Below are 241,818 nucleotides of genomic sequence, written 5' to 3' on the forward strand. Positions count from 1 at the left end.
TCCTCTAGGTTTTTAAGATGATGGACAAGCGAATGGATAAATGGATAGGTGGTTCAAAGCTTTAGATTGGCGATATGAAGGTAGCGTGAGGTGAGATGCCGGCCCCAACTCCAATATATACGTAAAGATTATGAATAAGAAGTCAAATTTTTTGAGATAATTTTTGAATGGAGGGACGAGTGCAAGTTCATAGTTCTGGCATTTGCATTTGGAGTTAGGCTACACAGTAACATCACCCCGTTAATTTCATACTGAGAAAGGCTGAACTATGCAGAAGATGATTTACAAAGACTTCTATGGTACTTAATGGCTCGAGGTTGGGAAGCTACAGATGACACAGGTTTTGGTGGGATTTTGTTTTGTTTTGTTTTTGGTGATGGGAGAAAGGAGGCTTCTTTGCCGCGCCAAAGACTTCCACGCGAGGGTGCGTGTCAACTCAGGGGCAGCAGGGGGCGGGAGAAGCTCAACTCCCGGGCACTTGTCCCTCTTCACGTGACGCGTCCCTTTCTTGCATCTCAGGCCCTGCTTCCGGCCTGGGCGTCACCCGGAAGTAGGGGGAGTGAGGAAAGGACGGGTAAAGGCCGCAGGCTCGGGCGGCGGTGGGTGGAGGAAGAGAAGCCGTGGGAGTGCCGCTGCCACCGCCGCTGCCGACGCCACCGCGGCCGCTGTCCCCGACGCCGCCGCCCCCCTCCCCACGCCACCACTACTGTTTCTTCTCCTTGTGTGTGAGATTGGAACCTGCGCGTGGATCTGCCGTTGCCACGGGCTGCGTAGCTCGCGAGGTTTCAGCATAGGAAAGAAAAACCAGGTACGTCCTATGTGGGCTCCCTGTCGTCCCCTTCTACTGGAGAGGTGTTCTGTACCGTCAATCTCTACTACCGAGTGTAGCGGGGTTATTTTAAACAGGGACAGTCTCCGAACTCTCACTTCTTCACAACTCTGGTATTTACCACACTTAGTTTTACCTTCCCAGCAGGGAATAATGGAGGGGAGATTGAGTCCTGACCCGTGTCACTTTTCTTGTACCCTTCTGGGAAAGTGCCCTGATCATCCAGTGGCCTATGTTACCCAATTAGTTGAAGGTACAAGAAGGTCCGTACCGGTATTGGAAGTCATATGGACTGAAGACCATTAATGAAATGATGTAAAGAAATATATTTTGCTTTTTGCTTTCTCTTGGAGCATAAGCTAAACTGAGAGAACACTCTCGTTTCCATTTCATTTTGTTCATTCTGCCCCTTTCCCGGTAAAGTCATTCTCCATCCCTGTGGCACCTTTATCTTTGACACTTTGTTGTAGACGTTGGGTTTATCCTAAGCACCAACAGCTCTTTTATTGTTTCACAAGTTTGTATTTTTAGCATCTGATTTTTGTTTTAGTGTGTGTTCATCTACAGTAATAGGGTTTTGTATTGAGTCTTAATGTGTGCAGGACATTGAATTGGGTGATATTGAGGTGTGGGGTGGTAGGGGGTATGCACAAGAAACAGCACAGAGTCTCTGACCTCAAATGAGTTTGCAATCGAGTTAATTGAGTTCAGTTATGAATACAGTGGGTTCTAGCAGCCCCACTAATTGAATAGACTGCTTATTTCATCCTTTTTATTTATTAACTTTTAAAACGATTTATTTATTTGAGAGAGAGAGAGAGAGATTGAGCAAACATGCACGCAGGGAGAGGAGTAGAGAGAGAGGGACCAGCAGATTCTGTGCTGAGTTCAGGGCCCAGCCTGAGGTGGGGCTGCATTTGTGACCCTGAGATCCTGACCTGAGCCAAAAATCAAGAGTCCATTGCTTAACCAAGTGATTCACCCAGGCGCCTCTCTCATCCTTTTTAAAGGATATTTTGAACAGAGATTTTATTTTTAAAACTTTCTTGTGTCTATGTTCATGATATGAGAGAGTGCTTTTTGACTGGAGGGTCTCACAGTGCAGTAGGAAAGACAGATATACCCTTCCAATCTCACTAACCTTGTATGTTAGAGAAAGTGTTATGAGAGTTCAGGGAAGGTAGCATTTGAGGTGGGCCTTGAAAATGGATAGGATTTAACTTTGTAGGAATGGACGTAGGGGAGGGCATCCCAAGTAGAAGAAAAAATATGAACAAAGGCTTGGGGGCCTGGAAAGATGCTGGACATGCAACAACACACTGTACATAAACACCCCTATTTCTAACACAGCCACAGCCTCTAAGTTAGTACTATTAAAGGAAAAAAAATACAGAATCTAAAACTGGTAAGCTTAGAACCATATCCAGCTACCCTCCAGCCAATAAAAAAAGCTTATATATAGAAAAAATACATGAAATGACAAAAACAGTGTTAATGTATGAGATTTAATTCTGATGTAAACTCAAATTTAAAAAAAATAAAGCTTTCTATATATTTTTTATTTAGGCTGTTATTTTAATTCCAGTTAGTTAACATAAAGTAGTATATTAGTTTCAGGTGTATAATATAGTGATCCAAAACTTCCATACATCATCAAGACAAGTGCACTCCTTAATTCCCTCACCTCCTCCCTTCTGGTAACCATCAGTTCTCTATAATTAAGATTTGTCTCTTCCTTTTTTCCTTTTAAGGTTTGTCTTAACCTTAGACAAACCCAAGATTTGTCTCTTGATTTGTCTCTCCCTTTTCCTGTTAAATCTTGCTATATTTTAATTCTTATTGACTCTTATGACTTAAATGTAATTTGGAATCAATTTTTAAATTGCTGGGAATGAATAACATTATCTGACGCCAGAAGCTGTTCCAGCATTTTCTCAAGGAATTTATGCATTTCCTTTTCTCCTCCGAATTGATTTCTCTACTAGTCTTCTTAACCTGATAGAAACTATTCTTTTCCATTCTTAGTCTTAGAAAGATCTTGATTCTTGGCCTCTAGGTAGGGTTAGATTAAACACAAATCCCTCCAAAGGGTAGGTTAACATCTCTGATCTCTAATGCAGAAGGTTATTTTTCTTTGAAAAATGCATGGAGAAGTAGTAGAATTTATCTGAAAATGAGAGAGCGTGATGAGCAAAAATAACCAACTGACACATTACAATCTTTACTTCTGTGAGCGCTTTAAGGCAACACATTCCTTTTGTAAATGCCTCATTATAGTTTCTTTTATCTATATATTTAAAAATACTTGAAAAACTTTAATCAAGACTTTTTACACATCCCAATGAGTGAAAATAATGTTCATTTGACAGTTGGGAAATTAAATTGTGAGGAGAGATTTGTCTGAGGTGATACAGGTACTGGAACAGGTGGGAATAATATATGGGAGTTTCGTCTTAAAATTCCCTCTACTCATCTTTTTAAAGGTTTTACAGAGTTTTGCTTTTAAATTGTGATCTTTCTTAGGACATAAATCAAAATATGGATGGGGGAGTGGGCAGGAAAGACAGGCCACAGGCCTATTTTGGTTCAATTTACTATCTCAGCAATCATGATTTTTACTTATAAATCTCAGTCTTCAGATTGATTGAATGTGATATAACTTGCTTACTTACTTGGTAAAGTAGTATGGCAAGAAAATTATCACAATACTTTTAGAATGTGTTTCTTTAAAGTGAGAGGGTAGTATCTCTCTGGTTTCATAAATATGTTGCTAGTTTCTCCAGCACTGTTAGAAAATTGAAGTGATTTTCATATCTTTGTGGGATTAAATGTGTGGGGTATTGATAGATCACACTAGTTTTCACAGATATTTCTTTCCTTGAAGGGAATGAGGATAAAATGTCCCCATTTTGAGCCAGTTTAATTTTGTTTCATGCTTTCTGTCCACATTTAGAATTACACAGCTGTGTTTTTTAAAACCTATTTTTACTCCATAATTCTCTAGTGCAGAAGTTCAATTTTCCAGACCTATACTCAGGAGTACATTTTCATAATTTACTAATTGAAATTAATGGGTTATTTCACATCCTAGGGAAATTGTTTTAACTTGGCCATTTAACCTTAGTTGATTTTGTTTTGGTTTAAAAAAGTGTTTTGTTTTATGCTGTTGTAATTGTTGCTGATCCTGCTTGTGCATTTGATGTGCCAGCCAAAGACTGGGAGAGAATAATACTGGAATTACTTCCTTGTTCTACTCTGACCTGTGAGTTTGCAGGGCATTGTATAAACTTGGAATTATGAAGAAGATGGTTTCTACTCTCTTGAGTGTGCTACCTGCCATTCAGGAGAAAACATTAAGAGGGCTTCTGTTGAGACCTGAGAAACTGTCATCAGACATATAAGAACAGGAGAAAGAACTCCACAGTGAAGAGCCCTTTAAAGAAAATTCTCAGGACTGTTTAGGAAAAATTTGTAGCTGACTCTTAGGGTCGTGAGGATACCTGAGAGTTGATCCTTGAGCTAACAAAAGGTTACAAAGAGCTTGGTTATGAAGGAGTTCCAAGTGTTAATTTCCTTTGTTGATCCTTGTACTTAACAATGATAAGCAAAAAAGGAGGTATCTATTTTTTTGGTGAAAATAAGATTATTTGCTCTAAGAATTCTTTTTTTTAAAGATTTTATTTATGTATTTGGCAGCGAGAGAGGGAACACAAGCAGGGGGCTGGGGAGAGGGAGAAGCAGGCTCTCCGTCAAGCAGGGAGCCCGATGTGGGGCTCGGTTCCCGGACTCTGGGATCATGACTGGAGTCGAAGGCAGATGTTTAACGACTGAGCCACAGAGGTGCCCCTGCTCTAAGAATTCTAATTGAATTATTAAATCAATTAATAATGCTCTTAAGACGTACCTGGGTGGCTTGCTCAGTTAAATGTTTGACTCCTGATCTCAGCTCAGGTCTTGATCTCAGGGTTGTAAGTTTAAGCCTTGTGTTGGGCTCCATGCCCAGCATGGAGCCTACTTAAAAAAAAAAAAAAAGATTAACAATCTAACAGAAAAATGGAAAAATAGAAAAAATAATAATGCTATTAATATAAAGGATATTGTATTGATTATTAATATATTATTAAAACACTACTATTAATATTAAAGTATTTGTATACAACCAGTTTCCTCTTGGCCAGTAAATTCTTTCTCTTCTTTTACTATGCCGTTTCACTGTTACCTCTGAATATCAGTTTTTAGTTCAGACTTACAGCCACAATAGGTTGATATTCATTTCTCTTTTTAAAAGATATTATTTACTTATTAGAGAGATTGAGGGAGCGAGTGGGAGGATGGTCAGAGGGAGAAGTGGACTCCCTTTGGAGCAGGGAGCCTGACTCTGGACTCGATTCCAGGACCCTGGGATCATGACCTGAACAGAAGGCAGATACTTAACCGACTGAGCCACCCAGACACCCTTGGTATTATTTTCTAATCATACCTGTAAGTGGGTTTTTATGTATTAGCAATCAAATTGGTGTCCTGCATCTTCAAGTATTGTCCATCTAAAGCAAAGTGTTTTATCTGGCTTCTCTCTTTCTAGCTAGGTGATAATAGGATGAGTTTTAGTAGCCTTAAATTCACTGTATGATGATTGGAAAAAAAGAATAATTTATTTAGTGCAGTGTATTATTTGACCTTGAATTTAGGGTATGATTAGGATTGCATAAGAGTGTGTCCACTGTGTTTATTACAAAAATAACCCACAAGTGCCTGTTTCTTAACTTTAGGGGAAGTGTTAAGTCATGGGATCTTGAATCTTCTTTCTTTTTTTCTTTCTTTCTTTTTTTTTTTGGTGCATGTAAATGAAGGAGACCTATCCTTCCTCTGGTATGAGAAAAAAAATCTAGGACTTTGTAGTTTGCACTTTGGTAGGAGTTGAAATATTCTTTCATAGGGCCAAATTTTATTTCTAGACCTAGCAAGTGGCTAAGCTGAGATTTAAAGCCAGTCAGTCTGGTTTTAGAACCTTGTTCTCACCTTACCTTAAAGGAACTGTATTTTTTTAAGTACATAGACATTTGAGCAAAATTAGCTCTATTGGAATTAAGTTCCTTATTTGTCCTAAAGGGAAAAATATTGATCTTCTTTGAAAGTATGAGCAAATAGATTTGATGATAAAATAAATTACAGTATTGGTAACTCAAAATTTCTTGGGTACATTCAAACTAAATTCATAAGTAAGGACTCATAGTTTTGTTTTAAGGTAATTACATTATTTAAAGATATGCTAAAGGACCTAATGTTTAAAATGCTGTTGGTCTTATTTTGTTTGTATTTTCTAGGTCTCCCAGGAAGAGAAAAGAAATGGTCTGTGTGTGTGTTTCTTTTTTTGTAAAAGAAAGAAAAAAAGAAAAAAATGTTTATTCAAAACATATATTTCAGACATTAGGTAAATACAAAATGATTTAACAGTACCTACCTCAGAGGATTGTCAGTGAGTTAATACATGTGAAGTCCTAATAGCAGTGCCTGGCAGGTAGTAAACACACAATAAAGTTTAGTTAACATCATTCTTTTAAAAATTATTTACGGTAAAAGTAATGTTAGCAACCTATGTAATAAAATTATAAATTATAGTTTTATGGTACTATAAATTGGGTGGACTGTAGGAGGAATATACTAATATACAATCAGTACCTGGAAGTAATATTTAGTTTCCAAATAACACCACAGAAAATGGAAAACTCAGATTAGGAAGGCACAGTAGCCTACATTACACCTACATTTCTAAACTTATTCTGACAGCTAGCAATTCAGATCACCCTGATGTACTCTTTCTGCTTTACCACTGACAAAACTCATAACAGTTGGCTTGTATAATTAGTGAGCTACAAACTGTGGGGCCATTGAGCTTCTCTGGATTATTTCTCTAATTGCCAAATGCTGAAACATACTTTTGAATGATTTCTGAAATACAAAATATAGGCAGAGGGAAAGGCTTTGTGTAGGTCTGACCTACTCTGCAAAATAGCTGCATTCTTACAAAGTTGTATGTAAGGGACGCCTGGGTGGCTCAGTGGGTTAAGCCGCTGCCTTCGGCTCAGGTCATGATCCCAGCGTCCTGGGATCGAGTCCCACATCGGGCTCCTTGTTCTGTAGGGAGCCTGCTTCTCCTTCTGCCTCTGCCTGCCACTCTGTCTGCCTGTGCTCGCTCTCTCTCTCTCTGACAAATAAATAAATAAAATCTTTATAAAAAAAAAAGTTGTATGTAAATTGAGTTTTTATAAATTACATCAGCACACCAAGGAATACGTGTTTATTGTGTGCTCATTGTATGTCTAGTGTTTATGTGGGTTCTGTAAGATATGCCAAGAAGCATAAGGCATATGCTCCAATGTCTAACCAGAGAAAGAAACCCAATACCAAACAATTACAGAGAAATTAGGTACTAACCTATGATGCTGATTCCAAGGGTATTCAGAATTCAAAAAGAAAGTGGATATGAGTATTTGACATGTTTTTCATGGAGGAGGTGGGTTCATTTACTAAGTCAGCAGTTATTTGAGTAGCTGCCATTTGCAAGGTACTGGGGATATGACTTTGTATACAACAGATGTGGTCCTGCTTTTCTGGAGTTTACAGATGAGTGAGGTGATAGGATTTAAATATGTGGAAGAGAGCATTCCAGGTGAGGGGACCAATCTAAACAAAATCATAGAAAGAAATGGCAATCATGGGCTATATGGCAGTGAGGGTACTTGTCTGATTGTAGTAGAGATTTTATGTTGGGGAAGAGTATTGAAAGGGATAGATGAGGGCCATCATTTGAATGCTTTGATTAGCTATTTAAGTCTGGGGTAGGTAAGGTGGGAACAGTCTTGTGGGATTAAACCTTTGACCTGTGGGATCTAACCCTATCTCCAGGTAGATAGTGTCAGAATTGTGTTAAATTGTAGGACACCTAGCTGCTGTCACAGAGCATTGCTTGGTAGGGGAAAACTGTCACAAATCTGGTGCCAGAAGTGTTGTGAGTGTGATAGTAGTAAGAGAGTTAAGGAGAAACATGAGAAGAAAGACTGGGTTTTTCTTTTTTTCTTTTTTAAAATTATTTGTCAGAGAGAGAGAGAGATAGCACACAGGCAGGCAGAGTGGCAGGCAGAGGGAGAAGCAGGCTCCCTGCTGAGCAAGGAGCCGGATGTGGGACTTGATCCCAGGACGCTGGGATCATGACCTGAGCGGAAGGCAGCTGCTTAACCAACTGAGCCACCTAGACGTCTCTGGGTTTTTCTAATACAGCCAGTTTTTGAATGCTTTGAGCAGGTATTTAATCTGCGGTAAATTCCTTGGATATGGTATTTTGGAGAGAGTTAGCATGCATGGGTTTTGGAGTCATAGGCCTCAATTTGATCACATTTTCATTCTAATTTGTTCCCTGAATTTAGAATTTTTTTTTTGAGAGAGAGAGTGCACATGTGAGGGATGGGGCAGAGGGAGAGGGAGAGAGAAAGAATCTTAACCAGGCTCCATGCTCAGCTTAATCTCATGACCCTGAGATCATGACCTGAGCCAAAATCAAGAGTCTTGATGCTTAACCAACTGAGTCACTCAGGTGTCCTCCGAGTATAGAATTTTGTATTATGTTTTCTTTTCTTTTTTTTTAAGATTTTATTTATTTGACAGACAGAGGTCACAATTAGGCAGAGAGGCAGGCAGAGAGAGAGAAGGGGGAAGCAGGCTCCCCACTGAGCAGAGAGCCCCATGCGGGGCTCGATCCCAGGACCCTGAGACCATGACCCGAGCCGAAGGCAGAGGTCCAACCCACTGAGCCACCCAGGCACCCCTGTATTATATTTTCTTAGTGGCACAACTATGTAAGCAACAAAATGATATTTACACAGAGTAGCTGGGATCAGTAACTGCTCGTAGCACCAAGTAGCACTAGAGAGCAATGTGTAAATGAAGTGCTAGTGGGAAGTCCAAGAAGTTAGAAGTAGAAAGAGGTTAGGCAAGGAAAGAGGAAGAGATACATTCTGTGATGCTTGATAGAATGCCATCAGAAATATCTTCAAGCAAAATAGAATACATTTGTCTAGCCTTTGTTTTCAGTCATGTTTCCTTATGAATAGTGTGTTTCCTTTGTCCAAGTGTGAGGAAAAGAAACTTAACTGAAGTTATTTGACTCGGCCACTTGAAGACCGGAGTGGTCATTTTAGGTTTTGTTCTACAGTTGAAGCATCTGACTAGACCATTGTGTCCTAGTTTCGTATTTTACCTCATCACAACTTTGTCAAAAGCTTATATAGTAAGTTTTGTTTATAATCTGTGTTAGTATTCTCTCAAGGTACGAATGGATTGCCAAATGAATGCCTGTTATGACCTGCCTTTTGTCTCTATTACCTTTGGGTTTAATGTAAGTATAATCATGTTCTAAGAAGGTTTAACCATATTATTCTGATATTTTCTAGAGTTTTTTTCCATCAGATAAGTAGAAATGATCACAGAAGACCATTTTTGTCTCATCCAAATCCTTTATTAGGGTGATCTCCAACCTTATTTTATGGAGGACCTTCTTTTTCTTTCTTTCTTTTTTTTTTTAAAGTAGGCTCCACGCCCAGCATGGGGCTTGAACTCCCAACCTTGAGATCAAGAGTCATGTGCTATACTGACTGAGCCAGCCAGGTGCCCCTGGAGGATCCTGTTTTAATCTGATTCTTGAGATCAGGGTGGATACAGTCACTGTAGTTCCTGAGAAGTAGTTGCTGGCTACACTGTTCTTGCTTTCACTCTGGGAATGTTAGCTGGGATAGCCGGAATGTATAGCAGAAAGGGGATATAGCAGAGTGGAGAAAACATTTTTGGAAACCACCTTGGAGTTCCATGAAGCAAGGTTTCTAGACCTACCTGTAGATCCTGAACTGCAGGTTGGAGACTTCTACTTTATTTCATCTAGGGCTATTGTCTTACACAACTCCAGGGGGCAGCAGCCACATTGTTAGTATATAAATATTTTAAATATATATAAGTCTGTAAATGTTGTGATGTGGAGTTGTACAATATGGCTGGCTAGCCTGAAACCTGCCCAAACCACTTCTGTTTCTAGCCCCTTTCTCTTCTCAGTACCTACAACATTCAGGAGCCATGGTAGTCCCAAGTTCATCACTTGAATTTCACTTCCCACCTTAAGGCTCTTCTGTAATCCAACAGATGAAATTTAGATCTTTCAGGATTTTAAGAAGGTCCATCTATTTTCTTACTCTATTTAAGTGTACTCATCAGTAAAATGATGATAATACCTGCCCTAATAGGTTGTTAAGAGTATCAAGTGAAATAATGTATGCAAAAGTTCTTTATAAATTATAGAGTGCTATACAAATATAGGATAATATTCTTCCTTGATGTGTTGTCTTATAGTGGAAAGAGTACTTTGAGACAGGAGTCTAGAATTTAAGTTCCAAATTATGCTATTAAGAAACTGTACTTTGGACAAATTATTTTGTGTTTCTGGGCCTTTGCTTCTTTATCTATAAAAGGAAACTAATAATGCCACTCCTCTCCACCTAGAAACCCAAGAGTTATTTTTTTTTCTTATCCCACAGTCAGTCAGTCACCAAGTCTGTTGTCTAGTTCTTCTTTTTTTTTTTTCTTTTCTTCTTCCTTTTTTAAAAAGTAAGTTCTATACTCAACATAGGATTGAATTTACAACCCTTAGGTCAAGAGTCACATGCTGTACCAACTGAGCCAGCCAGGCACCCCTGTTGTCTGGTTCTTGATATTTTTTCCTCCTCGCTATCTCCATTTAATCCCTAATCATTTCCCTTCTGGGCTATACCCTTTTAAGGAATTATGGTAAGGGCACCATGGGTGGCACAGTGGGTTAAGCATCAGGTTCTTGGTTTCAGCTCAGGTTGTGTTCTCCTGGATTGTGAGATCCAGCCCTGCTTTGGGCCCTTTGCTCAGTGGGAAGTTGACTTGTCCCTCTCCCTCTGCTAATCTCCTCCCCCCACAACCGCTGCTCGCTCTCTCTCTCAAAAGTAAAAGCACAGACTGGATCAGACTTACTGGGTTCAAATTTCAATTATGTCACATACAAGTTGTATGACCTTGGGAAAGTTCCTTACCCTCTCTCTCAATTTCATCATCTATAAAATGGATATAAAATTAGTACTTATCCCGTTAAGTTGTGAAGATTAAAATAGTAAAAAATATTAGGTATTATTATATATTATTATTTACTGACAAAAATTTTCATTGTAAGTGTTGAATGAAAGGAAGCATTTAATAAAACATAGTACATAATTTTTATTAAAAATGTGTGTATTTATACATATATGCACATAAAATAATCTCCTAAATTTACACACACACACTCCCCTAACTCAAAATGTTCATTTAGTTATCTCTTGGTAGTGGAATGATTTGTTGCTCTTTTTAAAATTTTTAAAAAGATTTTATTTATTTATTTGACAGAGTGAGAGACAGAGAGAGCGCGTGTGCATGCGCATGAGTGCTCGCATGAGCAAGGGAGGAACAGAGGGAGAAGCACACTCCCTACTGAGCAGGGAGCCTGACGTGACATGTGGTTCAGTGCCGGGACTCCAGGATCATGACCTGAGCAGAAGGCAGATGCTTTACCGACTGAGCCACCCAGGTGTCCCTGATTTGTTGCTTATTATTTTATTTGCTTATCTGTTTTTTCTATTTTTCTCCAGTTGGTGTTTATTCCTTATATTTTAAAGGAAAGAAAGGCATAAAACGTCTCTTCTGTGAAGTCTTCACTGAACTCCCTTCCTTCATCCTTTAGATCACCAGTGTAACATGTATTGCTGAACTCCTTGAAGGCAGAGCCCATGTCATATTTATTTACCTGTGTATCCCCAGTTGGGCCTAGCACAGAACCTAGAAGACAACAGGAGCTTGGCAATATTAGTAAGGTGAAGAAGAGATGGAATTATGTGCCAAGCACTTTATATGTCTTACCTCATAATATTCCTCTCAACAGTCCCATGAATAAAAGCCATCTGTACTTTTTAAATGAGAAAACTGCACATCAGAGAGATTAAACAATTTGCTGAAAGTCACACAACTACTAAGGGGCAGAATTTGGATTCAAATCCAAGTCTGTCTGGTGCCAAGGATGTTCTCTTTAATGTATATCAAATTAATGAACTGCTTAATGAATATACTTGCTGTCTCTAATGAAACTTATGAAGCACTCCTTTATAAATAGAAATGTGTTGTGTGAATGTAAGGATACATTATTGTTGTTTCTTTTGTGATATTCTATTCCCACCTGCACCCTCAGTTTTGACTGGGCAAAACTGTTTTCTTGCTCCCACACAATTTTTCCTCTCTCTACCCATATTGTCTTTTTATATTTTGTCTTTGTATATTGCTCATGCTCTACCTACTTTTGATTAACTTGGTTTATAATTATGATATGAAGCTTTTCAGGTTAATCCATCCATTTCCATCAAACTCATTATTGTGCATGCATGTTGAGGAGACTGATTTTGCAAGTATCTGGCCAGGTATAATTTAAAAAAGATATTTTATTTATTTATTTGACAGACAGAGATCACAAGTAAACAGAGAGGTAGGCAGAGAGAGAGGGGGAAGCAGGATCCCTGCTGAGCAGAGAGCCCAATGTAGGACTTGATCTCAGGACTCTGGGATCATGACCTGAGCCGAAGGCAGAGGCTCTAACCCATTGAGCCACCCAGGCGCTCCTGGCCAAATAAAATTTGTTTTATGCGAAAGTATGGCAGAATCATCTTTGAACATAGGTGCTTAAACTCTTCTTAATTTTATCTGTTTACCTTTCTTTGTTCTATGTCCAACTTTAATTTCCTACATTCATAGCCATGCCTTTTTCAAAAGGAGGTGGTGTTTTTAGCTGAAAGGTGTTAGTAGTATCTGACTTATTTCTGGGGTGTGTGTGTGTGTGTGTGTGTGTACACGTACATGAACCCTTCGTTAAAAGTAGATAAAAAGGCAGGTGAGGCAAGAGAAGAAGCACTTTGATAATTTATTTCTAAGAACCAAGAGAATATACTAAACTGAAATTTAGAATTTAGTTGTAGCTTGACTTCCTACAGCTTTTTTCAGGATTAAAAAATTGAATCCACTTTAAAGCAAACTAACTCCATCCACTTTGTGAAAATTTCACATCTGAAATTGGGGAGGGGGAAGCTCCCTTGTGGGTAAAGCATGTTTTTTACTCTACCAAAACAGGCTTTCTAAGGATTTCAGCCTATTTTTGAGTATTAGTTTTTTAAGATGATGAAGTTCATCCTAGTGCTTTCTAAGAGAGCACAGAACCCCAGAACAGAGAAATGAATTCTGGTGGTGGGGGGAACTTCCTGCAAATCATAATGGATTTGTATTTTAAATTCCCCAAATAGTAAATGTTGTTGGCTATTTGTCTTGATTTCTGTTCAACAAATGTGCATTGAATTCAAATTAATCTTTTCCCCCAGCAATTCTGTGGATTTGATTAGTTATCAGTATTAGGGATTCTGCTTGCTTGTGATAACAAAGCACTTGGCTGGCTCAGGTTCGCCAGTTCAAACTGCCCCTGCTTTTTTTCTTTTTTGTTTTTTGCTCTGTGTGGGTTTTTTTTGTTTGTTTGTTTTTGTTTGTTTGTTTGTTTTGAGTTCAAGCCCCTTGTTGGGCTTTGTGGAGACTACTTAAAAAACAAAAAACATGAATGTAATTAAAGTGAATATATATTTAAAAAAACTAAAAAAACCAACCAACTAAACAAAAAAGAAAACCCAAAAAACAAAGCACGTGAAACTTCCCAGTTAAAAACTCTAAGGATATGGAATGATGTAGGCCTTCTCTGAATTCATTCTCAATCATCTGTATAAAAGATACCTGGCTAAAACAGTTGGTGTTGACAATTTGGACTTGCTATTCCCTTTTTAAAAACTGAATTCCCCATATATTCCTAGAACATAATTATTCATCCTTATCTGTTGTTTTCTTGTAATTTTTAAAAAAAGATTTTATTTATTTATTTGACAGAGAGAGAGCACAAGCAGGGGGAGCGGCAGGCAAAGGATGGGGGAGAAGGAGGCCCACTTCTAAGCAGGGAGCCGGACCCTGGGATCATGACCCAAGCTGAATGCAGGCACTTAACTTACTAAGCCACCCAGGTGTCCCAGTCCTTATCTGTTCTGATGGTGGTTGAACTCTGAACAGGAGAGGATGTTATCAGATTTTCACCTTCTTTAACCGAAGTGTATAAAACAGGACATTAAAGGAATTGAGGGGTTGGGTGTGGGTGGGGCTATAGATCTGGACTGTATTTACAGAGTGTCTGCTTATTTCATGCTGAAAATTGTTCTTTGGACCTTTGATAAAAAGAAAATTTATGAAAAATACAGATAGTAGAATTAGTTAAAGTATTCTGAAAAATAAATACATACATTATTTTTAGGTTTTGGTCATAGTGTATAAATATTTCATCTCTAAGAATTAAGACAAAATAGTTTTTCTACCAGTATTTTAACTGCTTTTTCAAAAAGATTTTATTTATGTATTTGACACAGAGAGAGATCACAAGTAGGGAGAGAGGCAGGCAGAGAGAGAGGAGGAACCAGGCTCCCCACTGAGCAGAGAGCCTGATGTAGGGCTCTATCCCAGGACCCTGAGAGCATGACCTGAGCGGAAGGCAGAGGTTTAAACCACCGAGCTATCCAGATGCCCTTAACTGCTTTTTTTTAAGTCCTGGGAAGATTGATTATATTCTTACCTGATAAGGAAGATACTTCTGCATAATCAGCAAGATGAGTTACCAGGCTATACCACATACACTATTACAACTTCTTCCAATACAAGTCAAATGTTAGTGTGCATGGGATTGGTGGTATAAATCTACCTGATACCTTTTTGGTTTGGCTGATTTAATAGTATTAATGAAGCCAAAGTTACAGATCTCATCTCTGTGTGTGTACTTGTCTTCTGGTGTCATTAGCTATACCTCTAACTCTGCTGCACAGTTTTATGAATGCAGTTTGTTAGTTAAGAAGGAAACTAGCCCAGGGAAGATGTCAGTCAGTAAGATAGCCATCACCAGTGGCCATACTTTTTTTTTCTCTCCTGATAGGAGGATCTATAATATCTAGATGTGTTTGTAATTTCAAACACAACATATACATTTTCACTTATCAATGGAGACTGCACTTAGAAATTTATTCCTTTGGACTTTCAGGATATTCTGCTCATTTCTCTGTGGTTTCAACTCCAGATCCCTTTTTGCCTTTATTCCAGATTGTTTTGCCTTAAAAAACTTAATGGTCTAGGAGCACCTGGGTGGCTCAGTCGATTATGCATCTGCCTTCAGTTCAGATCATGATCTCAGGATCCTGGGATCAAGACCTGAGTCAGGCTCCCTGCTCAGTAGGGGGGTCTGCTTCTTCTTCTCCCTCTGCCCACCCCCTGCTCATGTGCCCTTGCTCTCTTTCTAACAAATAAATAAAATCTTTTAAACAGAACAAAACAAAAATAAAAAACTTCCTGGTCTCAGAGAACCAAGGAAAGTCTTGGCTCACTATATACATTTGTGGAAAGTAATAGGACTTTTTTTTTTTCCGGCTCCATAAAGTGATCTCAACAAATGTCTCTAGAGTTATAGATCTACAGTTTTGGAATTGAAACCAAACAACTTTTTGGGGTTTAACAGGCTTAACAGGTTTAACAGGCTCATCTGTATTGAATTAGGGAAGTTTTTTTTTTTTTTTAATTTTTTTTTTAAAGATTTTATTTATTTATTTGACAGAGAGAGATCACAAGTAGACGGAGAGGCAGGCAGAGAGAGAGAGAGAGAGAGAGGGAAGCAGGCTCCCTGCTGAGCAGAGAGCCCGATGCGGGACTCGATCCCAGGACCCCGAGATCACGACCTGAGCCGAAGGCAGCGGCTTAACCCACTGAGCCACCCAGGCGCCCTTCTTTTTTTTTTTTTATTTTTTTAAAGATTTTATTTATTTATTTGACAGAGAGAGATCACAAGTAGACGGAGAGGCAGGCAGAGAGAGAGAGAGAGAGAGAGGGAAGCAGGAATTAGGGAAGTTTTAAGTGAGCCTCTGGGGATCCCATGAAATCGAGCCTGTGCAATCAGGGACTTTTGTGATCTATAGTACTTTTTATTAAGTATCAGGGAAGAATGAGAGATTTCACAGAAGTGAATTTTCCAGATAACTGAAGTCTACCCTTTAAATTTTAGTCATTCAGAGGTCTTAAATGTGTCTTGGTCCAGTCCCTTACCAATGTATGGATCCTCCAAAGGTGTCCCTGAAATATATTAACTTTTTCTAAAATAAAAATACTTTTGGGACGCCTGGGTGGCTCAGTTGGTTAAGCAGCTGCCTTCGGCTCAGGTCATGATCCCAGCGTCCTGGGATCGAGTCCCACATCGGGCTCCTTGCTTGGCAGCGAGCCTGCTTCTCCCTCTGCCTCTGCCTGCCACTTTGTCTGCCTGTGCTCACTCTCGCTTCTCTCTCTATGACAAATAAATAAATAAAATCTTTAAAAAAATACTTTTTTTTGCCTTATTAGAAAATTAGTAAATGGTCAATGTAAAAACAAAATCTAGGCAATATTTAGGTATCTCTTGTTCCTGGGTTTTGTTTTTTCTTTATAACATTTATCACTACTTGATTTTATTTATTTCTTTGTTGGCTTACTGTCTGTCTCTCTCATGAGAATGTAAGCCCCATGAGAGTGTGAACTATGTCTCTGTTCTTCATTGCTGTATCACCAGCATCTGGAATAGTACTTGAAACATAGTAGGAATTTAATAAATATTTGCTGATTAAATGAATGAAGAAAGTAAAAATCACCCTAATTCCATCATCCAGGTATTAGCCATTATTAAGATTATGATATAAATTCTTCCAAAAGTGGAGCACCTGGATGGTTCAGTCCGTTAAGCATCTCCCTTTTCTCTTTGGCTCAGGTCATGATCCCAGGATTCTAGAATTTGAGCCCTACATCAGGCTCCCTGCTCAGCAGGGACTGCTTCTCCTCCCTCTGACCCTTCCCACTGCTCATGTTCTCTCTCTCCCTCCCTTCCTTCCCTCCCTCTTTCTCTTAAATAAATAAATAAAAATCTTAAAAAAACCCAAATTCTTCCAAAAGTATTTTTCTCTTACATATATATTCTGTATAATAATGTATAAAATAGGGGCAGCTGGGTGGCTCTGCTGTTAAGTGTCTGCCTTAAGCTCAGGTCATGATCCTGGGGTCCTGGGATCAAGCCCAACATCAGGCTCCCTGCTTGGTGGGAGGCCTGCTTCTCCCTCTCCCACTTCCCCTGCTTGAATTCCCTCTCTCGCTCTCTCTGTGTCAAATAAATACAATCTTTAAAAAAAAAGAATCAGACTCTACCATTCATTAGCTTCTTGGAATTAGGCAAAGGAGCTCTCATTATCTCTCTGAGCTTGAATTTCATCTTCTCCAAAAGGAGGACAGTTTGACATGGTTGTTAGGATTAAAACATTTTAAAATCCCTGGCATATAATAGTAACTCAGTAACTCTTAATTCCTTTTCCCTTTTATTCTCTTTCCTTTTACTTCATATTTCCACCTACTATCAGCATCATCTTCCCATTTTTAAATCTTTATTTGAAAAAAAATCTTAAAAGTAGTATATGGGGTTAAACATGGCCACCCAACCACACATATTTAGCTCTTGTCCTTCTCAAACTCCACTAATATGAAAATAAAGAAATTTTAAAAGGCTTAAACCCACAAGGACAAAAAGAACAAGAGAGGGACATCAGCAGAGGAGTGGTTTGAACACATCATTGAAAGCTAGGAAACAGAAGAAGAGGGGCAACTTGCACTGCCCGTAGAGAGGGATATCAATGGAAGTGAGGTCTTTTATCTCATATTCCTCATGAGAGGCTCAGAACTTGAAGGTGAGTGATTTTTTCCTGAAAGGTGAGGAGGAGACCCATGGCTGAAAATAAAGGAAATGTTTTTAAAAACTGACAGAATAGGTCTGGACCCCTCAGGTCTTTTCTGTCTCCTCCTACACTAAGGTGATCCTCTTGCTTGCTTCCTCATCCCACCCTGGGGAGTAATGTGACTGTGGACAAGTTAACCTGTTTCTACCTCAGTTTTCCTGTCTGTAAGATGGGGGTAATTGTAGTATTTACCTCAAGATTGTTATAAGGGTTACATGAATTAATACATGCAAAATACTGTTCATGGTAACCCCTTGATGAATGTCAGTTGAGGAAGGATGTTGTGCCCAAGGACTTACCTAGCTGCCAAAAGCAGCTCTAGAATTTAGATCATGCCCTATGGTGATCTGCAGGCCTTAACACTTAGGGTGGAAGATGGGGTCTGAACAGAGGCTTTGATCCTGCAGAAAGCACCTTTTCCCAGTCCTTCTCCTTTGTTCTCAACTCTATCTTAAGGAATGTTCTTGAACTGTAAGACTGGCTTCAGTTGGAGCATTGAGCTCTTATGACTCTGTTACTTAGCAAATGTTTATTGGGTGTCTGCTTTGTGCCAAGCACTACTCAGGCTGCTGGAATGACAGTTAGGTCAATAATTATGTTAGCATTTATTGAGTGCTTACTGTGTGTTAAATTTTGCTAAGTGCTTTATATATCTTTTTTTAAGATTTTATTTATTCATGAAAGACAGAGAGAGGCAGAGGCAATGGGAGAAGCAGGCTGGACTTGATCCCAGGACCCTGGGATCATGACCTGAGCCAAAGGCAGACACTTAACTAACTGAGCCACCCAGGCACCCAAATTGCCTTATATATCTTAAGTCATTTAATTCTCATTACAACCCTGTGGAACAGATGTTATTATCCCTATTTTACAGATAAGGAAACAGGCACAGAACTTAACTAACATGCCGAAGGACACAGCAAGCAGCAGAGAATAGGAATCAAACCTAGTCTGGCTCTCAAGTCTGTGTTTTTTTTTTTTTAAGATTTTATTTATTTGTTTGAGAGAGAACGAGAATGAGAGAGAGAGCATGAGAAGGGGGAGGGTCAGAGGGAGAAGCAGACTCCCTGCCGAGCAGGGAGCCGGATGTGGGATTCGATCCTGGGACTCCAGGATCATGACCTGAGCCGAAGGCAGTCGCTTAACCAACTGAGCCACCTAGCACCCCAAGTCTGTGTTTTTAACCATTATACCTCCCTACTCTTTTGGAGCTTACATTTTGGAAGGGAAAGGCAGATAGTAAATAAGGTAAATAGTATACTAAATATACTAATAAATAATATTTATTATAATATAAATTATTATATTACATTATATTACACATATATATGCAGTATATATGTATATATACATACAATATATCACATATATGACACATTACATATATGTAACAGGATATAGTACATAATATATAATACAATAAATAATAAATAATAATAAAATAGTAAAGTAGATATTAAGTTGTGATAAAAGGTATGATAAAATGTAAAACAAGAAGGTTGTGATATCAAGGGACTGGCAGAGGGTAGCTTTGAATGGAAAGGTCATTGTTTATGAGTACCAAATAAGGGAAGTGACAGTTCTCTAAGAATGATTACTTAGAGTGCACCTGGGTGGCTCATATGGTTAAGCATCTGCCTTGGGTTCAGGTCATGATCTCAGGGTCCTGGGATTGATCTCCACTGGGGCTTCCTGCTTCTCCCTCTGCCTTCTTCCCTCCCCCTAACTCGTGCATGCGAACTCTCTCTCTCTCAAATGAATAAAATCTTTAAAAAAACGAATTGAGGGCGCCTGGGTGGCTCAGTTGGTTAAGCGACTGCCTTCGGCTCAGGTCATGATCCTGGAGTCCCGGAATCGAGTCCCGCATCAGGCTCCCAGCTCCATGGGGAGTCTGCTTCTCCCTCTGACCTTCTCCTTGCTCATGCTCTCTCTCACTGTCTCTCTCTCAAATAAATAAATAAAATGTTTAAAAAAAAAAGACGAATTGATTACTTAGAGTATTGCTGTCTCTGCAGATTTGCAAAATGTCCTTTGTATGATTTGATTCCTAATGCTATACCCACATTTTGATATTGCTAATAAAAAACAATAACATTTCGTGTGCACTTGTGGCTTACTCTGTATGAAGGACTGTACTGAGCAGTTTGCATAGATTGTTTCATTTTATCCTCACAGCAATGGTGTAATAATTCTTATTTTCAGCTGTGGAAAACTGAAGCTTAATGAGACAAAGTAAGAGGTCCAGGGCTTTAAATTCAGCAAATGGCAGAGCCAGGATTCAAACCAAGGTAGATTGATTCCAGAGCCCTTGCTCTTAGATTCTTTCATTTTATAGATGAAATGATTTGTCTAAGGTAACTCTTTTTTATAAACAACGATGGCAAAAAACCCGCAATAACTGCTAAATTTCATAGAGATTCAAAGTATTCTAAGCATTCCTAAGTCTTCACAGTGTCAGTGACCTTATATTTTGTAGCTTCAAGATGAAAAAAGCAACACATTTGAGTGAACAAGTTTCTAGTGCTATGATTTTATCACCCATATTGGAAATTTCATTCATATGAAGTAAAATGTGTAAGTTATTTCAGCACAAAGCCAGAGTCAGGATTTGACATGAGGCCATTTGACTTTAGATTAGAGCTGTTATCGACTCCACTGCAAAGTAAAAGATAATGTACCTTATCTTTGTTCAATGTATTGTGGGAAACCAATCTAGTGAAATTACATTTAACATTCCCCAAGAAATGTTTATTAAATTATTTGTAGTTTCTTGATTGGGATGGCATTGAAAGTATAGATTGCTCTAGGCAGTATAGACATTTGAACTATTTAATCTTCTGATCTATGAGCATGGAATGCTCTTCCATCTTTTTGTATTTTCAGTGTCTTTCATGAGTGTTCTGTAGTTCCTCGAGTACAGATCCTTCACCTCTTTGTTTAGGTTTATTACCAGGTATCTTATGGTTCTTGGTTCTATAGTAAATGGAATTGATTCTCTAATTTCCCTTTCTGTATTTTCATTGTTAGTGTGTAAGAAAGCAACTGATTTCTGTACATTGATTTTGAATCCTGCCACATTTCTGAATTGCTGTATGAGTTATAGTAGTTTGGGGATAGAGTCTTTTGGGTATTCCATATAAAGTATCATGTCATCTATGAAGAGAGAGAGTTTGACTTCTTTGCCAATTTGAATACCTTTTTTTTTTTTTAAAGATTTTTTATTTATTTATTTGACAGAGAGAGATCACAAGTAGACGGAGAGGCAGGCAGAGAGAGAGAGAGAGGGAAGCAGGCTTCTCGCTGAGCAGAGAGCCCGATGTGGAACTTGATCCCAGGACCCTGAGATCATGACCTGAGCCGAAGGCAGCGGCTTAACCCACTGAGCCACCCAGGCGCCCCAATTTGAATACCTTTTATTCCTTTTTCTTGTCTGATTGCTCTTGCTAGGACTTCTAATACTATGTTGAACACAGTGGTGAGAGTGGACATCCTTGTTGTGTTCTGGATCTCAAAGGGAAGGTTGTTAGCTTTTCCCAATTGAGGATGATATTTGCTGTGGGTTTTTCATATGTAGATTTTATGAATTTGAGGAATGTTCCTCTGTCCCTATACTTTGAAGGGTTTTAATCAGGAATGGATGCTTTATCTTGTCAGATGCTTTTTCTGCATCAATTGAGAGGACCATGTGGTTCTTCTCTCTTCTCGTATTGATTTGTTCTATCACATTGATTGATTTGCAAATGTTGAACCACCCTTGCATCCCAGGGATAAATCCCACCTGGTTATGGGGGATAATCTTTTTAATGTACTGTTGGATCCTATTAACTAGGATCTTGTTGAGAATCGTGGCATCCATATTCATCAGGGATATTGGTCTGAAATTCTCCTTTTTGATGGGGTCTTTGCCTGGTTTGGGGATCAGAGTAATGGTGGCTTCAAAAAAAGAATCTGGAAGTTTTCCTTCTGTTTCTGCTTTCTGAAGCAGCTTCAGGAGAATAGGTATTATTTCTTCTTTGAATGTTTGGTAGAATTCTGCAGGGAATCCGTCAGGTCCTGGGCTCTTGTGTTTTGGGAGGTTTTTGATCACTGCTTCAATCTTTTTACGAGATATTGGTCTATTCAGGTTGTCAATTTCTTCCTGATTCAGTTTTGGAAGTTTATAGGTTTCCGGGAATGTATCCTTTCCGTTTAGGTTGCTTCACTTATTGGCATGTAACTGTTGATAATAATTTCTGATGATTGTTTTTATTTCCTTGGTGTTAATCATGATCTTATCCCTTTTCATTTTTAATTTTATTAATTTGGGTCTTCTCTCTTTTCTTTTGGATTACTTTGGCCCATGATTTATCAGTCTTATTGATTCTTTAAAAAAACCAGCTTCTAGTTTCGTTGACGTGTTTTACTGTAACTCTAGTTTCTATCTCATTGATCTCTACTCTAATCTTGATTATTTCCCTTCTTGTTTGTGGGGTTCGCTTCAAAATGCTGGAACAAACAATCCTAAATTTGTATGAAACCAGAAGAGACCCCGAATTGCTAAGGAAATGTTGAAAAAGAAAAGCGGAACTGGGGGCATCACGCTGCCTGGTTTCAAGCTTTACTACAAAGCTGTGATCACCAAGACAGCATGGTACTGACAAAAAAACAGACACAGAGACCAGTGGAACTGAGTAGAGAGCCCAGATATGGACCCGCAACTCTATGGTCAAATAATCTTTGACAGCAGGAAAAAAACATCCAGTGGAAAAAAGGCAGTCTCTTCATTAAATGGTGCTGGGAAAATTGGACAGCTGTGTATAGAAGAATGAAACTTGACCATTCTCTTACACCGTACACACAGATAAACTTGAAATGGATAAAAGACCTCAACATGGGGCAGGAATCTATCAAAATCCTAGAGAGGAACATAGGTAGCAACCTCTTCGACACTGGCCACAAAACTTCTTTCAAGACATGTCCCCAAAGGCAAAGGAAACAAAAACGAAAATGAACTTTTGGGACTTCAATAAGATTGAAAGTTTCTGCACAGCAAAGGAAACAGTCAACAAAACAAAGAGGCAACCCATGGAATGGGAGAAGTTATTCCCAAATGACACTACAGACAGAGGACTATTATCCAAGATCTATAAAGAACTCCTCAAACTCAACGCACACAAAACAGATAATCACATCAAAAAATGGGCAGAAGACATGAACAGACACTTCTCCAAAGAAGACATACAGATGGCTAACAGACACATGAAAAAATGTTCATCATCATTAGCCATCAGGGAGATTCAAATCAAAACCACGCTGAGATACCACCTTATACCAGTTAGAATGGCCAAAATCAACAAGACAGTAAATGACAGTTGGAAAGGATGTGGAGAAAGGGGAACCCTCTTACACTGTTGGTGGGAATGCAAGTTGATGCAGCCACTTTGGAAAACAGTGTGGAGATTCCTTAAGAAATTAAAAACAGAGCTACCCTATGACCCAATTGGGGACTACTGGGTATTTGGACTACTGGGTATTTACCCCAAAGATACAGATGTAGTGGAAAGAAGGGCCATCTGTACCCCAATGTTCATAGCAGCAATAGCCACAGTGGAAAGAATCAAAATGCCCTTCAACAGATGAATGGATAAAGAGGATATGGTCCATTTATACAATGGAGTATTATGCTTCCATTAGAAAGGATGAATACCCAACTTTTGTATCAACATGTATAAGACTGGAGGAGATTATGCTGAGTGAAATAAGTCAAGCAGAGAGGGTCAATTACATATGGTTTCACTTAGTTGTGGAGCATAAGGAATAACATGGAGGACATTGGGAGATGGAGAAGAGAAGTGAATTGGGGGAAATCGGAGGGGGAGACAAACCATGAGAGACTGTGGACTCTGAGAAACAAACTGAGGGTTTCAGAGGAAGGGGGTGGGGGATTGAGTGAGCTTGGTGTTGGGTATTAAGGAGGGCATGTATTGCATGGAGCACTGGGTGAGGTGCATAAACAATGAATTTTGGAACACACACAATAATTAAATTAAAAATTCTTTGTAGTTTCTTAAAACTTGAAAATTTTTATTTTATTTTATTTTATTTTTTTAAAGATTTTACTTATTTATTTATTTGTCAGAGAGAGAGAGAGGGAAAGAGAGCAAGCACAGGCAGACAGAATGGCAGGCAGAGGCAGAGGGAGAAGCAGGCTCCCCGATGAGCAAGGAGCCCGATGTGGGACCCGATCCCAGGACGCCGGGACCATGACCTGAGCCGAAGGCAGCTGCCCAACCAACTGAGCCACCCAGGCGTCCCGAAAATTTTTATTTTAAAATTTTGTTTTCATTTAGTATTTTACTATTCCATTTACAGCTCTGTAAGGGGAGAAATATATCAGAAAAAAATACAATTTTCTCATTCTGAAAATTCTGAATGATTCTGCTTTGCCATAAGGGATAAGAAAAGACAGAAAAATGTGTACAAACACACAGACAAATATTATCTTTGAAGTTAAAAAATACCATATTTCAGTATTAAATGATAGGGACTAGGGTGAAAGGGTGAGGGCATGTGAAAAGTAATTTATGCCAACTGTTTCTTTCATTGAATTAGCACTTATCTTGGGTTTGATACTCAACTGCACTCATATTGGGAACTTAGTGAAAACTACCTAGTGATTCCACTTTGAAGTTACAACCCATGTATGACTAAGATTTTCTGAGTACAAGCCTATCTATAGGTCAGATAGACTTTAGGAGCTCTTGATGTCTCTCCTTTTACATATATTTTCTATTTATCATAATATGGATAAAAAGGTAAAGAGATTTGGAGGTAGTACAGGGGAATGGTATGGATTGAGAGTTCTGGGGTCAGATTGTCTGGTAGCTTATGCTCATCTTCACTCCTTGGTTTACTGACTCAAGCATGACCTTGAACAGGCAACTTTGCCCTCCAAGTCTCAGTTCTTTTTATTGTGAAAGAAGTGTAGTGTACTATCTGCCTTATAAGTATGAGGACTGAAAGAGACAACCGTTCTACAAAGTTCTGGGCATGGTCCATTTTGTCTGGCTACCTCTCGTCTTGAAAATGGATCCTCATTCATCTTCCATGGATCCAAAGTGAAGCTTTGGCTCCATTGCTTTGGTTTCAGTACTGCTTGAAGTATTCTAACAAATGTATGCGAGCTTTGGAACATAGACATCCCTGACATGTTGTTGCCTGGTGGTAGTTTTTTCTTTTCATTATGGTAAAATTATATTATAACAACATTTTACCATTTTAACCATTTCTAAGTGTACAATTTAGTGGCATTAACTATATTCATGTTGTTAAGCAACCATCATCACCATCTCTCTCTTGAGCTTTTCTCATCTTCTCAGACTGAAACACTGTACCCATTAAACAATATTCGTGGCAGTTTTTGTTTATTTGTTCTCAGTCTTTGTGACTGAGGCTGCTAATTAGGAGAAATATTACTCTATACAAAGAAAGACATAAAGAAATGTGATTAGAAATATGTATTATCCCAAAAGCACAACCCATACATGAGAAAATGGTTATTTGGACTTTATTTATTAAAACTAAAAACTTTTGGGGGCACCTGGGTGGCTCAGTGGGTTAAAGCCTCTGCCTTCGGCTCAGGTCATGATCTCAGGGTCGTGGGATTGAGCCCCACATAGGGCTCTCTGCTTAGTGGGGAGCCTGCTTCTCCCTCTCTCTCTGCCTGCCTCTTTGCCTACTTGTGATCTCTGTCAAATAAATAAAACCTTAAAGAAATTAAAAACTTTTGTCCTATGAAAGAAAATGAAAAGACAAGTCACAGATGGAGAGAAGGTATTTATAAATAACATTTCTGACAAAAAGTTGTATCAGAATAAAATTTAAAAACCCTCAAATTTCAAAATTCAAAATGAGAAAATAACCCAGTAACAAAATGGGCAAAAGCTCTGAGTAGACACTTCATCTAGAAGATATACAAATAGTAAATAAAGTAAATACAAATTAGGCAGATGGAAATGAAAACCATTAAAGAAATGCAAATTAAAACCACAGTGATAATTTAACAAATGTTGATAGTGGGCAAGGATGTTGTGCATGGGAGGGAAAGAGTATGTGGGATATCTTATACTTTCCATTCAATTTTGCTGTGACCCTACCAGTACTTTAAAAAATATTTTAAAAAATGATGTGAGATACCACCACTATACACCTATTAGAAAACTGCAATACCATGTGTTAGCAAGGCAAAACAACTGGAACTTTCAGATATTCCTAGTGGGAATGAAAAATAGTACAGCCACTTTTGGAGACAGTTTGCTAGTTTTTTATGAAATTAAACATATATTTACCATATGGTTCAGCAATTCTAGGTATCTAGCTAAGAGAAGTGAAACCTATGTTCACACAAAAACCTGTACGTGAGTATTTAGAGCAGCATTATTCAGTATTAATCACCAAAAACTGGAAGCTATCCAGTTATTTCAACTGATAGATAAACAGATTGTCCTATACCCATACCGTGAAATACTACTCCATGACAAAAGAGGAACTGCCTGTTGGATTCATGCAATAATATAGATAAATCTTAAAATGCATGTAATTAAGTGAAAAGCCAGATTCAAAAGACTATATAATGTGATTCCATTTATATGACAATCTGAAAAAGCAAAAGTATAAGGAAGAAAACAGGGCAGTGGGTGCCAGGATTTAGAGATGTAAGAAAGTTATTAAGTAAATTGGTTAATAAAGGGCAGCATGAGGGAATTTTGGAAGTGGTTCTTGTGTCCTCCCAACTCCCAGCCTCTGTTGACCACTCTCACCAAAGTAATAGGCATTGCATGATGATTCAGTAAAATGTTTGGGTAAGTTAATGATAAATTTTGTGAGCAAACTACCTACTTGAGCTCTTCAGACTGTTGGGATAAAGCTTTTATCTGCAGTACAGGCAGCCCAGGATGGAAGTTGCTGAAACAAGGTAAATGCTTTCCTTTTTCTTTTTTTTTAAAGATTCTATTTATTTTCCTTTTATAAATATTAAAGTATAAGGGAACACATAAAAGTTGTAGGGAACAAGATTTTTTTCAGAGAATGCTTTTTTTCATGATTTTATTTAAATTCCAGTTAATATACAGTGTAATATTAGTTTCAGGTACAGGATTTAGTGATTTCATCATTTATATACAACAACCAGTGCTCATCACAAGTGCCCTCCCTCCTTAATACCCATCACCCATTTAACCCATGCACCCGCTCACCTCCCCTCCAGTAACCTTCAGTTTGTTCTCTATAGTTAAGAGTCTGTCTTCTGGTTTGCCTCTCTTCCCCACCCCCCTGCCATGTTCATCTGTTTTATTTCTTAAATTCCACATATTAGTGAAATTCTATGGTATTTGTCTTTCTCTGACTTATTTTGCTTAGCATAATACTCTCTAGCTCCATCCATGTCATTGAAATTTTCAAAAGGCTCATTCATTTTTAGTGCCTTTTAAAAAAAGATTTAAAAAAATTTTAATCTCTACATCCAACATGGGGTTTGAACCTACAATCCTGAGAACAAGAGTTGCATGCTCTTCCGCCTGAGCCAGCCAGGTGCCCCAGTTTTAATACATTTTAAAAAGTAAATTTAAATTTTCTCATAAACATCAGGTATCCTACAACTCTTGTGAAACAGCCTGCTAGCTCTAGACATATCCCAGAATTCTTATAGGATTGGGTTAACCAAAGTGGGATTTGAAGTTATTTAAGGAATAAACGTGGGCAGCAGGCTGAATCATCTGTTTCCTAGGATTTATGTGTGTAACCCCACATGGATTGTCAGTCACTCTGTTTCAATAAACCGTATGTTCATGCAGTAAACTTCATAAAGTATAGCAAAAAATCCTAACTACTATCAGAACTACTGCTCTTCAAGATAACTGTTTACTTGGTCTTCCAAACTTCTTCCTGTGCAAACATGCACACTTGTGTCTGTTTCTTTTTAAAAACAAAAAATTTATTATTCAATATATTATTGCCTGTTTTTGTATATAAGAAAATTTAACTTTAATAACTATATGGTATTCCATTGAATACATGGGCCATCATTTATTTTACCAGTCCTCATTTTTTTAGTCATTTAACTTGTATTCATATTTTTTGTGAAGAGTATTCTTTTTTTTTTAAGATTTTTTAAAAGGATTTTATTTATTTATTTTGACAGAGATCACAAGTAGGCAGAGAGGCAGGCAGAGAGAGAAGGGGAAGCAGGCTCCCCGCTGAGCAGAGAGCCCGATGCAGGGCTCGATCCCAGGACCCTGGGATCATGACCTGAGCCGAAGGAAGAGGCTTTAACCCACTGAGCCACCCAGGTGCCCCTGTGTAGAGTATTCTTATATTTATATCTTTAAATATCTTTCTATTTATTTCCTTAGGATCCTCAAGGCAGTACTTTCAGATCGGAGAGAGGTACTTTTTTTAAGCTTATTTTTTATATCAAAGGCTATATATATATATATATATATATATATATATATATAGTGATAAAATGTTACAATACAAAAAAAGCATATAAAGTGAAAAGTAAAATTTTCTGACTTCCCAGCCCCCTTCTCTGAGGAACTGTTAGCAGATTCTTGTGTATTCTTCAAAAATCTTCAGTGCATTTTCAAGCCTATGTAATATCTACTTTTTTTTCTCTTTACATACATGAAATCATACTATGTATGATCAAAACATATATATACATACATAATATATATTACTCTCTCTATATATATACACACTATTTTGCAATTTCTATTTTTCATTTAACACATCTTGTACATCTTATGTCAAGAAATATTGACCTACCTTATTTTATAAAATGGCTGTATGATATTCCATTGTGTGGATATGCTGTATTTTATTTAAATTAGTTCCTTTCTGATTAACATTTAGGTTGTTTTCAGTTCTGTGCTATAATAATAAATCGATATACAATGAATATCCTTGTATATATATCTTTATGAGCGTATCTTTTAGATAAAATTCCTAGAAGTGGAGTTGCTATGTCATAGGGCATGTGTATTATACATTTTGGTAAATAGTGCCAAAATGGCCTCCAGAAAAGTTGTACAAATATATACTCTCACTAACAGTATATAAACGTGGTTAATACTTTTTTAAAAAAAATTATTTATTTATTTGATGGAGATTCCAACTAGTCAGAGAGGCAGGCAGGGAGAGAGAGGAGGAAGCAGGCTTCCTGTTGAGCAGAGAGCCCGATGTAGGACTCGATCCCAGGATCCTGGGATCATGACCTGATCCGAATGCAGAGGCTTTAACCCACTGAGCCACCCAGGCACCCCAACATGGTTAATACTTTATAAGACTTTTCATAACATACTTCCAGATTTTCATCCAGAAAGCTATCATTTCACACTCCCACTAGCAGTGTAGGAGAGTGTCTATTTAACACTTAACACCAGATGTTATTAAAATTCTTTCTAAGCTTTGTCAGTCTGTTATGTGAAAATGATTATCTGTTTGTTTTTATCTTCCATGACTAGTGAGACTTTGTGACCATTTGTATTTTTTTCATTTCTGAGTTGCCTGTTTATTTCCATTGTACATTTCTTCTTTTGGGTGTTCGTCTTTTGTTATAGATATGTAAAAGGTAAGGTATTAATCACTTGCCTGTCACATATATTGCTAGTCCATTTTCACGTTTTGTTGTTTATCTTTTATCTGTGTTTTTTTCCCTAAGCAAGAGCTTTAATTTTTTTGTATCTTGCCTTTCATATCATGCTTAGAAAAAGGCCTTCTTTACCCTTCTTTACACATTATACTAATTTTTGCTTATAATTTCTTTCAGTACCTTTTGTATTTTATGTTTAAATTTGCAATGCATCTAGAGTTTATTTTAGTTTAGATATATAACATGGGTAACTAACTTTACTTTTTTCTTTTTTTCTTTTTTTTTTTTTAAAGATTTTATTTATTTATTTGACAGAGAGAAATCACAAGTAGGCAGAGAGGCAGGCAGAGAGAGAGGAGGAAGCAGGCTCCCTGCTGAGCAGAAAGCCCGATGCGGGACTCGAACCCAGGACCTGGGATCATGACCTGAGCCGAAGGCAGCGGCTTAACCCACTGAGCCACCCAGGCGCCCGTAACTTTACTTTTTTCTAAAACGATTAACCAGTTGTCCCAATACAATTTGTTAAGTGAGCCACTGTTTCTTCACCTACTTGAGATGCTGTCTTGGGGTGCCCGGCTGGCTCAGTCCATGGAGCATGTGACTTTTGATCTTGGGGTTGTGAGTTTGAGCCCCATATTGGGTGTAGAGATTACTTAAAAATAAAATCCTAGGGGCACCTGGGTGGCTCAGTGGGTTAAAGCCTCTGCCTTCGGCTCAGGTCAGGGTCTCAGGGTCCTGGGATCGAGCCCCGCATTGGGCTCTCTGCTCAGCAGGGAGCCTGTTTCCCCCACCCTCGCTCTATCTGCCTTTCTGCCTACTTGTGAACTCTCTCCCTCTCTCTGTCAAATAAATAAATAAAACCTTTAAAAAAAATAAAATCCTAATAAAAAAAAAGAAATGCTGTCTCTGTTTTTATATATAGTAATATATAGTAAGTCATATTTTGGTGTATAAATATATACATATATACACTTTCCCTCATCATTCTTTCACAGTTTGTGCATTCTTAGATGTTTATTCTTTCATACGGTCCTTAGGATCATGGTTTTGGGTTTTACCTCAAAATCCCACTGACTCTCTTAAATGTATAGATTAATTTGGGCAGAATTAACTTGTTTTCACAATATCTTCATACACATTTCTTATTAAGTTTATTACTAAATATTAAATTTTTTTTTAGGGAGACGTTGAGGTGTTTTATGAATGGGATCTTTTACCATTATATTTTCTAAGTGATTATTGTCAGTGAATGAACAGTTGATTTTGATATATTTAACTGCTACCTCATTCAGTTCTCTAATACCTCTCTGTATTAACTTAACCTTAATAAACTCTGTAACTAGAGTGAATAGTTCAGGAAAACAAGCATATTATCTAATACAAAAAATTTTCTATAAAACATAAATTAATATAGACTTATCTGCTTACTTTACTTGCTTTTTTCATTAGATTCATATAAGAACCCTAGCTAAATTAGCTATCCATATTCCTATAATATTTAGGACTATGTCACAGTATAGTCTCTGTCTTTCCTGCACAAGAATCCTCAAAGGTGCTTGTTAAAAATGCAGATTCCTGGACATCTCTGCTAATGAGTTAAGATCTTTGGGTATAGAGCTTGGGGACCTGGAGTTTTAAGAATCCCCCCTAAGTAATTCTTAAGTACATTGAAGTTTGGGAACCATTGGAGTGAAAACTGATGCTCTGGGAACAATTAAGTGACTTACCCAAAATTCACATAGGTAATTTATTCTTGACCCCAGGTTTCCTGACTCCAGGTCGAGTGCTCACTACATGTCTGTCTCTGTCTCTCTCTGTATGATTCCTAAAATAATAACAAGACTTTCATTTATATCCTTAGAATATAATTCAGGAATTAATTCTTTTCACTTTTTTTTCTGATTCCCTTAAAAGTTCTGTTGAGTAGGTATGAGAACTAACATCACATGCTATATAAACTAAATATAAAATACTTTTATATTAGACACCTTAAAGCTTATGAGCATAAATTACTATATTCCTCTGCTTATTAATTAAGTACACTGTATTAAGAGAATTTGTTTCTGTGGGAACAATGTCATTTTATAAGCCTCAGAGCAGAAGTGATGTGAAAAGGTAGGAAGCCAGGTCTTTTCAGCCTTTTGAGTAGAAAGAATGGTTAGAAAAGTGATTTATCAGTTTTACCATTTTTAGGCAGGTTGAAATGACTGTAATATCTTGATTATCAAGACAGTTTGACTCTAAAGTTATTTTGCCCAAGGCACATTTATTTATTGGTCTTATTTGTTGTTGTTGAGTCTGAAAAAAAGATTCTCTCAACTCCAAACCACCATATTATCTATCTCCTAATGTCAAAATCTTCATTTTATGTGCAACACTCTGTAATTGCTTATTTGTAGGGCTTTAATGTAATTTGTGTGTCTTATTCCTAATTTTATAGGCTTTCTATATTACTAGTTTTAGAGAAGATTTAATTAATTTTGGTTATGGAAATTTTAGAAATTCCTTTGTTCCAAATTCATCCCTAAAGTCAGATTATTAGGATAATGCTGTGTGTTTTCCTGGCTAGTCCAAAGATTCTCAACAGGACACTTTGGAAACTGGTTTGTTCATTTTTCTCTTGAGGCTTTGCATAATTTTCTGATTACAGCTGGATTTTCCTAGGCTTTTAAAACTAACTGCAGTGAGATTTTTTTTTATTGCTGCTGTTTATTTTAAACTGTCCTTCTGTGACTAAGGATACTATATCCCAGTTTTTCTTTCTGCTTCTTTGCAGTTTAAGATTACAGAATCAGGGGCGCCTGGGTGGCTCAGTGGGTTAAAGCCTCTGCCTTCGGCTCAGGTCATGATCTCAGGGTCCTGGGATCGAGCCCCACATCGGGCTCTCTGTTCAGCAGGGAGCCTGCTTCCCTCTCTCTCTGCCTGCCCCTCTGCCTACTTGTGATCTCTCTCTCTCTGTCAAATAAATAAAATCTTAAAAAAAAATCTAAGATTACAGAATCATATTCTGCTCATTTTTTTTCGTGCCCAGCACTAAGATAATTCCTTTTTCCCGTAGGTTTTCTGTCAGTCTTCTCTTACTCCTCTTTTCTTCACTTCCTTTATTTTTTACAATCTCTCTCTCTTTTTTTGGTCATCCTTAACCTTTGGTTATTTTTAAAAACAGGAACTGTATGTGACCTCCTTCCTCTTTTGTGTTTGCCAAAAAATCTGTCTGCAAATGTCTAAAGCTCTGGGAAAAAAATTTATGCATCCATTTCCAGCAAGAAAGATATGCTTGGCCGATTTCATTTTTTTTCTTTATTATTTTTTTCTGAATACTAAAGTAATACATGCTTATTTTCATGAAATTATAATACAGAAGTAATAAAGTAAAAAGTTACCTCCTCAAAGGGCAATTGTTTTTAATAGTATGTGTCTTTCTAGACCTTTTGACCCTTTTCTATTCATGTATATGCTTTCGTGTCAGTATACAGATTTAGCTCATCCTCTTTAACTGCTGTATAGTCTTCTACATGAATGCGTCACAATTTATCTATTTCTGTATTGACATACATTTAGAGAGTCTCCAAGTTCTGATTATTCTAAGTATGCTTACCCTATAGCTTTCTACATCTGTATATTTTTGTAGGTTAGATTCTTTTAAGTAAAATTGCTGTGTCAAGGATTATGTACATGTCATATCTTGATAGGTATTGCAAAATTGCCCTCCAAAAAAGGCTGTAATGATTTATGCTTCACGGACAGTATGGTAGAATATTTTTCTGTACCCTTGACCATATTGATTAGATACATTGGTCTTTTAAATTTTTGTTAACATGACCAGCAAAAATCATATCATTGTTTTAGTTTACATCTAATTTGTAGTTCTCAAATTTGTATTTTTAAGTAGTTTAAGCATCTTTTCACTCAACTAAATTAGTTGTTAAATAAAAAGGTTTGTAAGCTTGCACAAGCCTTCAGGAAGAAAAAAAATGCACACATTTAAAGAAAGTGGGTAATCTTTTTTTCCCTCTTTTCATACATATGCTTGAAATAAAATAGCATAATGTACAAATTGATTATCTTTTCAGATGCATATAAAGAAGTCCCACCTGGTAGACTTTAGCATGCATTGGGCTGATAAACTAAGTATCTCTTTCCTAGGCTGTTCTTACCTGTTACCTGCCTGAACAGGCCATTGCTCAAATCTGCCAGTGAGAATGATTTAGCTTTGTGGGCAATTAAGTCATTCCAGATGGTTGGCTACTTAGTTTTTACTTCATAAATCTTTTTAAATCTGTATTTTAGATGTCTCATTTAGCTTACTACTATTTAACATCAACCTGTCATGAGAACTCTTTACTTATTTTGCTTTATAGGTCAGAGTCCCTGTAGGCATATGCACTAAATTGTCCAGAATTACACAATAAAATCACAGAGCTAAATGGTAGCAGAGATCTAATTTGCCAAGCTATCTCAGTAGGTTAGTACTGAAATGATAAGTTGTGAGTGACTAAGATATGTTATCGTCAATGAAACTTCAAAAACTGAGGAGATTCTTTTCTCTCCAGTGATTATATTACAATACTGCCTTCAAATGAGAGATCTTATTTCCTAACTTTATTAAGACATATAATATTCTATATTTCTAAGGGTTACAAATTATATTTTTTCAGAAGTACAGATAATAGACTTAATTCTGACTTTTCCTATCAAAGGTGTGATTAAAAATAAATTTACAAATATACTGAGATGGACTGGAGTTACAGTCTTTTTTTCTTTCAGTTTTATTGAGATATAATTGACATATCGCACTGTGTAAAATTAAGGTGTACAGAATAATGACTTCACTTATATACACTGTGAAATGACTTCCACAATAATTTTAGTTAACATCTATCACCGTGCATAGATACAAAAAAAAGAAAAATTTTTTTCCTTGTGATAAGAACTTTTAGAATTTATTTACTCTCTTAGTAACTTTCAAATATACTATGCAGCAGTGTTAACTATAGTCATAATGTGTATAACCAACATTTATTTATCTTATAATTGGATAAATTGGTAAATTTTAACCACTTTTATCCAATTCTCCATCTCTTGCCACTGCTAACCATGACTCTCATCTTTTTTGGTCAAGATTCCTCATAAAGTATTTGTTTTTCTCTGTCTGACTTACTTTAGTTGGCATGTCAGTCAGGGATGCCTCCAAGGTACCTCTATGTTGTTGCAGATGGCAAGAGTTCCTTCCTTTTTTATAGCTGAATAATATTCTTGTGTGTGTGTGTGTGTGTGTGTGTGTGTGTAAATAATGCTTTCATGAACATTAGAGTATTGATATCCCTTTGACATAGTGATTTCATTTACCTTTCCCTCTTTTTAAAATTTTTGTTTAATTCTGGTTAGTTAATATATAGTGTAATATTGGTTTCAGGAATAGAATTTAGAGATTCATCACTTATATATAACAACCAGTGCTCATCACAAGAGCCCTCCTTAACACCCATCACCCATTTAGCCCTTGCTTCAACCACCTCCCCTCCAGCAACCTTCAGTTTGTTTTCAATAGTTAAGAGTCTCTTATGGTTTGCCTTCCTCTCTGTTTTTCCCCTTTTCCTATGTTCATCTGTTTTGTTTCTTAAGTTCTTAAACCATATGGTATTTGTCTTTCTCTGACTGAATTATTTTGCTTAACATGGTACATTCTGGCTCCATCCATGTCATTGCAAATGGCAAGATTTCATTCGTTTTGATGGCTGAATAATATTCCACTCTGTGTGTGTGTGTGTGTGTGTGTGTGTGTGTGTGTGTGTGTGTGTGAGAGAGAGAGAGAGACACATCTCCTACCTCTTCTATATCTGTTATCAGGTGATGGACATTTGGGCTATTTCTAAAATTTGGCTATTGTTGATAATGCTGCTCTAAACATCTGGGTGCACATGTCCCTTTGAATTAGTATTTTCATATTCTTTGGGTAAATACAGAGTAGTACAATTGCTGGGTCATAAGGTAGTTCTATTTTAACATTTTGAGGAACGAGTATATAAGATATTCATTGTACCTAGTAGTGCAATTGCTGTTTTTAACTTTTTTTTAAAGATTTTTTATTATTGATTTGACAGCATGAGCGAGTGCAGAAGCAAGAGGAGCTGTAGGCAGAGGGAGAGTCAGTAGCAGCCTCCCCGCCGAGCAGGGAGCCCAATGCAGCCCTTGAGTCTGGGAGCCTGGGATCATGACCTGAGACCAAGGCACACACTTAACCAACTGAGCCACCCAGGCACCCCTCTATTTTTAACATTTTGAGGAACCTACATAGTAGTTTGTTGAGAATTTTTGCATCCATGTTCATCAGGGATATTGTTCTCTAAATCTCCTTTTTAGTGGGGTCTTTGGTTTTGGAATCAAGGTAATGCTGGCCTCATAGAAGTTTAGAAGTTTTCCTTCCATTTTTTTCTTTCCTTTTTTTTTTTTTTTGAACATTTTGAGAAGAATAGGTGGTAATTCTTTAAATATTTGGTAGAGTTCTCCTGTGAAGCCATCTGGCCCCGAACTTTTGTTTGTTGGGAGATTTTTTTAAAAAGATTTTATTTATTTATTTGAGAGAGAGAGAGAGAGAGAGAGAGAGAGCAGGAGTAGAGGGAGATAAAATCTCAAGAGGATTCTGTGCGCAGGGCGCCTGACATGAGGCTCAGTCTCATGAATGCATGATCATGATCTGAATGGAAATCAGGAGTCAGATGCTCAACCGACTGAGCCACCGAGGCACCCTGTTTGTTGGGAGATTTTTGATTACTGATTCAATTTCTTTGTTGGTTATCAGTTGGTTCAAATTTTGTTTCTTCCTGTTTCAGTTTTGGTAGTTTATATGTTTCTAGGAATTTATCCATTTCTTTCAGCTTGCCCAATTTGTTGGCATATAATTTTTCATAATATTCTCTAACAGTTAGTATTTCTGTGGTGTTGTGATCGCTCCTCTCTCATTTGCGATTTTATTTATTTGAGTCCTTTCTCCTTTCTTTTTGGTAATTCTGACTAGGAGGTTCTTAATTTTTTCGAAGAACCAACTCCTAGTTTCATTGATCCATTCTTGTTTTTCTTGTTTCTGTATCATTTATTTCTCCTCTTATCTTTATTATTTCCCTTTTTCTGCTGGCTTAGGATTTGCTCTTCCTTTTCTAGTTCCTTTAGGTGTAAAGTTAGATGTATATTTGAGGCTTTTCTTGCTTCTTGAGGTAGGACTCTAGTGTTATGTACTTACGTCTTATGACTGTTTATTTATTTGACAGAGATCACAAGTAGGCAGAGAGGCAGGCGGGGGGGAGGGGAGCAGGCTCCCCGCTGAGCAGAGAGCCTGATGTGGGGCTCGATCCCAGGACCCTGAGATCATGACCTGAGCCGAAGGCAGAGGCTTAACCTACTGAGCCACCCGGGCACTCTGACTGTTTTTTTAAATTAAGATTTTATTTATTTAAGAGAGAGAGAGAGTGCACAAGTGGGGGAGAGGGGTAGAGGGAGAGGAATAAGCAGACTCCTTGCTGAGCAGGGAGCCTGACTTGGGGCTCGATCCCAGGATCCTTGGATTATGACCTGGGTATAGAAGGTACATGCTTTTTTTTTTTATATATAATTTATTTATTTTTAAACATATAATATATTTTTATCCCCAGGGGTACAGGTCTGTGAATCACGAGGTTTACACATTTCACAGCACTCACCATAGCACATACCCTCCCCAATGTCCATAACCCCCCCAACCCTCCTCCCCCCAACAACCCTCAGTTTGTTTTGTGAGATTAAGAGTCACTATGGTTTGTCTCCCTCCCAATCCCATCTTGTTTCATTTACTCTAGAAGGCACATGCTTAACCAACTGATCCACCTGTGTTCCCCCCTACCCCTTTGCCATGACCACATATGCTGCGTCCCAAGGGTTTTGGACTGTCATGTTTTCATACTCATTTGCTTACATGTATTTTTTTTAATCTCTTCTTTTATTTCCAGGTTGACCCATTGTTTCTTTGATAGGATGTTATTTAACCTCCATATGTTTGTGGTCTTTCCAAATTTTTTCTCGTGGTTGACTTCAAGTTTCATAGCCTTGTGGTCTGAAAATCTGTGTGATATGATCTCCATCTTTTTGTTTTTGTGGAGGCCTGATTTGTGACCCAGTGTATGATCTATTCTGAAGAATGTTTCATGTGCACTTGAAGAGAATATGTATTCTGCTGCGGTAGGGTGAAATGTTCTTCAGAACATATATCTGTTTTGTCCATCTGGTCCAATGTGTTATGCAAAGCCATTGTTTCTTTGTTAATTTTCTGCTTAGAAGATCTCCCCACTGCTGTTGGTGGGTGTTAAAAGTCCCCTGCTATTATTGTATTATTATCAATGAGTTTCTTTATGTTTGTTATTATTTTATGTATTTGGGTGCTCCCAAGTTGGGGGCATAAATATTTATAATTGTTAGATCTTCTTGTTGGATAATCTCCTGTATTATGATATAGTGCCCTTTTTCATCTCTTTTCAGTATCTTTGGTTTAAATTCTAGTTTGTGTGATAGAAGTATGGCTACTTGGACTTTCTCTTTTGATATCCATTAGCATGATAAAGGGATCACCATTCATCCCCTCTCTTTTAATCTTCAGGTGTCTAGGTCTAAAATGAGTCTCTTATAGGGAGCATATAAATGCGTTTTATATTTCTATCCATTCTGATGCCCTGTGTCTACTGATAGGAACATCTAGTCCATTTACATTCAGAATGATTATTGATAGGTATGAATTTATCACCGTTGTATTACCTGTAAAGTTGATGTTTATGGAGATTTTTTCTGTTCATTTCTCATCTTTATCACTTTTGGTCTTTCTTTCCCACTCAGTGAGTCCCCTTTAATATTTCTTACAGGGCTGGTTTAACGGTCATGAACTCCTTTAGTTTTTGTTTGGGAAACTCTTATATCTCCTTCTGTTTATAATGATGGTCTTGCTGGATAGAGTACTCTTGGCTGCATATTTTTCCCATTTAGTATGTTGAGCGTATCATGCCGTTCCCTTCTGGCTTGCCACATTTCTTTGAAGTAATCTTTTTTGTTTTTAATTTAATTTAATTTAATTTTTTCAGTGTTCCAAGATTCATTGTTTATGCATCACACCTAGTGCTCCGTGCACTACATGCCCTCCTTAATACTCACCACCAGGCTCACTTAACCCCCACCCCCTCCCCTCCAAAACCCTCAGTTTGCTTCCCAGAGTCCACAGTCTCTCATGATTTGTCTCTCCCTCCAATTTCCCCTAATTCACTTATCCTTTCCTTCTCCTAATGCCCTCCATGTTATTCCTTATGTTCCACAAGTAAGTGAAACCATATGATAATTGACTTTCTCTGCTTGACTTATTTCACTCAGCATAATCTCCTCCAATCCTGTCCATGTTGATACAAAAGTTAGGTATTCATCCTTTCTGATGGAGTCATAATACTCCATTGTATATATGGATTATATCTTCTTTATTCATTCGTTTGTTGAAGGGCATCATGGCTCTTTCCACAGTTTGGCGACTGTGACCATTGCTGCTATGAACACTGGGGTACAGATGGCCCTTCTTTTCACTACATTAGCCATCAGGGAGATTCAAATCAAAACCACATTGAGATACCACCTTACACCAGTTAGAATGGCCAAAATCAGCAAGACAGGAAAGAACAAGTGTTGGAGAGGATGTGGAGAAAGGGGAACCCTCTTACACTGTTGGTGGGAATGCAAGTTGGTGCAACCACTTTGGAAAACAGTGTGGAAATTCCTTAAGAAATTAAAAATAGAGCTTCCTTATGACCCAGCAATTGGACTACTAGGTATTTACCCCAAAGATACAGATGTAGTGATCTTTTTTAAAAAAAGATTTTATTTATTTATTTGACAGATAAAGATCACAAGTAGGCAGAGAGGCAGGGAGAGAGAGAGGAGGGGAAGCAGGCTCCCTGCTGAGCAGAGAGCCTGATGTGGGGCTTGATCCCAGGATCCTGGGATCATGACCTGAGCCAAAGGAAGAAACTTTAACTCCCTGAGCCACCAAGGCGCCCCATTTTTTAAAAATACAATTTGTGGGGAGATCTGTTGCTAATCTTATTTGTCTTTCCTTATAAGTCGGGACTTCTTTTGTCTTGTTACTTTTAGGATTTTTTTTCTTTATCTGTATGTTTTAGAAATTTAACTACAGTGTGTCGTGGTGTTGGCCTGCTTTTGTTGATTTTTTTTTGTGAGTTCTCCTCTGTGCGACCTGGATTTGGATGTCTTGTTTCCTTCCCCAGATTCAGGAGGTTTTCAGCTATGATTTTCTCAAATAAATTTTCTCTTTTTCCCCCTCTCTTCTTCTGGGACTGCTGTGATATGAATGTTATTATGCTTTCTGGAGTCACTGAGTTAGGCCCTAAGTCTACATTCTTGATCCAGTATTTTTCTTCCTCTCTTCAGCTTCATTATTTTCTGTACTTTAATCATCTATATCACTTATTAATTTCTGCTTTTCTATCTTTGAGGTCATTACATCCAGTTGGTTTTGCATATTGGTTATTGCATTTTTAAATTTCATCCTGACTAGTTTTTAGGTCTTTTATCTCTGCAGTAAAGGACCCCCTGGTGTCTTTTACACTTTTCTCAAGCCCAGCTAGTATCCATATGATTGTTGCTTTGAATTCTGGAGCAGGCATATTACTTATATCTGTTTTGGTTAGATCCTTAGCCATGACCTTTTTTTTGTTCATTCTTTTGGAGTGAATTCCTCCATCTTGGCATTTTGTCTAGGTATTTGTCTTCTTCCAGAGTGTTAGGAAATCCCATTATGTGTCTTGCTCCTGAGTGTAGTGGCTGTATTAAGAAGTCACATACTGTCCAGATCCTGATGTTCCAGGAAGTGTTTCTGGTATATGCTGTGTGCATTCTGCTGTTTTGTTTTGGCTGCTCTTTCCCTCAGGTTAGTCCTCTACAGTTTCTCCTAGCCTGCAGTGGGGAGTGTTTGGAACTTAGCTAGTGTGTAGCTGGTTTTATCTAGATGTGCTCTGGTCTGCTTGTTCAAAGAGACCTGATTCTATTTCAACTTGAACTGAAACTTTGCAGCTCTCTAAGGTCAGTAGACATGGTGTATGTTGGGAGGTTTGTGCTGGTCTTTGCAGGGAGGGCCCTGTTGCTCTACTTCTCAGGCATATTTTCCTGGAAAAGCCACACTTCCAAAGTGCAGGGGTGTGGGGCTTGTTGTAAATGATTTTGTCCACCACTGTTGGGGCTATGCTGCTTACCAAAGTTAGTATATGTTAAGGGGCAGGGTAGAGAAATGTTGCCAGTCCTCCTCCTTGTCCAGGAGGGGAGAGTTCCCCTCTGCTCTCCGGGAAGCCCTTCCAGCAGAGTGAGTAATAACCCCTTGTGTGTCCCAGGCATCCGTCAGATCTCTGCCTTCACCCTGTCTGTGTCTGGGCCATCTGCCCACTGGGCAGTGCAGTGCACCTGTGTTCTATCCCAGGCAGGCCAGCTGAGTTTTAAAATCCTAAACTTTAGAGACCTGGCCTGGCCCCAACCTGCACTTGTTTCCTAGGGAGGGTGTCGCTACACTGGGGCTGATGGAAATTTGTCCCAGAAGGGCAGTTGCACCAAGGCACAGGTATTCGGAGTTTAGGTAAAGCACAGCAATGAGCTAGCATGTAGGTTAGGCAGTAGGTGTCTCTGCACTGTTGCTGAGGGGTAGGGGATGGTGCCCACAGGTTTATTTGTCCCCAGAGAGAGAATGCTATCTCTCCCAGATGTGGTCTAAGAATGAGGAACCGTCTCTCCCAGTGAGTCCCAGGGGTTCTCTAATTACCTTGTCTGCTTCTGGGCTTTCACCCTCTTTCTCCATGGGAATACTGCAGTACCCTCAGGGCTGCATACCCACTTGCCATGGACTCTAAAACTCCAGTCTTTGAGCCCTGCTGGTTGTAAAATTCACAAAAATCAGCCCCTCTCATTTTCCCAGTGAATGGCTTTGAGGAAGTGTTTTCCTTGTACGATCTCCAATGTGCCCCCCCCCCGCCTCGTCTCTCACTGACCAGGGTTCCTTCCACTTTGCTTCCTTCCACTGGCATTTCCTTCCTTCTGTTCCTTCCACTGGCAGCACTTTACTCCCTGAAATCACATCTCCATACCTCCTGCCTTCCACAGTGTGGCCTCTTCTCTCCCTCCAGTTGTACATTTTGTTCTGTCAGTCCTCATTGATTTCTTCAGTATTCAGAATGATTTAACATTTATCTAGCTGTGTTTCAGGGATGCAGCAAGCTTAGGGTCCTCCTACCATTCTGCCAGTTTAGCGCCTCTCCTCAATTTATAATTTTTATTTTTTGTATTTTTAAACTTTTATTTATTTATTTAAGAGAGAGAGAGGGAAGGAGAAGGGGGAAGGGCAGAGGGAGAGGGAGAAGCAAACTTCCCACTGAGCAGGGAGCCTGATGTGGGACTCACACCAGGAGGCTGGGATATTGACCTGAGCGGAAGGTGTATGCTTAACTGACTGAGCCACCCAGGCACCCTTAATTTATAATTTTTAAACATATATTTCCTGTTTATTGGTACAATGGATTTCTTATTTTGTCAATTGTCTGATATGTATTTTATATATATATATATTTGATATATACTTGCATATGATGAAATTCACCCTATTGAAGTATATAATTTAATGGTTTTTAGTATATTCATAGATTTGTGCAGCCATTACTGCCTATTTTCAGAACATTTCATCACCCACCAGAAGCTCCATGCATATATATTTTTGTAGTTTGTTTACATGGTGATCTTTTACCACCACAATTTTAAAATTTCATATAATTAAATTTAAAAATCTTTTCATATATGGTTTCTGATTTTGCCTTATTCTTTAAAAGGCCTTCCCTACTCCAGGATTTATAGTTGCTGTTTTTAATTAGAATTCATTTTTATATCTTTGTAGCATTTTCTGTTTTCATTTTTTTAAAAGATTTTATTTATTTATTTGACAGACAGAGATCACAAGTAGGCAGAGAGAGGAGGCAGGCAGAGAGAGGAGGAAGCAGGCTCCCCTCCAAGCAGAGAGCCCAGCGTGGGGCTCGATCCCAGGACCCTGGGATTTTTACTCTATTATCATGACCTGGGCTGAAGGCAGAGGCCGAACCCATTGAGCCATCCAGGTATCCCCGTTTTCATGTTTTTAAAAACAATATCTAAACCCAGTGTGGGGCTTGAATTCACGACCCCAAGATCAAGAGTTGTATTCTCTACTGACCTGAACCACCCAGGTGCCCCAGTACAAGGTGCTTTTTTAAAAAAATTTTTAAATTTTTTAACAATTGGTCAAGTGATTTATATATTACACTTAAACTGTCAAAATAAACAAAAGATTTAATATATCCTGTGCAAAAGTAAGGCTATTTTAGCTTCAAAACATACGTAATATGGTAAGCAATAACACAGGAGATAATAAATTTGTTTCTGAACAGTCTCACCTAAATATGCATTTCTCTTTTTTTCCCCCCAATATTTGGTGGAATCCTACAAGTGCAAAATGAGCTTTTGTACCATCAAGACCGTGATTGAGCTTTCATATCACACAATCATGGTCATCATTTATTCGTGCTTACTACTCTTACTGTCCCAGTTATGTTTGGCCAGGTTTTAGAGCACCCACTCATACTGCATTTCTGTATAGAAAAAGCTACCTGGCATTCACCTTCATTTGATTGAATTGCTTTAAATCAATTAGTTACTGTTATATTTTCATAGTACACAGTGCTGACTGGAATTTGAAAATGTGGTATATTCAGGTACTGTTAACAACAGTTGCAAAAGGGGGAAATATTCTACATGGATGACTTATTTAATAAACTACAATGAATATGTGAAACTATAAACAGTGATGTGGAATAATATGTAATGACATAGAAAGATGTCTATGATATAATGTTTAATGAAAAAGAAAGACACGGGATGCCTAGGTCGCTTAGTCGGTTAAGCGGCTGCCCTCGGCTTGGGTCATGGTCCCAGCGTCCTGGGATCGATCAGGTCCCGCGACGGGCTCCTTGCTCTGCGGGGAGCCTGCTTCTCCCTCTGCCTCTGCCTGCCACTCTGCCTGCCTGTACTCTCTCTATCTCTCTGACAAATAAATAAAATCTTTAAAAAAAAGAAAGAAAGACACTATAGAGTACTTAGATACCAGAATACCTGACTATGATTAAAAAAAAAAAAGAGTGGAGGGGCACCTGAGTAGCTCAGTTGGTTAAGCTGCAGACTCTTGATTTTGGCTCAGGTCATGATCTGAGTGGTGGGATCCAGACCCACCCACTGGGCTCCCTCAGTAGGGAGTCTGCTTGAGAGTCTCCCTCTCTCTTCCTCTGCCCCTCTCTACACTCATGCTTGCTTACTCTCTCTCTCTAAAATAAATTTAAAAAATCTTAAAAAAAAAAAGGAAGAAGAAAGAGTAGACACAAATACATGGTCTAGAAATCTAATGGCTAATTTGAATGTATCCCCAAACTGTATTCCTGCCTGTAATTGAAAACCCCAATAACTGTGACTAAAATAAGATTTATTTCTCTTGTAAGAAGAGGGTTGCTTAGACAATCCAGTCCTGGTGAGGAAGCATCATATAATTAGGGCCCACTCCACTTCTGTCTTTACTTTTCATCATTATGATTTTTATCTTCAATGTAGTCTCATTTACCATATGGCTTCTGAAGCTCCAGTCGTCTTGTCCACATTTCAGATTACTGCATTGGAGAACATGTTTGAGTACTTTATCTTTCTTGGTCAAATAGATGCATAAACATTGGTTCCCACTGATTTCTTATGTGTCACATTTTTATCCCTCTTTTACTTCTAGAGTCCCCTCTCTGTGGTGACGTGAAGGAACATCTATTAAAAGTTACCACCAGTAAAATACCACTGTGTTAATAGTAGCTGCTCTATCTACTTTGCCTCGACAGTTTCTTCCAGAGGCAGCATTTTCCTTAATTATGACAGAAGGAGCTTCTTCAGGCAGTGGACATTAGCTAGATTAATTCAAGAGTTGTAGTGACTTGTTAGACTACCATAATATGATAGACAGATTGGGTGGCTTAAACAACAAAAAAAAGGTTTTCTCACAGTTGGGAAGCCTAGAAGTTCAAGATCAAGGTGCCAACATGGTTGGTTTCTGGTAAGATCCCTCTTTTTGGCTTGTAGATGGATATCTTCTTGCTGTGTCCTCACATGGCCTTTTTCTCTGTGTCTACAAGTTTTTTAATAACTAAAACTTTGAAAGACATTTTAACGGCTGGTAGGGTAACTAGCATCTTTATCCTTTTAGTGATGGTTTTTATAAAATTAAAGACCTACTTGAAAAATTTGGTCAAACTGAGTTGTCATATTCAGCCTTACCAAACTTGTATTTATAGCTTTCTTGTTCTTAATCAGTTGTAGCAAATATAAAATAAGTGCTTTTTCATAATGGTTAAATACCGACAATTGATTTTAGTTTTCATATATATTTATGTTTTCCATCATGGTTTTGGCACTATTTTGTCTTAGAACTAAAATCGTAAAGTGGATTTTTCCTTATGATGAAAGTGACGTCATTGCAAGCAGTCTGTTATTTACCTACAGACTATCTCACAAACTTGAATCAGATGATTATTTTGACAGGGGAAAAAGGCATTCCAACCACCAAACAATCTTAGAATCTGAGTGACTGCTGTGCCAATACCATATTATCCCATAACATGGTTGAAAGTATCTGACACATTTCAGTGTCAAATCATTAAATCCTACTACCCTCTAGTTTTCTGGGGTAACATTGCCTCCTTGTCTGAGGCAATGGAAGTTTTGTCTATACTAAAAACATGTTTTTTCCTCTAGTCCATTATTGACATGGCAGCAGATGCTCAGCCCCTGGTGGAAAGTCACCTAGTACCTTAAAGACTATTTGTCAGTTTTTTTAGAACCTGTCTCCACCTAGGTGCATTGCAGGATACCAGTTTTTTTCAAGCATTTTTCCCACTCTACCCTGACCTTTGGCTGGTTTTATTTTATGTGTTTTGCAAACATTGCCCTATTAAGTTAATCCCTTTGAGGCTATTCTTAGCTCTGGACTCCAGCCTGAATTGTCTGTATAAGGGTGAGTAAGTCTGAGTGTTCTCTCCCTTAATTTTAAAAGGAAGCTACTATCTATTTTTATTGCAGGATTCTTGTGAAATTCATGTATATGGTAGTTTTCTCAACTATTCAGTGCTATAAGAAGTTGAAACATTGGTATTGTTATCATAAGGACAGCTCTTTTGTAGTGAGGCAGTGATTAGTCCAGGAGTCATAAAAACGACCAGCAAAACACATTGCCTTTTCTTAATTTGAATGTTCTGTTCTTCATTCGACCTTATTTTTTTTTAAAAGATTTTATTTATTTATTTGACAGACAGAGATCACAAGTAGGCAGAGAGGCAGGCAGAGAGAGAGGAAGGGAAGCAGGCTCCCTGCTGAGCAGAGAGCCCGACACGGGGCTTGATCCCAGGACCCTGGGATCGTGACCTGAGCCGAAGGCAGAGGCTTTAACCCACTGAGCCACCCAGGCGCCCCGTTCATTCGACCTTATTAATATGTCTTAAGTATTGACTTCTAGTCTTTGGGAGTGGTCAAATTATGTTTTGAAACACGCTTGTCTACTCCAGCAGTTTCATCTGGAATATTCATCCTCTGTTTATATAATGACATTTGTCTGATGAAAGAGATTAGGCATTCAGTATTTTGAAAATAGGTTAAAGAGTGAGATCAGTTTTCATTTTAAATGCTTACACAATTTAAATGAAAGCGGTGCCATTATATAAAACAATAGAGAAGTTAATGTTTTCCCTTTTTGTTTCCAATTTAGAGGTGGTAGTGATTTTATTTTGCTATTTTTTTTTTTCTCAACACAAGCTGAAGGCTCAATGTGGGGCTTGAACTCATGACCCCATGATCAAGAGTTACATACTCTTACAGACTGAGGAGCCAAGCGCCCCTAGAGGTGGTAGTGATTTTGTATAGAAGCCAATGGGTAGGAAACTATTAAATTGATTTGGAAATATTATGTAGATACCTTGAAGGCAACTGGTTTAATGTTTGCACAGCTAGAAATTGTCAATTTGTTTAACAACACAGGGAAGTTTTTATGACCCTGGAATAATAGGGGGATTTTGGATGTTTATATGTTTGAGTTTATCATTGGTCTCACTTATTGAATTATTTCAATTTTAGTAACCCTTCTCTTAATTTCTGCACATTCCCTATATTGTTTTTCTTTATTTCCCCCTAAAATGAGCTGGTTTTTTCCTCAGCTTTGTCAAGGTATGACTAACAAATAAAAATTGTATATATTTAAGGTATATAACATGATGTTTTGATATACATATACATTGTGAAGAGATTACCACAGTCAAGCTAATTAATACACCCATGCCCCCACTAGTTAACACTTTTTGTTTTTGAGAAAAATTAAGATTTCTCTTAGTAGATTTCAAGTATACAGTATTTTTAGCTACAGTCACCATGCTGTAAACTCCAGATAGTCATTCTACATAACTGAAACTTTACCTTTTTAAAAAGTTTTTTTTAAGATTTTATTTATTTGAGGAGAGAGAGAGAGAGAGTGCATGAGCAGGGGGGAGAAACAGAGGGAGAGGGAAAAAGCAGACTCCCACTGAGCAGGGAGCCAATGCAGGGCTCAATCCCAGGACCCTGAGATCACAACCCAGGTCCAAGGCAGACATTTAACTGGCTGAGCCACCCAGTGTTCCCTAAAGTTTTTATTTAAATTCCAGTTAGTTTGGGGCAACCTGGGTGGCTCAGTGGTTAAAGCCTCTGCCTTCGTGCTCAGGTCATGATCCCAGGTTCTTGGGATCGAGCCCCGCATTGGGCTCTCTGTTCAGTGGGGAGCCTGCTTCCTCTTCTCTCTCTCTGCCTGCCTCTCTGCCTACTTGTGGTCTGTCAAATAAATAAATAAAAATTAAAAAAAAATTCCAGTTAGTTAATGTATAGTGTAATATTAGTTTCAGGTGTACAATATAGTGATTTAACACTTACATATAACACCCGGTGCTCATCACAAAAAGTGCCTTCCTTAATCCCTGTCACCTATTCCCCCCACCCACTTTCCTTCTGGTAACATTAGTTCATTTTCTACAGTTGAGTCTGTTGGTTTTTTTTTTCCACTCTATGATCATTTGTTTCTTAAATTCCATCTCTGAGTGAAATCATTTGTATTTATCTTCTGCTGACTAACCTATTTTGCTTGGCATAGTACTCTCTAGCTCCATCCATGTTGTTGCAAATGGCAAGATTCACTCTTTTTTTTTTTTATGGCTGAGTAATATTCCTGTGTGTGTGTGTGTGTGTGTGTGTGTGTGTGTACACTATATCTTCTTTAATCCATTTCATCAGTTGATGGGCATTTGGACGCATTCCATGATTTGGATATTGTTGAGAATACTGCTGTAAACATTGGGATGCGTGCTGTATCCCTTTAAATTAGTGTTTTATATTCTTTGGGTAAATACCCAGTAGTGCGATTGTTGGATCATAGAGTAGTTCTGTTTTTAAGTTTTTGAGAAATCTCCATACTGTTTTCCAGAGTGGCTTCACCAGTTTGCATTCCCATCAACAGTTTCTCCATGTCCTCACCAATACCTATTATTTCTTGAGTTAATTTTAGCCATTTGACTTGTGTGCGGTTGATATTCATTGTAGTTTTATTTCAATTTCCCTGATGATGAATGAGAAACAATTTGTACCCTTTGACCAACCATTTTTTCATTTCCCCCACCCCCTGGACCCTGGGAATCACCCTTCTAGTCTCTACTTCTGAGGTTGAGACTTTTTTAGTTTCCATGTATAGGAGAGATCATGCAGTTTTTGTCTTTCTGTGTCTGGCTTATTTCACTTAGCATAATGTCTACCACGTTCGTTCATTTATTTTCCTTTAAAAATATAAAAAAAAGATTTTATTTATTCGAGAAGGAGAGCAGCAGCAAGAGAGAGAGAACAAGTACATGGGGGGGAGGGGCAGAGGGAGAGGGAGAAGCAGACTCCCCACTAAACAGGGAGCACAACGTGGACTTGATCCCAGGACACTGGGATCATGACCTGAGCAGAGGGCAGATGCTTAACCGACTGCACCACTCAGGCATCCTTAAAATTTCTTATAATAAAATAATTTAGTCCAACAAAGTGTATAGGGAATCCTATAACATAAGTATGTATCTATTTACAAAGCCTAAGAAGTTGACAGTATATTTGTAGTTGAAATTCCCTTCGTGCTCAGTTTCATCCCTTCCTCCTTCCCCAAACTCCTAAATTTGGCATTTGTCATTCCCATGCACATTTTATATTTGACTAACATTACTACATATGCATGCATACAGGAACAATATATGGTATTGTTTTAAGTTCCTAGACTTTTGTATTCTTGTGAAATCTTTTTTCAAAAATTTTTTAAATTTTTTTGAGAGAGAGCATGAGTGGGGAGCAGGGGCAGAGGGAGAGGGAGAAGACTCCCTGCTGAGTGGGGAGCCCAACTTGGGACTTGATTGCAGGTCCCTGGGATGATGACCTGAGCCAAAGGCAGGTGTTAAACTGACTGAGCCACCCAGGTACTCTCTTGTGAAACTTTTCTTATTGCCTCAGCTATGTTAATTAGATTTATCTTTGCTGTTGCTCATAGTTCTTGTTTCTCAACTTCTGTCCTATTGACATTTGGGGCTAGATAATTCTTTGTTGTCAGTGGGTTTCTTTTTTTAAAGATTTACTTATTTTTGAGTGAGGGAGAGAGAGTGTTCCTGTGTGAGCAGGGGGAGGGGCAGAGGGAGGGAGAAAGAATCTCAAGCAGACCCCCCGCCCCAAGTGCGGAGCCCCATGCAGGGCTCTATTTCACAATGCTGAGATCATTACCTGAGCATAAATCAAGTCGGATGCCCACCTGACTGAGCCACCCAGGCGCCCCTGTGAATGGATTCTTGTCTATTAAGGATGTTTAGTGGTATCCCTGGCCTCTACCCACTAGATGCCAGTAGCAGCTCCCCCTAACTCCCCCTCGACACCCAGTCATAACCAAAAATGTCTCCAGACTTTGCCAGGTGTCCTTTTGGTGGTAATCTCCCCTCCCCCTAGTGAGAACCGTTATTTTAGTTCATTAATTTAACTACTGTATCTATTGTTCACTACACACACACACACACACACTCTACCACCACCACCTATTTTGTCTATTTTCTGATTGATAGACATTTAGGTATTGCCAGAGTTTTAACTAATTAGGAACACTGTTGCAATGAGCATTCTTGTTCATGTTTTCTCTGCACATCTGTGAGACTTTGTGTATGGTGATATGCCTAGGAGTGAAAACGTTAAGTTCTAGTATATGAATATCTTCAGCTCTACCAGATAATGCCAAACAGGTTCCCTAATAGTTGTACTAATTTACACTCTCACCAGCTGAATAGGAAAGATCTTGTTGCTCCACATCCTTACTGACACATGATATTGCTAGATTTTGAAATTTTTATCTACCTGATGGCTGTAAATGATATTCATTGTGGCTTTAATTTGCATTATCTTAATTATAGTTTATTAATCCAGAAATCTTTCCAAAATTATGAAGACTAATTATTTTAGGGGGATTAAAATTAATATTTGAGCTTCTGTGATCAGCTTTAAGAAGTGGTTTTGAGCAGACTTCATATATATGTGTCATGTTTGTGCTCAATTCATTGAGTTTCTGTTTCTAAACCAGACATGATGATCCAGTCATAATGCTGTTCTTCCTCTTAGGAAATGTTATTACTAATGGTGATTACCATGTGTGTTTAGGGAGTGGCTCCAAATACTTTAATAACCCTTATTTCCCGCACTGTTATTGGTTGCTGTTGTTCTTAGAGTTACTGGATTCCTAATTGCTGCATGCCAGATTTGTTCTTTGATATTGTGATCTCCCAGAAGCCTACGCTTTACTATACCATATGAATTGTTTATGCTCTTACTCTGTTTTCTGAGTCATTTTGCTAAATACAATGGGAGGTTACAAAAGATGTTCCTGACTTTGTACCTATCCTTGAGACATTTAAAATTCAAAAGATGGACATTGCATTTGTTACAAAATCAGTTAGAGTTGTATATATAGGAGTAGCATGAGGGAGATGGAATTCTTCTGAGCTTTTGTGTGTAAATGTCAGTTTAAGTAGAGTTTTGAAGAAAAAATTCAGGTGAATTATGAAGGTAGGAGGAAAAATATATTATTTGTAGATGATTTAACATGCTTAAATTAGGATATAGCCATAAATGTGGCTGTATTAATGTAATTTTTATTTGTGCTCAGAAATTCCTTCTTCCCCAATAAATACTTCCAGGTGAATTATTTTTTAAAAGATTTTATTAATTCATTTGCCAGAGAGAGATAGAGAGTGTGCACAATCAGAGGGAGCAGCAGGCAAAGGGAGAAGCAGGAGAGAGAAGCAGGCTGAGCAGGGAGCCCAATATGGGGCTTGATCCCAGGACCCTGAGATCATGACCTAAACTGAAGGCAGATGCTTAACAACTGAGCCACCCAGGCATCCCTATCCAGTTACTTTAAAAGTGCCTTCTGCTAGTCTCTCTCAGTTCCTCAGTGAGCCTGAGAGATGTTCCAGTATTTTGGTCTGGGACATACCCATAAGAAAACTGTATTTTGGTTTACATTTCTAAATAACCACACAAACTGGCCTTCATCTGCTGAATGTATTATAGTCCAAAAGTTTTTTACCAGGGGTGCCTGGGTAGCTCAGTGGTTAAAGCCTCTGCCTTTGGCTTAGGTCATGATCTCAGGGTCCTGGGATCGAGTCCTGCATCGGGCTCTCTGCTCAGCAGGGAGCCTGCCTCCTCCTTCTCTCTCTCTCTGCCTGCCTCTCTGCCTACTTGTGATCTGTCAAATAAAAAAAAATCTTAAAAAAAAAAAAAGTTTGTTACCAGTTCTGTGTTTGAACTTGACATTTTCCAGTAGAATAATTCAGTTTTGGTAGTATGCCTTGATCAACCTTCAAAAGCCCTGTTTGACCCATAACATATCTGAGTTATACAGTTACTAAGTCTGAGTGTCTGTCCTGGAGGCAGGCATCCATGTGCTACAAGAGGAAAGAGAGCGTCTCCTTTTTAAGACCGAGGGCTGACTGTGGACAGCATTTTGATAGGATATGTTTGTTTTAGACGTTACTCTACTTCCATTTTATACCCATTATGCTAAGAAGAGTGACCCTCTCTCTAGTCCCTGATGCCTTTATGTTGGCCTTCAGTACCTCACCTTTGGACTTTTCACCGGCCCATGAGTTCTCTTCATCTGAGGTATAATTTGTCATAATTACCTGTCTTCCTGTATAATCTGGGCTTCAAAGGTATTAGGAGGTTTAATTCTAGCTATGAGTCCCTTAAACTAGCAAAGTGGAACTTGTATTTTAAAAAGAGAATATAGTGTTTCTTAAGGCAACTGACCTGGATTCTTCAAAACTCATTTCATGGGGGAAAACAGATAGGGGCGGGGCTGTTTTAGATTAAATGAGACTAAAAGAAACACAACCAAATTCGGTGTGTGAACTTTGTCTGGATCCTGATTTGGGAAAAATAAAAACTGTAAAAGATGTTCTTGGGACATTTGAGAAAATTTATTAGCACCACACTCTAACCAATTGAGCCATCCGACCTCTTGGGAAAATTTAAATAGAGAATTTGTATTAGATGACGTACAATCATTAATTCTCTTAGCTTTTTTTTTTTTTAAAGATTTATTTATTTATTTGACAGACAGAGATCACAAGGAGGCAGAGAGGCAGGCAGAGAGAGAGAGAGAGGAGGAAGCAGGCTCCCTGCTCAGCAGAGAGCCCGATTTGGGGCTCGATCCCAGGACCCCGAGATCATGACCTGAGCCAAAGGCAGAGTCTTATTAACCCACTGAGCCACCCAGGCGCCCCCTCCTAGCTTTGATAGTAATAGTGTGGTTATGTAGGAGTTTTTATTCTTTGAAAGTGAATGCTGGAGTATTTTGATTTCTAAAACTTATATTCAAATGTTTTAGAAAAAACAAGGCAAATATAGCAAAATGTTAACCATTATTGAATTCATGCAGAGGATATACAGATAGATGTCATTGTACTATTACAGCTTTTATGTGTGGTTGAAATTTTTCATAATAAAAGTTCAGGGAAAAAGGGAATATATATATTAATATAATTTCTAAATCTTGAATATTCACGATAGTGAATTCAGGCATATGGAGAATTTTTTTTTTTTGATCTGCAGTAGCTAGTTCTAGTTCCTCTAAACTAATTCAGATCTCCTACTTCTTCCCTTATTTCACTTATCATTCATTCAAAGATTCAGATTTTGTCCTATTGGCAGCAGCTGCTCTGGCTAGAGGAAGGAAGATAGAGTTTCATAAGGCAGTGACAACTTATTTTTACATGTAGATTGTAAATCATAGATTATCAGAATGTAAACATCTTTGGCAGTGTGCTTCATTAGAGATCATGATTTTTTTTGACCTTGAATAAAGGCTGTTTCATGTCATTAAAAACAAAAATCAGACAAAATGTATTTCTGTACATTGAATAACTATTGTAAGTCTCTGTAAAAATAGGTAATAATTTAATACTGGTTTAAGAAGTAGTAATGGACATACCTGAATTGTTAACTATCGTCTTTGTAATAGCTTTAGCTGTAACTTAAAAGCAAATAACATGGGGTGCCTGGCTGGCTCAGTCAGTAGAGCATGTGACTCTTGACTTCAGGTTTGTGAGTTTGAGCCCCACGTTGGGTGTAGAGATTACAAAAATAAAAGAAATAAACTTACAAAAAATAAAAGTAAATAACACAAGGCTTCCAGTTATGGAATGAATAAGTGTTAGTGGATAAAACTTATAGTATAAGGAATACAGTCAGTGGTATTGTAATATTATTGTATGGTGACAAATTGTAGCTGCACTTGTGGTGAGCATAGCATAATGTATAGACCTGTTAAATCACTATGTTGTATACCTGAAACTAATGTGACATTGTGTGTTGATTATACTCTAGTAAAAATAAATATAAAAGATAAACAAAGTAAATAATGCAAATAGGCTAATAATTATGAATCAATTTCATATAAAGTCACACTATAAATTATAACTATTCCATAATTAATGCAAGTTGAATAAAATTAAGACAGAATGTGGGCTTAGTGATGAATTTTTCTCTCAGCTCTTCTTTAAAAAAAGATTATTTATTTATTTTTAGAGAGAAAGAGCATGCACTTGCAAGTGAGGGGACGGGGAGGTGGAGACGGAGGGGAAGAAAGAGAATCTCAGACTCCCCGCTGAGCATGGACCCAGAAGCAGGGCTTTATCTCATGACCCTGAGATCATGACCTGAGCAGAAATCAAGAGTTAGATGATTTTTAAAAAAGATTTTATATCTTTTATTTATTGACAGAGAGGTAGAGCCAGAGAATACAAGCAGAGGGAATGGCAGGGGGAGAGGGATAAGCAGGCTCCATACTGATCAGGGAGCCTGACGTGGGGCTTGATTGCAGGTCCCTGGGATCATGACCTGACCCAAAGGCAGATGCTTAACCATCTGAGCCACCCAGGCCCCCCAAGAGTCAGATGCTTAGCCAACTGAGCCACCTAGGTACCACTCTTTCAGAGTTTCTATGTTTTTACATTTTAAAAATGAATATATAGAAAATAGTATGAAGGTGCCTCAAAAAATTAGAAATAGAACTACCATATTCAGCGTTTCCACTTCTGGGTATTTATCCAAAAGACATGAAATCACTGTATCAAAGATATCTGCACCCCATATTCATTGCTGCATTATTTACAGTAGCTAAGGTATGGAAAATACCTAAGTGTCCCTCAATGGGTGAATGGATAAAGTAAATGTGGTGTATATATACATAATATTATTCAGCCATTAAAAAAAGGAAATTTTGGTGGCACCTGGGTGGCTCAGTGGGTTAAAGCCTCTGCCTTCAGCTCAGGACATGATCCCAGGGTCCTGGGATTGAGCCCCATATCAGGCTCTCTGCCCGGCAGGGAGCCTGCTTCCTCCTCTCTCTCTGCCTGCCTCTCTGCCTCCTTGTGATCTCTGTCTGTCAAATAAATAAATAAAATCTTTCTATAAAAAAGGAAATTCTGTGACTTGCAACAATATGGATTGAAGGCATTATGCGAAGTCAGAGGAAGGCAAATACTATATGAGCTCACTTATATGTGGAATCTTCTGAAAAAAACCAAACTCATAAATAAAGAGAACAGATTGGTGGGTTGCCAGATGTAGGTGTTGGAGCTGGATGAAATGGGTGAAGGTGGTCAAAAGATATAAACTTTAAGTTCTGGGGATATAATATATAGTATGGTGACTATTGTTAACAGTACTGCATTGTATATTTGAAAGCTGCTAAGAGAGTAGATTGTAAAGGTTTCTACCATAAGAAAAAAAAATTTAACTTCATGGTAATTGATGTTAAACTTATGGTGGTTAATCATTTCACAATGTATACTTGTATCAAATCATTTTGTTGTACACCAAAACTAATACAATGCTATATATAAGTTATATCTCAATTAAAAATGACTAGAAGCAACAAAACGAAATACATTGGACTTCATCAAAATTAAACACTTTGGGGCACCAAAGGACTCTATCAAGATGGTGGAAAGATAACCCACAGAATAGGGGAAAATATTTGGAAATCATATATGTGATTAGAGATTAATATCCAGAATATATAAATAAATCCTGTAACTCAACAAAAAACTCAAAAGCCCAATTAAAAAATGGGTAAAGGAAAAAAAGGAGTGCCTGGGTGGCTCAGTTGGTTAAGTGTCTGCCTTCATCTCGTCATGATCCTGGGGTCCTGGATCGAGCCCCATGTGGGGCTCCCTGCTGGGCAGGGAGCCCACTTCTCCCTCTCTGCTGCTCCCCCTCCCTCTGCTGCTCCCTCTGCTTATGCTTTCTCTCTCTCTCTGTCTCTCAAATAAATAAAATCTTTAAAAAAATGGATAAAGGGCTCACACAGCCATTTCTCCAAAAAAGATATACAAATGGCCAGTAAGCACATGAAAAGATGTTCAAAATCACTAGTAATCAGGGACATGCAAATCAAAACCACAGTGAGATACCACTTAACATTTACTAGAATGGTTAAAATAAAAAAAATCAGATAATAACAAGTGTTGGTGAGGAGGTGGAGATATTGGAACCCTCATATGCTGCTAGTAGGAATGTAAAATGGCACAGTTGCTTTGGAAAACTATGGCATTTCCTCAGTTAAAACATAGAGTTCTCGGACCTAGTAGTTCCACTCAAGTATTACCCAAGAAAAATGAAAACACAGAAATTTGTACATAAATATTTATAGGAGCCTTATTCTTAGTAGCCAAAAGATGGGGGCAACCTAAATGTCGACTGATGAATAGATAAACAAAATATAGTATATCCATACCATGAAATATAATTCAGCCATAAAAAGGAATGAAGCACTGACACATTCTACAACATGGATGAACCTTGAAAACATTATGCTAAGTGAAAGAAGCCAGTGACAAAAGACCACATATTATATGTGATTTCATTCATATGAAATGTCCAAAAGAGAAAAATCTATATAGACACAGAGATTAATGGTTGCCTGGCAGTGGGGGTGGGGGCCTTAGGAGGTGGGAGGGTGATAGCTAAAGGGTATCAGGCTTCTTTTTGAGGTGACAGAAATTTTCTAAAATTGACTGTGGTAATGGTGGCACATACCTGTGAATGTAACGCCTATTGAATTTTACACCTTAAATGTGTGAATTATATGCGAACTGTATTTCAGTAAAGCTGTTTAAAAAATGGTTCTGGGAGAAGCTGACATCCAATGTAAAAGAATGTAACTTGGATCCCTGCTGCACACCATGTACAACAATTAACTCAAATGGATTTAAAGACCTAAATGTAAGAGTGAAACTACCAAACTCTTAGAACATAGAAGTAAATATTCATGGCTTTCAGTGTGGCAGTGGTTTCTTATATATAGGACATCAAAAGACAAACAACAAAAGAAAAATTGATAAATTTGGTTTCATAAAAATTAAGTTTTTTTTGTTTCAAAGGATGCCATCAAGAAAGTGAAAAAAACGAAGTACAGATTGTTAAACCTTAAAAATATTATGCTAAGTGAAAGAATTTCAGACACAAAGGCCACACATATTGAATGAATCCATTTTTATGAAGTTACCAGGATGGACAAATCCATAGAGATAGGAAGTAGATTCATTTTGCCAGTAGATGTAAGAGGACTGAGGAGTGACTGCTGATGATGGGTATGGAGTTTCTTTTGGGGGTAATGAAAATGTTCTGCAGTTACATAGTCATGATCGTTGCATATCCTTGTGAATATTACTAAAAAACACTGAATTGTTTGTCTTAGGGTGAATTTTATAGTATGTGAATTATATCTCAAAGAAGAATATATATATAATGAAAAATATGTGCTAAAAACCAATTAACATTTGAAAACAATTTATCCCCAAGGAAATTCTGTGGTTTTAGATATTTGGAAATTATATTGGTGGTCCACTTGTTCAGAGCTCCAGCGAAATCAGTCAAAGAAAGAAGAATCTACTTATTTGCTTTGTTAGGAGCAGAGGATGAGATTCAGCAGCAATTTCTGTTTGTTTCTCTGAGCTTAGCAAAGCTGAGATGATGTAGTAATTATTTTTATTCCACATGGAATAAATTTATTGCAAAGAAATGTTTTAATAATTGTTTTTTATAAATTTAATTTATTTTGAATTGGTTTTATATTTACATAATTCAAAATGCAGAAGCATTAGTTACCTCTGGGAGGTAACTAATGTTACTGATTATTTGTGAGTCCTTCTAGAGATATTTTTACACAGTGTTTTGATTTTTTAAAAAAATTTCCCTCCTGTAGTTTAGCATTTTTCAAAGAAATGACTTTTAGGGCAAAATAGAGTCAATGTAAATCTTGGTATTTGTAAACCCCCTTTTGAGTCCTGTAGTTGGCCGTTGTTAATTTTGACAAATAAGTCTAAGAGAAACACTTTGGTGTCTCTAATTTTTGATTATGGCCACACTACAGGATCTTTATCCAAGGGCATGGAGACCCCCTAATGAATACTGGATTAATTTTATTGGACCCAAGACTTGTATTTTTATTTGTACTTCAATTTTAGGTAATAGCATCTTCATAATAACTGGTTACTTCCTGCTTATCGTTGGTTTGGTAACAGTTTTACTTTACTTTAGTATTTCTCTTCTCCCTCTTATACAAAACGGTATTTTCTACATAATTTGTGATCTTTTCAAAAAGATTTTTTTTTGCAAATCTATACAATTTGCAAATTCTTTACATTGAGCTAATATTCTTCCAAATAAAATTTTTCCAAATGTCCACATAATTAAACATCTTCTAATTAACACCCCGTAATTTACCTAAACATGAGTAATCTGTAGTGCTCTAAAAGAGGCCCTCAGATCTGCACTGGGAAGTCTCTCTTTTTTCCTTAATAATTTCTTTTTCTTTTAAAGATTTTATTTATTTATTTGACAGACAGAGATCACAAGTAGGCAGAGAGGCAGGCAGAGAGGAAGGGAAGCAGGCTCCCTGCTGAGCAGAGAGCCCCATGCGGGTTTGATCCCAAGACCCTGGGATCATGACCTGAGCCGAAGGCAGAGGCTTTAACCCACTGAGCCACCCAGGCACCCTGAATAATTTCTTAAGCCTGAATCTAGTGCTGCTTTTATCATAATCATTTCACTTTACCCTTTAAACAAAAGAGTTTTATAAAAATATGTTCTTATTTCTTTTCTTGTAATTTTCATTTATCTTCCTTCCTGTCTAGTGGTTTGGTTTAATTTTCTTTATTCTCTTTCTTCTTCTACTGTTTTGGAAGCTTTATATTCTATTTCTAGTCTTCTACTGGTTACCTTTAAATTTTTAACATGTATTTTTTTTAATTAAATTAAATTTTTGTGTGTGTGCGTTCCAAAATTCATTGTTTATGCACCACACTCAGTGCTCCATCACGCAATACATGCCCTCCTTAATACCCACCACCAGGCTCACCCAACCCCCCACCCTTCTCCCCTCCTAAACCCTCAGTTTCAGTTTGTTTCTCAAAGTCCACAGTCTCTCATGGTTTGTCTCCCCCTCTGATTTCCCCCAACTCACTTCTCCTCTCCATCTCCCAGTGTCCTCTGTGTTATTCCTTATGCTCCACAAGTAAGTGAAACCATAATTGACTCTCTCTGCTTGACTTATTTCACTCAAAATCTAAGGTTTATCTCTTTTTTTAACATTCCAAATAAGAGCAGGATTCTCAGAATGCCTCAGCTATAAACTCCCTTCCCTATTATTGTTTTCTATTATTTCAGGTCTACTGTGTGTGTTTGAAAAGATAATATATCCTGTGTTACAAAATTTAAAAGATACAGAAGAGAGTAGATCTTAATGTTATCACCACAAAAAAAATGACAAGTGATGTGATAGAGGTGTTAGCTAATGGTGGTAATCCTATCACTACACAGACACCCGCGTGCACAAACACACACACACACGCACGTATCAAACCAACACATTGTACACCTTAAACTTATACCATGTTATGTCGATTATATCTCAACTTTAAAAAGAGGTATAAAAGGTTATATACTAAACATTCTTTTTTCCACCCTTATCCCCTAACCATTTAGTTCCTCTCACCAGAGGAAAACACTGTTTCCATGGGATATATTAGGTTGATTTATATGAAAATGGCAGTATTTGACTATTTTGATATGCAACAATGGCAATTTCATGTGATTCAAATTAGTTATAAGTGGGGACAAAAGATTCTTGCCTTCATACAATTTTCATTCCAGTGGTACATGTATTAGTTGATTATTGCAGTGTAAGAAATTACCTAAAAATTCAGTGGCTAGGGGCGCCTGGGTGGCTCAGTGGGTTAAGCCGCTACCTTCAGCTCAGGTCATGATCTCAGGGTCCTGGGATCGAGTCCCTCATCAGGCTCTCTGCTTAGCAGGGAGCCTGCTTCCCTCTCTCTCTCTCTGCCTGCCTCTCCGTCTACTTGTGATCTCTCTCTGTCAAGTAAATAAATAAAATCTTAAAAAAAACCTCAGTGGCTTGAAACAACAAGCAGTTATTGTCTTGGAATTTTTGTGAGTCATAAATTTGGGATTGGTTTTGCTGGGTGGTTCTGGTTCAGGGTATTTCACCAGATTGTAGGCAGTATGTTGACTGGAGCCTCAGGCATCTAAAGGCTTAATTAAGTCTGAAATACCAGCTTCTAAGATGGTTCACTCACAAGGGCTATTGACAGGAGGCCTCAATTTCTTGCCACATGAACCACTCCCTAAGGCTGCTTGAGTGTCGTTATCATATGGCAGATGGCTTCCCCCAGCTTGGGCCATTCAAGAGAAAAGACAAGGAGGAATCCACAGTGACTTTTACCCCTCTCCCATAGTGCCTGCCTTTTATGATCCAGTTTTGGGAGTTACACCTTGTTTATTCCACCATATTCTGTTCGGAACCAAGTCATTGAGCACAGGTCATACTCAAGGGAAAGTAGTTAAATTCCACCTCATTTTTCTTTTTTTGAAGATTTTATTTATTTGCTAGAGAGAAAGTGAGCAAGTGAGAGAGAGGGAGAACACAAGCAGAGGGAGAGGGAAAAGCAGACTCCCTGCTGAGCAGAGAGGCTGATGTAGGGCTCGATCCCAGGACCTCAGCCGAAGGCAGATGCTTAACCGACTGAGCCACCCAGGCGCCCCAAATTCCACCTTTTGAAAGAAGGAGTAACAAAGAATTTGTGAGCACATTTTGAAACCACCACAGGAAAGCAGATAATGAGCAATGAACACAGTAAGTAAATTATGGAGTATATTAGAAGATAAGTTCTATGAAAAAAAGACAAAATAGAGCAGATGTAAGGGGAATCAGAGTGGATATGTATGGAAGGGATGTGGATTACAATTTTAAGCAGGGTGGTCAATGTAAAACTCATTATGGGGATTAAATTTGAGTAAAGGCTTGAAAGAGATGAAGTTAGCTAAGCAGGTATCTGTAAGAAGAAAGTCTATTCCAAGGGAATAGCTAAAGCAGTGGTCCTGAGATGAGAGTGAAATGAGATGAGAGAAAAGAATGCTGACCATATATATATTTTTAAAATTTATTTATTTGAGAGAGAGAGAGAGAGAGCATGAGAGGAGAGAGGTCAGTGGGAGAAGCAGACTCCCTGCTGAGCAGGGAGTCTGATGTGGGACTCGATCCCAGGACTCCAGGATCATGACCCGAGCCGAAAGCAGTCGCTTAACCAACTGAGCCACCCAGGCACCCCATGCTGACCATATTTTATTTGTAGAATAATTTCAGTTGAGAAATTGGGGGGAAAGTTGAGGAAGGATTATTTCCATGGCTGAAATTAGTGAGTTCATTGTTTCTAATAGGAATGTAAAGAAGAAATCAAGATGGATCGAAGTATGGGTGTGGATTCGGTCACCATCTCTGTTGAGGGGATGACATGTAGTTCCTGTGTTTGGACCATTGAGCAGCGGATTGGAAAACTGAATGGTGTACATCATATTAAAGTAAGTTAGTCTTTGGAAATAAGTAAAGTCAAATGTTGATTGGAATTCTAGAAAATTACTTTAAACACTGAGATAGAAGCAGATATACTGACACATTTGGCAATAAAGACTGAGAAGATTAATATATTTTCTTTGCCCCTTTAACTTTTCTTTTTATAAAAAATAAGAAATTGTAGTTTTAACTTAAAGACATCTGAAGATGGCTTGACATTACCATGGTTGTATATTTATAGATTTATGTTTTATAAGTATAAATAAATATATATTACTCTTAATTTCATACTAAACTAAAATATATGTTTTCAGAGAAAGGGTGCTGGGCTTTCTTCTCTTATATAGCATGACAGTTATTATGTGAAATAATAATGTAATCTTCCTTAAGCACATGCATACAAGGTGTAACAGTAATTTTTTAAAAAATGTTTCTAGTTAAATATATATAATATATATATATATTATATTATATAATATAATATATATATATTTAAGTAGTGTGTAAATTCAGTATGGGACTTGAACTCACAACCCTGAGATCAAGAGTCACATGCTCTACCAACTGAGCCAGTCAACCACCCCTATCACTTCAATTTTTTAAAAAAGGTTTATTTATTTACTTTAGAGAGAGAGTGGGGGTGGCGAGGGGCTGGGGCGGGGAGTCAGAGAGAGAAACGTAGGCACACTCCACGCTGAACACAGAGCAGGGCTCAGTTTCATGATCATGAGGTCATGACCTGAGCCGAAACCAAGAGTTGGATGCTTAACCTACTGTGCCACCCAGGTGCCCCTTCATTTCACTTATCAATTGCAAAAATAAAATTGACTTTTTTCAGACCACCTTAACACATTCCTGCTATAATTCATCTCAGAATGTTGATGAGAAGAGTGGTTTATAAATATATTCTAATTTGTCTGTAATGAACCTGAGTTAGTAATATAACTATTATAAATAAATATATAATAAATAAAAAATAAACATAACTATTATAAATAAATAAATTAAATGGCTTTGTTTCACACCTTCTAACCATAAGAACCAAAAGTCCCAAAGTCAATACAAGACTACCCTACAGGGAATATAGTGATGCCACCTCCCCTACTGTCTTATAAAAAATTTTTGAATGTTTCCCATGTTCATTTTTTGACATAGACATGTGTTAAAGCTACAAAGGGTCTTACATATGACTTCAATATTCTAATCTCCTCATTTTACAGATTACCAAATGGAAGCTTAGATTAATGAAGTGACTTGTGACACAGCTACCTACTACCAAAGCAAAACTAGAACTGAAGTTGCATGATTCCTGGGCCAGTTTATTTTCTGGTCATATAGTGTCTACAGATACAATTTAATTTGCGTATGGTTCTCAAACTTGTCATCTCCGAATTATTCTCTCATGTAAATTCTGAAAAAATTAATCATCATAAAGGTGCCTTTTACCACGAAATTGATGGATTAGCTTTGTGCGCCTAGTTTATATAAATTCTTATCAGAGTAATTCTAGTATTTTCAGTATGAAGAACCTTGAATTATGTTTGGTCATTACTTTTTAAAACTTTTTATTTTCATGTTGTTAAAAATGTCTTTGATTAGGGGTGCCTGGGTGGCTCAGTGGGTTAAGCCTCTGCCTTTGGCTCAGTTCATGGTCTCAGGGTCCTGGGATCGAGGCCCACATCCGGCTCTCTGCTCAGCAGGGAGCCTGCTTCCCCCCCACCCCCGCCTGTCTCTCTGCCTACTTGTGATCATCAAATAAGTAAATAAAATCTTTAAAAAATGTCTTTGATTTTAAAGCCTTTGGAGTAAAAAAAAATGTTTTGGTTAATCTTTACTCTGTAATCCAGCTTTCTCAACTCAGCCTTTTGAGTCTAGCTTCCTTCACTTAGCATTATGCATTTGAGGTCTATTTATGTTGTTTTTTTGTATCACTAGGTCTTTCCTTTTTATTGCTGAGGGGTATTCCCTTGTGTGGATGTCCAACAATTTGTTTGCCCATTCACTTATTGGGAAACATTTGGATTGTTGCCACTTTTTTGTAATTATGTAATACAATGTTCTGAGTGTTCACATGGGAGTCTTTGTTTAGACATAGGTTTTCTCTTGGGAAGATTCCTAGGATTGAATTTGTTCTATCATATGCTAAGTGTATGTATCATTTGTCGAGGTGTTCGCAAGTGATTTATCATAGTGACTGTACTATATTTTCTTCACCAGCAATGTTTGTGGGCTCTGCTTTTTTTAGATTCTCTCTAACACTTGGTATATCAGTCTTTTTAGCTATAGACATTCTAGTGGGTATGTAGTGGTATCACACTAATTGTCATTTCCTTAATGGCTAATGATGTTAAGCATTTCATGTGGTTGTTAGGTATTTGTATAACTTCTTTGGTCAAATGGCTGTAAAAACTTTTCTCAAATTTTTAACCGTTATCTTTTTTTGTTTCCTTATTCAATTTTGATTATCCTTTATGTATTCCAAATATAAATCTCTTTTAGATATGTGTTTTGCAAATATTTTATTCAGTCTGCAGCTTGTTGTTTTCATTAATTTTAAAAAATATTTTATTTATTTATTTATTTATTTAAAATTTTATTTATTTGGGAGAGAGAGAGATCACAAACTGGGTCTGGATAGAAGGAGCAGCAGACTCCCCACTGATCAGGGAGCCTGACTCCGGACATGATCCCAGAACCCTGGGATCATGACCCAAACTAAAGCAGATGCTTAACTGACTGAGCCAACCAGGAGCCCCTTATTTATTCATTTTGGGGAGAGAGAGAGCATGCATGAGTGGGTGGTAGGGGCAGAGGGAAAGCCTCTTCAAGTACACTCCCAGCTGAGTGTGGAGCCCAACACAGGGATTGATCCCATGGCACATGAGACCATGACCTGATCCGAAAACCAAGAGTCAGATGCTTAATAGACTGAGCCACCCAGGCACCTCTCATTCTGTTTTTTAAAATTAAGTTTTTATTTATTTATTTATTAAAGATTTTTATTTATTTATTTTGAGAGAGAGAGAGAGACAGAGTGAGAGAGAGCATGAGAGGGGATGTCAGAGGGAGAAGCAGACTCCCCATGGAGCTGGGAGCCCGATGTGGGACTCGATCCCAGGACTCTGGGACCATGACCTGAGCTGAAGGCAGTTGCTTAACCAACTGAGCCACCCAGGTGCCCAAGTTTTTATTTAAACTCCAGTTAGTGGGGTGCCTGGGTGGCTCAGTTGTTAAGTGTCTGCCTTTGGCTCAGGTCATGATCCCAGGCTGGGATCGACCCCCGCATCGGGCTCCCTGCTTGGTGGGAAGCCTGCTTCTCCCTCTTCCATTTCCCTTGCTTATGTTCTCTCTCTGGCTGTCTGTCTCTCTGTCAAATAAATAGATAAAATCTTTAAAAAAATAAATAAATTCCAGTTAGTTAACCTACTTTATAATATTATTTCATGTGCACAATGTAATGATTCAGCATTTACATGCAACACTCGGTGCTCATCCCAAGTGTCCTCATTAATCCCTGTCACGCATTTAACCCATCCGCCTCTGGTAACCATCAGTTTGTTCTATATGGTTAAGAGTCTGTTTCTTGGTTTTCCTCTCTTTTTTCCCACATTTCTTTCGTTTCTTAAATTCTGCATATGAATGAAATCATACAGTGTTTGTCTTTCTCTGACTTATTTCGTTTAGCATGATACTCTCTAGCTCCATCCACCTCATTGCAAATGGGAGATTTCATTCTTCTTTGGCTGATTAACATTCCTTTTGTACATTCCATATACACAAAATGTATATACACAAATACACACGCAAACACACACACACACACACACACATACACACACACTACATCTTCCTTATCCATTTATCAGTGGATGGATGTTTGGTCTCTTTCCAAACTTTGGCTATTGTTGATAATGCTGCTGTAAACACCAGGGAGCATGCATTCCTTGGAATTAGTATTTTTGTATTCTTTGGGTAAATACATAATAGTGCAATTGCTGGATCATAGGGTAGTTCTGTTTTTTTTTTTTTTAAAGATTTTATTTATTTAAGGAGAGAGAAAGCACACAAGCAGGGTCAGGGGCCAGAGGGAGAGGGGGAAGCAGGCTCAATCCCTGGACCCTGGGATCATGACCTAAGCCACTCAGGCGCCCCAGGGTAGTTCTATTTTTACATGTTTGAGGAACCTTCACACTGTTTTCCAGAGTGGCTGCACCAAGTTTCCATTTCCACCAACAGTGTAAGAGGGTTCCCCTTCCCCTGTATCCTCACTAACACATGTTCTTTCCTGTGTTGTTAATTCTAGCCATTCTGGCAGGTGTGAGGTCATAGCTCATTATAGTTTTGATTTGTATTTCCCTGATGATGAGTGATATTGAGCATGTTTTCATGTATCTGTTAGCCATTTGTAAGTCTTTGGAAAAATGTCTGTTCAGGTCTTTTGCCCATTTCTTAACTGGATTATTGTTTTTTCTTTGTTGAGTTTTAACTTCTTTATGTATTTTGGATACTAATCTTTTGGCAGATATATCACTTACAAATATCTTCTTCCATTCCATAGGTTGCCTTTTTGTTTTGTTGTTGTTTGCCTTGTTAGTTTGCTGTGCAGAAGCTTTTTATCTTGATGACGTCCCATTAGTTCATTATTTGCTTTTGTTTCCCTTGCCTCAGGAGACATACCTAGTAAGAAGTCACTACAGCTGGTGTCAAAGAGATTATACCTGTGTTCTCTGGGATTTTAATGATTTCCTGTCTCACATTTCGGTCTTTAATCCATTTTGAATTTATTTTTATGTATGCTGTAAGAAAGTGCTCCAGTTTCATTCTTTTGCATGTTGCTGTCCAGTTTTCCCAACATAATTTGTTGAAGAGACTCTTTTTCCCATTGGATATTCCTTCCTGCTTTGTCAAAGATTAAATGACCATATAGTTGTGGGTTCATTTTTGGGTTTTCTATTCTGTTCCATTCATCTGTGTATCTGCTTTTATGCCACTTACCGTATTGTCTTGATCACTGCAGCTTTGCTTTTTTTAATTATTTAAAAAATTTTATTTAAATTCAATTAACTAAAATACAATGTATTATTAATTTCAGAGGTAAGATGCCAGTGATACATCAGTCTTATATAATACCCAGTGCTCATTATATTACATGCCCTCCTTAATGTCCATCACTCAGTTACCCCATCACCCCACTCCCCTCACCTCCAACAACCCTGTTTGTTTCCTATAGTTAAGAGTCTCTTATGGTTTGTCTCTCTCTCTCTGATTTTTTCTTGTTTTATTTGTTTTCCTCTCTTCCCCCATGATCCTCTGCTTTGTTTCTTAAATTCCACATGAGTGAAGCCATATGATAATTGTCTTTCTCTGACTGACTGACTTTGCTTGACATTGATACCCTCTGGTTCCATCCGTGTCATTGCAAATGGCAAGATTTCATTTTTTGGATGGCTGAGTAGTATACCATTGTGTGTGTATATATATATATATACACATATATATATATATATATATACACACCACATATCCTTTGTCCATTTATCTGTTGATGGATGTCTGGGGTCTTTCCATAGTTTGGCTATTGTGGACATTGCTGCTATAAACATTGCGGTGAGGGGCCCCTTTGGATCACTACATTTGTATGTTTGGGGTAAATACCCAGTAATGCAATTGCTGGGTCATAGGGTAGCTCTATTTTCAAATTTTGAGGAACCTCCATACTATTTTCCAGAGTGGCGGCACCAGCTTGCATTCCCACCAAAAGTATAAGAGGGTTCCCCTTTCTCCATGTCCTCGCCAACATCTGTTGTTTCCTGATTTGTTAATTTTAGCCATTCTGACTGGTGTGAGGTGGTATCTCATTGTGGTTTTAATTTGTATTTCCCTGATACTGAGTGATGTTGAGCAATTTATCATGTGTCTGTTGGCCATCTGGATGTCTTCTTTGCAGAAATGTCTGTTCATGTCTTCTGCCCATTTCTTCATTGGATTATTTGTTCTTTGGGGGTTAAATTTGATAAATTCTTTATTGATTTTGCATACTAGTCCTTTATCTGATAAGACATTTGCAGATACCATCTCCCTTTCCGCCATTTGTCTTTTGGTTTTGTTGACTGTTTTCCTTTGCAGTGCAAAAGCCTTTTATCTTGATGAAGTACCAATAGTTCATTTTTGCCTTTGTTTCCTTTGCCTTTGAGATGTATCTAGCAAGAAGTTGGTACAGCCAAGGTCACAGAGGTTTCTGCCTGTATTCTCCTCTAGGATTTTGATGGATTCCTGTCTCACATTTAGGTCTTTCATCCATCTTGAGTCTGTTTTTGTGTGTGGTGTAAGGAAAGGTTCAGTTTCAGTCTTCTGCATTTGGCTGTCTAATCTTCCTAATACCATTTGTTGAAGAGACCGTCTTTTTTCCATTGGATATTCTTTCCTGCTTTGTCAAAGATTAGTTGACCATAGAGTTGAGGGTCCATTTCTGGGTTCTCCATTCTGTTCCACTGATCTGTGTGTTTGTTTTTGTGTCAGTATCATACTATCTTGATGATTACAGCTTTGTATAGAGCTTGAAGTCCGGAATTGTGATGCCCCCAGCTTTGATTTTCTTTTTCAACAATCCCCTGGCAATTTGGGGCCTTTTCTAGTTCCATACAAATATTAGGATTGTTTGTTCCGGCACTGTGAAAAACGTTAATGGCATTTTTTTTTTTTTTTTTTAGAATGAGAGAGAGAACGCAAGAGTGGTGGGGGGGGCGGTTACAGAGGGAGAGGGAGAAGCAGACTCCCCGCTGAGCAAGCAAGCCCAATGTGGGGCTTGATCCCAGGACTGTGAGATCATGACCTGAGCCGAAGGCAGATGCTTAACCAACTGAGCCACCCAGGTGCCCCAAGTTAATGGTATTTTGATAGGGATTGTTTTGAATGTGTAGATTGCTCTAGGTAGCATAGATATTTTCACAGTATTTGTTCTTCCAATCCATGAGCATGGAATGTTTTTCCATTTCTTTTTGTCTTCCTCAATTTCTTTCATGAGTCTTCTATAGTTTTCTGAGTATAGATCTTTTGCCTCTTGGGTTGGATTTATTTGTAGGTATCTTATGGGTTTTGGTGTAATTGTAAATGGGATCAACTCCTTATTTCTTTTTCTTTTCTTTTCATTGTTACTGTATAGAAATGCAACTGATTGCTGTGCCTTTGTTTTATATCCTGCCTCTTTGCTGAAAACCTGTATGAGTTCTTGCAATTTTGGGGTGGAGTCTTTGGGTTTTTAATATAGAATATCATGTCATGTGTGAAGAGTGAAAATTTGACTTCTTTGTTGATTTGGATGTGTTTCTTTAATTTTTTGGTAATTGGTTTACATAATTGGATGCCCCCATGTTAGGGGCATAAATATTTACAATTGTTCAATCTTCTTGTTGGACACATGGTGTAAGTATGGCATAGTGTCCTTCCTCATGTCTTATTACAATCTTTAGTTTAAAATATAATTTGTCTGATATAAAGGATGCCATCCCAGCTTTCTTTTGATGTCCCTTAGCAGGATAAATGGTTTTCCACTCCCTCACTTCCAATCTGGTGGTGTCCTTGGGTCTAAAGTGAATCTCTTGCAGACTGCATATTGATGGATTTTGCTTTTTTAATCTAATCTCATACCCTATGTCTTTTGAATTGGGTATTTCATCTATTTACATTCAGAGTAATTATTGAAAGATATGAATTTGGTGCCATTGTATTACCTGTAAAGTCACTGTTTCTGTATATTGTCTCTATTCCTTTCTGATCTTTGTTCCTTTTGGGCTCTGTCTTTGCTTAAAGGATATCTTTTAGTATTCCTTGCAAGCTGGGTTAATGATCACAAATTCTTTTAGTTTATGTTTGTCCTGGAGGCTTTTTATCTCTCTTTCTATTTTTAATAACATTTTAGCCAGAAAAAGTATTCTTGGCTGCATATTTTTCTCATTTAGCACCCTAAATATATCATGCCAGTCCTTTCTGACTTGCCATGCCTCTGTGCATACTTCTGCTTCCAGTCTAATGTTTCTGCCCAAGTAGGTTATGGACCTCTTATCCCCAGGATGCTTTCAAGATTTTCTCTTTGTCTCTGAGATTTGCAAGTTTCAAATATATGTCGGAGTGTTGTCCTAATTTTATTGATTTTGAGGGGGGTTCTCTGTGCTTCCTGGATTTGGATGCCTATTTCCTTCCCCATATCAGGGAAGTTCTCTGCTATAATTTGCTCAAATATACTTTCTGCCCTATTCCCTATCCTCTTCCTCTCAGATCCCAAGTATTCTAATATCGCTTCGCTTTATAGTATCACTTATCTCTCAAATTCTCCCCTCGTGATTCAGTAGTTGTTTATCTCTCTTTTTCTCAGTTTCTTTATTCTTCTATCATTTTATCTTCTGTATCACTAATCCTCCTTTCTGCCTTATTTATCCTAGCAGTTGGAGCCTCCATTTTTGTTTGCGTCTCATTAATAGCCTTTTATTTCAACTTGATTAGATTTTTGTTCTTTTATTTCTCCAGAAAGGGATTATCTACTGTCTTCTATGCTTTTGTCAAGCCCTGCTAGTATCTTTATAATAATTATTCTGAACTCTAGTGCTGACATCTTACTTATGTCCATACTGATTGGGTCCCTGGAAGTACTGCCTCTTGTTCTCTTTTTTGAGGTGAGTTTTTCTGTCTTGTCATTCTCCCATCTTGCAGAAAGTGATTTTTTTTCTCTTCGTAGAGTTATAGCTATTCTTTTCTTAGATCACCTGTTGAATTCACAGGTGTTCAGAATGGTTGTAATATAACTTGAAGTCTGGCTTAGCTTTTCTTTTTCAAAATTGTTTTGGCTATTTGGGGTCTTTTGTGGTACCATACACATTTTAGGATTGTTTGTTCTAGCTTTGTGAAAAATGCTTGTGGTATTTTAATAGGGATTGTATTAAATGTGTAGATTGATTTGAGTAGTATAGACATTTTAATAGTACTGGTTCTTCCAATCCATGAGCTTGAAATATTTTTCCATTTCTTTGTGTCCTCTTCAATTTTTTTCATAAGTGTTCTATAGTTTTCAGAGTACAGACCCTTTACCCCATTGGTTAGGCTTATTCCTAGGTATCTTATGGTTTTTGGTGCAGTTGAAGATGGGATTGATTTCTTGATTTCTCTTTCTGCTGCTTTATTATTGGTGAATAGAAATGCAACGGTTTTCTGTATGTTGATTTTGTATCCTGCAGCTTCACTGAATTCATGTATCAATTCTGGTGGTTTTTTTTTTTTTTTTTGGTGTATCTTCAGGTTTTCTATATAGTGCATCATGTCATCTTCAAATAGTGAAGGTTTTACTTCTTCTTCACCAATTTGGATACCTTTTATTTCTTTTCACTGTCTGATTGCTGATGCTACGACTTCTAGTACTATGTTAAATAACAGTGGTGAGAGTGGACATCCCTGTCTTGTTCCTGACTGTGAGGAAAAGCTCTCAGTTTTTTCCCCATTGAGAATTGTATTAACTATGGGCTTTTCATAAACAAACTTTATTATGTTGAGGTATGTTCCATATAACCCTACTTTGTTGAGGGTTTTTTTTTTTTTTTTTAAATCCTGAATGGCTGTCGTACTTTGTTAAGTGCTTTTTCTGCATCTATTGAGAGGATCAGATGGTTCTTACTCTTCTTTTTATGAATGTGGTATATCATGTTGATTGATTTATGAATATTGAACCACTCCTGCAGACCAGGAATTAATTCTACTCAATCGTGTACAGTGAGTCTTTTAATATACTGTTGGATTAGATTTGATAGTAGTTTGTTGAGAATTTTTACATCCATGTTCATCAGAGATATTGTCCTATGTGTAATTCTCTTTTTTAGTGGAGTCTTTGTCTGGTTTTGCCCTGTTTGTTGGGAGATTTCGATTACTGATTCAGTTTCTTTTTTGGTTATTGGTTGGTTCAAATTTTGTTTTTTCCTGTTTCAATTTTGGTAGTTTATGTACTTCTAGGAATTTATCCATTTCTTTCAGATGCCCAATTTGTTGGCATATAATTTTTCATAATATTCTCTTACAGTTAGTATTTCTCTGGTGTTAGTTGTGATTTCTTGTCTCTCATTTGTGGTTTTATTTATTTGGGTCCTTTCTCTTTTGTTTTAAGGAAGTTTTCAGCTGTTATTTCCTTAGATAAATTTTTTGCCTCCTTTACTCTCTCTTCTTTTTCTGGTACTCCTATAATGTGAATGTTATTATGTTTGATGGAGTTACTGAGTTCCCTAAGTCTGTTCTCATATCTATAATTCTTCTTTCTCTCTTTGGTTGAACTTCATTATATTCCATTGTTTTCTCTTCTACATCACTTATTCATTCCTCTACTTCTTAACTCCTCCTGTTCATTTTATGTAGTCTCTTTCAAATAGCAGTTACTGCATTTTTCATTTCTTGTTTAAAAAGATTTATTTATTGGGCGCCTGGGTGGCTCAGTGGGTTAAGCCGCTGCCTTCGGCTCAGGTCATGATCTCAGGGTCCTGGGATCGAGGCCCGCATCGGGCTCTCTGCTCAGCGGGGAGCCTGCTTCCCTCTCTCTCTCTCTCTGCCTGCCTCTCCGTCTACTTGTGATCTCTCTCTGTCAAATAAATAAATAAAATAAAAAAAAAAAAGATTTATTTATTTACTTTAGAGAGAAAAAGAGGGAGGGAGGGAGGGAGGGGGAGATAGAAACTGAAGTAGACTCCACACTGAATGTGGAGCCTGATATGCGGCTTAAGATCATGACCTGAGCCGAAACCAAGAGTCAGATGCTCAACTGACTGCGCAACCCAGGCATCCTACATTTTTCATTTCTGAGTTATTCTTTTTTAACTCTTTTATCTGGCTGTGAGGGGCTTGCTGAATTCTTCTATTTTTTTTTTCTCAGGCCCAGTGAATATCCTTATGATTATTGCTTTAAATTCTCCACCAGGCATATTACTTATATCTTTTTTGCTTAGATTTCTGGCTATCACCTTATATTATTGTTTCATTTAGGATAAATTCCTCTGTCTTGGCATTTTGTCTGGGTCTCTGTCTTCTATGTGTTAAAACATAAAAACTTAAAAACCTTTTTATATTTTGTGCTCTGGACATAATGGCTTTATGACGATGAGGTCATTTACTGTCAGGGCCTGGCACTTCAGGAGTGACTCTGGTGTGTGCTGTGTGCACTCTGCTGCTGTGTTTTGGCTGCTCTATCCTTCCGGCCAGTTGTCTGCAGAGGTTCTCCTTGCCTGCAGTGGGCAGCGTTTGGTCCTTGGCCAGAGTGTGGAGACTTTTAACTTGGTGTGCTCTGGTCTTCTTATGACATGAGACCTGATAACTACTTATGCTGGCCCAGAAGGCTTACAGAACTCTCTGGTCAGGAGACCTACGGTGGGCAGGGGCTTCCACTGGTCTTCTAGGGAAGGGGCTTCCTGTGCAGGGACTGAGGCAAACTTGACTGGGAAGGGCAGTACTGGCAGAGCACAGCAGTATGAGACCTAGTGCAAACAGGTTAGACAACCAGTGTCAGTGCTGTGTTGTTTGCTGTCTGTGGCTGTGTGTTTATGCTGCTGGGGAGGGAAATGGTGCCAGACAGGTCCTTTTTACCCTCAAGAGGGGTCTCTGTGCTTATTGTTTGAGGGAATCATTCCCAGAAGAACAAATAATCTCCCTCTTGTGTTGCCTAGGCATTTTCAGTCAATGTTTTCACACTGCTTCTGGTGTGTTTGCCTGCCTTCTTTCCAGGAGCAATACAGTGGCCTCTGGGCTCTATGCCAGCCATGCTTGCCAACTTTTAAAACTTCAGGCTTTAGGGACATGTTGTGGGCTGGGGCCTGCAGGGTTCTTCTGGGTGAGGGTCTCACCATTCTGGGAATGAAGGAGGTTTGACTGAGAGGGGCAGTTGTGCCAGAGCACAGGGGCATGGGGCTTGGATCAAGTATGCTAGGCAGCCAGTGTTGGAACCAAGCATCCCTGGTTGGGTGGCTCTGTGTTTATGGTGAGGGGCAGAGGAGAAAAGAGGCATCTATCAGGTCTTTTGTCTCTGGAGAGGTATCTCTGTGAAGGCTCCCTCTCACAGCCGTGCTCCAAGGAGAGTGAATAACTGTCCCATGTGTGCCCCAGGTGTTCCTGATTGTGGTGTCTGCTTCTGGATTGTTTGCTTGCCTTCTCTCCAGGAGTAGGGCAGTACCCTCAGAGCTCTATCCCAGCCAAGCCAGTGACCTTTAAAATTCCAGTCTTTTCAGCCTTGCTGGTTGCAGAAACTCATGAAGATCAGCCACTCTCATTTTCCCAGCCAACGGCTTTGAGGAAGTGTTCTTGTGCATTCCCCTGTGTGTTCTTCTCTCTTTTGCCTTTCTCCATGATGAGGGCTCCCTCATCTCTGCAGCACCCACAATCCATTTCTCCCCCAAACCACATCTCCATACTTCCTACCTTCCTTCATGTAGCCTCTTCTCTCTCTCTATTTGTGGAATTTGTTCTTTCAGTCCTCAGACTTATTTCTTGGGTATTCAGAATGATTTGATAATTATCTAGTTGTGTTTGAGGAACTAGATGAGCCTAGAGTCCTCCTATTATACCACAATCTTAGCTCCCCCGTCTTTTCATTCTTTTAAAAGTGTCTTTCCCAGAGCAGATGTTTTTACTTTTTTTTTTTAAAGATTTTATTTATTTATTTGACAGACAGAGATCACAAGTAGGCAGAGAGGCAGGCAGAAAGAGAGAGAGAGGAGGAAGCAGGCTCCCTGCGGAGCAGAGAGCCCGACGTGGGGCTCGATCCCAGGACCCTGGGATCATGACCTGAGCTGAAGGCAGAGGCTTTAACCCACTGAGCCACCCAGGTGCCCCAGATGTTTTTACTTTTGATGAATTCCAGTTTATCTACTCTTTTTCTTTATAGGTCTTGTTTCTGGTGTCATATTTAAGAAATCTTATCCAAGGTCTTACACAAGGTCACAAAGATTTTTCTTCTATGTCATCTAAATTTTATCATTTTATGTTTTATATTTAAGTCTATGATTCAGTTTTGTTTGAGAGAGAGAGGGAGAAGGAGAGAAAGAGATCACAAATGCGGAAGGGCGTTTAGAGGGAAAGGGAGAGAGACTCTTAAACAGGTTCCTTGTCCACTGTGGAGCCCGACATGGAGCTTGATCTCCCGACACTGAGATCATGACCCGTGCTGAAATCAAGAGTCATATGCTTAAGCGAGTGAGCCACCCAGGCGCCCCTCATTTTAAATGAATGTGTACACATTTAAGATGTGGATTGAAATTACTTTTTTATATGAGTATCTAGTTTTTCCAAGAAGTACTGTTTGTGCTTCTTGGAAGTCTATTCTTTACGCATTGAATTGCCTTTGTACCTTTGTTGAATATCAGTTGACCACATATTTATGGGTATATTTTTGTATGCTCTGTTCCATTGATCTGTGTTTCTATGCATTTGCTAATAAATACCATACAGTTTTGGTTATTGTAGCATTATAGAAAAATCTTAAAATCAGTCTGTTTCCTCAACTTTGATTTTTTTTTTTTGAAGATTGTTTGAACTATTCTAGTTCCTTTCCATTTCCATATAAATTTCTATCAAAATTTCTGCTGGGATTTTGATTTGGATTGTGTTGATTCTGTAGATCGCTTTGGATAGGATTAAGATCTTTATTTTTTTTAAGATTATTTATTTATTTATTTGACAGACAGAGATCACAAGTAGGCAGAGACGCAGGCAGAGAGAGAGGAGGAAGGAGGCTCCCAACTGAGCAGAAAACCCGATGTGGGGCTCGATCCTAGGACCTGATGATCTGAGCCAAAGCCAGAGGCTTTAACCCACTGAGCCACCCAGGTGCCCCTAAATTTTTTTTAAAAGATTTTATGTATTTATTTGTGAGGGAGAGAGAACAGCACATGAACAGGAGAGAGGGGAAGTGGGAGAGGGAGAAACAGACCCCTCGTTGAACAGGGAGCCTGATGCAAGGCTTGATCTCAGGACCCTAGGATTATGACCAGAGCTAAAGGCAGGTGCTTAACCAGCTGAGCCACCTAGGTGCCCCAGGATTAACATTTTAACAATATTGAGTTTTCTAATCTGCTTATGATATATATTTTCATATATTTAGGTATTCCTTGGTTTCTTTTACCAGAGATCTATAGTTTTCAGCATGCAGATCTTGAATATATATTTTTTAGATTTATATTTAAGTAATTCATGTTTTTAAATAATATTTAAATGATACTGTTTCTTAAATTTTAGTTTCATTTCTTCATTTTAAACTTACAGAAATGCAGCTCATTTTTGTATGTTGACTTTGTATCCTGAAGTTCACTAAATTATCTTATTAAATCTATTGGGTTTTTTGTAGATTCCTTGGGATTTTCTGCATAAGCAATTATGTCATCAGGGCATAAAGATAATTTTATTTCTCTCTAGTATGTATGACTTTTTTATTTCTTTTTCTTGCTTTATTGAACTGGGTAGAACCTCCATTACAATTTTGAATAGAAGTGGTAAAAATGGACATCTTTGTCTTTTTTCTGATAATAGGGGTGGGAAACGTTCAGTGATTCATCATTAAGTATTGTGTTGGGTTTTTGCAGATGGCCTATATCAAATTAAGGAAGTTTCTTTCCATTCCTAGTTTTCTGAGATTTTTTGTTTTTAATTATGAATAGATGTTGAAGTTTTTCAACTGCTTTTTTTGCATATAGGGATGATCATATTATTTTTCTTGTTTAGGCTGTTAATGTGGTGAATTATATTGATTCATTTTCAAATGTTGCACCAGCCATGTAGTCATAGGATAAAGCCTACTTGGTCAAAGAGTACATACATTTTTAAAAGTTTTTATTTAAATTCCAGTTAGTCAACATACAGGGTAATATTAGTTTCAGGTGTACAATATAGTGATTGAGCCCTTCCATACAACACCCAGTGCTTATCATAGCAAGTGCATCCCTTAGTCCCCATCAAGTATTTAACTCATTCCCCACCCACCTCCCTTCTGGTAACTCTCTGTTTGTTCTCTATATTTAAGAGTTTGTTTCTTGGAGCGCCTGGGTGGCTCAGTGGGTTAAAGCCTCTGCCTTCGGCTCAGGTCATGATCCGCAGGGAGCCTGCTTCCCCCCCCCCCCCCCCCGCCTGCCTCTCTGCCTACTTGTGATCTCTGTCTGATAAATAAATAAAATCTTTTTTTTAAAAAAAGAGTTTGTTTCTTGGTTTGCCTTTATTGCTCTTTTTTCCTTGACCCTTTACTCATTTGTTTTGTTTCTTAAATTCCACATATGAGTGAAATCATATGGTATTTGTCTTTCTCTGACTTATTTCACTTAGCATACTTTTTAGCTCCATCCATGACATTGCAAATGGCAAGATTTCATTCTTTTTGATGGCTCAGTAATATTCCATCATGTGTGAGTATATGTATATACATATATACATATATACATATACATATACATACACATACACATAAACATATGTATATACCACATCTTCTTTATCCATTCATTAGTTGATTGCACTACTAGGTATTTACTCAAAGAGTACAAAAATACTAATTCAGAGGGATACATGCAGCCCAGTGTTCATAGCAGCATTATCTATAATAGCTGAATTATAGAAACAACCCAAATGTCTGTTGATTGAGCACTTAAGTTTTATTTATTTGTTTATTTATTATTTTAAAAATATTTTATTTATTTATTTAACGAGAGAGACACAGTGAGGGAGGGAACACAAGCAGGGGGAGTGGGAGAGGGAGAAGCAGGCTTCCTGCTGAGCAGGGAGTCTGACACCCAGGTCGCTCCCAGGACCCTGGGATCACGACCTGAGCATAAGGCAGACACTTAATGACTGAGCCACCCAGATGGTCCTATTTATTTATTTTAGAGAGAGCCTGTGCACTCAAGTGGGGGGAGGAGCAGAGGGGGAGAGAGAGAGAGAGAAAGAAAGAGAAAGAGAGAGGCAGTCTTCACACCGAGTGGGTGGCCTGATATGAGGCTTGATTGCATTATCCTGAGATCATGATCTGAGCCCTAATCAAGAGGGGATGCCTGGAGGGCTAAGTCAGTTGAGCCGCTGCCTTCAGCTCAGGTCATGATTCCAGGATCCTGGGATCAAGCCCCACACTGGTCTCCCTGCTCAGCAAAGAGCCTGCTTCTCCCTCTCTCTCAGCTGGCTGCTCTGCCTACTTGTACTTTCTGTGTCAAATAAATAAATAAATCTTAAAAAAAAGTCAGCTGCTCAACCAACTGAAGCACACAAGCACCCTGAGTACTTTTTTTTTTTCTGAGTACTTGTAGTGGGAAATTTCAAGCATAGAGAAAAGTAGAGAGCCTGGTGCCTACTACAAGGAATCTCCCTGTACCTATCACCCAGGAGAGTCCTTGCTGTTTATTTTCATGACATTCTCATCATTTGAATTTGATAATGTATTTTGCTGATGCTTTTAAGAGTTGATCGAGGCCTTTTTGCCTATTGTACTTTGTTAAAGTAGAAGTCTCTGACTAGCTCATGGATTTTCCTAGTATATCTCAATACCATTTACAAGCCTTTCTGCTGCCCACCCTTTTTTCCTTGTTACTCTTCAGGATTGTCAGTGTTGTTTGGAGTGTAGCTAATGTCCGCACTCTCATGCTTCATTCAGTTTGGCTCTCCTTCTGTTCTCCCCTATTTTTTTCCAGTTTGTATCTAAGGGTCCAAAGGAATTAACAATATTGCCTTCTTGCCAAAAGTTTAGGAATTCCTACTATAATGAAAGTAATATATGGATGCTTTTCTTAAATATTATACTATGAATTGCTGACTCTTTTTTTTTAAGATTTTATTTATTTATTTGGCAGAGAGAAATCACAAGTAGGCAGAGAGGCAGGCAGAGAGAGAGGAGGAAGCAGGCTCCCTGCTGAGCAGAAAGCCCGATGTGGGGCTCGAACCCAGGACCTGGGATCATGACCTGAGCCGAAAGCAGCGGCTTAACCCACTGAGCCACCCAGGCGCCCCTGAATTGCTGACTCTTGAGAATGTTTATTTTCAGTATTTTCATCAATCCCCAGATGTGTCATTTTTAACTGAGTTGTTTCCTAATTTGTGTAATGTACTGATTATTTTAATTTTTACCTATTTTTTAAATTTCTTTTCAGTGTTAAGAGTTCATTGTGTATGCATCACACCCAGTGTTCCATGCAATACGTGCCCTCCACAATACCCACCACCGGGCTCACCCAACCTCCCACCCTCTGCCCCTCCAAAACCCTCAGTTAGTTCCTCAGAGTCCACAGTCTCTCATGGTTCATCTCCCCCTCCAATTTCCCCTAACTCCCTCCTCCTCTCCATCTTCCTATGTCCTCCGTGTTATTCATTATGTTCCACAAATAAGCGAAACCATACTATAACTGATTCTCTCTGCTTGACTTATTTCACTCAGCATAATCTCTTCCAGACCCATCCATGTTGATACAAAAGTTGGGTATTTATCCTTTCTGATGGAAGCATAATACTCCATGGTATATATGGACCACATCTTCTTTATCCATTCGTCCGCTGAAGGGCATCTTGGTTCTTTCCACAGTTTAGCGACCGTGGCCATTGCTGCTATGAACATTGGGGTACAGATGGCCCTTCTTTTCACTACATCTGTATCTTTGGGGTAAATATCCAGTAGTACAATTGCAGGGTCATAGGGAAACTCTATTTTTAATTTCTTAAGGAATCTCTACACTGTTCTGCAAAGTGGCTACACCAACTTGCATTCCCACCAACAGTGTAAGAGGGTTCCCCTTTCTCCACATCCTCTCCAACACATGTTGTTTACTGTCTTGTTAATTTTGGCCATTCTAACTGGTGTAAGGTGGTATCTCAATGTGGCTTTGATTTGAATCTCCCTGATGGCTAATGATGATGAACATTTTTTCATGTGTCTGTTAGCCATTTATATGTCTTCATTTTTCAAAGAGCTGGAGCAAACAATCCTAAAATTTGTATGGAATCAGAAGAGACCCCAAATTGCTAAGGAAATGTTGAAAAAGAAAAACAAAACTGGGGGCATCACGTTGCCTGATTTTGACCTTTACTGATTATTTTAATGTATTATTTAAGTTTTTGGCATCATTAAAACAACATTGTATTGGTGGTAGTTCTATTTATTGAAGGTTTTCTATAATTTTGCTTTTATACAATATTTGATACAGTGATGGTGGAAGTTAATACAACTTTGGAATTTGATCAGCTGCATCAATCTTAAAATGGTTTTCCTATGAGTAGTTCAGATCCACATGCAAAAGGTACATTTTTGGACACACTATCCAGAATAGATGTTAATATTGTAAAGGGAGTTTTGTCCAGCTGGACATCAGATTTAGCACAGCACTTAAACTCAGGGATCAATGGTTTCTTTCTAATAATCAGAAGTGCATTATATTTTTACGTGCATGAGTCATTAAATTTGGACTAGAATATCTGGCATATCTCTAGATCAGATAGATACTTATGAGAGCTCTACCTTTTAATTAATCTAAACGTTAATTTTTACCTATTCACATTGATTTTACCCAATTACATTTTGTATTTTTTTCACTAATCATACTATCTAACAATTAGATGGATATTTTCCAGTTTGTTGATTAGAAAAAAAGGATGGCAAAAGTATTTCTGCACCCTTCAGTCCTGCATCTTTAAAAATTAGTTGTTTAATTTCATTGAGTAATAAGTATGATACCTGCATTTGATTTATCTTCAGATGAAAGCAGTTAAACCTCCTCCACTTGATCTAAGATGGCTGATGCTGGGGGGCCAGAATAGAAGCTGAATCTTACTAATTGTGCTATCTTCAGTAAAGCTATTTTAACCATCCAAAAACTAGTTTGTATACTTTTTCTCTAAATGACTTAGGTACTTACTGTCCACTGACAAGTAGCGGATTTTCCAGAACCCCCAACTCCTTGTATGGCAAACTATTTTAGATTAATATTTGTTTTCCCCAATGTATTCATGTATAACTAAAGGAAAGGATTCTGCTTTCTGCTTTAACATTTGCAAGTATATTCCTGTATAGATTTTCCAAAAAAGTCTGTTTCACCCCATTCATATGTAAGGCTGCTATTTCCACTGTGTCTTCCTAGAATTCCCCTGTGCTTCATAAGGACTGTTTAAGGTCAGAAAAATGCAATTGAATTGGATTAACTTATAAAGGAAAAGTAGCAGTGATATAATTGGAAAGCATTTTGTATTATCAACAGTGATTTATGTGGATCCCAGTGACAGATACTTAAGGCTCTACTTTCCAGGGCACATTCATAATTTGATTGCTAAAAATAAAAAGACACTTACCTTTTCTGCCTTTCCCAGCTCTGCCTCTCCTCCTTCAGTCCAAGGCCCTTATGATATTAGTGTATATTAGTAACCTTTCTTCTTTTTTCTTTCCTTTAAAAAATATTTTACTAAGTGTTTAGTCTTTTAGCCCCAGAGACAGATTTATTGTGAACCTTATGTTTCATAGCCTCTCGTTTGCATTGACCCCTTCTGAGACTCTGGAAGGAGTCTTAAAAGTTTGTTCACATGGTTATGTGTTTTTGTAAAAGTAAAATATCTTATCCACAAGCATTTATTAAGTCCATTGTTTATTTATACTTAGCCCTCTGGTAGACTTTTTCTTTGTGTTGAGTGTTACTGGATTTGCCGTGAGCATTTTGGGGGATCCGACTTAAGGGAAGGTTGAGTTGGGAATGTTTGATTTGGGTTTAGTAGGGTATTTGGCCAAATATGGTTCTTAGTTACTTCTGTGTATAGTGAAGTTTTTGCTAGGAATTCTGGTTTAGGAATGTCTTCCAGTAATAATCCTACCAACCATATTGCCAACTCAATCAATGTTATGACACAAAGGTGTAGGGCCCAATGTATAAATGGTAAATGATTGCTATCAATTAAAAGAGTTGGGGCACCTTGGTGGCTTAGTCATTTAAGCATCTGCCTTCTGCTCCAGTCATGATCCCAGAGTTCTGGGATCAAGCCCTGCATTGGGCTCCCCACTTGGCAGAGAGCCTGCTTCTTCCTATCTCTCTGCCTGCTGCTCCCCCTGCTTGTGCTCTCCATCTCTCTCAAATAGATAAATTAAAATCTTTATTTAAAAAAAACCTTAAACAGCATTTAATACTAGTTACTATACAAGTAAACTTCTCTGAAATTTTCTGAAATTTTACAGTACATATATGAAAGAAAATAGTTTCCCCAAATTTGACAACAGTTCTAAAAATTTGTTATCTAGTCGTGACATTAAAAGGAACTTTCCTAAGCTATCACTAATAAAAACACATTTTGACATAAAGGAATACTTAAATTATCTTTATTTTTTCTATGTAGAAAATGCCTTTACAAAGTTATTATCAAATGAAGCAGGAGAGTGTACAGTGAAAATATAGGAAAAGAAAATATAGAGGTATATCATGATTTTATTGTGTTTTGTTACTCGTTCAGAATATTTACTTTTGTACAGAATTTTGTTATATATAGTTTTATATAATTTTTCTTTTTTTTTTTTTAAGATTTTACTTATTTGAGAGCGAGAGAGCAGAGAGCATGAGAGCAGGGCAGAAGGAGAAGCAGATTCCGTGCTGAGCAGGGATCCCAGTGCAGGACTTAATCCCAGGACTCTGAGATCATGACCTGAGCCAAAGGAAGACACTTAACCGACTGAGCCACCCAGGCTCCCCTAGTTTTATTATTTTTCTTAAAGAAAGCCCTTAAAATGTTTGTATTTCAGAGGCCACAAAAGGTAGATTCACTTCTTTCTAGGCATCACATAGAAAATTGTCCTGTGAAAACATAATTTATAGTCAGAACGCAGCTTAATATGTTAATAATATGTAAACATTGGTCGCTTTTTTTATTGGTCACTTTTTTTTAAAGATTTTATTTATTTATTTGACAGAGAAATCACAAATAGGCAGAGAGGAGGCAGGCAGAGAGAGGGGAGAAGCAGGCTCCCCACTGAGCAGAGAGCCCGATGCGGGGCTCGATCCCAGGACCCTGAGATCATGACCTGAGCCTAAGGCAGAGGCTTAACCCACTGAGCCACCCAGGCGCCCCTATTGGTCACTTTTTAAAGACTGTTACGGTTTCAAATTTCTGGATCATAGTTACAGTTGAGATTATAGCTAAGACTAATATGCAGTCAATTTAGAAAACAGATTTGGAGGGGCACGTGGGTGGCTCAGTTGGTTAAGTGTCCGACTCTTGGTTTTGGCTCAGGTGGTGATCTCAGGGTCATGAGATACAGCCCTACCTCGGGCGGAGTCAGATTGAGATTCCTTCCCCTCCTCACTCTCGCTCCCTCTCGGCTCCTTCCCTGGCTTGTTGGCACTTGTGCTCTCTCTCTCTCTAAAACAAATAAATATCTTTGTGTAAGAGAATGGTCGAGTTTCATTCTTCTATACATAGCTGGCCTCAGTGTGACACAGGAATCCATCAAAATCCTAGAGAAGAACATAGGCAGTAACCTCTTTGACATCGGTCACAGCAACTTCTTTCAAGACAACATCTTCAAATGCAAAGGAAACAAAAGTGAAAATGAACTTTTGGGATTTCTTCAGGACAAAAAGCTTCTGCACAGCAAAGGAAAGAGTCAACAAAACAAAGAAGCAACCCACAGAATGGGAGAAGATATTTGCAAATGACACTACAGACAAAGGGCTGATATCCAAGCTCTATAAAGAACTCCTCAAACTCAACACCCAAAAAACAGATAATTATGTAAAAAAATGGACAGAAGACATGAATAGACACTTTTCCAAAGAAGACATACAAATGGCTAGCAGACACATGAAAAAAATGTTCATCATCATTAGCCAATTCAAATCAAAACCACATTGAGATACATTACACCAGTTAGAATGGCTAAAATCAATAAGACAGGAAACAACAAGTGCTGGAGAGGATGTGGAGAAAGGGGAACACTCTTACACTGTTAGTGGGAATGCAAGTTGGTGTAGCCACTTGGGAAAACAGTGTAGAGATGCCTCAAAAAATTAAAAACAGCTACCCTATGACCCAGCAATTGCACTACTGGGTATTTAGCCAAAGATACAGATGTAGTGAAAAGAAGGGCCATTTGTACCCCAATGTTCATTGCAGCAATGGCCACAGTTGCTAAATGGTGGAAAGAACCAAGATGCCCTTCAACAGATGAGTGGATAAAGAAGATATGATCCATATATACAATGGAGTATTGTGCCTCCATCAGAAAGGATGAATACCCAACTTCTGTATCAACATGGATGGGACTGCAGGAGGTTATGCTAAGTGAAATAAATCAAACAGAGAAAGTCAATTATCATGTGGTTTCACTTACTTGTGGAACATAAGGAATACCATGGAGGACATTAGGAGAAGGAATGGAAAAGTGAATTGGGGCAAATCGGAGGGGAAGACAAACCGTAAGAGACTGTGGGCTCTGAGAAACAAACTGAGGGTTTTAGAGGGGAGGTGGTTGGAGGAATGGGTGAGCCTGGTGGTGGGTATTAAAGAAGGACTGTATTGCATGGAGCACTGGTTGTATTACTTAAACAATGAATCTTGGAACACTGAAAAAATAAAATTAAATTTAAAAAATAAAATCTTAAAAAAAAGAAAGAAAACAGATTTGGAGAGGACATTTTTTCAACTAAGTCAAGGAGCTCTTGTGTTTGAAGTAAAACTCTGAAATGAAGTAATGTAATTGTGATGTCGAGTAGGGTTGTTTTATTGAAAAAATGCTGCAGTAGAACAGATTTGAGCTTTAATTAACAGAATTCAAGGAGAGTTGAATAGTTAAGATGTCTCTAATTTCGTAGTAAGTAGAATTAATGTGATTATTTCTCTTTGCATCATCAGCATTTAAATACATTTTGGGAATTGTGTCTTACCTCATAAAGTTTGTAATTGAGTATAATACTCTTGTTTGTCTTCTCTTTGTGAAGACTGTAGACTTTAAAGAGATTAACTCAAGGTTTAATTTAATCACTCAGTGGTTTGTTCAGGGGAAAAGTAAAATGGGCTGATAATGTGAAGGTCTTTCTCTGGAATTATTTGGCCTTTTTGAAAAGGGAAATGTAAAAACAAATTTAATTAGATATAAGTACTAAATGACTCCAAAGATTAATGCCTTATTACTAAATTGCTTTTGTCCTTGAAATTTATACTGCTAACATTTTTTATTTATTTTATTTTATTTTTTAAAAAGATTTTATTTATTTATTTGACACACAGAGAGAGATCCCAAGTAGGCAGAGAGGCAGGCAGAGGGGTGGGGGGAGCAGGCTCCCTGCTGAGCAGAGAGCCTGATGCGGGACTCAATCCCAGGACCCTAAGATCATGACCTGAGCCGAAGGAAATAACCAGTGGGAAATAACCCACTGAGCCACCCAGGTGCCCACTGCTAACATTTTAAAAAATTTAGTTTAATTTTTTTTCAGTGTTCCAAAATTCATTGTTTATGTACCACACCCAGTGCTCCATGCAATACGTGCCCTCCACAATACCCACCACCAGGCTCACCCAACCCCCCATCCCCTTCCCCTCCAAAACCCTGTTTGTTTCTCAGACTATGCAGTCTTTCATGGTTTATCTCCCCCTCCGATATACTGCTAACATTTTGAGTGCTTTTTCCCTTTACTCAGAAAAAGGCTGCAGTCCTTATGACTAATTTAGACTATGCTTTTTTAAAAAAATGGCCACCTAGATGCTAGCAGTTACCAAATTCATCCTGTGGAACAATACATTGCTTGCTCCCCTTAACTATTTTTTTTTAAGTTGAAGTGTAGTTGATATACATAACTTTTTTATTATTATTGAAAAAGTAAAACAGAGTAAAATCCCCCTCCCAACAGAAACCAGTTATCAATTTGCTAATATATGTATCCTTCCAGAAATAGACTGCGAATGTAAAATGGTTTATATGTATATATGTGTATCTATCTAGACATCTATCTGTCTATCAATGGAAGCGTATGTCCACTGAGAAAGAAGAAGAGCTGAAACAAAACAAAAGCATTTATTTGGGGTCTCAGAATTACAATTCAGGAAGCACAGATTTAAGTAGCAACACAAATTGTGTTCCCCTTGGGAACAAAAGTCAGTGGTTGAATGAGCCAAGATGCCCTTCAACAGACGAATGGATAAAGAAGATGTGGTCCATATATACAATGGAATATTACTCAGCCATCCCAAAGGATGAATACCCAACTTTTGCATCGATATGGATGGGACTGGAGAAGATTATGCTGTGTGAAATAAGTCAAGCAGAGAAAGTCAATTATCATGTGGTTCACTTATTTGTGGAACATAAGGAATAATGTGGAGGACATCAGGAGAAGGAATGGAAAAGTGAATTGGGGCAAATCGGAGGGGAAGACAAACCGTAAGAGACTGTGGGCTCTGAGAAACAAACTGAGGGTTTAAGAGGGGAGGGGTTTGGGGGGATGGGTGAGCCTGGTGGTGGGTATTAGGGAGGGCATGTATTGCATGGAGCACTGCTTGTGGTACATAAACAATGAATCTTGGAACACTGCATCAGAAACTAATGATGTATTTTATGGGAACTAACATAGCACAATAAAAAAACAAAAAACAAAACAAAAAACCCCCCCAAAAGTCAGTGTTTTTTAATGACCAAGAGGAATGCTTGTATATACTGTTTGCAAAGAATTTTGATTGGTATTGGTGGCAGAAACTAATTTTGGCTAAATATTATTTATTATTAAGGCTATTACTAAGCAAAAATCTATTAATGTGGTAGGTTGCAGATGTTTGTGCAGAGTCCTTGGAATATTTGTGGTTTGGCCCAGTTCAGAAGTTTATGGTTCCACCAGGTGAGGACATGTATAAGGCCCATCTCCTTAATGGCCTTCTGGCTCCATTTTAAAACCCCTTGACATAAGTGACTCCATTTTCTTTCACCTTTCACATACACTATATATATATTATCTATGCCTTGCTTTTCTCACTTAGCAAATATATCTTAGAGATTGTTCCATATCAACAATAGAGATGATTTTTTAAATTTCTATTTGGAACTTTCTTCATAACTTTTCCTACAGCAAATGATAAAGCATTGAACATTCTGTTTTTCAAACGTTGTATTAGAGTAAAACAGGCATTTTGCCTAATTCCTGGGTGATAGTTATCCATCCATGAAGATATAGAGTCTTCTTATTCAAGAAGAGTTTGGTTTCTGATTTAGTTGAACTTTACTCCAAATTTCAAAATAAGATCAAACTCAATATAAAAATCTAGCAGTAAAGGAATGGTATGGACAGGGAGTTTCATTATTTCCTTTGTATAACTTTGTATTTAAATATTTCATAATTAATAACCATGCATTAGTTGAATAATTTTTGAACAAATGAGTGATAATAGTAAAAATTCTGCTAATGCACTCAAGTTTACAGATAGTTTAGTGTATGAAAAACAATACTGCAACAACAATAAAATCTCTGCATCTTTTCATTTTAAGATATTTAGTTTTTGAATTTTTTTTGTAAAATAGAAACTTTTATCCATTTTAACATATGTATCACATTGAATGCAATACATTAAGCAATAATAGGGAATATTATAAAGTAAAAGAGTTTTAAGGGAAATCTGTACTATCTGGTATTCTTTTTTTCCCTGTGTTTCTTCAAATTCTGGTTAGTTGGGGCATCTGGGTGGCTCAGCTGGTTAAGCAGCTGCCTTCAGCTCAGGTCATAATCCCAGGGTTTGGGGATTGAGCCCCACATCAGGCTCCCTGCTCAGCGGAGAGCCTGCTTCTGCCTCTCCCTCTGCCTGTCGCTCTGCCTACTTGTGCTCTCTCTCTCTCTCTCTGACAGATAAATAAATAAATAAAATCTTTAAAAAAGAAATTCTGGTTAGTTAACAGTGTGTTATTAGTTTCAGGTGATTCAGCACTTCCATACAACACTTAGTGCTAATCCAAACAAGTGCACTCCTTAATCCATCATCTTTTTAACCCATCCCCCTACCCACCTATCCTCTGATAACCATCTCTTTGTTCTCCATAGTTAAGAGTCTGTTTCTTGGTTAGCCTCTCTCTCTCTTTTTTCCCCTTTGCTCATTTCCTTTTCCCCCTTTGCTCATTTGTTTTGTTTCTTATATTCCACATATGAGTGAAGTCATATGGTATTTGTCTTTTTTTGACTGACTTACTTCGCTTAGCATAATGTTCTCTAGCTCCATCCATATTGTAAATGGCAAGATTTCATTCTTTTTTTTTTTATGGCTGAGTGATATTCCATTGTTTCACATGTTTATCCATTCATCAGTCAGTGGACACTTGGGCTCCATAATTTAGCTAGTGCAGATAATGCTGCTGTAAGCATCGGGGTACATGTATCCCTTTGAATTAGTATTTTTGTATTGTTGGGGTAAATACTTAGTAGTACAATTGCTGGGCTCATAGGGTAGTTCTATTTTTAACTTTTTGAGGAACCTCCATACTGTTTTCCAGAGTGGCGGCACCAGTTTGCATTCCCACCAATAATGCAAGAGGTTTCCCCTCTCTCCACATCCTCGCCAACAACCATTATTTCTAGTGTTGTTGATTTTAGCCATTCTGACAGGTAATACAATAAGGTGATACCTTATTGTAGTTTTGATTTGCATTTCCCTGATGATAAATGATGTTGATCATCTTTTCATGTGTCTGTTGGCCATCTGTATGTCTTCTTTGGAAAAATATCTATTCATGTCTTCTGCCCATTTTTTGTGTGTATTTGTGTGTGTGTGTGTGTGTGTGTGTGTGTGTGTTGAGTTTGGTAAGTTCTTTATATATTTTGGATCCTAATGCTTTATCAGATATGTTATTTGCAAATATCTTCTCTCATCCATTAGTTTGTCCTTCTGGTTATTGATGGTTTGTTTCCTTTGCTGTGTAAAAACTTTTCATTCTGGTGTAGTCCCAATAGTTTATTTTTGTTTTTGTTTCCCTTGCCTTAGGAGACATATCTAGAAAAACGTGGCGATGGCTGATGTCAGAGAAATGACTGCCTATGTTCTTTTCTAGGATTTTTATGGTTTCAGGTCACATGTTTAGGTCTTTAATCCATTTTGAGTTTATTTTTGTGTATGGTATTATAAAGTGGTCCAGTTTCATTCTTTTACATGTTGTCCAGTTTTCCTAGCACCATTTATTGAAGACGCTCTTTCTTTCTCATCGTATATTCTTGCCTCCTTTGCCATAGACTTGACCATATACACGTAAGTTTATTTCTGGGTTTTCTTTTTCTTTTAAAATTATAGTTATAAATTACAGTTTTACCATAATTTATAAATTACTACTACTAAGAAATTTACTGTAATTTATAAATTGCTCTATAAATTATAATTAACCACTGTATAGTACATCAGTAGTTTTTGATGTAGTGTTCAGTAATTCATTAGTTGTGTATAATACCCAGTGCTCATCACAACACATGCTATTTCTGGGTTCTCTATCCTGTTCCATTGATCTATGTGTCTGTTTTTGTGCCAGTACCTTACAGTTTATATTAATGGCTTTTAATTTTCAATATCCTATATTGAAAGCATCAGAGTAGAGTGTTACTTGATTATTATATAAATGTTATTTTTTTCAACAAAGAATAATACAATTTGTATTGTAAAATATGTAATCTATATTAGGTTCCTCATATGTATTTTAAATAGTTTTTAGTTGAGTTAAAACTATTTGTGGTTGGTGAATGAAACATGTTAGAAATTCAAGATAACTGATGCATCATTTCACTTTTCTGATTAAAGTCTATATAAAATGATAGAATCCTTTCAAGCTCTGAAAAACCTCTGATTACCTTTATGTTCAGTTGTTATGAAAATGTAAGAAAATGAGCTTTAAACCAGTCTCTTAGGAAAATGAAACTCTTTGAGTTAGGGTATTAGTCCAAGGTTCTAGCTTTCATCCTACTTAAGAGCAAATTATATGGAAATCATATGCAGATAAAGTATACTGTGCTTGAATTTCATATTTTAGGCATTTCAGTAGATAAAGAATACCATACCCATTAAAATAGTGGATCTTTATAATTCCTATGGACATTTAGCACGCTCTACTCCATTAATGCTATTGAGACCACAGAGTATTTTGACTTATTTTCTTTTTCTTCTCTTCCACTCCTGCCTTTATCTAAATACAGTGAATAGTCTTCCATCTTAAGTCCTTCCTATGAGTCACATTCATAATTTGTAGACTGGTATATGTTTATTTTTAGAGGAACTATTGATTTAATGGAAGAATAGTTCTTATGGAAAATAGAAGTAACAACATTGGTTCTTTTTAAAATGTTATTATTTAAATTCAGTTAGCTAACATAGAGAACATCATTAGTTTTAGATGTAGAGTTCAGTAATTCATCAGTTACATGTAACATCCAGTGCTCATTATTATCAGGTGTCCTCCTTAATGCCTATCACCCAGTTACCCCATCCCCCCACCTGCCTCCCCTCTAGCAACCCTCAGTTACTTTCCCATGGTTTCTTTTCCATAGTTAAGAGTCTCATATAGTTTTTCCCTCTCTGATTTCTTCCCATTCCTTTTTTCCCTCCCTTCCACTATGATCCTCTGCATTGTTTCTTATATTTCTTTATTTAGGATTTTATTTATTTGAGGGGAGGAGAGTGAGCATGAGTAAAGTGGAGGGGCAGAGGGAGGAGTAGACTTCCCGCTGGGTAGGGAACCCGACACAGGGTTTGATCCCAGGACCCTGAGATCATGACCTGAGCTGAAGGCAGACACCTAACCAACTGAGCCACCCAGGTGCCCATGTTTCTTATAGTCTTCATATGAGTGAAACCATATGATAACTCTCTTTCTCTGACTAACTTCTTTTACTCAGCATAATAGCCTCCAGTTCCATCCATGCCAATGTAAATGGTAAGATTTCATCCTTTCTGCTGGCTGAGTAATATTCCATTGTGTGTGTGTGTGTGTGTGTGTGTGTGTGTGTGTGTGTGTATCACATCTTCTTTATCCATTCATCCATTGGTGGACATCTCAGCTCTTTCTGCAGCTTGGCTGTTGTAGACATTGCTGCTATAAACACTGGGTGCAGGTGCCCCTTCAGATCACTACATTTGTATCTTTGGGATAAATACCTAGTAGTGCAATTAATAGCATTGGTTCTTAATGAAAGATTGAGAGAAAAAGATAAGCTGTTGAAACTTTGGAACAGTGTGGTGAATAGGTGGAGCTGGTTTTCATTGGTGGGGATAATGTGAAAGAGTTAAGTCGACCCAGAGTCATACTGCTACCAGCAATTTCCGGGTTTCCAGAGTCAGTGCTTGTTTTTGCTTACCATTCTATCCTTCCTAACAGCTAGCACAGTGCCAGGCACACAAGAGACACTCAGTAAATATTTGTTGAATAAATAAACATTATTTTAGCTTCCTGCTGAAGGATTTGATATCCAGAATGGTATTGTGATAATCACTGTGTGAATTTCCTCTTAAAAGAAACAAAGGTACTGCTTGTTTTTGTTTCCTTTGAGACTTTAGGCTTGAAAAGTCTCTTTGATATCTAACTCTTAGATATCCTTAGATATCTAACATTCAGAGGAAAAGTTGAATGATGTTACCTCAAAGGGGAACATTTTATTTGTGCTAAGTGTGGTTGGCAAGCTTTAAAGCACACAAAAAGAAGTTACTAAATGAGGAAGTGTTTTTAATCTTCAGCATGAAAACAGCATAGGGTAATATAACTTTCCTGTGTTGTATTTTATATACATAGTTTTCTTATTTCCTTATGTCTTTTATAATTAGAAGATAGGCTAGTGCAGTAGAAATTACAGCAAACCATTTAGTGAGAAAATGATTTTTGCTTATAAAGTCAGTTTTAAGAACAGTTTCTCATTGGGTATGTTGGTTAATTAACGTTTTTTGGGGAGGTGGAAATTAGCTCAAAACCAAATCTTTTAAAAAAGATACCATATACAGTGTATTTAAACATAAAGAGAAAGGAAATGTCCACCCTTTCAAAAAAGCTTGGTACTTTCTTATAAAAAAGTGTAATAGTACCTGGAGCAGTACTGTCCTGCAATGTACTGCAATGATGGAAATGTGCTTTATATACCCAGAACCATATAGCAGCCACTTAGCCACAGTGGCTGTTGAACACTTGAAATGTAGCCAATGCAACTAACTGAATTTTTTTTATCTTAATTTTTTGTTTAAAATAATTATACAGTAAAATTGACTTCTTTTTGGCATATGATTCTTTTTTTTAGTTTGGTGAAGTTTAACACATGTATAGATTCATATAACCCCCACCACAGCCAGGGTACTATAGTCTTGTCATGCCAAAATCGCTCCTATGTTGTCCCTTCATAGTCATTCCTTTTCAACACCTCGTCTGTTCTCCAGCTTCTTCTTTGGTTTGAATTTTAAATTTTTTTGTTTTTTAAAAGATATTTATTTATTTATTTATTTGAGAAAGAGAGAGCGCACAAGAGGGAGAAGGGCCAGAAGGAGAGGGAGAGAGACTCCTCACTGAGCAGGGAGCCTGATGCAAGGCTTGATCTGAGGACCCTGGTATCATGACCTGAGCCAAAGGCAGATGCTTAACCAACTGAGCCACCTAGGTGCCCCTGTTTAAATTTTTTAAAAGATTTATTTACTTGAGAGAGAGAGAGAGAGAGAGAGAGAGAGAGAGCGCACATGAGTTGGGGGGAAAGGTAGAGGGATAGAAAGAAGTGGACTCCCTGCTGAGCAGGGAGCCCAGCTCTGGGCTCAATCCTAGGACCCTGAGATCATGACCTGAGCTGAAGCAGACACTTAACTGACTGAGCCAATCAGGTGCCCCTGAATATTTAAAAATTTTAAAGTAATTTTCTTAATCAGAAAATCATTGACTTCATTGGACTCAGATTAGAGTTTAAAAGAAAATCTCTTTAGAGATACAAAAACAGAAAGCCTTCATTTTATAGTGATTATATTTATATTGCATCTCTTTGAAAAGTATATGTCTGAACTACATGTGGTTTGGGTATACTGCAGCTTATTCATGAGAAATGTTATGTGGTATATTCCAAGACAAAATTTAAATTATTTTCCCACTTTTGTTTTGGATCACTTATGCTAGTGATCTCTTCCATAACTAAGAACAAGCTGACCAACTAGAATTATCAGTCTTAGAATCTCTTTTTTTTTCCCATGGGTGGATTTTAAGATTCCACCAAATACCTGGCTATTGATTACCAAGCTAAAGGAAGAACTAAAAATATCAAGTTCATTAAAATAAGTGAAAGATTTTACTATATAACTATTACAGACACTTTAGAGTGAGATTTCCTACTCTTAATTACTTTTTTAAAAAATATTTTATTTATTTATTTGACAAACAGAGATCACAAGGAGGCAGAGAGGCAGGCAGAGAGGGCGGGGGGAAGCAGGCTCCTGCTGAGCAGAGAGCCCAATGTGGGGCTCGATCCCAGGACCCCGGAATCATGACCTGAGCCCAAGGCAGAGGCTTTAACCCACTGAGCCACCCAAGTGCCCCTCTTAATTACTTTTTTAAGTAGACTCCACACCTAGTATGGAGCCTAATGCAGGGCCTCAACTCAGGACCCTAAGATTAAGACCTGAGCCGAGATCAAGGGTCAGACACTTAACTGACTGAGCCACCCAGGTGCTCTGATTCTTAATTACTTTTAATTATATTTTGAGGTTGCTTTTATTTATGGAACAAATATTTTCACCAGGAATCCATACTACTACTACTGCTGCTGCTACTACTTCTACAACAACTAATAATAATAATACCCATATTTTTAAAAAAGATTTTATTTATTTATTTGACACAGAGAGAGATCACAGGTAGGCAGAGAGGCAGGCGTCCACGGCGGGGGGTGGAAGCAGGCTCCCTGCGGAGCAGAGAGCCCGACGTGGGGCTCGATCCCAGGACCCTGAGATTGCGACCTGAGCGGAAGGCAGAGGCTTAACCCACTGAGCCACCCAGGCGCCCCAATAATACCCATATTTTTAAGAAGATTTTATTTAGAGAGAGGAAGAGAGAGAGATAATAAGAGAGAGAGAGAACACAACTAGAGGGAGCAGCAGAGGGACAGGAAGAATCAGGCTCCCCCACCGAGCAAGGAGTGGGATGTGGGACTTGACTCCAGGACCTTAGGATCATGACCTGAGCTGAAGGCAGACACTTGACTGAGCCACGCAGGCATCCCAATAGTGCCCATATTTTAATGGCCTTTAGAACATTAATACCCTACTGCCTCTCAAAATCAATGGGTGTATGGGGCGCCTGGGTGGCTCAGTGGGTTAAGCCGCTGCCTTCGGCTCGGGTCATGATCTCAGAGTCCTGGGATCGAGCCCCGCATCGGGCTCTCTGCTCAGCAGGGAGCCTGCTTCCTCCTCTCTCTCTGTCTGCCTCTCTGCCTGCTTGTGATCTCTCTGTCAAATAAATAAATAAAATCTTAAAAAAAAATCAATGGGTGTAAAACTAAATTTATCATGAGTGTTCTGTAGTTCCTCGAGTACACATCCTTTACCTCTTTGGTTAGGTTTATTCCCAGGTATCTTATGGTTCTCGGTGCTATAGTAAATGGAATCGATTCTCTAATTTCCCTTTCTGTATTTTCATTGTTAGTGTATAAGAAAGCCACTGATTTCTGTACATTGACTTTGTATCCTGCCACGTTACTGAATTGCTGTATGAGTTCTAGCAGTTTGGGGGTGGAGTCTTTTGGGTTTTCCATATAAAGAATCATGTCATCTGCGAAGAGAGAGAGTTTGACTTCTTCATTGCCAATTTGGATACCTTTTATTTCTCTTTGTTGTCTGATTGCTGTTGCTAGGACTTCTAATACTATGTTGAACAAGAATGGTGAGAGTGGGCATCCTTGTTGTGTTCCTGATCTCAACGGGAAGGCTGCAAGCTTTTTCCCATTGAGGATGATATTTGCTGTGGGTCTTTCATAGATAGATTTGATGAAGTTCAGGAATGTTCCCTCTATCCCTATACTTTGAAGCATTTTAATCAGGAACGGATGCTGGATTTTGTCAAATGCTTTTTCTGCATCAATTGAGAGGACCATGTGGTTCTTCTCTCTTTTCTTATTAATTTGTTCTATCACATTGATTGATTTGCGAATGTTGAACCATCCTTGTAGCCCAGGAATGAATCCCACCTGGTCATGGTGGATAATCTTTTTAATGTGCTGTTGGATCCTGTTTGCTAGGATCTTGTTGAGAATCTTAGCATCCATATTCATCAGTGATATTGGTCTGAAATTCTCCTTTTTGGTAGGGTCTTTGCCTGGTTTGGGGATCAGGGTAATGCTGGCTTCATAGAAAGAGTCTGGAAGTTTTCCTTCTGCTTCAATTTTTTGAAACAGCTTCAGGAAAATAGGTGTTATTTCTTCTTTGAAAGTTTGGTAGAATTCCCCAGGGAATCCATCAGGTCATATCCAGGATCTATAAAGAACTCCTCAAACTCAACACACACAAAACAGATAATCATATCAAAAAAATGGGCAGAAGATATGAACAGACACTTCTCCAATGAAGACATACAAATGGCTATCAGACACATGAAAAAATGTTCATCATCACTAGCCATCAGGGAGATTCAAGTTAAAACCACATTGAGATATCACCTTATACCAGTTAGAATGGCCAAAATTAACAAGACAGTAAACAACATGTGTTGGAGGGGATGTGGAGAAAGGGGAACCCTCTTACACTGTTGGTGGGAATGCAAGTTGGTGCAGCCTCTTTGGAGAACAGTGTGGAGATTCCTCAAGAAATTAAAAATAGAGCTTCCCTATGACCCTGCCATTGAACTACAGGGTATTTACTCCAAAGATACAGATGTAGTGGAAAGAAGGGCCATCTGTACCCCAATGTTTATAGCAGCAATGGCCACGGTTGCTAAACTGTGGAAAGAACCAAGATGCCCTTCAAGGGACGAATGGATAAGGAAGATGTGGTCCATATACACTACGGAGTATGATGCCTCCCTCAGAAAGGATGAATACCCAACTTTTGTATCAACATGGACGGGACTGGAAGAGATTATGCTGAGTGAAATAAGTCAAGCAGAGAGAGTCAATTATCATATGGTTTCACTTATTTGTGGAGCATAACAAATAGCATGGAGGACATGGGGAGTTAGTAGAAGGGAGTTGGGGGAAATTGGAAGGGGAGGTGAACAATGAGAGACTATGGACTCTGAAAAACAATCTGAAGGGTTTGAAGGGGTGGGTGGAACCAGGTGGTGGGTATTAGAGAGGGCACAGATTGCATGGAGCACTGGGTGTGGTACAAAAACAATGAATACTGTTATGCTGAAAATAAATTTAAAAATGATTAAAAAAAACCTAAATTTATCATCTTTCTTTTCCTTCCACTCCAACCTCTTAACTTCCTCCAGTTTTCCTCCTTTATCTCTGATAATGGTTAATAGCAACACCATCTATACATTGGTCCAAACCATAAACATATAAGTCATTGTAATCATCTCCTTTTTTCTCTATAATCTCCTTACTAGTTCCTGTCCTCCCAAATATATGTTAAAACTGCCCCTTTTTCTTTATCCCCAGTGTCCATGCCTTAATTAAGATCTTCTGTGTACCACTATTGCAATTGCAGTAGTCTCCTAACTGATCTTCCATCCTGTGTCACTCCATTCTACCCTAAATGTCTCCAAAATGATTCCTCTCTAAAATGCTAATACAATCATTCTTCTCTAAAATGCTAATACAACCATTCCCCTGCTTAACTTTTCCATAGCCCCCTATTACCAATAGGATAAATTGCATTATTGGCATAGAAGGGTCCCATAATACATCAGTTGCCTAATTCTCTTGCTTATGATCTTTTATCTACTTTATCCATTTGTCTGGAATTCCTGCCTCATGTGTCCTTGCTGATTTCTGTTTGTCCTTTTATATTATGGTGTTATCTCCTCTAAGAAGGCTTTTCCAACTCATATTCCCAGGGATGAATACATGTCTGTTTTCTGTTCTAGTATTGCTCCCTGTGACTGTATCATGCTCAGCTTTGTGTTTTGAGAATCCTGGTTCCTAGCCCATATAGTAGGTGCTCAATAAGTATTAGTTGTTCTGCATTTACCTTTAACTCACTGCTGTAAAGAACTACTTTCTCATCTATTTATATGTATGATCCTTATAATAACCCTAGAAGATTATAGGGCATGGTAGATGGTAGAATTAATGAGTGTGATTGCTTAATAAGTGGAGAATTTTCAATGGAATGCAAATCTTCTGACTCCCAGCCCGGTATGTGTTTGTGCATATGTGTTTGTGTGGATGACTACATCATTAATTTTTGTAAGGTGCCAGCCAAAGATATGCATGTAATCATGGTAGTAGTTAAATCATATACAGTAGCTGAGCTTTAGGAATCCAATCATTGTTTTTATCATTGAATCAGGTGAGACAATAAAGATGTTCTTATTTTGAATAAAAGTAATACTAGGCTGTAGTAACTTAGAAGGTTATGGGAATATATGCTACAAAATCCTACAATACTACCTTTAAAGATTTTTTAAAAGATTTTATTTAATTATTTGACAGACAGAGATCACAAGTAGGCAGAGAGGCAGGCAGAGAGTGAGGAGGAAGCATGCTCCCTGCGGAGCAGAGAGCCCAAAGTGGGGCTCGATCCCAGGACCCTGGGACCATGACCTGAGCCGAAGACAGAGGCTTTAACCCACTGAGCCACCCAGGTGCCCCATTATACTACCTTTAATCATGAACTAGCATGCTTATATCTTTTCTTCCAAACAAAGTTATCTTACCATCTTAAAATTTAAACTTCATATCATCTTTTATTTTCTGCAGCTGATCCCGTTTCCTTTATTATCTTTTGAATTGGTAGAGTGTGAAGTATTGGAATAATTTGTGAAAGGAGATAGTGAAGAAGAGTTGTTTGTACTTGGTTGTGAAATTCTAGGGTGTGTTTGTCCATGTGTATGTTTCAAATGCCTAATCAGTACTTGAGTCACATACACCTACATATAACTTTATCATTCCTGTAAGTACAGAAGATATTTTCTGTTTCTTTCCTAAGAGAATGAGATGAAAACTAATAGAGAAACTTCATTTGATTGGATTATTTGTTCCATTCTTCTTGAATGTGGTATGATGATTGCTAACTTTTAAGGTCTAAGTCATGAAATTTAATTGAACTGACTTTTGAAATTTTCTTCCAAAAGGTTTCACTGGAGGAAAAAAATGCAACTATTATTTATGACCCTAGACTACACACTCCAAAGACCCTACTGGAAGCTATTGATGACATGGGCTTTGATGCTATTCTCCACAATCCTAATCCTCTCCCTGTTTTAACTGAGACTGTGTTTCTGACTGTTGCTGCTTCACTGGCTGTGCCATGGGACCATATCCAAAACACATTGCTCAAGACCAAGGGTGTGACAGACATTAAAATTTCCCCTCAGCAAAGAACTGTAGTGGTGACGGTAATCCCTTCTATAGTGAATGCCAATCAGATAATAGAGCTGCTTCCAGATCTAAGTTTAGATACTGGAACTCTGGAGAAAAAGTCAGGAAATTGTGACGATTACAGTCTGGCTCAAGCAGGTGAAGTCATGCTGAAGATGAAAGTAGAAGGGATGACTTGCCATTCATGCACCAGCACCATTGAAGGGAAAATTGGGAAGCTGCAAGGTGTTCAGCGAATTAAAGGTAATGTATTTTGTGTTATTTGCATGATCGTTTTGTGGGCTTAGTTTTCTGTTTTGGTCTTTGAGGTGTTTGCTTTCTTCTTAAGCATGGGTTTTGAAAACACTGGACTAGAATACTTATTGTTTTGTTGAAGTTTGGGGATCAGTGTGGTATACCCAGGGTTAATGTAGGTAAAATTAATGATTATAATTAAAATTACATGAATCTTAAACAAGCAGAAAAGGTAGCAGGAGTGGCAGTTCATGGAGTTTAGGGTTTTTAATGCAACATACCTGGAGTCCTCTCTACCTCTAAGATATTTTTATTCAGGCATGTGGAAACATGGAGACCATAGATACAGTGGTCATATTTTTTTAGTTTTTTCCAGTCTGTGTCTGTAACATTTTCTGAAAAGAACTGAATTAGGTTAAGAGAGGATACTGACAACAAAGACAGAGAAACAATTATGTGTGGTATTAATTTGGTCTATAGAATGTTTTCCAAAGTGGCCTAGGAATAACTGATAAAATATTTCTCTTTTTATTAACTAGTTTCCCTGGACAACCAAGAAGCCACTATTGTTTATCAGCCTCATCTTATCACAGTAGAGGAAATAAAAAAGCAGATTGAAGCTGTGGGCTTTCCAGCATTCATCAAAAAACAGCCCAAGTACCTCAAATTGGGGGCTATTGATATAGAACGCCTAAAGAACACACCAGTCAAATCCTCAGAAGGATCACAGCAAAGGAGTCCATCATATACCAGTGATTCAACAGTCACTTTCCTTATAGATGGCATGCATTGTAAATCATGTGTATTAAATATTGAAAGTACTTTATCTACACTCCAATATGTAAGCAGCGTCACAGTTTCTTTAGAGAAGAGATCTGCCATCGTAAAGTACAATGCAAGCTCAGTCACTCCAGAAACCCTCAGAAAAGCAATAGAAGCCGTGTTACCAGGGCAATATAGAGTTAGTATTACAAGTGAAGTTGAGAGTACCTCAAACTCTCCCTCTAGCTCATCTCTTCAAAAGATCCCTTTGAACATAGCTAGCCATCCTCTGACTCAACAAACTGTGATAAACATTGATGGCATGACTTGTAATTCTTGTGTTCAGTCTATTGAGAGTGTCATATTAAAAAAGGCAGGTGTAAAATCCATACAAGTATCTCTTGCAAATGGCAATGGGACTGTTGAGTATGATCCTCTACTAACCACTCCAGAAACCTTAAGAGAAGCAATAGAAGACATGGGATTTGATGCTGCCTTGTCAGGTAATTATCATTCTTTTCTCAGATTCTGCTAATGTTTTTTATTTCCTGTTTTGGATTCTTTGGCTTTCATCAATAATAAATGAATAATAAGCACTGCAATTCCAGTTTTTGGAAGTAAGTCCTATAGAAGTAGTCAGTGATGTATACAAAGATGCATAAGGCTATTTGCATAATTATCTGTAATAATCAAAAACTAGAAACATTAAATCATGATGCATCCATATGATGAAATGCTATAGAGGCATAATAAATTATAGTACTAAAGATACTTAATGCCACAGGAAAGTGTCTGAGATATCTTGTTAAATGAAAAAATAAAAGCTAAAATCTTATATATTCAGTATGATCAAAATTTTAGAAACACATGTGTAAGTATTTATACCATGTAAATGTTGTTTATGTATATAAGTGAATAAAGTTCCTGGCAGGACATAAACTAAAATTTTAACAGTGGTTATTATATGAGTGGTAGGATAAAGGTGATATTTATTTCCATTGTGCTTGCCTATGTACTTTGTTTTTTGTGACAAGGATGTATGTGTGCATGTATAATGGGAGAAGCAAATGTTATTTTGAAAAGAAAAAAAAGGTAGGAATAAATAATAGAATTTTAACTGTAGCTTTAAATTTGGACATTCAAATGAAACTGACTCTAGAACTGCCCCAAAGTCTATTTCCTGATAGCTCTTACTGTGAACTGAAACCAAAAATGAATGTTCAATAAATTTGCTTATGGCAACTTGTTATTTTGAACTAGAGTTGAACCTAGCATTGAATTAAACTGGAAATGCCCTAATGAAATTCTTGCTGTAAATAAAATAGAAAAATTATATAATTAATTTCCAGACAGTGTTAACTTTTGCTATTCTGATCAGAATGAAGGATATCAAATAGCTATATTTTTTTCTCAAGCACACTAAAACTGAGAAGCATAAAAAATTAAACACATGCTCAAATTATTATGGTAGACAAATGTCAGTGGAAGAAGACCCAGAGACATACTAAATATTCTTAATTTTTACACTCATGACAAGTGGCAGATATTATAGAATTTTCTTTTTTTTTTAATTTTTTTAAGATTCTATTTATTTATTTGGCAGAGAGAGAGAGAGAGAGATCACAAGTAGGCAGAGAGGCAGGCGAAGAAGGAGGAGGAAGCAGGCTCCCTGCAGAGCACAGAGCCCGATACGGGGCTCAATCCCAGGACCCTGAGATCATGACCTGCACCGAAGGTAGAGGCTTAACCCACTGAGCCACCCAGGTGCCCCAGAAATTATAGAATTTTCACTTTTTATTTATTTATTTTAGAATTTTCACTTTTTTTTTATTTTTTTTATTTTTTTATTTTTATTTTTTTATTTTTAAAGATTTTATTTATTTATTTGACAGAGAGAAATCACAAGTAGGCAGAGAGGCAGGCAGAGAGAGAGGAGGAAGCAGGCTCCCTGCTGAGCAGAAAGCCCGATGTGGGGCTTGAACCCAGGACCTGGGATCATGACCTGAGCCGAAGGCAGCGGCTTAACCCACTGAGCCACCCAGGCGCCCCTTCACTTTTTTTTTAATCTTGTTTTTTTTTTTTAAGATTTTATTTATTTATTTGAGAGAGAGACAGTGAGAGAGAGCATGAGCGAGGAGAAGGTCAGAGGGAGAAGCAGACTCCCCATGGAGCCGGGAGCCCGATGTGGGACTCGATCCCAGGACCCCGGGATCATGACCTGAGCCGAAGGCAGTCGTCCAACCAACTGAGCCACCCAAGCATCCCTCACTTTTTTTTTTTAATTTTTTAAAATTATTTATTTATTTGACAGATAGAGATCACAAGTAGGCAGAGAGGCAGGCGGAAAGAGAGGGAGAGGAGGAAGCAGGCTCCCTGCTGAGCAGAGACCCCGATGCGGGGCTTGATCCCAGAACCCCGGGATCACGACCGGAGCCTAAGGCAGAGGCTTTAACCCACTGAGCCACCCAGGCGCCCCAGAATTTTCACATTTAATGTAAAGATGTAGTTTGCATACCATAAAATTCACCCTTTTATTTATTTTTTAATTTCTTAAAGTTTTTAACTTTTGGAGTTTTTATTTTTTTATTTTTAAGGATTTTATTTATTTATTTATTTAATCTAATTTTATTTTATTATATGCTATCCCAAGGATGGCAAATGTAAGACATCTGTGGCGCCATCTCCCACATCACTTGTAGCTCTTTTTTTTTATGTTTAGTTAGCCTACATATAGTACATCATTAGTATCATTAGTTTTTGCTGTAGTGATCAACAGTTCATTAGTTGCATATAACACCCAGTGTTTATCACAACATGTACCCTCTCCTTAATAATAGGCACTGCATGTTAATACAGTTAATACCCATTACCTGGCTACCCCATCCCTCCAACCTTCTCCCTTCTGCAAGCCTCACTTTGTTTCCTGCAGTCCAGAATCTCTCATGGTTTATCTTCGTGTCTGATTTCTTCCCATTCACTTTTCCCTCCCTTCCCCTATGGTCCACCACGCTATTCCTTATGTTCCACATATAAGTGAAACTGTATGATAATTGTTTTTCTCTGCTTGACTTATTTCACTCAGCATAATCCCCTCCAGTTTCATCCATGTCACTGCAAATGGTAGATATTCATCCTTTCTGATGGCTGAGTAATATTCTATTGTATCTATGAACCATATCTTCTTTATCCATTCATCTGTTAAAGGACATCTCATCTCCTTCCACATTTTGGCTATCATGGATATTGCTGCTTTGAAAATTCACCCTTTTAAAATATACAGTCCAGTGGTTCTTAGTATATTCAGAGTTTTGGAGCTGTTATCACTATCTAATTTTATAAGATTTTCATCACCCCCAAAAGAAACCCCGTGCCCATTAGTAGTCACTCCTCATTTCCCTTCCCTTTCCCTCAGCTCCTGTTATTTACTGTTCTGTTTTTTGTCTTTATGAATTTGATAACTCTAGGTACCATATAAATGGAATCATAGAATATTTGTCCTTTTGTGTCTAACTTCTTTCATTTAGTATATTGTTTTCAAGGTACATAAATTTTCATCTATGTTTGTAACATATATCTGTATTTCATTCTTTTTGTTGCTAAATAGTATTCCATTGTGTATATACATATACACCTCATTTTGTTTCTCAATCTGTCAGTTCATGGAAATTTAGGTTGTTTCCACTTCTTGGCTTTTATGAATAATGCTGCTATGAACATTTGTGTATGAGTTTTTACATGAATAATGTTTTTGTTTCTTCTGGGTATATACCTAGGAGTGTAATTTCTGGGTCATAGGGTGAATATGTTTAACTTTTTCAGGAGCTGCCATATGTTTCCAAAGTGGCTGAACCACTTTACATTGCCACCTAGAATTCTCACTTTAATAAAGACAATCTCAAAAGACCAAAATTCTTGTACTCAAGAAAAGAGACATATAATTCCTTATTAGAAAATTCACATAGGATACCGAAATATTAAATGGCCTCTAGTACTAAATGTCTGAACAAAGTATGGGAGATCCATAATTACAAAAGGAAATGATTATGAAACAAGAAGAGGGGTGCCTGGGTGGCTCAATGGGTTAAGCCTCTGCCTTCGGCTCAGGTCCTGATCTCAGGGTCCTGGGATCAAGCCCCACATCGGGCTCTCTGCTTAGCAGGGAGCCTGCTTCCTCCTCTCTCTCTGCCTGCCTCTCTGCCTACTTGTGATCTCTGTCTGTCAAATAAATAAATAAAATCTTAAAAAAAAAGAAACAAGAAAAATCTTAATTGAAATATTGAAGTGAAACTGTATCAGGTAGCCATAAAAATGAATAAAATTGGTTTCAGCAAAATTTCGTTGTATCTATCATTCCTTAAAATTTTTAATACTTTATTTATTTAGAGAGCACAAGCAGTGGGGAGGGGCAGAGGGAGAAGGAGAGAATCTTAAGCAGGCTCCATGCCCAGCATGGAGCCTGATGTGGAGCTCAATCTCACAAACCTGAGCCAAAATCAAGAGTCAGACACTTAACCAACTCAGCCACCCAGGTGCCCCCATTCCTTATAAGTTTTTAAAATTTTCAAAATGACAGTATTTGAGGGGTGCCTGGGTGGCTCAGTTGTTAAGCGTCTGCCTTCAGCTTAGGTCATGATCCTAGGGTCCTGGGATTGAGCCCTGCATCGGCCTCCCTATGCTTCTCCCTCTCCCACTCCCCTTGCTTGTGTTTCCTCTCTCACTGTGTCTCTGTCAAATAAATAAATAAATAACCTTTTTAAAAAAAGACAGTATTTGAAACTGATTCACATTTTTGCTCATATAATGTTGAATTAATCTTCAGAGTTTCTATTAAAATACTTCAGCATACATAATGCATTATGAACACCACATAAGTTTAGTTTACATTAATATCAGCCATACAAGTTACTTACACTGTGATATTCCTATGCTTCTTAAATACAGGAACTTAAATATAGGAACTCAGATCATATCAGTTTATATCACATATTGTATGAAAGTGAAATATTTTTTAAAAATCAGATCTGGTATCTGACATTATTGTAAGCAAGAACCTCACAGACTTCCAGATTGTACCTCTACATTGGAATTTATCCTAATCATTTGGGTCTGTATTTTTGCAGCTTCAAGTATGGGTTCACAGATCAGCGGTAGAAGCACCATCACTGGGAGCTTGTTAGAACTAGACTCTCTGACCCACTGCATATCCATTAAATAAAAATCTACATTTTAATTTTAATAAGCTCTCCAGGTAATTCATATGCACATTATAGTTTGAGAAGCCCTGGTATAAAATAATTTGCCATGGTGACCTCTATAAATAAAGTCTCTGAATTAAATCTGTATTAACATTGTTTATTTGCTACAATGATAATATAGTCATAAATAATATAATTTAAAATGGCATTTAAGAGTTTTTATATACAGATGTGAGCAGAGTAAAAGTAACTTTCCAACTACCTCACATGGCTTCAAAGATGGACTTGAGCAGTAGGAGAAATTCTTTTTTTTTAATTAATTTATTTTTTAAAATAAACATATAATGTATTTTTATCCCCAGGGGTACAGGTCTGTGAATCACCAGGTTTACACATTTCACAGCACTCATCATAGCACATACCCTCCCCAATGTCCATATCCCTACCACCCTCTCCTGTCCTCCCTCCCCCCAGCAACCCTCGGTCTCTTTTTTGAGATTGAGTCTTTTTGGTTTATCTCCCTCCCAATCCCACCTTCTTTCATTTTTTTCTTTTCCTACCCCCCAACTCCCCCACATTGCATCTCCACTTCCTCATATCAGGGAGATTATACGATAGTTGTCTTTCTTCGATTGACTTATTTCACTAAGCATAATACACTCTAGTTCCTTCCACGTCGTTGCAAATGGCAAGATTTCATTTCTTTTGATGGCTGCATAGTATTCCATTGTGTATATATACCACATCTTCTTTATCCATTCATCTGTTGATGGACATCTAGGTTCTTTCCATAGTTTGGCTATTGTGGACATTGCTGCTATAAACATTCGGGTGCACGTCCCCCTTCGGAGCACCATGTTTGTATCTTTAGGATATATACCCAGTAGTGCAATCGCAGGGTCATAGGGTAGCTCTATTTTCAGTTTTTTGAGGAACCTCCACACTGTTTCCCAGAGTGGTTGCACCAGCTTGCATTCCCACCAACAGTGTAGGAGGGTTCCAGTAGGAGAAATTCTGGTCAGACTAGTAAGAGCACTTGATAGTCTCTCTCCATGTCTATCATCTACCTCGTTTTCAGGATCCATGAATGCAACATGTTCAGTAACTTTTTTTTTTTAAAGATTTTATTTATTCAGTTGACAGACAGAGATCACAAGTAGGCAGAGAGGCAGGCAGAGAGAGAGGGAGAAGCAGGCTCCCCGCTGAGCAGAGAGCCCGATGCGGGGCCCGATCCCAGGACCCTGAGATCATGACCTAAGCCGAAGGCAGTGGCTTAACCCACTGAGCCACCCAGGCGCCCCTGTTCAGTAACTTTTAACAATGGATTTTACCTTAACCAACTGTTGTCAAGAGCCCCAGGAATTGACTGTTCGACAAATAATTACCAGGAGCCTGTTGTGTGTCCTACATCTGTTAGGGGTTAAAACAAACACATTAATGACCATGATGAATAGGTAAAAAACCTTGGCACAGTGAACATCACCATAAAAGAATTGATAGAGTTGTGACTACAGTGGCCCATATTATTTGGATAAAAGGTTGATATCAAATGATTGCATTTTGTATTTCTGGTAGAGATCATTCAGAGTTTAAGATGCTATCAGAATGGTGGCTACCCATTTTCTGAATATCCATGTCAATGCTGATTCTGGCCTCACAGCCTATCACTATAACCCCTTCCCAGAAAGAGAGGGGCTGGCATGATTTGTCTTTATGACATACTAATTCTGGGTGGGCTGTAAAAGTTAAAGGAGATAGAGAAATATCAGGTGCTTTTTTTCTTCATTGGTGAATCTTTTTTTAATTTTATTTTTTAACATTTTAATGCAGGTGTAGTTAACTTACAGTGATACATTAGTTTCAGGTGTACAATATAATGATTCATCACTTCCATACTTCACCCAGTGCTCATTACAAGTGCACTTCTTCTTCTTCTTCTTTTTTTGTTAAAGATTTTATTTATTTATTTAAGAGAGAGAGAGAGCAAGAGCAAGCACAAGCAGCGGGAACAGCAGGCAGAGCAGGCAGAGGGAGAAACAAGCTCCCTGCAGAGCTAGGAGCCCCATGAGGGACTGACTGGATCCTAGGATTCTAGGATCATGACCTGAGTTGAAGGCAGCTGCTTAACCGACTGAGCTACCCAGGCGTCCCCACATGTGCACTTCTTAATCTCCATCACCTATTTAACCCATCCTCCAAACAGTTCCTCTGGTAACCATCTGTTTATCCTCTATAATTAAGAATCTCTTTGTTAATTTCTTTTTTGTCCCTTTGCTCATTTGTTTTGTTTCTTAAATTCCACATATGAGTGAACTGAGTATTTCTCTTTCTCTGACTGACTTATTTCACTTAGAATAATACATTCTATCTCCATTCTTATCATTGTAAATGGCAAGATTTAATTTTTTATGGCTAAATATTCCATTGTGTATATGTGTTCGTGTATACATATGTATATGCACTACACTTTCTATCCATTTATCAATTGATGGACAATTGAACTGCTTTCATAATTTGGCTATTGTAAGTAATGCTTCTGTAAACATTGGAGTGTGTTTATCTCTTTGAATTAGTGTTTTTGTATTTTTGGGTAAATACCCAGTAGTGTGATTGCTGGATCAGAGGGCAGTTCTATTTTTAACTTTTTGAAGAACCTCTGTAATATTTTCCATAGTGGCTGCACCAGTTTGCATTCCCACCAGCAGTTCAAGAGGGTTCTTTTTGCTTCACCTTCTTGCCAAAACTTAGTGTTTGAGTTTTTATTTTAGTTTAGCCATCCTGACAGATGTAAGTTGATATGTCATTGTAGTTTTCGTTTGTATTTTCCTGATGATCACTGGTGTTGAGCATCTTTTCATGTGTCTGTTGGCCATCTGTAAGTCTTTGGAGAAATGTCTGTTCAGGTCTTCTGCCCATTTTTAAATTGGATTATTTGTTTTTTGGTTGTCTAATTTGGTAAGTTCTTTATATATTTTGGATCCTAACCCTTTATTGGATATGTCATATGCAGTTATCTCCTCCTATTCAGTAGGTTGCCTTTTAGTTTTGTTGTTTCCTTTGCTGTGCAGAAGCTTTTTATTTTGATGTAGTCCCAATAGTTTATTGTTCTTTTGTTTCCCTTGCTTCAGGAGGCATATCTAGAGAAAAGTTGCTATGACCAGTGTCAAAGAAGTTACTGCCTGTGTTCTTTTCTAGGACTATTGTGGTTCTTGTCTCACATTTAGGTGTTTAATTCATTTTGAATTTATTTTTGTGTATGGTGTAAGAAAGTGGTCTGGGTTCATTCTTTTGCATGTCGTTGTCCACTTTTCCCAGCAGCATGTGTTGAAGAGACGATTTTTTCCATTGCATATTCTTGCTGCCTCTGCCAAAGTTTAATTGACCATATAATTGTGGGTTTATTTCTGGGCTTTCTATTTTGTTCTATTGATCTATGTGTCTGTTTTTGTTCTAGAACCATACTATTTTGATTACTACAGCTTAGTAATATAATTTGATGTCTGGTATTGTGATACCTCCAGTTTTTCTTTTTCAAGATTGTTTTGATATTCAGGGTTTTTTGTGGTTCTACACAAATTTTAAGATTGTTTGTTCTAGTTCCGTGAAAAATGCTATTGGCATTTTGGTAGGGATTGCATTAAATGTATAGATTGTTTAGATTAAATGTATAGTATAGACATTTTAATATTATTTGTTCTTCCAATCCATGAACATGCAATGTCTTTCCATTTCTTTGTGTTGTCTTCAGTTTCTTTCATCAGCATTTTATAGTTTGCAGAGCACAGGTCTTTTACTTATTTGGTTAAGTTTATTCCTAGCTATTTTATTATTTTTGATGCAATTATAAATGGAATTGCTTTTTCTTTTTCTGCTGCTTCATTATTGGTATGTAGAAATGCAACAGATTTCTGTACATTGATTTTGTATCCTTTGACCTTACTGAATTCATTCATCAGTTCTAGTAGTTTTTTGGTGGACTCGGGTTTTCTATATAGTATCCTGTCATCTGCAAACAGTGAAAGTTTTATTTTTTTCTTTGCAATTTGGATGGCTGTTATTTCTTTTTGTTGTCTGATTGCTGTGGCTAGGACTTCCAGTACTGTGTTGAATAAAAGTGGTGAGAATAGATATCCTTGTCTTGTTCCTGATCTTAGGGTAAAAACTCTGTTTTTCACCATAGACTATGATGTTGGCTGTGGGTTTTTCGTATAAAGCATTTATTATGTTGAGGTATGTTCTCACTAGGCTAACTTTTTTGGAGGGTTTTTACAATGAATGGATGTTGTAATTTGTCATGCTTTTTCTGAACCTATTAAATAATCATATTTTTTTCCTTTTTTTTGTTGATGTGATGTATCACATTGATTGTACAAATACTGAACCACTCTTGCATAATCCAATTTTATTGTGACCATCAATCTCATCATTCTCATAAAAAGATATATAATATATGAAGTTAAGTCATCAGTAACCAATTAAAGAAAAAAATACTCAAATTCTTCTCCTTTTTGTAACTTTTTTAGTTTTAATTTCAAACTTATAGAGAAGTTCCAAGAGTAATATAAAGAATTCCTGTTTGCCAATTTCTCTCAGATTTCCTCATTTTTAATATTTTACCACATCTGTTTTATCATTCTCTCTGTTGACATACACACACACACACACACACACACACACACACACACACAGATGCACACATACTACCTTTTTCTGAATCATTTGAGAGTACATTTCAGGAACAATGTTTTTAATTCTTTTTAAATCCATTTTCTGGTTAGGTATTTCTTCTTCATATTACTTCAGACACTGAACCCTCCAATTTTGAGGATGATATTGGAAACCCTTTCTTGAAATTTTTGGAATCTTTTCTGCTTGTTGTCTCAAGTGCAGGAAAGTCAGCCTGCCTTCCTTTTGAATTCACTTAAGCATAGGTAGTGTTACTGCAGCCTATAGAAAATCTAATTGAAGAAAAGTAGTCATTTAATTCAGTGTGGCTTTTTAACACCTGCCTTGCGTCTGTGGAAGATGGAAGCTTTTGCTCTTCTGGTTACCCCACTCACTGGGGTAAAGGGCACAATTTTATGGATCTTTGTTGAGAGGTCATGCCAAGGTAGCTAAAAGGGACTATTTCTATGACTTATTTTAATTTAGTGTACTCTACTTCCAGAGTGTGAAAATTACAGATTGTATTATAGGTTAGCTCTGGTACCTGAAATAACTGAATACTGAGCCTAAAGTAATTAGCAGTATAAACTTTTTTTTCAGTGTCTGACTTCAGAATGAAGTCTTGATAGTAATTGTGAGAGAATGAAGTAAGCTCCTGGATGGATTTATATATTTTTTCAAAGTCACAGCTATTTTCTTTGGGCAAATGAGCTTCCTTTTTGAATTCTTTAAGATCACAGTAGTATTTGGTAAATTTTACCATCTGTTTTCTATATAATGCTCCCACAATCTGAATGAATAAATATAGTTTTCTAAATTGATTTTCTTATGATCAGAGACCGACTAATTTTGTAATTGGGAGTATCTAGTCAATTGTGATCAAAGTGTCTTTTGCTGTAACCCAGATTGGCTGTAGTGCCATCGCCTGGAAGAATGGTGGAAATGCAGAATCTCAGGCCCCATCCTAAATGTCCTGAACTATAATCTGCATTTTAACAAAATCCCCCAGGTTGTCGTATGTGCATTAAGTAACAGTAAGAGTTATTATACTGATTTGTGAAGTCTAGATCATTATTTATGAGTTAAATGGTCAGGCTTCTATTAAAGTTTCTGCAAGAGGTGCCCTCTTTAGTATCCTGAAAACCAGCTCTGATGCAGGGGTTCCTCTGTGGGTTAGCCAAGTAGACCTGAACCAGTTTCCTTTTGCCCAAGGGGAAGAAAGAACGAGTTAGGTGCCTGAAAATTGCCACATCACCTCTTTTCCTCCTTATCTCTGCAGGAGAGTATAAAATCAATAGCTTTGCAAGTGCATGGATGTGCTAGAGAGGATAACTTCTCCCTTCTTGGAGATGATTCATACTTCAGTGGATAAACTAAAACAGAACAGCAGATTTTCTGAGACTGCAGGGGAACTTCTGGTTGATAGGAATTTCCCATTGTTCCACAGTCCATAAACATTCTCTGGAGAGATTTTCCAAATATTCCTTTTATTTTATTTTAATCTTTTTGCCTATACACAAATGCTTCTAGCAGCTTTATTTGTAATTGCCAAAAACTGGAAACAATCTAGATGACTTTATTTACTTATTTTTGTTATGTTCAGTTAGCCATTGTATAGTACATCATTAGTTTTTGATGTAGTGTTCAGTGATCCATTAGTTATGTATAACACCCGGTGCTCATCACACCATGTGCCCTCCATCACCCTGTTACTCCCTCCCCCAACCGCCTCCCTTCTGAAACCCTCAGTTTGTTTCCCGGAGTCCAGAGTCTCTTATGATTTGTCTCCCTCTCTGATTTCTCTACCTTCAAATTTCCCTCCCTTCCCCTATACTCCTCTGTGCTATTGCTTATGTTCCATATATGAGTGAAACCATATGATAATTGTCTTTCTCTGCTTGACTTACTTCACTTAGCATAAATCCCTCCAATTCCATCCATGTCGATGAAAATGGTAGATATTCATCCTTTCTGATGGCCGAGTAATATTCTGTGGTATATATGAACCCTATCTTCTTTATCCATTCATCTGTTGAATGACAGCTCCTTCCACAGTTTGGCTATTGTGGACATTGCTGCTATAAACACTGGGGTGCACATGTCCCTTCTTTTCACCACATCTATATTTTGGGGGCAAATACCTAGTAGTGCAATTGCTGGGTCATAGGGTAGCTCTATTTTTAACATTTTATTTAGGTTTTTAGAGCATGTGACCATGCACCTGCAGCAGTGGGGAGAGGCAGAGGGAGAGTTGGAAAGAGAATCTTAAGCAGGCTCCACACCCAGCATGGAGCTAACATGGGGCTCAGTCTCACAACCCTGAGATCATGACCTGAGCCAAAATCAAGAGTTGGATCCTTAACCGACTGAGCCACTCAGGCACCATCCCCCAAATATTCCTTTGCACATAACAAAGATTACTGCTGACTTACTCCTTGCCTTTTCTTCAATTGTCCTCAAAGACATTTTAATGTAAAAAAGTATTGTTTTTAAAATTTAGAGAATATAGAAGTGTCTATAGAGAAAATGTGTTCATCTGTCATTCTATTCTTGCCTTAATCCCAATCGTCAGAAATAGCCACCATTAATATTTGACTTCCCTGTACATGGTCTCATATATACATATACGCAATTTTTAAAATTAGTATATATATAATGTGTGTGTGTGTATATATGTATATATATACACACATATATATATATATTTAGATTTTATTTGAGAGAGAGCACGCATGCAAGAAAAAAAGTGAGAGAGAGAGACAGAGAGCACATGTAGGGGGGAGGGGCAGAGGTAGAGGAAGAAACAGACTCCCCACTGAGCAGTGAGGTCACATGGGACTCAATCCCAAGACCCCTGGATCATGACTTGAGTGGAAGGCAGGTACTTAACTGACTGAGCCTCCCAGGTGCCACTACACAAAAAATTTTCAAATGACATCATACTGCAATGCTATTTTACAAATTCATTTTTGCTCTCCTTACTATATCATGAATTAGTTTAATGCCAGTATGCAAGTCATTAACATGATGATAACTATTCATTATAAAAATAAGAGCTTTCCATCAACAGCCTACTCTCTAGCTGGGGTTTGCAATAGAGAAAATAGCTAGAAGAACTTGGTATAACCTAAATTTTGTTTATTCAGTTAGTTCAGATTTTCCAGAGAACTGGGACGGGCAGTATTGAAATTTGAAGTCACTTTCTGGAAAGTGTAAAAAGCAGTGTTGAGAGTTCTAGGTACATGCTGGTTTTAAAGGAATGGTTTGACAGTGCCTGGAGGTATGGATTGTGATAAATGACCAGGATGCAGCTGAAGAATACCTCAAATGAAACGAATCTTTCCCTCTCCACCAGATACAAATGAGCCATTTGTAATAATAGCTCAGACTTCATCGGAAATGCCGCTTTTGACCTCAACAAATGAATTTTATACTAAAATGATGACACCAATTAATGACGCGGAAGCAAAGACTACATCTAAGTGTTACATACAGGTCACTGGTATGACTTGTGCTTCCTGTGTAGCAAACATCGAACGGAATTTAAGACGAGAAGAAGGTAAGACAGTCTTGGAGCCTGTTATTTTGTGTATTGATTTGAGGACTCTCTCCTTTTTGACCTCTTAGTTGTTTTATAACCATTTTTGTGGTTCTTGCTAGGGCCTTATGAAGTCCTGCATATGAGTGATGTGTAGGACAACCTTGACTTTCTGACAGCCAGTTTTTGTGTTTTGTTCCTAAGTTCCAATCTTGTTTATCTCACAATCAATAAATTTAATATCAATGAAATTTATAGGAAAATAACAGAAGGAAATGTATAAGGTTACTATTCTCTATAGACCTTGGTTGCAATCAATGTTAAGAAACATACAAATTTTCTGATAAAGCTATGCTTAAAACTAATAACCACAGTCCGTAAGTTTCAGTATTACTGTACCTGGACCAAGAACCAGACCAAAACCAAGTTTGTTTAAAATTATAGTGTTCACTGATATTTGCTTATAGCAAAATTGTTAAAAAGTTACTCAGTATCATCTATAAATTTTAACTCTAGGTTACAAAATCTTAGAAAATTTACAGCATACTTTTTTTATTTAGTTATACTCAAATGTTTTACTTTATAAGTTTGCGTTCATGTTAATAGACTTCACACTGTGGTATAATAGATTTGTTAACCATGTAGTTATGCATTTATGTTTAATGAGACTGAAATCATAGGTTTGGTACTAGCCCCAGTGTCTTAAATAATACATGCCCTTGGTCACAAGGGCCAAATAGGTAAGATTAGTATCAGCTTATCCCCTCTATTGTGGGGCAATAACTCAAAGTATATAATAATAATATAGGGCTGGGGTCCATAGGCCTTATATATAAAGGCCTTATAACACACACACACACACACACACACACACCTTATGTTATATATACAGGCCAGAAAATTATAACGAAGTGTATGTTATACAGAGCCATCTTCAGTTATTCTCTTATCTGCATTGTGTCATTTTTGCATGTCATTTCAATCTCCATTATATCTAATTAGAATGCAGTTGAGGCTGAAGCTTATATTATACTTTGAATGATTAAAAGGGGAAAGGAGGGAGGTTAAAAACAAATGAAAACAAAAGAAGTTTGTAAAGTTCTTGTTTAATTTTAGAACCAATAATTTTTTTGCAATTCAGAAGTAGCCTTTTTCATAAGATAAGCAATGCCTATGCCAATCATGAATTTTTTTTTAAATCCATTCTGCTGATTGATCCTTCCTGTGCTTCCTACTATCTATCCCCTTTACTACCTCTTTACCCAATTAAGAATACCATTGGCCTAGCTGGGGTTACTATATTCACTTTTTAAAAAATTATGTAACACTCGCTGTCTCTTAGTTTAGTTTGCATTATATTTATAAAAATGAATAGAGTTTTAATTATAGTTTGAAGTAAGAGTTTGAAAAGTTAGCCATAATTTATGTAAGTCTGAAACCTATGTTTGAGAGTCCAATTTTCCCTTCTATTTCTGTTTGGCTATAGATTACATCCAAATGAAGCAAAAAGATTTTTTTCTACTTTCTCTGTACCTTACTCTTATTACTGATGCTTTCCTATGAACTGGTCCTCTGAATTATTTGGTATCCACAAAGCACCAGAATGTAAGCATTTTATATAGAAAACTTAGATTATATAGGTACTTTGTTTTCTTATTAAAAACTATTATTAAGTTAATATTCTTTTCTTTTCTTTTTATCCAACTGTAGAGTTGACCTGTTGATCCCCATTGCCTGTCAGGTAGCCGCCAAGAGCCATAGATAACCAGAAAGAGCTGACACTTCTGCTATGAAGAATTAATTTTCTTCCTGGCAATGTTAGCAATAGCTGGCTTAGAGAAGTAGGATGGTTATTAATAAAAGGCTTGTGCTAGAGAACAGGATGACTGTGATAAAATGAACTCCTTTGTTTAATTAACAAGTTGTATGGCACTTCCCCCCCATGAATAAGAGCACTTTATATTAGTGTGTACCAGACAGTAAAATTTGATAATTTTAAGAAATCACTATTATTTGATTATGTTATAATGTACATGTTGGTATATCTTGGATTCTTTGCTGTAACTGCAGTGATTTCCTTAAGTGCTTAAGTTCCTTTCTCTCTAGGTCTCTGTCTTATTGGTTTCTACAAATGCTTTATATTTACATGATAAGGTCTCAGCCTATTGTAATTCATAGGCCTTACTTGGATCCCAATTCAAAAAAAAGAAACTGTGTTAGGCAAACTAGTAAACAATTGTAAGACAACTATGGAAATGTGAATTCTGCCCGGATATTTGGTGATAATTATTTTAGGTATGATAAGGTATTATATGTACTTTTTAAAGAGAAGAGTCTATCTTTAAGTGATATGTATTTAAATATTTACATATGAAATGTTATCTGGGTTTAGCTTCAAAATAATCAGGGTAGAGTACAGGAAGTAAGAGGATAGGAATATAGATGAAACAAGAACAGCCCCAGTATTAATTTTTCAAAAAGATTTATTTATTTATTTTAGAGAGAGAGAGAGAACAGGGGGAGGGGCAAAGGGAGAGGGAGAGGGTGAGAGAGAATCCTTAAGCAGACTCCTTGCTTAGCACAGAGCTCAATGTGGGGCTTGATCCCAGGACCCCCAAGATCATGACCTGAGCCAAATCAAGAGTTGATCATCTAACCTACTGAGCTCCCCAGGCACCCCCAGCCCCAGTATTATTGATAATTGTTGAAACTGGGCAATGGTTGTATCAAGTTTATTATGTTGTTCTCTCTTTTGAGTATATATAAATCAGAAATTTCCATAATAAAAAGTTTAAGAAACTAAGGCCCCATTTCAAATAGTTTTATTTGGTTTGGGTTCAAGACTGTATAAAAGCTAACTAATAACTAATAAATAACTAGCAAATTTCTCTAGGTTCACTTTAATCCCTTTATACATGAAAAAATACTAATAACATTACTCTTTTTATAAGGGTATTATCTCAATTGCTTTTATTATCAATGCTTCTAGGAATATATTCTGTACTTGTGGCTCTGATGGCTGGCAAGGCAGAAGTAAGGTATAATCCTGCTGTTATACAACCCCCAATGATAGCTGAGTTCATCCGAGAGCTTGGATTTGGAGCCACTATGATAGAAAATGCTGATGAAGGAGATGGTGTTTTGGAACTTGTTGTAAGTAATCATTTCTGTGTGATTAATAAAATTTACAGAAAAAACATAGGGAGGATTCAGAAAATAGTTCCAAAGATATTTAAGGGTTGGGAAAATAAGACATAAAAGAAAAATTAAGGAAACTGGAAAATACAAGGATAAGATATAACTTAAGCATGGAATGTAAGATAATCATCTCTCTACTAAGAAACAAAAAAGAAGATTTAGGTTTGAATAAATAAATGGAAATCAACTTTTAAAATATAGTATGATTCCTACCTAGTAGCTAGAAAATAAATTTCAGATGCATCAAAGACTTAAATTTTATAGATGAAGCTATAAAACCAGGTGAAGGCATGTTGGTTTTAAAATGGTCATTTTTGCCAATCTAGCAAATTGAATTTTATTTATATAACTTAAACAATTAAAACCAAAAAAATGTAATACTGCACCAAAATTAGTTCCAGCTCAATAAAAAATTTAAATGTCAAAAAACATGAAATCACTAGGAGAAATATTTAGAGCTCTTTCCCCCAGTACTTTATTATAAAAACTTGAGACATCAGGAAAGTCAAAAGAATCGTACAGTGGAAACCCTTATACCCACCACCTAGATTCTCCATTAACATTTTAGCGTATCTCTTTTACTATACGTAAGTCTGTTAATCCATTGTGTAAATAATTTTAGACTCACAAAGTGGCAAAACGAGTAGAGAATTTATATGAAGCTTCTACCCAGCTTTTCCCAATAATAACATCTAACCTATTACTTAAAAAGTAGTATTAGAGTGACAATGGCCTATTTCACTCAGCATAATCCCCTCCAGTCCCAACCAAGTTGATGTAAACAGTGGGTATTCATCCTTTCTGATGGCTGAGTAAAATTCCATTGTGTATATGGACCACATCCTCTTTATCCATTCATCTGTTGAAGGGCATTTTGGCTCTTTCCACATTTTGGCTATTGTGGAAATTGCTGCTATGAATATTGGGGTGCATATGGCCCTTCTTTTAACTACATCTCTATCTTTGGGGTAAATAGCCAGTAGGGCAATTGCCAGGTCATGGGTAGCTCTAAACTTTTTTTTTTTTTTTTAAAGATTTTATTTATTTATTTGTCAGAGAGAGAGGGAGAGAGAGCAAGCACAGGCAGACAGAATGGCAGGCAGAGGCAGAGGGAGAAGCAGGCTCCTGCTGAGCAAGGAGCCCGATGCGGGACTCGATCCCAGGACGCTGGAATCATGACCTGAGCCGAAGGCAGCTGCTTAACCAACTGAGCCACCCAGGCGTCCCAGCTCTAAACTTTTTGAGGAATCTCCACACTGTTTTCCAAAGTGGCTGCACCAACTTGCATTCCCACCAACAGTGTAAGAGGGTTCCCCTTTCTCCACAACCTCTCCAATATTTGTTGTTTCTTGACTCGTAAATTTTGTCATTCTATCTGGTGTAAGGTGATATTTCCGTGTGGTTTTGATTTTAATTTCCCTAAAGGCTAATGATGATGAACATTTTTTCATGTGTCCATTAGCCACTTGTATATCTTCTTTGGAAAAGTGTCTGTTCATGTCTTTTGCCCATTTTTTGACATGATTATCTGTTTTTTTGGGTGTTGAGTTTGAGAAGTTCTTTATAGATCTTGGATATCAGCCCTTTATCTGTAGTGTCATTTGCAAATATCTTTTTGCATTCTGTGGGTTGCCTCTTTGTTTTGTTGACTGTTTCTTTTGCTGTGCAGAAGCTTTTGATCTTGATGAAGTCCCAAAAGTTCATTTTTGCTTTTGTTTCCCTTGCCTTTGGAAGCCTGTCTTGAAAAAAGTTGCTGTGGCCAATGTCAAAGAGGTTACTGCCTATGTTCTTCTCTAGGACTTTGATGGATTCCTGACTCACACTGAGGTCTTTCATCCATTTAGAGTTTATCTTTGTATATGGAGTAAGCATATGGTCGAGTTTCATTCTTCTGTACATAGCAGTCCAATTTTCCCAGCACCATTTATTGAAAGAGACTCTCTTTTTATCCAGTGGATATTTTTTCCTGCTTTGTCAGAAATTAGTTGACCATAGAGTTGAGGGTCTATATCTGGGCTCTCTATTCTGTCCCATTAGTCTATGTGTCTGTTTTTATGCCAATACCATGCTGTCTTGGTGATCACAGCTTTGTAATATAGCTTGAAATCAGGCAGTGTGATGCCCCCAGCTTTGTTTTTTCTTTTTCATTGTTTCCTTGGTGATTCAGGGTCTTTTCTGGTTCCATACAAATTTTAGGATAGTTTGTTACAGCACTTTGAAAAATGCCATTGGTGTTGAAAGTATAGATTGAAAGTATAGATTGCTCTGGGCAGTATAGATATTTTAACAAGGTTATTCTTTTGATCCATGAGCATGGAATGTTTTTCCATCTTTTTGTGTCTTCTTCAATTCCTTTCATAAGTGTTCTGTAGTTTCTAGAGTATAGATCCTACACCTGTTTGGTTAGGTTTATTCCAAGGTATCTTATGGTTTTTGGTGCTATCGTAAATGGAATCGATTCCCTAATTTCTCTTTCTAGAGTTACATTGTTAGTGTATAGGAGAGCAACTGATTTCTGTGCCTTGATTTTGTATCCCACCACGTTACTGAATTGCTGTATGAGTTCTAGAAATTTAAGGGTGGAGTCTTTTGGTTTTCCACATAAAGTATCATTTCATCTGCGAAGAGAGAGTTTGACTTCCTCTTTGACAATTTTAATACCTTTTATTTTTGTTGTTGTTGTTGTTGTCTGATTGCTTTTGCTAGGACTTCTAGTACTATATTGAATAATAGTGTCAAGTGTGGGCATCCTTGTTCTTCATCTTAAGAGAAAGGCTCTCCGCTTTCCCCATTGAGAATGATGATCACCGTGGGCTTTTCATAGATTTTTTTTTTATGAAAGAGGAATGTTCCCTCTATCCCTACACTCTGAAGAGTTTTAATCAGGAAAGGATGTTGTATTTTGTCACATGCTTTTTCTGTATCCATTGAGAGGACAATATGGTTCTTCTCTCTCCTCTTATTAATGTGTTATATCACTGATGAATTTGAAAATTTTGAACCACCCTTGCATCCCAGGGATAAAACCCATCTAGTTGTTATGGATAATCCTGTTAATGTACTTTTGGGTCCTATTAGCTAGGATCTTATTTCCATATTCATTGGGGATATTGGTCTGTAATTCTCCTTTTTGATGCGGTCTTTGCCTGGTTTTGGGAATCAAGGTACTGCTGGCCTCATAGAATGAGTCTGGAAGTTTTCCTTCTGTTTCTGTTTTTTGAAACAGCTTCAGGAGAGTAAATATTATTTCTTCTTTGAATGTGTGGTAGAATTCCCCAGGGAATCCATCAGGCCCTGGACTCTTGGTTTTTTGGAGTTTTTGAACGCTGCTGCAATATCTTTATTGGTCATTGGTCTATTCAGGTTGTGAATCTTTTCCTGTTTCAGTCTTGGTAGTTTAAAGGTTTTCAGGAAGGCATCCATTTCCTCCAGGTTGCTTAATTTATTGATACAGAGTTATTGATAATTTATGATAATTGTTTCTATTTCCTTGGTGTTAGTCATGATCTCTCCCCTGTCATTCATAATTTTATTAATTTTGGTTCTTTCTTTTTTCTTTTGGATAAGTCTGCCCAGTGGTTTATCGATGTTATTAATTCTTTCAGAGAACCAGCTTCTAGTTTCATTGATCTGCTCTACTGTATTTCTGGTATCTATTTCATTAACCTTTGCTCTACTCTTAATAATTTCTCTTCTTGTGCATGGCTTAGGCTTCATTTGTTTTTTTTGTCTCCAGTTCTTTAAGGTATAAAGTTAGTTGTTGAATTCGGGATTTTTCTGTTTCTTTTTTTGTTTTGTTTTGTTTTGTTTTGAGTGAGGCTTGGATAGCTATGTATTTACCCCTTAGGACCACTTTTGCAGTATCCCATGGGTTTTGGACTGATGTGTTTTCATTCTCATTGGTTTCCATGAATTGTTTAAGTTCTTCTTTGATTTCCTGGTTGACCGAAACATTCTTCAGCAGGATGGTCTTTAGCTTCCAAGTGTTTGAATTTCTTCCAAATTTTTTCTTGTGATGCAGTTCCAGTTTCAAAGCGGTGGTCTTTGAATATACAGGGAATAATATAATAATAATATGCAGGGAATATAATTTATATATTATATTACTTTCTTAATATACAAATATAGTAAATTATGAATATATATTATATAAATATTATAATATATTAATATATATTAAATATTAATACATAATAAATAATTCACTATATTAATACATATTAATAATTAATATAATACATAACGATTAATATAATAATTAATATATAATATATAATATATTATATTAATATATATTTATATATAATAAAATAATAATATGTAGGAAATAATCTCAATCTTTTGGTATTGTTTGAGACGTTTTTGTGACCCATTATACAGTCTATTCCATGTGTGCTCAAGAAGAATGAGTATTCTGTTGTTTTAGGGTGGAGTGTTCTATATATATCTATGAGGTCCATCTGGTCCAGTGTGTAATTCAAAGCTCTTGTTTTTTGTTGATTTTCTGCTTAGATGATCTGTCTGTTGCTGAGTTGGAGTGTTGAGGTCTCCTACTATTAATATATTATTATCAATATGTTTTCTTATTTTGGCTAATAGCTGGTTTATGTAGTTGGCTGCTCCCATTTGGGGGCCATAGATATTGATAGTTGTTACAGCCTCTTGTTAGATAGACCCTTACAGAATGATATCGTGTCCTTCTGTATCTCTAACTATAGTCTTTAGCTTAAAATCTAATTTGTTTAATATGAGAATTGCTACCTTAGCTTTTTTTTGAAGTCTGTGAGCATGAAAGATGGTTCTCTATCCCTACACTTCCAGTCTGGATGTATCTTTAGGTTCAAAATCAGTCTCTTGTAGACAGCATATGGATGGGTCCTGTCTTTTTATCCAGTCTGCAACCCTCTGCCGTTTCATGGGAGTATGTATGCCATTCACATTGAGAGTGATTATTGACAGATAAGATTTTGTTGTCATCATGTTGCCTATGAAGTCCTTGTTTCTATATATTGTCTCTAAATTTCTGTTATGTATCACTCTTGGGGTCTTTCTCCTTTTATAGACCCCCCCCCCCCCAATAGTTCTTGCAGGGCTGGCATAGTGGTCACATATTCTTTCATTTTCTGCTGGTCCTGGATGTTATCTCTTCATCCATTCTGAATGACAGTCTTGCTGGATAAAGTATTCTTGGCTGCATGTTCTTCTCCTTTAGTACCCTGAATATGTCTTGCCATCCCTTTCTATTTTGCCAGGTCTCTGTGGACAGGCCTAACATTATTCTGATGTTCATCCCTCTGTAGTTAAGAAATCCCTTCCCCGTCAACACTTTCAAGATTGTTTCCTTATATCTAAGATTTGCAAATTGTACTATTATATGTTGTGGTGTCAGTCTATTCTCATTAATCTTGGGAGGGGTCCTCTCTGCCCCTTGCATAGTAATGCTTGTGTTCTTTCCCAGATTAGGGAAGTTCTCAGCTATGATTTGCTCAAATATATATTCTAGTTTTCTCTCTTTCTCCATGCCCTCAGGGATCCCAATAATTCTGACATTGGAACGTTTCATGGCCTCATTTATTTCCCTAATTCTGTTTTCATGGATTTTAAGGTGTTCCAGGCCTCCTTCTGTTCCTTCCTTTCTAGCAGTTTGTCTTATAGATCACTAATTTGTTCTTCTGCCTCCTTTACCCTAGCCATAGTGTATCTAGCTTAGATTGCATCTCATTCATAGCATTTTTAAGTTCGGCCTGATTAGCTCTCATTTCTGCCCTTAGAGAATCTATGTTGCTGTAATGGTTTTCTGCAGCCTAGCTATTGTCTTCATAACTGTTACCCTGAAGTTTATTTCTGACTTCTTGTTTATATCTATATCCATTAGGTCTAAGGGAGATTGTCTCTGGTTCTTTTCTTTGTTGGGAGTTCTTCCTTCTAGTCATTCTGTTGAGGGATGGTTGAGGGAATGTATAGAGTCAAAAATATCAACCATAATCCAGGCAAGGTGCACCCTGGGAAAGTTCATACCGATTGGAAGCCACCACCAAGAAATCCCAGCCAAAAAAACCCAAGAAGAATATTTATAATGTTAAGAACAAAAGTAAAAAAGGGGGAGGTGAGGGAATGTGGGGGCTATAATCTCTTAATGTGGGTGAGGTAGGGTGTTTCAGTTCTTCCTGGGTGTATTTTGTTTTCTTTGTTAGAGAGCACTACTTCCCAGTGTTACCGGGAAATTAAAACTGTATGTATGTATGTATATATATATATGTGTGTGTGTGTGTGTGTGTGTGTGTGTGTGTGTGTGTATAAAGGTAGTATTGAATAGGGAAAAAAGGACTACATTGAAGTGTGTGTATATATATGGAAAAGAGAAAAAAGTATATGTGAAACAGTAGAAGTTAGAAAGTTACTATGGAATATGTTGTATTAAGCATCTAGTTGAAATGCTAAGTGGGTAAAAAGAAAAAACAGAGAAGAAACATGAGAAAGAATAAAAAAGTTGTATCTAAGAAATGCACAGGGCCGTGAGACAACACCCAAAGTTCAGGATACTATTTCCCCCTGGTGTTGGGGTTTTACAATTTTATGGGGACCCTTGGGTTGTCCTCCTCTTGTTCTTCTAGCTTGTGTTCTGGGGGAGGGCCCTGCTGCATTGCTTTTCAGGTAACCCTGTTTGGGTAGAGTTACCCTGCCCCCTATCAAGGGGCTGGGCTCCATGGAAACTAGTTTTTTGGGCTTTTGTTCTCCAGGGGCTTTTTGTGCCTTTTCCAAGGGTTGGAGCAAAGGAAAATGTCCATAGCTGGACCTCTGCCTGAGAAGAGAAGCCACATTCTGCTCTTCTCTGAACCCTCTAGAACACACAGTCTCCCCCTCTGTAAGTGCCACTGAAAACTGAAGCCTCCCATAGGCAGTGCTCACCCCCAGCAATCCTCTCAGTGGTTGACCCAGATGCCCGCATGTCTCTGCCCCCTGGCCCTCCAAAATGCTGAGCAATTCTGGTCTGGGCAGGCGTGGCTGGTGGCAGCAGTGATGGCGTCCCCCTCCACAGGCACAGGTCTGAGCAAGCAGCCACTGGTCCTGACATTTTCCCCTTAAGCCCCTGGATTCTCTTTGAGTGCTGTTATCAGGACCTTCCCTTCCTACAGCCACCACTCTGCAAGTTGTTGCTCTTCCTCAGGAGCAGGACGCTTTTGCCCTGGGGTATTGTGTTATTTTCCAGTGGCTTGCTTCTCGTGGCTCCCTCCCCGTTCTGTTTATCCTCCAATATCTATCTGCACAATACCAACTCTGTCCTTTGTACCTCTTGACTGAAGAACCTCTGCCTCCATAGAGATCTTACATCTCAGGCTGATTTTGTGGGTGTTCAGACTGGCTTGTAGATATCCAGCTAAATTCCGAGGGCTGGTTGAAGCGGGGTCCCCCATGCCTCTGCCATCTTGAGTACCAACCTAAAACAATTTTTATTTTTTAATTTATATAATTTTTAAAAAGAGATTTTATTTTTTTATTTGACAGAGAGAGACACAGCTAGAGAGGGAACACCAGCAGGGGGAGTGGGAGAGGGAGAAGCAGGCCTCCTGAGGAGCAGGGAGCCCAATGTGGGACTCAATCCCAGGACTCTAGGATCATGACCGGAATGGAAAGCAGACACTTAATGACTGAGCCACCCAGGTGCCCCAAAACAATTTTATTTTTAATTAATTTCTACACCCAACATGGAGCTCAAACCCACAACCCCAAGATCAAGAGTTATGTGTTCCACCAGCTGATCCAGGTAGGCATCTCCATTGATTTTTATTTTTTAAAGACTTAAAAAAAAAAGATTTATTTATTTATTTTAGACAGAGAGATGGGGGGAAGGGCAGAGGGCGAGGGAGAGAGAGTCTCAAGGAGACCTCATACTGAATGTAGGACCTGACATGGGCCTCGATCTCACTACCTGGAGATCATGGCCTGGAGATCATGACCTGAGCCAAAGCCAAGAGTGGGATGCTCAGTTGACTGCCACAGGTGCCCTTATGTTTTATAGATTTCTGGAACTTAGGGGTAATCTGGGTAGCTCAGTTGGTTAATCATCTGCCTTTCGCTCAGATCATGATTCTAGAGACCTAGGATTGAGCCCCATGTCAGGCTCCCTGCTTAGCATGGAGTCTACTTCTCCCTCTCCCTCTGCTATACCTCTCTTGTACTTGTGCTCTCTCCATCAAATAAATAAAATCTTTATAAAATAAATAAAACTTAATAGCTTTATTGAAATATAATTCACATACCATAAACCTTGCCCTTTTAGGGTGTACAATTCAGTGGTTTTTGTATATCCTCAGATTTGTGCAACTATCACCATATCTAATTTTAAGAGATTTTCATTAACCCAAAAAAAGAAACGTCTTGCCTGTTAGCAGTCACTCCTCATTCTTGATAGTAAGCACTTGAGTCTTCTTTATTCCCTTGGTCAGTCTAGCCAAAAGTTTGTCAATCCTGTCAGTTTTTTCAGAAAAACAATTTTTGGTTTTGATTTTCTCTATTCTTTTGTTAATTTCCACTCTAATCTTCAATTTCTTTCCTTTTACCTGCTTTACGTTTAGCTTGCTCTTCTTTTCTAGTATCTTTTTTTTTTCTTTTCTAGTATCTTACCAGGAAAGTTATGTTATTTATTTGAGATCATTCTTATTTGTTAATATTGAACTTTACAGCTACACATTTCCCTTTAAGTACTGCTTTCATTTCAGTTATTATACTTTTCAATTCCAGACTGTCCATTGGGCCTTTTTAATAATCTCTCTCTCTTTATTGATATCATTTATTTGGTGAGATAGTGTTCTCATATTTTCCTTTAATTCTTTTTTTTTAATTTTTTTATTTTTTTCAGCATAACAGTATTCATTATTTTTGCACCACACCCAGTGCTCCATGCAATCCGTGCCCTCTACAATACCCACCACCTGGTGCCCCCAACCTCCCACCCCCCACCCCTTCAAAATTCTCAGATCGTTTTTCAGAGTCCATAGTCTCTCATGGTTCACCTCCCCTTCCAATTTCCCTCAACTCCCTTCTCCTCTCCATCTCCCCTTGTCCTCCATGCTATTTGTTATGCTCCACAAATAAGTGAAACCATATGATAATTGACTCTCTCTGCTTGACTTATTTCACTCAGCATAATCTCTTCCAGTCCCGTCCATGTTGCTACAAAACTTGGGGATTCATCCTTTCTTTCTTTTTTTTTTTTTTTTTACAGCTTTATAAACATATATTTTTATCCCCAGGGGTACAGGTCTGCGAATCGCCAGGTTTACACACTTCACAACACTCACCATAGCACATACCCTCCCCGATATCCATAACCCCACCCCCTCTCCCAACCCCCTCCCCCCATCAACCCTCAGTTTGTTTTGTGAGATTAAGAGTCACTTATGGTTTGTCTCCCTCCCAATCCCATCTTGTTTCATTTACTCTTCTCCTACCCCCTCGACCCCCCATGTTGCATCTCCTCTCCCTCATATCAGGGAGATCATATGATAGTTGTCTTTCTCCGATTGACTTATTTCGCTAAGCATGATACCCTCTAGTTCCATCCACGTCGTCGCAAATGGCAAGATTTCATTTCTTTTGATGGCTGCATAGTATTCCATTGTGTATATATACCACATCTTCTTTATCCATTCGTCTATAGATGGACATCTAGGTTCTTTCCATAGTTTGGCTATTGTAGACATTGCTGCTATAAACATTCGGGTGCATGTGCCCCTTCGGATCACTATGTTTGTATCTTTAGGGTAAATACCCAGCAGTGCAATTGCAGGGTCATAGGGTAGTTCTATTTTCAACATTTTGAGGAACCTCCACCTTTAATTCTTTTTAAAAAAATTATTTTATTAACATATAATGTATTATTTGCCGCAGGGGTACAGGTCTGTGAATCATCAGTTTACACATTTCACAGCACTCACCATAGCACATACCCTCCCCACCCTGTCCCTACTCCCTCCCCCCACATCAACCCTGTTTGTTTCCTGAGATTAAGAGTCTTTTATGGTTTGTCTCCCTCCTGATCCCATCTTGTTTATTTTTCCCTTCCTTACTCCCCAACAACCTCCTGCCCTGCCTCTCAAATTCCTCATATCAGAGAGACCATATGATAATTGTCTTTCTCTGATTGAATTATTTCGCTCAGCATAATGCCCTCTAGCTCTATCCATGTCACTGCAAATGGCAAGATTTCATTTCTCTTTTTTTCAAGAATTTATTTATTTTTATTTGTCAGAGAAAGAGAGAGAGAGAGAAGAAGCAAGGGTAGCAGCAGGCAGAGAGAGAAGCAGGCTTCCCACTGAGCAAGGACACTGATACGGGACTTGATTCTAGGACCCTGGGATCCTGACCTGAGCCAAAGGAAGCTGCTGAACTGACTGAGCCATCCAGGTGTCCCAAATTTGCATTTTGTTTGATGGCTGCATAGTATTCCATTGTGTGTGTGTGTGTGTGTGTGTGTGTGTGTGTGTGTATACACACATATATATGTGTGTGTGTATGTGTGTGTATACACATACACACATACCACATCATCTTTATCTACTCATCTGTTGATGGACATGTAGGTTCTTTCCATAGTTTGGCTATTGTGGACATTGCTGCTATAAACATTCTGGTGCATGTAACCCTTTGGATCACTACATTTGTATCTTTAGGGTAAATACCCAGTAGTGCGATTTCTGTGTCATAGGATCGCTCTATTTTCAACTTTTTGAGGAACCTCCATGCTGTTTTCCAGAGTGGTTGCACCAGCTTGTATTCCCACCAACAGTGTAGGAGGGTTTCCCTTTCTCTGCCTCCTCGCCAACATGTTGTTTCCTGACTTGTTAATTTTAGCCATTCTGACTGGTGTGAGGTGTTATTTCATTGTGGTTTTGTTTTGTATTTTCGTGATGCCAAGAAATGTGGAGCACTTTTTCATGTGTCTGTTGGCCATCTGGATGTCTTCTTTGCAGAAATGTCTGTTCATGTCTTCTGCCCATTTCTTGATTGGATTATTTTTTTTTTGGGTGTTGAGATTGATAAGTTCTTTATAGATTTTGGATACTAGCCCTTTATCTGATACGTAGTTTGCAAATATCTTCTCCCATTCTGTCAGTTGTCATTCGGTTTTGTTGACTGTTTCCTTTGCTGTGCAAAAGCTTTTGAGCTTGATGAAGTTCCAATAGTTCATTTTTGCCCTTGCTCCCCTTGCCTTTGGCAATGTTTCTAGGAAGAAGTTGCTGCGGCTGAGGTCAAAGACATTGCTGCCTGTGTTCTCAAGGATTTTGATGGATTCCTGTCTTGCATTGAGGTCTTTCATCCATTTTGAGTCTGTTTTTGTGTGTGGTGTAAGGAAGTGGTTCAGTTTCATTTTTCTGCATGTGGCTGTCCAATTTTCCCAACACCATTTGTTGAGGAGACTGTCTTTTTTCCATTGGACATTCTTTCCTGCTTTGTTGACCATAGAGTTGAGAGTCTATTCTGGGCTCTCTATTCTGTTCCATTGATCTACATGTCTCTTTTTGTGCCAGTACCATACTGTCTTGATGATTACAGCTTTGTAATAGCGCTTGAAGTCTGGAACTGTGATGCCACCAACTTTGGCTTTCTTTTTCAACATTCCTCTGGCTATTCGGGGTCTTTTCTGGTTCCATGTAAATTTTAGGACTATTTGTTCTATTTCTTTGAAAAAAAATGGATGGTATTTGGATAGGTATTGCATTAAATGTGTAGATTGCTTTAGGTAGCATAGACATTTTCACAATATTTGTTCTTCCAATCCATGAGAATGGAACATTTTTCCATTTCCTTGTGTCTCCCTCAATTTCTTTCATGAGTACTTTATAGTTTTCTGAGTACAGATTCTTTGCCTCTTTGGTTAGGTTTATTCCTAGGTATCTTATAGTTTTGGCTGCAATTGTAAATGGGATCGACTCCTTAATTTCTCTTTCTTCTGTCTTGTTGTTGGTGTATAGAAATGCAACTGATTTCTATGCCTTGATCTTATATCCTCACACTTTACAGAATTCTTGTATGACTTTTAGCAGTTTTGGAGTGGAGTCGTTTGGGTTTTCCACATAAAGTCTCATATCATCTGCAAAGAGTGAGAGTTTGAGTTCTTCTTTGCTGATTCAGATGCCTTGTATTTCTTTTTGCTGTCTGATTGCTGAGGCTAGGGCTTCTAGTACTATGTTGAATAGTAGTGGTGATAGTGGACATCCCTGCTGTGTTCCTGACCTTAGTGGAAAAGCTCTCAGTTTTTCCCCATTGAGGATGATATTCACTGTGGGTTTTTCATAGATGGCTTTGATAATATTGAGGTATGTACCCTCTATCCCTACACTTTGAAGAGTTTTGATCAAGAATCAATGCTGTACTTTGTCAAATGCTTTTTTAGCATCTATTGGGTGTATCATATAGTTCTTGTTCTTTCTTTCATTAATTTTATATCACATTGATTGATTTATAGATGTAGAACCAACCTTGCAGCCTAGGAATAAATCCCACTTGGTCGTGGTGAATAATCCTTTTAATGTATGGTTGGATCCAATTGTCTAGTATTTTGGTGAGAATTTTTGCATCTGTGTTCATGAAGGATATTGGTTTGTAATTCTCCTTTTTGATGGGGTCTTTGTCTGGTTTTGTGATCAAGGTAATGCTGGCCTTATAAAATGAGTTTGGAAGTTTTCCTTCCATTTCTAACTTTTGGAACAGTTTCAGGAGTATATGTATTAATTCTTCTTTAAATGTTTGGTAGAATTCCCCTGGGAAGCCATCTGGCCCTGGGCTCTCATTTCTTGGGAGATTTTGGATGACTACTTTAATCTCCTTTCTGGTTATGGGTGGTTCATGTTTTCTATTTCTTCCTGATTCAGTTTTAGTAGTTTATATATCTCTAGGAATACATCCATTTCTTCCAGATTGTCAAACTTGCTGGCGTATAGTTGTTCATAATATGTTCTTATAATTGTTTGTATTTCTTTCATGTTGGTTGTGATCTCTCCTCTTTCATTCATGATTTTAGTAATTTGGGTCCTTTCTCTCTTCTTTTTGATCATTCTGGTCAGGGGTTTATCTATCTTATTAATTCTTTCAAAGAACCAGCTCCTCATTTCTTTGATTTGTTCTACTCTTCTTTTGGTTTCTATTTCATTGATTTCTGCTCTGCTATTTATATTTCTCTTCTCCGCTATTTATATTTCTCTTCTCCTGCTGGGTTTAGGCTTAATTTGCTGTTCTTTCTCCAGCTCCTTTAGGTGTGGGGTTAGGTTGTGTACTTGAGACCTTTCTTGTTTCCTGAGAAAGGCTTGTATCGCTAATATACTTTCCTCTCAGGACCGCCTTTGCTGTGTCCCAAAGATTTTGAACAGTTGTGTTTTCATTTTCATTTGTCTTCATGAATTTTTTCAATTCTTTTTTAATTTTCTGGTTGACCCGTTCATTCTTTAGTAGGATGCTCTTTAGCCTTCATGTATTTGAGTTCCTTCCAACTTTCCTCTTGTGATTGAGTTCTGGATTCAGAGCATTGTGGTCTGAAAATATGCAGGAAATGTTCCCAATCTTTTGGGACCGGTTGAAACCTGATTTACCACCCAGGATGTGATCTATTCTGGAGAACGTTCCATGTGCACTAGAGAAGAATGTGTATTCTGTTGCTTTTGGATAGAATGTTCTGAATATATATGTGATGTCCCTCTGGTACACTGTGTCATTTAAAACCTTTATTTGCTTATTAATCTTTTGCTTTGATCTGTCCATTTCAGTGAGGGTAGTGTTAAAGTCTCCTACTATTATTGTATTATTGTGGATGTGTTTCTTTGATTTTGTTATTAATTGGTTTATGTAGTTGGCTTCTCCCTTGTTAGGGGCATAGATATTTAAAATTGTTAGATCTTCTTGTTGGACAGACCCTTTAAGTATGATATAGTGTCCTTCTTTATCTCTTATTATAGTCTTTGTCTTAAAATCTAATTTATCTAATATAAGGATTGCCACCTCAGCTTTCTTTTGATGTCCATTAGCATGGTAGATTGTTTTCCACCCCTTCACTTTAAATCTGGTGCTGTCTTTGGGTCTAAAATGAATTTCTTGCAGACAACATATCAATGGATCTTGTTTTTTTATCCTTTCTGATATTCTGTGTCTTTTGATTGGGACATATAGCCCATCTACATTCAGGATAACTATTGAAAGATAGGAATTTAGTGCCATTGTATTGCCTGTAAGGTGACTGTTACTGTATATTGTCTCTGTTCCTTTCTGGTCTGTTACTTTTAGGCTCTCTCTTTGCTTAGAGGATGCCTTTCAATATTTCTCATAGGGCTGGTTTGGTGTTTGCAAATTTTTTAAATTTTTGTTTGTCATGGAAGCTTTTTGTATCTCCTATTTTCAATGACAGCCTAGCTGTATATAGTATTTTCGGCTGCATATTTTTCTCATTTAGTGCTCTGGATATATCATGCCATTCCTTTCTGGTCTTCCAGGTCTCTGTGGATAAGTCTGCTGCCAATCTAATATTTTTACCATTGTATGTTAGAGACCTCTTGTCCCAAGCTGCTTTCAGGATTTTCTCTTTGTCACTGAGACTTGTACGTTTTACTATTAGATGACGCAGTGTGGACCTATTTTTATTGATTTTGAGGGGGATTCTCTGTGTCTCCTGGATTTTGATGCTTGTTCCCTTTGCCATATTAGGGACATTCTCTAATTTGCACCAATATACCTTCTGCCCCTCTCTCTCTTTTTCCTCTGGCATCCCAATTATTCTAATATTGTTTCTTCATATGGTATCACTTATCTCTCAAATTCTCCTTTCGTTGTTCAGTAGTTATTTGTCTCTCTTTTGCTTGTCTTCTTTATTCTCCATCATTCGGTCTTCTATATCACTAATTCTCTCTTCTGCCTCATTTATCCTAGCAGTAGGTGCCTCCATTTGTTTATTGCACCATATTAATAGCTTTTTTGATTTCTACTTGGTTAGATTTTAGTTCTTTTATTTCTCCAGAAAGGGATTCTCTAATATCTTCCATGGCTCTTTTGAGCTGAGCTAGTACCTTGAGAATCATCATTCTGAACTCTAGTTCTGACATATTACCAATGTCCATGTTAATTAGGTCCCTAGAGGTTGGTATTGCCTCTTGTTCTTTTTTCCATGGTGAGTTTTTCCACCTTCTCGTTTTATCCAGATAAAAATATATGAAGGAGAGAGTAAAATACTAAAAGGGTGCCAAAACCCCCAGAAAAATATATGCTACCCAAATCAGAAGAGACCTGAAACTGGGGGGAGAAGAAAGGGGAGAAAAATTAAAAAATAGAAAATAAAAATGCATACACACACACACACACACACACACACATATATATATATTAGACTGTTGAATAGAACAGGGCCACCCACTTGATTTTGGGTATATTCTGGTGTCTTAATAGAAACTGCCTCCCAAATATTAAGGAAAGAAATACTTATGTATATACAAACATAAGGGTAAACATGATGAAGGGACAGAATATGAATATAAAGATGAAAATTTATAAAATTCTAAAAAAGGAATTGATAAGAGAAGTTGGTTGGAAAATGAAAAAAAGAGGAGAGAATGTGATCAGGCTGGATGCTAGATTTAGGGTAAATTTTTTTTAAAGATTTTACTTATTTATTTGACAGAGATCACAAGTAGACAGAGAGGCAGGCAGAGAGAGAGGAGGAAGCAGGGTCCCCGCCGAGCAGAGAGCCTGATGCGGGGCTCGATCCCAGAACCCTGGGACCATGACCTGAGCCGAAGGCAGAGGCTTTAACCCACTGAGCCACCCAGGCGCCCCTAGGGTAAATTTTGATTAGAAGAAATTGTATCCCAAAATTTTAAAGAAAAAAGAGCTATATGTATTAAAAAATAATTTTAAATACAATGAAGGGATAAAATATGAGTATAACTGAAAATTCAAAAAGATTTTTAAAAAAAGATATTGATAAGATAAAATAGTTTAAAAATATTAAAAGAGGAAAGAGGAAAAGTTATAAAAAGTAGAATCAGAAAAAAATAAAATAAAAAAAATTTAACTTTGCAAGACTAAAAGATCATGGGGGGAAAAGCCATGAATTCTCTGTGTTGCTTTCCCCTAGCTCTGTAGTTCCACAGTTCTCTTTGAATTCGGTCTTGGCTGGATGTTCTTTTTGATCTTTTTGGGGAGGGGCCTGTTGCAGTTATTCTCAAATGTCTTTGCCTGAAGTGGAATTGCACCACCCTTGGCAGGGGCCAGGCTAAGTAATCTGCTTGGGTTAGCTCTTGGAGCTTTTGTTACCTGATCACTTTTCATAAAGCTTTGGAGGATGGGAATGAAGATGGCAGGCTCCCAATCCCTGGCCCCAGAGGAGCCTAGAGCTTGGGCCCCCACTCTCAATGTGCCTTCCGTGAGAAGCAGTCAGTCCCTCCAGTCTCCGTGGTCTCCGGCCACAGTCTGTGCTTACCTGACCTGTGACTGAGCATTTCTGTCTCTGGCGCATGGCCCCGTTTGGAGTTTCCAAGCCCAGCAGATTCCTGCAGCATGCTATCACGCTGCTCCTCCTGGAGGAGAAAGGAGGGGGTCTCTCTGGATCTGCCATTTGTGGTGTCCCTGCTCGAGGAGCAATGGCCCAACTATGCCTTGGGTCACTGTTTAAGGTAACCCCGAGCTGAGAGCTCACTCCTTGGCTCTGGCTCCATGTTTGTTGCCAGCTTCTCTGCTCTGATACCTGGCAGCCCTGCCACACTCAGACACCCCCGGTCTTTCTGTGGCCCCGTGTGTCCTGAGACCACACTGCCCCCACGAGGGCTCCACCCCCACTTAGCCTCTGGAGCAACATCCCTCAGTGGAGCAGACTTCTAAAAGTTCTGATTTTGTGCTCTGCTGATCCACCACTTGCAAGGAGCCAGCCCCTCCCCCACAGTTTATCTTCCCGTTGCTTTGGATTCACTTCTCCACACATCCTACCTTCCAGGAAGTGTTTGATTTTCTGTTCCTAGAATTGCTGCTCTTCTTCTCTTCTATCTCCTGTTGAGTTTGTAGGTGTTTGGAATGGTTTGATAACTATCTAGCTGAACTCCTGGGACCTCATGCTATTTCAGTCTCCTACTCCTCCTCCATCTTGCTTCCTTTCCTCCCTTTAATTCTTTTTTTTTTTTTAACAATTTATTTATTTTAGAAAGTGCAAGTTGGGGGAAAAACCGAGGGAGGGGGAGAGAGAGAATCCTCACATGGGCTGCCTGGTGAGTGTAGAGCCTGACATGGCACTCGATCCCAGGATCCTGAGTTCATGGCCTGAGCCAAAATCGAGTCAACCACTTAACTGACTGAGCCACCCAGGTGCCACCATCTGATTTTCTTGAATACATGCTTCCTGGATTGCCAAAATCTTTTATTTAATTTCCAAATTTCAAAAAAAAGTTGGTTTTGTCAGTTTTTGCTAGTTTTCTCATTGTTTTTATGGAGTAGATAATTTTCAAAGGCCTTTAGTACACCATTATATTCTTTCAGTATATATTCTTGAATAAAAACTTTGTAATTTGTTATATATCCTTTAATCACTTCCCAGAGTCTTTAAAGGGCTGTTTTTTGAACTTTTGTTCAATTTATCATTGCTTTTGGGGGGAGGGATTTGCTGAGCTGTACACACAGTCATTCTAGAATGACTGCTATTCCATTTTAGAATTTTTAAAATATTTATTTATTTATTTATTTATTTATTTGAGAGACAGAGATCAGAAGTATGCAGAGAGGCAGGCAGAGAGAGAGGAAGGGAAGCAGGCTCCCTGCTGAGCAGAGAACCCGAAGTGGGGCTCGATCCCAGGACCCTGGGATCACTACCTGAGCCAAAGGCAGAGTCTTTAACCCATTGAGTCACCCAGGCACCCCTCCATTTTATAGTTTAATACTAACCTCACCCAAGACATAAGGCAAAATGCATTTTTAGACAAAGGTATAATACTTTTGTCATCCATTAACCTTTGATAAAAGTAATACTGAAGACTAAGAAATCTAGGGAGAAACAAGACATTCAGTACAAGAAATGATTGATCCTTTATCACTGGGTAGTGATAGAGTAGTGACAGGAAGAGAGAGACTGACTTAATGAGATCCTCTTCTATTTAACCTGTTGTGGCTAGACCATATCTTTGTTCAATGTAATTTTATATAAAAACAGCATTCTAGTGAACATATCTGGAGGATATTAATAGTGCAGATAAGACCTTTTGTGTTCATCCCATGCTATAATTCATGTTTAATGGAGGAAAAGTAGATTTCTGAATAACAAAACCTTTGTCTTTAACAGGTAAGAGGAATGACATGTGCCTCCTGTGTACATAAAATAGAGTCTATCCTCACAAAACACAGAGGGATCTTCTATTGCTCTGTGGCCCTGGCAACCAACAAAGCACATATTAAATATGACCCGGAAATTATTGGTCCCAGGGATATTATCCATACAGTTGAAGTAAGTGGTAAGATTTTGGATTTCTGTGTTCTTACCTATTCAGTCAGCACTCTATTGAATCACTTCTAGTTTTTATCAAAGACAATGAAAAAATATGGTTCCTTTGATTATTCTCAATTAACATGTCCCAAATTTGATATGAATATGTTTACAACCTTTTTTTTTCCTTAGTCTTTGTCAGGAAGAGTTAGGCAAAGGCATATTGGCACTATTAATCAGGAGTTGATTGAAGGTAGAATCACAAATCCTTTAAAAATATTTAGAAAATGGCAGTAAAGTACAATTTGTTGTAAGAGTAATTAATTATTTAAAAAGCAAGCATCATGCTAGATGCTTTATTGTACCTAGATCAAAGCAAACTGTAATTTAAAAAAATTTGTGTATGGTTGACACAACGACGTTATATTAGTTTCAGGAATATAACATAGTGATTCAACAACTCAGTAGTTATGCATGCTCACCATAAGTGTAGCTCCCATCTTTCACCGTACAATGCTATTACAGTACCATTGTCTATATTTACCATGCTCTACCTTGTTTTCCCATGACTTAGTCATTCCATAACCAGCAGCCTGTATTTCCCACTCCCCTTCACCCGTTTTACCCATCTTCCATCTACCTCCCCTCTGGCAATCATCAGATTGTCTTCTGTATTTATAGATCTGATTCTGCTGACAAACGATGTATTTTTAAGTATGAAATTTAAAAGACCAAACCCTTTTATTTGTCACAGACTTATCTTGTGTTCTTCAGTAAATCAAGTGGTAGTACATGTGACAATGCTTTAAAAGTTTTAATGTGGTATACCCTTGGTGTTATAATGCTTGGAGCATATTAATATTCAGATAAGATCCTATTAATATAGATAATAATGCCATTAACATCTTTGTGAAGCTAGCATTATTGAGTATTTACTATGAGCCAGTTACCAAGATTGCAAAGCTTCAACTCTTAATTTAATCTCACAACAGTGCTGTCATCTTCATTTTAGAGATGACAAAACTCAGGTTCAGAGAAATTAAGGTACTTACCCAAAATCACATAACTAGTAAGTGTCATAGCTGGATTTGAGCTTATTCTTTCTTTAAAAAAATAAGTATTTATTTGTTTGAGAGAGAGAGAAAGAGAGAGAGAGAGCAAGCAGGAGGCGGGAGAGGAAGAAGCAGACACCCTGGCAGTCTGACACAGGGCTCAATCCTGGGACTCTAGAATCATGACCTGACCTGAAGGCAGATGTTTAACTGACTGAGCCACCCAGGCACCCCGAGCTTATTCTTTCTGACTGTGAAATGCATGCTTGCTTTTTTCACTGTGCTGTGCTACAATGCCAACAAATACAAGATGGCAGCATTTTCCCTAGTAGCTGAAAATATAGAGTATGTTACTGTCTATGGGCATATGAGTCTTATGTATGTGTAGTTTTCTTTAATACTTTGTTTTATTGGGGAAAATGTGTATTCATGTTCTTTTTCTGATAGAAGAAGAGTAGAGACTGCATCTGCAAAGACTTCAATAACATATTTAGTATGGTGCTAACTTTTGTGGCCTATTATTCAGTTTTCTAAATTTGTTCAGGGGATAGATGGATAGATAGATGTCAAAGCTAAAATTTAATGTATGTCCATACTAGTGGATGATGCTTGTCTAAATGTAAGATTTATGATTTTATTATTGAATTCTGTCTTTATTAAGTCATCAACACCATCAGCCTGACCAACCAACAGATTCTGCTTTTTTCTTTTCTTTTTTCTAAAATTACTTATTAGATACTTTAGCTTACTTTTTGATATATTAAGAATCTTAGTGAGGATAGCTGAACTTGAGTTAAATCATTAGTTTGAGAACAGTAGGCTAGACATTAATTAGAGTAAAGGATCTATTCATTTCTTTGTTGAAAGATTATAAACAAAAGTAATTAAGGGAAGGGAGTATATCTTCACCTTTGCAATCATCAGAGTGACTTGCTTTCAGTAATTGAGTTGAATTGTTCTTAATGACAGTACCATGTCTTAGAATTTCTCTATGTAGTAGTTTTATATTCAGTGAAATAATTGTTTTCTCATGAATTTCCTTAGAGCTTAGGTTTTGAAGCTTCTTTGGTCAAGAAGGATCGATCAGCAAGCCACCTGGACCATAAACGAGAAATAAGACAGTAAGTGCTTTTGGTGCATCAATGAAAAACAGATTTTGACTCTTTGTTACAAATTTCTTTTAAGAGAGAGAAAGAGTGAGGAAGAGGCAGAGGAAGGGGGAGAGAGAATTTTGAGCAGGCTCCACACTCAGCACAGAGCCTGATGCAGGGCTCGATCTCATGACCCTGAGATCATGACCTGAGCCAAAATCAAGAATTGGACGTTTAACTGACTGAGCCACCCAGGTGCCCCCTTTATTACAAATTTAACATCCTGTTGACATGTCAGTTTTTACAATGTCATCCTTATATTGGGTGGAGTGGTCATAATTTGTATTTCCCTATAGTGCATAGAATCTTTAACCACCAGCTACTTACTAAAATGATGTTTCTTTTTTTACGTAAGGTGGAGACGCTCCTTCCTTGTGAGCCTCTTTTTCTGTATTCCCGTAATGGGGCTGATGATATATATGATGGCTATGGATCACCATCTTGCAACTCTTCACCATAATAAGAACATGAGTCAAGAAGAAATGATCAAAATTCATTCTTCTATGTTCCTGGAGCGCCAGATCCTGCCAGGACTGTCCATTATGAATTTGCTATCCTTTCTATTGTGTGTACCTGTACAGGCAAGTGAAATGTCAGCAAGTGTATATGTTAATAACGAAAAATAGCAAAATGTGACAGGCAAGGCTATTTTCAATATCAAAACAGATATTAGCCAGAAGTTTGATCATTTTATGCTAGATGCTTTATAAAAATAATCTTAAACTGAGCGGTTAAAGTGGATAATAAATTCTACTTAACTCCTAAGGATATTGTTTAACAACAAAGCAGAGAGAAAGAGTTCAATTCATATTTAGATATGAATTTAGCATTCATATCTGCTGTTGTATATAACTTTGTTTAAAGTTATTATTAAAAATATTTTATTTATATTTGTATTTAATATTCTATATTAAACATATTAAAATTAATTATACTACTATTATATTAAGTATATTTATAAATATTTTAATTAATAACTTATATAAAATAAAATAATTATAATTATCATAATTATGATATCATAATTATAATTATTATATTATATATATGTAGTTATATTATAATTATTATATTATAATTATAAATGATAATTATAATATTATGTTATTATTTTTATTATTTCTCCCTGGTACTGATGTCCATTACTTTCTGTATGTTTTCAACTCTTCTTTTCTTTTTCTTTTTAAAAGATTTTCTTTATTTATTTGACAGAGAGAGAGAGATCACAAGTAGGCAGAGAGGCAGGCAGAGGGGGAGGGGGAAGCAGGCTCCCTGCTGAGCAGAGAGCTTGATGTAGGGCTCCATCCTAGGACCCTGAGATCATGACCTGAGCTGAAGGCAGAGGCTTAACCCACTGAGCCACCCAGGCGCCCCTCAACTCTTCTTTTCAAATAAACTTTTACTATGGAACACTTACATCTCATAAATCTATTCCTTTCTCTGATCCTTATAAAAGGCAATGATGATTTTAAGAACATCTTAGTATGTTTCTTCATACTAATGAAAAATAAACTTTTCAGTTGTTTTCCAATGAAAACAGCCAGCCAGCAGTTCCAATAGCTTGTAATATTCCACTTAGGTTGAATTTTAGGCAGGGGAGCTGAGTTTTATGTATACATATATTAAAAAAAGTAAAAAAAAATGTAATTGTTTTCTTAGTTCTTGTTTTTGCTAGCATCTAAAAGAAAAATCAGAGAATCATCTGACTTTGTTATACTACGGAATATCCCTTGGATCTTAGAGGACAGCTGCCAAGGACTTCTGCTGCAGTTTGCCTCAACACACACAGACCTGCTAAAATACAGACATTGTTATTTCAGCTTAAAATATTTCCTTAGTGTTTCTGGTTTAGATAAAAGCCAAAGGAAATTAATTTTGAGACTGTATCTTTGTTCCTGAGCTATATATGTAAATTTCTGCATTTTATAAAAAAGCAATAATTATTGTTCCTCTGTTACAGTTTTTTGGAGGCTGGTACTTCTACATTCAGGCTTACAAAGCACTGAGACATAAAACTGCAAATATGGATGTACTGATTGTGCTGGCGACCACCATCGCATTTGCCTACTCTCTGGTTATTCTTCTGGTTGCAATGTATGAAAGAGCCAAAGTAAACCCTATAACTTTCTTTGATACGCCTCCTATGCTATTTGTATTTATTGCCCTCGGCCGGTGGCTGGAACATATAGCAAAGGTACAGTAAGAAAGGGTGACATTTGTTAAAATCTTGGATGGATAAGTGATCATATTTTTTAGACCAGTAATTGTTGGAAATATACATAGATTTATATAGTTAACAAAAGAAGTGCTTCTATTTTGTAATGTTTTAAGTTAAATATTCCTGTAGAAGGTTTATAAAATTTATGGAATTAAAACTGTAGATAGTACACTATATCCATGCTTATTTCAAGAGAGAAACATTTGCTAAGTACTTACTTATATCACATTTTTAATGGAAAAATTGATGTGACCACAGGATTTAAAATAATGATGGAAAAAATATTCACCTGTAATCCCATGCAATAATGGAAATTACTTTCCAATCCTGTTCTACATACCTTTATATTTTTACAGAGTGGCAAACATTGTATACATACTAGTTTATCCTTAACACTAGAAAGTTTTTTCCCCATTTTTCCAGTCCAGATATAATTATTTGGTATTTTCTAAATAACATTTTGTCAAATTATTGTGCTATAACCCACTAAACCATTTTGGTTTTGTTCCCAATTAGACTGTTTCCAGTTTTAAATTTTAGACAATCCTGCATTAAACATATTCGTGTTTAATAGTAATTTCTGTTGAATTAGTATCTTAGGATAAATTACAAAGTATGTGAGTAAAGGGCATAAATCTTTTCATGGCTCATGCAACAAATAACATTCTTTTGGCAGTAAGAATATGTTAGTGAAGTAGTTTTACTACAACTTCACCAGCATTAACTCCTGTATAAATTCTTGCTAAGTTGGTAGGCATTAAATGGTATCATAGAGGTGCTTTTGTTTTTATTTCTTCCATTAATAGGAGGAATAAACATTTTTCTCCACATCAGGTATTTTATGTCTTAAATGAATTGCCTAATGATGTCCATAAGCAAAGGACTTATGTGCCTGGGTTCCTGATGTTTTTCCTGTTAATTTACATCACTTATTTATAAATTATACCTAATAATACATTTTATATTTTGTAGACTTCACATTTTTGAAGTGAAACATTTTCTAATTTGAACTAATTAGTATTCCTAAAGCTATCTTTTTGGCAAATGTTAAGTTTTATATCCTTATTTTAGGTAGAACCTGAGCTTTTTACTTCCTTAGCATTGTTAACATGTTTGTTTTAATTTGTAGGGCAAAACATCAGAGGCTCTTGCCAAGCTAATTTCACTACAAGCTACAGAAGCAACTATTGTAACTCTTGACTCTGATAATATTCTCTTAAGGTATTTATTTTCATTCTTTCCCCTTATCTTTTTAACTTCTTACAAAAAATATCAAATATACCCAGAAGTAGAGAGAAGAGTATAATGAACTTACATCATCTGTCTCCCAGATTTAACAATTATTCACATTTTGCCCATATCTATGCATTCTATCTTTATATTGTTGCAGTAGTATTTTAAATTCCAGTCATGTTGGTTTATTGCTAAATGTTCCTGTAGTATCTCTAAAAATAGGACATATTCCTATGTAACTATAATACCATATTGCACTTAACAAAATTAACAGTACCTTAATATCATCTAATATGTATGTAGTCTGTATTCTCATTTCTCCTGTTGTCCCTAAAAAGTTATTTATTTATTGTAAAGAGAGGGTGGAAAGAGAGAGAGAGTGTGTGAGAGAGTGAGAGAGAGTGCTTCTGCATGAGTTGGGGGAGGAGCAAATGGGGAAGAGCAGCTGGGGGGCGGGGCGGGAGGTGGGAAGAATCTCAAGCTGATCTTATGGTGAGCACAGAGCCTAGAGCCTGTTCCAGGGCTTTGATCTCACCCTGATATCATGACCTGAGCAAAAACCAAGAGTTAGTTGCTTAACCGACTGAGCTATCCAGGCACCCCGTATCCAAAAGTTTTGTTTCGTTGTTTGAAATGGAAATCAAACAAGGTCTATGTGTCAAAGCATTTGACTGACAAGTTTCTTTTAATCTAGAGCAGCTCTTCCCTTCTGTTTGCCCTCCCTCCCCACCATGCCTCACCACTTACTGGTGACTTGTTAGAGAACCATCCATCAATTGTCCGGTAGAATATCACACAGTCTGAATTTAACTCTTTGCTCTTTGTGGCATCATCTAACTTGTTCTATAGCTCCTGTTACCTGTAAACTGGAAGTTAGAGCTAAAGACTTGATAAGATTTCATTCTTTTTTAAAATTTTCATTCTTTTGTATTTCTTATTTATATAGTCGTAAAATTATGTAGGCAAATTTACACAACAAATAAATTGTTTTTTAAGATTTTATTTATTTATTTGTCAGGGAGAGAGAATGAGCACAAGCAGGGGGAGCGGCAAGCAGAGGGAGAAGCAGGCTTCCCACTGAGCAAGGAGCCCAATGTGGGACTCCATTCCAGGACCCCGGGATCATGACCTGAGCCAAAGGCAGACACTTAACTGACTGAGCCACCCAGGCTTCCTATAAATTTTTAGTTAAATAAAACCCCTTATATTATTTTCTAAAGCTTTCATTTTTTCATTCAGTCACTATTCAACAAATATATCCTTTGTGCCAGGTACTGAGCTATTCCCCAGCAGTAAGCCAGACTGATACTGTAGCTCCCAGCTTAAATGTTAGTTCTAGTTGCCATTGGTAACAATTATGGAGCGACAGGCTTAACATGAACCAATAAACTTGCATGAAAAGATCAGGGTGAGAAGCATATTTTCCTAGTGCTTTTTATTTTAACTCCGATCCAGTGAAGAACAAGTGGATGTGGAACTCGTACAACGCGGAGACATCATTAAAGTTGTTCCAGGAGGCAAATTTCCAGTGGATGGTCGTGTTATTGAAGGCCATTCTATGGTAGATGAGTCCCTTATCACAGGTATGTTCTTTCAGAGAATCATGACATGAAAGTAAAGTACACCCAAAGTGTTAATTAAAAGAAGAATAAAAAGTGGAGAGCTTTTTAAAAAATTATGGAATGAGTAAATGATGAGTAAAGAGAATAGGAATTCTTTTAAAAATGGTATTAAATCAATTTCTGTAGATTTACTTTGTGTTTTTCATTATGCTACTGAAAGCTTTTTTTTTTTTCACTGAGCAGTGTTAATGACTAGAATGTGTATCCAAAACCCAAGAGACTTTGGCAGGTTTTCCTGAGAAAATACCTGTTTATTTTTCCTGACCTAAAGACTGGTCTGGTCTGAGCTGGGATATGACTCTGGATTTTCCACATCAGGGCCTGCTCTAAGAAATTAGGCCTTGGAGTAGTTTTAGAGATCTTAGATAACTAAGGGCAGTCTGGAGCAGAACCAAAAGAATGCCTTTGCTGCCTGAACCCTCAAGATAGTCCCAGAAGACGCTCAGCTTATGGACTATAAGGAAATAATTTTGGACTCTTGTGTTTCTCAACAGGGTGCTATTGCCAGTTCAGATGGGACAATTCTTCTGAGGGGACTGCTTGCGCATTGTAATACATTTAGTATCCCCCGACCCCAGCCCACTAAATTAAGAGTAGCAGCACCCCATGCTTCAGCAGTAGTTATAAACAAAAACTCCCACATTTCTAAATGCTCCTTGGGAACATATTGAGGACCAGTGATCCAAGACTAGGGTGCAACTTTAAAAGTGTCCGTATATAAGAGCTGACTTAATAGAGTTTTCTAGTTTAAGGTATGTGTCCTTGGGGTTGGCCCAGAACTGACGTAAGAGAAAAGGGAGGGCAAGTTTCACCTAGGGATTTATCTGGATTCTGTTTCATGAACTAAAAATCTCCTTTCTACATATTTTTGACAATTAATACATAATAGCATGTTTTAAGATAGTATGTATTTATGCTCCCTAAATCTGACTTAACTCCTTCTACAGGGGAGGCAATGCCTGTGGCTAAGAAATCTGGCAGCACAGTAATCGCTGGTTCCATTAACCAGAATGGGTCACTGCTTATCCGTGCAACCCATGTTGGAGCTGACACAACACTTTCTCAAATTGTCAAACTTGTGGAAGAGGCGCAAACATCAAAGGTAACTTAATTTCTTGGGAAAAAGTATTTTTTTAAAAGACTGCTAAGAATAAATCCTGATCTAGTGTTTATATTTTCTTTTAACTCCAGTTACATTAATATGGAGATTATTAAAATATTTGTGTGTAATACCAAATATACCCTGTATTCATTATCAAAAAAAGGAGGCTGATACATGTATTATTGTTATTATTGTTGTTCTAGGCTCCTATCCAGCAGTTTGCAGACAAACTCAGTGGCTACTTTGTTCCTTTTATTGTTATTGTTTCCATTGCTACTCTCTTGGTTTGGATTATAATTGGATTTCTGAATTTTGAAATTGTGGAAACCTACTTTCCTGTAAGTGACTTGTAACAACTCTTTACATAAAACAGTTTGTGAATCTTTTGCATAAACTATTATTTGGAAAATAGCTTTAGTAATTACTAGTATCTTTATGGGCCTAGAATGGGAGGGTGATAATAATATTTGTATTTCATAAATACAAAAATTTCCCTCTGGAAGATTTTTTTCATTATTTTCATTACTTTTTAAATTATTTTCATTATGATTGTCCCAAAGTGAGTACTGAACTTTTATATCTTATACCTAGTCTCATTCCCAATATGACTGCTTTCTCAAAGGACTACAGATAATATTGAGGAAAACCTTGGGATCTCAGCTCTGCCATATACCATCGGGGTGATCTTAGGTCAACTTAATGTCTCTCTGAGCTTCAGTTTTCTCATTTATAAAGTGAGATTCTAATAATGCCCATCCTGCATAACTTGCAGTTGTTGTGAAAGTTAAATAAGATAATATATTGGAAATACTTTGTAATTTATTAAGTGCTTTATAAATATATGAAAATATTAGTGCCACTTCCTCTGTAGTTCTATGATAGTCTCTAAAGTATGGTGTTGTAAAGTGGTAAAGTAGACCTGGATTGTGCCTCTTATTAGAGATATAACCTTTTTAAAAAAAATTTCGTGTTTTTTAAAATTATTTTTATTAACATATAATGTATTATTTGCCCCAGGGGTACAGGTCTGTGAATCATCAGGCTTACACATTTCACAGCACTCACCATAGCACATATCCTCCCCAATGTTCATAATCCAACCAACCTATCCCTACCCCACCTCTCCTGCAGATACTGCACAGGTTTTGTGCCCATGTGCATTGGAGAAATATCTCCTACATGCCCTATGGTGTCAGGTGAGGGGGCTTTGGCATTCCCAACCAGCTAGGCATTGTTGTCAGGATTCTGATGGCTTGCATTTTTGGTCTGAAAGTCATGTTGGAGACTGAAGAGCTTTGGCCCCTGCTCTTGGGCTTCACCATCATTCTAGCTGTCCTACAAAGTATAGCCCTTCCATTTTGCCCTGAAAGTCCTAGATTTTTGGTCATTAACAGAAAGGAAGAAGAGAGTGCTAAGAAGATCTTCTAGTGATTGCAGGGCACCCAGAATCTGACCCAGACAGAACATCAGGGAGATGAAAGATGAGAGTGCCAGGATGGCCCAAGAAAAGCAAGTCATTGTGCTAGAGCTCTTCAGCATGCCCAGCTACTGACAGCATATTGTCATTTCCACCATGCTCCAGCTCTTCCAGCAGCTCTCTGGAATCAGTGCTGTGTTCTGTTACTGAATAGGAATCTTCAAAGATGCAGCTGTTGGGGAGCTGTTGGTGTGGATGTGATGAATACTGTCTTCATGGTAGTTTCTCTGCTTTTGATGGAAAGGGCAGGGAGGAAGACTCTACATTTGATTGGTCTTGGAAGGATGGCTTTTTGTTCCATCCTCATGACCATTTCATTGCTATTAAAGGATGAGTATAACTGAATGGGCTTTGTCTGTATCGCAGCTGTCTTGGTCTTCATGCCCTTTTTTTTTTTAAAGATTTTATTTATTTATTTGACAGACAGAGATCACAAGTAGGCAGAGAGGCAGGCAGAGAAAGAGAGAGAGGAGGAAGCAGGCTCCCTGCAGAGCAGAGAGCCCAATGTGGGGCTCGATCCCAGGACCCTGGGATCATGACCTGAACCAAAGGCAGAGGCTTTAACCCACTGAGCCACCCAGGCGCCCCTTCATGCTCTTTTTTTGAAACTGTTTTTTTGTGGCCAAACTCTTCGGCTGGGGACCCCACCCAGCTGCAATGGCAGAGGGCTTTGTTCCAGCTGGACTTCCAGCTTGTTGGTTGGGCAGCTCTTCCCCCTCAGCTGCATTCTATTTAGGAGTCTGCTTGTGTTTGTATTGTCTTCACTGGCTTCCTTGTTATCTTCTTGGTCTTTAGTCCCTGAAACCCATGGCAGAACTTTTGCGGAAATTACATGAGTCTTTGAAGGGCAGGTGGAAGAGGCAGGTAGAACTGACAAATGGCCCACTCTGGAGATAAACAGCATCCTTCCTACCACCAAGGTCTAAGCCGTGCATCCATACCAACATGAAAAAGCAAACTCTCCCTGAATGACAGAGAGAGAGAGAGGAACTTCATCAGGTTGTAACCCAGACTGTTTCTGAATGCTGCTACTTGATTCCTTTCTCTTCCCATATACTTCATGAGCACTCGGAGGAACCCAATGCTGGAGTTAGTTGTATCTTCAGTGGCTTCTTAAACATTTTATTACTTGGACATTCTCTTCTGTTTAGGAGAGACTAAGGGAAACTTCCTTTGTTTCAAAAGGAATTGGCTGCTTGGCACATGACAACTTTGCCAGCTTTTTCTCCATTGGGTTGTGAGTTGAGTATTGCCTCACAAGGACATACAGGAATTAAGAGTAAGGTACAGTTTCCTCTATCCTAGACTTAATAGGAAGTAGATCTACATGAGTGTGGAGGGCAAAGAGGGGTTAAATAAGAGCACCTTCCTCACTTCTGTACAGCTCTGCAGAGAAAATTAACTTGAGTTTTATTTGTCTTCTGGTTTTATTACACAAATATTTAGTTCTTTTTTTTTTCCAAATATTTAGTTCTTTAAGTGTATAGCAATTTTACCAAATAATGAGAACATAAGGAAATTGAGGTTAGAGGGAGGTGCTTAAAGAGAGATTATAGGGTGGAAGATTTGATACTGGAAAAGTCAAGGTACAATAAGAGTCATATACATTTTGTAGAGACAAGAGTCTCTACATTTAGAGAGAAATGTAGTATGTCATTGAAGTGTGCATGAGGTGATGTGTGAGATTTGCACGTTGCCTCTTAACAATTTCTGTCCTTCAGGTGGAAACTCTCAAGTTTAACTTCTTAGAAAAGTCATGTGCCTATTACTAAGAAGCTACTGGTTTCATTTGGAACTTTTTTCTTTGTTGAAGATTATACGTAGTATTACTTGAAGTCTAGGATGATTACGAAAATAGGCATTGTAGTTAATGGTGGTTGATGGATTCTGATTTTGGATGGAGTCCAGAGAAGGGAAGTTTAATTCTAGAAATCCTTTCTCCCCTCACTGGACCAAAAAAGTTCTTCCCCATGTAGTGGACTCTTTTTCTTTAAACTACTCCTAACTACCCATCTGGTGGGGGAGCCCTCCAAACGGGCAACCCAGTTTTGTTTTTTGGATTTTAGTTGCTGATTTTTATTTTTTTGAAAGTTTTAATTTTAATTCCAGCTAGTTAATATACAGTGTTATATTAGTTTCAGGTATACAATATAATGGTTCAGTAATTCCATACATCACCCAGTGCTCATCACAAGTCCACTCTTTAATCTCCATCACCTGTTTAACTCATCCCTCCATCTACCTACCCTCTGGTAACTATTTTCTATAGTTAAGAGCCTGTTTCTTGGCTTGCCTCTCTCTCTCTCTCTCTCTCTCGCTCGCTCTAGCTTTCCCCCACTTTGTTCATTTGTTTTGTAACTTAAATTCTACATATGAGTAAAGTAATAATGGTATTTGTCTTTCTCTGACTTATTTTGCTTAGCATTATACTGTCTAGCTCCATCCATGTGGTTGTAAATGGCAAGAATTTATTCTTTTTGATGACTGAACAATATTCCATTATAAATATATGCCATATCTTCTTAATCATTCATCAATTGATGGACAGTTGGGCTGTTCCCATACCTTGGCTGTTATAAATAATGCTGCCATAAACACAGGGGTGCATGTATCCATTTGAATTAGTGGTTTTGTATTCTTTGGGTAAATACCCAGTAGTGTGACTGCTGGATCATAGGGTAGTTCTGTTTTTACTTTTTTGAGGAACCTCCATACTGCTTTCCAGAGTGGCTATACCAGTTCCCTCCAACAATGTAAGAGGGATTGTTTTTCTCCACATACTCACCAACACCTGTTATTTCTTATGTTGTTGATTTTAGCCATTTGGTCAGGTATGAGGTGATATCTCATTGTGGTTTTGATTTGCATTTTCTTGATGATGAGTGATGTTGAGCATCTTCTCATGTGTCTCTTGGCCACCTGGATGTCTTCTTTGGGGAAATGTCTATTCATGTCTTCTGCCCATTTCTTGACTGGATTTTTTGGTTTTTTTTGGGGGGGGTTGTTGAGTTTGGTAAGTTCTTTATAGATTTTGGAAACTAACCCTTTACCAGATATGTAGTTTGCAGATATCTTCTTCCATTCCATAGGTTGCCTTTTAGTTTTGTTGATTGTTTCCTTCGCTGTGCAGAAGCTTTTTATCTTAATGAAGTCCCATAGTTCATTTTTGCCCTTATCTCTGGAGACATGTCTAGTAAGAAGTTACTGTAGTCGAATCGCTTCTTGGCTTTTGGCTAAGATCAAGTGTAGAAGTTACTGTAGTCGAGGTCAAAGAGGTTGCTGCTTGTGTTGTCCTCTAGGATTTTGATGGTTTTCTGTCTCACATTTAGATCTTTCGTCCATTTTGGATTTATTTTTGTATGGTGTAAGAAAGTGGTCCAGTTTCCTCATTTAGCATATTGCGGTCCAGTTTTACCAACACAATTTGTTGAAGAGACTGTCTTTTTTTCCACTGGATATTCTTTCCTGCTTTGTTCAAGATTGATTGACCATATAATTGTGGGTTTATTTCTGGATTTTCTGTTCTGTTCTATTGGTCTATATATCTATTTTTGTACCACTACTCTACTGTTTTCATTCCTACAGCTTTGTAATGTAACTTAAACCCTGTAATTGTGATGCCTGCAGCTTTGTTTTGCTTTTTCAATGTTGCTTTGACTATTCGGGGTCTTTTGTGGTTCCATATAAATTTTAGGATTGTTTGTTCTAGTTCTGTGAAAAATGTTGTTGGTATTTTGATAAGTAGTACATTAAATTTGTAGATTGCTTTGAGTAGTATAGACTTTTAAAAAAATTATTTATTTTAGAGGGAGAGAGTGAGCACAAGCAAGGGGAGGGGCAGAGGAAGAGGGAGAGAATCCTTAAGCAGACTCCTTGCTGAGTGCAGAGCCCAACATGGGGCTTGATCCCAGGACTCTGAGATCACAACCTGAGCTGAAATCAAGAGTCAGCCACCCAGCCGAGCCACACAGGTGTCCTGGGTAGTATAGACATTTTAATACTATTTGTTCTTCTAATCATGAGTATGGACTATTTTTCCCTTTCTTTGTGTCATCTTCAATTTCTTTCATTGGTGTTTTAAGTTTTCAGAGTACAGGTCTTTTATCTCTTTGGTTAGGTTTATTCCTAGGTATTTTATTGTTTTAGTGAAATTATAAGTGGGATTATTTTCTTAATTTCTCTTTCTGCTGCTTCATTATTGGTATATAGAAATGCAACAGATTTCTGTAGATTGATTATACTTTACTGAATTTGTTTATCGTTCTAGCAGATTTTGGTGAAGTCTTTCAAAAGGTTTTCTATATACAGTATCCTGTCAAGTGCAGATAGTGAAAGTTTTACTTCTTCCTTATCAATTTGGATGCCTTTTATTTCTTTTTGTTGTCTTATTGCTGTGGCTAGGCCTTCTAGTACTATGTTGAATAAAAATGGTTCTGGTGGACATCCTTGTCCTGTTCCTGACCTTAGGGAAGAGCGCTCCATTTTTCTCTATTAAGGATGATGTTAGCTGGGGTTTTTCATAAATGGCTTTCATTATGTTGAGGTGTATTCTCTCTAAACCTACTTTGTTGAGTGTTTTTATCGTGAATGGATGTTGCATTTTGTCAAATGTTTTTTCTGCATCTATTGAAATGATGGTATGATTCTTATCCTCTCTCTTATTGACGTGGATTTTTATTTTGTTGTAAGCCATAGCTTTTAAAGAATTCAGAGAATGTTCATAGCTAATTTTGAATTGGTAACCTCAGCTCTGGGAGAGGACTTTTCCTGAATGATTATTATCTTGTTGATGTATGTTGTTGCTTTGGCATCATCATATTATTGTTCATCTGTTACTATGTCAGGTTACCCTTGTTACCATGTTTCCATTGTATTAGGTCAAGTGCCCTTAGGAGTCATACATTTGAGATAATGTGAGTAAATGTGCAGTGTAGCCCACTGCAGAGAGTATGAATGTATATGTACTGTCACTTTGCTCTAGTTGGAAGTAGTTTATTTGTAGCTTGCTTCCTCTATGTTCCTGCAGCCTCCTTTTGGATGGAATCTGTTAAACATTTCAGTGTGTATAAATAGCACTGCCTTTGCTTTGCAGAATTTGTGTCTATGGCTTTTTTCCAAACATTAGTGTTCCGTCTCTTGCTACTTTTCCTTGTTGGAGATTTGGGGGAGAACTCCTTAAACCCTGAGATTGAGGGTGGAGGACTCTTTCTCACTCTAGACCCAGACAATGGAAATAGTTAAGAAGAATGTGAAATCAGGACATGTGGCTTCTTGGGGGTGTAGGAGGGGAATTGTGGGGGAAAGGGAGACTTTCTTTTAAGGGGATAGAAACAAATAGAGCACTGGATGTGGTGCATAAACAATGAATTTTGGAACACTGGAAAGAAATAAAATAAAATGAAAAAAAAAAGAAAGAAACAACAACAACAAAACAAATTGAAGACTCCTAACTCTGGAACATTTGTGAGAGTTAGATGAGATGGAGGGATTTACACTTGCCACAGGTCACAGACACCTCCACAAATCACCTAGTATCCTGGTATTTTTTATGAATGGAAATTGGGCCCCATGACAGTTATTGCCTTTTCCCCTTTTCACATGTTGCTTGATCTCCCTTTCTGTCCTTTGTGCTCACACAATTAAGGCCCTTTAGCCAAACCCTTGCCTATAACAGTATTTTAGTTACCAGCTATCACTGTTCCCTCTGGTTGTTGAGCCTTGAGATAAATACTGACAGAGCTATGAAATTGGGGAGGGACTTTGTTGGAACAGGTGACTTCTTCTAATCATATCTGTGCTTCTGTTTCCTTAAAAACAGTGGGTTGCAAATAATGCAGTGTGGACGTCTTGCCATTTCTCAGTGACCAGATTGTGAATACTTCCAAGTGTATTTTTCTGTTATAATGTGACTGTGGGTCTTTGTTTTTGAGATAAAAAGTTCTGAGTGAAAAAAAACAGAACAGGTAGAATCATAAAACTATGTATTTATTTCATGATATATGGTCATTAGTATAATATAAAATTTTAGGAAAATGATTCACCTTGGTTAATTACACATTGAACCAGAAGATTGCTGAGAAGTATTTTGGAATGTGTATCCCTTAGGGATTTTTCTCATGAGTTCAGGGGGTGCTTAGGAGATTTCCCCTAATACTGTCAATTGTATTTACTCACACAAGCAAATATTCAGTGTCACTAAGAGCTGTGCACTACCTTATAGACTCAGTTCAACTGTTATGTTCAAAAGAATTTTCCTGAAATAAGATTAAGCTTCCTTTGTATGCTGGGTGATTTTTCCCTTGTCTTTAAAGTATAATGTGAAAGGCAGATTTATGGTCTTGGTATACAGAGATTCAAAATTCATTTTCTTCAGGATCAGATTTGCTGAGAATTAGGTCCTATGTATGCAGCTATTTTTTGAAAGTCCTTAGGAAAAACACTTATTCTCAATGTAGAGGTAAAAAGCTGACTTTCATGTTCTTTAGATTAATTAACATAGTTTGTAACTCTGGAATCTGCAAAACTGAATTCCTGATTTTAGGACTATGGCTTATTTAACAGTAATGTTACAATTTCTTATATTGATACAAAAAGAAAAAAAAAATTTCTTCCTAGTAACCAAAATGTGTATGTTGGAAGCTAAATAGGATTCAGTGTGACTTAAAAAAGGTGGTTTTATTTAAATAGAGTTAAGCTTTGTTCCTTTTGTTTTATACAGCTCTAGATCAATAACCAAAATTCATGCCTTTCTTCTAAAGGGATATAACAGAAGTATCTCCCGAACAGAAACGATAATACGCTTTGCTTTCCAAGCCTCTATCACAGTTCTGTGCATTGCATGCCCCTGTTCACTGGGACTAGCCACTCCAACTGCCGTGATGGTGGGTACAGGAGTAGGAGCTCAAAATGGCATACTAATCAAAGGTGGCGAGCCACTGGAGATGGCTCATAAGGTAAGATAGTCCCTGGAACAAAGAATTGTCCCATCTAACCTGGCAATAGCACCCGTATCGAGAGACAGAATCCAAAATTATTTCTACATGGTCCATAAGCTGAGCTTCTTCTGGGACTATCCTGAGGGTTGAGGTAGGAAAGGTGTTATTTTGGTTCTGTTCTGGATTGGTCTTAAGTTACCTAAGATCTCTAAAACTACTCCAGGCCTACTTTCTTAGAGCAGACCCCGATGTGGAAAACTTGGAGTCCTATTCCAGCTTAGATTAGAAATGTTGTCATGTCAGGAAGGAAGAAGGGGTATTTGCCCAGGAAAAATGTGACTCCATGTTTGTGTTCTTCATTGTGAGACAGTGCTTATAGTAACATTGCAGTTCCTTTGCCTTTGCCACTAGCTGACAGTTTGCAGCTATGACTCCAAAAATATAATCATCCCTCATCTCTCTCATATTAGGATTTCCAAAACAATTTCAATCAAGGCTATTTGACTTCACCTAAAACCATGTTCCTTCTGATATGTTCTTATTATTGAGGATGTATAAACTGTATACAGATATATGTAGTAAACACAGAACATAGCTTAAAATGGATTTGGAACCTCATTTAACCAGTGAATACAAGCTGTTAGTGTTTATAGTAATTTTTTATTTACTTTGATAAATTTCAAACTTAAGAATTAAAAGAACAGCATAAAGAACTCATATATACCCTTTACTGCAGATGTCGGGCTCCTTTCCTAACAACAAGGACATTCTTTTTCATAATCATAGTACAGAGATCAAAATCAAGAAACTGACATTGCTGTGATACTGTTACCTAACCTTTTTTCTATATTCTAGTTTCCTCAGTTGTTTCCATAATACTCTTTATAGCTATTTTTTCTCTTGTTCAAAATTATGCTTTGTATTTAGTTGTTGTATCTCTTTTCATCTTGGTTCCTCAAGCTATTCATTTTTCAAGATTTGTATTCCAAGTTTACTGTGGGGTGACTGTGTTCTCTAATTCCAGGTTCTTCCTGTTTCCTGTCTGGGCTCAATTTCCCTTATGGGTTCACAGAGCTGTCTCTTCTCAGACCATGCTTCTCATTTAGACCCAATAAAGTCAAAGCAAACCAGCAGGTCTTGTCTGGTGCTCACTTCAACTTAATTACTTACCCTTCTCTTATAATAATATGCCTACTGCCTAGATTTCCACAACAGTTCTGGAATTCATTAGTATCGAAAGCCTTTCTCTTTCCCTGAGGCACTGAGTCATCTCTTAAGTATTATTAACAGTCAACTATTAACAATTAGTTCTAGTTGTTTAACATATATTTACAGTATGGTTGAACATTTGCAAGGGAGGGCTATTAGATGTCACTAGAGTATTTTTTCCCTTATTCTCCTTTACTTTTGCTCACTCAAAGACAGTTTAATTTATCAAGAAACAAAATATTCATCTGTTGAAGTAAACTTTTTTCTTATTTTTGGAAAGGTAGTATTAAGGATTATGAAGTCATATAGGTGCAGTGTATTTTAATTTTCTTACAGGTAAAGGTAGTGGTGTTTGATAAGACTGGAACGATTACCCATGGAACCCCAGTAGTGAATCAAGTAAAGGTTCTAGTGGAAAGTAACAGAATATCACGCAGTAAGATCCTGGCCATCGTGGGAACTGCTGAAAGTAACAGTGAACATCCTCTGGGAGCAGCCATAACCAAATACTGCAAGCAGGTACCATTTTTCCTTTGTTTATTAATGGAGTTGTCTTCTACAGGAATTACACAGACCAGATCCAAACTGGTGTTTGACTATGATTTACATATATAATTGGTAGGAGGCTAAAGAGTCTTGTATTTTCTCATTTTATTTTATTTTTTTTTAAATCTTAAAGCCCTAATTTTATTTTTTTTTAATTTTTTATAAACATATAATATATTTTTATTCCCAGGGGTACAGGTCTGTGAATCGCCAGGTTTACACACTTTACAGCACTCACCATAGCACATACCCTCCCCAATGTCCATGACCCCACCCCCTTTCTCCCAATCTCATTTTATTTTATAATATGTGTTAGTTTCTTCATACAGAAGAGTATAAAGATGAAAACAGAAATTAACTATAATTTTATCACACAGATAACCCCTGTTGACTAAAAAATTAAAATGTAATTCATATTTATGATAGGAAAATTCAGATAGTTCACAGTTACATAATGAAAAAAGAACGCCTCATTCCCTGCCCCATTTCATAATTCCTCTCTCCAGAGTTTACAGTGTTAATCTGTTAACAGTCTTTTAAAATATAGTGGTCTTCCCTTATCTGCAGGGTATATGGTCCAAGACCTGAGTGGACGCTTGAAACTGCAGAGCACTGAATCCTATATATACATGTTTTCTTCTATACATACATACCTATGATAAAGTTTAATTTATAAATTAGTCACAGTAAGAGATTAACAATAACTTATAATAAAATAGAATAATTATAACAACATACTGTAATAAAAGTTATGTGAATGTGGTCTCTCTCTCTCAAAATACTTGCCCTACTGTACTCACCCTTCTTGTGATGATGTGAGATGGTAAAATGCCTGTGTGATGAGATGAAATGAGATGAATGATTTAGGCATTGTGACTTGGCACTAGACTACAATTGACCTTTTTTTTTTTTTTTAAAGATTTTTATTTATTTATTAGACAGAGAGATCACAAGCAGGCAGAGAGGCAGGCAGAGAGAGAGGAGGAAGCAGGCTCCCCGCTGAGCAGAGAGCCCGATGCGGGGCTCGATCCCAGGACTCTGAGATCATGACCTGAGCCGAAGGCAGCGGCTTAACCCACTGAGCCACCCAGGCGCCCCTACAATTGACCTTTTGATGCTATGTCAGAAAGAGGATTGGCTACTTTCAGACTAGAGTTGACCTCGAGTAACCGAAACCAAGGAAATGTGAAACCGTTGATGGGGGAGGGAGGACTACTGTAGCAGCTTTAGTGAGATACAATTCGCATACTCCAAAGTTCATTATAGATTGTACAATTCAATAATTTTTAGTATAGTCCCCAAAGTTTGCATTTGTTAACCATTTTAAATGCATATCTGAACATATATGCATTTATTTCTTTTTAGACTTTATGTAGAAAGATCACAGAGTGACCAATCTTTGATACCTTGTTTTTTTTTAATTGAGTAATTTTTCCCATATTAGGACATATAGATCTGCTGCATTATGTTAATGGCTATATTATGTTCTGTATGATTTTTTTGTTTCTTACAGTGTACAGTTAATGTTCTTGTCAGCTTTTGCAAGTTTACCTTTATGTTAAATGCCTATCAGTGCAATTGCTAGATCAAAGGATATATGCAGTTAAGTTTTGATGAATTTTACCAATGCCCACATAGCAAATATTACCAATACCCACATAAAGGGTTGTACCAGTTTATACTTTCACCAAACGTTATTTGTGCTTATTTCCCCACATTCTTACTTTATTTTTTCCAGTTTAATAAATAAAAAATATTTACTCATTGATGGTTTGCTTTACATTTCCATAATTATAAATCAGGTTGAACATCTTTTCATTGGCTGTTTGAATTGCTTATTGTGTAACTTTTCTGCTTGTATCCTTTGCCTGTTTTTTTTTTTTTATGGGATTGTTTACCTTTTTTTCATTGATTTGTGTAAGTTCTTTGTAAATTATCCAATTTTACAGTTTTGATGTGGTAATTCCTATCATTGGTGTTCTTTCCTTTTTACCAATTTACTATTACTGACCTGGCTTCTTTACACCCAAACCAAACAACAGAGAGGATGAAGATATAAAGAGTCAGGAAAACAATGATGGCCACCAAAATTCTTTGGCTTACTAAGGACACAGAATCATACTAGAGAGGCACTCTGGTAACTAAAGGCCCTGTTCTTTGTTACCCTTTGCCCTGTACTGAATAGAAAATCTGACTTGACAATAGAATTAAATATTTAACTTGTAATTCTCTACTGGAAAGGGCAGAGAATATTGGTAAACTTTCCATGTTTTCTTTCTCTAAAGTTGGTATGAATTTTAGAAAGTGGGATTAAAGTAAACAATTCTGATGTTTTGTTCTAAACATTTAGAAATAACTAGGCATGTAACGTGTCTAAACATTTAGAATTAACCAGCAGTATGCTCTGATTGTGCTATTGATGACCTTGGATTATTAGAACAGCAGAAGAAATCCTTCTGTTTCTGTTTGTTAGGAGCTGGACACTGAGACCTTGGGTACCTGCGTAGATTTCCAGGTTGTGCCAGGCTGTGGTATTAGCTGTAAAGTCATCAATATTGAAGGCTTGCTACATAAGAATAACTGGAAGATAGAGGAAAATAATATTAAAAATGCATCCCTGATTCAAATTGGTGCAAGTAATGAACAGTCATCAGCTTCATCTTCCATGATTATTGATGCCCAGCTCTCAAGTAAGCTAATTTTCTTCATGGTACCAATTATGGGACAAATATTAACAGATGTCTAACTTTATAATCCTGAACTGTTAGATCAGAAGCAAAAATTGACATCATGGTTTCATTCTGTCAGATAATTTTACCATAGGCCTTCTGGTCACTTCACTTGAGTTACTCGAAAACATTTCCCAATTGTGCTCCTGTGATTCTACCATAGGGTGATGAATTCTAGTCTTAGCTGATCTTCCACATTAGTTCATCTATCTTTCTTTTATTTCTTACCACAGCTACTCTAAACCTTTTATATCTTTCATGGGCTACTGTGGCCTTCTCCCTAGTTCCCTAAGTGAATTATCAGTTTTATTTTTCACATAGAAAATTAAGGTTCTCAGGCATTTGTTCTTTCTGCTTTTTGCCCAGAATGATTCCTCTCTCAGGGGAAAAGATACCCTGCATCTTGCATAATGAATCCTCTCATCTTTGTTCTAGATCCCACCCTTTCTTGATTCTTCAGGGACCTTACTCTGTTACATCCCCTCACTTCTTTATTTTCCAGCTGTGTATACTGGCTTCTTCTCCTAAACATATAAACATTTCTTCCATCAATATCACTATAATCCCTTCTAGATTGTATCCTGTCTCTTTTTTTCCTTTATATCTAACCTTCTAGAAAGAGTAGTCTCAGTTTGCTGAATTCACTTATTCACTGTGCAGCCTTGCTTCTGCCCTGTCCATACTACTGAAACTATTTTTTTCTAAGAACATTAATGACCTTATTCAGTACTCATTCCAGTGGTTTCTTCTCAGTCTGCCTCTGGCATTTGAGATTTGAGAATATTGACCATTTTGTCTTTCAAAGCTCTTTCTTTTCTTAATTTCATGACCATTCGTTCTCTAGATTATCCTCTCACCTACCTGGCTGTTGCTTCCGGTCCTTCTCTGATTCCTCTTTTCTCCTGCTCTCAGATATTTGGTATCCCCAGGGTTTTGTTTTTTGTCTTTTTCTTCTTTTATATACTCTCTGTACAACCTCATTCATGTCTATTGGCTGTTCTGCCTTCTGTAGGCTTCTACTACCACTCTAAAATCCACATCTCTAGCCAAAGCCTGTTTTCTGAGTTTCTGGTTGGTCTATCCATCTGCCCCAGAACATAATATACCCACCTAAGTGTTCTAGCACCTCCCTACCCATTTGCACTTGAGAGTAATTTTGCTAACCTACAAATATGATTATATATAACTGTCGGACTAGTACCTTTTATTATAGTGGTTTATAACTTATTTTTGAATCATGAACCTTTGGAGGAATGTGATAAAAGTTATGCACACCCCTCAGAAAATTTTTGTTTTGGAGGTTTGCTTGTACCCTAAACCCTATCAGTGTGATTCTGTTAGGGATCCTGGCTTTGTTCACTGTCTCTTGTGGGATGAAGACCAGTCTCTCTGGACTTTGTTCCAGGTCCGTTCCCCATGATATGTCTTCTGCCTGCCTATACCACCCATTTTGTATTTTTCCACTGACCTCCATGTACTCTGTGTTCCATTCATACAGAACTACCTACAGTTCCTTTTTACATTGTGTCATTTCATGCTTATTAGATCATTTCATTTACTGTTTTCTCTGGGTAATGTTGTTGTCTCAGTGGCATCTACCTCATGGACTTATTTTCATCTTTCATCTTTCAAAACTCAGCTGACATCTCTCTTCAGCGAAGCCTTTGCTGACTGACATGTATAGGCAGATATATTTGCTCTTTTTTTAAAATCATAACTGTACTTCATCTTTGTTTTTTTGTGCTAGGTACACTGCATGATAATACTTTATTTACCTGTGTGATTCTACCAAACTATTATTTGCAAACTTCTAGTGTCAAGCATACTGACACATAGAAATTTTGTTCATTTGACACCTTTTATTAAGCTCTTTCAAGACACTAAAGAATCAGCAGTAAGCAGAAAAGATAAAGTGACTATCTATTGGAGCTTCTATTTGTGGTGGGAGAACACAAAACAGTGAGCAAATAGATAAGAAAATATAAGATGTCTGATGGAGATAGTGCTGTAGAGTAGAGGGGTATAGGGATTACCCTATTTTATATAGGGTAATCAGGGTAGGCCTCGTTGAGAAGTTGGTGCTGGAGCAAAAACCTGAGAAGGGGGAGGGATAAAGCTATGTGAATATCTGTGACAAGAGCATTCCAGGTAGGAGGGATATTAATTACCCAAGCCTAGTTTGAGAAACAGCAAGGAGAACAGTATGCCTAGGGCAGAGTAAATGAGTGGCAAGGGGGTAAGAGACGAGGTTAGAGAGTAGTACAGGACTAGATTAAGGTCATTAAAGAATTTTGGCTTTTACCCTTGAGACAGGAAGCCATCGAAGAGTTTTGTGTATAGGAGTGACGGAATCCAACCTGTAAGTATTACCCTGGCTGCTCTGATAAAAATGCACTGTTGAAGGAATGGGGAGGGGAGGACAGAAGCAGGGAGATGAGTTAGTAGGTTGTCGCCATAATCCAGGTGAAAGATAAGAGTGGTTTAGACCAATGTGGTAACAGTGGAGGTCATAAGAAGTGGTCAAAATCTGAATGTGTTTTGAAGGGAGAGCTGGCTGACAAATTTTCTCACAGATTGGGTATGGGGTATGAGAGAAACAGGAGTCAAGAATTATGCCAAGGTTTGTGGCCTAAATGTTTATTTTAGAAGGATGAAGTTACCATTTAAATAGAATGGGGAAGACCATTGGAAGAGCCATATTGAAGAGAACTCCCCAGGAGATCAGTTTTTTACATGTAAAATTTGAGTGCCTACTAGATATTCAAGTGGAGTTGCCATGTAAATGGACATAACAAGTAGGCAGTTAGCTGCACAAGTCTGGAGTTCAAGGAAACAGAGTGGGTTGGAGATGTAGATTTGTGAGTCAACCACCTATAGATCTGTGCCTTCCAATATGATAGCCATTCAGTACATGTGACTACTGAAGCTTAAATTACTTAAACTTAATTTAAAATTCAGGACTGCCTGGTTAGCTCAGTCAGAAAAGCATGTGACTCTTTTTTTTTAAAATTGTATTTATTTATTTGACAGACAGAGATCACAAGTAGGCAGAGAGGCAGGCAGAGAGAGAGGAGGAAGCAGGCTCCCTGCTGAGCTGAGAGCCTGATGCAGGGCTCCATCCCAGGACCCTGGGATCGTGATCTGAGCTGAAGGCAGAGGCTTTAACCCACTGAGCCACCCAGGCACCCCGAGCATGTGACTCTTGATCTTGGGGTCATGAGTTTGAGCCCCATGGTGGATGTACAGATTACTTAAAATAAATACATAAATAAACTTTAAAAAATAAATTTAATTTAAAATTCACCCCTTCAGCCATACTAGCCACCTTTCACTGCTCATATAGCCACATATTGTTAATGGCTACTGTATTAAACAGCAGATACAGAACATTTCAAAATTCTGTTGGACAAAGCTGGTATAGATTATATTTAAAGCTATGAGACTAGTTAAGATCACCAAGGAGTGAGACTAGATTGGGGGGGCAGGGAGAAAGTCTTTAAGGATTGAACCCAGCAATACAGTACGTTAAGAGATCAGGGAGATCAGCAAAGAAGACTGAGAAGTGATGAGTGAGGAGGTAACTCAAGAATTTGGTGTCCTAGAAGCCAAGGACAGAAATTATTTCAGGAAGGAGGGAGTGATCAACTGTGTTAAATGCTGCTGATAGGGCAAGTAAGATAAGGAACAAGAGTTAGCCATTAGGTTTATGAAAATAAGGGTCACTGGTATACTTCGTGAACAATTCTTTGGAGTAGTAGACACAGAAGCTTTATTGGAGTGGGTTCACAAGAGAATGGGAAGATATGACTTGGAAATAATCAAGTGAGACAACACTTCCAAGAAGTTTTACTGTGTACAGAAGCAGAAATTTGGGGCAGTAGTAAAGAGGTAAGTGAACTCAAGAGGGGTGTTTTGTTATGTTTTGCTTTGTTTTTAAAGATGAGACTATGTGCAACAGAGATAGAAAATGTGGTTATGCAGGAGGAAGAGGAGAGGTTTTTTTTTAAAGATTTTACTTATTTATTTGTCAGAGTGAGCACAGGCAGACGGAGAAGCACGCTTCCGCTGAGCAAGGAGCCCGATGTGGGACTTGATCCCAGGACGCTGGGATCATGACCTGAGCCGAAGGCAGCCGCTTAACCAACTGAGCCACCCAGGCGTCCCAGAGGAGAGAATTGTAGGAGAGATATTCTAGAATAAGCAAAGGAAGAGGGTTTACTGCCTAAGTGGAGAGGTTGGCCTTAAATAGGAGCAGGGGCGGTTTATAATAACAGGTGAGAAGCTAGATTGGTGGGTACATAGGCACAGGTAGTTGGTTAGATGTGACAGTGAGAGCTTGCAGAAGTTCTCTTCTGATTGCTTTTAATTCTTTCTGAAGTAGGAAGCAGATTCATCATCTGGCCATAGGTGAGGGTGGGAGAAGAGAAGGTATAAAATAGCCCTCTAGAAGGAATGGAAAACGAATGGACTAGGGAAGTATAGAATCGCCAGAAAACACCAAGGACCTGCATAAAGTTAGTGGTCACATGTTTAAAATGAGACATTTCTACAGTTGTATGTTTTCATCCAACCATATTAAGCTGCTGATGATGCACGATAAATATTTCAAATTTAATTCAGTTGTGTGGAAGATCAAAGAGAAAGCTTCACCAAGAAAGTATCATTTGAGTTGACTCTTGAAGAATATGATGCAGTTTGATAATTGGAGAGTAGGGGTAAGGACATTCCAGGTGGAGACAGCAACATGTGCAAAGGCCCAAAGGCATAGAAGAGCAGAGTATTTTCCTTGAAAATTTGGAAATCACTGTTGTAGGCTGTGGTCTACCAAAAATACAACATAGTGAGTGTGTAAGGTTAGACAGGAAGAACGTGCCTCACAGCATTGTTATAAATATTAAACAATCTCACTAAATGTTCTTTCTGTACTTTATTTCAGGTGCTCTTAATGCCCAGCAGTACAAAGTCCTCATTGGTAACCGGGAGTGGATGATTAGAAATGGTCTTGTTATTAATAATGATGTAGATGATTACATGATTGAGCATGAAAGAAAAGGTCGGACTGCTGTATTGGTGGCAGTTGACGGTAAGGTTTTCCCTAAGTACCCTATGACTCAATGTTGCGATCTCAGTTATTATTTTATGTATATATTTTAAAGATTTTTTTATTTATTTGATACAGAGAGAGAGACAGTGAGAGAGGGAATACAAGCAGGGGGAGTGGGAGAGGGAGAAGCAGGCTTCCCACTGAGCAGGGAGCCTGATGTTGGGCTCCATCCCAGGATCCTGAGATCATGATCTGAGCTGAAGGCAGACGCTTAACCACTGAGACACCCAGGTGCCCCTATTTTATGTATATTTTTGAGAGACTTCTGAACTTGAGGGCTTTTGAAAAGAAGCCTGAATGCAAAAAGAAAATGTTAGCAATACATAATTGTTACTGATTAATTTAGAATTCTCTTGCATTTGCCTGGCTTTGTTATTTTCCTCCATAGCCTATGCTTTTTTTTTTTAAAAGCTAATCAGTAGTTGTATGTAACACCCAGTGCTCATCACCACATGTGCTGTCCTGAATATCTATCACCCAGTGTTATAAGCAGCTAATGAATCGTTGAACACTACATCAAAAACTAATGATGTACTGTATGTTGGCTAATTGAAGATAACAGTAAAAAATAAATAAAAATAAATAAAGGTTTTGTTTTTAGTGATTACACCCCCCCCCAAAATAAAAAAAGCAAATCAAGGATTTTTTTAAAACCTAAAAATAACAAAACATTAAAGGAATAGGCAAGGGCGCCTGGGTGGCTCAGTGGGTTAGGCCTCTGCCTTCGGCTCAGGTCATGGTCTCAGGGTCCTGGGATCGAGTCCCACATCGGGCTCTCTGCTCAGCGGGGAGCCTGCTTCCTCCTCTCTCTCTCTGCCTGCCTCTCTGCCTACTTGTGATCTCTCCCTGTCAAATAAATAAATAAAATATTTAAAAAAAAATAAAGGAATAGGCAAAATAATATCTATAATCTCATCATCCTAACTCAGTGTCAGTTTTAATTGCATGTATTCCATTTCTGTTTTTGTGTGTGTATGTATATTTATATATAAATATATATTTAATATAAAATTAAATATAATATAATTTATAATATAATATAATATTTAATATAAAATTAATATATATTTATATATTAAATATTTATAATACATAATATATTAAATTATTAAATATTTATATATAATATATTATATATTTAGTTTTATATAAAATATATACATACATATTTATATATGTATATATGTTATATACAATATATGTACAGAATTATAGGATTAGTATATATTATTTTTAAGTGGTTGTATTTTGCATATAAATTTTACCTCAATAATTTGAGTAAAAATTTAAAATCCCTGTATACCTATTATATTTTGCTCTATACATTATTTGCTATATTCATAGTATTTTCTAATTTTATTTTACTTCCGATTAATTTATTATATACTTTAACTAACTTAATAATTCCCTCATTGGAAATTTAAGCTATTCCTAATATTTCACCATTATAAATAATGCTATGATAAATATTTATGAGGTTTTAGGTGCTTTCTTTTGCTAAAGTTTTTCTTGGGTAAATTTCTAGCTGTGAGATTAACTAGTCAACATTTATAATCCTTGCTAAGCATGAAGGCAGTATCTTAACTATGATGTTTTTAGGCCCAGGAAGAAGCAAAAAATGCCATTTACTTTTGTTTTTTAAAATAAAATAACTGCTTGCAGTGATTTTTGCCCCCAGTTTAAAATGCTGGTTTTGTCTCAATCCACCCTGTTCACCTTAAAAAGAAAAGGAAAAAAAAAGTATCAGTTTTCAGTTTCATTTGCCTTTAAATGAACTAAAGTGTTTGGGAGAATTAACCAGTACTTCTCAAAGGAAAAAAAGAGTCTTTAAGTCTGCAATAAAGAGCTCTCTTTTCATTTTCCAATTACTGCTTTTATTAGTAACCCTACCTCACTCTGAAATTTTCATAACGAAACATGGAGGTTTGTTGCAGATTTTGTAGAGTACAGCCTGTGTGGCCTTGGAGACATTCTGAGTTAAGCTTAAGCCCCGAACAACTTTGCTTAACAAGATTAATTTCTTTCTCAAGTTTTAAGTTAGAATATTATTCCTGCTTTCACCATATTCCAAACTCTCTCCTTTTCTGGTGCTCCTATAATAGATGAACTGTGCGGCTTGATAGCTATTGCTGATACAGTGAAGCCGGAAGCAGAATTGGCTGTCCGTATTTTGCAGTCTATGGGCTTAGAAGTAGTTCTGATGACTGGAGACAACAGTAAAACAGCTCGATCTATTGCTTCTCAGGTAATTGGTTTACTTAGTTGTTGGGGTGTGGGGAGGGTCTGTGGTAACTTCTGATTTTTTTAAAAGATTTTATTTATTTATTTGAGAGGGAGAGAGAGAATGAGAGAGCAAGAGAGCATGAGAGGAGACAGGTCAGCAGGAGAAGCAGACTCCCTGCTGAGCAGGGAGCCCAATGTAGGACTTGATCCCGGGACTCCAGGATCATGTACCAAGCCGAAGGCACTCATTTAACCAACTGAGCCACCCAGGTGCCCATTTTAAAATTTTTTTTTCTTTTAAGATTTTATTTATTTATTTGAGAGAGAGAGAAAGAATGAGAGAGACTTCTAATTCCTCATATACATTTTGTTTCTTGCTTTCAAGTGCTAAAGATTCATATTACCTATTATGTTCCTTATCACTGAATATTGATATCTGGTTCTTTCAAGAACAGTTGGCATGCTGTGTTAGAAGGCATTTGGGCTTTGTGTTACTGTTAACAACCAAAAAACCATTTACTTACTTCATGAAATGCTTCTGTGACACCATATACTAGTCTTTGTTGATACTTCCTTTGAAATGTTGCTCCGATTCTTTACCAGTGCTGCCAGCCTAAGTCGGGCACTCAGGCGCCCAATCTCTCTTGCCTAAATTACAGCAAGAGCTCCAGGCACTTCCCTCCCTAGTCCATCCTGAACATCACTGGTGGAACCATCGCCTAATGTACCACTTTGACATATTTTTCTGCTCCTGACCCCCATGATTGCCTTACCTACAAAACTTTTCTCATATCGGTCTTTTCTACTTCAGAATGCCTCCTCCCTCTTCTATTAAATAACACGAGTGATGTATGAGTAAATTCTTATATAAAAATGCAGAAGGATATAAAGTAAAAAGTTGAAGTCACCTTTTCCCCAAGCTCCCTGTCTAGTCCTATCCCCAATTTTTCATAGGCATGTGTGTTCATACACAAATGTAGAGTTCTGGTATTTTTCAACATAAATTACATCACTTTTATAAAGATTGCTCATTCAGTAGTTTGCTTTTTATTTTTTATTTATTGTATTTTGTTTTTTAAAGATTTTATTTATTTGAGAGAGAGAGCACAAGCAAGGGGGAGGGCACAGGCAGAGGGAGCAGCAGACTCCCTGCTAAGCAGGGACCCCGATACAGGACTCGATCCCAGGACCCCTAGGATCATGACCTGCGCCAAAGGCAGACGCTTAACTGACTGAGCCACCTAGGAGCCCCAGCAGTTTGCTTTTTATACATAATAACATATATGCCTTTGTCCATATCTGAACATAGAAAATTATGTTAGCCTTTGAACATTACTACATGGAATTCTATGGTATGGATGTATCATAATTTACTTAAACATTCTTCTAAAGATGGGTATTTAGGTGGTTTTGAAGGTTTTGTTACAAACAGGCAGTGATGTAAATCTTTGGACATACAAATCTTTTTTGGGGGGGCTGGTTTTCAAAGACCTTTCATTTTTCATTTTTTATTTATTTTTTTTTAAATTTTATTTTAGTTCCAGTATAGTTAACATACAGTGTTATATTAGACTCAGGTCTACAACACAGTGATTCAACAGTTTTATACATTACTCAGCACTCATCATGGTAAGTGTACTGTTAATCCCCTTCACGTATTTTATTCATCCTCCCACCTAACTCTTCATTAGTAACCATCAGTTTGTTAGCTATAGTTCAAGAGTCTGGTTTTTGGCTTGTCTCTCTGTCTTCTTTTGTTTGTTTGTTTTGTTTCTTAAATTCCACATATGAATGAAATCATATGGTATTCGTCTTACTCTGACTTATTTCCCTTAGCATTATACCCTCTATATCCATCCATGTTGTTTTAAATGGCAAGATTTCATTCTTTTTATGGCTGAGTAATATTCCATTGTATAAATATACTACATTATATATATACACACACAAACACACACACACACACACATTATCCGTTCATCTATCAATGGACACTTGTACTGCTTCCATATCTTGGCTATTGTAAATAACATTACAGTAAACACAGCAGTGCATATATTTTTTTGAATTAGTGTTTTCATATTCTTCGTGTGAATACCTAGTAATGGAATTACTGGATCATATAGTAACTCTATTTCTAACTATTTGAAGAACCTCCATGCTGTTTTTCAGAGTGGCTGCACCAGTTTGCATTCCCACCAACAGTGTAAGAGCGTTCCCCTTTTTCCACGTCCTTGCTAGCATCTGTTTCTTGAACTTTTGATTTTAGCCATTCTGACAGGTATGAGATGATATCTCATTATGGTTTTGATTTGCATTTCCCTCATGATGAGTAATGTTGAACATCTTTTCACGTGTCTGGTGGCCTATCTGTATATCATCTTTGGAGAAATGTCTGTTCATGTCTTCTGCCCATTTTATTATTGGATTATTTGTTTTCTGGGTGTTAAATTTGGTAAGTTCTTTATATATTTTGGATACCAACCCTTTATCAGCTGTGTTATAGGCAAATGCCTTCTCCCATTCTGTAAGTTGTTTTTTAGTTTTGTTGATTGTTTGCTGTGCAGAAGCTTTTGTATTTTGATGTTATCCCAATAGTTTATTTTTGCTTTTGTTTCCCTTGCCTCAGCAGACCTATCTAGAGAGATGTTGCTATGCCCAAAGTTAGAAAAATTACTGCCTGTGTTCTCTGCTGGGAGTTTTATGGTTTCCTGTCTCACATTTAGTTCTTTAATCCATTTTGAGTTTATTTTATTTTAGTGTAAGAAAGTGGTCCAGTTTCATTCTTTTATACATAACTGTTCAGTTTTTCTAACACCATTTGTTGAAGAGACTTTTTCTATGGCATAGTCTCACCTCTTTTTTTCAAAGACTAATTGGCCATATAATCCTGGGGTTTTTTTTTTTTTTTTTGGACTCCATTCTGTTCCATTGATCTGTATTTCTGTTTTTGTGCCAGTACCATACTTTTGATTACCACAGCTTGGTAGTATATAGCTTGAAATCTGGGATTGTGATACCTCCAGTTTTGTTCTTTTTCAAGACTGCTTTGGCTATTCAGTGTGTTTTGTGGTTCCATACAAATGTTAAGATTATTTGTTCCAGTTCTGTGAAAAATGCTGTTGGTATGTTGATAGTGACTGCATTAAATCTGTATATTGCTTTGGGTTGTATGGACATTTTAACACCTGTTCTTCCAATCCAGGAGCATGGAGTATCTTCCCATTTGTTTGTGTCATCTTCGATGGCTTTCATTGGTATTTTATAGTTTTCAGAGTACTAATCTTTCAGCTCTGTGGTTAAACTTATTCCTACGTATTTCATTATTTCTGGTATAATTGTAAATGCTATTGTTTTCTTAATTTCTCTTTCTACTACTTCATAATTAGTATTTAGAAATGCAGTGAATTTCCGTATATTGATTTTGTATCCTATGACTTTACTGAATTCCCTTATCAGTTCTAGTAGTTTCTCGGTGAAGTCCTTAGGCCTTTGTATGTATAGTATGTCATCTACAGGTAGTCAAAGTTTTACTTCTTCCTCACCAATTTGGATGCCTTTTCTTTCTTTTTTTAAGGATTTTTTAATTTATTGGGTGTAAGTAAGGGGCAGAGGGAGAGGGAGAAGCCGACTCCCCGCTAAGCAAGGAACACAGTGCAGGGCTCTACCCCAGGACCCTGGGATCATGACCTGAGCTGAAGGCAGATGCTTAACCGACTGAGCCACCCATGTGCCCCAGATGCCTTTTATTTCTTCTTGTTATCTGCTGTGGCTATGATATCCAATACTATGTTAACTAAAAGTGGTGAGTGGACATCCTTGTTCTGTTCCTGACCTTAGGGGAAAAGATTGCCGTTTTTCACCATTGAAGATGATGTTTACTGTGGGTCCTCTAGTCTCCTGTTTATTCTCTCTAGCATATTTTTAATTTCAGCTGTTGAGTTCTTCAGCTCCATTTGCTTCTTTTTTGTGTTTTCTGTCTCTTTGTTGATGGTCACCCTGAAGTCTCCACTGTTTTCTTAAGTCCAGTGAGTATCCTTATGACCATCACTTTGGGTTATGTATCAGGTATATTATTTATTTTCATTTCTTCTAGCTCTCTTGCTGTGATTTTGCCCTGTTCTTTCATTTGGGCAATAGTCCTCTGTCTCCTCATTCCAACTTTCTTTTTTGAGTCTATGTGTTAGAAAAGTCACCTACATCTCCTGCACTTGAAACTGATGTCCTTATGAAGAAAAGCTCATTTAGTACCCTGCAGTGCAGTATGCCCCTCCTCCCCCTGTTCACTAGATTCTGGCACTTCATGGGTGTCTCCTATCCGTATTGCGTGCACCAGACTATTTTGGCTGAGCCACTTTTGCCTTTTGTCCAGTTGTCTACAACGTCTCTTTTTGCTTTTTGGTAGCAAGATTTAGTCCCCGTGGCATTAGTGGGCCAGTCTGGGGCTGCCTTGACATGAGTTGAGTCAGACCAGTTTTTTGCCAGAGATGTGCTAGCACCAACCTATAGGGTGTTCTCCCCGTGTTGTCCCCTGAGAAGCTTGCTTTGGTGGGTAGAGCCTGCCACCAGACCCCATATCGACCTCCAGCACACTGCTGGGCCCCCAGTTAGTCTTGGGTGTGTGATTGTCTTCCCCTCTGCCTGGGGCCAGAGCTACGTTGGTAAGGTTCTGACCCCTTTCAGGGCTGCTTATGCACTGCCAGGCTGTGGCACTGCTCTGGAAGGGCTCCGCCAAGGGCATGCTAGAGGGGGCAGGTCTATGGGAGAGAGTGTGGGCAGGGTGTGGGGTTCCAGCAGGGTCTGCACTAGCCTGCTGTGGGAAGGTACCTGTAGCCACTAGGGAAAACTGCTGTCGGAGGGGGTGGATCTTCAGGATTGTCTGGCAGCAGGGCACACTGTTGGTAATCTATGTGGAGAGAGTTGGCACTGGGCTAGTTACCACAGGCGTTGGGGTATCTTGGCTGGGGGCAGGGGAGGGAAATGCTGCCTACCAGGTCTTTTGTTCTTGGAGCAGTCTCTCAAAGATACCTGCCCCTACTGCACACACTCTGAGATTAGTAAACAAATCTCTGTCCTGTATACCCCAGGCATTTTTCAAACTGCTGTTTCTATGCTGTTGAAGCTGTTGTGCTGTCTGCATGGGGTGGCCGTGGGGAGCGGGGGGGGGGGGGGGCGGCTCAGATTCTTATTGCCATCTGGCTCTCCCAGAGCTGAACTAGCTGATTTTTGAAGTGCCAGGTGCTAAGCCCCACTGATTGTAAGAACTTGCAAAGCCAGGCCCCTCTGGTTCTCAAAGCCAACCTCTGCGGGGACTTGCCTTCCCTCTGCAGGCCCCTGTACCTGGGGCACCCACTGTAGGGGTCTATTCCTCTCCCCTCCCAGGCCCACTACACTCTTCCCTCTCACAGACTGTCCCATGAGTCCACCCGGCTCCAGACCTTATCTCCCCCTCCACACCTTCCTCAACATGGCCTCTTCTCTATACCTAACTGTGGAGAGTCTGTTCCACCAGTCCTTAGACCATTCTCTGAGCCATTCATATTGATGTGGGTGCATCCAGTTGTGTCTATGGGACAAGGTGAGCCCAGGATCCCCCCACTTTGCCATCTTCCCTGGAAGTATAAATATGTATAATATATATATGTATAATATATGTATAAAATATGTATAAATATGTATATAAATATGTATAAAATATATATGTATAATATTTATATATATATATATAAAATATATATAATATAAATATGTATAAATATGTATAAATATGTCCAGAATATGGCTGGAAGTGGAACTGTGCAATCAAATGATGTGTGCACTTTGATAGATCCTACCAAATGCCTTCCAAAAAGACAATAACAGTTTACACAACCACCAAGAATATATAAGAGAGCTCACTTCTCCATATCCTTCCTATCACTGGATATTATCAATTTTTGAAATTTTGGACCTCTGGTGGGTGGAAAATGATGGTCATCATTGCTGTGTTATATTTAAGGGACCAGTAATGTTTCTTCAAATGAATTGAGTTTATTTTTCTCCCTATAGGTTGGCATTACAAAGGTGTTCGCTGAAGTTCTCCCTTCTCATAAGGTTGCTAAGGTGAAGCAACTTCAGGAGGAGGGGAAACGGGTTGCAATGGTAGGAGATGGAATCAATGACTCTCCAGCTCTGGCAATGGCTAATGTTGGGATTGCCATTGGCACAGGTACAGATGTAGCCATTGAAGCAGCTGATGTGGTTTTGATAAGGGTAAGTCCTGTGGCCTGAACCTTGAGGTCTGTGATAATGGTACACATGGTCAGGGATAGTGTTGTAAAGTATTTCAAGTAGAACATTCTTTTCCTTCTAATTCCTGTCCTCCTAGCCTTTGAGACTAGGAGAATTCAGGATGGGAGTATGAGAAGGAATACTAATTACTTCCAGATTTTCTCAATCAAGTGAAGCAGATGAGAATGACGAGCTTCTAAAGGAAAGAATAAGATTGGGGGATATACTTATAATAAAACTATCTTCAACAAACCCTTGCTGAGATTGTTTTATGTGTGGTAACCTACATAGCAACATATAACCCAAAAAGTGTTTTTAGATCCCTGAGAAAAATTCCTGGAAAAGCATCTTCCAAAGCTGACTGAAATTTTTAGCAATATTTGAAATTTATAGTTAATTCATATTACCCACCCTAAGGTACACATGATCTTCAAAATCGCAGTGTCAAATATAAAGTATTCATTAATTTAGAGTCTCTCACTAATATTACAAATATTTCTGTTCTCAGAATGATCTTCTGGATGTAGTGGCAAGTATTGACTTATCAAGGAAGACAGTCAAGAGGATTCGGATAAATTTTATTTTCGCTCTGATTTATAATCTAGTTGGAATTCCCATAGCTGCTGGTATGTGACTATTAGCTAGTGTTACTTTCTCCTCTGAAGTCATTAGAGACCTATCATATTGGAAGGTTTAGTCTTATTAGCTTTGAGCTCAGTTTTTATATGTAGCTTGCTGGTGTGGTGAAAGGTAATATTAAAATCAGTAATTGTAATTTTGAGCAATGTTCATTATAGCATAAAATGTATATGCATTCTGATAGGTTTATTTTAATTTATTTTCCCCTCCAACTTTATATTTTGAAAAATTTCAAAGCTATACATAACCAGGGTCAAAGATACAATGAAAACCTATACAATCTTCATTTAAGTTAACCAATGAGTAGTACTTTCCCACATTGTTTCATCTCTTTCTCCATATGCTCTCACATTTATATTTGTTTTTATTTATTTATTTATCTTTTGCTGAAGAGAACAAATTTACTTTTAAAGATTTATTTATTTATTTGAGAGAGAGAGAGAGAGAGAGAAAGTTAGCATGAGCAGGGGGAGGAGCACAGGGAGAGAGAATCTACAGCTGACTTCCTGCTGAGCAGGGAGCCCAATGCAGGACTCAATCTCAGTGAGATCATGACCTGAGCCAGAATCAAGAGTCAGATGCTTAGCCAACTGAGCCACTCAGGTGCCCCAAGAACAAATTTACTTTTAATCTCACTACCCAAACACAAGTACTGTTAACATTTTAGTGTATTTACTTCCAGTCTTTTTTTACTTTGCATCAGTTTTTCTGTCTTGTTACATAGTTATAATTATAGCATGCAGAGAATGTTTGGCTCTTCACTTAAAATTCTAATAGCCAACAGGGTTTATTTTTTAAGTTTGTGTACCAGGAGAGAGAGACAGGGAGAGACGGAGAAAGAGGGAAGAGGTGGGGGAAGGGAGAGAGCGAGAGGAAAAAAGCAGGGGAGAAGGAGGGAGATTGATGGATTGAGTAAAGGAATATGACCAAGCAAAAGCAATTTAGAATTTTTAAACAAACATTTGATAATGTCTTGTACTTAGAGACTTTGTGGGAGTTAGTAATAAATTGTATTTTTTTTTAGAGAAGGAGAGTGCAGGGGGAGGGGCAGAGGGAGAGGGAGAGAGAGAATCTTAAGCAGGCTCCACACCTGCTCAGAGTCCAGTGCTGGACTTGAGCTTATGACCCTGAGACCAACCCTGAGATCATGACCTGAGCCGAAAGCAAGAGTTGGATGCTTAACAAACTGAGCTACCCAGGCACCCCAAAAATTAGTAATAGGAGAGTTATCACTTTTTTCTTGTTATCTCTGATTTGAGAGCCAAAGAAGGACATGAAATGATGTAAGAACAATTACAAACCTGTTTATAAACAAGAACACAAAATGCTGAGGAAACAAAAAATGAACAATCAAAATCCAGAAAGATTAATTCATAGAGCAAGTGATTTTTAAAAAATTATGTAAGTAGTTTGGGGGTAGAGTCTTTTGGGTTTTCCATATAAAGAACCATGTCATCTGCGAAGAGAGAGAGTTTGACTTCTTCATTGTCAATTTGGATACCTTTTATTTCTCTTTGTTGTTTGATTGCTGTTGCTAGGACTTCTAATACTATGTTGAACAAGAGTGGTGAGAGTGGGCATCCTTGTCGTGTTCCTGATCTCAATGGGAAGGCTGCAAGCTTTTTCCCATTGAGGATGATATTTGCTGTGGGTCTTTCATAGATAGATTTTCTGAAGTTGAGGAATGTTCCCTCTATCCCTATACTTTGAAGCGTTTTCATCAGGAACAGATGCTGGATTTTGTCAAATGCTTTTTCTGCATCAATTGAGAGGACCATGTGGTTCTTCTCTCTTCTCTTACTGATTTGTTCTACAACATTGATTGATTTGCGAATGTTGAACCATTCTTGTAACCAAGGGATGAATCCCACTTGGTCATGGTGGATAATCTTTTTAATGTGCCATTGGATCCTGTTTGCTAGGATCTTGTTGAGAATCTTAGCATCCATATTCATCAGTGATATTGGTCTGAAATTCTCCTTTTTGGTAGGGTCTTTGCCTGGTTTGGGGATCAGGGTAATGCTGGCTTCATAGAAACAGTCTGGAAGTTTTCCTTCTGCTCCAATTTTTTGAAACAGCTTCAAGAGAATAGGTGTTATTTCTTCTTTGAAAGTTTGGTAGAATTCCCCAAAGGAATCCATCAGGTCCTGGACTTTTGTTTTTTGGGAGGTTTTTGATCACTGCTTCAATCCTGTTACTAGATATCAGTCTATTCAGGTTGTTAATTTCTTCCTGATTCAATTTTGGGAGTTTATAGTTTTCCAGGAATGCATCCATTTCATCTAGGTTGCTTAGCTTATTGGCATATAACTGTTGATAATAACTTTTGATGATTGTTTCTACTTCCTTGGTGTTAGTTGTGATCTCTCCCTTTTCATTCATAATTTTATTAATTTGGGCTTTCATCATCACTAGCCATCAGGGAGATTCAAATTAAAACCACGCTGAGATACCACCTTACACCAGTTAGAATGGCCAAAATTAGCAAGACAGGAAACAACATGTTTTGGAGAGGATGTGGAGAAAGGGGAACCCTCTTACACTGTTGGTGGGAATGCAAGTTGGTGCAGCCTCTTTGGAGAACAGTGTGGAGATTCCTCAAGAAATTAAAAATAGAGCTTCCCTATGACCCTGCAATTGCACTACTGGGTATTTACCCCAAAGATACAGACGTAGTGAAAAGAAGGGCCATCTGTACCCCAGTGTTTATAGCAGCAATGGTCACGGTTGCCAAACTGTGGAAAGAACCAAGATGCCCTTCAACGGATGAATGGATAAGGAAGATGTGGTCCATATACACTATGGAGTATAATGCCTCCATCAGAAAGGATGAACACCCAACTTTTGTGTCAACATGGAGGGACTGGAAGAGATTATGCTGAGTGAAATAAGTCAAGCAGAGAGATCAGTTATCATATGGTTTCACTTATTTGTGGAGCATAACAAATAACATGGAGGACATAGGGAGATGGAGAGGAGAAGGGAGTTGAGGGAAATTGGAAGGGAGGTGAACCATGAGAGACTATGGACCCTGAAAAACAATCTGAGGGTTTTGAAGGGGCGGGGGGTGGGAGGTTGGGGGAGTCAGGTGGTAGGTATTATGGAGGGCACGTATTGCATGGAGCACTGGGTATGGTGCAAAAACAATGAATACTGTTACGCTGAAAAGAAATTTAAAAAATTATGTAAGTAGGGGCAGAGTGGAAAAAATTATGCAAGTAATATATGATCACTGTAGAAAAAAGAAAACTAGATAAGCACATAAAAAGTTATAAGTACTGTAAGTCTATCTTATCCCTGTCATATAAGCCAAATGTTCAAATGTCTGTCAAATTCATATGCTATTCATTCACTCTTGGTGGGATTATATGGTGCAAGGCACTCTGGAGAACTGAGGAATATCCACCTAAAGTTGAAGATGTGCCCATGTCATAATCTAGTTTCATCTCTAGGTATGACCCTAGAGAAGTTCTCAAACATGTGCACAGGGAGACACGTACAAGAATGTTCACAATAGTACTCTATCCTCCTATTGGTGGAGACTTATGTCGCTGCCAATTTTTCCACATAGAAAGTACTGAATAAATATCAAACAAGGAAATGATGTGTATGTATGTATTAGAAACACATTAATAATCTGTTTAATGCTCTTTGCTCTAACTAATCCACACTTGTTTCCTAGGAGTTTTTATGCCCATTGGTTTGGTTTTGCAGCCCTGGATGGGATCTGCTGCAATGGCTGCTTCATCTGTTTCAGTAGTACTTTCCTCTCTCTTCCTTAAACTGTAAGTATGATGGCTCACTCATGTTTGTATTTTTTATTCCCTTAATCATCCACAGTCAGTCTTGGTAGGTCTCATTCTTATAGGATGGGCCCCAACTGTTCTTAATAATAAATGTTAGCTATGTGATTATCATCTTATGTAGTCTCTACCTAGCCACTACAGCACTGAGTGGGGTAAAATGTAGTACATTGGCTCTGAGAAGTAGAATTTCTCACCATGTGACTCTATACAATTTTAGGGGGGTGAATTTCCTAGCAGGAACCACCTTTGTAGATTTCATACCAGGCAAATAGATTTGCAGGTTTGACTGTAACAAGTGTCTAGTTCACATTTGCTTATTTCATACTAGTGTATTTTGCATGTGTTCAGTTACAGAAAACCAACTTATGAGAATTACGAACTGCATGCCCGAAGCCAGATGGGACAGAAGAGGCCTTCAGAGATCAGCGTTCATGTTGGAATAGATGACACCTTGAGAAACTCCCCTAAACTGGGTTTGCTGGACCGGATTGTTAATTACAGCAGAGCCTCCATAAATTCACTGCTGTCTGATAAACGGTCCCTCAACAGCATTGGTACCAGTGAACCTGATAAGCATTCACTTCTGGTGGGAGACAGTAGGGAAGATGATGACACCGCATTGTAACAGGCCGCACAGAGTACTACTAGCTGATGTTGTAACGTGCTGATACAGCATTAACGATATCTCCTTAACTTCTCGAAATATTGTGGAAGGACTTTCTGTTGGTCTCATGCCCTTATGTTAGGGAATATCTTTGAATTGCATTTGTCTAATAGCAAAAATATCTTTTTTTCAGAGCATTAGCTCTCAACCTAGCTTTATTTAAGGTGAATTGCCAATACTTTTTGTTTTTACTAGGAACAGATAAGGTAGGCCGGTGAGGTTTACAACAAGCCCCACAATTGAAGATTGCGGAATTGCTGCTAAAGTGACAGATGACTTTTTCTTTGACCAAAAAGAAAAGGCTCAAGAAAAAGGATACTTAAAAGTTTGAAGATCTGAGACCATGATCTTGAGGACATTCTTGAGCTCTCAGCCCTGCCAGGTTGGGGAACAAGGGCTTTTAAAACACTGTATAAAGCATCTGGTTTTAGATGGAAAACAGTAGAAACTGTTTAAAAATAGACGTGCCTTATTTATTATAGGCTTTCTTCTCCCCTGATTGTCCCTGCATCTTTGTCTTTGCAGTTGTTTTCTTAGATGCCTTAGTATGATTCTTTATTGTTGTTCTTTCCAGTGAGTTAAGTGTAGGTGATTTTTGATTGATAAAAATAACTGATAACTTTTCCAATATCATCTTCCTTTATTTATCTTGTAGCCCAAAAGACCGTAAGGGTCCAGAGGGTTCCTTGTTTCCTATCTTTCCACTGTAAAAAAAAAATGGATTGGATTCTTCTTTCATTGACACCCTAGCTCTGTACAAACCTTCAATTCACTCCTGCTGACTTTCACTATAAATTGTTCTTAATCTATCAGCCTCAGTCCAGAAACTTAAGATTTTTTTTATTAACATATATTATTTGCCCCAGGGGTACAGGTCTGTGAATCATCAGGTGTACACATTTCACAGCACTCACCATAGCCCATACCCTCCCCAATGTCCATCACCCAGCCACCCCATCTCTACCCCCACTCCCCAGCAACCCTCAGTTTGTTTTGTGAGATTAAGAGTCTCTTATGGTTTGTCTCCCTCCTGATCAAAACTTAAGATTTTGAGCCTCTTCCACAATTGACTTTTTCAAAGATTAATGTCTTACCATCTTTAACATGCACGGGTCATATGAAATTACCTGGACTCATTAAATTTGTCCTTCTTTTGGAGAGAATACAAGGACTTTAGCTGGTATATATAATTTAATATATTTTAATGATATTTTAGTATTTTAGATGACTTCTCAAAATGACTTTAAAATAATACTATTATACAAAGCAGCACTTACCAAAAAACACAATAAGTTGTAATACAGAAATGAGAATTTCCCTAGGTTGTGATACCTTTTAGTCAAATTTCTAATTTTCTCTAGTATAAAACATTTGCTCTTGCTAGTTAGCGTGGGTCGTAAATTCAGGGGCTATTCTCAGTGCCATATACATTTAGAAATCCCCTTCTGAGTGCCTAAGAGTTAACACACTGGTCAGAGATCTGGCACTTGCACCACTGTCTAAATTTCTTGTTAATTGCAAGATGGATTTCATATGCAGAACATGGAAGTGAAAATAAATAAATAAATTCCTAACATTTTGTTCCTATCACCATATGTAAAGCTGTTAGCACAATGCCTAGCACATAGGATTTACACTTAGTATTTTTTTCCCCTTGAGGTCTGTAATGAATATTAATAATCAATTTTTTTAGGGGAGAGTCTACAATCAGGTGAGAGTGGGGGATGGGTTTCTTTGTCTCCTATTTCCTTTCTCTCTTATCCTTTCATACACACACAAAAAGTTTACCACATTATTCCATTTTGTCTTTAAAGATTTGGAAAAAAACTTATTTTTATCTCCACTATCTTAAAGAGAGAACTGAAACTACTGATGAAGGTGCTATTAATCTAGAAAGGCAAAACCATCCTAATGAAATATGAATGTGTTTGTATGTCTAGGCTCTTTAAATGCCTCTGCCATCTTCCATGCTTCCGCTTTGAATTTTAATATTGGTTTTTTATTTTTAATTCTAGTGGTTCATCATACCACAACTTGTTTCTTCTAGAAGAAACAGCTAATAAGACAAATGTATAATAGACTTTTGAAAAAAGAAGCACCTCTCTTTCTTTCTCCCCTACTCTTTCTCTGTCTTTGAAACACTTGAACATAGTCAGTTACTACTTTGATTTCCATGTGTGTTTGTGAATTGTCCTTTTGGCTCCCACTTGCCAAGGGACCCACGTGTCCTAGGACAGTGAGAAGAGCAGCCTATAGTCTGGGAATAATGAAGGATCTAATTTCAACCCTTACTATTAGAACAGAAAACATGTTTAGAAAGAATCCTGTTTTAAGTATCTGTAACCATCTTTGAATTCTCTACCACAAGTCTCTTTTGTAATCCTGAACTCCCAGTTAGCTTCATAGAGCAGCTGTATTCACAGGAGAGAGAGAGAGAGAGAGAGATGATAATCAGGATTAAAAACATTGGTTTTAGTTAGTAAGTAGCTTTAAGTAACTAATGACTAGTGAGAACAAATGTTATAAATGTATATGTGTGTATGTGTATGTCTATACATACATATGTACACACACATATTTACCATATAGAAGTAAAATGGATTTATATTTGAATTTGATATTTGACTATCTGAAGATCTTTATTTGTCCTTCCTTTATCACTCTTCTATATTCACTCAGTAACCATGCTGTCAGTCTGAAGATAACAAGGATGTTTTGATATCCAGTGCTGGTTCTTACTCAACTATGGGGCACCTTTTATCTTGAATATCCAAAGATGCCTTTTGAATTTCAAAGGTTAAAACACAACTAGAGTATTTAGTGTCCTAGTCTAAAGAAGTATGGTGGTCAGTTGTGAAAATAGAGATGTTCTTAGTTTAGTATCAGCATTTTAGAGTGTTAAATTTGATGCCTTGTGAACAAAAAATTTTATATTGTGCTTTAACTTTTTAAAAGTTTATTTTTTTCTTTTTTCACATGTCTTCTTCAGAATGCTTAAAATAGCACTGTAGACAAGATGTTTCCAAAAATTTAAATGTGTGTCTCTTCTATGTACACAGCTTAAAATCAAGAATATATGTTCTTTGAGAAATTTTTTCCCATTTCTTGTGAATCTTGCTTTAAGATTATTTTACTCTATTTTGTTACTTTCTTTGGGTGAGGCATCTGGTTATTGGTTGTTTTAACAAGAATAAAAACATTCCTAGAATCACTCCCTTTGGATTTTTTGCTTGCTTATTTCTTACTTTTCTATATTTAAAAATCTTATCTTACCAAATATAGAAAATACGGATTCATGCTGAATTATTAGCTGTTTTTGACACTAAGTTTCTGTAGTCCCTCTGGAAGTTTATCTGGTGTAAATAACCAGGTAAAGCACAAAAACATGAAATCTCATTCTTCAATTAAAAGAGCTTCTATCATGGCATTGATAATAGATACCTTTTGTAGCCAAAACCAGGCGTCTCAACCATATGTTTTTAGTTAAGTGTTTAACTAATCATTGTTAAACATTGGTTGGTACCCAAAACAGGACAATGTGCAATAATTGTCTACTACAGTTAAAATATTCAGTAGTTTTTCCATAAGCATGTAATTGATCATATTTCTGCCAGGGATGTGCCTTCAATTTTATAATTATAGTATTGTAGAGAAATGTTTTTTGTCAGTGTCTCTTTTGTTAAACCATCCAACTCTTCTCTGGCAGTTGCAAACTACCCTGGTTTAGTTATTTTTTTTTTTTTTACTGTTCATCAATGATGGGGCAGGATTGGAGGCAGCATTACACATTAACTAAGAGTGGGAGAAAAGAAAACTCTGGTTTCCTTCAGTTCTATCCCACCTGCTGTATTGTTTTAGTGAGGGTGAAAAACAAAGGAAGGAATATAGTTGTCCTCAAAAGGGGTTTTGTGCTCTCTAACACATTCTTGAGATTGTCTACCCCAAATGGGTTTAATGGAGACAAGAGGTTTTCTTGCATTTGGGCATCCCTATACAGTGTTTGAGGATCCCACCCAAAATATATTCCCACACCAAGCACTTTTGTGGGCTAAGGAAAGGGTTTTAAACTTATTGTAAGGAAAACCTCGTTTTCATTTCTCTCCCCCAGTCTTGAGACTATTCAGGTTGATGAGATAGGATTGGAAGTGGAAACAGAAGAGTAAAATTCCTGAACCATCCACTTAGCTGCTCATCTCCCCCTCTTCTATTGGGGTCTTGACTAACCTCTAAGAAGGGTGTTCAGGATAGCAACATCCCAGGAGAGGTTTCAAAATCTTCCAGACAAAAAAATAAAACAAAAAAACCAGAAAAACCTTCCTATTAGGGAATGCTTGCTAGGTCAAGGCATTGAAGTCCCTGCTAAAATTCAGACAGATGAGAGAGGGAGAGCTGTTATCTTTCCCAAAGCTGACCAGAACCCACCAATCCTACTTGCTTAATAGCTTCCTCTTCGTAGACATGACTACTGGTTATGGAGATGAGTTAGAAGTGAGAGGTGAAAGGCAAGACTCCAGGACAAGGTTTAAGTGAAGATGCTATTATAAATAGGATCTCATGCAATTTAAGAAATCTGAGAACTTCCATGCAGTCTTCTCTCTGGAAAAGTTTGAAATAGGCTGTGTAGCCTTTTGTATAATGTACCCATGGCCCTGGAGTGGCCCCCAGCTTTTCACTCTCAGCATCCAGCTCCATGGCCCCAGGCCTATCAATAAGCCGAAATGCTGCCATTACTTTAACATTACTTGCTTCACCTCATCCAAGCAAAACTTCCATTTCTCACTGCAGTTTTATCACCCAGTAATAAGACAAAAACGGAGATTAATTTCACCCATCCTAAAATGCCAGTGGCCTTTAAATCTGGCCAGAAGTATTTGCAATTATTTGGAAAGATTATTCTTAATCCATATAACTTTATTGAAATGAAAAACATCTGGCCATGTAGAAGAAGTTTGGGGGAAAGTAGAGCCCAGGATCAACTCTCTTCAGCTCTTCTTCTTGCAGCTTTTTTTAAAAACCTTCCACTTTACTTTTTAAAAGATTTTTATTTATTTATTTGAGAAAGAGAGTGAGTGAGCATGGAGGGGGTCAGTGGGAGGCAGATTCCCCACTGAGCAGGGAGCCCAGCCCAGGGCTCCATCCAAGGACCCCATGATCATGACCTGAGCAGAAGGCAGCTGCTTAACCAATTGAGCCACCCAGGCACCCCTACCCTTCCACTTTTCTATCCACCATTTCTTTATTTTTTTAAAATTTCTTTTCAGCGTAACAGTATTCATTGTTTTTGCACCACACCCAGTGCTCCATGCAATCCATGCCCTCTCTAATACCCACCACCTGGTTCCCCCAACCTCCCACCCCCCCGCCCCTTCAAAACACTCAGATTGTTTTTCAGCGTCCATAGTCTCTCATGGTTCACCTCCCCTTACAATTTCCCTCAACTCCACCATTTCTTTAAAAAGCATCATATCTCCCATAGTAATGGGAAGAGCACTGATTTTGTAGCCTACGGGACCTTTTTGCAAACTCACAGTTCTGCCGCTTACCACCTGGGTGACTATTAGTTTCCTCTTGATGCTCTAACAAATTACAGCAAGCTTTGTGTCTTTTTTAAAAGATTTTATTTATTTATTTGACAGACAGAGATTACAAGTAGGCAGAGAGGCAGGCAGAGAGAGAGGAAGGGAAGCAGGCTCCTTGCTGAGCAGAGAGCCTGATGCGGGGCTTGATCCCAGGTCCCTGAGATCATGACCCAAGCCAAAGGCAGAGGCTTTAACCCACTGAGCCACCCAGGCGCCCCAAGCTTTGTGTCTTAATACAAATTTATTATCTGGAGTTCTGGAAGTCAGAGTCTGAAATGGGTCTCAATGGGTCAAAGTGTCCGCAAGTCTGTATTACTTCTATAGGCTTTAGGAGAAATCCGGTTCCTTGCCTTTTTCAGTTTCTGGAGGCTACCTCCATTTGTTGGCTCAGAGCCCCTTCTTCCTATCACTCCCAACCTCTTGCTTTCTTCATCCCATTTTCTCATATTACCTCTGACCCTTCTGCCTCCCTCTTATAAAGACCTGTGTCATTGCACTGGGTCCACTCTGATAATCCAGAATAATTTCTTCATGGCAACACCCTTAATTGTATCTGCCAGGTCTCTTCTTGCCAGGTAAAGTAACATTATTCTGCCTACCACAGTGAGCAAGGACAAGTTGCTTAATCTAACTGAACCTCAGTTCCTACGAGGGCAAAGTGAGGATAAGAATACCTACCTTGCCTAATTGTGAGACTCGCTAGTGATGGAGAGAATATTTCCAAAACACCAAAACCACTGTGGAAAATGCTGCCGTTTCCTCAGCCTGAGTGTGGGGATAGAAAGACAAACTGGCCACAACCACTTGGGTCTGTACATCAGTCTTTGGTCTGGAGCTGCCTGAGATGCTAATGCCCCGTTTTGAAGAGAGCTTCTTTTGCCTGTAGGAAGGCCTCATCTGAGGTTACTGAAGGAGCATCAATATAGCAACCTGTGTGACCCAAACGTTGCCGATACCAATCCCATTCTTTCGAGTCCTTAAACTTGGCAATGTTAGCCTTTCCTTTTCCTCCACAATTGCCAGTTCAACTAGAATAACACTCCTACGCTGAGTAGCTAATCACGTTCTTAAATTTAGGATCATGGCTGTCAGACAGTCCTTTCACATAGTCACAATGAACCAGCTGTCTCTGTTCAAAATAAATTACTCTGTATGTGTTGTAATGAGCACTGGGTATTATATAAGACTGACAAACCACAGACCTTTACCCCTGAAGCAAATAATACCCTATACGTTAATTAATTGAATTTAAATACAAAAAAATTTACTCTGTTCCTTATTAGGTTGAACCACTGGTTCCGCTTTTGGGAAATGCAAACTCTCAGCTTTCCAGCTCCAGACCAGATAAACCAGAACCTGCATGTTAACAGGATCTGTTTTTATGTGTGTTATAATATAAAAAGCACCACCTTGAAAACTGAACTGCTTTGGAGTAAGTTGGAAATGCCTACAAATCTGTCAAAGAGTCTTCCAAACTGTAATCATTTGAAGACAACCTTCATAATTGTTTGTTTTGCTGTTAAGGAATGTTTAAAAAATTAAAAATTAGGATGAGAATAAGATGGCTGAGGAGTAGGTGGACCACAAGCTTGCCTTGCCACCCCCCCCAACACAGCTAGATAAACAGCAAATCTTTCTGAACAACCAAGAAATCCATCCAAGGTCTGAGAGAACAAACTGCACAACAGGAGATTTAAAACAACAACAACAACAAAAGAAACAAACAAAAACAGAAAAACAATCCCTGCCACATCCGGGAAGAGGTAGGAGCTGCAGAGAGTTAATTGTGTGGAGAAAAGAGCCTTGGGCACTGCAGAGGGGAAGGACCCCTGATCACAGAGAGAGGAGCAAGAGAGAAAGAGAGAGTGCAAACACGCGCAGGGGACTGCACAAGAAAAACTTTTCCCCAAAACCATGACTAGGTAAAGGAGGGGGGCCCCTGAATACTGCAAGATTTTAAAAGCCATGGAGTCAAAGTCTCAAGTTTTAGAAGTCGGTGCCGTTGTCAGGGCCTCGACTGGCAAGCTTAGGGGATCTCTGGAGGGGAAGGAGGGCGGCCCCCTGGTGTGGACAGCCTGGTCTGAGGATCCCCTGGGTCACCCGGGAAGAAACCGGTCCCCTTATTGGAGTGCGTTTGGGGAGGTGGCAGGGCCTTGCTGTGGACAAAAGACCTGACAGGCTCCTTCCAGGCTCCTTCGAGCTGCTCCATGCACTAACAGGACCGGGGATGCCGGCTTACGGGCAACCTTGGCGCTGGCTCTTTGCTGTGCTTTGCCCTGAACTCTGAGAGGAGATGCCGCTATGGGGGCCAGTGTTTGGGATATGCTGGCACCTGGCAACAGGAAGCAACACCCTCCCCCAGAGGATCAACAAGGGCCTGTGCCATGCCAACCTCTCAAATTTGGGGTTTTGAAAGCCAGCCACATGCTGGAGATAAAACACAGGAATACTGTGCTGCCTGGCAGACACTCAGACTCAGGCTGCGTGAAGGCAGAGATCTGGTGGCAGCAGAGGAGGAAAGGCGGGTGATTACTCTTCCGTGAGAGCTTCCTGAAGACTGGCAGGTGCAAACATCCCGCTCCAGGACCCAGGCGGCAAAGCAATGTCATTCCTGCCTCTCATCCCCCAAGCCGCCCATCAGCACCACCAACTTAAGTGGGGGCCAGAGGTGCTTACACCAAACCCTGACCCCCTGAGCCCTGCAGGTGCATTTCCACTAGGGCAAGTCAGACCGAGAACTAGCACCCACCAAGTCCCACCCCCCAGGTGACCAAAATGAACTTCTCCCACACCCCGTAGGCTGTGGTGATCATATTGTGATCACCAATATGAACTCTTCCCACACACCAAGTCTGCTGATCATAGAGTGCTCCAAAGCTTCAGCTCTGGGGAAAATAGGATCCAGTTTCCTTTTTTTGTTTTGTTTTGTTTTAGAGAGGGAGACAAGTGTGGGGAGGGACAGAGGGAGAGGGAAAGAATCTTAAGCAGGTTCCATGCCCCCAGCTGAGCCCTAGGAGGGGCTCAATCTCACAACCCTGAGATCTTGACAGCTAAAATCAAGAGTTGGACCTTAACTAACTGAACCACTCATTTGCCCCCCATGGACAGATGGACTTAACAGATATATTCAGAACATTTCATCCTAAAGCAGCAGAATACAGATTCTTTTCCAGTGCACATGGAATAGTCTCCAGAATAGATTACAGATGGGTCATGAATCAGCCCTTAAGTACAAAAAGATTGAGATCATACTATACATATATTCAGACGATAATGATGTGAAACTTGAAGTCAACCACAAGAAAAAGTTAGGAAAGACCACAAATACACGGAGATTAAAGAACATCATAATAAAGAATGAATGGGTTAACCAGGAAATTAAAGAAGAAGTAAAAAAAAATATATATGGAAGCAAATAAGGATGAAAACATAAAATTCCAAAAACCTTTGAGATGTGGCAAAATCTATCCTAGGAGGGAAGTATATTGCACCACAGGCAAGGATCAAGAAACAAGAAAAGTCTCAAATGCACAACCCAACCTTACACTTAAAGGAGCTAGACATGGAAAAGCAAATAAAGCCTAAAGCCAGCAGGAGAAGGGAAACAATAAAAAGTAGAACAGAAATAAATGATATGGAAACACACATAAAAGCCAGTAGAACAGATCAATGAACCTAAGAGCTGATTCTTTGAGGCTTACTAAAACTGAAAAACCACTATACAGACGTATGAAAAAGAAAAGAGAAAGGAACCAAATAAATAAAATCTCGAATGAAAGAGGAAAGATTACAAAAACACCACAGAAATACAAGCAATTATAAGAGAATATTATGAAAAATTATATGCCAACAAACTGAGAAATCTGGAAGAAATGGATACAGTCCTAGAAACATACAAACTGCCAAAACTCAACAGGAGGAAATAGAAAATTTGAGCAGACCCATAACCGGCAAAGAAATGGATTCAGTCATCAAAAATCTCCCAGAAAACAAAAACAAAAACCAAAAACCATGGCCAGATGGCTCCCTGGAGGAATTCTACCAAACATTTACAGAAGAGTTAATACTGGCTCTTCTCAAACTGTTCCAAAAAATAGAAATGGAAGGAAACCTTCAAACTCCTTCTCTGAGGCCAGCATTACCTTGATTCCCAAACCAGACAAAGATTCCACTATAAAGGAGAATTACAGACTGATATCCCTGATGAACATGGATGCAAAAATTCTCAACAAGATACTGGCAAATCAAATCCACAGTATATTAAAAGAATTACTCACCATGACCAAATGGGTTCTATTCATGGGCTTCCGGCGTAGTTCAATATCTGCAAATATATCAGTGTGATACACCACATTAATAAAAGAAGGGTTAAGATCCTCTCATAGATGCAGAAAAAGCATGTGACAAAATACATGCTCAACAAAGGAGGGAGGGAGGGAGAGAACCCTCAACAAAGGAGGGAGGGAGGGAGAGAGAGAGAGAAGCAGATTCCTCACTGAACAGGAACCTCAATGCGGGGCTCAATCCCAGGACCCTGAGATCATGACCTGAGCTGAAGGCAGACACTTAAACAACTGAGCCACCCAGGTACCCTTTCATTTTTATTTCTTTGATGCCAGTGAGGTAGGACTACTTCATAAATTTAAAAGTCATTTTGTGTGTATGTTTATAGGATGTCTGTTCATTTTCATTACCAATATACCTATTTTGGTCTTAGTGTATTTTGCTTAACAATTTGTTGATAAATTTATTTTCAAGATCAATTTATTTTCCTATTAAGACAATTAACCTTTTGGTATGTTTTTTACTAATATTTTCTCTGTTTTTTTTTTTGTTGTTGTTGTTGTTTTCTGCCATAGTTTAAGTTGTTGTACATTTACCATGGTGAAATTTGACAATATACCTCAAAAGGAGAGTTTACCAGTGTTCAAACATTTAGATCCAAGGATTCCATTTCTAGAAATCTATTTGAAGAATAGATTAACATTTAGATAAACATTTACTCTCAAAGATGTTCTTTGTGAGATTCCCAGGGCTTATCATACTTGAGTTATTAGTCATAATCTAGAAAATCAAATCCTATGTTTTTTTCTTTTTAAAAAAACTTGTGATAAAGTATAAATACATAAAATTTTCCATTTTATGAGATTAAGGTTCTCTTATGGTTTGTCTCCCTCCTGGTCCCATCTTGTTTCATTTATTCCTTTCTTACCTGCCAAACCCCCCACGTTGCCTCTCAACTTCCTCATATCAGGGAGATCATATGATAATTGTCTTTCTCTGATTGACTTATTTCGCTAAGCATAATACCCTCTAGTTCCATCCACATCATCACAAATGGCAAGAATTCATTTCTTTTGATGGTTGCATAGTATTCCATTTATATAAAATGGAATACTATATACACACACACACACACACACTACATATACTATACTATATGTATATACTATATATATACTATATATAATATACTAATGAAATCTTGCCATTGTGATATATAGTATTCCATTATATCTATATATACATTTCATTATATATAGATATAATAGAATACTATATATATAGACTATATATATCACATCTTCTTTATCCATTCATCTGTTGATGAACATCTAGGTTCTTTTCATAGCTTGGCTATTGTGGACATTGCTGCTATAAACATTCGGGTGCACGTGCCCCTTCGGATCACTACGTTTGTATCTTTAGGGTAAATACCCAGTAGTGCAATCGCTGGGTCATAGGGTAGTTCTACTTTCAACATTTTGAGGAACCTCCATGCTGTTTTCCAGAGTGGTTGCACCAGCTTGCATTCCCACCAACAGTGTAGGAGGGTTCCCCTTTCTCCGCATCCTCGCCAGCATCTGTCATTCCCTGACTTGTTAATTTTAGTCATTCTGACTGGTGTGAGGTGGTATCTCATTGTGGTTTTGATTTGTATTTCCTTGATGCCGAGTGATGTGGAGCACTTTTTCATGTGTCTGTTGGCCATCTGGATGTCTTCTTTGCAGAAATGTCTGTTCATGTCCTCTGCCCATTTCTTGATTGGATTATTTGTTCTTTGGGTGTTGAGTTTGCTAAGTTCTTTATAGATTTTGGATACTAACCCTTTATGTGATATGTTGTTTGCAAATATCTTCTCCCATTCTGTCAGTTGTCTTTTGGTTTTGTTGACTATTTCCTTTGCTGTGCAAAAGCTTTTGATCTTGATGAAGTCCCTATATTTCATTTTTGCCCTTGCTTCCCTTGCCTTTGGCAATGTTCCTAGGAAGAAGTTGCTGCAGCTGAGGTCGAAGAGGTTGCTGCCTGTGTTCTCCTCAAGGATTTTGATGGATTCCTTTCTCACATTGAGGTCCTTCATCCATTTTGAGTCTATTTTTTTTGTGTGGTGTAAGGAAGTGGTCCAGTTTCATTTTTCTGCATGTGGCTGTCCAATTTTCCCAACACCATTTGTTGAAGAGACTGTCTTTTTTCCATTGGACATTCTTTCCTGCTTTGTCAAAAAAATTTGCTATTTTAACCATTTTAAGTGTATGACTCAATAGCATTAAGTGCATTCATATTGTGCTACCATTACCACCTACCATATCCAGAACTTAACATCTTGCAAAACTGAAGTATGTACTCATTAAACAATAAGTCCCAGTTCTTTCCCACTCCTAGCCCCTAGAAACCACCATTTTACTTTCTGTCCCTATGAATTTGACTACATTATATACTGATGTAGATGGAATCCTACAGTATTTGTTTTTTTGCGATTGGCTCATTTCATACTATCCTGAAGGTTCATCCACGTTATGAGTATGTGTCAGAATTTCCTTCCTTTTTAAGGCTGAATAAATAATCTATTGTATGCACATACCACATTTCATGTATCCATTCACTCTTCAGTAGACACTTGGCTTGCTTCTACCTTTTATTTTTATTTTTTTTAAATTTTTAAAGTTTATTTGAGAGAAAGAGAGCACAAGCAGGGGGAACAGTAGGCAGAGGGAGAGGGAGAGGCAGGCTCCCCACTGAGCAGGGAGCTGGACGCAAGTTTCAATCTCAGGACCCCAGGATAATGACCTGAGCCAAAGGCAGATGCTTAACTGAGTCACCCAGGTGCCATGCTTCCACCTTTTAGCTATGGTGAATAATGCTGCTCTGGACCTGGGTGGGCAAATATATGTTTAAGTCCCTGTTTTCAATTCTTTTGGGTATATAACAAGAAGTAGAGTTGTTGAATCATATGTTGATTTGATGTTTAATTTTTTGAGGAACTGCCAGACTGTTTCCCATAGTGGCTATACCATTTTACATTCCAACAGTGCACAAGGTTTCTAATTTCTACACATCTTCTTCAACAGTTGTTATCTTTTGTATTTTTTTAAAGATTTTTTATTTTTTTGATGGAGATCACAAGTAGGCAGAGAGGCAGGCAGAGAGAGAGAGGAGAAAGCAGGCTCCCCACTGAGCAGAGAGCCCAATGTGGGGCTCCATCCCAGGACCCCGGGATCATGACCTGAGCTGAAGGCAGAGGCTTTAACCCACTGAGCCACCCAGGCGCCCCTGTTTTGTATTTTTTATAATATCTATCTTAATGGGTGTTAGGTGGTAACTCATTATAATTTTGAGTCGTATTTCCCCAGTGATTGGTGATGTTGAGGTCAAATCCTAGTGTTTAATACCATCTATGTAACCAGCTATTACTTCACAGATCTTCCTCTCTCTTTCAGAGTCTGGAAGGGTATGAGAGCATAATCTGTGTCCCTGTTATATTTAATATCCTTCTAAGGTTTTCAGGATCTTTTACTACCTATTTCATGTTTCTTTGCCTTTTTTTTTTAAAATTTTTTGAGGACTATTTCACCATCTCCTCTTGGAAGGAGAGGATGTCTCAAAGTTATCAGCAGGTACTAGAACATTCATTGCGGCAATAAGAGGTACAGTCAACCTTTTTAAAAATACAAAGGCAGACATGTATAGATCTGATTGGTGACTCAAAAGTTGTAATGTCCAAAAAAGTTGTACTGTCCTCCTGTTACATATTACATCCTGTACCCATCCAGAGCAAGTCCTGTCAGGTCTGCCCCCTGATGTACATTCAGACACTTATGCCTCACTACTGCCACTGTTCCCACTTGGGTCCAATCAGTCCAATATCATTTTTCACCTGTCCTGCAACAATAATCCCCAGTGGGTCTCCCTGCTTCCACAAGTAGGCCTCAAGTTTAACCTGTGCCCCGTCCACCTTCCTATCTTACTTCCTATACTTTTCCCTCTTGTTCCTTCAAACCCAGCCACACTGGCTCCCTTGCCTTTTTTTTTTTTTTAAACAAACATATAATGTATTATTAGCCCCAGGGGTACAGGTCTGTGAATCGCCAGGTTTACACACTTCACAGCACTCACCATAGCACATACCCTCCCCAATGTCCATAACCCCACCCCCCTTCGCACAACCCCCTTCCCCCCAGCAACCCTCAGTTTGTTTTGTGAGATTAAGAGTCACTTATGGTTTGTCCCCCTCCCAATCCCATCTCGTTTCATTTATTCTTCTCCTACTCCCTTAACCCCCCATGTTGCAACTCCACTTCCTCATATCAGGGAGATCATATGATAGTTGTCTTTCTCTGATTGACTTATTTTGCTAAGCATGATACCCTCTAGTTCCATCCACGTTTCGCAAATGGCAAGATTTCATTTCTTTGGATGGCTGCATAGTATTCCACTGTGTATATATACCACATCTTCTTTATCCATTCGTCTGTTGATGGACATCTAGGTTCTTTCCATAGTTTGGCTATTGTAGACATTGCTGCTATAAACATTCGGGTGCACGTGCCCCTTCGGATCACTACGTTTGTATCTTTAGGGTAAATACCCAGTAGTGCAATTGCTGGGTCATAGGGTAGTTCTATTTTCAACATTTTGAGGAACCTCCATGCTGTTTTCCAGAGTGGTTGCACCAGCTTGCATTCCCACCAACAGTGTAGGAGGGTTCCCCTTTCTCCGCATCCTCGCCAGCATCTGTCATTTCCTGACTTGTTAATTTTAGCCATTCTGACTGGTGTGACGTGATATCTCATTGTGGTTTTGATTTGTGTTTCCCTGATGCCGAGTGATATGGAGCACTTTTTCATGTGTCTGTTGGCCATCTGGATGTCTTCTTTGCAGAAATGTCTGTTCATGTCCTCTGCCCATTTCTTGATTGGATTATTTGTTCTTTGGGTGTTGAGTTTGCTAAGTTCCTTATAGATTTTGTACACTAGCCCTTTATCTGATATGTTGTTTGCAAATATCTTCTCCCATTCTGTCAGTTGTCTTTTGGTTTTGTTAACTGTTTCCTTTGCTGTGCAAAAGCTTTTGATCTTGATGAAATCCCAATGGTTCATTTTTGCCCTTATTTCCTTTGCCTCTGGTGATGTTCCTAGGAAGATGTTGCTGCGGCTGAGGTCGAAGAGGTTGCTGCCTGTGTTCTCCTCAAGGATTTTGATGGATTCCTTTCTCACATTGAGGTCCTTCATCCATTTTGAGTCTATTTTTGTGTGTGGCATAAGGAAATGGTCCAATTTCATTTTTCTGCAAGTGGCTGTCCAGTTTTCCCAACACCATTTATTAAAGAGGCTGTCTTTTTTCCATTGGACATTCTTTCCTGCTTTGTCGAAGATGAGTTGACCATAGAGTTGAGGGTCTATTTCTGGGCTGTCTATTCTGTTCCATTGATCTATGTGTCTGTTTTTGTGCCAGTACCATGCTGTCTTGATGATGACAGCTTTGTAATAGAGCTTGAAGTCTGGAATTGTGATGCCACCAACTTTGGCTTTCTTTTTCAATATTCCTTTGGCTATTCGAGGTCTTTTCTGGTTCCATATAAATTTTAGGATTATTCGTTCCATTTCTTTGAAAAAAATGGATGGTATTTTGATAGGAATTGCATTAAATGTGTCGATTGCTTTAGGTATCATAGACATTTTCACAATGTTTATTCTTCCCATCCAGGAGCTTGGAACATTTTTCCATTTCTTTGTGTCTTCCTCAATTTCTTTCATGAGTACTTTATAGTTTTCTGAGTATAGATTCTTAGCCTCTTTGGTTAGGTTTATTCCTAGGTATCTTATAGTTTTGGGTGCAATTGTAAATGGGATTGACTCCTTAATTTCTCTTTCTTCTGTCTTGCTGTTGGTGTATAGAAATGCAACTGATTTCTGTGCATTGATTTTATATTCTGACACTTTACTGAATTCCTGTACAAGTTCTAGCAGTTTTGGAGTGGAGTCTTTTGGGTTTTCCAGATATAGTATCATATCATCTGCAAAGAGTGATAGTTTGATTTCTTCTTTGCCGATTTGGATGCCTTTAATTTCCTTTTGTTGTCTGATTGCTGAGGCTAGGACTTCTAGTACTATGTTGAATAGCAGTGGTGATAATGGACATCCCTGCCGTGTTCCTGACCTTAGCGAAAAAGCTTTTATATTTTTCTCCATTGAGAATGATATTTGCGGTGGGTTTTTCATAGATGGCTTTGATAATATTGAGGTATGTGCCCTCTATCCCTATATTTTGAAGAGTTTTGATCAGGAAGGGATGCTGTACTTTGTCAAATGCTTTTTCAGCATCTATGGAGAGTATCATATGGTTCTTGTTCTTTCTTTTATTAAGGTGTTGTATCACATTGATTGATTTGCGGATGTTGAACCAGCCTTGCAGCCCTGGAATAAATCCCACTTGGTCGTGGTGAATAATCCTTTTAATGTACTGTTGAATCCTATTGGCTAGTATTTTGGTGAGAATTTTCGCATCTGTGTTCATCAAGGATATTGGTCTGTAATTCTCTTTTTTGATGGGATCCTTGTCTGGTTTTGGGATCAAGGTGATACTGGCCTCATAAAATGAGTTTGGAAGTTTTCCTTCCATTTCTATTTTTTGGAACAGTTTCAGGAGAATAGGAATTAGTTCTTCTTTAAATGTTTGGTAGAATTCCCCCGGGAAGCCGTCTGGCCCTGGGCTTTTGTTTGTTTGGAGATTTTTGACAACTGTTTCAATCTCCTTACTGGTTATGGGTCTGTTCAGGTTTTCTATGTCTTACTCGTTCAGTTGTGGTAGATTATATGTCTCTAGGAATGCATCCATTTCTTCCAGATTGTCAAATTTGTTGGCATAGAGTTGCTCACATTATGTTCTTATAATTGTCTGTATTTCTTTCGTGTTAGTTGTGATCTCTCCTCCCTCATTCATGATTTTATTTATTTGGGTCCTTTCTCTTTTCTTTTTGATAAGTCTGGCCAGGGGTTTATCAATCTTATTCATTCTTTCAAAGAACCAGCTCCTAGTTTTGTTGATTTGTTCTATTGTTTTTTTTGGTTTCTATTTCATTGGTTTCTGCTCTGATCTTTATGATTTCTCTTCTCCTGCTGGGTTTAGGCTTTCTTTCGTGCTCTTTCTCCAGCTCCTTTAGGTGTAGGGTTAGGTTGTGTACCTGAGACCTTTCTTGTTTCTTGAGAAAGGCTTGTACCACTACATATTTTCCTCTCAGGACTGCCTTTGTTGTGTCCCACAGATTCTGAACCATTGTGTTTTCATTATCATTTGTTTCCATGAATTTTTTCAATTCTTCTTTAATTTCCTGGTTGACCCATTCATTCTTTAGAAGGATGCTGTTTAGTCTCCATGTATTTGGGTTCTTTCCAAATTTCGTCTTGTGATTGAGTTCTAGCTTCAGAGCATTGTGGTCTGAAAATATGCAGGGAATGATCCTAATCTTTTGATACCGGTTGAGACCTGATTTAGGACCGAGGATGTGATCTATTCTGGAGAATGTTCCATGTGCACTAGAGAAGAATGTGTATTCTGTTGCTTTGGGATGAAATGTTCTGAATATATCTGTGATGTCCTTCTGGTCCAGTGTGTCATTTAAGGCCTTGATTTCCTTGTTGATCTTTTGCTTGGATGATCTGTCCATTTCAGTGAGGGGAGTGTTAAAATCCCCTACTATTATTGTATTCTTGTCGATGTGTTTCTTTGATTTTGTTATTAATTGGTTTATATAGTTGGCTGCTCCCACGTTAGGGGCATAGATATTTAAAATTGTTATATCTTCTTGTTGGATAGTTCCTTTGAGTATGATATAGTGTCCTTCCTCATCTCTTATTATAGTCTTTGGCTTAAAATCTAATTGATCTGATATAAGGATTGCCACTCCTGCTTTCTTCTGATGTCCATTAGCATGGTAAATTCTTTTCCACCCCCTCACTTTAAACCTGGAGGTGTCTTCGGGTTTAAGATGAGTTTCTTGTAGGCAACATATAGATGGGTTTTGTTTTTTTATCCATTCTGATACCCTGTGTCTTTTGATTGGGGCATTTAGCCCATTAACATTCAGGGTAAGTATTGAGAGATTTGAATTTAGTGCCATTGTATTGCCTGTAAGGTGACTGTTACTGTATATTGTCTCTGTTCCTTTCTGATCTACTACTTTTAGGCTCTCTTTGCTTAGAGGACCCCTTTCAATATTTCCTGTAGAGCTGGTTTGGTGTTTGCAAATTCTTTCAGTTTTTGTTTGTCCTGGTAGCTCTTAATCTCTCCTTCTATTTTCAATGATAGCCTAGATGGATATAGTATTCTGGGTGCATGTTTTTCTCATTTAGTGCTCTGAATATATCATGCCAGTTCTTTCTGGCCTACCAGGTCTCTGTGGATAAGACTGCTGCCAATCTAATATTTTTACCATTGTATGTTACAGACTTCTTTTCCTGGGCTGCTTTCAGGATTTTCTCTTTGTCACTAAGACTTGTAAATTTTACTATTAGGTGACGAGGTGTCGACCTATTCTTATTAATTTTGAGGGGGGTTCTCGGCACCTCCTGGATTTTGTTGCTTATTCCCTTTGCCATATTGGGGAAATTCTCTCCAATAATTCTCTCCTATATACCGTCTGCTCCCCTCTCTCTTTCTTCTTCTTCTGGAATCCCAATTATTCTAATGTTGTTTCGTCTTATGGTGTCACTTATCTCTTGAATTCTCCCCTCATGGTCCAGTAGCTGTTTATCCCTCTTTTGCTCAGCTTCTTTATTCTCTGTCATTTGGTCTTCTATATCACTAATTCTTTCTTCTGCCTCATTTATCCTAGCAGTGAGAGCCTCCATTTTTGATTGGACCTCATTAATAGCTTTTTTTTAAATTTCAACTTGGTTAGATTTTAGTTCTTTTATTTCCCCAGAAAGGGCTTTTATATCTCCTGAGAGGGTTTCTCTAATATCTTCCATGCTTTTTTCGAGCCTGGCTAGAACCTTGAGAATTGTCATTCTGAACGCTAGATCTGACATATTATCAATGTCTGTATTGATTAGGTCCCTAGCCTTTGGTACTGCCTCTCGTTCTTTTTTTTTGTGGTGGATTTTTCGGCCTTGTCATTTTGTCCAGATAAGAGTATATGAAGGAGCAAATAAAATACTAAAAGTGTGGCAAAGATGCCAGGAAAATATGCTTTAACCAAATCAGAAGAGATTCACAATCGTGAGAGGGGAGCAAGGGGATAAAAAGAGGTTCAGAAAGAAAAAAAACAAAAGGAACAATTAAAAAAATGAAAACGAATAAAGAAAAAATATAAAAAAGATATATATATATACATATATATATATATGTATATATATATATATAAACTAGTTAAAAAACTAGTTAAAAAACGTTAAAAAAGAAAAGGGTAAAAGTTAAAAAAAATTTAGCAGAAGAGAGAAAAAAATTGAAAAAGAAAAAAAATTAAATTAACTGCAAGACTAAAGAATCATGGGGAGAAAGCCATGAGTTCCGTGCTTTGCTTTCTCCTCTGGAATTCCGCTGCTCTCCTTGGTATTGAAACTGTACTCCTTGGTAGGTGAACTTGGTCCTGCCTGGGTTTCTTGTTGATCTTCTAGGGGAGGGGCCTGTTGTAGTGATTCTCAAGTGTCTTTGCCCCCGGCAGAATTGCACCACCTTTACCAGGGGCCCAGCTGAGTAATCCGCTCGGGTTTGCTTTCGGGAGCTTTTGTTCCCTGAGCGCTTTCCATAGAGTTCTGGAGGACTGGAATGAAAATGGTGGCCTCCTGGTCTCCGGCCTGGAGGAGCTGAGAGCTCTGGGCCTCACTCCTCAGTGTGCCTTCAGAGAACAGCGCCCATTTACTCCCATCTCCCTGGCCTCCGGCTGCGCTCTGAGCTCACCGAGCCTGCGACCGGTTCAAGGTAACCCCGAGCTGTTATCTCACTCCTTGGCTTTGTCTCTGTAGCCGGCTTCCCCGTTCTAATACCTGCAAGCTCTGCGACACTCAGACACCCCTGATCCTTCTGTGACCCTTCGGGACCTGAGGCCACACTGACCCCGCGTGGGCTTCACCCCGGTTTAGCCTCTGGAGCAATGTCCCTCAGCGGAACAGACTTTTAAAAGTCCTGATTTTGTGCTCCATTGCTCCGCCGCTTGCCGGGAGCCGGCCCCTCCCCCCACAGTCTATCTTCCCGTCGCTTTGGATTCACTTCTCCGCCAGTCCTACCTTTCAGAAAGTGGTTCATTTTCTGTTTCTAGAATTGCTGTTCTTCTTCTCTTCAATCTCCCGTTGGATTTGTAGGTGTTTGCAATCTTTAGATACGCTACTTAGCTGCTCTCCTGCTACCTGAATTAGTCTCAGCCTGCTACTTCTCCGCCATTTGACTCCTCCCCCTCCCTTGCCGTTTTTTTGAGCATACTAAATGCAGTGCTGTCTCAGGGTCTTTGCACTCTTAGCTCCTTCTACCTTTCCCCACCTCCTCCCTTTCCTTAAACTCTTTCACCTTACCCTCTAAGAAGGAGATACTTCCTTCAGGTCTGTACTCATTGCTGCTTCCCTGTGTGTCCGCTGTAGTGTATTCTCAGTCCAATAGCCAGAGTGATCCTTGGAATCAGTTCATGCCATTCCCCTGCTCAGAAGCCTCTAATGGTTTTCTGTCTCACTCAGAAAAAAACAACACACACATACACACACCAAAAAAACTACTCACAGTGGCCTCCTCTATCCAAAAATACTTACTCCAGAACACTCCTACAATAAAGTTGCACCATTAGTTACTCTTTTATGTTAAGGTATTGACCATAAACATGTTACCTATCGCTCATTTACAGAGTATGTGTTCACCTCTAAAATGTGATAAATGATGCCTGCCTCCCTCATAGGGTATCAGTAGGAGAAAGTGAAGTGGTGCATGTAAAGATGCTTCTGAGTTGTAAAAAGCTGGGTTGATGTGAGGAGTTATTAAGGTTCTATCATTCATCTTTTTTATTAAAAAACCTTCTAGATTGTTCTCCATTAATATTGCATTTAATTATTTCAATATAACTTATTAGAGGTTCAATGTTTACTTTTTAAAAACCAAATGAAGGGTGCCTGGGTGGCTCAGTTGGCTGAGTGACTGCTTTCAGCTCAGGTCATGAACCCGGAGTCCCAGGATGGAGTCCCACATCAGGCTCACAGCTCCATGGGGAGTCTGCTTCTCCCTCTGACCTTCTCCCCTTTCATGCTCTCTCTCACTCTGTCTCTCAAATGGATAAATAAAATCTTTTTAAAAAATGGAACGTTAACGTGTCAACGAATAACAACATTTAACATCTATTTGTGAGGAACGCTTTTAGCTACAAGTAACAGGAAATTAAAGCGGAAGTGGCTTTCAGGATAAGGGAAACATTATCTCACGCAAAAAGAAGTCCCGAGAGGGGCAGTTCCAGTGTTGATTGTCACTGACATTAGCAAGGCCAGCATGGCGATAGCAGCTGCTGGAATCACATCTTCATTTAATAGCATCCAGAAACTTTGTGTCATGTTTTTTTTTTTTAACTTCTTATTTTAAAAAATTTTACTTCTTAAATGAACATGTAATAAAATTGGTTCTTTTGATGTACTGTTCTATAAGCTTTGATACATGTGAAAACCACTGTAATCAGTATACAGATGAGTTCTACCACCCCCACCCCAAATTCCCTCATGTTATCCCTTTGTCACACCTTTCCTTCATTCCTAATTTCTGGTAACCACTGATCTGCTTTATGTACTTACAATTTCATCTTTTCAAGAATGCCATATAAATAGAATCATACAGTGCATAATATTGTGAGACTGACTTCTTTCACTCAACATAATACCTTTGAGATCCATTGAATTTACTGGGTATATTAATGACCCCTTACCTTGTACTGCAGATTAGTATTCCACTGCATATCTTTGGCAGTGTTTGATGTTCATTTGCCTACTGAAAGGCATTTGAGGGGTACTGGGGTGTCTCAGTCAGCTAAGCTTCTGCCTTTGGCTAAGACCCTGGTTCCAGGGTCCTGGGATCGAGCCCCAGATCGGGCTCCCTGCTCAACATCCCTGCTGAGCTCTCCCTCTCCCTCTGTTCATTCTCTCTCTCTCTCTCTTTCTCTCACTATCTCTCTTTCAAATAAATAAAATCTTTAAAAAACAAAAAGAAAGACATTTGAGTTGTTTCTAGTTTTTGGCAATTATGAATAAAACCTCCATAAACATTTGGGTACAGGTTTTTAGACAAACATGTTTCATTTCTCCAGGGACATGGTTCTCAACCAGGGGCAATTTTGACCTGCCCCCCGCCAAGAGATGCTTGGCAATATCTGGAGGCATTTTCATTGTCTCAACATGGGGGGTGGGGGAGTGCTACTGGCATCTATGGAGAGGCATCTACCAAGGATGCTGCTAAACTTTCTACAATGCATAGACTAACTCCCCACAGCCCAGAGTTAGTAGGCCTGAGATGTCAATAGTGCCGAGGCTGAGAAACCCTGGTCTAGGGTAAATGCCCAAGAATATGATTTCTGAGTCAAACGGTAAATGTATGTTAATAAGAAATTGCCAAACTCTTGTCCAGAGTGGTTGTGCCAGTTTACATTCCTACCAGCCACATAGTAGAGTTCCAGTTGCTCCACATCTTTGCTAGTGGATTGGGATGGTTTGAATAGGGAGGTAGTGATATTTCACTTGTGTCACTTTTTGAGAGTGAGGAAACATTTCTAGAAGTCCCAGGCAGAATCCACTCCATGTCTCATCGATTAAAATTGCATCTCCTTCTGTTTCCTAAATCAGTCACATGCCAGGGGAATTAAATTATCACTGGTATAGCCACAGAACAGAGCCATAGAACAGGTTACACGAGGTAGTACCTGTGATTTGATTAAAGTTTCTTTCATGTACATTGACATCGTATAATGAATGTGCTAAGTTGGTTATTTGCACTTTCTACCCTGGAATGGGATGTATAAACTTTCCTCTTGGCTTTGTATCATGTCCTAAGAGATACTGTTGGGTTGGTGTATATCTGCAATAGAGAGGAAATAGCTATTTGGTTTGGCAAATGCTTCAGAAGCAAGAGGGATAGAACGATGGCAGATACCTGCTAGGAGGGATCAGAAACTATCTGTGCTGAAATGCTATTATCCTTATGTTTATCTCCAACCTATCTTGGGCTTCTCCTTTCATTGGCTTTGTTTGACCCTCTTTCTATTTCCCTTGAGGGAAATAAGTTCATCTGTATTCTGTCACTGTTCCAGTTTTACAGTGGGATCTTGTATTTCTGGTTCATCATAACAAGAAAGAATTCTCAAAAAACAAAAAAACCCCACACCTTGACCCTGTTCTTGAAAGAACATGCAGTGACACCTTTAATGTGTGTGAATTTTGTGGGCGAGGAGTTGAGACTCAGCCATCTCCCATGCCCACCCCTGTTCCTTGGAGGGGTTATGGCAGTTAACATAAGCAAATCACAAACTCCTAAATCTGCTTCTCCTTCCTCCCTTCAACCTTCCTCCCAGTGTTTCTCCAGTAGCTCTGACTGGGAAATTGGGTGGCCTCATGTCAGATCCAAAAGAAGTGGGAGAGAGTTGTGAACTGATTTAAGAAAAGCATCTGACAAAAATATAGTTCTTTTAAAAAAAACTTTCAAGGAGTTATTAAACTACATAAAAATAAACGTTCCTGGGACGCCTGGGTGGCTCAGTTGGTTAGGCCGCTGCCTTCGGCTCGGGTCATGATCCCAGCATCCTGGGATCGAGTCCCACATCGGGCTCCTTGCTCAGCGGGAGCCTGCTTCTCCATCTGCCTCTGCCTGCCACTCTGTCTGCCTGTGCTCACTCTGACAAATAAATAAATAAAATCTTTAAAATAAAATAAAAAAAAATAAACGTTCCTTCTTTGTAGAATCACACTTCATTGGTTTGTAGGCTGTGTTTGGTTAGAGGAGCTTGTGTAAATCAGAGTGTCCAGGTCAGTATATTTGTCCACAAACATAGCACTCACTAGCATCATGAATTTCTCCCATAAATTGCTTATGTGATGAGTCAGAGTATGGCTTTGACCTTGTCCTTCTTGCTGCTCAGTTGGAAGAACTAATCACAAATGGTTTCTGGAAAGAAAATGTAAAGAAGCCATCTCTGAGTGGCAAGGAAGGGGAGGATGTCTTGCTGTTTTAGGAGTGGTGTCACTTAGTGTGACTTATCATTTAAACTTTTTTTGTTGTTTTCTAAATTGTCTCAGTCAAAATAAATAATTTTTCACGAAGGTAGAGGCTCAGAACATATGCAGTGTTCAGAATCGCTGGCAGTGGCTTGAGTAAGAAAGATCCAGGATCTCAACGAGGAGGAGACACTAGCCCAACCCACCAGCAGAAAGTACTTTGGATCAAGGGAAGCCACACAGGTGCCTGGGTGAACAGAGATACCATCACAGCTCTGCTACTTACTGGATGGGTGACCTTGGGCTACTTAATTATTTGGTGTCTCAGTATCCTCATCTAAAACCTGGGACAGTAATAATATTTCCTTCATAGAGTTGTTTGTTAGTTGCATAAATACATCTACAGTACTTATTACAATGCCTGGCACATAATTGCTCTAATTTTTGTCATTAGCTATTGTTATTATTATAAAACAAGCTAGGGCACGTGATATGAATAAGAATATTGAAAAAGTCAAAAGAGAGTATTACCCAGCACCCCGACCCCAACCCCCTCACCCCCCCCCCAAGAAGGCATTGCCACAAACCTCAGGAATCATGCTAGGGGATGTGTCCTCACACACACATACACAGAAAGACTTTGTCCAGGGGTATCCCAACCCCTCCTCACTATGATGTTATTGCAAAATATATTATTCTGCTTTTACCTTTATTTCTGAGCTACGGCTCTTCTGGAACCTTTAGTACATAAAAGGGAAGAGCACTGGACTATCAAAGGAGGGTGGACCCCCAAGTTTCTGGAGTGGTGACACATACAATAGAAGGCAATCTTGGCCCCTGATACTCTAGAGATGTGTGAAGAAGAGAGCACTAGGGTTAAACTACCAAAACCTGGCTAGAAATCCCTCAGTTCGGCCAAGGGCTGGCCTGGTGAATGGGTTTTTGTGGTGTTTCTTCTTCCCACCCTCTTGTAATCATTTTGAATCAGTTCTTAATAGTGTGGCAGCTTCAGGATTCAGTCTCTTCACAAACTTCTCTTGGCCATCATTAGGGGAAAGAAACCAATTCTGCACCTCAAAAGAAAGAAACTGCAGGACAACATGGAGATCCCTTCAAGTGGGCAACCAAGTTTGTGGTAGAAAAGAGTCAGAGGGGGAGGAAGCAGGATCAGATCGCCCAACCACAAGGTTCAAACACAACTGGGACCTAGAGGAAGATTAAACATGGCAGTTCCAGGAGGGAAAAAGAAGAGAAGCTTCGCCTTACCAGGCCACATGTGTCATTCCAGGCATGCTGGCTGGAATTGTTCCCAACATAGGGCTTGAACCAGCTGAATGACCCCAGGAGCTCCCAGGAAGCAAGCAATCTGGAGGAACTTGTGATGGACGGAAGGTGAAATCTCACTAAAAACCTGCTTGCTTCCCAACACACACCAAGCAGGATTTTGGCACTTCTGAGGAAACTTGATCTGTTCCCAGACACACAAAAGGATGAGGTCTGAAGAGGAAGAAAATGCTTTTAGCTTTTGGTAACATATCCTAAGAGTTCAGAACAATCATCTTGAGATTTTGAAGCTTCCTGAAAGAGAAGTAGATTATTTTAAGGAAAATCTGAATGCAGAAAGTGAGCAATAGGAACATGTACCAAGGGCTTCTCAATAGTGTTGTTTTCTTTGACCCTTGATTGCATCCCAGCAATAGACAAGGAATTATGGAAAGGAATAATGTCTCAGAATAATACCAAGACACGGATGGCTTTACTAGAGACTGAGGCATTAATAATTTTTTCTTCAAAGAAACTTATGCAGAAATTCCACCACAGACAGTGGTATTACATGGAGGAAGCAAAGCATTCATCTTCATATCATCCAACGAGTCTTGTTCCCTACTACTTACACCTTTCCACCTACATATCCAATGACTTAAGCAGCTGTTAAGAATTTGGGATCAGAAATATTACATATCTTTGGGACGCCTGGGTGGCTCAGTTGGTTAAGCAGCTGCCTTCGGCTCAGGTCATGATCCCAGCGTCCTGGGATCGAGTCCCACATCGGGCTCCTTGCTCAGCAGGGAGCCTGCTTCTCCCTCTGCCTCTGCCTGCCACTCTGTCTGCCTGAGCTCGCTCTCTCTCCCTCTCTCTCTCTGACAAATAAATAAATAAAATCTTTAAATTAAAAGAAATATTACATATCTTTACGTTCATTTCAGAATTTGTACAATAGTGAAGACAGGGAAACATCCTAAATGTCCATCCATGGATGAACAGATAAAATATGATATATATATCACATTTATATATATGTATATGTATATATATATATATACACACACACATACACACACACAGTGTGTGTGTATATATATATACACATGTGGTGTGTGTGTGTATAGATATATATGTATATAATGTATTATTACTCAGCCATGAAAAATAAAGAAATCCTGTCTGCCATTTGCAACAACACAGATGGACTTTGAGGGCATTATTCTAAGTGAAGTAAGTCAGACCAAGAGACAAATACTGTATGCATGATCTCACTTTTATGTGGAATCTAAAAGGATAAAACTCACAGTAACAGATTAGATTTGTTGTTGCCACAGGTCGGTTGCAGTGGGGGAATTGGGTGAAGGGGGTCAAAAGGAACAAACCTCCAGTTGTAAGATAAATAAGTTCTGGGGGTGCAAGATACTACATGATGACTATAGCTAACAATTCTTTGTATATCAGTAAGTTGCTAAGAGAGTACATCTTTTATTTATTTATTTATGTACTTATATTTAGTTAACTGCTGTGTAGTACATAGTTAGTCCTTGATGTAGTGCTCAACAGTTCCTTAGTTAAGTATTACACCTAGTGCTCATCATAGCACGTGCCCTCCTCAATACTTATCACCTTGTTACCCCCTCCCCCCACCCTCTTCCCCTCTGAGCCCCCAGATTGTTTCTCACAGTCAATAGTCTTTCATGGTTCGTCTTCTTCTCTGATTTCTCCTCCTTTGGATTTCCCTCCCTTCCCCCATGGTCCTCCGTGCTATTGCTTATGTTCTAAGAGAGTAGACCTTAAAAGATCTCATGACAAGGAGAAAAAACTTTGTAAGTATGTGAAGTGATAGATGTTAACTAAACTTATTGTGGTAATCATTTCGCAATATATACATTAGCAAATTATTGTGTTGTACACCTTAAACTTACATAATGTTATATGTCAATCATATCTTTTTTTAAGGTTCTATTTATTTGTTTGAAAGGGAGAGAGAGAGAGAGAGAACAAGCGAGGAGGACAGGCAGAGGGAGAGGGAGAAGCAGACTCCCCGTTGAGCAGGGAGCCTGATGTGGGGCTCAATCCCAAGACCAGGGATCATGACATGAGCCGAAGGCAGATGCTTAACGACTGAGCCACCCAGGTGCCCCTGTTGATTATATCTTAATAAAACTGGGAAAATAAGAATATGGGCTTCCCATGTGCATCCTAAGCTAGGTGAGTTGTACTACACTGTGCCCCTTGTCACAGTGCCTTAAAAACGTACTTCCACTCTCAGTCTAGTAATCTCTCTAAAATAACATATGCGAGTTTAGAGTGAATTTTCATTTTGACCACTATAATGGTTCTTGATTACGTTTCACCACACCTCAGAAGTGCCAGGAGTAAGTAGTTTGAAGGAGGTAGAACTATAGATAGCGGTTTTGGCTCCCCTCACCCATAGGTCATGCAGTAGCCTTTGGGGAACAGGCATCAAGTTCCATGTTTGCACCACCTGTGTTGAAGGGGCAAAAGCACTGGATTTGAGATAAAGAGGCCTGAGTTTGAATCTCCATTATATATACCACTTACCAGCTGAGTGCAAAGTCAGGCTACTTCTCTTCTGTAAAACTTTCCTTTTCTGTAAAACTTTCCTCTTCTGTAAAACTTCACTGCAAGTTATGGAATAGGATTTTTATGATAATGTGCTAAGCAATTTTGAGGCATCTCCTCTGGGCCTCAAGTCCTGTTGACCCCCCTCAGACTAGAGCACACACTGTGTATCACCTTCTCATTCATCTTCCCCATCCCCAGCTGAATTTTCAAATACTAGCACTATAAAGAAACTTCCAAGAGTAGAAGTGGAAGCAAACATTCTTCCCAATTTTACAAAGAAAGCTCAGAAAAACAACAGCAACAACAAGGTCTGTACAGTTTGATTTGCAGCAAACTTTCAACCAAGATTGTTAGAGTGCCTTTTTGGGATGTGGGGTGTTATTTATTATTTGGGATTTTTAAAAAAGATTTTATTTATTTATTTGAAAAAGTGACAGCAAAAGAGCATGAGTGAGGGGGGGGGGGCGGCAGAGGGAGAAGCAGACTTCCCTCTGGGCAGATGCTTAACTGACTGAGCCACCCAGGTGCCCCATGGAGTGTTATTTGAAGGAGTGTCACACTCTTTGGTTTCATGTGATTCATGAAACCCTGTTTTCTAAAAACCCTCCCCAGGACTTTTCCCCACATCTTAGGGGTAAAGTCCTTTAGTCTCTGCTCTTTTGTGCAAGCTTGGGAATGCCTTTGAAGGATAAGGGGGGTACAGTTGGGGGTGGAGGAGTGGGAGTAAAAGCAAAAGGTCATCGGCCTTGGAAAAGAAGCTTGAAAGTTCTCTTGAGGCAGTGATAAACCTTGTAATTGTGGTAGGATTAGGCTTCTGTTCTCAGAGTTATGTCCTGCTGGAAAATTGTTTTATTTGGTTGCAGACACATCTGCCTGGAGACTGAGGTCCCCTGGTTGCACTCTGAATTAGGTAGGCCCCAGCAAAACAGTGATGTCATGGATGGCTGTTCCCTGTTGGGCCAGCTGTGCCCTTCAGGGTCCAGCAGTTGTTGAGAAATTTGATATTATGCAGCAGGTGGCCTGAGGTGTGTTTATGTCTGTCATACTTGACAACCTTGAGAGGCTTGTGACTGATTGTTTTCTGTAGTGGTACACAGGGTAGAGATTATCTTGCTAACTGAGAGTTTGCTTAGCTCTAATTCCCTCTACACTTATTTGGTGGAGGGGCAGAATGAGGAAGAGGCTGTGGGAATTATTTGATATCAAGGCCAAACTCACACAGGCTTTGCCAGTTGTTCCGAGTGTGGTCCTTGGACCAGTAACATCGACATTACCTGGGAAATTGGAGGAAATTCAAATTCTTGGGCCCTTCTCCAGACCGAATGAATTGAAAACTCTGGGGCCGGGGCCCAGCAATCTGTTTTTAAAAGCTTTCCAGGTGAGTCTGATTCATGCTTACACTTGAAAACTACTGCATTAATAACTCATCCCTGACTACACACCTAAGGCATTTGTTTAAAACACAGAATTTTAATTTTTTTCTTCCAAGTTTTTATTTAAATTCTAGTTAGTTGGCATATAGTGTCATATTGGTTTCGGGAGTAGAATTTTGGGATTCATCACTTACATATAACACCCAGTGCTCATCACAATGTGTGCCCTCCTTAATACCCATCGCCCATTTAACACCTCCCCCCATTACCTCTCAGTTTGTTTTTAAGAGTCTCTTATGGTTTACCGCTCCCTCTCTCCTCCTTTTTTTCCCCCTTCCCATGCATTCATCTGTTTTGTTTCCTAAATTCTGCATACAAGTGAAATTGTGTGGTGTTTGACTTTCTCTGGCTATTTCTCTTAGCATAATACTCTCTAGCCCCATCCACATCATTGCAAATGAAAAGATTTCATTCTTTTTGATGGCTGAGTAATATTCTATTCTTTCCATAGTTTGGCTATTGTTGATAATGCTGCTATAAACATCGGGGTGCATGTGCCCATTCAAATCAGTACTTTTGTATCCTTTGGGTAAGTACCCAGTAAAGTGATTGCTGGCTCATAGGTTAGTTCTATTTTTAGCTTTTTGAGGAATCTCCACACTGTTTTCCAGAGTGGCTGCACCAGCTTGCATTCTCGACAACAGTGTAAAATGTTCCCCTTTCTCCACTTCCTCACCAACATCTGTTTTTTCCTGTGTTAATTTTAGCCATTCTGATAGGCATAAAACACAGAATCTTTAGAGGGTCCCAGGAAATCTCTTTTTAATCCACAGGTGATTCTGTTGCTTAAGCAGGATTGAGAACCACAAATGCATTCTCTCCTTATGGACAAGTTACTCAGGAATATGCTGAGTTTTTGTCATGGGCCTTCTATCCTCTTGTCTGGATTGTAGATTAGATTTTTGGGGTTAGATGACAGTTCCAGGCTCAGGGCCTATCTCTGATGGAACTGAGGTCTAGGCAGAAAGTGATGCTTGTGTTTTTTGGTAGGTAAGCTAGAGTGTCTCTGCCTATTAGTTCACTCTCACTTCTCCTTTAAAGGTCTAGAAGAAGTAATTAGCTGCTTCCTGGATAGAGGTCTGGAAATAGAGGCTTTGGAAAAAGAGTGAATAGGGACAGTGCTTATTAAAATGCAGGTACTCTAGACCGTGGATCTTTTCTATTTCAAAATAGACATCTCTAGTTCCTTCAGTTCTTTTATCTTCTCCCAATTATTCCCAGCTCCACTAGACCCATATTTTATAACCTTTCATTTCTCCATTTTAGAAGTGGGACTAATGTCTGTAGTCATCCAAAGTAGGAAGACAGGGAGGGCTGAGGGAAGGACCAATGGAGGGACACTACCTATATTTGTCAATGTATAAAATGCATAAGACAATAAATCGTTTCCATTACACAGTGAAAGGTTTTTGGGGGAAGAAGTCTGAACTCATCATACTTGTTTTGAAAAAGTGGTTTTCATGAGCAAAAACTATTTCATTCATGTAAACATTGAATACTGGAGTAATAGTGAAATAATGTGAACTTCTGTTTGCAGTTAAGTCAATCTATTATTTCACAGCACCTTCTCTTGGCTTTCTGTTATAATAGGGGTATATAGAAACAGGGTAATGTTCATACACATGTGGGGGAATGTATGTTGAATACAGGTAAATGTGGTTATATTAACTGAGGGTCTATGTGAGGAACATTTTACTCTCATCTCTATTATTAATCCTTACAATAACCTTGTGAAATTATTATTGCCTTTTACAGAAGAGATAGCTGACATGATCTGACTTCCCAATGGAAGCACAGTCTCAGGCAGAGCCTTGATTTGAATACCAGTTTGCATTCCAACAGGGCAAGAAGTTTCCCCTTTCTCTGTATCCTCACCAAACCTGTTGTGTTGTTTCTTTTCCTTTCCTTTCCTTTCCTTTCCTTTCCTTTCCTTTCCTTTCCTTTCCTTTCCTTTCCTTTCCTTCTTGTTTTGGAGTTAAGATTATGTTCCCACTCAGATATTGAAATAAAGCACTATGATAGTCATTAAGAGTCTGCCTTCAGCTTCGGCCATGATCCCAGGGTCCTGGGATTGAGCCATACACTGGGCTCCCTGCTTGGCAGGAACACTGCTTTCCCTCTCTTACTCCACCTGCTTGTGTTCCTGCTCTCACTCTCTTTCTCTCTCTCTCTCTCACATAAATAAATAAAATCTTTAAAAAAATAAAAAAAGATTTAAAACATAATAGCTAAAGCACTTTCTAATTTTCATTGTTTACTTTTTTTCCTAGTTACATTTTTTTCTTTTTTGGTTAGGTAACATATAGTGTAATATTGGTTTCAGGAGTAGAATTTAGTGATTCATCACTTACATATAACACCCAGTGCTCATCACAAGTGTCTTCCTTAATACCCATTACCCATTTAGCCGATCCCCCACCCAACCTTCCCTCCAGCAAGCCTCAGTTTGTTCTCTATAGTTAAGAGGTTCTTGTGGCTTTCTTCCCACTCTTTTTATTCTCCCTTCCCCTATGTTCATCTGATTTATTTCTTAAATATCACATATGAGTGAAATCCTGTGGTATTTGTCTCTCTCTGACTGACTTGTTTCACTTAGCATAATATACTCTCGCTCCATTGATGCCATTACAAATGGCAAAATTTCATTCTTTTTGATGGCTGAGTAATACTCTGTTTTATATGTGTGTGTGTGTGTGTGTGTGTGTGTGTGTATAAATAAATATATATAACAACTTCTTTATCCATTCATCATGTGATGGATATTTTGGCTCTTTCCATAATTTGGCTATTTTTTTATACCAGTGCTATAAATATCAGGGTGCATGTGTTCCCTTAAATCAGTATTTTTGTATTCTTTGAGTAAATATATAGTAGTGCAATTACTGGGTCATAAGCTAGCTCTACTTTTAAGTTTTTGAGGAACCTCCATACTGTAGTGCAGAGTGGTGGCACCAGATTTCATTCCCACCAGCAGTGTTAGAGGGTTCCCATTTCTTTGCATCCTCGCCAATATCTGTTGTTTCCTGAATAGTTAATTTTAGCCCTTTTGAGTGGTCTGAGGTCAAATCTCATTGTGGCTTTGATTTGTATTTCCCTGATGCTGACTGATGAGAAGCATTTTTTCCTGTGTCTGTTGGCTATGTGTAGGTCTTCTTTGGAGAAATGTCTGTGTCTTCTGCCCATTTCTTGACTGGATTTTTTGCTTTTTGGGTATTGAGTTTGATAAATTCTTTTTTTTTAAAGATTTTATTTATTTATTTGACAGACAGAGATCACAAGTAGGCAGAGAGGTAGGCAGAGAGAGAGGAGAAGCAAGCTCCTGCTGAGCAGAAAGCCTGATGTGGGGCTCGATCCTAGGACCCTGGGATCATGACCTGAGCCAAAGGCAGAGGCTTTAACCCACTGAGCCACCCAGGCGCCCTGAGTTTGATAAATTCTTTATAGATTTTGCATTTTAGACATTTATCTGATAAGACATTTGTAAATATCTTCTCCAATTCTGTAGGTTACCTTTCAGCTTTGTTGACTGTTTCCTTTGCTGGGCAAGAGCTTTTCATCTTAATGAAGTCCCAATAGTTCATTTTTGTGGTTGTTTCTCTTGTCTTTCAAGATGGGTTGAGCAAGAATTTGTTGTGGCTGAGATCAAAGGAGTTGTGGCCTGTGTTCTCCTCCAGGATTTTGATGGATTCCTCTCTCACATTTAATTCTTTCATCTAAGAATTTTAAGTTTATTTTTGTGTATGGTGTAAGAAAGTGGTCCAATTTCATATTTCTGCATGTGACTGTCCAATTTTCCTGGGAGGCCATCTGGCCCTGGACTCTTGTTTGTTGGGAGATTTTTGATGCCTGATTCAATTTCTTTGCTGGTCATGAGGTCTGTTCAGGTTTTCTATTTCTTCCTGTCTTGAAAGTTTATATGTTTCTAGGAATACATCCATTTCTTCTAGATTGCCTAATTTGTTGGCATATTATGTCTCATAATGTTCTCTCAAAATTGTATTTCTTCAGTGTTGGTTGTGATCTCTCCTCTTTCATTCATGATTTTATTTATTTGGGTCCTTTCTCTTTTCTTTTTCATAAGTCTGGCTAGGGATTTATCAATCTTATTAATTCTTTTTTTAAAGATTTTGTTTATTTATTTGAGAGAAAGAGAGCAAGAGCAGGGGGAGAGGGAGAAGTCTCCCTGCTGAGGAGGGAGCCCAACATGGGGCTTGACCCTAGTACCCCAGGATTATGACCTGAGCCAAAGGCAGATGCTTAACTGAGTCACCCAGGTACCCCTCAATCTTATTAATTCTTTCAAAGAACCAGCTCCTAGTTTTGTTGATCTGTTTTACCGTTTTTTTAAATTTCTGCTCTAATGCTTATTATTTCTGTTCTCCTGATGGGTTTAGGCTTTCTTTGCTGTTCTTTTTCCAGCTCCTTTAGGTATAAGGTTAGGTTGTGTAGTTCAGACTTTCCTTGTTTCTTGAGAAAGGCTTGTATTGCTATATACTTCCCTCCTAGGACCATTCTTCCTGCATCTCAGAGGTTCTGAACTGTTGTGTTTTCATTTTCATTTGTTTCCATGTATTTTTTAAAATTCTTCTTTAATTTCCTGGTTGACCTATTAATTCTTTAGTAGAATGCTCTTTAACCTCCATGTATTTGTGTTCTTTCCACATTTTCTATAGTGATTGAGTTCAAGTTTTAAAGCATTGTGGTCTGAAAATATGCACAGAATAATCTCAGTCTTTTTGTACCAGTTGAGACCTGATTTGTGACCCTGTATGTCATCTCCTCTGGAGAATGTTCTATGTGTACTTGAGAAGAATGTGTATTCTGCTGCTTTATGATGTAATGCTCTGCATGTATCTATGAAGTCCATCTGGTTTGTCATTCAAAGCCCTTGTTTTCTTGTTGATCTTCTGATCTGATGATCTGTCCACTGCTGTGAGTGGGATGTTAAAGTTCCCTACTATTATTGTATTATTATCAATGAGTCTCTTTAAATTTGTTATTAATTGATTTATATATTCGGGTGCTTCCAAGTTAGGGGCATAAATACTTATAATTGTTAGATCTTCTTGTAAGATAAACAATTTTATTATGATATAGGGTCCTTCTTCATTTCTTATTACAGTCTGGTTTAAAATCCAGTTTGTCTGATATAAGGATGCTACTGCAGCTTTCTTTTGATGCCCATTGGCATGATAAATATTTCTCCACCTCCTCACTTTCAGTCTGGAGGTGACTTTGGGTCTAAAATGAATCTCTTGGGACGCCTGGGTGGCTCAGTTGGTTGGATGACTGCCTTCAGCTCAGGTCATGATCCCGGAGTCCCGGGATCAAGTCCCACATTGGGCTTCCAGCTCCATGGGGAGTCTGCTTCTCCCTCTGACCTTCTCTTTGCTCATGCTCTCTCTCACTGTCTCTCACTCAAGTAAATAAATAAAATCTTAAAAAAAAAATAAAAAAATAAAAAAAAATGTTAAACTGAATCTCTTGTAAACAGCCTATTGATGGATCTTGTTCATTTATCCATTCTGATACCCTATGTCTTTTGATTGGCACATTTAGTCCATTTACATTCAGAGTAATTATTGAAAAATATGAATTTAGTGCCATTTTATTACCTGTAAAGTTGCTGTTCCTGTACATTGTCTGTGATCCTTTTTGGTCTTTATTGCTTTTGGGCTCTCTTTGCTCAAAGGATCCCCTTTAATATTTCTTTCAGGGCTGGTTCAGTGATCACAAATTCCTTCACTTTTTGTTTGTCCTGGAAACTATCTCTCCTATTCTGAATGACAGCCTTGTTGGATCAAGTATTCTTGGCTGCGTATTTTTTCCATTTATCACACTAAATATATCATGCCAGTCCTTTCTGGCCAGGTCTCTTTGGACAGTTTTGTTGCCAGCCTTATGTGTCTATCCTTGTAAGTTAAAGAATTCTTGTCTCAAGCTGATTTCAGGATTTTCTCTTTATCTCTGAAATTTTCAAGCTTCACTATTACCTGTCAAGATGTTGACCTATTTTTGTTGATTTTGAGGGCGTTCTCTGTGCCTCCTGGACTTGAATGTCTATTTACTTCCCCAAATTATGGAATTTCTCAGCTATGATTTGTTCAAACAAGCCTTCTGTTCCTCTCTCCCTCTCTTCCTCTTCTGGGACCCCTATTATCTGGACATTATTTTGCTTTATGGAATCACTGAGTTCTCTAAGTCTCTCTTCATGATCCAGTAGTTTTCTTCCTCTCTTCTTTTCAGCTTCCTTATTTTCCACCATTTTATCTTTTATATCACTTACTCTCTTCTGCCTCATTTATCTTCCTTTTTAGAGTCTCCATTTGGGATCACATCTTGGTAATAGCATTTTTAATTTAGGCCTGACTAGATTTTAGTGCTCTTATTTCTACAATAAGGAATTCTCTAGTGTCTTCTATGCCTTTTTAAAGTTCAGCTAGTATCTTTATAATCATTGTTTTAAAATTCTAGTTCATACATCTTATATCTGTATTGATTAAATCCTTGGGAGTGAGTACTACCTCCTATTCTCTCTCTTGGGATGAATTTTTCCATTTCATGATTTTGTTCAGAAAAGAAGAAAGAAAAAGACAACAATAACAACAATGACAACAGAAAAAAAACACAAAACAAACCAGAAAAAAAACCCCAAAAATAATTAGAAAAAAAACCCCAGAAACAAGACAAAATACTAGATTCTGGGTGTGTTTTGGTCTGCTTGTTAAAAGAAACTAGATCCAAAATAAGAAAGAAAGAAACACACACACACACGTACTAAATTAAAATATAGAGACAGGAAACAAAAGATAATATATAGAACGTATATATAAAAATAAAAAATTTAAAAAAGAATACAAATAGAACTGAAAAAATAAAATAATTGAAAAAATAAAACTGAAAGACTTAATAATAAAACCCACAGATGCTATATACTGTTTTGCCCAAGAGCTGATGCTTTACAGCTCTGATCGGTAAACTTGGTGTGGACCAGTTGTTCCTGTTGGTCTTCCAGGGGAGGGGCCTGTTGTGCTGAGTCTCCTGTGCCCTTGCCCTGCTGGAAATGTGCTTCTCTTGCCAGGGACTCATGCTTAGTGTAAGTGGCTCCGGATTCTACCATGTGGCACTGTTTTGCTCCCTGAAGGCCTTCAGCACCAATGGGCAGGATGAAAATGGCAGCATCCCATACTCTAGCCCCAGAGCTGAAAGTTCATGCCCCCCACTCTTTAGCGATCCCTCCCAGAAAAGTAGTCAATCACTCTTGTCTTCACAGTTTCCATCTGAACTCTGTATTCAGCCAGCCTTTGACTGCCCAGGCCTTTTTATCTCAGGCAGGCAACTAAGTTTCAAATCTCCAAACTTTACAGATTCCTGTGGTGTGAACCCATGCTGTTCCTCCCCAGCAAGGGAGGGGGATCTCACCATGGTTCTGTCTTTTGCTGGACCCCTGGGTGTAAAGTGGTCCCTCAACCGTGCAGCAGTACACAGTTTATGGCAGCACAGAACAGAAAGCCAGCACCTGGACTCACTGTTTGGGTCTGCTTCCCGACTCCTATGCCTGGGAACTCTGCCACAATCAGGCACCCTTGTTCTTTTTGTGACCATGGGGATCCTGAGACAATACTGCCCCACCTGGGATTTCACCCTACTTCACCACCTGAGCATCTTTAAGCCAGGGACATCCCCCACTCTAGCAGACTTCAAAAAGTTCCGATTTTGCACTCCACTGCTTCTAATACTTTGCAGTAGCCTCCTTAAGCAGGGTCCCTCCCCTCTGCTATATCCTCCAATAGAATACCTCAGATTCAAGTCTCTGGTCGTCCTACCTTCCAAAAAGTGGTCACAGTTCTATCTGTAGAATTGTAGCATTTCTTTTCTCAGATCTCTGATTGGGTTCACAGGTATTCAGAATGATTTGATAACTATCTATACGTATTTGAGGGACTGGAAAAACTTAGGGTCCCCTACTCCTCCACCATCTTCAGTATATCTCCCACATATATTTTAAAATATCAACATAAGGGCCACCTGGGTGGCTCAGTTGTTAAGCATCTGCCTTCAGCTCAGGTCATGATCCCAGGGTCCTGGGATTGATCCCTACTCTGCGGGAAGCCTGCTTCTCTCTCTCTCTCTGCCTGCTTGTCCCCGCCCCCCACTGTCTCTCTCTCTGTCAAATAAATAAATAAAAATCTTAAAAATAAAATAAAATATTAACACAAGAGCAACTTTCTATATTGACCTTAATTGAGGTTTCTGCCATGAATTCACTTTAAGCACTTTAGATTAATGGACAAAATGTTCTGTTAAGAAGTCTCATCAGGGGGGGCTGCCTGGGTGGCTCAGTGGGTTAAGCCTCTGCCTTCAGCTCAGGTCCTGATCTCGGGGTTCTGGGATCGAGTCCCACATCGGGCTCTCTGCTAGGCAGGGAGCCTGCTTCCTCCTCTCCCTCCCTCTCTCTCTCTCTCAGCTTGTAATCTCTCTCTCTGTCAAATAAATAAAATCTTAAAAAAAAAAAAGAAGTCTCATCAGGGGGCACCAGGGTGGCTTGGTGGGTTAAAGCCTCTACCTCCAGCTCAGATCATGATCTCAGGGTCCTGGGATCGGCCCCACATGGGGCTCTCTGCTCAGAAGGGAGTCTGCTTCCCCCTCTCTCTCTGCCTGCCTCTCTGCCTACTTGTGATTTCTGTCTGTCAGATAATAAATAAAATCTTAAAAAAAAAACTTAAAAAAAAAAAAAGAAGTCTCATCAGGGGGCACCTGGCTGGCTCAGTTGGTAGAGCATGTGACTCTTGATCTCAGAGTCATGAGTCTGAGCCCCATTTTGGGCATAGAGATTAGTTTTTAAAAAAGGTTTTATTTATTTATTTGACACAGAGAGAGAGAGAACGCACAAGCAGGGGGAGTGGCAGTCAGAGGAAGAAGCAGGCTTCCTGCAGAGGACGGGGAGCCCAATGTGAGACTCTATCCCAGGACCCCTGGATCATGACCTGAGTCAAAGGCAGTTGCTTATCCAACTGAGCCACCCAGGCACCCAGAGATTACTTAAAAAAATAAGAAAAATTTAAAAATATATAAATAAATGTAAAAAAAGGAGTCTCAAAAAAAAAAGAAAAGAACTCTCATCTGTATCATGACTAAAATCTAAAATCCAAGTACCATGAGTTCTAGGACCAGCGGCAGTGCTGCCACTCTATTGGGTTCTGTCCAAGTCCCTTATAGCCTTTAGGGACAAGGGCATCCACCCACATTCACTCCATTTACAGCTGCAGTTTCTATAGTAATTCAGCATGTGTCACAGATTCATTGTATATCTACAAATTTTTAAGTATAACTTCTTGGGAACAAAAGTTGACCTAAACATAGAGGGAAAATATTTAGCTTCAAGAGACAAAATTTTACTGAGCTAGGGAAGTACAAAGATAAAAGAAATGATATGATGTTTATGCTTCTTAATAAAGTTGTTATGCCATATAAATATTTATGCACAACTTCTGAGAGTTCAGTATGTATGAATGGGTATAAAGATGTTATTTATATGCATTTTTTGAAATCTTGAATCAATCTAGAATTAATATTTGTACAGTGTGCATATATATAAATAATTCCTACTCTTCATAAACATACTTTTTCATGACTGTAAAATATTCCATCATAGATGAACCATGATTCGTTCAACTATGACTCTAAAGGTAAACATTCGAGTTGTTTTCAACACTCAAGAGTACCATAAAAAATGCTATGTATAAAACTTCCTGTATTCTGATTATTTCCTTTTTAAAAAAAGATTTTATTTATTTATTTGACAGAGAGAGATCACAAGTAGGCAGAGAGGCAGGCAGAGAGAGAGGGGGGAAGCAGGCTCCCTGCTGAGCAGAGAGCCCGATGCTGGGCTCAATCCCAGAACCCTGAGATCATGACCTGAACCAAAGGCAGAGGCTTAACCCACAGAGCCACTCAGGTGCCCCTCAGATTATTCCCTTAAAACAGATTTCTAGAGGTAAAATTACTGGATAGAAGTATATGATATATACTTCTTATATATCATATACAATTGTATATATCATATACAATTGTATATATCATATACAATTATATGTATATATGTATGTATATATGTATATATAATTATATGTATATATATATATGTATATATAATTGTTCTCCCTAAAAAGATTTTACTAGCTCTATCAGTCTCACCAGCAATGTTCAAGAGTACCCATTTCCTTATAGAAGATTTGGAGGCTGAGAACCACTCACATTCTGTGTATTAAAAACAACAAAAATTAAGTATTGGCTCACCAGCCCTTTCTTAGCCTTTGTTATATATTCTCTCTTCTATACCTACATGCCCAAGGTCCTATCTGTGATATCCTGACCACCGGGCAGCAAGTAGGTCTTACATATTAATTACCAACAATGAGTTTTAAGAGAATAAAGAACAGATGTGAGTTTTAGGCCAAAAATTTGTCCTCAAGAGATATCCACATCAGGGGCGCCTGGGTGGCTCAGTGGGTTAAAGCCTCTGCCTTCGGCTCAGGTCATGATCCCAGGGTCCTGGGATCGAGCCCACATCGGACTCTCTGCTCGGCGGGAGCCTGCCTCCCCCTCTCTCTGTGCCTGCCTCTCTGCCTACTTGTGATTTCTGTCTGTCAAATAAATAAAATTAAAAAAAAAAAAAGAGATATCCACATCAAAATCCCTGGAATCAATGAATGTAACCCTATTTGGAAAAGAATCTTCGCAGATGCCAACTGAGTGAAGCATCTTCAAATGAAGAGAAACCTTAGATTTTTTTCCAAGTAGGCCCTAAATGCCGTTACAAGTGTCCCTATAAGAGAGAGAGAGAGAAGAAGATCAGACACACAGAAGAGGAGAAGGCCATGTAAAGAGGGAGGCACAGATTGGGGCAATGTGGCCGCAGGCTCAGGGACGGTGGCCATCAGCCACCAGAATCTGGAGAAGGCAATAACAGATTCTCCCCCACGGTTTTGGGATCATGCCCTCCCCCACACCTTGATTTTGGACTTCTGGCCTCCAGCACTGTGGGAGAATACATTTCTGTTGTTTTAAGCCACCATTTTTTGTAATAATTTGCTACAGCAGCCACAGGAAATGAATACAATGTGTCACTGTGTTCTCTCAGCACTAGGCTGCGCCATTAAGACAAGACCTTTGATGGGGGCGAGGGTGGGGAGGTGGTGGTGGTGAAAGTATGATTCATTAGGGGTGCCTGGGTGGCTCAGCTGGTTAAGCCTCTGCCTTTGGCTCAGGTCTTGATCTCAGGGTCCTGGAATCGAGCCCCGCATCGGGCTCTCTGCTCAGCGGGAGCCTGCTTCCCTCTCTCTCTCTGCCTGCCTCTCTGCCTGCTTGCAATCTCTCTCTGTCAAATAAATAAATAAAATATTAAAAAAAAAAGAAAGAAAGAAAAGAAAGTATGATTCATTAAATAACCACCAGGTGGCAGTGCTATGTAGGAGCGAGCGAGGAAACAGCTACTTCCCTTCTCTCTTCCCCTTGGATATCGACCTTGCTTTCGTGACTCCATCCCACTAACTTGGAATCTTCTTTCTGGACCTAAAATGCTGCAGGCTTGGGCCTTGACCATCCACAGGTAGTTTAGATTATAAAGAAATTAGGTTGGGCGTATCAAGCGGTGGTAAGCAATGAAATGAAAATCTGGCTTTCAGTACTCTACATAGTAAAGCTTGAAGTATCAACAAAGCTGTAAACTTTGGGGCAAATAACACAAGTCTCCCTTTAGAGATATCTTTGGTCGAATAGTAAAAGTAGTCAAAGCTGGTGGCCTCTGTATTTCTAGCGGCTTCTCTTCAGCAAAAGCCCATTCTCAAATAACCATTGCTCCTTCTGCCCTAGGTCTTTCAATCATAAGGAAGGTGAATTTCTTAGCTAACATCTATGGGTCATGCATCCTACTGAGCCCTTCCACACATCATGAAATTTAATCCTTGAAGCAGCCTAGAAAAAGCTATTACAATTTTCCTGATTTTACAGAATGGCAAACTGAGGTTTGGAGAGGTTGAGTAACAGAGTTGCCGTTACTAAGAGGTGGAGTCAAGCCTCAAACCTTGGTCATCTCATATTGATTGCCATATCTTTTTTTTTAAGATTTTATTTATTTGACAGAGATCACAAGTAGGCAGAGAGGCAGGCAGAGAGAGAGGGGGAAGCAGGCTCCCCGCTGAGCAGAGAGCCCTATGCCGGGCTTGATCCCAGGACTCTGGGATCACGACCGGAGCTGAAAGCAGAGGCCCCAACCCACTGAGCCACCCAGGCACCCCTGATTGCCATGTCTTACTGCCTCTTGGGCTTCTGGCTATCTTTCCCTTCTCTAGTTAATTGAGCATTTACTGTCTGTATCAATCATTTGACATTTTAACCCCACCATTGCCTAACATTTTAATTATCTTTTTACATGAATATGTTATCTAATTAGACAGCAAACTCCGTTAAGCTAGGGGCTATACTTAGCTATGTTTGTAGCCCACCCAGCCCTGTGCACTGAGCCTTAAAGTTGTAGCTTTTCACTAAGTGCTTGTTAACATCTTTCACCTTGGGGAACAGTTTCCCCCAGTTAGAATCCTGTCCCATCACTTTGTTTAATAATTTTCCATTTAGAAAGATTCTATTGAGAACTTTATCTGATAACTACAATATTGTTAGGACTAGATTTAGAACTACCATAATCTGTAATAGCTTTATCCCCATTCTTCCTAAATGCTTTAGGATGCAATAGGCCACCTAGCAAAGGTTTAAGCTCCTCCTGGAGGTACAGTATAGGGAAATCAAAGATAATTGTAGGAAGTGACATTATTGGGTCAACGTCACCTTTTTAAGGTTTTTTGTTTTGTTTTGTTTTAAGATGTTTGTTTGTTTGTTTTATTTGACAGACAGAGATCACAAGTGGGCGGAGAGGCAGGCAGAAAGAGAGGAGGAAGCAGGCTCCCCGCGGAGCAGAGAGCCCGATGTGGGGCTTGATCCCAGGACCCCAAGATCATGACCTGAGCTGAAGGCAGAGGCTTAACCCACTGAGCCACCCAGGTGCCCCTAAAAGTGAAACTTTTAAAATATCTTTTTGTTAATATTTTAGTTTGATTTTTTTTTTCAAATTAATGACCTGGTTTTATATTTAGACTTCTTCCCAAGCATTTTTGCATTTGTAAAATGCAGACTGAATTTATTTCATAATATTGTAAGATGAATTACATAATATATGAATATATATGAATGGCTGAAATGTGTTCCTCCAGACTTCATACCTTGAAGCCCTAGCCACCAATACCTTAGAATGTGAATATATTTGGTGATAGTTCCAGGAGGGAAGTTTATAGCAATATGGGCTTGCCTCAAGCAGCAAGAAAAATCTCAAATAAACAACTTAACCTTATAAATAAAGAAGCTCGAGCAAGAAGAATAAACAAAACCCAAAACCAGCAGAAGGAAGGAAATAATAAAGATTAGAGCAGAGATAAATGCTATAGAGACTGAAAACAAACCAATAGAACAGATCAGTGAAACCAGGGCCTTGTTCTCTGATAAGATCACTGAAAGTGATAAGCCCTCTGGCCAGACTCAGCAGAAGAAAAAGAGAGAGGACTCAAGCAAACAAAATCACAAATGGAAGAGGAGAAATGACAACCAACACCATAGAAATACAATTATAAGATAATATTATGAAAAATTATCTGCCAACAAATTGGACTACCTGGAAGAGGTGGGATGAATTCCTAGAAGCATATAACATGCCAGGGCTAAAGCAGGAAGCGGTAAAGGGATTGAACAGACCAACTGCCAGTGGTGAAATTGAATCAGCAGTCAACGAACTCCCAACCAACAAAAGTCCAGGACCAGTGGCTTTGCAGGTGAGTCCTACACAATGTTTATTTTTATTTTTTTCAAAGATTTTATTCATTTATTTGACACACACACACACACACACACACACACACACACACAGTGTGGGGGAAAGCAGTAGGCAGGGAACCCGCTGCATGGCTTGATCCCAGGACTCTGGGATCATGACCTACGCTGAAGGCAGATGCTTAACCAACTGAGCCACCCAGTTGTCCCTCTACTGAATGTTTAGAGAGGGTTGGTGCCTGTTCTTAAAAGTATTCCAGAGGGTAGAGGAGGAATTTCATTCTGTGGGACTGGTATCACGCTGAGGCCAAAACCAGATGGAGACACCATGGAAAGGGCAAACTGTAGGCAGTATCTCTTGTAAACATGGATGTGGGTATCCTCAACAGGATGTTAGCAAACTAAAACCCACAATACATTGAAAAAATTCACAATGATTGGATGGGATTTATTCCTGTGATGCAAGTCAATATTCACAAATCATTCAATTTGATACATCACATCAATAAGGGAAAGGATAAAAACCACATTACCATTTCAATAGATGCAGAAAAAGCATCTGACAAAGTATAAGATCCATTCATAGTGAAAACCCTCAGTAAAGTAGGTCTAGAGGAAACACATCTCAACATAATGGAGGTCTTATATGAAGAACTCACAGATAGCATAATAGTCAATGGTGAAAACCTGAGAGCATTTCCCCTAGGGTCAGGAACAAGACAGGGATGTCCGCTCTCACCACATTTGTTCAGCATGGTACCACTAGAAGCCCTGGGTACAGCAATTAGACAACAAGAAGGAATGGAGGGCATCCAAATTAGTAAGGAAGGGCTAGAACTTTCACTATTTGCAGAGGACATATTACTATATATAGAAAACACTAAGGACTCTACAGGAAAACTACTGGAACTGATAAATGGATCCAGTTGAGTTTCAGGATACAAAGAGTGCAATGCTGGGCAAAATAAGTGAGAGAAAATACCATAGATTTCACTTATATGTGGAATTCAAGAAGTGAGGCAAACACATAGAAAAGTGGGAGAGAGAGACAAACCAAGTAATAGACTCTAACCTATGGAGAGCAAACTGAAATAGGTGATTAGAATTTAAGAGTCCACTTATGATGAGCACTGAGTGATGTGTGGAATTGTTGAAACACTGTATTGTATACTTAAGGCCGGTATGGCATACTATGTTGAGTATACTTGGATTAAAATAGAGAACTTAATTAAAAAATAAAGAAATAAAAGTTGGTAGAGTAGGCCCTAACTCAATCTGACTGGTGTCCTTAGAAGAAGCGGAAATGTGTGCACATAGAGAAAAACACTAGGGATGAAAGTGTGCAGAGAAAAGACCATGTGAGGACACAGTGAGAAGATGTTGGTCTACAAGCTAAGGAGATAGGCATCAGAAGAAGCCTTGATCTCAAACTTCTAGCCCCCAGAACTGTGAGACAATAAAGTTCTGTTGTTTAAGCCACCCAGACTGTGATATTTTGTTATGGCAGTCCTAGATAACTAATACAGTATGTAAAACTCAATGCCTGTCCCATGATAAGTACTCAATAATCGTCTTCAGTTCAGTTAGAGCTCTTGATATAGAAAACTATCCTTGCCAGCCTGGCAAGGATAATGTAAAATACAACTCTTAATGTAAAATACAATTCTTGTCAAAATGTAAAAGTTTTTTGAAATCCAAGCATGCTTCACTTACTGAGCAGAAAGCATGATTTTAAACTCCCATCTAGAAAGAATTGACCTGGCATAGTGGACTAGCAGAAATATACTTCATGAAACCAATTCTCTTTTCCCTTCACTTGCAAATATTAGCTACAGTTCAGTCTTTTCCAATGATACTATTTTGCTTTATGAATTGCCTAGGACTATTAAAAATTTTTGGTCATTGTAGAAAATTTAGAAACAAAAAATAATTAAAAAATAAATATTAATTGATAAGGGAAGAGTGCAGACACATTTTGACTTATATCTTTCCTTTTCTTTCTGTGCAAAAATTTTACCAGTTGGGGCACCTGGGTGGCTCAGTGGGTTAAGCCTCTGCCTTGCCTTAGGTCATGATCTCAGGGTCTTGGGATGGAGTCCCGCATCACTTTGGGTTCTCTGCTCAGCAGAGAGCCTGATTCCCTTCTTTCTCTGCCTATCTTTCTGCCTACTTATGATCTCTCTCTCTCTGTCAAATAAATAAATAAAAATCTTTAAAAAAATTTACCAGTTAAAATACTATTAATACAATCATGTATGTTTCTTTTTATGTTTAACTTTGGACAATAAACATTTCCTTGTTTTATATACATTATATATACATTTTATACATTTATATAAATTATATATACATTATATATACATTTTATATACATTATATACATTTATATACAAATGTAATGTAAAAATAATTTTTATCAGTGTAAGAATCCATCATATAGCAGTATCATAATTTATTCAACTTCTCTAATCTTGAGCATTTAGTTTATTTCTCTATTATAATAGGGCTGTCATTTGCTATGATGTGGATGGAACTAGAGTGTATTGTGCTAAGTGAAATAAGTCAGTTAGAGAAAGACAAATACCATATGATTTCACTCATATGTGGAATTTAAGAAACAAAACAGATGAACATAGGGGAAGGGAAGGAAAAGTAAAATAAGACAAAATCAGAGGAGACAAACCACAAGAGACTCTTAACAATAGGGAACAAACTGAGGATTGCTGGAGGGAAGGTGGGTGGGGGGAATGGGGTAACTGGGAGATGGGCATTAAGAAGAGCACTTGATGTAATGAGCACTGGGTGTTACATGCAACTGTAGAATTACTAAATTTACCCTGAAACTAATACTACACTAAATGTGAACTAACTTGAATTTAAATAAAATTTTGAAAAAGAAAAAATAGGGGCGCCTGGGTGGCTCAGTGGGTTAAGCCGCTGCCTTCGGCTCAAGTCGTGATCTCAGGGTCCTGGGATCGAGTCCCGCGTTGGGCTCTCTGCTCAGCGGGGAGCCTGCTTCCCTCTCTCTCTCTCTCTCTCTGCCTGCCTCTCCGTCTACTTGTGATCTCTCTCTGTCAAATAAATAAATAAAATCTTTAAAAAAAAAAGAAAAAGAAAAAATAGGGTTGTGATGAACATCTTTGTAAAAAAACCTTTGTCTTTTTCATTTTTTCTGATTACAAAGTAATATATGTTTATTATGAAGTATTCAAACATTACAGAAATGTATAATTTAGCACATGAATTAACATATATACATCACTTGGATATTTTTTTTACTTTGTATTCACTTTTTAAAATTTATGTGGACTAAAATTCACTCTTTTTGGTGTATTGTTCCATGAGTTAAGACAATTGCATACAATCATGTAACCACCACCACGATCAGGTGACATTCTATCACTCCCCCCAAAATTCCATTATTTTGCTCCTTTGTAATCAACCCTTTCTCCATCCCAACCATGGCAAGCACTCACTTGCTTTGGCTGTCTTTCTTCCTTTTTCCCTTCCCTTCCCTTCCTCTTCCCTCCCCTCCCATCCCCACTCCCTTCCCCCATTTTCTTTCTTTCTTTCCTTCTATCTTTATTTCTTTCTTTCACCTTTTCCAGAATGTGATATAAAAGACGTGAGGGCCAGAACTAAGATGAGGCAAGTGATGTGTCCATGGTACAGAATATAAGGAGGCACCCACTCTGTTTCTGACCCTGCACTTGCACAGCTCTGAGCACCGACTTGGCCTTATCCTACTCTAACCCTAGGAATCAGATACCATGTGCCTTTTTAACTTAACATAATGCATTAGAGAGTCATCATGCTGTTGCACTTAACAATGGTTGTTTATCCCCTTATATTGCTGTGTATTATTCCATTGTACCCCATTTTAAAAAATGCCATTGTCAATTGACAGATATTTAGGTTATTACCACTTTTTGGCTATTATGAGTAAAACTGCTAAGACCATTCATGTGAATGTCTTTGTGTGGATGTATGTTCTCATTTATCTTGAGTGTATACCTAGGAGTGGGATTGTTGGGTCATATGGTAAGTGTATGCTTTAACTTTTTGAGAAATGGCTGAAGTGTTTTCCAGAGAGGCTTTACCATTTGGTATTCTTACCAGCAATATATGAGAGTTTCAATACTCTGTACCCTCACCAACTCTTGTTATTGTCAGTTTTTGAAATACCCATGTAATAGGTGTGTTCATCACTTAGATTTAAGAATGGCTAACATTTTGTCATGTTAATCATCCATTTGAAGTATTTTAAATGATCATGTCATTCCATCCTTAAAAACTTTACTATGGATTTCTAAAATATAAGAATATTTCCTCATATAACCTCAATATCATTATTACACCTAACAAAGAATTAACAAAAATTCCTTAATATCATCTAAAACCCAGTCATATTCAAATTTCCCCAATTGTCACTAAATTTCTCTAAAGCATTCAGCATGAAAACATGAGCTAGGATATAAAATGTTACAGTCTGGATGTAGAAAGGGTAAGTATTGTTTCTTGAATATTTGTGTGTGTGTGTGTGTGTGTGTGTGTGTGTGTACATGTACTAGATTGCAAAATAACTATTTTTTACTGTGGGATATGGTCCCAAAAGTTGAAAAGCTTTGATATCAAAGGCAAAAGTTTCAATAAAGTCAGAAACAAAAGCAGATGTTCGATAGCATTGCTTCTTGTCAATGTTTTTCTGAAGGTCCCAGTCAATGAGACAAAGAAAGAAAAATGCATAAATATAGCAAAGGAAGAGACAAAACTGTCATTGTTGGCAGATAATATAATTTTCTTCTAAAAATGTGAGAATATAGATAGCCAAAAAGTTTTGTCTCATTGTTTTTTAAAGCTATCACAAAAATTTAATTTGCATATATTCAACCATCCACATCCATATCCAAATCTTCTCCCATGTGTAATTTCCAGTTATTCATAGATTGATGAGTGGTCAGAGTTGTGTGGTTCTGATCAATCTCACAGGAAAATGAGAGACAGTATCTGTTAAGTTTAGGTACAATGCAGTAGCATTGTTTATTTCTTGTTGTGTATTATGTTTGTTTTCCTGGCATACTTCCCCTTCCTTTTATTTTTTTAACCTTTCAATTGAAGTATACATACAGAAAACTGCAAATATCATAAATCTTATGAAAATTCATGAACTGAATACACTCAAGTAATGAGCAGCCCATCAACTAACAGAGTATTGATTGTTAGCATCCCAAAGCTCCCCTGTGTCCTTTTCAGTCACTACTTACCAGTGCTCCCAGATAATTAAAACAAATTTAACAACGGACTTAAAGTGCTACCTAATATTATGCTAAGTGAGACAATCAGAGAAAGACAATTATCATATGGTTTTACTCATATGTGGAATATAATGAAAAGCGCAGAGGATCAAAGGGACAGGGAAGGAAAACTGAATGGGAAGAAATCAGAGAGGGAGACAAACCACAAGAGACCCTGGACTCTGGGAAACAAACTGAGGGTTGTGGAAAGGCAGGTGGGTGGATTCATGGGATAACTGGATGATGGGCATTGAGGAGGACACATGATGTAATGAGCACTGGGTGTTATACACAACTAACAAACCACTGAACACTACATCAAAAACTAAGGATATACTATATGTTGGCTGATTAAATTTAAATAAAAAATTAAAGTGTTACCTATAAGTTGAATTAATGTAAACAAAATCATACTCTAACCACACCTGCTACAAAACAAATAATCTCTTGTAATGCAAGTAATCACTTGTTATTTGTTATCATCTGAACTTTGATATATATTTGGTTTTGTTAAAGCAGAGCACACTGTAAAATGTATTCCACAGACAAACTGGTATTACTTTTGAATTATTTGATAGCTAAAATGATCTATGACACTTCACCATCAATGGTGAAAGTAACTAAATTATCTATGTATTTACAATGTGTTGTCCTTTATGTTTAATGATAACATGGCTAATAGTAATAGAAATGTGGTTGAGTTCATAGTGTGATCAATTATTATTCTAGTACTATGTATATGTGAACATTATTCTTTAGTTTGTAACCATAAGAGTAGAATCTGCTGGAACTTGTGGGTTTGTCTCTTTATCTTATGACTAGGCAAATGTTTTTGCTCAAACTTGCCTTGCTTCAAACTTTTCTTAAAACATTTCTCTTGCCCTCTCTTCTTTCACTTGCCTTAGTTCCAGTCTTTGATCATGAGCTATTTGGGTACCCTACTGTCATTGGACATTAGGCATGTCCTAGGGTTGACCTCATGTGCAATTGTCAAAAAATGTTAATTATTTGCAGTGAGAAATGCAACTGCCATGGTGAATACATACCAGAAAGCTGCAGTTCTCAAAATTTATTGTGCATTAGATTCACCTGGGGTGCTTAATAAAATTTTATAGTCCCTCTTTCATTTGCATTATAGTTTTGCATCATATTGAATTTCATCTGCCATATGATTTAGTAACTCTCAGTGTGGCTCAGACATCTGTGTGGCAAGCCACATGGGACTAGACGGGGTTTTTGTCATGGTCCCTCCATTTCTCTGTCTACCCTGACATTTCCCAGACTCTTATGTTTCATCTTCTCTCCCCAACTTCTGTTATTGAAGGCTCATCCAAACCTGCCCTCTTCTGATGGTGTTCATTGCATTATTCCTTTGAGCTTTTTTTTCAGAATGAAAATCTAATAATTTCTTGTTCCCATTTCTCAGCACCATAGATGACTGGTTAATTCATAAGAAGACATTACTGAATGGTGGACAACACTCTCGGGTCCCCTCCCTCCTCTGGAGCTTTGTACTATCACTTTGCTATTGCTAAATAAAACTTGCTTTGCTGCAAAAAGAAATAAACAAAAACAAATAAAGACATTACTGGGTGGTAATCAACTAATATAACTCTCCAACTCCCTATTTAGCGAATGATTTCCATACCCAAGCCTTAACAATTTAATTGCCTTAAACAGTAGTGTTTATGTATGTGTAGTTTCTTTTTTTTTAAATTTTTTATTTCTTTTCAGCGTAACAGTATTCATTGTTTTTGCACCACACCCAGTGATCCATGCAATCTGTGCCCTCTCTAATACCCACCACTTGGTTCCCCCAACCTCCCACCTCCCGCCCCTTCAAAACCCTCAGATTGTTTTTCAGAGTCCATTGTCTATCATGGTTCACCTCCCCTTCCAATTTCCCTCAACTCCCTTCTCCTCTCCATCTCCCCATGTCCTCCATGTTATTTGTTATGCTCCACAAATAAGTGAAACCATATGATAATTGACTCTCTCTGCTTGACTTATTTCACTCATCATAATCTCTTCCAGTCCCGTCCATGTTGCTACAAAAGTTGGGGATTCATCCTTTCTGATGGAGGCATAATACTCCATAGTGTATATGGATCACATCTTCCTTATCCATTCGTCCGTTGAAGGGCATCTTGGTTCTTTCCACAGTTTGGCGACTGTGGCCATTGCTGCTATAAACATTGGGGGTACGGATGGCCCTTCTTTTCACTACGTCTGTATCTTTGGGGTAAATACCCAGTAGTGCAATTGCAGGGTCATAGGGAAGCTCTGTTTTTAATTTCTTGAGGAATCTCCACACTGTTTTCCAAAGTGGCTGCACCAACTTGCATTCCCACCAACAGTATAAGAGGGTTCCCCTTTCTCCACATCCTCTTCAACACATGTTGTTTCCTGTCTTGCTAAATTTGGCCATTCTAACTGGTGTAAGTTGGTATCTCAATGTGGTTTTAATTTGAATCTCTCTGATGGCTAGTGATGATGAACATTTTTTCATGTGTCTGATAGCCATTTGTATGTCTTCATTGGAGAAGTGTCTGTTCATATCCTCTGCCCATTTTTTTATATGATTGTCTGTTTTGTGTGTGTTGAGTTTGAGGTGTTCTTTATAGATCCTGGATATCAGCCTTTTGTCTGTACTGTCATTTGCAAATATCTTCTCCCATTCTGTGGGTTGCCATTTTGTTTTGTTGACTGTTTCCTTTGCTGTGCAGAAGGTTTTGATTTTGATGAAGTCCCAAAAGTTTATTTTCGCTTTTGTTTCCTTTGCCTTTGGAAACATATCTTGAAAGAAGTTGCTGTGGCTGATATTGAAGGTGTTACTGCCTATGTTCTCCTCTAGGATTCTGATGGATTCCTGTCTCACGTTGAGGTCTTTTATCCATTTTGAGTTTATCTTTGTGTACGGTGTAAGAGAATGGTCAAGTTTCATTCTTCTACATATAGCTGTCCAGTTTTCCCAGCACCATTTATTGAAGATACTGTCTTTTTTCCACTGGATATTTTTTCCTGTTTTTTCAAAGATTATTTGCCCAGGGGCGCCTGGGTGGCTCAGTGGGTTGGGCCGCTGCCTTCGGCTCAGGTCGTGATCTCAGGGTCCTGGGATCGAGCCCCGCATTGGGCTCTCTGCTCAGCAGGGAGCCTGCTTCCTCCTCTCTCTCTGCCTGCCTCTCTGCCTGCTTGTGATCTCTCTGTCAAATAAATAAATAAAATCTAAAAAAAAAAAAAAGATTATTTGCCCATAGAGTTGAGGGTCCATATCTGGGCTCTCTACTCAGTTCCACTGGTCTATGTGTCTGTTTTTATGCCAGTTATGTATGTGTAGTTTCAATGCATGTGGGAAATCAGAACAAGGGCACCACTTAGCTCACCCCGAAGCTGTTTGAAATTCTCTTTATATAGCTGTCTTTATATATGACTCAGTGGCTAAATGATTCCATAAAAATTCCTTGTGTGCTGTGATCTCACTGTTGATGATCCTCTCTGTCATTTTCCTATGTGGCCTAAAGTGACTGTTCATGAAACTATATGTGATGATCAGAAGAAAACCAGGAAGAGGTCTCACTGTCATAGAGAAGCCTGAATGCATGAACTTTTCTGTGATTTTTACTGTGGTTTCATGGTATCTGGATTCTCCAGCCATTTTACTGCCCCCAGTCATGCCAGTTTTCTTGATTTCCTTCTCCACATATTCATTGGTGGCATGCTGGTATTCAGTGAGTATGCAGGTAATAGAATTTAGCGATAACTTTGGCCTTTGAGTCAATAAAAATCTTGGGCTTTTCTGATAAGAGTTTATGGGTGATCTTGCTCCTCCCACCCCCATTTTTTTTTCTTTTAAAGTTGTACTTATTTGTTTGGATTAGTGTATATATTCACATGGTTCAAAAATAAAAAAAAAATAACAAGGTTTACATTTAGAACTCTCACACCCACTCCTGTCCCCATCTACCCTATCCTTTCAATCTTCATAAACATTTATTAATTTCTTATGTATCTTCTCAGTGTTTCTTTATGCAGATACACACAAAAATAAGTACAGAGATTCCTCATTTTATTGTGCTTCACTTTATTGCATTTTGCAAATATTTTATTTCTTTTTGTATTTTTGAATTGATGATTTTTGGCAACCCTGTGTCAAGGAAGTCTATTGGTACCATTTTCCCAAGAGTATTTGCTCACTCTATGTCTCTATGTCATAGTTTGATAATAATTGCAATATTTCAAACTTTTTTATTATTAACTTATTTGTTATGGTGATCTGTGACCAGTGAAATTTGATGTTACTCTGGTATTTGTTTTGGGGTGCCACAAATCACATCCATACAAGATAACAAGCTTAATCAATGTGTGTGTGTGTTCTGACTGCTCTCTCTACTGGCTATTCCTCCATCTCTGTCCTTCTCCTTGGGCCTCCTTATTCCATGAGACATAACAATACTGAAATTGGGCCAACTAATAACTGCACAACGGCCTCCAAGTGTTCAAGTGAAAGTAATAGTCATACATCTCTCTCTTTAAATCAAAAGCTAGAAATGATTAAGCTTAGTGAGGAAGGCATGTTAACGGGTGAGATAGGTCAAAAGCTAGGCCAACAGTTATTAGAGTTGTGAATGCAAAGGAAATGTTTATGAAGGAAATTAAAAGTTCTACTCCAGTGAATACATGAATGATAAAAAAGCAAAGCAGCATTATTGCTGATATGGAGAAAGTTGTAGAAGTCTGAATACAAGACCAAACTAGCCACAGCATTCCCTTAAACCAAAGTTTAATCCAGAGCAAGGCCCCAATTCTCTTTAATTCTATGAAGACTAAGAGAGGTGAGGAAGCTGCAGAAGAAAAGTTCAAAGCTATCAGACATTGGTTCATGAAGTTTAAGTAAAAAAGCCATCTCCATAAAATAAAAATGCAAGGTGAAGCAGCAAGTGTTGATGTAGAAGCTGCAGCAGGTTCTTCAGAGGATCTAGGTAAGATCATTAATGCAGACAGCTACACTAAATAACACATTTTCTTTTTTCTTTTTTTTTTAAAAGATTTTATTTATCTATTTGACAGACAGAGATCACAAGTAGGCAGAGAGGTAGGCAGAGAGAGAGAGAGAGAGGAGGAAGCAGGCTCCCCGCCGAGGAGAGAGCCCGATGTAGGGCTCGATCCCAGGACCCTGGGATCATGACCTGAGCCAAAGGCAGAGGCTTTAACCCACTGAGCCACCCAGGTGCCCCTAAATAACACATTTTCAATGTAGGTAAAGCATCCTTCTATTAGAAGGTGCCATCTAGAACTTTCATAGCTAGAGAGAAGTCAATGTGTGGCTTCAAAACTTCAAAATGCAGGCTGACTCTCTTGTTAGGGGATAATGCAGCTGATGACTTTAAATTGAAGCCAATACTCATTCACCGTCTCAAAAATTCTGAGGCCCATAAGAATTATGCTAAATATACTCTGCTTGTGCTCTATAAAGGGAACAACTAAAGCTGAAGTGACAGCACATCTGTCTACAACATGGTTTCCCAAATATTTTAAGCCCACTGTTGAGACCTACTGCTCAGAAATAAAAGATTCCTTTCAGAATATGACTAATTGACAGTGCACCCTAGATTAATATTGTTTTCATGCCTGCTAATATATTAGCATCCATTCTGCAGCCCATGAATCAAGGAGTAACTTTAACTTTTAAGTCTTCTTTTTTAAAAAGCATATTTATTTATTTGAGAGAGAGAGAGAGCATGAGTGGGGGTAGGGGAAGGGCAGAGGGAGGAGAGGGAGAAGCAGGCTCCCTGCTGCTCAGGGAGCTGACACTGGGTTAGGTTCCAGGACCCTGGGATCATGATCTGAGCAGAAGACAGATGTTTAACCGACTGAGCCACCCAGGTACCCTGACTTTTAAGTCTTCTTATTTAAGAAATACATTTCATAAGGCTATAGCTGCCATAGATAGTGATTCCTCTGATGAATCTGGGCAAAGTAAACTAAAAAACACTGGAAAGGATTCACCATTCTAAATGCCATTAAGAGCAATCATGATTCATGGGAAGAGGTCAAAACATCAACATTAACATGAGCTTGGAAGAAGTTGATTTCAGCTCTCATGGATTACTTTGAGGGGTTCAAGACTTCAGCTGCCATAACTGGATATGGTTAAAATAACAAGAGGATTAGAATTAGAAGTGGATCCTAAAGATAGGACTGAATTGTTGCAATGTCATGCTACAGCTTGAATGGGGGGCACCTGGGTATCACAGTAGGTTAAGCGTCCTACTCTTGGTTTCAACTCAGGTCATGATCTTTGGGTTGTGAGATTGAGCCCTGATAGGGCTCTGCACTCAGCGAAGAGTCTGCTTAAGTTTCTCTCTTCTTCTCCTTCTGTCCACCCCTCCCTCCTGCTGTCTCTCTTTCTCTAAAATAAATAAATAAATCTTAAAAAAACTTGAATGTATGAGGAGTTGCTTTTTATGGATGGGCAAAGAAAGTGGTTTCTTGAGATGAAATATACTCCTGGTGGAGATGCTGTGAAGACTGTTGAAATGACAACAAAAGATTTAGAATATTATATAAACTTATTTGATAAAGTATTGACAGGATGTGAAGGATTGAAGGAAGTTCTGCTGTGGGTAAAATGCTATCGGTCAGCCTTGCCCTCTGCAGAGCAATTATTTGTGAAAGGAAGAGTCAACTGATGCACCAAACTACATTGCTATCTTATTTTAAGAAATTGCCACAGCTACCACAACCTTCACCAACTACCACCCTGATCAGTCAGCTACCATTAACACTGAAACAAGACCCTCCACCAGCCAAAGGAATACAACTTGCTGAAAGATCAGATGATGATTAATATTTTTTAGCAGTAAAGTATTTTTAAATTATGTACATTGCTTTTCTTTTCTTTTCTATTAAAAAAATTATTTTTTCAGTATTCCAAGGTTCATTGTTTATGCACCACACCCAGTGCTCCATGCAGTACGTGCCCTCCACAATACCCACCACCAGGTTCACCCAATCCCCCACCCCTCTCCCCTCCAAAACCCTCAGTTTGTTTCTCAGAGTCCACAGTTTCTCATTGCTTTTTAAGGCATAATGCTATTGCACACTTACTAGACTCAGTAGAGTGTAAACATAACTTTTATATGCACTTGGAAAACAAAAAATTCATCTGACTCACTTTATTACAATATTTGCTTTATTGCAGTGTTCTGAAACTAAACCTGTAATCTCTCCAAAGTATGCTTATATTTATTCTAATTTCCTCCCTTTCTTACACAAAAGGTAACATATTAATATATGCAATTCTGCATCTTGCTTTCTTAACCTAAGTACATCCTGGAAACTATATCAGTGCTTACAGAACTCTCTCATTCTTTCTTACAACTTATGTAGTACAATATTCACTTATATCAATGTGTCATAGTTTATCTAGCCCCTATTGATAGACACTTGGGATTTTTTTCTTGTCTTTTTTCCACTTAGACTTTAACCTATCATCTGGTGTATGAAGGCATTGAACTTTATCTTTTGTTAATATAGCTACCTAGTTGTCTTAACACCATTCATTAAAAATAATGTTTTTAATTGAGGAAATACTCTACAGGAGAGGAAAAAATTTCTACTAAGTTCTTAACGCTAATCTCTTTTTATTAAAAATCTACATATATTTCAGATCAAGTATATTCACAGGTTCTGTTTTTATGCTTCCATCCAGAGTACCTCTCCTTGACTAATGTTTTTTATGACACAATTTGTCCAATAAGTTATCTCTATTTTTAATTCTTTTCACTATTCTGACAAGGTTCCTGAGAAATCTTTGGATGTCCCAATTTCGTTCCATTCTGAAGCAGAATATCAATGTATCTTATTAAAATTTAAATCCCTATCAAAAGATTTTGCCCAGAAGTTGAGATATCTCTAAGGCTAATTAATTTCAAAATTAAAATGTACACCACGAAGGTTTCTCAGACTCCAATCTTTCTTGACTACTTTTTTACAAGCATATGTGTTACATCTTGGTGTCATACGTTGGTATACTAGTTTTTATTGCTGTGTAACAAATTTAAGAGCTTCAAGCAATACACATTTATTATCTCACAGTTTCTATAAGTCAAGAGTCTGAGCACATCTTGGCTGTGTAATCTGCTCATAGTCTCACTAAGCTACAATCTAGGTGTTGGCCAGGGTGACAGTCTCATCAGAGTTTCAACTATGGAAAGATTCACTTTTCTTAGAGTGTTGGCAGGCTTCATCTCCATGAAGACTTCATCTTTGTGTCCATATATATATATATATATATATATATATATAGACAGATGGTATATGAGGATTCTTTGTATTATTTATGCAACTTTTCTCTAAATTTGAAAGTATTTTCAGGAGAAAGTTAAAAACATTTCAGTATGTATGATTAATTCTCTTCAAAAATTAACTGTGATATCATTATCATACCTAAAGGTTTTTTTTAATTCAAATACTTTGAGACCATCAAATATCCAGTGTTCAAATTTTCTGTTGTCCCATAAATGTGTGTGTGTGTGTGTGTGTGTGTGTGTTTACAGCTGGTTTGTTTGAACTATAATTCTAATAGGAACCACACTTGTTTGATATGTCTGTTTCTGTTAACCTATGGATTATTTCACCTTCTACATTTTCTTCAGATTATTTTGCTGATTGTATCACAGATCATAATTCAATACATAGATATCCTGGGATGCCTGGGTGGCTCAGTAGGTTAAGCATCTGCCTTCAACTCAGGTCATGATCTCAGGGTCTTGGGATGGAGTCCCCATCAGGCTTCCTGCTCAGCAAGGAGCCTACTTTTCTCCCTCTGCCCCTGGCTTCTGCTTTCTCTCTGACAAAGAAACAAACAAAAACCAAAAAACAAAACAAAAAGAACCCCAATACATAGATATCCTAATAACTATATCATCCAATAATATAACTAAATGCCCTTTAATATAATATCCATTGTTGAATACTCAAAATAGAAGCTAGATGTTTAAAAGCCATTTTTTCTAGTATAAGAGGTAGGAGTTTGGACCCTTGGGACCTTCAAATTGCTACCAACTGTTTAATTTTTATAAGTACATGAAAATATAAGCATAGGCAAGACATGGACAGAAGTCTAGGCAGTGGCCACGGTGGCTGAAATCTGTCTTTAATATTCCTCAAAATTGCTATGTTTATCTCTTCATGGGCTGAAGAATGTGTTGTAGGATATCATCAGGTCTAGGACTCAGCAAAATTAGGACCCAGGCAAAGTATATGTAGTTGTTTTATTTTACTTATTTTTTAAGATTTTATTTATTTATTTGACAGAGAGAGACACAGCGAGAGAGAGAACAGAAGCACGGGGAGTGGGAGAAGCAGACTTCCCGCTGAGCAGGGAGCCCAATGTGAGGCTCGATCCCTGGACTCTGGGATCATGACCTGAGCCAAAGACAGATGCTTAACGACTGAGCCACCAAGGCGCTCCTATGTAATTGTTTTAACATATGTCCATTCATCTATATTTCTCCCTTCAAGAGGTGAAACCCAATTCTTCTATCCCCAAATGTGGGCTGGACTAGTGGTTACTTCTAATGAATAGAATATGGCTGAAATGATGGTGTGTGACTTCTGAGACTAGGTCATAAAAGGCATGATGGCTTCTTCCTCTTTCTCTCTTTTAGCACTCATTCTGGGGGAAGTTAGTTGCCTTGTCATAAGGACACTCAAACAGCACTATGAAGAGACCATGTGGTGAGAAAGAAGGTGCCCATGTTGGCAGGGGTTCCCTGCCAACAACCATGTGAGTGCATCATCTTGAAAGCAGATCCTCCAGTTCCAGTCAAGCCTTCAGATAACTGCAATGTCATGAGTGACCCAGAGTGAGAACCACCCAGCTTTGTTCTTGAATTCAAGACTCACAGAAACTGAGATTTTTTTTTTGTTGTTTTTAGGTGCTGAATTTTGGGACAAATAACATTAGATAAGTAATACACTTTATAATCTTTAAAAAGGTTATTTATTTATTTATTTATTTATTTATTTATTTTGGAGAGAGAGAGAGACAGACAGACAGACACAGAGAGAGAGCGAGGGGAGGGGCAGAGGCAGAGAATCCAAGCAGACCCCCTACTGAGCATGGATCCTGATGCAGGGCTTGATCTTATGATCCATGAGTTCATGACCTGAGCCAAAATCAAAAGTTGGATGCTTAATCCACTGAGCCCCCAAGTGCTGCTGTATTTTTTTAAAGATTTTATTTATTTATTTGACAGAGAGAGATCACAAGTAGACGGAGAGGCAGGCAGAGAGAGAGAGAGAGGGAAGCAGGCTTCCTGCTGAGCAGAGAGCCCGATGCGGGACTCGATCCCAGGACCCTGAGATCATGACCTGAGCCGAAGGCAGCAGCTTAACCCACTGAGCCACCCAGGCGCCCTGTATTTTGTTTTTTTAAGTAGGTTCCATGCCCAGCATAGAGCCCAACAAGGGGCTTGAACTCATGACCCTGAAATTGAGACATGAGCTGAGAGAGACATCAGTAGTTGGCTGCTTAACCAACCAAGACACCCAGGCTCCCCTATACGTTGCAACTTTTACTTGTGTATGAAAGATGTAGTAATAATTTGAGGCTTTTGATAATGTTGTCTTCCTTCAGAAAGTGTTTATATTTGTTTCTTCCTGGTGGACTACTAAGCTAGAGGTATTAGAAATTCCAAGTCACTTTATTCAGTCATGGATTGAGGTAATAAGAATCTGGGCTTCATGTGAGAGCTGATCTATTTCCTATTCACTGTTATTCTTAAGGTGCCTTTCAAGGTCACAATCCAAAGCCTGATGTTTTGTGAAAGCCCCCTTTCCTTGGTAGGCCTTGAATTCTAATTTTTCCTCTATATTCCCCTGAACCTAACCAACGTTATGCTAGGTCTCTTCCCTGCCTCTTCTGGAATTGGTAGATGTCCTTATGGGGAAAATAGCCCCAAATATAGACTTAACTTCTCTAGGTTTCATTTTTCTCTTGAATCTTGACTTTATAATTCTTCATTACACTTCACTAACCTTGATAGTTCTCTAATACCTTGAATGGATGCTTTTAGAATTTGTCCAGATTTTCTGTTTCTCGATGGGAGTATTAGTTCCAATTACCGAGTCCAAGATAACCCCAGTAGTGGGGGTGAAACCTCCCCCAAGAATGAACTTTTAAAAATGTAAACTTGATCATACCACTCTTGCTTAAATCCCTTCAACAGTGTAGAAGGATATTTTCAGCTGCAAGCAACAGTATACTCAGTGAAATGTGGCTTAAAGTATAGAGTTTGTTAATCTCAATGATAAGAAATTGGGTAATAGTAATGCAAGCAGGCTAGGTCTGAGGATGCAGAGTGGGTACCACAGGATCAGCAAGAGGGTCCTTGGCTTTGCTCAGGATAGAAATAAGATGAGAGCCAGAAGGAAGTGAGAGCACAGTTTATTGAAGACAGAGAGAGCAGATACAGACAAAGCATTTGGGAGACTTAGAAAGGAAAGGAGCATGATTCTTTCTTTGGGGTCTGGGGGTTTTTACTGGGAATGATGGTCTGGCGTACATGTCCTTTCAGGCATCCAGGAACTGGTTGAACAAGGATTAGTGCTCAGGTGTCCTCCGTAAGTCACTTATACCCTGGAGCAAGGGGTCTTGGTGTCAAGGTATTTAGAGTAGGTAGTCTTGGGGAATGTTCACGAAGACCTTGCTTGTTCACGCCTTAGGTGTTACCTATTGTGCTGAAAGAAGTCATTAACTCCTTGTCCTTTACAAGGAGGACATACATCAAGGCATGTGTAAGGCAGGCAGGGGTGGTTTCTAACAAGAATAAAAGCAGGAAAAGGAGCAAAGAAAAGAAAGAAGTGGTTTTTTTTTTTTTTAAATGGGATCCTTCAGTCTCCCTGTCTGATTAGGGCAGAGCCATGGTTGGTTAATTCAGTAGGTCACTGATATCATCAAGGACCCAGGCTCAGTAATAAAACACCTCAAAATTTAATACCTTAAAACAACAAATAGTTAATTGAATTGAAATTAATAGTTAATTAACTATTAACAAATAGTTAATTGAATTAAAAAAACAACAAATATTTATTATTTCACAATTTCTGTGTGTCATGAATTTGGAAACAGCTAACTTTATTCTGGTTCAAAGTCTCTCATGAGATTGTAGTAAGGATGTTGGCCAGAACTTCAGGTATCTGAAGGCTTACGTGGCCCTGCAGGATCCACTTCTAAGATGGCTCATTCACATGGCTACTGGAAGGAAGCCTTTGTTCTTTGCTGACTGTTGATAAGAGCTTCAGTTTGTAACCACATGGGCCTCTTCATCAGGCTGTTTGAATGTCCTCATGACATGGCAGCTGGTTTCCCCAGACTGAATGATCTAAGAAAGAATAAGGAAAAATCCACAATGTCTTTTAAGACCTAGTCTTGGAAATCACATGTAGTCATTTCTATCACATTCTGTTTGTAACTGGGGTGAAGGGGTACAAGAACACCTGGCTCTGGGGGTCCCAAATACACCAGATTTGGCCACTCATCACTGACAAAATCCAAAGGCAGAGAGGAGATGAGTGATGGTGAGACAAGAAAGGAATTTATTTCAGTGAAGCCAATGCTGGTAAAACAGTGGACTAACATCTCAAAGACCGTCTCCCAAATGCTGAACATGCTTCTGGGTTTATATAAGGTTATGTGGGACAAAGATCTTATACTGTACACAAAGATAAACTTAAAATGGATGAAAGACCTAAATGTGAGATAGGAATCCATCAAAATCCTAGAGGAGAACATAGGCAGTAACCTCTTTGACCTTGGCTGCAGCAACTTCTTACAAGACACGTCTCCAAAGGCAAGGGAAACAATAGCAAAAATAAGCTATTGGGACTTCATCAAGATAAAAAGCTTCTGCACAGCAAAGGATACAGTCAAGAAAACTAAAAGGCAACCTACAGAATGAAAGAAGATATTTGCAAATGACATATCAGATAAAGGGCTGGTATCCAAGATCTATAAAGAATTTCTCAAACTCAATATCCAAAAAACCCAAATAATACAGTCAAGAAATGGGCAGAAGATATGAACAGACACTTCTCCAAGGAAGACATACAAATGGCCAACAGACACATGAAAAAATGCTGCATGTCACTTGCCATCAGGGAAATAAAAATCAAAACCACAATGAGATATCACCTTACACAAGCTAGAATGGCTAAAATTAACAAGAGAGGGAAAAACAGATGTTGGCAAGGATGTGGAGAAAGGGGAACCCTCTAACACTGTTGGTGGGAATGCAAGCTGGTACAGCTACTCTGGAAAACAGTATGGAGGTTCCTGAAGAAGTTAAGAATAGAGCTATCCTGCAACCCAACAATTACATTTCTGAGTATTTACCCCAAAGATATAGATGTATGAAAAGAAGGGGCACATGCACCCCAATGTTCACAGCAGCAATGTCCCCAATAGGCAAACTATGGAAGGAGCCCAGATGTCCTTCAACAGATGAATGGCTAAAGAAGATGTGGTTCATATATACAATGGAATATTCATCAGCCATCAGAAAAGATGAATACCCACCATTTGCATTGACATGGATGGAACTAGAGGGTATTATGCTAAGTGAAATAAGTCAGTCAGAGAAAGACAGTCACATGGTTTCACTTATATATGGAATATAAGGAATAGCACAGAGGATCATAAGGACAGGGAGGGAAAGTTGAATGGGAGGAAATCAGAGAGGGAGACAATCGATGAGAGACTCTTGACTCCAGGAAAAAACTGAAGGCTGCGGAAAGGTTGGTGGGTGGGTTGATGGGGTAACTGGGCGATGGGCATTAAGGAGGGCATGTGGTGAGATGAGCACTGGGTATTATACACAACTAATAAATCATTGAACATTACATCAAAAGAAAAGAGATAAGCTGGAAAGAATGCAATCAATTAGGAAGCATAGAGTGAGGTCAAAAGTGTGGTAGTTTAAGTCCTCTTTCATGTTCATCAAAAGTGAGCAAGTATAGACCACATTCAAGAATAGGGAATTGGACTCTACTTTATTGAAAGGATGAGTATCTAATAATTTGTGGACACATTTTAAAAGTACCATGAATTGCAAACATAATATTCTCATGGGACGGCATCCCAAGCAAGAAGTTGGGAGTAGGGGCTTGCTCCTATAGCTGCTCTCTCTTTTAGCAGAGAGCGAAGTCCTTCCCAGAAAGTGTTAGCTGACTTCTTTTAGTTTTTTGAGTAGGTTCCACTGTTCAACATAGGGCGTGAACTCACAGCCCTGTGATCAAGAGTCATGTACTCTAACCACTGAGCCAACCAAATTCCCCTGACTTCTTTTTTTTTTAAAAAGATTTTATTCATTTATTTGACAGACAGAAATCACAAGTAGGCAGAGAGGCAGGCAGAGAGAGAGGAAGGGAAGCAGGTTCCCCACTGAACAGAGAGCCGGATGTGGGGCTCGATCCCAGGATCCTGGGATCATGACCTGGGCCAAAGGGAGAGGCTTAACCCTCTGAGCCACCCAGGTGCCCCTTCCCCTGACTTCTTATATATCATTTGCCTAAATTCAGTAAATGCACATTCCCAGGCCAATTCATGACAAAGGGGAATGGGATACCAGGCTTAGTTTAAGCTCAGCTAGGATTCATCCCTTGAGGCTGTGAGATTAGTTTACCTTTCCTGAGTACTTGTCTTGGGCCCAATAATCAAATCAGGTTTCTGTTAGGAAGGAAGATGGTGGCTGGGGAATGGCTGTTGGGTGGCTTCAGTGACTTCAAAAAATGGATTCTCATTGCTCTTAAGATAAAAGTTGCATCTTTATTATGGTTATAAGTGTGGAGTTATTCTTAGAAAATATATTACAAGCCCCAAGGAGTGACTGTGGAAGCAGCTGAAACATCACCAGCATTCGGGCTCTCAGGCTGTTGAATGCAATGGCTCAGTAGGAGCAGGATCCCATGATCCCCAGGGGCAGGGCATAAGTGAGAAGCTATGAAAGAATGTGACCCTTATTCTCCCCTTTCTGCACCTGGTGATTGCCAGCCCAAACGTCCCACCCCTCACTTATCCCATGACTGCCTCCCTGCATGCCTAGTAGGGGAAAACGCAAGCCTGCTTCAAGATATTTGCCATCCCTTTGTACTCCTTTCCCATGCTTGGAGGCATCTCTCCTTGCTTTTCTGATAAAAACAAAAGAAAACAAAATAAAAACTCTGTGCAGGATTCAGCTGCTGTGGCTCTCCCTTGCAGAGGCAGCCCTGCACGGCTGCTTAGATTGGTATCTGAGAACTTTATGTCAGTGCATTATGACATATAAGGCCCAAAGGATCTGGTCCCTGCTTACCTTGTCTTTGATTTTATTTTTTTTCAAATTTTTATTTGAATTCTAGTTTGGTGGGGTGCCTGGGTGGCTCAGTGAGTTAAGCTTCTGCCTTTGGCTCAGGTCATGGTCTCAGGGTCCTGGGATTGAGCACCGCATCAGGCTCTCTGCTCAGCAGGGAGCCTCCTTCCCCGCCTACCCCCCAACCCCTGCCTCTCTGCCTACTTGTTATCTCTCCCCTCTCTGTCAAATAAATAAATAAAATCTTAAAAAAAATTCTAGTTAGTTAACATATAGTGTAATATTGGTTTCAGGAGTAGAATTCAGTAATTAATCACTTACATATAATACCCAGTGCTCATCACAATAAGTACCTCATCACTACCCATCACCCATTTAGCACATCCTCTCCCCACCTCCCCTTCATCAACGCTCAATTTGATTTCTATAGTTAAGAGTCTCTTGTGGTGTCCTTCCCTCTCTTTTCTTCCTCTATGTTCATCTGTTTGGTTTCTTAACTTCCACATATGAGGGAAATCCTATGGTATTTGTCATTCTCTGATGGACTTATTTCACTTAGCATAATACACTCTAACTCCATCCATGTATCTAGTTAAGAAGTTGCTAAGGCTGATGTCACAGAGGTTAGTGCCTGTGTTCTACTCTAGGATTTTGATGGTTTCCTGTCTCACATTTAGGTCATTCATCAATTTTGAATGCATTTTTGTGTATGGTATAAGAGAGAGGTCCAGTTTCATTCTTTTGCACGCGCTTTTCCAGTTTTCTCAATACCATTTGCCGAAGAGACTGTCTTTTTTCCACTGGATCATCTTTCCTACTTTATCAAAGATTAGTTGACCATATATTTGTGGGTCCATTTCTGGGTTTTCTATTTTGTCCCATTTCATCTATGTGTCTGTTTTTGTGCCAGCTCCATACTGTCTTGATCTCTACAGCTTTGTCATATAGCTTGAAGTCTGGAATTGTTATGCCCCCAGCTTTGCTTTGCTTTTTCAAGATTGCTTTGGCTCTTTGGTGTCTTTTGTGGATCCATACAAACTTTAGTATTGCTTGTTCTAGCTCTGAGAAAAATGCTGGTGTTATTTTGATAGTTATTTCATTAAATGTGTAGATTGCTTTGGGTAGTATAGTTCTTGGGGTCTAGTTGGTGACACCTCATTTTATCTGGACCTTAAGTGCCATGTGTGGAAAACATTTATGTTTCTGACTCGAATTACTTCATTCTGTTACCTGAAACTGGGTTTGCCTCTTGGTGGGTGTGGAGCCAAAAAACACAACCAAGCCAAATAATAGGAAAAACAAGAGTTTTACTTTCTGCAAGTAAAGGAGAACACCAGGGATATTTCCCAAAGCAGTATCAAACAGCTCAAACAGCAAAACTGGGGAAGTTTTTTTTTTTTTTTTAATTTTTTAAATTTATTTTCAGCGTAACAGTATTCATTGTTTTTGCACCAAACTTGGGAAGTTTTAAGCTGAGGGTTCACACAAATTCGTAAAGGGGCTTGTGCAATGGGGAATTCAGCATGGAAAGGAGGCAAAAGTCATTTCAAGGTGACAGAGTCCCGGTCAAAGTTATGAGGTCCAGCAAGGATCAGTATCATCAGTTCTTTGGCTTTTCTTGGTCGGTATCTGAATGCTCAAAAGGATTTAGATCCTGCGAAGATAATTCAAGAACATATGTCCCGCATATGAGTGAAACCATATGATAATTGTCTTTCTCTGCTTGACTTACTTCACTTAGCATAATCCCCTCTAGTTCCATCCATGTTGATGCAAATGATGGGTATTCATCCTTTCTGATGGTTGAGTAATATTCCACTATATGTATGTACCACATCTTCTCTATCTACTCATCTGTTGAGGGGCATCTTGGCTCCTTTTACAGTTTGGCTATTGTGGACATTGCTGCTAAGAACACTGGGGTGCATGTGCCCCTTCTTTTCATTACATCTGTATCTTTGGGGTAAATACCTAGTGGTGCAATTGCTGGGTTGTAGGGTAGCTCTATTCACTCATATGTGGAACATATGCAATAGCACAGAGGACAATAGTGGAAGAGAGGGAAATCTGAAGGGGAGGAAATCAGAGAGGGAGAGGAACCATGAGTGTCTATGGACCCCGGGAAACAAACTGAGGATTTCAGAGGGGAGGGGTTTGGGGGGGTAACAGGGTGATGGGTATTAAGGAGGGCATGTGTTGTGATGAGCACTGGGTGTTATACATAACTAATGAATGAACACTACATCAAAAACCAATGAGGTACTATATAGTGGCTAACTGAACATAATAAAAAAATAAAATCTTTTCAGCCTATAAAAAAAAGAATGTATGTCAAGGTCAATCTTTACTTTTGAATCATAATTGAGAGTTTTACCATTGTATTACTCTCCTGGATATGATTAGGTTATCTCTTGGCCTGAGAGTAGCTGTTTGTTCTTACATTCTTTCACAAGATGGCCAAGCGCCTAAAATGACTTTTCTTTGTAAGAAAGCTATTGAAACAAGGAAACTGAAGGACTCCATAAAAATCTGCTTTTGCAGCAACCTCTTCGACCTCAGCCGCAGCAACATCTTCCTAGGAACATCGCCAAAGGCAAGGGAAGCAAGGGCAAAAATGAACTATTGGGATTTTATCAAGATCAAAAGCTTTTGCACAGCAAAGGAAACAGTTCACAAAACCAAAAGACAACTGACAGAATGGGAGAAGATATTTGCAAACGACATATCAGATAAAGGGCTAGTGTCCAAAATCTATAAAGAACTTAGCAAACTCAACACCCAAAGAACAAATAATCCAATCAAGAAATGGGCAGAGGACATGAACAGACATTTCTGCAAAGAAGACATCCAGATGGCCAACAGACACATGAAAAAGTGCTCCATATCACTCAGCATCAGGGAAACACAAATCAAAACCACAATGAGATATCACCTCACACAAGTCAGAATGGCTAAAATTAACAAGTCAGGAAATGACAGATGCTGGCGAGGATGCGGAGAAAGGGGAACCCTCCTACACTGTTGGTGGGAATGCAAGCTGGTGCAACCACTCTGGAAAACAGCATGGAGGTTCCTCAAAATGTTGAAAATAGAACTACCCTATGACCCAGCGATTGCACTACTGGGTATTTACCCTAAAGATACAAACGTAGTGATCCGAAGGGGCACGTGCACCCGAATGTTTATAGCAGCAATGTCTACAATAGCCAAACTATGGAAAGAACCTAGATGTCCATCAACAGACGAATGGATAAAGAAGATGTGGTATATATACACAATGGAATACTATGCAGCCATCCAAAGAAATGAAATCTTGCCATTTGCGAAACGTGGATGGAATTAGAGGGTATCATGCTTAGCAAAATAAGTCAATCAGAGAAAGACAACTATCATATGATCTCCCTGATATGAGGAAGTGGAGTTGCAACATGGGGGGTTAAGGGAGTAGGAGAAGAATAAATGAAACGAGATGGGATTGGGAGGGGGACAAACCATAAGTGACTCTTAATCTCACAAAACAAACTGAGGGTTGCTGGGGGGAAGGGGGTTGTGCGAAGGGGGGTGGGGTTATGGACATTGGGGAGGGTATGTGCTATGGTGAGTGCTGTGAAGTGTGTAAACCTGGCGATTCACAGACCTGTACCCCTGGGGATAAAAATATAAGTTTAAAAAAATTAATAAAAAAAATTTAAAAAATCTGCTTTTGTTCCTTCTCCTGTTTCACTTAGTCCTAGGCCCTGCACCTCCTCCTGACTTTAGACATGCCTTGTAATGTAAATAGAGTATGTGCTCCTGGCAAGAGACAAAGAGTTAATGATTTCTCTAGAATAGATAACGTCTAAAGACCAGGTGAGAGTGAACAGAAGAAGCTATCATATCCATATTACAGACCACTGGCCCTAGAAATCTTGTTCCCTTGCTCTAAGGAATGCTAAGACTCCCTTGCTCTAAGGAGTAACACCTGGTCTTTGTTCTAACCCGTTCCTGGATGCCTGAGGGGACACATACACCAGGCAGTCACCCTCAATTAAAAACCCCAGGCCCCAAATACGAGACTCGCTTTTTTCCTTTTCAAGACCTCCGCATGCTTCGCCTGTACCTGCTGTCTTTGATAACTCTGCTTTAACTTCCTGCAGCCTCACGTTTGATGTCTACCCTCAGCACAGCCAAGGACCCTCTTGGTTGGGCGTGAGGGACTCCCTCTGGTTCCTAGGACTGGTCTGTAGGCATGCCTATATCTGGTTTTTCTTTTCCAGGGAACCCCTAACGCTGTTTACAATTCCAGCCAACTCTGCAAACATGTGGGGCATGGAGTCCCCATTTCCTGTCTGTATTACAGTATAATATGTATGGACTCTTCATCTGCCCTGCCTACATTTGAATCCACCACTTACAAGGCCTAAATCCCTAAGCAACCCACTAAAGCTCTTTCTGCATCATTTACTTAATCTGCAAAGTGAGAAAGGCAATACCTACCTCCGAG

At 38.3% G+C, this 241,818-nt stretch overlaps 1 protein-coding gene and 1 pseudogene across 1 annotated transcript; both read left to right on the forward strand.

Annotated features, from left to right (window-relative positions):
* Nucleotides 1-545: 545 nt before the first annotated feature.
* ATP7A (ATPase copper transporting alpha) lies at nt 546-177,157 on the forward strand. Its single transcript, XM_047715684.1, has 23 exons — nt 546-808; nt 60,902-61,042; nt 97,237-97,726; nt 98,257-98,982; nt 111,695-111,898; nt 114,867-115,030; nt 133,380-133,541; nt 135,617-135,693; nt 136,079-136,304; nt 137,684-137,917; nt 139,071-139,162; nt 140,630-140,757; nt 141,744-141,898; nt 142,102-142,236; nt 150,134-150,328; nt 151,856-152,038; nt 154,539-154,755; nt 159,731-159,877; nt 162,001-162,143; nt 168,170-168,373; nt 168,900-169,017; nt 172,713-172,815; nt 173,185-177,157. The coding sequence occupies exons 2-23, from the start codon at nt 60,923-60,925 to the stop codon at nt 173,459-173,461; spliced, it is 4,500 nt and encodes a 1,499-aa protein (XP_047571640.1). The 5' UTR covers nt 546-808; nt 60,902-60,922; the 3' UTR covers nt 173,462-177,157.
* On the forward strand, nt 142,444-144,356 carry LOC125092171 (solute carrier family 2, facilitated glucose transporter member 3-like; annotated as a pseudogene).
* Nucleotides 177,158-241,818: the final 64,661 nt, after the last annotated feature.

This window comes from Lutra lutra, chromosome X (assembly GCF_902655055.1).
Source record: "Lutra lutra chromosome X, mLutLut1.2, whole genome shotgun sequence".
Taxonomy (NCBI): domain Eukaryota; kingdom Metazoa; phylum Chordata; class Mammalia; order Carnivora; family Mustelidae; genus Lutra; species Lutra lutra.

What these genes read in the sequence shown, in the direction of transcription:
- ATP7A (XM_047715684.1), top strand. Translation starts at nt 60,923, where the DNA reads ATGGATCGAAGTATGGGTGTGGATTCGGTCACCATCTCTGTTGAGGGG. An exon ending in ATGGTGTTTTGGAACTTGTT is followed by an intron (nt 115,031 to 133,379) that starts GTAAGTAATCAT and finishes TGTCTTTAACAG; the next exon opens with GTAAGAGGAATGACATGTGC. An exon ending in ATATTATCCATACAGTTGAA is followed by an intron (nt 133,542 to 135,616) that starts GTAAGTGGTAAG and finishes GAATTTCCTTAG; the next exon opens with AGCTTAGGTTTTGAAGCTTC.